The sequence below is a fragment of the Ophidiomyces ophidiicola genome, assembly GCF_022830035.1.
Source record: "Ophidiomyces ophidiicola strain CBS 122913 chromosome Unknown scaffold_25, whole genome shotgun sequence".
Taxonomy (NCBI): domain Eukaryota; kingdom Fungi; phylum Ascomycota; class Eurotiomycetes; order Onygenales; family Onygenaceae; genus Ophidiomyces; species Ophidiomyces ophidiicola.
The window spans coordinates 1-268,774 of NW_026054665.1; the positions used below are offsets into that span (position 1 = coordinate 1).

General features: G+C 47.8%; 91 protein-coding genes across 91 annotated transcripts; 43 read left to right on the forward strand and 48 right to left on the reverse strand.

Annotated features, from left to right (window-relative positions):
• Window positions 1-264: 264 nt before the first annotated feature.
• Window positions 265-1,555, reverse strand: LOZ57_005201 (uncharacterized protein; the record flags this gene model as incomplete). Its single annotated transcript, XM_049254232.1, has 3 exons — window positions 265-423; window positions 581-1,192; window positions 1,250-1,555. The coding sequence occupies 3 exons, from the start codon at window positions 1,553-1,555 to the stop codon at window positions 265-267; spliced, it is 1,077 nt and encodes a 358-aa protein (XP_049106702.1).
• A 931-nt stretch (window positions 1,556-2,486) lies between these two features.
• LOZ57_005202 (uncharacterized protein) lies at window positions 2,487-6,635 on the reverse strand (the record flags this gene model as incomplete). The annotated part of the gene is made up of 6 exons (XM_049254233.1): window positions 2,487-2,582; window positions 2,675-3,094; window positions 3,162-4,606; window positions 5,244-5,456; window positions 5,790-6,138; window positions 6,351-6,635. The coding sequence occupies 6 exons, from the start codon at window positions 6,633-6,635 to the stop codon at window positions 2,487-2,489; spliced, it is 2,808 nt and encodes a 935-aa protein (XP_049106703.1).
• A 2,649-nt stretch (window positions 6,636-9,284) lies between these two features.
• Window positions 9,285-9,629, forward strand: LOZ57_005203 (uncharacterized protein; the record flags this gene model as incomplete). Its single annotated transcript, XM_049254234.1, has 1 exon — window positions 9,285-9,629. The coding sequence occupies one exon, from the start codon at window positions 9,285-9,287 to the stop codon at window positions 9,627-9,629; it is 345 nt and encodes a 114-aa protein (XP_049106704.1).
• Window positions 9,630-10,283: 654 nt separating this feature from the next.
• On the reverse strand, window positions 10,284-11,480 carry PCL1 (PHO85 cyclin-1; the record flags this gene model as incomplete). Its single annotated transcript, XM_049254235.1, has 1 exon — window positions 10,284-11,480. The coding sequence occupies one exon, from the start codon at window positions 11,478-11,480 to the stop codon at window positions 10,284-10,286; it is 1,197 nt and encodes a 398-aa protein (XP_049106705.1).
• A 4,352-nt stretch (window positions 11,481-15,832) lies between these two features.
• On the forward strand, window positions 15,833-17,172 carry ARR3 (arsenicals resistance; the record flags this gene model as incomplete). Its single annotated transcript, XM_049254236.1, has 4 exons — window positions 15,833-16,091; window positions 16,181-16,323; window positions 16,378-16,464; window positions 16,516-17,172. The coding sequence occupies 4 exons, from the start codon at window positions 15,833-15,835 to the stop codon at window positions 17,170-17,172; spliced, it is 1,146 nt and encodes a 381-aa protein (XP_049106706.1).
• Window positions 17,173-17,716: 544 nt separating this feature from the next.
• Window positions 17,717-18,616, forward strand: LOZ57_005206 (uncharacterized protein; the record flags this gene model as incomplete). Its single annotated transcript, XM_049254237.1, has 1 exon — window positions 17,717-18,616. The coding sequence occupies one exon, from the start codon at window positions 17,717-17,719 to the stop codon at window positions 18,614-18,616; it is 900 nt and encodes a 299-aa protein (XP_049106707.1).
• Window positions 18,617-18,909: 293 nt separating this feature from the next.
• On the forward strand, window positions 18,910-20,211 carry CTU1 (cytosolic thiouridylase subunit Ctu1; the record flags this gene model as incomplete). The annotated part of the gene is made up of 1 exon (XM_049254238.1): window positions 18,910-20,211. One exon carries the CDS (start codon window positions 18,910-18,912, stop codon window positions 20,209-20,211), a length of 1,302 nt encoding a protein of 433 aa, XP_049106708.1.
• Window positions 20,212-21,336: 1,125 nt separating this feature from the next.
• On the forward strand, window positions 21,337-24,500 carry HUL4 (putative E3 ubiquitin-protein ligase; the record flags this gene model as incomplete). The annotated part of the gene is made up of 2 exons (XM_049254239.1): window positions 21,337-21,415; window positions 21,478-24,500. The coding sequence occupies 2 exons, from the start codon at window positions 21,337-21,339 to the stop codon at window positions 24,498-24,500; spliced, it is 3,102 nt and encodes a 1,033-aa protein (XP_049106709.1).
• A 2,437-nt stretch (window positions 24,501-26,937) lies between these two features.
• Window positions 26,938-28,450, forward strand: LOZ57_005209 (uncharacterized protein; the record flags this gene model as incomplete). The annotated part of the gene is made up of 8 exons (XM_049254240.1): window positions 26,938-26,975; window positions 27,046-27,115; window positions 27,207-27,275; window positions 27,329-27,344; window positions 27,404-27,604; window positions 27,661-27,806; window positions 27,863-28,175; window positions 28,257-28,450. 8 exons carry the CDS (start codon window positions 26,938-26,940, stop codon window positions 28,448-28,450), a joined length of 1,047 nt encoding a protein of 348 aa, XP_049106710.1.
• Window positions 28,451-29,780: 1,330 nt separating this feature from the next.
• On the forward strand, window positions 29,781-30,659 carry LOZ57_005210 (uncharacterized protein; the record flags this gene model as incomplete). The annotated part of the gene is made up of 2 exons (XM_049254241.1): window positions 29,781-30,145; window positions 30,215-30,659. The coding sequence occupies 2 exons, from the start codon at window positions 29,781-29,783 to the stop codon at window positions 30,657-30,659; spliced, it is 810 nt and encodes a 269-aa protein (XP_049106711.1).
• An 827-nt stretch (window positions 30,660-31,486) lies between these two features.
• LOZ57_005211 (uncharacterized protein) lies at window positions 31,487-33,268 on the reverse strand (the record flags this gene model as incomplete). The annotated part of the gene is made up of 4 exons (XM_049254242.1): window positions 31,487-32,436; window positions 32,495-33,029; window positions 33,102-33,181; window positions 33,265-33,268. 4 exons carry the CDS (start codon window positions 33,266-33,268, stop codon window positions 31,487-31,489), a joined length of 1,569 nt encoding a protein of 522 aa, XP_049106712.1.
• A 1,593-nt stretch (window positions 33,269-34,861) lies between these two features.
• NGG1 (Transcriptional regulator) lies at window positions 34,862-37,154 on the forward strand (the record flags this gene model as incomplete). Its single annotated transcript, XM_049254243.1, has 3 exons — window positions 34,862-35,414; window positions 35,625-36,109; window positions 36,165-37,154. The coding sequence occupies 3 exons, from the start codon at window positions 34,862-34,864 to the stop codon at window positions 37,152-37,154; spliced, it is 2,028 nt and encodes a 675-aa protein (XP_049106713.1).
• A 479-nt stretch (window positions 37,155-37,633) lies between these two features.
• On the reverse strand, window positions 37,634-39,425 carry NPR2 (Nitrogen permease regulator 2; the record flags this gene model as incomplete). The annotated part of the gene is made up of 4 exons (XM_049254244.1): window positions 37,634-38,623; window positions 38,692-38,828; window positions 38,889-39,320; window positions 39,383-39,425. 4 exons carry the CDS (start codon window positions 39,423-39,425, stop codon window positions 37,634-37,636), a joined length of 1,602 nt encoding a protein of 533 aa, XP_049106714.1.
• Window positions 39,426-41,749: 2,324 nt separating this feature from the next.
• On the reverse strand, window positions 41,750-42,628 carry LOZ57_005214 (uncharacterized protein; the record flags this gene model as incomplete). The annotated part of the gene is made up of 1 exon (XM_049254245.1): window positions 41,750-42,628. The coding sequence occupies one exon, from the start codon at window positions 42,626-42,628 to the stop codon at window positions 41,750-41,752; it is 879 nt and encodes a 292-aa protein (XP_049106715.1).
• A 2,394-nt stretch (window positions 42,629-45,022) lies between these two features.
• LOZ57_005215 (uncharacterized protein) lies at window positions 45,023-47,073 on the forward strand (the record flags this gene model as incomplete). Its single annotated transcript, XM_049254246.1, has 5 exons — window positions 45,023-45,077; window positions 45,132-45,400; window positions 45,450-45,555; window positions 45,607-46,034; window positions 46,093-47,073. 5 exons carry the CDS (start codon window positions 45,023-45,025, stop codon window positions 47,071-47,073), a joined length of 1,839 nt encoding a protein of 612 aa, XP_049106716.1.
• A 331-nt stretch (window positions 47,074-47,404) lies between these two features.
• URE1 (Urease) lies at window positions 47,405-50,514 on the reverse strand (the record flags this gene model as incomplete). The annotated part of the gene is made up of 8 exons (XM_049254247.1): window positions 47,405-47,485; window positions 47,552-47,731; window positions 47,793-47,852; window positions 47,913-49,589; window positions 49,696-50,082; window positions 50,143-50,169; window positions 50,273-50,359; window positions 50,494-50,514. 8 exons carry the CDS (start codon window positions 50,512-50,514, stop codon window positions 47,405-47,407), a joined length of 2,520 nt encoding a protein of 839 aa, XP_049106717.1.
• Window positions 50,515-51,176: 662 nt separating this feature from the next.
• On the reverse strand, window positions 51,177-52,455 carry LOZ57_005217 (uncharacterized protein; the record flags this gene model as incomplete). Its single annotated transcript, XM_049254248.1, has 3 exons — window positions 51,177-51,641; window positions 51,702-52,079; window positions 52,366-52,455. 3 exons carry the CDS (start codon window positions 52,453-52,455, stop codon window positions 51,177-51,179), a joined length of 933 nt encoding a protein of 310 aa, XP_049106718.1.
• A 1,203-nt stretch (window positions 52,456-53,658) lies between these two features.
• Window positions 53,659-54,826, reverse strand: MCR1 (NADH-cytochrome b5 reductase; the record flags this gene model as incomplete). Its single annotated transcript, XM_049254249.1, has 4 exons — window positions 53,659-54,227; window positions 54,280-54,357; window positions 54,422-54,710; window positions 54,782-54,826. The coding sequence occupies 4 exons, from the start codon at window positions 54,824-54,826 to the stop codon at window positions 53,659-53,661; spliced, it is 981 nt and encodes a 326-aa protein (XP_049106719.1).
• A 716-nt stretch (window positions 54,827-55,542) lies between these two features.
• RPL20B (60S ribosomal protein L20B) lies at window positions 55,543-56,565 on the reverse strand (the record flags this gene model as incomplete). Its single annotated transcript, XM_049254250.1, has 4 exons — window positions 55,543-55,701; window positions 55,787-55,963; window positions 56,050-56,234; window positions 56,562-56,565. The coding sequence occupies 4 exons, from the start codon at window positions 56,563-56,565 to the stop codon at window positions 55,543-55,545; spliced, it is 525 nt and encodes a 174-aa protein (XP_049106720.1).
• A 365-nt stretch (window positions 56,566-56,930) lies between these two features.
• On the forward strand, window positions 56,931-58,657 carry CSN12 (COP9 signalosome (CSN) subunit; the record flags this gene model as incomplete). Its single annotated transcript, XM_049254251.1, has 6 exons — window positions 56,931-57,496; window positions 57,560-57,632; window positions 57,694-57,846; window positions 57,903-57,964; window positions 58,014-58,497; window positions 58,571-58,657. 6 exons carry the CDS (start codon window positions 56,931-56,933, stop codon window positions 58,655-58,657), a joined length of 1,425 nt encoding a protein of 474 aa, XP_049106721.1.
• Window positions 58,658-59,328: 671 nt separating this feature from the next.
• LOZ57_005221 (uncharacterized protein) lies at window positions 59,329-60,517 on the forward strand (the record flags this gene model as incomplete). Its single annotated transcript, XM_049254252.1, has 4 exons — window positions 59,329-59,868; window positions 59,930-60,116; window positions 60,191-60,304; window positions 60,375-60,517. The coding sequence occupies 4 exons, from the start codon at window positions 59,329-59,331 to the stop codon at window positions 60,515-60,517; spliced, it is 984 nt and encodes a 327-aa protein (XP_049106722.1).
• Window positions 60,518-61,299: 782 nt separating this feature from the next.
• LOZ57_005222 (uncharacterized protein) lies at window positions 61,300-62,196 on the reverse strand (the record flags this gene model as incomplete). The annotated part of the gene is made up of 4 exons (XM_049254253.1): window positions 61,300-61,341; window positions 61,394-61,667; window positions 61,735-62,079; window positions 62,147-62,196. 4 exons carry the CDS (start codon window positions 62,194-62,196, stop codon window positions 61,300-61,302), a joined length of 711 nt encoding a protein of 236 aa, XP_049106723.1.
• A 1,783-nt stretch (window positions 62,197-63,979) lies between these two features.
• On the reverse strand, window positions 63,980-66,000 carry MSK1 (mitochondrial lysine-tRNA synthetase; the record flags this gene model as incomplete). Its single annotated transcript, XM_049254254.1, has 5 exons — window positions 63,980-64,761; window positions 64,815-65,240; window positions 65,303-65,473; window positions 65,551-65,910; window positions 65,958-66,000. 5 exons carry the CDS (start codon window positions 65,998-66,000, stop codon window positions 63,980-63,982), a joined length of 1,782 nt encoding a protein of 593 aa, XP_049106724.1.
• A 247-nt stretch (window positions 66,001-66,247) lies between these two features.
• TIM10 (protein transporter tim10) lies at window positions 66,248-66,611 on the forward strand (the record flags this gene model as incomplete). Its single annotated transcript, XM_049254255.1, has 2 exons — window positions 66,248-66,345; window positions 66,419-66,611. 2 exons carry the CDS (start codon window positions 66,248-66,250, stop codon window positions 66,609-66,611), a joined length of 291 nt encoding a protein of 96 aa, XP_049106725.1.
• Window positions 66,612-66,920: 309 nt separating this feature from the next.
• LOZ57_005225 (uncharacterized protein) lies at window positions 66,921-69,485 on the reverse strand (the record flags this gene model as incomplete). Its single annotated transcript, XM_049254256.1, has 1 exon — window positions 66,921-69,485. One exon carries the CDS (start codon window positions 69,483-69,485, stop codon window positions 66,921-66,923), a length of 2,565 nt encoding a protein of 854 aa, XP_049106726.1.
• Window positions 69,486-70,081: 596 nt separating this feature from the next.
• LOZ57_005226 (uncharacterized protein) lies at window positions 70,082-71,537 on the forward strand (the record flags this gene model as incomplete). Its single annotated transcript, XM_049254257.1, has 4 exons — window positions 70,082-70,202; window positions 70,302-70,429; window positions 70,490-71,257; window positions 71,319-71,537. 4 exons carry the CDS (start codon window positions 70,082-70,084, stop codon window positions 71,535-71,537), a joined length of 1,236 nt encoding a protein of 411 aa, XP_049106727.1.
• A 620-nt stretch (window positions 71,538-72,157) lies between these two features.
• On the reverse strand, window positions 72,158-73,576 carry LOZ57_005227 (uncharacterized protein; the record flags this gene model as incomplete). Its single annotated transcript, XM_049254258.1, has 2 exons — window positions 72,158-73,079; window positions 73,131-73,576. 2 exons carry the CDS (start codon window positions 73,574-73,576, stop codon window positions 72,158-72,160), a joined length of 1,368 nt encoding a protein of 455 aa, XP_049106728.1.
• A 1,084-nt stretch (window positions 73,577-74,660) lies between these two features.
• Window positions 74,661-75,846, forward strand: LOZ57_005228 (uncharacterized protein; the record flags this gene model as incomplete). Its single annotated transcript, XM_049254259.1, has 3 exons — window positions 74,661-74,718; window positions 74,780-74,932; window positions 74,984-75,846. 3 exons carry the CDS (start codon window positions 74,661-74,663, stop codon window positions 75,844-75,846), a joined length of 1,074 nt encoding a protein of 357 aa, XP_049106729.1.
• A 486-nt stretch (window positions 75,847-76,332) lies between these two features.
• LOZ57_005229 (uncharacterized protein) lies at window positions 76,333-79,057 on the reverse strand (the record flags this gene model as incomplete). The annotated part of the gene is made up of 4 exons (XM_049254260.1): window positions 76,333-78,056; window positions 78,116-78,359; window positions 78,426-78,502; window positions 78,850-79,057. The coding sequence occupies 4 exons, from the start codon at window positions 79,055-79,057 to the stop codon at window positions 76,333-76,335; spliced, it is 2,253 nt and encodes a 750-aa protein (XP_049106730.1).
• A 565-nt stretch (window positions 79,058-79,622) lies between these two features.
• LOZ57_005230 (uncharacterized protein) lies at window positions 79,623-81,449 on the reverse strand (the record flags this gene model as incomplete). The annotated part of the gene is made up of 3 exons (XM_049254261.1): window positions 79,623-80,331; window positions 80,386-81,144; window positions 81,235-81,449. The coding sequence occupies 3 exons, from the start codon at window positions 81,447-81,449 to the stop codon at window positions 79,623-79,625; spliced, it is 1,683 nt and encodes a 560-aa protein (XP_049106731.1).
• A 2,097-nt stretch (window positions 81,450-83,546) lies between these two features.
• On the reverse strand, window positions 83,547-86,006 carry PXA1 (ATP-binding cassette long-chain fatty acid transporter pxa1; the record flags this gene model as incomplete). Its single annotated transcript, XM_049254262.1, has 1 exon — window positions 83,547-86,006. One exon carries the CDS (start codon window positions 86,004-86,006, stop codon window positions 83,547-83,549), a length of 2,460 nt encoding a protein of 819 aa, XP_049106732.1.
• Window positions 86,007-88,084: 2,078 nt separating this feature from the next.
• LOZ57_005232 (uncharacterized protein) lies at window positions 88,085-89,891 on the forward strand (the record flags this gene model as incomplete). Its single annotated transcript, XM_049254263.1, has 5 exons — window positions 88,085-88,112; window positions 88,183-89,267; window positions 89,321-89,470; window positions 89,528-89,626; window positions 89,679-89,891. 5 exons carry the CDS (start codon window positions 88,085-88,087, stop codon window positions 89,889-89,891), a joined length of 1,575 nt encoding a protein of 524 aa, XP_049106733.1.
• Window positions 89,892-91,252: 1,361 nt separating this feature from the next.
• On the forward strand, window positions 91,253-94,007 carry sds22 (protein phosphatase regulatory subunit Sds22; the record flags this gene model as incomplete). Its single annotated transcript, XM_049254264.1, has 7 exons — window positions 91,253-91,388; window positions 91,463-91,494; window positions 91,587-91,658; window positions 91,736-92,032; window positions 92,095-92,169; window positions 92,224-92,626; window positions 93,103-94,007. 7 exons carry the CDS (start codon window positions 91,253-91,255, stop codon window positions 94,005-94,007), a joined length of 1,920 nt encoding a protein of 639 aa, XP_049106734.1.
• A 999-nt stretch (window positions 94,008-95,006) lies between these two features.
• Window positions 95,007-96,642, reverse strand: LOZ57_005234 (uncharacterized protein; the record flags this gene model as incomplete). The annotated part of the gene is made up of 6 exons (XM_049254265.1): window positions 95,007-95,248; window positions 95,310-95,912; window positions 95,967-96,035; window positions 96,084-96,171; window positions 96,232-96,366; window positions 96,427-96,642. 6 exons carry the CDS (start codon window positions 96,640-96,642, stop codon window positions 95,007-95,009), a joined length of 1,353 nt encoding a protein of 450 aa, XP_049106735.1.
• Window positions 96,643-97,303: 661 nt separating this feature from the next.
• Window positions 97,304-98,757, forward strand: LOZ57_005235 (uncharacterized protein; the record flags this gene model as incomplete). The annotated part of the gene is made up of 3 exons (XM_049254266.1): window positions 97,304-97,330; window positions 97,383-98,289; window positions 98,345-98,757. The coding sequence occupies 3 exons, from the start codon at window positions 97,304-97,306 to the stop codon at window positions 98,755-98,757; spliced, it is 1,347 nt and encodes a 448-aa protein (XP_049106736.1).
• A 249-nt stretch (window positions 98,758-99,006) lies between these two features.
• Window positions 99,007-100,092, reverse strand: LOZ57_005236 (uncharacterized protein; the record flags this gene model as incomplete). Its single annotated transcript, XM_049254267.1, has 3 exons — window positions 99,007-99,243; window positions 99,315-99,621; window positions 99,692-100,092. 3 exons carry the CDS (start codon window positions 100,090-100,092, stop codon window positions 99,007-99,009), a joined length of 945 nt encoding a protein of 314 aa, XP_049106737.1.
• A 330-nt stretch (window positions 100,093-100,422) lies between these two features.
• On the forward strand, window positions 100,423-101,931 carry LOZ57_005237 (uncharacterized protein; the record flags this gene model as incomplete). Its single annotated transcript, XM_049254268.1, has 3 exons — window positions 100,423-100,572; window positions 100,631-100,818; window positions 100,872-101,931. The coding sequence occupies 3 exons, from the start codon at window positions 100,423-100,425 to the stop codon at window positions 101,929-101,931; spliced, it is 1,398 nt and encodes a 465-aa protein (XP_049106738.1).
• Window positions 101,932-102,651: 720 nt separating this feature from the next.
• On the forward strand, window positions 102,652-104,196 carry LOZ57_005238 (uncharacterized protein; the record flags this gene model as incomplete). Its single annotated transcript, XM_049254269.1, has 4 exons — window positions 102,652-102,912; window positions 102,973-103,177; window positions 103,233-103,645; window positions 103,714-104,196. 4 exons carry the CDS (start codon window positions 102,652-102,654, stop codon window positions 104,194-104,196), a joined length of 1,362 nt encoding a protein of 453 aa, XP_049106739.1.
• Window positions 104,197-105,118: 922 nt separating this feature from the next.
• LOZ57_005239 (uncharacterized protein) lies at window positions 105,119-106,432 on the forward strand (the record flags this gene model as incomplete). Its single annotated transcript, XM_049254270.1, has 1 exon — window positions 105,119-106,432. One exon carries the CDS (start codon window positions 105,119-105,121, stop codon window positions 106,430-106,432), a length of 1,314 nt encoding a protein of 437 aa, XP_049106740.1.
• Window positions 106,433-106,784: 352 nt separating this feature from the next.
• On the forward strand, window positions 106,785-107,744 carry LOZ57_005240 (uncharacterized protein; the record flags this gene model as incomplete). Its single annotated transcript, XM_049254271.1, has 4 exons — window positions 106,785-106,884; window positions 106,936-107,242; window positions 107,295-107,378; window positions 107,447-107,744. 4 exons carry the CDS (start codon window positions 106,785-106,787, stop codon window positions 107,742-107,744), a joined length of 789 nt encoding a protein of 262 aa, XP_049106741.1.
• Window positions 107,745-108,343: 599 nt separating this feature from the next.
• Window positions 108,344-109,309, forward strand: LOZ57_005241 (uncharacterized protein; the record flags this gene model as incomplete). The annotated part of the gene is made up of 4 exons (XM_049254272.1): window positions 108,344-108,754; window positions 108,811-108,824; window positions 108,873-108,959; window positions 109,021-109,309. 4 exons carry the CDS (start codon window positions 108,344-108,346, stop codon window positions 109,307-109,309), a joined length of 801 nt encoding a protein of 266 aa, XP_049106742.1.
• A 370-nt stretch (window positions 109,310-109,679) lies between these two features.
• On the forward strand, window positions 109,680-111,082 carry LOZ57_005242 (uncharacterized protein; the record flags this gene model as incomplete). The annotated part of the gene is made up of 3 exons (XM_049254273.1): window positions 109,680-109,899; window positions 109,958-110,117; window positions 110,194-111,082. The coding sequence occupies 3 exons, from the start codon at window positions 109,680-109,682 to the stop codon at window positions 111,080-111,082; spliced, it is 1,269 nt and encodes a 422-aa protein (XP_049106743.1).
• Window positions 111,083-111,351: 269 nt separating this feature from the next.
• LOZ57_005243 (uncharacterized protein) lies at window positions 111,352-113,047 on the reverse strand (the record flags this gene model as incomplete). The annotated part of the gene is made up of 4 exons (XM_049254274.1): window positions 111,352-111,917; window positions 111,982-112,441; window positions 112,518-112,892; window positions 112,958-113,047. The coding sequence occupies 4 exons, from the start codon at window positions 113,045-113,047 to the stop codon at window positions 111,352-111,354; spliced, it is 1,491 nt and encodes a 496-aa protein (XP_049106744.1).
• Window positions 113,048-113,818: 771 nt separating this feature from the next.
• On the reverse strand, window positions 113,819-114,846 carry LOZ57_005244 (uncharacterized protein; the record flags this gene model as incomplete). Its single annotated transcript, XM_049254275.1, has 2 exons — window positions 113,819-114,371; window positions 114,449-114,846. 2 exons carry the CDS (start codon window positions 114,844-114,846, stop codon window positions 113,819-113,821), a joined length of 951 nt encoding a protein of 316 aa, XP_049106745.1.
• Window positions 114,847-115,138: 292 nt separating this feature from the next.
• Window positions 115,139-116,508, forward strand: LOZ57_005245 (uncharacterized protein; the record flags this gene model as incomplete). Its single annotated transcript, XM_049254276.1, has 3 exons — window positions 115,139-115,858; window positions 115,917-116,003; window positions 116,062-116,508. 3 exons carry the CDS (start codon window positions 115,139-115,141, stop codon window positions 116,506-116,508), a joined length of 1,254 nt encoding a protein of 417 aa, XP_049106746.1.
• A 187-nt stretch (window positions 116,509-116,695) lies between these two features.
• LOZ57_005246 (uncharacterized protein) lies at window positions 116,696-118,662 on the reverse strand (the record flags this gene model as incomplete). The annotated part of the gene is made up of 7 exons (XM_049254277.1): window positions 116,696-116,870; window positions 116,925-117,202; window positions 117,277-117,591; window positions 117,667-118,205; window positions 118,277-118,322; window positions 118,388-118,536; window positions 118,605-118,662. The coding sequence occupies 7 exons, from the start codon at window positions 118,660-118,662 to the stop codon at window positions 116,696-116,698; spliced, it is 1,560 nt and encodes a 519-aa protein (XP_049106747.1).
• A 209-nt stretch (window positions 118,663-118,871) lies between these two features.
• On the forward strand, window positions 118,872-120,360 carry LOZ57_005247 (uncharacterized protein; the record flags this gene model as incomplete). The annotated part of the gene is made up of 5 exons (XM_049254278.1): window positions 118,872-119,341; window positions 119,391-119,572; window positions 119,635-119,750; window positions 119,805-120,212; window positions 120,259-120,360. The coding sequence occupies 5 exons, from the start codon at window positions 118,872-118,874 to the stop codon at window positions 120,358-120,360; spliced, it is 1,278 nt and encodes a 425-aa protein (XP_049106748.1).
• Window positions 120,361-120,497: 137 nt separating this feature from the next.
• Window positions 120,498-121,073, forward strand: LOZ57_005248 (uncharacterized protein; the record flags this gene model as incomplete). Its single annotated transcript, XM_049254279.1, has 1 exon — window positions 120,498-121,073. One exon carries the CDS (start codon window positions 120,498-120,500, stop codon window positions 121,071-121,073), a length of 576 nt encoding a protein of 191 aa, XP_049106749.1.
• A 200-nt stretch (window positions 121,074-121,273) lies between these two features.
• LOZ57_005249 (uncharacterized protein) lies at window positions 121,274-122,421 on the reverse strand (the record flags this gene model as incomplete). The annotated part of the gene is made up of 2 exons (XM_049254280.1): window positions 121,274-121,962; window positions 122,019-122,421. The coding sequence occupies 2 exons, from the start codon at window positions 122,419-122,421 to the stop codon at window positions 121,274-121,276; spliced, it is 1,092 nt and encodes a 363-aa protein (XP_049106750.1).
• A 699-nt stretch (window positions 122,422-123,120) lies between these two features.
• Window positions 123,121-124,756, reverse strand: LOZ57_005250 (uncharacterized protein; the record flags this gene model as incomplete). Its single annotated transcript, XM_049254281.1, has 3 exons — window positions 123,121-124,324; window positions 124,377-124,486; window positions 124,547-124,756. 3 exons carry the CDS (start codon window positions 124,754-124,756, stop codon window positions 123,121-123,123), a joined length of 1,524 nt encoding a protein of 507 aa, XP_049106751.1.
• A 1,614-nt stretch (window positions 124,757-126,370) lies between these two features.
• On the forward strand, window positions 126,371-131,167 carry LOZ57_005251 (uncharacterized protein; the record flags this gene model as incomplete). Its single annotated transcript, XM_049254282.1, has 2 exons — window positions 126,371-128,842; window positions 128,900-131,167. The coding sequence occupies 2 exons, from the start codon at window positions 126,371-126,373 to the stop codon at window positions 131,165-131,167; spliced, it is 4,740 nt and encodes a 1,579-aa protein (XP_049106752.1).
• A 111-nt stretch (window positions 131,168-131,278) lies between these two features.
• LOZ57_005252 (uncharacterized protein) lies at window positions 131,279-132,560 on the reverse strand (the record flags this gene model as incomplete). Its single annotated transcript, XM_049254283.1, has 2 exons — window positions 131,279-132,369; window positions 132,431-132,560. The coding sequence occupies 2 exons, from the start codon at window positions 132,558-132,560 to the stop codon at window positions 131,279-131,281; spliced, it is 1,221 nt and encodes a 406-aa protein (XP_049106753.1).
• Window positions 132,561-133,071: 511 nt separating this feature from the next.
• Window positions 133,072-135,996, forward strand: LOZ57_005253 (uncharacterized protein; the record flags this gene model as incomplete). The annotated part of the gene is made up of 9 exons (XM_049254284.1): window positions 133,072-133,170; window positions 133,323-133,400; window positions 133,506-133,686; window positions 133,777-133,951; window positions 134,013-134,585; window positions 134,659-135,001; window positions 135,066-135,566; window positions 135,642-135,784; window positions 135,846-135,996. 9 exons carry the CDS (start codon window positions 133,072-133,074, stop codon window positions 135,994-135,996), a joined length of 2,244 nt encoding a protein of 747 aa, XP_049106754.1.
• A 108-nt stretch (window positions 135,997-136,104) lies between these two features.
• LOZ57_005254 (uncharacterized protein) lies at window positions 136,105-137,624 on the reverse strand (the record flags this gene model as incomplete). Its single annotated transcript, XM_049254285.1, has 6 exons — window positions 136,105-136,287; window positions 136,336-136,460; window positions 136,534-136,991; window positions 137,059-137,182; window positions 137,238-137,361; window positions 137,421-137,624. The coding sequence occupies 6 exons, from the start codon at window positions 137,622-137,624 to the stop codon at window positions 136,105-136,107; spliced, it is 1,218 nt and encodes a 405-aa protein (XP_049106755.1).
• A 759-nt stretch (window positions 137,625-138,383) lies between these two features.
• Window positions 138,384-139,364, reverse strand: LOZ57_005255 (uncharacterized protein; the record flags this gene model as incomplete). The annotated part of the gene is made up of 1 exon (XM_049254286.1): window positions 138,384-139,364. The coding sequence occupies one exon, from the start codon at window positions 139,362-139,364 to the stop codon at window positions 138,384-138,386; it is 981 nt and encodes a 326-aa protein (XP_049106756.1).
• A 2,186-nt stretch (window positions 139,365-141,550) lies between these two features.
• LOZ57_005256 (uncharacterized protein) lies at window positions 141,551-143,140 on the forward strand (the record flags this gene model as incomplete). The annotated part of the gene is made up of 1 exon (XM_049254287.1): window positions 141,551-143,140. One exon carries the CDS (start codon window positions 141,551-141,553, stop codon window positions 143,138-143,140), a length of 1,590 nt encoding a protein of 529 aa, XP_049106757.1.
• Window positions 143,141-143,704: 564 nt separating this feature from the next.
• On the forward strand, window positions 143,705-144,720 carry LOZ57_005257 (uncharacterized protein; the record flags this gene model as incomplete). The annotated part of the gene is made up of 2 exons (XM_049254288.1): window positions 143,705-144,229; window positions 144,358-144,720. The coding sequence occupies 2 exons, from the start codon at window positions 143,705-143,707 to the stop codon at window positions 144,718-144,720; spliced, it is 888 nt and encodes a 295-aa protein (XP_049106758.1).
• A 618-nt stretch (window positions 144,721-145,338) lies between these two features.
• Window positions 145,339-146,313, reverse strand: LOZ57_005258 (uncharacterized protein; the record flags this gene model as incomplete). Its single annotated transcript, XM_049254289.1, has 2 exons — window positions 145,339-146,128; window positions 146,186-146,313. 2 exons carry the CDS (start codon window positions 146,311-146,313, stop codon window positions 145,339-145,341), a joined length of 918 nt encoding a protein of 305 aa, XP_049106759.1.
• Window positions 146,314-146,991: 678 nt separating this feature from the next.
• Window positions 146,992-148,836, forward strand: ATP2_2 (atp2, beta subunit of the F1 sector of mitochondrial F1F0 ATP synthase; the record flags this gene model as incomplete). Its single annotated transcript, XM_049254290.1, has 6 exons — window positions 146,992-147,115; window positions 147,185-147,279; window positions 147,335-147,694; window positions 147,774-148,008; window positions 148,081-148,692; window positions 148,754-148,836. The coding sequence occupies 6 exons, from the start codon at window positions 146,992-146,994 to the stop codon at window positions 148,834-148,836; spliced, it is 1,509 nt and encodes a 502-aa protein (XP_049106760.1).
• A 945-nt stretch (window positions 148,837-149,781) lies between these two features.
• xyl1 (D-xylose reductase) lies at window positions 149,782-151,470 on the reverse strand (the record flags this gene model as incomplete). The annotated part of the gene is made up of 2 exons (XM_049254291.1): window positions 149,782-150,587; window positions 151,326-151,470. The coding sequence occupies 2 exons, from the start codon at window positions 151,468-151,470 to the stop codon at window positions 149,782-149,784; spliced, it is 951 nt and encodes a 316-aa protein (XP_049106761.1).
• A 2,267-nt stretch (window positions 151,471-153,737) lies between these two features.
• DYN2 (Dynein light chain) lies at window positions 153,738-154,351 on the reverse strand (the record flags this gene model as incomplete). The annotated part of the gene is made up of 6 exons (XM_049254292.1): window positions 153,738-153,802; window positions 153,862-153,931; window positions 153,996-154,022; window positions 154,094-154,128; window positions 154,202-154,235; window positions 154,298-154,351. 6 exons carry the CDS (start codon window positions 154,349-154,351, stop codon window positions 153,738-153,740), a joined length of 285 nt encoding a protein of 94 aa, XP_049106762.1.
• Window positions 154,352-154,733: 382 nt separating this feature from the next.
• Window positions 154,734-157,537, forward strand: MRD1 (Multiple RNA-binding domain-containing protein 1; the record flags this gene model as incomplete). Its single annotated transcript, XM_049254293.1, has 4 exons — window positions 154,734-154,961; window positions 155,050-155,778; window positions 155,998-156,270; window positions 156,323-157,537. 4 exons carry the CDS (start codon window positions 154,734-154,736, stop codon window positions 157,535-157,537), a joined length of 2,445 nt encoding a protein of 814 aa, XP_049106763.1.
• A 786-nt stretch (window positions 157,538-158,323) lies between these two features.
• Window positions 158,324-158,844, reverse strand: SBH1 (Arf guanine nucleotide exchange factor sbh1; the record flags this gene model as incomplete). The annotated part of the gene is made up of 2 exons (XM_049254294.1): window positions 158,324-158,358; window positions 158,436-158,844. The coding sequence occupies 2 exons, from the start codon at window positions 158,842-158,844 to the stop codon at window positions 158,324-158,326; spliced, it is 444 nt and encodes a 147-aa protein (XP_049106764.1).
• Window positions 158,845-159,643: 799 nt separating this feature from the next.
• LOZ57_005264 (uncharacterized protein) lies at window positions 159,644-160,838 on the reverse strand (the record flags this gene model as incomplete). Its single annotated transcript, XM_049254295.1, has 4 exons — window positions 159,644-159,943; window positions 160,006-160,200; window positions 160,255-160,693; window positions 160,753-160,838. 4 exons carry the CDS (start codon window positions 160,836-160,838, stop codon window positions 159,644-159,646), a joined length of 1,020 nt encoding a protein of 339 aa, XP_049106765.1.
• A 3,575-nt stretch (window positions 160,839-164,413) lies between these two features.
• On the reverse strand, window positions 164,414-165,347 carry POL30 (proliferating cell nuclear antigen; the record flags this gene model as incomplete). Its single annotated transcript, XM_049254296.1, has 4 exons — window positions 164,414-164,431; window positions 164,491-164,780; window positions 164,851-165,280; window positions 165,336-165,347. 4 exons carry the CDS (start codon window positions 165,345-165,347, stop codon window positions 164,414-164,416), a joined length of 750 nt encoding a protein of 249 aa, XP_049106766.1.
• Window positions 165,348-166,160: 813 nt separating this feature from the next.
• On the reverse strand, window positions 166,161-168,234 carry LOZ57_005266 (uncharacterized protein; the record flags this gene model as incomplete). The annotated part of the gene is made up of 5 exons (XM_049254297.1): window positions 166,161-166,819; window positions 166,868-167,319; window positions 167,371-167,861; window positions 167,919-168,121; window positions 168,186-168,234. The coding sequence occupies 5 exons, from the start codon at window positions 168,232-168,234 to the stop codon at window positions 166,161-166,163; spliced, it is 1,854 nt and encodes a 617-aa protein (XP_049106767.1).
• Window positions 168,235-170,016: 1,782 nt separating this feature from the next.
• On the forward strand, window positions 170,017-171,265 carry GLC7 (type 1 serine/threonine-protein phosphatase catalytic subunit glc7; the record flags this gene model as incomplete). Its single annotated transcript, XM_049254298.1, has 4 exons — window positions 170,017-170,196; window positions 170,293-170,694; window positions 170,805-171,104; window positions 171,170-171,265. 4 exons carry the CDS (start codon window positions 170,017-170,019, stop codon window positions 171,263-171,265), a joined length of 978 nt encoding a protein of 325 aa, XP_049106768.1.
• Window positions 171,266-172,775: 1,510 nt separating this feature from the next.
• SAR1 (COPII coat GTPase) lies at window positions 172,776-173,833 on the reverse strand (the record flags this gene model as incomplete). The annotated part of the gene is made up of 5 exons (XM_049254299.1): window positions 172,776-172,816; window positions 172,908-173,207; window positions 173,266-173,331; window positions 173,471-173,510; window positions 173,588-173,833. 5 exons carry the CDS (start codon window positions 173,831-173,833, stop codon window positions 172,776-172,778), a joined length of 693 nt encoding a protein of 230 aa, XP_049106769.1.
• A 1,150-nt stretch (window positions 173,834-174,983) lies between these two features.
• On the reverse strand, window positions 174,984-177,224 carry LOZ57_005269 (uncharacterized protein; the record flags this gene model as incomplete). Its single annotated transcript, XM_049254300.1, has 1 exon — window positions 174,984-177,224. The coding sequence occupies one exon, from the start codon at window positions 177,222-177,224 to the stop codon at window positions 174,984-174,986; it is 2,241 nt and encodes a 746-aa protein (XP_049106770.1).
• A 1,752-nt stretch (window positions 177,225-178,976) lies between these two features.
• On the reverse strand, window positions 178,977-181,886 carry LOZ57_005270 (uncharacterized protein; the record flags this gene model as incomplete). Its single annotated transcript, XM_049254301.1, has 1 exon — window positions 178,977-181,886. The coding sequence occupies one exon, from the start codon at window positions 181,884-181,886 to the stop codon at window positions 178,977-178,979; it is 2,910 nt and encodes a 969-aa protein (XP_049106771.1).
• Window positions 181,887-183,270: 1,384 nt separating this feature from the next.
• Window positions 183,271-185,767, reverse strand: LOZ57_005271 (uncharacterized protein; the record flags this gene model as incomplete). Its single annotated transcript, XM_049254302.1, has 2 exons — window positions 183,271-185,619; window positions 185,726-185,767. 2 exons carry the CDS (start codon window positions 185,765-185,767, stop codon window positions 183,271-183,273), a joined length of 2,391 nt encoding a protein of 796 aa, XP_049106772.1.
• Window positions 185,768-192,515: 6,748 nt separating this feature from the next.
• Window positions 192,516-194,723, forward strand: LOZ57_005272 (uncharacterized protein; the record flags this gene model as incomplete). The annotated part of the gene is made up of 1 exon (XM_049254303.1): window positions 192,516-194,723. One exon carries the CDS (start codon window positions 192,516-192,518, stop codon window positions 194,721-194,723), a length of 2,208 nt encoding a protein of 735 aa, XP_049106773.1.
• A 464-nt stretch (window positions 194,724-195,187) lies between these two features.
• On the reverse strand, window positions 195,188-198,479 carry TFC4 (transcription factor TFIIIC subunit tfc4; the record flags this gene model as incomplete). The annotated part of the gene is made up of 4 exons (XM_049254304.1): window positions 195,188-196,302; window positions 196,356-197,211; window positions 197,264-198,269; window positions 198,328-198,479. 4 exons carry the CDS (start codon window positions 198,477-198,479, stop codon window positions 195,188-195,190), a joined length of 3,129 nt encoding a protein of 1,042 aa, XP_049106774.1.
• Window positions 198,480-200,108: 1,629 nt separating this feature from the next.
• On the forward strand, window positions 200,109-201,963 carry VTS1 (Flap-structured DNA-binding and RNA-binding protein; the record flags this gene model as incomplete). The annotated part of the gene is made up of 3 exons (XM_049254305.1): window positions 200,109-200,493; window positions 200,554-201,851; window positions 201,907-201,963. 3 exons carry the CDS (start codon window positions 200,109-200,111, stop codon window positions 201,961-201,963), a joined length of 1,740 nt encoding a protein of 579 aa, XP_049106775.1.
• A 788-nt stretch (window positions 201,964-202,751) lies between these two features.
• Window positions 202,752-205,430, forward strand: VPS53 (Vacuolar protein sorting-associated protein 53; the record flags this gene model as incomplete). The annotated part of the gene is made up of 3 exons (XM_049254306.1): window positions 202,752-202,791; window positions 202,847-204,630; window positions 204,687-205,430. 3 exons carry the CDS (start codon window positions 202,752-202,754, stop codon window positions 205,428-205,430), a joined length of 2,568 nt encoding a protein of 855 aa, XP_049106776.1.
• Window positions 205,431-205,926: 496 nt separating this feature from the next.
• Window positions 205,927-207,046, reverse strand: RPP0 (ribosomal protein P0 (A0) (L10E); the record flags this gene model as incomplete). Its single annotated transcript, XM_049254307.1, has 4 exons — window positions 205,927-205,949; window positions 206,009-206,683; window positions 206,746-206,815; window positions 206,873-207,046. The coding sequence occupies 4 exons, from the start codon at window positions 207,044-207,046 to the stop codon at window positions 205,927-205,929; spliced, it is 942 nt and encodes a 313-aa protein (XP_049106777.1).
• Window positions 207,047-207,349: 303 nt separating this feature from the next.
• On the forward strand, window positions 207,350-208,981 carry TRM82 (tRNA (guanine-N(7)-)-methyltransferase non-catalytic subunit trm82; the record flags this gene model as incomplete). The annotated part of the gene is made up of 3 exons (XM_049254308.1): window positions 207,350-207,762; window positions 207,819-208,532; window positions 208,594-208,981. 3 exons carry the CDS (start codon window positions 207,350-207,352, stop codon window positions 208,979-208,981), a joined length of 1,515 nt encoding a protein of 504 aa, XP_049106778.1.
• Window positions 208,982-209,297: 316 nt separating this feature from the next.
• On the forward strand, window positions 209,298-210,556 carry HEM12 (Uroporphyrinogen decarboxylase in heme biosynthesis; the record flags this gene model as incomplete). Its single annotated transcript, XM_049254309.1, has 4 exons — window positions 209,298-209,352; window positions 209,404-209,445; window positions 209,508-210,431; window positions 210,483-210,556. The coding sequence occupies 4 exons, from the start codon at window positions 209,298-209,300 to the stop codon at window positions 210,554-210,556; spliced, it is 1,095 nt and encodes a 364-aa protein (XP_049106779.1).
• Window positions 210,557-228,408: 17,852 nt separating this feature from the next.
• BYE1 (Transcription factor bye1) lies at window positions 228,409-231,110 on the forward strand (the record flags this gene model as incomplete). The annotated part of the gene is made up of 3 exons (XM_049254310.1): window positions 228,409-228,415; window positions 228,521-229,161; window positions 229,212-231,110. 3 exons carry the CDS (start codon window positions 228,409-228,411, stop codon window positions 231,108-231,110), a joined length of 2,547 nt encoding a protein of 848 aa, XP_049106780.1.
• Window positions 231,111-231,695: 585 nt separating this feature from the next.
• On the reverse strand, window positions 231,696-232,700 carry LUC7 (splicing factor; the record flags this gene model as incomplete). Its single annotated transcript, XM_049254311.1, has 3 exons — window positions 231,696-232,211; window positions 232,275-232,606; window positions 232,658-232,700. 3 exons carry the CDS (start codon window positions 232,698-232,700, stop codon window positions 231,696-231,698), a joined length of 891 nt encoding a protein of 296 aa, XP_049106781.1.
• Window positions 232,701-233,045: 345 nt separating this feature from the next.
• On the forward strand, window positions 233,046-234,967 carry GPI16 (Subunit of the glycosylphosphatidylinositol transamidase complex-like protein; the record flags this gene model as incomplete). Its single annotated transcript, XM_049254312.1, has 3 exons — window positions 233,046-233,413; window positions 233,478-233,878; window positions 233,937-234,967. The coding sequence occupies 3 exons, from the start codon at window positions 233,046-233,048 to the stop codon at window positions 234,965-234,967; spliced, it is 1,800 nt and encodes a 599-aa protein (XP_049106782.1).
• A 360-nt stretch (window positions 234,968-235,327) lies between these two features.
• Window positions 235,328-236,604, reverse strand: LOZ57_005282 (uncharacterized protein; the record flags this gene model as incomplete). Its single annotated transcript, XM_049254313.1, has 2 exons — window positions 235,328-236,050; window positions 236,134-236,604. The coding sequence occupies 2 exons, from the start codon at window positions 236,602-236,604 to the stop codon at window positions 235,328-235,330; spliced, it is 1,194 nt and encodes a 397-aa protein (XP_049106783.1).
• Window positions 236,605-238,135: 1,531 nt separating this feature from the next.
• Window positions 238,136-244,114, forward strand: UFD4 (Ubiquitin fusion degradation protein 4; the record flags this gene model as incomplete). The annotated part of the gene is made up of 7 exons (XM_049254314.1): window positions 238,136-238,449; window positions 238,584-238,660; window positions 238,739-239,373; window positions 239,451-241,074; window positions 241,131-243,638; window positions 243,703-243,852; window positions 243,918-244,114. The coding sequence occupies 7 exons, from the start codon at window positions 238,136-238,138 to the stop codon at window positions 244,112-244,114; spliced, it is 5,505 nt and encodes a 1,834-aa protein (XP_049106784.1).
• A 576-nt stretch (window positions 244,115-244,690) lies between these two features.
• Window positions 244,691-247,512, reverse strand: LOZ57_005284 (uncharacterized protein; the record flags this gene model as incomplete). The annotated part of the gene is made up of 3 exons (XM_049254315.1): window positions 244,691-245,459; window positions 245,518-246,621; window positions 246,674-247,512. 3 exons carry the CDS (start codon window positions 247,510-247,512, stop codon window positions 244,691-244,693), a joined length of 2,712 nt encoding a protein of 903 aa, XP_049106785.1.
• A 1,798-nt stretch (window positions 247,513-249,310) lies between these two features.
• Window positions 249,311-250,500, reverse strand: LOZ57_005285 (uncharacterized protein; the record flags this gene model as incomplete). The annotated part of the gene is made up of 3 exons (XM_049254316.1): window positions 249,311-249,672; window positions 249,750-250,214; window positions 250,278-250,500. 3 exons carry the CDS (start codon window positions 250,498-250,500, stop codon window positions 249,311-249,313), a joined length of 1,050 nt encoding a protein of 349 aa, XP_049106786.1.
• A 2,750-nt stretch (window positions 250,501-253,250) lies between these two features.
• LOZ57_005286 (uncharacterized protein) lies at window positions 253,251-254,632 on the reverse strand (the record flags this gene model as incomplete). Its single annotated transcript, XM_049254317.1, has 2 exons — window positions 253,251-254,213; window positions 254,276-254,632. The coding sequence occupies 2 exons, from the start codon at window positions 254,630-254,632 to the stop codon at window positions 253,251-253,253; spliced, it is 1,320 nt and encodes a 439-aa protein (XP_049106787.1).
• Window positions 254,633-255,978: 1,346 nt separating this feature from the next.
• Window positions 255,979-256,993, reverse strand: COQ5 (2-hexaprenyl-6-methoxy-1,4-benzoquinone methyltransferase; the record flags this gene model as incomplete). Its single annotated transcript, XM_049254318.1, has 2 exons — window positions 255,979-256,733; window positions 256,804-256,993. The coding sequence occupies 2 exons, from the start codon at window positions 256,991-256,993 to the stop codon at window positions 255,979-255,981; spliced, it is 945 nt and encodes a 314-aa protein (XP_049106788.1).
• A 380-nt stretch (window positions 256,994-257,373) lies between these two features.
• LOZ57_005288 (uncharacterized protein) lies at window positions 257,374-258,950 on the forward strand (the record flags this gene model as incomplete). Its single annotated transcript, XM_049254319.1, has 5 exons — window positions 257,374-257,492; window positions 257,552-257,736; window positions 257,798-257,859; window positions 257,915-258,124; window positions 258,183-258,950. The coding sequence occupies 5 exons, from the start codon at window positions 257,374-257,376 to the stop codon at window positions 258,948-258,950; spliced, it is 1,344 nt and encodes a 447-aa protein (XP_049106789.1).
• Window positions 258,951-260,044: 1,094 nt separating this feature from the next.
• Window positions 260,045-265,750, reverse strand: NOT4 (transcriptional repressor general negative regulator of transcription subunit 4; the record flags this gene model as incomplete). The annotated part of the gene is made up of 6 exons (XM_049254320.1): window positions 260,045-262,266; window positions 263,046-264,883; window positions 264,939-265,307; window positions 265,367-265,482; window positions 265,571-265,637; window positions 265,698-265,750. The coding sequence occupies 6 exons, from the start codon at window positions 265,748-265,750 to the stop codon at window positions 260,045-260,047; spliced, it is 4,665 nt and encodes a 1,554-aa protein (XP_049106790.1).
• Window positions 265,751-266,218: 468 nt separating this feature from the next.
• On the forward strand, window positions 266,219-267,208 carry ALI1 (putative NADH-ubiquinone oxidoreductase 30.4 kDa subunit, mitochondrial; the record flags this gene model as incomplete). The annotated part of the gene is made up of 3 exons (XM_049254321.1): window positions 266,219-266,381; window positions 266,441-267,090; window positions 267,155-267,208. 3 exons carry the CDS (start codon window positions 266,219-266,221, stop codon window positions 267,206-267,208), a joined length of 867 nt encoding a protein of 288 aa, XP_049106791.1.
• Window positions 267,209-267,346: 138 nt separating this feature from the next.
• Window positions 267,347-267,994, reverse strand: LOZ57_005291 (uncharacterized protein; the record flags this gene model as incomplete). The annotated part of the gene is made up of 1 exon (XM_049254322.1): window positions 267,347-267,994. The coding sequence occupies one exon, from the start codon at window positions 267,992-267,994 to the stop codon at window positions 267,347-267,349; it is 648 nt and encodes a 215-aa protein (XP_049106792.1).
• Between the last annotated feature and the right edge of the window lie 780 nt (window positions 267,995-268,774).

Consider the following 268,774-nt stretch of genomic DNA (forward strand, 5'->3'; position numbering starts at 1 on the left):
GGCGTGAGCAGCCCACGCTAACATCTAATATATTTCGTATACGCCGTCTCCAGGCGACCGTATCTGTTTTTATCTTAGTAAGACAATTTGAAGAAAGAAAAGTAGGCTTTTGCTCGAACATCGTTCGTCAAGGCATATATCGAAATGCGGGACATAACAGTCTCTTCGCCGGCTGAATCCCCAATCCCATTGGAGCAGAACATCGTATAGCAGTACGCCGCGAGCCGGAATCCAAAAAAAAAAAAGGAAAAAGAAAAAGAACTCCTATGCCTCAGCGGTGTCCAGACTGCCCTTGCCCGTGGTCGACGCAGTCGCACCAGGACCCTTCTGGTGCCGTAGCTTTTCTTCGAACCGCTCGAACTCCTTCATAGCCACCTCTTCCTCCTCGTCCAGGACTTGCGTGACGCTCTTGACCTCCTCGATCTATGCACACATAAAAGCATCGTCGTCAGCGCTCGACATCCAATAAAAACGCCTACCCAAACGGAGGCCGACGCCGCACAGGCCCAGACAGACAGACAGACAGACAGACAAACAGCAAAAAAGAAAGAAAAAGAACAGTGATTCGGTTGGAACTTACATAATGCATCAGCATCGACTCGATACCATTCTTCAGCGTCACCGTGCTCGAATCACACGTCCGGCACGCCCCACGCAGCTTCAGCATCACCGTCCCATCCTTGAACCCGCGGAACTCAATATCGCCGCCGTCCTCCTGGATGGCCGGCCGGATCCTGGTCTCCAGGAGCTCGTTGATCATGCCCACCACCTCCTCATCCGCCTCGTCATACTCCGGCGCCGTCTCCGTGGCCGCCGCCGCCCCGCCGCCGCCTTCTTCTTTTTCCGCTGCCACAGCGACGCTGCTGACTAGCTGCTCGCCCGACGTCACCGCCTCCGTGATGAGACTGAACACCTCGGGCTTGATGTGCGCCCAGTTCGCGTCGCCGGCCTTGGTGATGGTGATGAAGTCCGGGCCGTAGAACACCGACGACACGCCGTCGACGTTGAGCAGCCGGGCCGCCAGCGGAGAGGGATGCGGCGCGCTGAGGGTCGAGCGCGGCGAGAGGTATTCGAGGAACGGGGAGGGGAAGTCTTCTGGGAGAACGGGGTGGTTGGGTATAAATTTCAGAGCCTTTATCGAGATATTAGCATCGAGCGTTTTAAGAATATAATCCCCTCCGTCCACCCTGCCCTAGATCGCTGCCTCTTCGTGATATAAATAGCTCGCTCAAACGGGAACAGAACTCACGTCCGCATTTGGAGTGGTTTCCGTCTGGATGAAGATGGACCTGTTGTTGGACGGCGCATTGGCCAGGACCTGCGCTGTCGCGGGCTGGTGCTGTCCCAAGAGCGTCGGCCGGTGCCGCGACGGGGACGACGTAATCACTGGAATCCTGGAAGCTCGACTCGATGCAGCCCGGGAGCTTGGTATCATCATCCACCGCGGCAGCGACGCCGACGACGACCGCGACGACGAAGAAGCAAAGACTCCACCGGGCCCCTGAAACCGCGCAATCGCTCTGGGAACAGAGCCAGATATCGTCCTCGTGGCCATAGCTGTGAACTGGTCGAAGCACTGGTTGATCCGCCAATGGCTTGTTGCGTATTTTGAAGGCAAAACAGCTTGAGTTGAATGAAGCAGCAACATTTTTTTTGCTTGGGTCCTGACGTAATTAGTAATGCGAGTCGGATTCAAGCGTAAGAGAGGCAGGGCTATTTTAGCCGGGACCGGGCCCGGCTATTCTTGCCGGCTCTGCTACCCAGTCTCCGGCAGGCCACGCGCGCGCCCTACGAACTTGCGGGGAACCATAGCGACCAACGAGGAGGTGCAGATGATTATATAAAAGAGTTCTTGCCTGCCGGCGGGCCATGCAGGCCCTCCAAGGGCGACGATCCAGCCCGGCCTATTTATAGAGGAGAAGGAGAACAACCAAACAGGAAATCCACTCGAGACCTTGCCCAAAAAAAATAAAAAATAAAAATAAAAATGAAACTCAAAATGCAGATCAATCATGCCACCCGTCGCCAGGGAACGGAAATAGACCATCCGAAACGAGAAAAAAAATAAAAATTGATGCACGGTCGAATAGTGAGTAGACGCCAAAATCACACAAGCAAGACAATCATTTTTGTAGACGCCTAAATCTCCCGGAACTAAACAGCGTTATCATCACGGAGAGAACTTCAGATACGAGAGCAATAATAAGAGGGGTTTGTGTCAAAGTCGTTGTGTTCAAAAAGAGGTGGGAGCATTCACAAGGTGGCGGCGGTGGATATTTCCCCTCTTGCCGCCAATTCGCTCTGGCTGCTGTGACCGGATATATATCGAGGGAGGAAATAATAAGCGTAATATTATAAAAAAAAAAAAAAAACGGCGGTTCATCAAGTGTAATATAGGACCGTATCCAAATCTATGAACATGTGGGGTTGGGGGGGATATAATATATCAACATTATCATCATTAAATCGTGAGCCTGGGTTTCGCATCAGTTTCGTCGCCAGACGAAGCGCTTATACTTGGTATCATGCCCGCCACCGATGACAGCGGAGGGTTCCACGGTCAAGCTCCGACTGTATAATTCCTGGTCTCAAGTCAATTTTCAATGCTGATATAGGCTTGGGAGGCGTTTTGGAGAAGAAATGAGGGAGAAAAAAAAAAGAAAAGTGAACTCACCTCCTCATCACCGGTGAACCTCGCTTCGAGAAGCAGGCGGCGCACCGTTTCATTAGCGCTGAACGTCGGGAAGGGCGTCCGTTGGCTCTGCTGGACTCCAAGAATGACATCGCCCATGACCTCAAACTTGCGCCAGTTGATGCGATCGCCGATGAGGGTCCGGTTGCCCTCCTCGGCCGACACCAGGTCGCGCAGATGAAGCGGGAGGAAGGGGATTCGTTCGGTGAAGGTGTTCTCCCAGGCCAGTCGATAAGCGAAATGGCTCTTTTGGGTGCCCATTAATATAACTAAACTCATCAAATGCTTTTGGGCAGACTGCGAGACGAGCTCTCGCGTCTGTGCTAATCGGTAGATCGGAGTTCCGTTAAGCCCCGCAATTATAGCTCCAAGGGAGTTGTAATTATGCATTTGGCGTAGGTGCTAGAAGCGACGTTAGCGAGACGGTCGGATACATACTTGCAGAATCGAGGCAGGATGTATTACTGACCCATGCGACATTAACAAATTTTTCTAATGCCTGAGCCCTATGTTTTGCTTTATCTCTGAGTAAAACCATACTCGCAACAAAGTACGCGAGATGGTTGAACCCCTTAATCATTCTATTGACGTTCTCCAAATGGCTGGACGGCTTTTCCTTGTTTTCGGAGCTGGTTCCCACATGCCGAACCAGTTCTCGCGGCGTGAAGGAGCTATACATGACCCAGTCTATCCGGGTGATCTCTCGCGCGAAATCCTCGTCCGGCGTTTCGATGAAGATCCGCCATTGTGATTTGCCAAGGGAGTGTCGAGGTAGTATCTCAAGCCGCCGTGCCTCGCGCTGTGCGACTTCCGTGGTCATTAGTGTTTTTAACGACTGGCTAGAAATGCTTCCGCATCTATTTATTGTTGATGAATTCGAAGGGTTAGAGCACTGAGACGAATGGTCGACGTTTTCCTCATTCAGGTCTATCGTCGCCACGGACAGGGCCATCTCGTCCGCGCTCTGGGAAATGGAGGTCGTAGGGGAGCTCTGATCAGATATATCTAAAAATGTTTCCAAGTTGTCGCATTCACTCTTTTCTGTTATAAAAGCCCACGCAATATCATCATCCTCAACAAATTTTTCAAGATAGGAGCTCATCTCCTTCGCGGCGAAGGCAAATACCATGTGTTTTTCGAGGTCAGCGATAAAGGTCGTAAGCCGTTTGCGGGTCTTTGCATCGGCAAAATCCCCGGGGTATTCAGACACCCACTGCGCCAGAACATTAAGAATAGATAATTGATCCGCATATCGTTTTAAACGTGGTGCATCGCTGGTATTGATCTTTTCAAATCGCGCAATAATCGACATCAAAAGCCGGCCAGGCACGGCAAATTTTCGATACAGGCACAAAAAGACGGGTAGAAACTTCGCATCTTGCTTCGTCTGAGGCATGGACAGGAGTCGATCCACCAGCTCGCCAAATGTGAAACCACGCTCTTCTACCTTCCCCTTCACAGTCTTGTTCAGACTGACCGGGCTAGCCAGCGGGTTGGGCGAATCGTCTCCCTCGTCCTCCATGTCCAGAAACGAATTGAAGGCGTTGGAGCTGGCGCTGTGTCTCCACTGCGACGGGAATTTCGGGGGCGGAGCGAGGCGGGGGGGCGAGGACTCTTCGGGCACAGGGTCGACGGTGACAGCAGAGGCACGAGTTATCCGACTCCCCGGAGGTGTCCTTGGTGGAACAGGGTGCGAGTTGCTGCGACCATATCTTGCACCATGGACGTTGACAGCCAGAGTCGGATCAAGTCCGTCGGCGTAAGGATCAGCGGGGGTGGTGAGGTGGGAGCTCTTGGGGATTTCGGATTGGGCTCGTGTGTGGTGACGGCTCGAATAAACGTTTTGGCGAGGTGGGACGGTGCTGTAAGTGGATCGGGTCTTTGAGGGGGAGTGCTTTTTCTTAAACGCTACATCTGGGGAAGCGGACGACCAAGGTCAGCAGTGGGCTTCTTGAGCGATCGTCACCGACAGAAAGAAAAAAATTCAGAGACAGGGCAAGGCAGGGCAGGGCAGGGCAGGGCAGGTCGATGGCCCGAGACGCGAGCTCGATACGCACGATCAAGGCTTCGGTCTCGAGACAGCCAGGGCGACAGGGGCCGCCACGACACAGGACCGTGGGCAATAACACACGGCACGATAAGAGATGGTACTGCTGGGGGTGGAGAAAGCGAGAGGGCGGGCTAGTGCAGCTGGCGGGCAGGGGGTTAAATAAACAAACGGGAAGCGAAACTCCGCACTGCAGACCCGGCCGGCCTGCGACCGCGGAAATTAAGCCACAAGCGACGACGACTCGGCGGCGGGAGAACGGTGCCTGGCCAGCAGCGAACGCAAAACGGGGCACGGAAAAGGGTTTTAGCAAACGTGGTGGTGCTGGGGGCGGGCAGGCAGGGTAGGGCAGGCCCGCAGACCGTGGAAATAGTGACAATGACAATAACAATAATAGCGTGGAAGACACGACGCCCCGGCCAGACGCGCAGCGACGAGGGCCAAGTGGAGACGGCCACACGACAATTAAGGCGATGGATGGGAAATAATAATAGTTATCCTTACCCGACGAACGCACAATAATCGCGCGCAACACGGTCGAGATGCACTTCTTGTGCGACTCCTTGACGCGGATGGACGTCTGGATGGCGTCGGTGCCGGCCAGTAGCCGGTTCGCCTGCTCGAGCACGGCCGGGTCGTGCTGGGACGAGTGTCGCGGCGTGTCGCACTTGCAGGCCACAACCAGAAACGGGATATTACTGGATCTCCGCAGGGCGCCTATATAGGTCCGGGATCTCGCGTCAGTCTTGTTTAGTCTTTCGCGCCAGCAGCAACACCACCCCCCGGCCGGTTCAAGCGTGGGTGTGGAGAGGTGCGTTCGACTGGGGTCAGAGAGGAGAGACACAGAAATAAAACATGCAGAACGGCAGTCTGAGGAATCAGGACAGCTTGCTTGCTTGTCTGCTCGCTGGCGCTCGAGCCTAAGCCGAGCCCCCGACACGCAACAAAGTGAGGCTGATTCGCCACGACAAGACCAGCCAGGCGTGTTCCTGCAGGACGCACACAGATAGAGCAGCAAAAAACGAGTGTGCTAATTAACCATGTACTCACCGATGAGCTCGGAGAGCTGGGTCAGGCTGCTGGGGTCGGCGGAGTCGAACAGGGCGAGCACGCCGTCGATGGGCGGCAGGGCCTGCTCGCCCAGCGCGCGCGGCCAAGTGATGCGGCCCGTATCGTCGATGTCGATTTTGTGGATGCCAATCTCCAGCACGCGCACCAGGTAGATGGTGCCGTCCAGCGACATCTTCTTGACGGATGAGCGCGCAATCGGTGTCTGCTTCAGGTCCAGCGCGTACTTGACGAACGTCGACTTGCCGACACCGCGTGTGCCGACCACCGCCATGTTGACCTGCGGCAGGCGGAGTTTGGGCGTGGGCGTGGGCGGCGGCGGCATGGTCACCTAGATATATAAATCACGCACGTCAGAACAACGGGCTCCATTCTCATCATCGTCACTGGGCGAGCCGGACAGCATGTAGACACGTAGAAGGATAAAGAAAACAGCGCATTGGGGTCCAACAGAAAAGAAAAAAAAAAAAAGCCTCCTCCGCGCGCCCGGGGAGAAGGTTTTATTTTTTTCCCTTTTAGGAATCTCAGGTCTCTTGCACGTACCAGCGGCGGCGCAGCGGCATTAGGGTTTCGGTCGGGAGTCTCGTCAGAAGGGGACAGGGGACGGCGCTCGTCAATCTGCGCAATCGCGACATCGGGCTGTTTCGAGGCCCGGACGTGACGGGGCAGTTCCCCCGCGGGCGCGGAGTACGTGCGGGCGGGCAGCGTTGGGCGGGAGGGCGCGGGCGCGGGCGTGGGCGTTTGGGTGTTCTGGTGGTGCTCTGCAACGACGACGACGCGGGCGCCGGCGGACTTGTTGCGGAGGTGGTGAAGCTGTTGGTCGGCCATGGCGAGCGCACCGGCGGCGCTTTATGGCTGCTTGTGACGGGCGACGGGGGCGGGAGGGGAGGGAAGAGAGCCCGTTCGCTGAGTGACGCGGAGTGAGACACGAGCGGCGGCCGCCTGGAGCATGCTGGTGTGTTGCGGGTGGGCGAGCTGTGTGTGTCTGTGTGGGTGTGCTGCAGATGGATGTGCTGCATGCACTCTGTAGCTTAACTAGCTAGTTAGTTGGTTAACTAACTAACTAACTACCTGGCTGCCTACCCAACCTACCTACAGTCTCGAAAGCCAGCGCGCGCGTTTCAGCTTCGGCGGAGTGCAGCAGCCACCGCGATGAAACAGAGGGGACGGCGATGACGGCCAGCTCGACTGCCTAGTTACATAGCTCACCACCCGCCATCACCACCACCACCACCACCTCACCAGCCTGGGCTCGGTTGTGACAGCTCGCCCGCGCTGCCGGACTGGTGGCCTCGGCCAAGCACCTGCTGCGCGACTGGTCGCCCGCCTGCAGTTGCATTGTGCCGCGGAACCCTTCCCCCCGTGTATGGGTGTCTGGAGGCCCGCCTTGGGGGTCGCATGAGACACGCCGCATCGCGACCGGCCTTGCCTGCCGCTCAAACTACTGCGACTACTGCTACTCCTGCTGTTGCTGCTGGTCTCCGCCGCGCCGCCAGTTCGTCAGATAGTTATGCTTTTCGGCGGTTCCAGGCGGCGGCCCAAGCTAAGACATCACTAAACTACGCTGCCCTGCCTGGCTTGCTCGCCCATTCATCCAGCCCCCCATCCCACGCTGCGGCGAGGCAAGCGCCCGAAAGGATGTTTTAATGGAAAACTCATTTGCAGGTTTTCCAAGGTTGCTTGCGGGCTAGCCTTACACTTAATCTACGACGCGTGCTGATCGATCTATGCGGTGGGCCGGCGTGGCCGCGATCGAGTGTTATTAGTATTATTATGTATGGATGGCTAGGGAGAAACACGACCCGCGGTCCTCCTTATCACTGCTGCTGCTGCTGCTACTGCTCGACGTCCGTAACTGGGATCTGCCACCCGCGGGCGTCTTCTGAGACACCGACAGGCGTTGTTGCGGTGTTTGCGGCCGCACCTCGACGGCGGACCTGCAGTAGGTAGGCGAGGGGGGGCGTGGCTGTCGCACAACTGCCAGAGGCGTTTCAATTCTTTGCACAGCATGGTTGGCAGGGAGCTAGTCTCAGGCCACCGCGCTGTCAACAGATGCAGCCCCGAAAAAAAAAAAAAAAAAAAAAAAAGAACAGACCGCACAGACTCTCAGCGCCCGTCATGCGCTGCTGGCAGGGTGTCGTGCCCAGTCTGCCCAGTATCAAAAGCAACATCAACATGGCGTTGAAACGCCGACTCGCGCCGAAGCAGAAGGAAGCATAAGATATTTTCCAATCCCTCCGAGCGCCCATGCAGCTCCCAAAACGCGCGCCAATAATGATAATAATACCAGCTAGACCAGACCGGACCGTCCTTCGCGGACCATCCAGACAAGAAACCAAAACAACACGCGCGTGCCACGCAGCGCCTCATGTAGGACGCGTCGCTGGCGGACCGGCGGCGTCTGGCGCGCCGTCCTCGCCCAGAACCAAAGCAACGAACCTCAGGAACCCTTCTCCGCGAGGCTCGTCGCCGGCCTCGCAGCTCGCCCTCCACTTCCGAACGCGCCCCAGGCCTCGATTAAACCCTTTCTCCGCTGTCCACGGGCCTCTGCTTCTCCCTCCTCTCCCCCGCCCGCCGCCGCCGCCGCCGCCACGGCCACGGCCACGGCTTCGGTGATAGGACGGCCGGTTTTCCACCCACTCCTCTTCGAGCGTGAGCGCGTAGACTTCGTGGAGACGGGCTCGTAGATCGGGGAACTCGACGAACAGATCCTGCAGTTTCCGCGGGTCGGCTTCTAGTAGTAGCTGCGGCGCGGGGGGTGCTCGGCCGTTGATGCTGTTGACAGGCTTCGATGGAAGGGCCTCGGCGCCGTTCGGGCCAGATGCCACACCACCACTACTCCCAACAAGGCATGTGTCCACGGCCGGGTCAGCGGCGCCGTCGTCGTCGTCGTTGTTGTTGTTCGGACGAACCAGGCTTTCTGCAGCAGTAGTGGTAGTGGTAGGCTTCGGCACGCAGTCTGGCTTGTGTGCCTGCGAGCAGGCGAGCGAACAACTGTCCCGGCCGCACAATCACGCGTTAGCGAACTAGGTTCTAGAATTTCATCATGTGAAGCGCGAGGGGAACGGTGTGGCGGCTCACCTCTGGAGGTCACACGCGGGACAGCGGTATTTGCTCGGCTCGCGACTGCAGACTTGACACAGCGACATTATCCATACTCCGTTCTCTCCACGGACAATCGAGCGGATGAACGGCGCCTGGCAGTGTGAGACACGCGCTCGCCTGCCAAAACATTTTGCTGTCAGAGCGTCCCGTCCGCGCTAGTCTTTATCTGGCTAGCGTGGCGTTGGGTAGGCTCGGCCAATCAACTTCGGCCCCTCACTGAACTCGTCGACATCGTTGAATCGAGAGCTCTTCAGTTCAAAAGGCCGAACATTACCCTCTCACGCTCCGATTTGTTTACTTCTTCTTCTTCTTCTTCTTCTTCTTCTCTCGGAAAAATACAAAAGAAAACCATCGATCACTCCCCCGCCCGCTATGCCCGGCCAAACGGCCTCGCGCACCCGCGCCATCTACCGCTCCATCCTGCGCGAATTCCCCCAGCGCCCGCTCTCCTCGCCCTCGCCGCTGCACAAGCGCATCCGGGCCTACCTCGCCTCACCTGATGCCTCCACGTCCGCCACGGGCAAGCTCGCCCAGGCCCGCATCGAAGAGGCGGACCAATTCGCCCAGTACCTGCGCGCGCAGCGGCAGTACACCACGCTGCTGGAGCGGTATAACCCCGGCACGAACATGGAGGAGCAGGAGCGCGTGCGGCTGACGGCGCGGAGGGTGGGCATGGATCTGCCGCCGCAGCTGAAGGCTCGGGAGGGGGGCAACTGAGGCGGTGCTTTGGGAGGATTGTTGGATCTAGCCCCCCTACGACGTACGGAGTGCGCCTGGGCTGGTTCGATCTAGCGGACGACTAGAAGCTGTGCGAGTGAGGTTGCTGCTTGTGAGGACGATGTTATTTGGGCTGGGAGGTCGAGGCTGATGTGGGGTGCGCTGCTCGTGATACATATGTGCGCGAGGAGCGCCGTGGGCCCACATTTCATCGGAGAAGAAGCATCGAGAATACCAACACATGGCACGCAGTGTCACACCTGTCAGGGCCGTTAGGGGAACTGCATGCACAAGAAACCGTTTGTTGTATATCCCTCACCGGCATTGCATGTATTCCACTGGAGTGTTAGATTCTCCAGTGTAAAAAATAGGCGACCAAAATGCTTAATGCAGGCATTATTTTCTTATACAAAAGCATTGGTATTCAACTGAAGTTTTGGTGCGGTATATTATTTCCATTTCCAATGCTAATATTAAAGTGCATACACATCATTCCAACAAAAAAGAGAAAAAGGAAAGGAAAAGAGAAAACACCAGGTATATGCCAAAATGAAGATGATCAAATTCAATGGAAACCAAATGCCCAAAGTGAGTAATTCAAATTGATAACAGTCAACGCCATGCGAGACACGTTAAGTAAAATAACATAGAACTTCAGCTCCGCGTAGCCGCGCGAGCACCGCGCTTCTCTGCATATGAATTCGCCGCCGAAACAAAGAATCTCGAGAACAGGTTCCCGCTCGACCCTGTGCCCATGGTCTTTGCCTTTTTCAGATGCTGCTGGAGGTCGTCATGGGTTGAAAAGATATTCGTGCTGGTCTTCGACTTCGCCGAGGCCAGATTCGCGTAGCCCGACAACGGGCTGTTCTTGTCATCGTCGACCAGAATGTCAGCAGTAGCAGCCGTCTGGAAGCTCGCCGGCGTCCCGCGCGAGCTGGGGGCAAGACTGGACGCGCGCGACGAGGAGCCCTGCACGCTGCCTTCGTATGACAGACCGGGCACGTCGCGGATCGACGGCGGCGAAATGGACCGGCCGTCGCGATAGCTGGATTGGCGGCGCTTGTGGCGCGCCAGCTGCATGCTGCTGTGGCTGCGCATCGATTCCGGCGAGCTGTACACTCCTCCGGAGAGCAGGCGGCCTTGCGACGACGCTGGCGAGGCGCTGCGGAGGTGGGGCTTGGACAGCATCTGCACCTGCAATTTCCATTCATAGTCGTTGGCGGTGGCAATGTCGTCCTGGAGCTTGAGGGCCTCCTTGATGGGCGCGAGGAAGGGTGCAAAGTGCTCGAAGAGATCGTCCTCGCGCACACGCGTGTCCCAATCGAGCAGGGCGAGCAGCTGGCGTTCCATCAGGTTCACCTCGGACAAGGAGAAGCCGAAGCCGCAGTACCCGTTCACGACGGTGTAGCGAGACCAGTACTTGTTCTTGGGGCTGGAGTCGTTGATGTTCTTGGCGGCCAGTATCAGAGAGGCCAGGAAGATGCGGTGGGGGGTGCAGCGCATGCCCTTGGACATCGGGGGCAGCTTGGCACGCAAGCGGGCCAGGAAGACCAGTGATGTCATCAGGGTGGGCACTTCGACGTGCGAGCGCTTGACGATGTTGCGGATAAACTCCTCCACGGAGGGAATGCGAGGAGTGGCCGCGGCGGTGCCCTGGGTAGGGCTGTGTGGTGGGGTGAGTGGCTGCGCCTTATTGTATGTCGAGGGCATCACATCGTCTTCGCAACGGAGGACCTGCGATGCTTTCTGCGCAAGATACGAAATCATTTCTCTCGAGACCGGCGTCATGATGAATTCATTCATGGCCTCCCGGTCGTAGGAGGAGTAGGCTTTGGCCATACCGACAGACATGGTGGCTGGCAAGGTCGAACAAGATAAACAAAGTGGTATCAAGAACTCCCAAAATGCAAAACGGAGCAGTCCGACGTAACTTTTCTAAGAGCAGGAGAAGATACAAGAAATAAATAAAGACGGTTCAACTGTAAAAAAAAAGAAAAAGCCAACGGGGTGGACGCGTCGGCAGGCGTCAGAGGGTTGGGATATGCGTGTCCGCGAAGTATTAAATTATTGGATAAGAGAGGTTTTTCAGAACAAAGGTCCGGCCGGCGGAGTGATTGCAGAGTGTGATGAGAAGCCGATTGTACGGTGAGCAGCGGAAGGATGGTCCTATGCACCCTGCAGCCGGGTTAGTTTGGCGGGCAGCGTGCGGCGGATGCTGAGGCGCTGTGACCGGCACGACGGCGACGAACCTTTCCTACGTAGCAACAAGTGACCGACACAGTCGGGCAGGGGGGTCCAGACGAGGAAGAGGTACCGTTGGGGGGGGGGAAGTATGCCAGATACCGCCACCAGGGAGGGAAAAGCTTAAGAGCTAGCAAAAGAGCGGATGGGTGACAGAAGAAGCACGAAGAAACAGACGACGAAGCGAAGACGAAGGAAACTCGTTACTCAAACAAAAAAACAAGCGGCGGCCAGGCAGACAAGAGCATGTGGTGCGGCCTCGTGAGGAGCGGACTGAGAGGTCAGGCCGGCCATGATATAGGGGCCAGCAGAAACATCGCGGGCGGGCGAAACAATTGGCATCCTGGCCGGCCGCACGGCACCAAGGAATCAGTCGGCGGCTGCTGGATCACGACGGGCATCAGCAGACGAGCCAACAGCAGGCCACGGCGCGGACGTCGACAGCTCGCCGGCTCTCCACCGTGTTTGAGACGGACGCAGAGCGCTGGCGGCGGCGCGCTGTGGTTTGCTGCGCGCGAGAGCCGTTTGGCGCCGGGCGGGCAGGCGGGCGGCGATCATTCGCTGGGCCAGCACAGGCGGGGGGGGGGGGGGGGGGGGGGGGGGGGGGGGGGGGGGGGGGGGGGGGGGGGGGGGGGGGGGGGGGGGGGGGGGGGGGGGGGGATGTTTAAGGGGGGTGGGGGGTTTATTTTGGTTTCTTCGGCGCCAGCCTAGCAGAATAGTTAATAATTGTTTCTGCGATCTCGCTTGCTTCCCCGTGAGCACAATAATAATAATAATAATAATAATAGCGAGCGATGCCTGGGGCGTGCGTGCAGCCGATCGGCGTGGTGCTGTCGCCCAATCAGCCATGCGGCGCCGCGAGACTCTGCGACACGGCCACGTCGCCTGTCTGGCTTCCGGTCTCACGTCGGCGCCTGGACACCTCAGGCTGTCAGACTGCGCACACCAGACTGCCACCGCCAGCTCTGACAGCTCCTCCTCTTCCTCGATCCCCACCGACTAGTCGATGTTTCAAGGCTGAGAACCCCCCCCAGCCCGCCGTCGCACCACCGGCCTCGGCATCGACTTGCCCGGCGCTTAACGAGACAGGGCTCAATGTGACTGCGTGGGCCAATCGCACACAGACCACCGCGAGCCCTCGCATTGAGGATCCCTATCTCCACCGTGCAGGAGAGGTGCAGCGCGCAGGATGTAGCTAGTAGTGGTAGTTCGTTGCTATTTCGATGCCGGCGTGTTTCCGGAATCCTCCGCTGAGTTAATGAAACTGCTCGCCGCGGAGTTCGCTATGTAGCTAACTATCCTCCCGGTACGAGGCTATATGGCTGTTAATTAATTCTCATGTACTTAGCCGTCAGGCCCGGTGCAGTGTCGTGCTGTGCCGTGCATGCGTACAACTACACCTGACGGATGACTGCCTCCCGCTGGCGTGAGACCCTGCCATGTTCTCCCATATACCCTCCACTTCGCCGGGATGGGTATCCTGCCGCCTACACATGATGGGCAATACGAAGTCATATCACCACGTTCTGCTGGTGGGCGTCTGCGTCAAGTACGTGGCTCACTGATCCTATGCCTATCTTCATCTCTGGAAATCGAGCAAACCCATACTCGTACGGAGTACTGGTTATTCCTGGGACATCATCTATAGCTGGATGGCCAAATAACGAACTAACTACATCTCAATCGGGATGTTTTGCTTCCAGGAGCTGGAAAAATGCCTTGGGGCATTTCGCAGAGTGCGCACAATGCGCCACCGGTTTATGAGACCGAATAAGGAACAACACAGATACCCAAACTCAAGATAGAACCTCTACCAGTCTACTTCGTCTCTTGTCCTACCGTCCACCTTGGGGATCGTGTCCAAAGGTAGTCTTGCTCTCCAGTATCCGTCCGGAAATTGCCAGTCAAATGCAGACAGCAGATGGTCAATGTCGCTATGCTTGGAAAATTGTTCTACTACCAGATACTTCATTTCCAAGCCAACCCATTTACAATGAACTTCCCCGAGTCATTGAATGGGTACATCCAGTGCGTTGCCATAGAGTGTCCGCGCCGGCCCTTTGCCCACGCGTCTGCAAGCCTCTCCAGCTCTGGGATATTGTCTGGATTTACAATTGAATACACGCTTGGGCATTCTTCCTCCGCCCATTTTGAAAAATTTGCATTCCAGATGAACCCTCCTCTGGATAATCCGAGTCTCATGTCCCAGGTTAACCCGTGGTTCTCAGGTTATCCTTCCAAGGTCTTCTTCATGGCAGCCACCAGGACATCAAGATTTTTCTCTGCAGAAGAACCAAAGAGGCGCTGAATCCATCCCCAGCATCAAAGCTGGCATGGCATTTCGGGTCGCAGTCCTCCGCTGCGACATCGGTAGCTAGGCTGGCACAAGCATTGCAGAATGAGTTCCTCCAGATTTTCTCCTCCTGTGGGGGCGGGTGCATGCCTTCTATCGATATCAGAATCTCAAGGCACGATGTCGACTCATATACCGGGAGGGAGCCTTGCACTACCACACACGCTTGCGATCCCAGATACTTTATATCGTCTGTCCGGTGCTTGCGGGTGTACATATATGTAAGATTGATTAGTACCAACAATATTATATAAGGTTAACATTCATTTCGTCCCTAAAGCCGAAAGACATGATGGCTATATTAGAATGAGTAGATACCAGAGGCGAAACTCAATTACGGAGTCGCGCACTGCTATCAAGAATATGAGGCAGACTTGGGCTTAAGGGTACTTATGGAATTGAAAATATGATAGCCATTCCAATGAAGTGTTTGGTCATGGAAATATGGCTGAGGTGAGTTGATCCTAGCCCAGTAAGCTGCAAGCAACACAGATATGCTGCATTTTGTAGTTTTTATACTGACGCCAAAACGTCAAATATTGAAATATAGTAAGCAGAAAATCTTTTGTTGTCTATCATGTCGGCTTGATAGGGGCTTGCTTTATAGGCGGCCGCTGGCCATAGAGTAACCTGTCCTGACCTGGTCGGAGACTAGCAACAATAATTGTCTAGAGATAGAGGTAGTATATCGTAGTACATCGACCCAATAGCCGGTAAAATATTGTCAAAAACTAAGTCTTTGGGTATATATAGGACATCGGTTGAACCGGAGTAGGCGTCTATGCACACATACTCCGTACATTTGTAGGACTCCGCATATAATATAACATCATGCCAATATGCGAATGTTATGCCTATCTGGAAATGAGTTGACCCTGTGCGTGTCTGCAGTATGGGGTTGCCAGAAAACAAATTCGATAATTCCAATGGAAAATTACCACATAGAGGGACCGAATCAACTGGTCGGATAATGCTTGTGATTGATAGTATTGGACATCAGGTACTCCGTAATATTTCAAAATAGTCACCTGCATTAAGATCCAGCCAGGGAGCCGTGCCAAAATTAATTTCAAAAGCAACCCTTATTAGTTTGGTGGGAAAAAGAAGCAAAATTTCTCAAACAGAACAATGATGTTGACAATGCCGAGACAGAGTAGTTTAGTTTGTTCACTAGTGGCTAACCTTTTCTACTACGGAGTACGGAGTAGTGGACACTTTTCATGTAACTGCTCCATGCTCTGTCTCTTATCATTCATATCTACTCTGTAATTACCTCAAATTGTGAATAATACCATTCAAGTTCATGCAAAACATCACTAAAAACTGGCAGAACAGTCACCCGGCCTATCAAATTGACAGGCGTTTGGATGTGCTACCAGGTACCATTTGTGTGGATGCTTGTTTGTGATTGGTCAGTAGAGCGGATGGCAGCGGCAACCAATCAGCATGGAGCAGTGACATCTCACCCTGTATGTACTAAATTGGGGCGGATGTGAGTATTATCATGGGCCATGCATAAATAGCTGTCCCGAGAGCAGCTAACGCAATATTCCTCTCGGCACCCCTCTGCACTCAAGGAGAAAGAAAATTATTTGCAGTTCTGATCACGATGGCGCTAGAAAACACGGAAGTACTCCCCTCCCAACCCACCCCAGAAGCTGAGCATAGCGATGTTGAGAAACAACGTGCCGCAAATTCCGAAGAGGGATCCCAACCAAAATCTATATTTAAAGGACTGGGCATTCTTGATCGCTTCCTTGCTATTTGGATATTGCTTGCCATGGCCATCGGGATAATCCTGGGGAACTTCTCGAACGCCAGCCCGGCATTGCAGAAAGGAACCTTCGTCGGAGTTTCTATTCCTATCGGTCAGTAAATTGTGCACATCTTTTGAATGCCTCACCTTGTCATGAGTCTTAGCGAAGTCTCCAAAGATCAATTGACTGACAGGTTGTAGCGGTTGGCCTCCTGGTGATGATGTATCCCATTCTATGCAAAGTGCAATACGAGACACTACATCGAGCCTTCAAAACGCGGGAAATCTGGATCCAGATAGGCTTTAGTATTTTTGTGAATTGGATCATTGCGCCTCTGCTCATGGTAAGCTTCGTTTTGCTCGTGAAGCTTCATATATTTCTGACAGAAACCGTTTAGCTAGCCTTAGCATGGGCTTTCCTCCCCGACGAGCCTGAGCTAAGAGAAGGGTTAATCTTGGTAGGATTAGCCCGATGTATCGCAATGGTATGTTCCCAATATCAGGTTCTTTTTGTGAACTGTACTGACAAGAGCTAGGTATTGATCTGGACGGGTCTTGCTGGAGGCGATAACGACTACTGCGCAATCCTCGTCGCCATCAACTCGTTACTGCAGATCGTCCTCTTTGCGCCTCTTGCAGTTCTTTTTATCAAGATAATCAGTCGTTCTCGTGATCAAGTGAGCCTTTCCTACTCCGTCGTCGCCAAAAGTGTGGCCGTCTTTTTAGGTATTCCCCTGGCAGCGGCTGTCGCTACACGGTTCCTCCTCCGGAAGCTCGCTGGGCCCAAATGGTATGACAACGTCTTCTTGAAATGGGCCGGTCCGTGGTCCCTCATCGGTCTCCTGTTCACAATCATCGTACTATTTGCTTCACAGGGGAAGCAAGTAGTGCGTCAGATTGTTTCTGTTGTCCGCGTTGCGGCTCCACTGTTGGTCTACTTTGTGGTGGTCTTCTTTTGCACTTTGGCCATCACGCGCCGTCTGGGGTTTGGCTATAAGCTTTCCGCGACGCAGAGCTTCACAGCGGCAAGCAATAACTTCGAGCTCGCTATTGCAGTAGCTGTCGCTACATTCGGCGCACACAGCAACCAAGCTTTGGCATCCACCGTGGGCCCATTAATAGAAGTCCCAGTTCTTTTGGGTTTGGTATATGTTGTGAAGTTGATCGCAAAAAGAGTTGGATGGAAGGAATAGATAAACTTGTTGTCATAAAAGCTAGCCAACGGGTGGGAAAGACGTAAAAAGTATTGAAATATTAGAATTCATAGAATATTCGATGAATCACGCAGCAAATAAATGAGTAATATTGGAGAAATGCATCGAAAGTCTCTTTACCTATTTTTTCCAGCTCTTTTATGCTTAATGATGAGCATTGGTTGTACGGAGCATACCAGAGAGAGATGTAGATGAAGAACTCAAGATCTGGCAGAAATTCTAAGTACTGCATTCATGGGGCCGATGTGCTCATACGTTCGTAAACCGGAAGCGTCCGCAACCTTTAGAATAATGAGCAAGAAAATGGAAACGGAGAGATGAAGCTGCTTGAGTTCCACAAGTTCGGTCTTTGCTGCCTAGGCCGCGGTGGCCAGAACGCTACTCCGTACTCTGTATACACACCCTTTGAACTTTCTCATTTTGGCGTCTCGACGCGTGGGACATGGACCATCTGTCCTAACTTAATTATCGACCTTCTACTTTCCTTTTGCTTAACCTTTTTGCTTGTTAGTTATCTTTTCGGATGTCCTTTTCCCAATTGCTGTCGCAATGTCGCCCACGGAAAAGCCTTCACTTTCAGGTCCTGTCCGACCTGCACCTTGAAGTTGGCGCGCAGTACTCCGATTTCCATATAACCCCACAGGCACCATATCTCATTCTAGCCGGCGACATTGGCCGGCTGGCCGATTACGACGCGTTTCGCGATTTCCTACGGTCCCAGTGCCAGCAGTTCCGCCAAGTCTACCTCGTGCTCGGAAACCATGAGTTCTTCGGTGTCTCTCGCCCAGAGGGCTTGCGGCTGGCCGCCGCGCTCCAGGACGAGCCCGAGCTGCAGGGCCAATTGACCGTCATGGATAAAAAACGCGTCGACCTGGAAGACGTCAGCCTGCTCGGCTGCACGCTGCACTCCCGGGTGCCGCCCGAGGCAAAGGAGATTGTGCAGCACAAGATCAACGACTTTCGCCGTATTGTGGACTGGAGCGTGGATGACCATGTGGCGGAGCATGCGCGGGACGTGAAGTGGCTACAGGATGAGATTCTGTCGATTAGAAACGGAGAGGCTGGCTCGAAGCGGAAAATCGTTGTTGTCACGCATCACGCGCCTTTGGCTAAGGGCACATCTAGACCGTCGGATGAGAAGAATCCCTGGTCTTCGGCGTTTGGGACTGAGCTTCTTGGGACGAACGAGAAATCGCCCCTTGACGATGTGCAGTACTGGGTTTTTGGCCATACGCACTATTCCAGTGAATTTACTTGCGGGCAAGTGAAACTAGTCAGCAACCAGAAGGGATACGTTTTTCCTAAGAAAGAAGTGCAAAAGGCGGAAGAGCCCAAAACTTCGGTATCAAAAATGTTGAGTATTTGGAACACTAGTGCAAAGTCGGCGAGGACATTCGATGCTGACAAGGTCATTGGCATTTGAACTATAATAAGTCCATGTCATAAAATGACACCAATAACCCATATCGGCACAGAATTGCAGTTATATACAAGTTGTAATTCTATATTGTAATATCAAAAAAACCCAGCTTCGTGATCCTTGATCACCAATATAAACTCGCTGGTTGGTAATGGTATTTGCTTTGTTTGTTCCCAGGCGGGAGTTTGGTATGTTTGCATCTATTTGCAAAATCCCAGGCAATATTCCGCCGCCCGTTTTTATTTTTGTCTGAGCGGTTCAAGCGGGGTGTACGGAGTAACTACAGCTGAACCACGATGCCACCCACTCTTTGTTTCAACTGCTCATCGGCGCGGGCGGTGATTATCAGGCCCAAGAATCGCCACAAGCTTTGCAAGTCGTGCTTCCTCCACATCTTCGAAACAGAAATCCACGAGACTATTACACAGAGCTCGCTCTTTTACCGCGGCGAGCGTGTCGCCATCGGCGCCAGCGGCGGTAAAGATAGCACCGTGCTTGCATCTGTCCTTAAGACCCTGAACGAGCGTTACAACTACGGGTTAGATCTAGTCCTGCTATCCATCGACGAGGGGATCAAGGGATACCGGGACGACAGTTTGGAGACCGTCAAGCGGAATGCAGTCCAGTATGCGATGCCCCTGGAGATTGTGAGCTACGGAGAGCTATACGGGTGGACGATGGACCAGGTCGTGGCAGAAATCGGCAAGAAAGGCAACTGCACCTACTGCGGGGTATTTCGCCGACAGGCGCTGGATCGCGGGGCTGCAAAGCTAGAGATCAAACACGTCGTCACGGGCCACAACGCGGACGATGTCGCTGAAACGGTCATGATGAATCTCCTCCGCGGCGATTTACCGCGGCTGGCGAGGGGAACCTGCATTGTGACCGGGTCGTCGGCCAGTGAGATCAAGCGGAGTAAACCGCTGAAGTACGCGTATGAGAAGGAAATTGTGCTGTACGCACACCACAAAAAGCTGGACTACTTCAGCACGGAGTGCATATACTCACCGGAAGCATTTCGGGGCAGTGCGCGGACGCTGATCAAAGACCTGGAAAGAATCCGGCCAAGTGCCATCCTTGACATTGTTCGCAGTGGTGAAGATATGGCTGACCTCGTCCCGCCAGAGATAAGCGGCTCTAGTCCTTGCTCCTCTAAGAAGGCCGCTTCGACGACCGCCGAAGACGGCTCCGAGAATTATTCCACGGGCGGGTGTGGATCGCAAAACGGGCGGAGCGGCGGCAACGAGATGGCCGAGATGGAGAAACGACTGGCCGAAAACGAATCAGCACAGTCTCTCGAGACAGAAATCACGCTTCCAGCTCTTTCCAAGGCCAAGAAGCAGCAGCAGCTGGCCCGACCCAGCCATCGCAACGGCAGCGGCAGCCAGAAGCCGATCAAAGTGCAGAAAATGGGCCAGTGCGAGCGATGCGGATACCTGTCGAGCCAGAAGATCTGCAAGGCGTGCACCCTGCTGGACGGGCTGAACAAAAATCGGCCGCGCACGTCGGTTGACGCGGTCGTTGTTGGGGTGGAGGAAGAGGAGGGTAGCTCGACGCTGATGCGACAGATGGAACGCATCCAGATTTCCGGCGGCTGAGTACGGTCTGGGTCTGGCGGTGGCTGATCCCTTGAGAGGGATTTTTTTTTTCGATTCTCGCCCGGCGAGCGCTGTGGCAAAGCGCGAGCGGGCTGGCTCTGCCTGACCTCTATGGTTGGAGCTGAGCTGAAGGACGGCTGACGTGGGTTGGCCTGAAGACCCGCGGGCGAGGAAACGCGCATGGCCGGCGCCGGGTACGAATGCGAGCCGGGCAGGAATACGGAGAAGTTAACTAGCTAGTTACTTAGTTAACGTAGCTCCTCCGTACCGGCGGGATGATCCTGGCGTCGCTGGTGGTTAGCTCGTATATTGTCTATTTCTGGAGCTCCAGCAGCCGCGCGGCAGAAGGCGAATACCTCGATGGTACGAGTAGGGTGCAGAGGAATGAGAGCAGGCAGCCTAGGTAGCCATCCATGAAACTCCGTACTGTCCGTGTACTCCGTATTCCGCTCCTGCAGTGCGTAGGCCGTGCTGTCGCCTGGCCTCGCGGCCTGTGGCTTCCGTGGCGTCGAATGCGGCTGCTGCAGCGCTGCGGGCGACGACGCTGTCTGGCTGGCGATCGCCGGCGGTGCAGCTCGCTCGACGCAAAGCAGGGCACGGCACGGCATGGCGGCGATGGCTTCGAGGGCGTCTGGAGCCGGCGCGGCGCCTGAAACCGTGTCTGAGGCCGGCTGCGACAACGACGACGACGACGCTCTCCTCGCCCACCAGCACCACCAGCATCACCACGCCCACGACCACCACAACCATCACCGCACTGTCGCTGCCGCTGAGCTCGCCCGGCCGCCGCCCATGGCCCGCCGATCGCACTCGCGCTCGCTCAGCAACCCGTTCCCGGCGCTGTTCCGCTCGAAGCGCGCGGTGTCCGCCAGCCGCGACCCGTTCCCCGACGGCGGCTCAACCTCCACCTGCTCCGACGACGACAACGACATCAACAACAACGATGCGGCTCCACCGCTCGCGCGCTCTGCCAGTCCCGCCCGCCGTCGCCGCGCCGCTTCGTCCTCACGCCCGCCGCCCCCGCCGCCCGCCGACTCCCGCGCCGTGCGCCGCTGCTGCACCTGCGGCCATGCCAACGCCTTCGTCGCCGGCCGCAAGGGCTTCCGCTGCGCCAAATGCACCACCATGAACGACCTGGCCCCCGCCTACCCGTCGCTCCGCCCGCAGGGCCCCGCCTGCGAGTCTGTCAGCCCTGACGTGTGCAGTGCGTTATACCCCGCTGTCTTGCTGCTGCTGCTGCTGCTGCTGACCTGTACGTACTCCCAGTCTCCGTCGAGAAAACACGCCGCATCATCGAGTCGTGCATGCTCTCCTTCCTCCACGCCCAGCTCGACGTCCTAGAGCCCCGTCCGCCACTGGGCCGCAGGCGAGGAGTGTCCGAGAGCCATCTGAGTAGCTACTCTGGCCCTCGTGCGGCCTCCAACGGTGCCATACGCCCCCTTGCAGCGTCCCAGCCACACCATCATCCCACGAACGACGATGATCCTGCTCGTACGGCCCGTCAAGGCACAATACCCCAGCCGGGGAGCATACCTGGCGCTATCAAACGGAAGCCCCTTCCAAGCACCGCGGCCGTGCCGAGCTTCAGCTATGCCCCACAGCGCCCGGGCCAGGCTACGGACGATGCCAGGCAGAGCTCTCGGCCCCAGGGCCGTGTTTTTCGTGCTCTAGAGGAGTATCTCTACACGTCTCTCGATGGCTGTGACATGCTCAACAACTCGTTCCTCGCCATCGGCTCGCGCCATCCTCGAGCTGCGAGCGAAGGCTCCCCTATTCGAAAGGCTGATGTGCACTGCTCGCAAGCTCCAACGTCGCTGCAGCTGGATGGCAAATCGTTTCCCCTCGCTAATATCGCTGAAAATGGCAATGAGTGCTCGGGCAACCGCCCCGTGCGGCACAAGTCTACAAATGGCCACCAAAATCCAAAACCAAGTACCTCGCAAACTGGCTTTGTGAGCTCGAAAAGCCCCCATATCAATTGGTTCGAACTTGCTGAGTGGTACTACTTGATACTCCACGCGGGTGATTCGTGGAATGCCCTCTGGCAGCGGATGAAGCCTGCCGAACCCGACGCCCTGCCAAAATGGGAAGCTGTCAGCTTATCTCTCTTGGAAGAGATGTTCTCGGAATCGCAGTTTCGTCTAAGAATGGTCCTGCTCCGTGCAACTGAAAAGCTCCTTCTACGGCCAAGACGGCCTCTGGAGCGGCCAGAAGATACTCGCTTTTTACTCATCATTCTGGCCAATCCATTACTATATCCTGGTAGCTACAGTTCCTGGAAGCTGCCTCGCAAGCTACTCGTCCCTCCTCGTGCCAATGATTCAATGGTAAACGGCAATTCCACCGCACCGACGTCCGAACCCTCCTCTTCACAAAAAAACAGCGGAATCAACTTTAATAAAGTAGTTGAATCCAGTGATCGTCGTTTTGTCGTCATGAAAAGGACCATCGGCCTTCTCTCCAACCTATCCAGCGAATGCCACCATCTATTGATCTCCTGGTTCTCAAGATTATCTGAGACGCACTTCCGGCAGCTGGTTGATCTCATTGGGAGCTTCGTCACGTATAGGTTAAATCGGGGCAAGAAGCGACGGCCGAGCAAGTCGCAAACGCTAGGGGAGAACATCGAGGAACTTGTTCCCACCTTTTCGAGTGCTAATACTGTCATGCCGGCCCAGCTACACTCCGCCTTGCAGCGTGATAATCCTTCGTCTAAGCCGCCAAAGACTGACCATACAACCGTTGTCTACAGCGACGATTGGCAGCTAAAGGCCGCCGCTCGCGTGATGTCTCTGCTCTTCCAAGCAAATACCTCGACTCAGCGTCGAAGACCCGAGCAGCAGTTATCGCCCGACTCGAGTCCAAACGCAACGCACGCCATGATTCCAATCAGCACCTTCTACAATATGCTCCTTGATTATTCCGACCTCATTGCCGATTTCGAGACGTGGGAGTCGCGGAGCGGGAAGTTCACCTTTTGCCAATACTCGTTCTTTCTCAGCATTTGGGCGAAAATCAGCATTCTGGAACACGATGCTCGCCGCCAGATGGAGGCGAAGGCGCGAGAGGTTTTCTTTGATAACATTCTGGGCCGCAGGGGCGGCAGTCAGTACCTTGTTCTGAAGATACGAAGGGAGTGCTTGGTTGAGGACAGTCTCAGCAGGGTCAGCGAGGTAATTGGCTCATCAGCGGGGGATATCAAAAAGGGCTTGCGCATTGAGTTTGTTGGGGAAGAAGGTGTAGATGCTGGTGGCCTACGAAAAGAATGGTTTTTATTATTAGTCAGGGAGGTGTTTGATCCTTTACATGGTAAAGTGTCCAGCCCATATTCCAATGTGCGATGCAGGAGTGCTAACCACCAGCTGGCAGGCTTATTTCTTTACGACGAAGACTCTCAGTATTGTTATTTTAATCCTCACTGTTTTGAGTCGTCAGAACAGTTTTTCCTTGTGGGCGTCGTCCTTGGGCTTGCTATCTACAATTCTACAATCTTGGATGTTGCCCTACCGCCATTCGCATACCGGAAGCTCCTCGCCTCAGCTCGAGTTGCTGACGTTCCAACGTTGTCTATTCCATCCCAGCCTTTCAGATGCACATTGGAGGACCTGGCAGAATACCGCCCGGCACTCGCAAGGGGCCTACGGCAGCTTCTTGAATATGATGGCGATGTGGAAGAGACGTTTTGTCGAGACTTCGTGGTCCAGGTTGAGAGGTATGGAGAGACAGTGGAAGTCCCACTCTGTCCTGGGGGCGAAAAAAGACCGGTCACCAATTCCAATCGGCGGGAATTCGTGGACCTCTATGTCAAGTACGTACTCAACAAGGCCGTTTCCCGACAATTCGAGCCCTTCAAGCGTGGCTTTTTCACCATCTGCGGCGGAAATGCGCTTCATCTGTTCAGGCCCGAGGAAATTGAACTCCTGGTTCGAGGTTCAGATCAAGCATTGGATATCTCGTCATTGCGCGCCGTGGCAAAGTACGACAACTGGCAGGTAGCCAACCCCGAAAAAGAACCCGTTGTCAAGTGGTTCTGGGACTTCTTTTCTCGCATCTCACCTCGCGACCAGCGAAAGGTCTTGGGTTTCATTACCGGCAGCGACCGCATTCCCGCCATGGGAGAAACGAGTCTGGGTATTCGCATCCTGTGTCTGGGCCAGGACTCGGAGCGCTTCCCGATAGCGAGAACGTGCTTCAACATGCTCTCGCTGTATCGGTATAGGACGCGACAAAAGTTCGAGTCTAAACTATGGCGGGCAGTGGTTGAGAGTGAAGGGTTTGGATTAAAGTGAAGGTTCCTGTTCTTGGTGACTCACCACTTTTGTTGAGCATGCAATGTTATATTGGTTTGCTGCTATGAGTAATTGGATTGGGGTTTGTTTTTGGGCATGAGGGTGAGAATCCATCAACGCATTCTGGTTAGTAGCGTTTGAGCGTTCTGTTTCTAGTCATGCAGCTTGTGGCATTGAATTTTCGGCTTTTCTTCCAGTGAAGAATAAAATCATTCATAGAGATTGTGCGGCAGTAATATAGCTTTTTAACACCCATCACTGTGCATGAAAGCGTTCCTGCATTGGCAGCAGGATGGTCAATCACTGGACTGCGCAACTACCATAAATGATCGGATTGCTCTCACAGCCTCACAGACGTGATACCCAATGGGGATAAAGGTTGGCAGGCGCCACGATATACGGGTCAGCAGAATCCTCACATCGAGCCTCAAAAGGACACGGTTTCCAGATCCGTCGAGAGTCCGAACCAGCCAGACTTCTGACATGGGTTCAACTTCTCAAACCCTTGGAACGAGCTGTCGGGGGTTGCACCGGTCATGAACATTTTCTGGCAGGCAGGATCATTATTAAGCAGCTGAATCAAAAATAAAAAAAAAGGAGACTATCGTGAGAAAAACAGAGAAAAACAAAAAACCAAAAAGGGAGTCTTGGATCGATGATGACGACCTCCTGATTGCCACAATATGAGATCCGCGGGGCTGTGTTTCCCGGGTAGGCGAGGGACCACGTATTATTTGTAGGCCCGTTGTTGCTTGGGGGGGAGGGAGCTTTGTTGAGGGCTCCAATCTGGCTCCATAGTTGACTAACCACATACTCCGAGGGATCCAGACCGCCTGGGGGCTGGCGCCCCTGATTTGCGCGCCAATTTGCCCCGGACTTCCAGGCGTCTTGAGCCAACAGCGGGCTCACGAGGCGGCAACACAACAAGCTATTGCAGTTTAGACTTCTTGGGATCTCTCCAATTCACGCTTAACTAACCTTCCTCTCTGGCGCCCAACCACCCCCGGTGGTCATGTGGTGCCGAAAAAAAAAAAAAAAAAAGCAAACGAGACTGCCAGCCAGGAACACGAAAGTTTTTTTTTTCTTCGCTGGATTATCCCGACTGAGTTTCATCCGGCGATTCAATTAGGAGAGCTGTTGTGAGGTCTCTCCTAGTATTATATTTGTTCTCCGCAGGAACCTCTGAAATCAGCAACTGGACACAGAGAGCTTGTTTAGGCCCACCCCCGTGCCGTAAGCGGTTGTTTTGGAGCTGTGATGCACTGTAGTATTATTTGTGTTTAAATGCTACTCCGTAGTTAGTGAATTATGTGCGGGGCTCGCCGTCGATGGAACTGGTGGCCGGCGCTCGCATTCCACTTCGCACCAAGACAGCATGCTGAGACCAATCGCTCCTGGATGCTGGATCTATCCAAGCGGTGAAGCGGCGGGCTCACCCTGGTAACGCCTCCAAGAGATGTTGAGACAGACGCCCCGTGGGTTCCGAGGGCAGATTGATACGGGAGAGGCGGGCGGACGTGCTCGGTGTTTCCCATCCTCTTCTGCGCAACCATGCTGCCGTTCTCGCTGTATAGTTAATAAATCGTCAGGCGGTTATGCAACCATTATTAATGCAAATTGCGGCCTTTTCCTGAAAGAATCACCATCGCGCAATTAAACGAAATTTTTTTCTTTTGTTTGATTTCTCAGGTTTCCGCCACATTACTCATCATTCGGTATCCCGTAACTAAGCTCCCTCTAATCCGATCTGTGCGGAGAGTTGTGGCTGCTTTGTTATGATACGCAAATGCTGAATGATGATGACGAGACGGTCATTCGAAGCCAGGAGGCAAGCTGCGCCGAGATGCTCTTGTAACGGTGTCGGAATGATAAGCTCTCCTTGATCGGAAGCTTCCCAGCTAAATCTAGAATTGAAGGGGACCAGGCTCCATAATTGGCGATAAGCCAGCCCCTTGGGACCCAAACCGCTGTTTTACGTATCGGCCATGCCCTCGGAGTTCCATAGGTCGGGGAAACAATTATTTTTGGCCATTATGGGGGATGGCCGCCCTTAACTAGAATTCACTCCACAAAAGTGGACAACTCGTAAGTAGCTCAAGCCAGGATCTCCAATTTTTAGATTTTTTGTCAGGATTGTCCAGTCACGCCTGCACCGGTAGCGGTTGTTTGGGATTTGCCGCTTTCGTATATATACCACAGCTCTCCCCCTCGTGGCGTGTCGAGCTTCTCTTACTTCTTGAACCACCTCTTCATACTTCTCCCCTCTGTACCCAAACTGCTGCAAGCGGTCAATATACACATAGCAGTGAGTCATACTCCATAAACAATTGGCGTTCCCAAAACGACTGTTTTTGGCAATATGTGACAGCTTGCTGATCAGTATCCAGAACCCTTAAATTCTTAATCCCGCCGAAAACCCCTCGCAACAGCAATCAAAATGACTTCCTCACTCCCAAAGACCATGAAGGCACTCCAGTTAGTATTTCTTAATATATCATTGAGAATGAAATTTATGGGGTGGGTCACTGAGCCATTTTTTGAACAGATACTCCAAACCGGAGGAATATTCTATTGTCAACATCCCATTGCCAGAGCTCCGCGAAAACGACGTGTTGGTATGATACTCCTCGGCATTGAATCGACTTTTGGCAAAGATTGGCTATAGGAGCGGTGAGCAAACTTACTAACGTGCAACGCCTCACATAGCTGAAAGTCAAGGCCTGTGGTGTTTGCGGCACTGATCTGCACATCCATGAAGGAGAATTCCTTGCCAAGGTAAGCCACTATTCCCAGATGTCAATGGTAGTGAATACTAACTCGAGTGAAAGTTCCCCCTTGTCCCAGGTGCGTTATGGGATTATCCAAGCTATTGGCACTGTCGACATGACTGACTTCCCTCTTAGGGCATGAGACCGTTGGTGTTGTTGCCGCTGTGGGGCCAAAGGTCAAAGGATTTACTATTGGCGACAGAGTTGTTGCTGATAACTCCGAGCTCTGCGGAGAGTGTTTCTACTGCCGACGCGGCGAGGAATTGCTTTGCGAGCACTTTGAGGCCCATGGAGTTACCATGAACGGTGGTTTTGCCGAATATTGCGCCTACCCAGGTAAGTCGTAATTCCTGTATTGTTTTTCGCTTTTTTTTAACCGCCACTGTCTTTAGCTGGCCGAGTTTTCAAGATTCAGAATCTCTCAGACGTTGATGCTACTCTTCTTGAGCCCGCTTCCTGCGCTGCCCATGGCCTTGATAAAATTGCCCCTAAGATGGGTTCGTCTGTGCTCATGTTTGGTGCAGGCCCAACTGGCCTTGTAAGTCTAAAACTTCGTGAAGGAGGTATATTCAGTTACTGATGCCGTGGATATAGGTGCTTGCACAATTGCTCCGTCTCAATGGTGGCTGCAAAGTTGTCATTGCTGCCCCCGAGGGCCTGAAAATGGACCTCGCCAAGTCGCTCAACGCTGCTGATGAATACATTCCTCTTTCTCGAAAAGACCCCAGCGCCCAATTCGAAGCTCTTAAAGCCGCCAATCCATATGGTTTTGATATCGTTGTCGAAGCCACTGGTAGCGTTAAGATCTTGGAGGATGCTATCAACTATGTTCGCCGTGGCGGCAAGTTGATTGTCTATGGCGTGTATGCCAGCAAGGATAGAGTCACATGGCCACCATCCAAAATTTGTACGTTCCCCTTAGAAAACCGCAAAATGCGAATATTGCGCCTGCATTGGAACACCGGTAGCTAACCTTTTGATTTTATAGTCGGTGACGAGATCACTATTCTTGGCAGCTTCAGCGAGACTTATAAATTCCCCGCTGCTATTGATTATCTCGACTCTGGTAAGGTGCGCGTTAACGGAATTGTTAACAAGACCTTCAAGCTCGAGCAATGGGCCGAGTGCCTGGAGTCGATGAGGAACAAGTCGGCTATCAAGGCTGCCATCACTTTCGATTAGGTAGTTAAAATGTTCCTCGACATTTCCTCAACATTTTGCGTTTATTGGTACCTACATAGATTTCGTATTTATTAGCGCTGCTGGATAAAGGGAATAACGTATATTTTGAAGTCATATAGTGAAATTGGATTATTTTTCCACACTTTTTGAAGGGTATAGTGAGCCAGTCTTCTTTGTCCCTGTTACTATAGAATTTACCTAGTATCTGTAGGTAGTAAGTCTAGAGGTGCATACGGCGGGAAGGAACCGGAGTGTAAGTCTCCTGGAGAATAATACTGGTGGCCGAAAGGTAAAATAGCAAAGTCCCCGTCCTGTTCCGTACACGTCAGCCGCAGCTGCCGGATCCCTGCCAACGATGTTCTAGCCACCAGTGAGCATTCCACTTCTAGAATAAATATGGAGTATTAGGTATAAATTTCGAATATTCTGGAACAGCATAAGTCGTATGTAAAGATGAAGCCTTTTTAAAGTGAACGATCGGCTCGAACTAGCGGACCGCTCTGACCTCCTCGCGTGTCTCGTGTTTGGTGGAATAATAAACTGTCTCGGCTAGTTAAACAAAACGGCGAACCTTGTGGTGTGGAGATTCTTGTATTCCGTAGATTGACTTGTAACTCTAACGCAATGCCCTATGCGTATAGCACAGTGTGTACGGAGTACATACGCCTATAGCCAAGCCATAGTATATGTTAAATTTCATATCCTGTAGTTCATTGAGAAGCTGTATAAATGATAGACCCTAGCATAATTGATATGAGGCTAGGGATAAAGTCGCGGACAAGTGTTCAGTGAAGTCAGGCAATGCTTCAGTTCGACAAATAGTATCCATTTCTTCGGCTAAGTGGTACGAGTGGCATGAGGCAAACCATAGGTAATAGGATGTAAGGGCAAAAATAAAGTGACACTTCATATATTCATAGAGTGATAAAAATATTGCTTTAACACAGTAAGCACTTGATCTACCTAGCAGCAAAGAAGGTCTGAGCCCGCTTCACCTGGCTGGGCGCTTAGTAGAGTAGTAGAGTACGGAGTACCACTTGAAGTAGTTGACAAATGGAGAGCGAGAATAAGAGAACATCAGCTATGCTTTAATCCATACACCAAAGCAGAGAAAGAAGAGTCATCTGTTGCGATAAAAGCTCTTCGAGCTGGAGCTTTCTTTGCCCACAAGGTAGAAAGTCGGACGATTTGATGACGATGCTCGTGCCTGATGAACAAGTTTGTCTTGTTTGTTCCGTGCTTCTTAGCTCCAACACGTTCTTATCTGATCAACTAGAAAGGAAATCAACCATACTTGCGCAACTTGCTTGGGCAAAAATTGTTGACGAGAATGGTCAAGCCTCTTACATTTAAAGGTGATAAAAAGGTCAAAAAGCGCAAGCGGGCAGACGGCGATGACCGTGCCCTCACTCAAGCTAAAAACCTCAGCTCCACCCAGTCAGCGGACCACGATGACCAGAATTGGGTATCGGCAGACGTTCCCTCAGACATTTCTGGGCCAGTTGTCATAGTTTTACCCTCTACACCACCTACATGTATTGCCTGTGACGTTAACGGCAAGGTGTTTGCGAGCGAGATCGAGAACATGATAGAAGGAGACCCGAGTACTGCGGAACCACATGATGTGAGACAGGTCTGGGTTGCAACAAAGGTAGCCGGCTCAGAGGGATTTAATTTCAAAGGTCACCATGGGAGGTTAGTACTTTGGTTTTGAACAATTCCTTGTATACGCGACAGCGGCAACTAACAATCGTGGCGCGATAGGTATTTAAGCTGTGATAAATATGGTATTTTGAGCGCCACATCCTCTGCCATATCCGCACTTGAGTCCCTTATTCCCATCTCCTCGGTAGAGTCACCCGGACTATTTTCCTTCCAGACATGCGGCGGTGATAAAGATGCATTCCTCGCCATCAAGGAAAACACAACCTCGTCCAACTCCGTGGAAATCCGCGGCGACGCAGAGAATGCTTCCTTCAACTCCTCATTTCGCGTGCGAATGCAGGCACAATTCAAACCGAAACTGAGGGCGTCCAAGGAAAGCAAAGCGTTGGAAAAAGTCAGCCGGAAAGAGCTGGAAGCCACCGTCGGTCGAAGGTTGGAGGATCATGAAGTCAAGAGGTTGAAGAGAGCGAGAAAAGAAGGCCATTACCACGAAGAGATTTTAGATCTACGTGTGAAGGGGAAACATGATAAGTTTGCCTCGTGAAAAAGAAAACAAAAAAGCTTCATGCCATTCTGGATGCGTCCATATTATCGAATGCTTTCTCCCATTTGCGGGACTCGTGTCGAGGCTGGTTGGATAGTGGTGGGGGTTCCAGACCGATATCGCAACTCCGCAGTGCCTGACTGCGTTCATATACCCTTTCTAAGCTTCATATCTGGCCGCCTTAGGTTAGAATGCTCAATCACCTGCCTAGCTACAGTACTGAAGAACTTGCATTCGTTTCACAATTGCAACATCGATTAAAAGCAGCTGGGAAATTCGAGCTATTATAAGCCTAGCCACGATTTTAATGAGTTACAGAGTTAAACACCACATGCCATGTAGCAAGTGTTGGATTAAATTAATTAACTATCCGACTTCTACCATTCACAATATGTCCTGTACCTCCTGTATCTGATAAAGGATGTTACCATATTTACACAATCGCTTCCAACATAAATATCCACATCTCATAAACAAAATCAATGGGGAGGCTAAATAAGCGAAAGATCCAGATATTATATGAATAAGAAAGCAACAGCCATGCCAGCAAGGGTGAGGTGGAGGAAGAAAAGGAAAGATTTTTTTGTTGCGGATAGAATACTGCGGGCGTCTCGATCGCGAATAAAAAGGGGTATCAATCAAAAAGGCATGACTGTTTCTGGGTAACATTAGGCTCAAAATATTTTTTTGGTTTTGGGGGGGAGGGGGAATCTGAATTCTTTAGTATCACTAAAATCAGAAAAAAAAAATCCCTATCAATGCTTATCGAAAGATGGGAAATATTGTGTGGATAACTTTAAGCCCTGTTATGTATTAGTTAGATGAAACTATATGTCAAATCGAAACGATGGAGTTTTCTCACATTTTGGTCTTGAAGCATCGCGCTCTCTCTCCTCATCCTCGACCATACGCTGGGGCCCCAGCATCGCTACTGCTCGCCTTCGCATCTCCTCGCGACGCCTGATGGATGATGAGGATGCTGCTTCTGGTGATATTGCTCTTTCTGCAGTGAAATCACGATCGGGCTGTGGCTCGGAAGACCGGAAAAAAGGCAGTCTACCAATAAAAGTGTTCTGGATACCACGCCGCCACCTCGAACCGGCCGGATGGTGGGGTTCAATATCATTCAGCATTATATCCTGATTGCCACGCTGGCGTCGGGACCTGGCATATCTTTCCTGACGAACCATAGCATCAGTAATTACTTCCGGGCAATATCCAGGAGGAAACACGGTCTTTTTGCAGACAGGGCACAGGCTGCTATTCTGCAATAGGAAAGAGTCGATGCATTCTGGGTGGAAAATGTGTTGACACGGAAGCTCCCTAACAACAGACTCGCCTGAGACATAATCATCAAGACAAATCGGACACACTGTTTGGGAGAAGCTTGATTTAAAGCGTTCATAGGTCGAGGGGTTAGATGGCGAAGTTTGAGAGGCTGCCGGTATAGTGGGGGAGTTAGAGGAGGCAGAACTACTTGGTTCTTCGCCTTTGGAATCGGTAGGTAGATTTATTGGGGCGGGAGCTGCCGGGTGGCCATCCTTATCATACGTATAAAGGGGCATTTTGTCGAGAATATGCTGCGGCACCCTTAGTCGTTTGATACCAAGCATTTCTAAATCCACATCTCCCGCCGCAATCCTTGCTCTTAGCGAAGCCCGCCGTCTGTGCTGTATAAATTTCATGCCAATGGACGAGACTGCGACGATGCCAACCAATGCTGCGAGGACCACCAAAAGGAACACCCAGAGGCCAGGAAGGGCCTCACGGCGACTTTCTGCTACTAGTTAGACCATTGAGCTGATTAATATTGAGAGAAAGGAGGGGAGGCATACCTAGCGATACTACGCCGTAGACTCTAGCTGTTGAGTTGGCATCATACATTTTCTCCAAACGATCTCCGTTAGGGGCGTCTATCAAGCGGCCAGAATATTGAGAGAGTTGGAGCATTAGCTCATCTCCGAAAGCACCAGGCATTGCATAAACTGGAAGCTTGTATTTTGACTTCCATTCGGGGTCTTCCATGTCCCATTTAGGATCATTCGCTGGGGATGGCGGGGAGAATGAGCCATCGGGAGGGAAAAGAATCACGGCGGTGGCATCATCACGGCCGGCCTGGGAAAGGAATAATTTTGTACAGGGGGCAGACACCCATGGGGCGAGAGCAATGAGCAGACAGTTGCGTGCGGGCAGATTATTGAGGCGAGTTACGTTTGAAGGAATGAAGTCCGACGTTGCGTTAATGCAGCTATGATTCGGGGGCAACTGCGGGACGTACATGAGCCCGACGATTGCATCCCGATTCCGTACATGTTTGTCAGAGAGAGTCTCAATATTCGACCCAACGTCAAGCTCAAAAGCATCGGTGACCTATTGCACACAAAAAATGTCAGTTACCAGCCATGTACAATTCGCGGCTGTGGGCAGGGTCGGGGCACTCACACTCAGTGTTTGGCCCTGGTTATTGCACGCATTTTGGGGAGTGTTCAAGAGCAAGGCATCGGCCTTGAACGAAGTGGCGGCTGCAGTGGACGGAGGAAGTTAGCATTGCGCTTGGATTCACGACGGCGAGACACGACGGCAGAACGGCAAACGCTGGACATACCCATCGGTTGAGCCTTAGACAGCAGTCCTCAGCCAGCGAAGATGAGTGCGAGTCACTGAGCATAGGTTCAATAGAGTCGCATTTGATATTAAAACACGCTATTTGTGCGGTTTTCGGCGTCGTTGGTCTCGGTGATTTAATCAGGCGCGAGACGTCATGGATGGGGCACGGGTGGCTAGACTGCGTAGATGATGGAGCGCACCGCAGAAAACGAACAACGCATAATAGAAAAGAAAAGAAGAACTCCAGCGACACGGCAGGCCGCGACCTGGTGAAGAGCGAGAGATGGCCGAGAGAGCCGCTGGTGGTAGTGAAGAAGAACTACGGCAAAAAGCAAAAGTGCAGCAGAGCCAGGACGATCTTCAGGCCTGAACACGAGCTAAGAATCTTGGACGGAGCGGGGAAAAAGCGACAGCCACTTCAACCGAAACCAGCCTGTGCTTGCTGCGGGTCTGCTGTGCTTTGCAAGTCTTGTTCATGCGGTGTTCATCGGGCTGTTTGAGGTCGCGGTCGGCCAGGCCCAACGGCAGTGGCCGCGCAGCCCCTTTGCCTTCGCCCGGGACAAGGGCGTTCTACCAGGCCGCGATGGATGAGACCTGTTGCACCTTGCATTTCAGAATCTGCTGCCCCCCCCAGCACTACGAGAGTTTCGACCTGCGACTCTTGCCCCAAGACTTCGTCAAGACCCAACCACGCTAGCCTGTAACCCTTATTGTTCCACCGCCTCAAGCGCCAAAAGCACACACCACGGCAGACACCCAGGGTGCTCGGCAGCACCGAGCAGGGGCGCAGTACCACGTTGGACACAGGCGAAGATTCCACGCGTAACCAAGTAATATTGGCAAGCAGGTATGTTACGCGGAATTGTGCTGGAACTCACGGCGTCGAATATGCCAGCGTTCTCGTGCGCACCAAGCGCTCTGGGCAACCGAAAGCATCTGCTGGGTGCTTCCGAGCTGACAGCCACCTTTTTGCCTTTGCGACTCTAGAACAGGCATGAGTGCCCGTAAAACTCAAACAATCCGCGGCTCGAAACATTCGCTAGGAGTTCCTTACCCTTTTCCTAGGCGACACGGCCGACCACAAGCAAGAATGAGTGATGGCGACGGATGGATGGGCCGGGCCCAGAACCCATCTCGGGTGCGTTTACCCAGTCGTTTTGCCTGAAGAATCCGCCAGTTCTGATTGAGTTCGCGTGACCCGACCGACTGACGGTTACGTAAGGCCATGGGACACGCGCTAGAGTGAATCAAGCTAGCGCTATGTGTACTCGGCGTCACGGGAGCCGCACACGCCATGTCTTGGCCGTAGCTTGCACGTGATCTGACGTGACCTCACCTCGACATCCGGCCGGCAGCGACGACGATGCTGGGCTTGCGCGCTGCGAACCTGCAGACCTGGGATGTGAAGAACGGCCTCAGCTGAGACAAAGAGATGCAGCCAAAATCGTTTATCACTGTGCAAACCGCCAATTCAGTCCCGTTGCCGCTCCTCGAGCCTCCGACCGTCTGCACCATTTCCGGATAGCTTCATTAGATCGCCTTTCCTTTGGAGCACCAGGTTCCTTGACGTCACAGGGGGTCAATCGCCATACGATATGCCGCCCATTTCAAATACCAAAAGTAAAGCAAAAGGTCGTGAGCCCAGGAGCTCCCGGAGCCGAAATACAACGCCTAGCTCTGCTCTTAGTGCTGGCACAATCACTGGAACAAGTGCGGTATTAGGGTACCTTGATAATGACGTGTCAAAAATCGGTTCTTCTTCCGCCGTCCAGTATTCTGATATCCTAAATGATCTTGGAGTGACGAACCAGATCCCGGATCCCAAGTCTCTCGAAATCCTCGTCGACCAACTCAAAATGCTAAGCCAGTTGGCAGAGGCTAGAGGCGATGCTTGCAATGCTGGGATGAGGGAGCTCTCTCATAGAAGGAAAGAACTCTTGGAGGAACATCGGGAGCTAGAACAATCGGGTCACTCCGAAAAGTTTAAGATGCGACGAGACGCTGATGAGGACGAGGATGATACTCGAGCTTCAAAAGCCGTTAAGATAAAGAAAAGAAGAGAGAAAGGCGGTACTAAGGATGAGCGTCCGCTTTCATTTGGAGCTCATGGTGTGGCAAAGCAGGATGCCTTCGATATAAAGTCTGAGTGTAAGTTCCTAGCTTTGACTGCTTTCTCGCAGGCTTCTTCCGGTTGCTATTTTTTCTGATTATCTGTCACGTGGAATTTGTGCATGATCATGATGTATTGTGCGATTCATTTTGTTTCTGTTTACACCAAAATTTCCAGTGTATTTTCTTTTGGTTTGCCCTACTTCTTTTCGCGCACTACGCCAAACATTCTCCTAACTCTATTTTCAGCTCCTCAGAAGCGGAATGCGAAGGATATGTCCGGCCCATCATCATCCCCTCAAAAGAAATCCAGGAATATAACGTCCGCTGCGTCATCGTCGCCTTCGCTTGATTCTCCTAAAGCCGTTGATCAGGCTTCAAGACTCGGATCTCCAGATTCTATGGAGAGCAGTGATTCGCACCAACTGGAACCGGCCCCCGCCGTTCCTCAGTACCAGGTTTTCGGCCCAAATCCATTGAAATTTGATGACCCTACTATTTATCATATTCGGGATATCGAGAGTGAGATGACAGATGAAGAGAAAAAGCAAATATATTGTGTTTCTGCTTTCCCACAGAGCGATTTGCGACATATGATGGCTGGAACGTTGCCCGATAAGGATTTTAGCAACGCTAAGCCTACCAGCCAAGTGAGTGCTAACACCTTTGCGACTTACATTGAGCCTTATGTTCGTCCCTTGACGGAGGAGGACATGGCGTTTCTTAAAGAGAAAGTAAGCTTATTCTTATGCTATGGACGGTTACCCCTCGCTAATGTATTGGACATAGGGTGATCGTATTACTCCTTTCCTCATGCCCCGTAGAGGAAAGAAGCATTACACTGAGCTTTGGGCTGAGGAGGACGGTTCAATCAACATTGACTCTTCGCACCAAGATCATACGGAACTACCTCTAAATCAGGGTCGGGGAAATGTTGAACAGATTACAGATGATGCAGCGGAAACAGACCAGGTTTCGTCTGCCCCATTGATCAGCCGTCTCTATTCACTTCTTCGATTTGAACATCGTACTCTTCCTGAGGAGGCCGCCACGACGCAAGGCGGCCAGGACGACCTAATTCCCAGTATCAACACAAATTCCGACATGGTCATGGATATTGATCAACCCGGCGGAGAGCCTGATTTGAAACCACTGAACTCTGCAACAGCATTTCCTGATGCCTCACCAAGCGGCTTCAAAGTGCCAGCAGCGAAGCTGGACCACTCCCAGCTCGATGAGCGTGTCAAGGCTGAATTACGACATGTCGGTCTCCTTGGTCCAGATGAGAACCCAGACTATGATGCTCATTATGATGACGATGTTGCTGAGCGCCTCCGATTTCTACAAAGCGAACTCAAGAAGCAGATGATCACCAATGGTGCACGAAAATCGCGACTCTTAGATGTTGCTCGTGAACGTCTGGCCTACCAGGAATACACAACCATCCACGACGATCTGGATTCTCAAGTTCAGCAGGCTTATCTCAAGCGTACTCGTACTCTAGGCAAAAGCAAGAAAGGCTCCCAGGCCAAACATCGTCCTGGTGGTGCAGGCGGAGGTAGTCATCCAGTCAATACGGCTGGCGTCGGTAGACCCGGGATCGGTGACGTCGCTCGCACGCTTATGGACCGGCGTAAGCGATGGGCAGATTGTATCGGTCCTGTTTTCAAAGATTGCAAGACGACTGTTCCTGGAAAGGATGAGCCACTCTGGGACCCCGTGACTATGGCAGAATTTGAAAAAGTAGAGATTGAAGGCTGGGACGAAGAACACGAGTAGAAATAGTTATTTTGGCTCTTTTTTGTTCTTGTTTCAAGGATACTGGTGTGGTTTGACTGGTGGGTTTGCTTTGTTCAAAAACCGACTTTGAATCTTAATTTGCGGATGGTGCGAGTTGGGCGTTCCTGGACAATGGGCGGGGCTATCATGGCAAGCACATGGGCAATAAGTTACTTACTTCCAAGGTTTTGCAAATTATGGCTGGCATGGAGTGTCCGGCTTTATTGGAGGAACAAGGTGCATTCTAAAACTGAGATTTTTATATAATACATGTTAAAGCACATGGATTGGAAATATTGTATCCTCGGCAGAAGGTTGCTATTATATGTCCATATATACTGCGCTATGCCTCTCTAGGATTGCAATCAGCTTCCACCCTAGCTCACTGATGTCTCCTGCAAGAGTGTGTGCAGCTCTGCTATTATGATCATTAGATAGTAGACATCGATGTGATGGACGAGTGCAATGTCCCCAGTTCACTATCGTTGAATGATCAAGACTTCTTTGGGGTACCTTTTTAGCCTTGTGGTGAGCTCTTTCTCACTAATTTGCAACTCCGTACAGATTTCGTCAAAGCAATGAGTTCCATCTAAAAAGGCCATGAGGGTTCTCTCCTCTTCACTTATATCATCTTCCTCGTCATTAATATTGGTATCCTCGGCTTTTCCATGCTCGTCTTGATCGCGGAAATAGTGCTTGTAGTGCGGTGGGGGCTCTGTGGAAAATATATGTGGGTTTTTTCGGCGCTGAGAAAGGGATGAGTTCACCCGATTTCGATGAAATGAAGGGGATCCCGAGTGGAAAGATATTTGCTGCGTACCATTGGTGGTGGTGGTAACAATTGTCGTTGTCGTTGAGGACTGGGCCGGCTGGCCAGTAGCATATGGATACTTATGAATACGGTACAAAAATCCCTTGATGACCCCAAAGGTAATGAAGCGTCGTACATCAATGTTGGCGAGTTTTCGCATATTTTTTAGATACCATTGCTTGACGCTCTGGCCGTGTTTCAGGCTGGCATAAAGCTCCACAAGTCCGACACCGTCAACAATAGGAGGAAGTGTTCCAGAGGGCTGATGGCCAGCAGTTATATCCTCCTTTCCAACTAATGGCCATATGTCGTCTTCCATACCTGGTTTCTGCTTTTCAGCATCAGCAGTATCATTATTTCGTTCTGCTGTAGCCGAACTAGATGTCGCCGATCCCCCCGACCTAGTCGGCGCTAAAGTTGGAGAGAAGCGAGTATTCACATAGCGGGCACATTCGCGCTGCATTTCCTCATCCGATGCAATGGAGGAGCCAAACTGTGCAGTTTGGGCATACATTGCAGAGAATGAAAATATATCCAAAAGGAACACGCATCCAAAGTAGACAAGGTAGCGAATTGCACGACAGGTAAGTGTGAAGTCAGAATCCGCAAGCATCGCAATCACACGGACGCTATTGACGCCATTGACATGTGGAACAATCTATGAAGGGTCAGATAACCTGGGCGTAAAATCCTTAATAACCACTAGCTGAAAGCATGTGTAGCTACCCTTTGAATGGTGAGATCCCAATTCTCATCTATGAATGCCTCATATCGGACGGTAAACAATGGCACGTGCCATGGCTTGACCTGAGGGGGAGAGGCGTACAGAGGGAACAATTTTATGTTAAGGGTATTGAATTCATCTATATGAGTAAATTAGTAGTGTATTAAAGTTGAACTGGGAGGATGGGAGTATTTCGCACCAATTGGGAGCATGCATTCGCAGTAATTGTTCAAATCTTCCATCAGCGTCTCACACAAGCTATGAACCTTCCCCTCCCCGCTGTCAGATAAATCTTCCGATAAAAAGGCCGACTGTTCTTCTAACTCGGACATCAAATCTGCCAACTTCTGTACCACAGGCCTGAATGTGCCCCATTCATGCTCCTCGGTCAGCACAACGCAGAAATTGAAAATAAATTCATTCCGATCATAGCGATCCGATTTGATGCACACCGGGGACCCAAGAATCCGGTAGCCATTGGTACAGACATGTATGAGATTGCCGCAGAGCTCCTGTCGAGGTATCACAAAGAATGATACATCGGAGAAATTGAAGAGTGTGGGGGAATCGGGAGGGGCAGTGGGGGATGGGACTACAGCTCCATCTGGGACTTGATGGACGACTTTTGGCCCTGTAAGATAAGATATTTATTAATACCATCGGTATAGACGAAGAAAAACGAATTCCGGGTACCTGAGCTTGTATCGAATTTACTATAGAAGATAGCCTTGAGCATTTTGAAAGCCAAGCGGGCGGTCAAACGGGTGTGAGCATTATTTTTAGTAGAACATTCGCTGGATCCAAAAAGCTGTTAGGTCATAACGCACATGGCCAGGCCATGCTGACGGAGTAGGCTTCCACCCATGCAAATGGCGCGACTGGCTCTATGCCATTGACTCCGCCATCTTTGGTGGTGATGATAGTGTTCGGAGTTACGGAGCAGATCCTCCGAGATTCCGGATGAAATTATATAATCCAGGCTAAATCAGCTGCAGCCAATGAACGGTTGATACTAAAAAGCTTGGCTAAACCTTACGCACCCATTGTGTTTTGCTGGGTTGAATTCTTTGTGGAAAGCTTAGGACAACACAGAAACCCGCACGCAGGTCAAGAGCCGCTGGACATGACAAAACAATGTATGCGGACCCATTTTGCTACGTAATCACCGTGCTGTGTCATGGTGTAGCTTACTTCCACCCTATTGGCAACCGTCTCTTCACATCTGGACACCATCATCCCTCTACATGCATATGCATTGAGCCATGACAATGACAACAGAGGTCATTTCATCCACTAAGGTGAGGATACGGGTCTAATTATGAGGCTGGGACTCTTGGGCTGCCCTTCTCTTGAGTTGTGGCAACTGTTGACCAGTCACCGGTGACCCTGCCTGCATATTCCAACAGCAACAGAAACATTCGCCGAAATTGATACCAGCCCCTGTCTGTTGGCAGCCTTGTACTCCGTACAGCTCTAATCTCATTCTTTCCCAGTCATTTGGTCAGCGAATAGCATGCAGCGCCAACGGATACAAGTCGTTCATACCCCGCACAGGAGGAGATACCTGTCAAGTGTTTAACAATTAACATCGCCCAGCACTCCGTATCCCCATTTCCGTCATTTCTAGACCCCGCATGTGAAGCGCCATGGGCGTTTCCCGTCATTGCTTAGGCTATTGGTCCTGACCTATGCTCCCACTATGAAAATGATGGATTTCGGACCGTGCATACTTCCGAGCCATTGAAAAACATCGGGTGAATGTTTTTTTTTAGCTTCTTTTTATTTATGAAGAATATATCCCCCTCCAACTATTGAAGCAGAAGTAAATCCAGCATGGAATCCGTCCGGCTTCCTCGCAAAACACGAAGCTAAATCTCTCAAGCGTGGGGGGAAATTGACTGCCGTTGAGCCTTAGAAACTGGCTTAGGACTGAATGCCAACAGCAGCTGCGACACGCCAAGGGAACGAATCGTTCTCAGTTACATAATTACATGGGTGCCAGGGCTGATATGTCAACTAACTCCAAGTTTGTATTGATACCATTCGAGACCAATCAGGATTAATAACAGGCTCTTCCAGGCTCCCCTAATCGCCTTTCCAGGGCTGAGGGCTGAGAATATGCTGATTGGTGTTTATTTCGTCATTGTGCATTATTCCTCGTGACGGTGCCGCTGGGGGCCAAATAACCCTTGTAGCGATCGTCCTGTGCATCAAGTACGGAGTGGAGGTTGCCATGCAGCGCAACATCCACTTCATAACGGAAAGGAATGGCTATCCTGCAGACTTTGCTGATCTTCCGGATTTAGCTTATGGTTCTCAATTCCCGCTTTAACCACCTTTGTTTACTCTTCGAGTCAAGTCGCCGAAATATATATCTACTCGGCTTGCATGGGTGTTTTGGGCACCCTGAAACTAGTACTAGAACTGCAGGTGGTCGTCACGAGGTTCGATGACGACAAAGCATATCTGCCTTTTATTCCATAAACATCCTCATGCAGAAACAAAAAACTTAAGATCCCTTTAGTACACCCTTACAATAGTATTCTACATGATGCGGGAATTTGTATGTCGAGCCTAGTTCAGATTCCGTAATGAAGAAGAGTTCAATCTGCGGGTTGTTGAATGTCGTTGCCTATGTACGTTGTTTACAAAATAGGCGATCTCGAGATGAAAATAGACAGCCTATTAGAAAGGAAAAGTATTCCGAAGATGCAACGTACCAGGAATGAGCCTAACGCTGTAGGTAAGGCGATAGAAAGGGATAGAAGTCAGAAGAGTATGGAAGAAAATCTATTGAAGAAATTATAAGAAACAGTCCAGGTATAGTGGGACGTTGATTAAGCCCGGTTAGGCATTAACTATCACTCCATCCCCAGAAACGCCACCTTTTCCCCTCAGTTAAAATATTGTAAAAAACGCCATTGATCTGTCCCAACACCGTGCCAAATGATGTAATCAAAAAGGAAAAAAAGGTAAAAGTTTTGGCAATAAGGGAAATCTTATAAATCTGAAAGTGCAAAATTGGGGTTAAAAAATAAAAAAAACTGGCAAAATTGCTCATTATGGGTGCGATGGAGGGCCTGGCGACGGATCCGGTGCGCCGTATTGAGACAATCCCGATGCCAGTGCGGTATTTGGAGATTGCATGACGCGCTGTCTGGCCTGGCGAGCATCCAAACTGTTCCCGTATATCGTGGTCGGCGATGTCAGCGCCCGGGCAAAATCCACCGAGCCCTCGCGGATAGTATGCAGAATATCCTCGTAGCTCCCACGCTCGATGGCATCTTTCAGCCACTGCTCCCACACATCATCGAGGGAAACATCGGCGCCGCGCTCCCGGGCGGCGGTGGCTTCAAGGAGGTGTTGATTCAACGCAAATCCAACGCTTTCTTCCAGTTCATCCTCACTGCTTTCGTCCTCGACCGGCGAGTCGTCGTGGGAGGTGTGGGTTCGGCGAATTTCTATGCTATCCGGAGTGCGGATCGAGGGAGCGTGGGTGGAACCCTCGTCGTCGTGGAAGGGGTGAAGGTGGATTGTGGCGGGAACGTGCGGGCTGGAGACATAAATTCCATCTGCGGTTGTGTCGCGAACACGGATCCCTTCGTCTCGCTCATACCGGTCCCGAGCGGATTTTGTTCCTTCCCATCGACAAAGAGAAGCGATTTCGTCCTTCGTCAGCCCTAGCTCATCGAAGGCCTTGAACAATCTCTTGTGGTGGTGAAAACGACTCAATCTCATTCTATGGGGCGGAAAGGAATAGTCGAGGCCCGGATATTGTGCCTCCACGCAGTCTAGAGAGCCATAAAATGTAGAGGTTTCAACGCGTACTTCGGGAACGAGGTTTCGTGTGATGTGGGAGGCGAAGCTGGTGGGATCGTTCGCACGAGGTTTAGGGAAAAGGACATTGTAAACAAGGTTTGAAATCGACAATTTGCGCATCGCAATAGATTTTGCTGGCTTTATCGCCGTTCTTGGCTCCTCAGGTACGGGAATAAACAGGTCTATCAACAAGCAGTTGCTATCTGTGAACTTTTGCTGCTAAGTAGCAAAAAAGAAAAAGGGCAAGAAAGGGCTCCAGGAGGATCAAGCTGTGGCTGTCAGGTTGCAGGCGGTGAAGGGGAAGATAAACTCCTGGCCCCACGGGATCGTCCGTGAATATGTGTGAAAATCCGGCAGTTGGAATATCGCATGCAGAGTGAGGGGGATCCCGTGAGCAGTTCTCTTGTCGGCTGATGCAAATGGCGTGAATTAACGAGAGAAAAGTGACAGAGGCAGCGGGCGGCCGGACAGACTTTTCAGCAGCCAAGGGGCCAGTCGCTTTAAACGACGGACCCTTGTGCATCAAAGTTGGGGCCTGCAATCAGTTTGGTCCCAAAACCCAGACCTGTCGGGCGTTTCGTTCGCTTTGAGAATAGGGGGGCGCGGCGAAAGTAGCGCGGAGCGAAAAGGGTCGGGCGCTGAAACAAAGCCGGCGAGATGGCTAGCTCGACGCCCGGCGAGTGCGCTGCAAACAGAGCCGACCGGACGACGGAGGAGAAGAGCAAGGAAGAAAACGAGCGAGGGGCTGGGCGGGTAATTAGCTGGTTGGCTATGGCTGGATCCGTCGCGTTCGGGGGCTTCACGAGGGCGCTGCGGAGGGTGGGACGGGATCACCGGCGTCACCAGCTAACAAGTCTCCGGGCGACGAGGGCAACGCGAGGGCATGCAGTCGAAGCAGGTGAAACAAACTATAGGTGCAACCTCCACCGCAGCAGCAGCAACAGCAGTGCGGCGGCGGGGAGGGGCGGGCTTAATATAGCTGGCCGTTCTGCACGGCACCAGCGCCGTCTCGGGATCTCGTCGTGGCTGTCTCTGACTTGCAGGCCCCCCCCCAGGCGGCGCTGGCCGAGTGTGCGCAGCCAACGTGGGTGCCTCCGCGGCCAGGGCCACCCCTCGCACCGCGCCGGGCCAAGCGGCGCGCGCAGGCGACGTCCAGAGCCACAGAGATTATTATTGCCTCAGGCGACAAGCCTCGTCTCTCTGCGGTGGGGGCGAAACTGAGAGCTATTATTATTACTCCGGCGTCGTCTGCGCAGTGACGCCGGCGGCTCGCGATAGACCAGCGCTCGCCTTGGCCAGCAATCGATCTCCTCGCCCGCCCCGCCGCCATTGGCCTGGGCTCCAGGCGCCTCCTGAGCCTGATCATCAGCGTCTGGCCACTCGTGCTTCCTTTTGCTGCGCTGCGTATGCGCATGCGGAAGCCTGCTCACCACCAGACATCACAGCCCGCCGCTGCTGGCTGATTGTTGGCGATGCGGCGCGGTGCTGTTGGGTGCCAGCGCCCGGCGCTACCGCTTCAGCTTGCGGACCGTGCGACGGGCCTCCAACGGCGTCTTCTCTTCCCCTCCCCCCAGCCCGTGCTCCCTCTCATCTCTCCTCGCATATCACTTCTCTTTGTTTCTTCTCGTCGCCTCCTTTTCGTGAGTCGTGGATTAGTCATGCTCGATCACGTAAGCTCATACCTGGATGGCCCCACACGTGATGGGCCGGGAACGTCGACGACAAGACAGCGACTGCACGGAGAAAACGGAACTTTGTAGAATTGCTTCATCTCCATCATGGAACGTCCATTCTCTCCCCCGAGAAACGTCTAGTCGCTATCTGAAGCAGCTTTATTTCCGGCATAGTGTCATCGAATATGCATTCATCATGAAACTCAATGCCTAGCGTAGCCAGTGAGCCCCATTCATTGTGGGGATCATGTCGACATTCAATGGCATTGTTGAGGGTAGGCAACCCGCCCCTCGCGTACAAAAAAGGTCATTGCTAAATGCCTTCCAGAGTTTCCCCTGATCCGAAGTATGATTGCTTGCAGTGTCATTGTAGCATAGGGTATTTACATTGTGTCAGTTGACTACTTTCGAAAAAACCCCGACAGGCCTCCGCCCCAGGCATGTTTTCTCAGCCATGTGCACAGCGACCATCTGGCGGGCCTGGAGTCCTTTCGGTCGCCGTTCATATATTGCTCTGCAGCCACAAAACAGGTACACTCGTGTCCAATGAGCTTTATTTAATCCGTATCAATAAATTCACAAAGAGCAACAGATCCTTCTACGTATCGAAAAGTATCCTCATCGTATGAATTTTGCCAAGGGAATCCTGGAATCCAGAAAGCAGGAGTATAAGCATTTAAAAAAGCTACTGGTACTGTCATTTTGCTGTGTTGTAGATCGCATCATTGAGTCGTTTTTCTAGAGGCCAATTCCGTTGCAAGTGCCCACAGAGATTGAACTTACCCCAGGCAATACCATCCGAGTCACGCTTTTCGATGCCAATCATTGCCCTGGCTCCGTGATGTTTTTAATCGAAGGCAATGGTAACGCAATTCTTTACACGGGTGATATTAGGGGTTAGAGACCCGTCTGTCCACACGTTGTTTTAGATCTCTACTAATGATGACTAGCGGAGCCTTGGTGGATTAACACTATTATTAGAAGCCCAGTGCTTATTCCATATACAATAGGGAACAACCGGCTGAATCGGATATATTTGGATACAGCATTGGCTGGAAAGTCGGACCAGTACACGTCTTTTCCTACTAAGGCAGAAGGGATTAGAGAACTCCTCCAGAAAGTGCAAGCCTACCCTCAAGATACTGTGTTCTATCTGCGCAACTGGACATTTGGCTACGAAGATGTCTGGCTAGCACTTTCTGCTGCCCTCAATACTAAGGTATTTGACCATCGTTTTGTTATCGAATTTTGTGTTGAATGATGGCTAGGTACACGTTGATTCCTATCAACTGAAACTCTACAACTCTCTTGCGTCAAAAGATGGCCACGACTTGGGAATCGAAGAAGCCTCTTACCTCTGCGGGTTTAGACTTGGTAATTCTTGGGTGCCAGGCTGCCTCACAGCTAAAACGGATTCACACTCAGCAAGAATTCATAGCTGTGAACCCGGTGTAGTTTGTTCCACAATATCAACTTCTCCATCTGTATTCATCACGCCGATTGTCACGCGAAATGATGAAGGCTCAGATATAATGGAAATAGGCGCCGGTGGAGGAATGGGTGATCTGATGCAGAATCACAACCTTCAGCTTCCAGATGATGCCGCTGTAGGACGTTTTATCACCTTGTGCTCCGAGCAGATCCAAGACGATGTGACACGCAATGAGATTATCAGCGCCGTGTCAAAGGCGTATGTATCTGAATCAAAATCACTGTCCTTGGACTCCTACGGAATCAAGGAAGAAGACGAAATCACGCTCACAAAACTAGTGTCGATACTAAGTCATGGTCCAAAAAAGAGTCACTCTCTTGGAAATGGTGAGACTGGCTCTTCCAAGTTACCTAGCACTATTGTAAGTGAGCTCACCATTGATTCTGACTCTGATGTTGACACAGCTGACCCTGATAAAGAGGTTTCCTTACTCCCGCCACTCTTCATACGAAGAACTATGTGCTCTTGTTTCCGCCTTTAGGCCAAGAGACGTCTATCCCTGCACAATTGACGCTGACACTTGGTGCGAATCCATTTCAATGGAGGCCCTCTTTGGTAAATTTTGCTCTGATACCATTTTCCTGCATGACAATGAGATGAGAGAATTAGCCGAAGAGCACGAATTTCGACCACAGAAGAGAGCCCGCTGCGAGAGCGACACGCCTTCGGTTTGTACATCTACCCAAGCATCGATCGTTGAACCAAATGTGTCGCAGGATCCTTTATCCAGTAAACCCACAGAGCAACTCAAAACTATGAAACATGCTGAAAACACGAACATGAAAATGCCAACTACACAACTAAATATTGGGGCTACCAATGGAGACGTGGATGCTATCATTGAGAATATTGATTTTTCTTTTCCGTCTCAGTTATCGTCCGATTTCTCAGAGTCGCAGTTTGCTGAATCCTCGACTACCACAAATAATAGAATGCAAGCCATCAAGAAAGCTCTGAAAGAAAAAGCTTTCAATAATGAACTGGAATTTTTCTTTGACAGTTCATCTGACTCTATATCGCTGCCGCCGTCACCAAAACATAATTCGCATTCTGGTGATAGGCGGCCATCGGTACAGGGTACGCCTGTTATTGACGAAAAAGGCCATTCCCACTCTGAACAGGAGATTGAGGAAAACGATGGCCCTCCGACGAGCCCCTTGTCGCTCTCATCATCTGCTTTTGCTTCTCAGGGGACCATTCAGATTCCCTCCGATAGCGAAGACCGCACAAACGCTGCCACTTCCGAGGGCTTGGTGTGCGAGAATCAAGAAATGCCCTCCCTTAAGCGTACTCGTTCGAGAATCTCGGCTTATAGGGCGGCGAGGGGCGAAAGATGGTCGGCGTTTCATTCCTTGATCTCCGCGGGGAATAATCACACCACCAGAGACGAGGAGCTCTAGATGTTTTGTGAAATCCGATTTTCATAAAGCATAAGCATTCGGGAACCACTTCTGTAATCATTTGGTGGTTTAACTATATAAACAATTGCGAAATAACACGTACTATTACTGTTACTGTCAGACACCAAGAAACATATTGAACCTGGGATTCTAGTTGGAATGCAACCCATCTTTTAGCCATCCTTCTGCAAGCTGATGGAGGGAATTAAATGACATGAATTATCAGGTTTAATTTTAAACAAGAGTTGTATGGGTTATAACCATACTAGCTAAAATATATACCCACATGATAAATCTTTAAAATAACTCACCATCTACTACTAGTCGATTCTTAATAAATATAATACTGCTGTGTTAAAGGCAATTCTGCCGCTGGTCCAGCCACGCATCGTTCCCCATCAGCTTTGACAAGCTAAAATATTTATCAATCAGAATAATTCAATTGATGCAATGACGTTATTCTCGAAATGAGACTTACATAAGTTTCCGGGTCCACATACATCCTCGGCATTGAATCGTTAAATTTCATATCCGTTTTACTGATATTCCGACAGTTCTTCACTGCTTCGACGCGTTTCTTGAGGTTGTAGCTATCAATGACGCCATGTGCAATAGAAGCTTCGGAAACAAACATAATAGAAGTCTCAGGCGTAAGGCTCTATGGATACAGTGAGCGAGAAGGATTAAAAATATCGGTTGAAGAAGAGGGATCGACTTACACCAAACATAGGTCTCATGATAGCCGGCTCAATGGTTGGAAGAGAGCCATTCGGATCGCCCTGGGTATTGCAGTATCAGTAGATGAAAGGTTAGCAGAGACAGATGCAAGGTAGGCTTACCATGCAGGAGGCAGCAATGATGCCTGACTTTAAAATCATTGTTGGCTTTGTTCCAAAATTTGCAAATTTCCAGAGTACTAAATCTGCTATTTTCCCCACTTCCACGCTCCCAATAATATGGCTCATGCCCTGAGCAATAGCAGGGTTAATGGTATATTTGCTAACATATCGCTTAACTCTGAAATTGTCTGCTCCTGTGCCCTCATCTTCACGAAGTGATCCGCGTTCAGCTTTATTTTTATGAGCAGTGTTCCACGTTCGGGTTATAACCTCTCCACAGCGGCCCATGGCTTGAGAGTCCGAGGATAACATACTAATGGCGCCTGTGTCGTGAAGAACATCCTCAGCAGCAATGGTCTCGGCCCGAATTCGGCTTTCTGCGAAAGCTACATCTTCAGGGATATCCTTTGATAGATGGTGACAAACCATTACCATGTCGAGGTGTTCGTCCAAGGTGTTAGTCGTATAGGGACGGGTTGGGTTAGTACTGCTGGGAAGAACGTTTGGAAGTTCGACAACGGAGATGATATCAGGGGCGTGACCACCTCCAGCCCCCTCAGTATGATATGTGTGGATGACACGATCCTTGAATGCTGCGATCGTTTGTTCGACAAAGCCCGACTCGTTGAGGGTATCAGTATGAATAAGACACTGGACATCGAATTCGTCGCAGACCCGGAGGCACGTATCAATGACCGCTGGTGTAGAGCCCCAATCCTCATGTACTTTTAACCCGGCGGCACCAGCAAGGCACTGAGCTTCAAGAGAAGGGACTAAGCTGTCATTCCCTTTCCCTGTGAGAGCGATATTCATGGGCAAGGAATCACAGGCTTGCATCATCCTCTTGAAGTGAAATGGAGATGGCGTGCAGGTTGTTGCGTTGGAGCCGTCACTCGGACCTGTACCACCACCGAGCATGGTGGTAATACCGGAAGCAAGAGCCTCTTGAATCTGTTGCGGGCAAATAAAATGGACATGGGTATCAATACCGCCAGCGGTAACTATTTTTCCTTCTCCTGCTATAACGTCCGTGGAAGAGCCAATTATCATGTTCTTTGAGACACCATACATTACATCGGGGTTCCCAGCCTTGCCTATGCCGGCTATGTTCCCATCTTTTATGCCTATATCGGCTTTATAAATTCCTGTCCAGTCAATAACAAGTGCATTTATGATGACTGAGTCCAAGCAATCAGTTGGAGCCCTTCCTGAAGCTTGTCCCATGCCATCTCTTATAGTCTTACCACCACCAAACGTACACTCATCACCATAGTGAGTAAAATCCTTCTCGACCTTGATCCATAGGTTTGTAGCTCCAAGTCTGACCAAGTCTCCCGTGGTGGGACCAAACATTCGTGCATAGGCCTCTCTGGTCATAAAAAAAGGCTCTATAAAACTTAAGTCTTTCCGTGGCGCTGGAGTGTGGGCGAATCCGGCTCTCTGGAGCCGCTGATGTATCGTATCGGCTTGTGAATAGTCTACTACGCCAAAAGCAATGTGGTTACCACCTCTGATAGATTTTGTGCCACTAATCTCAACGAGGGTAACTGTCTTGACTTCTCCTGGCTCGAAACGGACCGATGTGCCAGCTGGAATATCGAGACGAAACCCGTATGCCTTGATGCGATCGAAAGCAAGCTGAGGGTTCACCTCAATGAAATGGTAGTGCGAGCCAACCTAATTAAGTAGGGAGGCCCCATTTGGATAAGCCATGGTGACTCTTTCATATAATAGCGATGGCGCTGCTATCAGAAAACTGAATATAGAAAGGAGGTAAACAAACCTGAACTGGCCGATCCCCCTTACTTGTCACCCTCAAAGTTATTCTTTTTCGCCCAGCATTCAGGTGAATTCCCTCCTCTGATTTCACGGGTATCACAGCACCTGGCCTTTTCTCTAACCGGTAGTCATCAGGATCAGGATCTGGGAACGTTTCCTCTGGTGGTATGGGCAAAAAGCTGCCATAGAGAGCTTTCCGCAGATCTGCATCGTTAGATGAAATGGGATTCACCACAGTGACAAGGTTCGAGCCTGTCAAAAATGTGCCTTCGACCTGGATCTGCTTCAGCGTTGACGGCACCGATGGGAGAACATGACGGCGTCCGAGCATCTCCTGGCCAATTGACATAAGGTCTGCCACGGAATGATGGCCATCTCGAATAAGCTGTCGCTGGGTGTCAGTAGCTGCTCATTGACCATGGCCTTCGGATCTGCCAGCTTTGGGGCGTACCTCGTGAATGTTAGAAGCGATCAATGCCTAATTTATATATCAGTAGGTAACAGTCAGACAACATAGATCGCACGCTCCATGGCCTCAAAATAGTTGAACAAGGATGCAACTAGGGTATTGTTTTACCCACCGCGGCTTCTGCATGATTGAGTCTCACACCACGGGCCAGCCTCCGCTGGGCCAGGAAGCCCAGCTGGGCGATGGTAAGTTTATCGAGCTAGTCATCGAAGAATCAGCGTCACCTCCACTATCACCATCCACCGCAATGGAATGTTCGGCTCCGTTCGTATAGCCGCCTTGCTGGCAATCATGAAACTACCGGTGGGGTTATAGGGCTAGCGAATGGCCTACCTCTCGTGGCACCAGCTGCATGGCTCGGGCTGGGCTTGGGTGTCACTAGCAACTTGGCGTGAGGGATGTAGAGCGGCAGGGCGCCGAAAATGGGGACAATGAATAAACAGTGTCGGATGGATATCAAATTTATATATGGATCGCGATAAATTGGTCCTACACGCTCGATGCACATGGAAATCAAGGTCGATGCGAGGTTGGAAGTGTGCCGCGGGTGAAACTTGCCAAGGCCTACACTTCGCGATTGATAGCGATGATAAGGTGAACCTAATACACCCGGGAGATAAGCCTAAGTTGCGGCAGAGCTTGTAACGCTATAGTTTAGCTTAACTAGTAATGGTATGCAGTTGGTAGGCTGTCAACTTTTGAAAATAACTACACGGTCGGGTAACATGGCTATCAACTCCCACAAATTAAGCGACACTCGACTCGGGTTTGCTTTAGGACAATACAGCACGCGGACGAGCAATGGCAAATTCACTTCACAGTAAGAATAAAAAGACATGACGAACAAAAAAATCACAATCCGAAGGAGAAAGGTAATCCTAATCCTACACTGTGTTAATTGCAGAGTGGCACCCATTTGGCCCAGAGAAGCTCAAGGAAACACGGTTTTGAGAGGCACCACCGCTGGTAGCCTTGGTACGATCAATAGAGGCGGTTCAGAGATGGAAAAGAGCCACTTATTCGTGGCTTGCGGCCGACTCGCTCTTGCGCTTCTTGCGGGTTCTCTTCTCACTCTTTGGTGTCTCAACGACGGGCGGCGCGCGTTTCTTTTCCTCGGCGGCAGCCTTAGTCTTCTTCTTCTTTTCAGGGGACGGCTTCTTTGAAGATGCGGTCCGTGGTGGAGAGGCAGCAGGCGGTGGCATAGCCTTGGAATCAGCAGTGCGGCGTCGCTTGGATGAGCGAGGCGGCGTTGGTTCGCGCACAGGTTCTGGGGTTGCTTCTTCGGAGGAATCGGAACCAGACGATGATGAGTCGTCAGAAGAGCGCTCGTCCGTAGCTTGACGAACTCCCTCATGTAACTGTTGCTGCGCAGCGGCAGCATCAATCGCGGCATCATCTTCTGGAACCGGCAAGCCCGCCTTGTAGGCCTTCATTTTGGCTTTGTAGACGACAAGATTTTCCTTGTATAGGGTTTGCCAGACCTCAGTATCAAGTCAGTATATATCTCCTTACAGGAACAGAAATATTGGCGCAAAGTATACCTCTCTCTCCTGAGCGTCCAGAGCTGCCCAGCGTTTGGTACCTTCATCGGCGACATCCTTTGGTCGCGCGTTCTGACCCAACTCATCTGCGATTTTCTGGCGATTGTGGTGCATGTACAGGAAGTACGGGGTTAGTGCACGCTTGGGCGCATTTGGGTCAGGAGGTGCGCGCTTGCGCTTCTTCTTGACTTCTCCTTCGGCAGCAGGGGTATGCGGACGCACGGGGAGCGAGAGGAGGCCATTTTCAAGTAAGTTGGATGTGATGGAACCGAGATCCAGAGTAGATGAACCGCGGTTTAGGACGGTGTTGGAGTGGTTGATGTAGGCCTTGGAGAGATCGGAGACAGCAGATTGAAGGGCGGTCAAAGCGAAGAGAACCTGGACAGGGCAGTTAGCGTGAGTTGCCCATCAACGTTGTTGTGACAGGGTTGCTTGACAGCCCGAGGCGGTCGCTGGGCCGTTGGGGCTTGGGAGGATGGCTGTAGGGGGGTCGCGACGGGGGCGCGCGGCCCCAGATAAACAACGCCCATGGTCAACGCGACGCAGCCAAAACATACTAGTGTTTGGGCGCCAATGGAGCTCAATTGTCGCAGAGCAGCGCATCTTGTATGCCAGCGGTGTCTGAGAGGGAATGAAGGGGCGTAAGCAAGCTGCGAAGACTTACCGAGTCGCGCGTTCGCGTGAAGTCCTGGATGTTGACCATGACCATGTCACTGTTGTCGCTGGCGGCGGCTTGGTCGGGCTTGGAACCCATGGTGGGTGTAAGAGAGAGACACTCGAGCGACCGGGAGAATATATTTGCGGTCCAGCGAGGCCAAACAAAATACGCGTTGTGTTGTGGGCGTCGGACAGATGGGTGGTGAGGATAGGCGCAAGGAGGCGACGGCGGGGGCGTGGGCGGCGGGCGTCGGTTGGGGGGAAACACGAGAAATCCAAGGAAGCAGGATTTCGGGGGGGGTGCGAGGCGGGTGGGCGCGGGCTATATAGCGTAGCGGCGCCGAAAAGGTTGATTTGGCTGATCCTTTGACCAAGCCCGCGAGGGGGGCGCCTACGCCTCGCGCGGGCAGCACCAGCCAGGGTAAGTTTAAGCGTGCCTTGGGGGCGCTGCTGCTCAGCGACGCTGCCTGCCGCCCCCGGCATGCCCAACGCTTAAAACTGCCCTCCGGCGCTGCGGGTGGGCTGATGCCCAACTCGCGCTGCGCTGAGGCCCCCCTAAAGCTTAATCCGCCCGCCCGCTCCCTGCGCTGCCTCTTGGGCGTCTCGTTGCTAGATGTAACCACCCAGTGCCGCGGCCGCACGCCCGATGCGCCCATGTAACTACGATGCGTTGCCCGCCCATTGTTGTTACTCCGTATTCCGAAGTTCATGGCTGGCCATCCGTTCACCTACTTAAGTACATGGAGTGCCCTACATTGATATGCCCACGTCGACTACTGGGCCTAAACCGCGTGGCCAGTGGTGCTTAGCGCTGGGTCGCTGCTAGAGGCATCCGTAAGCACCCAGTCTCTAAAACGCCACCAAGCCTCAGGCTTCGAAGCCCAGCTGTTTACCTGGTGCCTATCGTCCCTTATCGCCACCGGCTTTCGCACTAAGGACTGGCGACTCGCCGCGCGCCGGCCCTCGGGCTTGCTCACCTCCCTCACCCCCAAAGCTTCCAGCTGCTCCAGGCGCCGTTTTGAGGATGCATCCGTCTATCGTCCACAACACGTGGGCAGCATCTCTACAATCAAATACACGAAGGTGGCTAATGTCACGCTTCACTATTCCTGCATGTCATCGAGCCGTAGGACATCGGGAAAATTTACATGTGTTTTTGGTTAGAGAGACTAGTACGAAGTTGTAGTTATATCTCGCATCTTACACATTAGCTCTATCAACCTTGTCTTTCCACCCGTCGAGGCTTAACTTCTAGACATCTCGCGGTAAGAATTGTAAAAGAACAGCAACTAAAAAAGATTTAGAACTTATACACCTGATCTTTGCTATATCCTAGCTCTTTTAGAATTCCAGTGAGCTCGCCTTGATCCTTGGGACTAATTTTCGGTCCGCTGACAGCCTTGTACATACCCGGAGGCCCACAAACGAAGATTTTGATGTTCTCACTCTTGGGTTCGGGGAACACTGTCTTCAACAGCTCCTTGGTAACATAACCCGTACCCTGCGTCCAGTCGGCAGGGGGCTTGTCGAGAAGATAGAATGCACGGAATCGTCGAGGGTAAGTGTTTTCCAATACGTCAAGCTCCTTCTTCAGAAGAATATCCTCCTCGCTGATATTTCCAAATACAAGAGTTACTTTAGTCTTGTCGTTAGGATCACTGAATATTTTGCGGATGAGTTGGTACATGGGAGTGATGCCAGTGCCGCCAGCGACCATGCAAATGTGGTCATGCTTGTTTTGCTCCCAGGCATACTTGGGAATGGGTCCTTTGAACGCCAACTGTTGTCCAACGGCCATGTTATGTAGGTGGGTGGACATGGGGCCATTGGGGTACTGCTTAACGACAAGGTCGAGATATCCAGGTTGCTCTACACTTTAGTTAGCGGGTTGTCGAACAGTTCGGCCTTAAGAAATGCCTACCCTCGTCGCTAACTGGAGTATAGGGGCGTATAGTTGCTTTTTCATCCGTGGGTCCTTTGTATTTAGTCAAGAGGGCAGCTACACAAAGAAAGAGTTAACACAAATGAAGCTGCAAATTCAATGCACCAAGGGGGTAACATACATGCAATGTGTAAGCCCGACACGCTCTCAGAGTCCGGGAATTCAAAGCGGAATTTCTTGACGTTGTGGCTTAACATCTGAACATCGACGAGCTTCAGGTCAACCCATCCTTGCTCACCGCCAACAAAAACCTTCTCGCGCTCTTTATGCGCAATGCCCAACAATTTACCATCGGGAAGCTGCTGGCGCTGCCAGAAATAGTACCCGCCCGCGGCTGCGACAGCAAGGCCTCCATAGAGCGGCGCATTTGAGGACTTTGAGGGGGTTTCGGAAGCGAATTTGCGGACCGCCTACAAGCACCAAAAATGTCAACAAACCAGAGCTTCGGCGGAAGGACTTGCGTCTCGAGGAGCTTTCATACCTGACCGGCGGGTCTGCAGGTTCTGAACATATGACGAGCGAACATGATTGCGATTCAATGCTGATGGCAATTGAGCTCAATTGGCCTTGTTGTACGGAGTAGGAGGAGGGAACCTGTTGTCTTTATTAATCGGCAAGTGCAAAAAAGCAAAACTTACTGAGCAACGCCAATGACGTTTTCCGCGCAGCTGACAAAGCCGGCTCGTCCCTTGAAAGTTAAACTTGTCGCCACGCTGAGCTTGTAACTGAGCTCTGGAGTGGAAAAAGCTGGTAGTTAAGCCACTCGGCGCGGAGACTCAAACAAACCCCTTTGAAAGTATGCGACCACTTTAATGATAGGAAAACTCATTATTTTAATGGCTAATAGCTCTGTTCCTTGGTATTTTATGGGGTAGAATCTTCCATCTGGCTCCTTGTTCCAGCAAACGAACCTTGTAGAGACTCTGTACTCCGTACAAAGCAACTGTGTACTCTGTAATGAATGGTCTACATAGAAAATACCAGGGATACAACCAGTAAAAAGTGCAACTGTAAATGCAACCAGTGAAATTGGGAATATGTTTTGTTCATAAGCTGGAGAATGACTATGGGAGCCATCTAACCCATATAAGGTTACAAATTGCTGGCGGACGCTGCATTTTAAGACTCATTATGCATGGCGTTTCGAATATACCTGCAGTCACATAAACACAGTCAAAAATCAAACTCCAGCCCTCATTTCTGAACCTTGACGACCGAATAAACCCCTTCCAAACAACACCTTTATGCGAATGTGGATGGTCTCGAGGCGGCAAAAATTCTCTTGCCTTGGGGTTTGGCGACACGGTGAGGAAGGGGGAATTTGAGGTCTTTGGTGAGGAGTTGTTTCATGTAAGGGCGGCGAACAAGCTCCTTGTTGTCGATTTCAACGACTTTGAGGATCTATAGACCATCTTTGATTAGTTACGTTCCCTTTTTTGCTTTAAATGCCATTTCAGGCGCGTTATCGCGTGGGAGATCGACATACGTGGATAGAGCTGAATCGGGCACGGTGACGAGCGGCCATATCCTGGTATAAAGACTCGACAGCATCGGTTCTGGACATATCGCGGAATTCCTTGTACATGTTGTGCGTGCCGGAGCGAGAATCGTATCGGATCCAGATACCGAAGTTCTTAACCTTCATTGGGCGCTTCTCGTGGATCTAGAGGGTGCGAGAAGTTGGGTGTTAGAATTCTTCTATCGCACTTAAAACGTTTTAGTTTGGTGTGTGTTCGCAGCTCGACGTACCTGGTTGACGCTGACAATCTCGCCAGTGGCCTTCTTCACTTTCTTGAATTTCATCAAGAAATACCAGAAGCGGGATTTGGCAACAACGGGGTTGGGCGCAAAAATCCTCATGCGGTACAACTTGGGGGTAGGGTTGGCCTCTGTGGGCAGATGGCGCGCAATAACCTGGTATTCGTTGAGACGCCCTGCAATCGATACCGTCAGACTTGATACAGAAACGGAGAACTCTTTCTATCGTAATGAAATCGAGTGGCCGAGAATTCATAGATAAAAAGCAACTGTTCAATAACACTGGTTGTTCGATAATTGCACTTCACGAGATTCTCAACAGCACGAGCCCCGGAAATGTCCAGCAACAACCATATATTTTTTTAAATTGTTATAGCGATCCCTAGCGACCTCCAATTTCTATTCATTTTCGATATTTTTGCTGTCTTGAAACTCTCCGATCGACAAAGGGATAACTCGGGTGCAGAAAGGCGAAAAACGGCCTGAAAAAAAGTTGGACTTACCCATCTAGTAGCAGCGTTAGTACCCGGTTGCAAACATTTGGAAATTACAACTTACTTTGAGAGGATTGTGATGTCGTGTCGTTGATAGTTGAACCGTCCGCGAACTCCCACAATCAAGAATTGTTCGACTTTTGTTGTGCTAGGGCTGTGGGCTTCGCTTAACAAAGCAGAAATACACGCTAGGCTTTATTAGGATGGATTGGCCAAGGACCGATTTCGCTTACCTAAGCTATCTACATCTTATCTGCTGCTCCTCAAGCATCTGGCTTTGGTTGATTAACACCTCTTTTTCAAAGCTTTCAATGCACAAAATGCCCTGTATCTTAGTATACGCGTCTTGATAGAGGTTAAAAACAAAATAAATCCAGCATGTCGTCTATCTTCGCAAGGTTCAGGGACGCGCAGCTGAGTGGTTCTGGTGCTGCACTAGCTGATGTTTTTACTGCCCTCGATTCTCCCCCAGAGCTGCATAGCTTCTACTCTTTCACGAACGCACTAAATGTGGTGTCTGATGTTCGCTATGCCCTGCTTGATGATCGAGTGACGAGCATAAAATTCACCAAGACTGAAGCCAGTTTGTGGGTTGACATCTTCGTTGCGTTCTGGAAGATTGCTGCGGAGCTTGTAAAATTCGAAAGTGATCCTAGAAGCGCACCCTGGGGACGGATATTTATTCTATGGAAAGAGATTGCAAATTTAGTGATCAAGGGGTATTCAAACTGTGGGCTTCAGGCATGGACTCTACCGTGCTTATATACCACGGGAAAATATCTTCGGAGACACGCCATAAAAGCAGATACTGAAAATGAAACCAATCCTGACGCCCCCGGCGGAAGTTTTGAAGAGGATGTTATGTCAGATGTGCACAAAAACAAGAACTTGGAAGAGGCATCGCGAGTGATAAACCGAATGTTCACGTTGTGTCTTCATGATAGGTACGCGAAAATCCCGATTCCACCTCGTTTTACTATATTCTCGTCTTCTTACTATTTTTATAGAGCTCCTATTGAAGAATCTCGAAAATGGGGTGTTTACCACACCGTGAACCTTTCTTTCAAGACGTATTTCAAGGTTAGAAGTAACAAGGCTGATGTTGACATTATGGTAGTTGTTAACATGACAATTTTAATAGCTCGGGACTATATCGTCCTGTAAAAGCTTGCTCCATGCGATGGAAGCTTCTCAAGCAGATATGCCCCCTCTGACGGCGTTTCCAAAATCTCACATTGTCACTTTCAAATACTATCTAGGTGTCATCCATTTCTTAGAAGAGTCTTACCCAGAGGTATGCCAGGGCTTTAATTATACCTACATTTGAGATAATAAATCTAAATATGCTAGGCTGAAGAACATCTCACCTATGCATGGAACTTGTGTCACACCGAAGCAGTGAAAAATAGGGAGTATGTTCTATGTGCCACTCGTTAATCATTTTCTCTAATAAATCCATAGGCTTATACTGACATACTTAATACCATGCCACCTTGTCACAGCCCAGACATTACCGTCAAAAACATTACTCGCGCCGTTCCCTCGACTAGAAGCATTGTTCCGACCACTCTGTGATTGCATATTGAAAGGAGACCTTGCAGGATTTGACGCCGCTATTGCGGCAGGTGGTAGCGCATTTACAAAACGAATGATATACCTTCCGCTTGAACGAGGCCGTGATATGGCAGTTCGTAATTTGTTCAGAAGAGTCTTCCTCGCGGGTGGGTTTGACCCGCCTATTTCTGGGCTGCCACCCATTCGGAGAACTCGTGTGCCTGTGAAAGAATTTGTAGCGGCGATACGAATAAAAATGAGCCCAGCAGTTCCTCCACCACAGAGCGGTGACAAGCAGAATGGCGAAGAACATGAGGACAAGCTTACACCCAATAAGTTAAGGGCCGAAATTGACCAAGTTGAGTGTTACTTGTCAAATTTGATATATAAGGTAAGAGTTATGAGCATTTTTCCTTTGTCCGTTTTTCAGCCCTCCAATGAGACCTAACTTTTGCTATATACAGAACTTCATGAAAGGCTATATAGCACGAGAACGGGGCATCATCGTTCTTAGTAAAGGGGGCGTGGCATTTCCAGGGACAGGTGTTTGAGACATTACGTACCCAATGTTTGCGACTAAATATATTAGGAGTTTGAGGGTTCAAATGAAATATATTCCGCCCTTTTACAGCTTTTGAAGCAACGTTGAGTCTTGGTCTTATCCAAAAAAAAAAAAAAAAAAAAAAAAAAAAAATTATTTTTAATGCCTTCAATGGACTGCATGCCCTCTTTAGTGCACGATCTTGTCATACGCAACCTCCTCCCAGAGACTACCGACAGTCCTAAAGTTGAGACTCGCTGCAGAGGACTGCCCTCGAGATCTACAAATGTTTCGCTTACCTTGCATATGCAAGAGTACAATGTAGGATTACCCAAAAGCAAGATGCGTGGATCGCGTGGAACTGCTGGATAATATCTCTCGTTCTTTCGTATGGCGGCTCTTGGCAATTCGGGTTACTCCGACCCCTGCTTTTCCTTACTGCGTATAGAAAAGCCGTGTTTCCGTTGACCGTGAGATCAACACTCTTCCACCTCTGTCATTTATACACCTACGTTATATTTGACCCCTCCGCTATTCAAAAAACCGTAACCAGGAGAGATATACACTTCATTTTCGTCTTCAAGACTCCAAATAAAAAAATTGCAGGCCAATTTCCTCCATTAAGCTCTGTGGTCAACTAAATCTTGAAACCAAGTGCTGGAGCTTCAGAAAGGCTTCAATATGCCCCCACCTTACAACAGCAACACCACTACGCCGGAGCTTGTTTCTGACTACGCGTCGTTAATTAAGGGAAAAGTGATTCTAACAACGGGCGTCTCTTCAGGAAGTCTGGGTGGATTTTTTGTAGCGTCAATTGCTGCTGCGGACCCAGCATGTCTCATTCTTGCTGCCCGCGATTCGAAAAAGCTGACTCGGTTGGCTACAGAAATTACTACCACCTACCCAGCTGTCAAGGTGCGGACGCTGGAAATCGACTTAAGCTCGCTGACAAGTGTGCGAGCTGCGGCTGCTGAACTTAATGGGTGGGATGACCTTCCCGCCATCGACGTGCTTGTTAACAATGCCGGAATCATGGCAGTGGAGTATCAACTTTCACCAGAGGGATTCGAATCCCAGCTGGCTACGAACCATTTGGGCCCGTTCCTCTTTACGAACCTGATCATGGAGAAAATCGTAGCTGCCTACCATCCTCGCATTGTGGTTGTCAGTAGTGATGGCCATCGCTTCAACCCTTTCCGGTTTGATGATTATAATTTTGACGTATGTGCGCTAGCATGGCCGCAAATTAAGGAAATACCGACTAATTAGAGACGGATCGTAGCATGGAAAAGAATATAACAAATGGCATGCTTATGGGCAGAGCAAAACTGCCAATATCCTCTTCGCTATTTCACTAGCTCAGAAACTTGGCTTAAAACATAAACTACTAGCATTCAGTCTTCACCCAGGTGTTATATTGACTAATTTGGGCAGTCATTTAGACTGGAATGTGGAGCCAAACGAAATCCGTGCGTCTTTCCTTACTTTATTATGTATCTGATTTGCCCTGAAACAGCCCTACTTTGCTGAAACATGAATATAGGGAACATAGACAGATTTCTAGGTAATGCTGAAGGATGGAAAGGTGTCACTATAAAATCATTGGAGCAAGGCTCGGCTACCCATACCTATGCCGCATTTGACCCAAGCCTCAAGGGTATGTATCATCTACGCGTGTAGCATTCATGGATATCTTAACTAGCACCGTATACTAATACCTATAATAGCCAACAATGGAGCCTACTTACTTGATTGTCATGTGGCAGACCCCTTAGAAGACACTGTCAGATCTTGGGCTACCAGTAGCTTTGAAGCAGAGAGGCTATGGAGACTGAGTGAGAAGCTGGTTGGGCAGGAGTTTTCATATTAGCATCAGCTCTTCGCCTCTACGGTGGTAAAGAGAAAGGGAAACATGGAACAACTCCTAATTTACATGGCGGGAATAAGGAGCCTAACCTACCTACATACAATTGTGTACTTTGACTTCAGATCTCTGGTGCATCTTTTGAATATAGTGATTTCTCTCCAAGAAAGGTCCTTGGACTATTTAATACCTTTAGTCTATGAATAATGTGAGAAGATTTATCATATGTAGCGAGTATGAGATGGCTTCCTCATATGCCGGTTTCGTAAATGCAGGCTGCTGAGAAGTGTAAAATGGGAGTAACACGTGAGGGTGTCTATGACGGTTTGCTGGTTTAAAATCTTGTTGCCATTATTCCAATGATTCAATAGTGCTTCCAATTAGTAGAAAATGTATAACAATAGGTTTTGTTACATGTAGAAAGAGGAGCTGGCTAGATCGGGTAGTATATTGTAAAAAGGGGCATGGAAAACAGCGAACTGGGGTAGTTATGGTGCAACACAAAGAGCAATACAATTTGGAATTGGGAAATGGGGTATCAAAAGGTGTGTCAATTTTGAGCCTTTGGTGTATGAAAATGCTAGTAACACAGAGATGAAAAAAGAAATCGTAAGTAGGAGGAACTCGGGTTAAATATTAGAGAAGTCGCCTAAATGGTTAAACAGCCACGGAAAAGAATGATATCGATGCCCATGCTGATCGCACATGAGGTCGGACACTCTAGTATTGTGGCTGAGGTCGAAAGTAGAGGATACCATGAAGGTTGATTAAGCGATCAATGATGCCATTTAACGGAACAACTGGGGTTTTGATGGAGGGGAAATGTCGTCCTGGAAAAAGTCAGCATAAGTGAACGACATAGTGTAGGGATAGCGAGCCTACCATGTGGTTGCACATTGCAACAAACAAGTCAAAAAATAGCTTCCCACCAGCCTCCATTTCCATCTGCATTGTTCCACTTCTTTTGAATGTCGATCGACTTCGGATTATTAAGGCCAGATAGTGAGCGCGGAGCTTGGAGTCGTTATCAGGTGTGTTGGCGTAGGCATAGCGTGCGCTGGAGAGGATGGTGCTGCACTGGATAGCAGACTGGAGTCCTTGTTTTCGGAGAGAAAGACGCTTGAGGTCGGAGAGACCGTAGCGCTCGGCTGCACAACTAGTTTGAGAGAGAAGGGTTAGATTTCTGGCTCTATGGTCATTATGGAACAATAGAGCTGCCATACTATATTGCTGTGTCTTTCAGTACGGGAGTCCGGTCTATGAGAATTGTCGATTCAGCGGGTACTAGGGCACCGTTCGCATCAACCGCACTCTCCAAGTCCCAGATATTCCTTCGCTTATTGTATACTAAGCGAGGAAAATAGTCTCCTTTGTATAGATATTCGAGGATGGAGGAGAGCACTTCGGCTTGTTCGTTTGGCAAGTGTATTGTCTTGTTTCCTGCCTCGGGAATCTGGCCACGGCAACTGGCCGAGAAAAAAGGCGACATGGCTAGTATTTCCTCATGGGCAGCGAAAAGGCGTCGCTCCGGGCCAACGCATATGGTGACTATGGCTGATGTAAGAGTTCTATCGACGATAGAGATCACTGTCAGTCACGGGAGCAAGGGTAGAAGCTATGGAAAGGGGAGCTTACTTGCTGCGAGAGCTCTGGGAGTTCTCTGGGTACTCTGAGCATCTCAGCATGGCTGCTGGTTCTCCTCCTCGAAACGACTTCCTCGAACGGGAGTTTGCCTTGCCTGCTCGATACCTAGCAGAGAAACTCTCTGAGCGGCTGTGACTGTGAGACTGAGATGGGCGTCGGGAGAACATGGCTGGGTCAAATCTGATGTCGGAAAATTCGATTGAAAAATGGCCTGTCTAGAGATTGGGGTGGAGTAGTGTAATGGGTTACTCCGTGGTGATGCGAATATGTTCAATAATGGCACTCTGTTTCTAAAACCTTTTCATCTAATTTCAATTTGAATAGTCCCCTTTTTTGGCCGATTGGGTATGCACAAGACTTTCCCCGCCGAATCCAATTTAATTGATGGCGTGGCTGCGCTTTGGCAGCAAAAATGCAAAGAGTGACAGCCCAGCGAAATTTTCAGCCAGGGGTTGGACGAAAAGGCCCACGTCCTCATTTCATTGTTGGGGAGGCGGCCGTCCCCTTAAATACGGGTTTGCGTTTGCACCCAAGCATCCTCCGGGTGCCTGCAGCGGGGAAGCGAGCCAGGGGAACCTTAGCAGCAGGCTTCTCTAGTTCCCTTAGGCGGGCTAGTTGGCTGATGCGCTGATGGGCAATGCAGGCTGGCCGAGGGAGACGCGCCGGCGAGACGTGTAAAGTGGATTGCCACGCGCAAGGTTTCAGGTGACTCACGCGAAGTCACGTGTGACGCTAGCCAGCATTGGCAGCCAATAAACGGCGCAGAAATGGCCGGCAAACAAAGCAAACGGACCGGGAGGCTTTGATCGGCGGAGACGAATCAGAACGCCGCCACGCATGACGACGGCGACCGGGCAACTGGGCTTGAAGGATGCCGCCGGTGCGCGTTGCGCATGTGGCGGTTCAGCTCGTGGTTTGGAAACGCGCAGTCCACAGTCTCAAGGCAGCGCAGGGGTCGTAATTTCATATATAGCACCTCCAGGCCACTGCTGTCGGGCTTGGGAAGCTCTCCGCCGCTCTCCACCGGAGTCCAAGGATGCCGCCGGCCGGCCTTGGCACCCAGGCACACGACAAAGGACGATCCAGGCGACACGGCATGCATTAGATGCAGACCTAGGAAGGAGGAACTCCACATGGACATCAAAAAACCCGATCATTCCCCGAAGCCGACGAACGCAAAGATGGATGCCTGTTTTCCAGAAGCTTGGTGAAAATAAAATGGTTGATGTGAGATCAGGCGTTTTGCAGGAGATTCAAAGGGCTTTGAGTCGTCATTTCTGCGAACCTTGTTTCAAATGCCTCCTAGCCGGCACGATCATGATAGGGTCTCAAGGATACTTTTGCATATGTAGGGCGAATATTGTATCCAAATCATAACCTAGAGCCAGACAGTAATATTGCCACCTCGCAGAATAAAGATTGCAATGATCATGAGACGTAGTTAATTATGGCATCATTCAATGCATATAGAGCCAACATTGTCGAGCCAACGTTTACAAAAGAGTACCGTTTGTTTTAGCAGGTCGCACCAAAGTCCAGGATAGATATTACCATAGTATGTTGGGATTGCGAAATTTAGGGTCTCTAGGTGCTTTCATGGCTACCTCCGGTAGTAAGCAGGGCAGAATCTATTTATTCATATAGGTGATACTGCAACCGGTTATTCTCAGTAAACCAATCTGAATATAGATGGCCAAGGTACACCGAGCCTTGTCACAACCTCTGGCCCTGATTCAATCTGACTCTGCTGAATGATTAAGAACTGGTATTATTTAAGTTTCATGTCAGACGTATCCAAAAAGAAAAAAATAGTTGATTAAAAACCTAGGCATCTGGAGACCTGGAACTAGGATGAGTGGGACCATGTAATCTTGCTACGCTCCGCAGATTTCCAAAGCTCAAAACGTCACCAATTCGATGAACGCCAGTGAATAGCATTACCAATCGATCGATACCACACCCCCATCCACCAGTTGGTGGAAGACCCCACTCCAATGCCTGCAGGTAGCTTTCGTCCAGCTCTCCGGGATTTTCAGGATCTCGGTGAAGAAGTTGATCCTGAAATTTCCGTCTTTGCTCAAATGGTGAGTTTTCTTCCTCGTATGCATTCACAACCTCTTTTCCTTCGACGAATAATTCGGCACGTGCAGCGACAACTTGATTACATGCCGGATGGGTATAAGATTTAGATAAAGGCGACATGCATTCCGGATGATTCATTATAAACGTGGGGTTGGTGCACTGTGGCTCAAGATACACAGCGCAGAGCTTGTCTAACAGTCTAGGAAGTGATACGTGGTCTGGTAGCGGAATCACTAGCTTGCTAAACATCTCTACTACCATTGTAGTGGCATCCACTGATTTTAGATCCGGAAGTGAATGACCCATAGCATTTTCTAGGGCGGGTATGAAATCGAGTCGACGGAATGGCGTCTCAAAATTAGCACCCGTGGGGTTTAAAGTACTCAGTTTCCCATCTGAGCATGAAAGTTCCTCGGAGAGTCCTGCCAAGAGGTCCTCAGTCATCCTCATCAGACACTCGAGGTCGGCAAAGGTCTGGTAGAATTCGCATGTAGTGAATTCTGGATTGTGGGTTTTATCGAGCCCTGAATATAAATCAGCAACTTGCCCAGGGCATTCGTATCTAGAATGTACCCACCTTCGTTTCGAAATGAAGGACCTATCTCGAATATTCGATCAAAACCACCCACTATAAGTCGCTTTAACCATAATTCCGGCGCAATTCTCAATGACAGCGCTTGTTTGGGAAATTCAGAAGCCGTGGTATGAAAGGGCTTTGCTATAGCCCCTCCTACGGCTGATGCTATTATAGGAGTATTTACTTCAATAAAGCTTCGTTTCAGGAAGAAATTACGAATGTGTTGGATTATGGTGGAGCGAATTCGAAGAACATCTGCCGCACCGTGGTCGGCAAGGAGTTGAACGTGGCGTTCATATGGAGACACTTCGTGTTTTTTCGTATCGACAGGCACAACATGAAGACAAGGGGACATGAGCTTTGGCAACTCGCTTGCAAGGAGCGTTAATTCTCCCCTGGCAGTCCGGTGCGGTTGTCCAACAATGGCTAATTCGTAGCGGGTTAGCAAGTCCATGCGCAGAGTAATAAATGGGGGAATCTCAGCCTACAGTAGACATCTCCCCTTTGCAGGAGGTTATAAAATCCTCGAAATTCCTGCTGTGTTATACCAGTTGACTCGAGTTTGTTGTAATTGCATAAGATCTGGACTTTATGCCCATTCTGCCATAAATCGAAGAAAACAAGGCCGGATCCGACTATGCGTTGAGAGCGAACTCTACCTAGCGGTCTAAGTCAGCGATATAATTCATTCGACTCTCTTTCTAAAGGATCGTTCTCAACACCACAACGTGCGTACCATAAAGAACGACAAGATCCTGTCCTAGTATATCTTTTGGCAAAAGATGATCATATTTGGAGCGGAAAACCTCGCACGTTGAGTACTGCGGATGTACAGCTAGCCGTGGGTATGGGTTAGAGTAGGCATTTCTGATTTTATCAATCCGAGATGGCTCAGTCACGGGCTCGAGGGAGTCTTGTGCATCGTAGACGGGTCTAGTAGAGAATGCCCGTTTGGCAGGGGTCGACCAAGGCTCAATTGCACGGTATAAGAGAAACTCGGGGTGTCTATTAGTAGGGGTACATGGCAATGTGCCGTTCCAGATTAGTTCTTCACTGTAGCTGCAAGAGCAGAAGATATTGATATTTAGGTAGAGAGCTATTTACGTGCCTCAGCAAAGGTCGATTCAGACAAAGCTGGCATACACGACGAGTGTAGAAGGGTCGCATTTGCGTAAGAAGTCAACATCTGGGCATACCACAGCCAGATGAGATGGTATCAGGCAATATTCACAGCTCATCTGTATCTTGGTGAATTGCGCGCCGGGTTATTGTAGGGCCGGTGGTCCAAGCTCCACCCAAATTTTGTCATCAAGCAAATCGACCTTCACGCCTACCGGTATAATATAATAGCCCAAACCTGGAATTACTGGATCTCGTCAATTTTTACCAACGCTAGATACAAAAGCATTTCTACTACTCAAAATTTACCCATAATGTCTTTCTTATTCGGCGGTCGTCCCCAAGTGTCTTCGGAGGAGAAGATTCAGCAGGCAGAGTTAGAATTCGAGATGATATCAGACATGGTGAATCGGTAGGTACTAGGACTTCTGGAGTTACTGCCTATCTAAATTTGAATATTATGCTCACTGCCCTATTTCATGTAGACTCAATGCCGCGTGCTTAAAGAAATGCATCCCTACAGACTACCGAGAAGGCGACCTTAACAAGGGCGAATCAGTCTGTCTTGATCGATGTGTGTCGAAGTTTTTTGAAGTACATATGAAGGTTACAGAGAAGATGAATCAGTTACAAGGCCAATCTGGCGCTGGCCAGCCAGGAACCGGCTTCAGGATGTGATGGACTAATCAGTTGGAAACAGTTCATCCTATATGGTAATACCTTCAAACTTTTGATAAAATGGCTCATGCCTAATGGATGCTCCATAGATCTTTGCGAAAACTCTGCGTCTGCCTATGGAATTACGTTTTGGTACTTAATTGGTCCTAACCTTATGTATATTATGCATGGAACTTCATTTTTCTACGACTTGAGCCAAGGAGCACAGTTCTTGGTATACCAGATTAAGATCATTTTCTAGGTTCTATTGTATACGCAAGAAAATAAAGGGTATATAACGAGTCTATGATATACATGCGAATGAGAGAGTCACCAAGGACGACGACTTAAACACCTCTGGCACCATTCTACCCAAGTACTGGACTTTTTTGCTTCTACGGATAACTCCCGCATTCGGTTCTCAAGCCTGTTAACATGATGCTCGTAGTCAACCAGGGCATTTTCTACCTCCTCAACTCTTGATTGTAGAGCATTCACCTCATAATCTAGTTTCGCTCCCAGTGTTTCCAGTTTTTTAGATCGCTCTAGCAAATCCTCACTGTTTTTCGATATTATATCAGCGGAACTCGTTTGGATCGCTTCCTTCTCTGACTCTTTGCTTTGGTATACTGACTCTAGCTCGCTCAGACGGGACTGTGCTTTGCTCTCAACAGCTTCCACAGCCTCGACCTTTTCTTCTACCCAGGCGCTTGTATTCGTGTCTAGGCCGAAAATACCAGTTGAAAGTGTTCTCGCATCCTCAGTCTTCAGGTCCTCATACAATATATTATTTACCACAGATGAGTTCATATCTGCAGATTCCAAAAAGCCCACGTCACTCCAGCAAAGCATTGGCTCTTCAATTGCGCTGAAAGACATATGGCGCAAAGACTGGGAGGATCGTTGCGATGCTGGAGTGTCCGGAGGAAAAAAAGAAAAACTCTGAGGCCGGCGGAGAATACGAGTGACTGCAACCAGCTCGTTGCTACCGTCTGATTTCGTAGTAGCAACATCAGGCACGCTGGGAGGCATTTGGGCCTCGATACTCGTTTCTCTTGGCACAGATGCACCCTGTGATTTTTCACTAGGTGCCGAAGATTGATGTTGTAGGTCAGCCTGGGTGCGGCTGGATTCAGTAGTTGGAATATTTATTAGGTGATTCGGCAGTATCTCAGGTGCTTCTCTTTCCACTCCTGAATTTCCAGAATCCGATGCTTCCTGTATCGTCAATTGTGTACCTTCTACTTTGGTTTTCGTTCCGTGGCGCAGCCGTTCCGAATCTGAAGTTTGCTGGCTAGGTAAATCACCCTCGGCGTCAAAGGTATCCTCGGACGACTTGCGATGATGAGAGCGGAGCGCAGGAAGCCCAACGGCATCTCTGAATCGGCCAAGGCCTGCACGCGCATCTGATACTCTAACACTGACTGACTTCTTCAAAGAATGCTTCACCTGTTGTTCCCTATTATCGGCTATTGTTGGCGCGGTTTCTAAATGCTTCCAAGGCTGTTCTGTCTCGAGGGAAGGGCGCCCTGATGTAAGCCCGCTGCCGGTGTCCTTTCGTTTACCAATCCAGACGTCTTTAGGAAACCCTATATCATCGTCTCCAGCGTCATATCGAAATGGGTCAATTTGAGATTTCCCTGGCTTTCCATGCCAGAGCCATTTGGTTCTTTCGCCACTGGCCAACTGAACAAAGCGATCGATATCAAGGGTTTCGACCTCAGAAATACCCGCTCTATCGCGGCCCCCAACAATTTCCATAACCATCTCGCCTCCCTTTCCGCCCAACTCTGCGACTGTAGACTTTACTGCTCTCGGAACCGCCCAGCCTTCACCACTAGCAGCTTTAGCCGTCACTCGGTGAAGCTTGTCCACCGTTTTTCTATCCAGTCTCCTTGTTTTTTCGAGCTTCTGTGACCTTTGAAAGCTCCCAATTCCCCTTTTCAAACCCTCGATGTCAAAGGGATCCTTGGCGACTGGTGCTCCCCATGCATGAAGGCGGTTTCTTGCGCCAATCAAAGTTCCCAGTAACGCTGCGACAGTTGTCGGCCCAAGTATCCCATCGCTCGGTTCAACATTGTAAAGTTCTGTTCCGATATCCGCCCACCAGTCATTGATTGCTCGTTCTGTCTCATCACAAAGCAGGCCATCGACGTACTCTAATGCCAGCTTACCGAATACATTCAACGACAGTTGACATAGTTTAACCAGATTTATCACAGCATTAAAAAGAGGTACTCTTTCGGTTATTCGGTAGAGTTGATAGAATTTTGCTTCTGTCGCAGGAGCTGGTGGCTTCAAATTCAAACCAGCCCTACCAGAGCAGCCAAGGCGTTTTAGGTCTTCATTCACGACAAATTCCTCGCGATATTTCCTTACGTCCCCTTCTGGAACATCTATAACAGTCAATGAAGAAGGAAAACTGCTAAGGTTTGTGACCATCAATATTCCTAGTGGTGTCTCTCGCCTTCTGGAGTAGCATTTGGCGATAGCTTCGAAGTAAATTTTCAATTTTGGAGACCAGAACTGTTCATCTTTAGGAACTTTAAGGACACTAGCAATCGCAGAGTGAGAGGTGTCACCGGTGTAGGTATTGATAACAAATGTCGGATGGGCTCTTGAGCACGCCCACTGTTCGACGATATAGATTTCGAATCCAACCAGAGCGCAGCGCTTTTCTGCTAGAATAGTCGATGGATCTTCCTCAAGAGACTTGAAAATCACAGGATCAGTAAAAACTAGCCTTTCATATGCTTCATCTGGGAGGCTTTGTTGACGTTCTTCTGACACCCGAGCCCCCATAGGGCGATGGGCTTTTCCTGTGGGGGGCACAGCACCAAGCTGCACTGGAGCTGGATTCTGGAAGCTCGACGTTATTGTACCATCATGCGCCATTCTGGCTGACGCCTGGGATGGGCAGAATACCGATATAGGGGCAGCTAGCCCTGGTGCAGCAGATCAACCCCTACCACCGACTTTTCTTGTGTCTGGGGTGTATCAGGTGGTTCCACGGAAGAATACTCTCAACACCATCGACAAATGTCGCCATCTTCTGTTTAACCACGGCGCCGTTGCGTTTTGGTGATTTTGCTGCAACACAACAATTGTTTAGCTCAAAGGGTTGGCGACGTCACAGGCAGTCGCTGGTGGTTGTACTTAGCGTTTGGTTTGCTCCTCCGTACACAGAATACTATTGGTCACTAAATGTACAATATCATCGTTGGCCAATAAAAGGGATTTCACACCAATCACTGTGTCGTAATTTGAATACCTTACGGCTAGCTGCCTTAGCGGTATTTGAACGCAACCTAAACATGCCATGTGACGTCCGTTGTTAAGCGGTACAAAGGAGCTGCCATCGGAACTTGACTGCTTCAACAGATCACATATGACCTACTGCCCTACCCATATTCTTGCCAGATTACGACTCACAAGTGAAAATGAGCAGTTAGAGGTAATACTGTCCACTCGGCCATTGCTTAGCATCGGAAATGGACCTCATACATAAGGAGCACCAACGGCTCTTCAAGCGGGTCCAGAGCTTGAAGAGCATTGACGATGTGCAAGCTACAATTAATTTACTGCAAGAGGCACGAAATTCTATAGAAAGAGGTATGCTATGCTCACTATATTATTACATCATGTTTTCTGGCCCCTATAAGCGGACTATATGTGCTCCAAGAGAGAAAGCTAACGCTAGAATCGACACAGATCCAAACTCGGCCTCGATAACGCTTGCGAAGTTACAAAACCCCGTCAAAACCTCTTTTGATACTACAAACGAAAGCTTAAAAGAAACATATTCTGCCCTCAATAGGTATGGTAGGGCTTTGGACAAAGTAAGCTTCTAGAGTGTGATTATGCGGGGTAAAATGCTTACACGAACTATCTATCTGAAGCTATTTAAAGACAAACCACTTCCAAGCACCGATTATGAGGCCTTATCTTTGGAGCCGGCTCTAGTTGATAGAGCAATTGCAATGCATTTATTGCGCGAAGGCCAATTCTCTACAGCGTCGACGTTTGCCTCAGAAGCCTCGGGAAACCCTCATCCCACAGTTCCCGGAGCTGGCACCCAAGATTCGACCCAGCGCCACATTGTATCTCAACAACTCAAAGAATTGCAATCGGGTGATTTGCGCAATCAGTTTATTTTGATGTATAGCATAATGCATGAGCTTAGGGATAAACAAAACTTGTTGCCTGCGATCGATTGGGCTCGAAAACATCGCCTAAGACTGGAAGCAAGGGGCAGCAATCTCGAGTTCGAACTATGTCGGCTACAGTTTGTTTGGCTATTCCATGGAGGAGGAAAACCCTGTCCAACGATGGTTGCTGGGAGAGCGGCCGCACTCGAGTATGCAAGAAAAGAATTCCATCATTTTCATACAAGACATCTCCGTGAGGTCGAACAATTGATGGGTGCAATGGCATTTTGCCCAAATCTTGAACAATCCCCTTATAGAGATACTTTTAGTAACCCGTGGGCCTGGGCCGACGTCGCCACGACTTTTACTCGCGAATTCTGTGCTTTACTTGGATTATCTTCAGACTCGCCTATATATATTGCGGCTACTGCTGGTGCGATTGCTCTTCCAACTTTGCTGAAACTACAGTCAATTATGAAAGAGAAGCGCACTGAGTGGACAAGCCAAAACGAATTACCTGTACGTCACCCCCTTACCCAGGACAAAAGGCTATTACCATCTAACCACTCTGAATCAATAGGTCGAAATCCCCCTTCCACCATCATACCTCTTTCACTCTATCTTTGTTTGCCCCGTATCCAAGGAACAGACGACTGACGATAACCCACCCATGATGATGCCATGTGGGCATGTTGTTGCCCAAGAATCTTTAATGAAATTGAGCAAAAGCGCCAAATTTAAATGTCCCTATTGCCCTGGCGAGAGCAGTGCATCTGATGCGACAAAACTTATTTTATAAAGCCAGCACTCTATTTCTGTATATTTTTCCCCGATTATCATTCGAATTACACACGGCCGGCTGAACTGACAATCTTTTGCATGGAATCCCGCGTATTTGGAGTAAGCTGTTTTAAATCACATATTTTATTTATGCGGGTAGTAGGGTAGTTCAGGAGTTTTTTTTTTTTTTCGCTGGAAGCAAGGTTGGCTGCGATGCTTATTATTTCGAAATCTCAACTTTTCACTCGGCAGCCGCGTTAGGCTACCTTCTATTGTGGTGGTGTACCACAAAGGTACATGTGTTATACCTCTTGCTTGTTGAAACGGAGGACGGCCAAAGTGGGCGGGTTTCTATGCTGCGGTATGCTAGTATTATTGCTTTGATCTGTGCTAGGCATCTCAAGAGATGAACTAAAGGCTCAAAAGACAAAAAAGCAAGGCTTCCTCCAGTAAGAAACAATATACCCTCCCTATTATTTTGTACTGTAAACCCGAATTGCATCGAATTATTGCAAGTCAAAAAGAAAAAAACCAAAAAAGCAAAAAAGTACCGCAGTATGAACAGAGAAGTAGTTAAATCAAATGGCACAAAATCAAAAAACCACCAGCAAACCCTCCGGAGCCATAGGCATTCATCGTTTAGGTTGCCTTTTTTCTTGAAACCGAGGTAAACTTTTGCATAGTCCTGTATTCATCAACCTCCTTCTGATTTGGTTTCTTTGAAGGACCAGCGTATCGAATCGGAGTCTGACCAGGGAGCCGTTTGAGCTTGAATTGGTAAAGCATATTTGGCTCATCCATCAGCTCCTCACTTTCAATTATATAAAGACCATCATAACGAAGACCCTCAACTGGGCGGTACTTGTTGATGTTGGGAAGGCGTGAGCTGCGCAGAACACGAAGTGGAGTTTTGTTTTTTGCAGACTGGAGGAGGAACGTGGTGCTCTGAGATGCCTCTCCATTTTTGCCTTGGGTACCAAAGTAATAGATAATGTCGCCCTCGTCAGTGTCTGCATACCCGGAGCTGAGGATCACAGAAACAGCGCCCAAGGACGGATAGCCGCACACACCGGCTTCAATCTCGCCATGAGCACCATCCCGAGAGGCAGCCAGTTGCCATGGAAACCACTGGCCATTGGATAGGCTACCTTCTCCGATGTAGGAGCATGAGACGCGAAATTTATAGGTGGGATCGAAACTGCGGCTAATGGTCTTTGCCGACTTAGTAATGAGGCCTCTGTCTAAGCTAGTATCGAGATCGCCTTTTTCCCAACGCAGTTGAAGAACTTTAATGTCGAGTTTGATATCCCACGGAACAGCATCGCTGTTAACAATTGCCGGGAAGCCAGTGTTCGGGTCTAAGAACTTGGATTTCAAGAGGGTATGAGACGACGGAGGAATTTCAAGAAACGGAAGTTGTTGAACGCAATGTCTCATTTGCTGAAATAAATTTGCAGAAGGGCGAATTTTGGACTGTTTGAAAACATTCAGGATCTGGAGCATATCGTTCATAGTTCTCTGAACTCTCGCTTGTTGTTTCGTGGAAAGAGCTCTTGCAGGGCTATATATAGGGTTAGTGTCTAGAGTATATCGATTGAGGAGTAATTCTTACGCTGCATTTGTTGTTTTGGGGCGTTTTGTTTTGGGAATAGGAGCCAGAACTCGACAGTCTCGAACTCCATTTTTGGCAGCAAGTTTGCAGTTGTTCGAGATCGCGCAAGTACAAGTAGGAGGAGTTTCAGATTCAGACACACTTGTAGACTCAGCTGGTTCAGGTTTAGCTTTCACGGCCTCTGTTTCTGATGGCACCTCTTCTTCTGGAGATTGAGCCTTGATAGCTACAATCTCTTCAACGGGTTCGGCCTGTTCAATTGGAGCTTGTGCTGGCTCAATTTCTTTAGCCTGTTTGGCGGGTACATGGGGAATGTCTGGTGGTTCAGCAGAACGAGGACGCTTTGCAGTAGAAGGGATATCTGGCGCAGCTGATTTATTTTTAGCATTCCCTTCCTCGCGTAGCTGCTGTAGTTTTGCCTGTATCATGAGCTGGAAAGTAGACATGGCGGGCGATCCAAGTGCGACAGCTCATGCACTAGGACACCAAAGGTAGGACACAGTGGCGGATATCGAGAGCTGTTGATGATGGGGACCGGACATCCAAGGACAGGTGAGGAGGGACGAAAGATTTGGGACGAAAGTTCACAGACAAGAAGTGTCCATGGCAGAGATAAAGGAAGAGAGACGGAAGGTAGAGACGAGAAAGTTCACTAGTAGAGTGGTGTTGGTAGGGAGGAGCAGATGCTAGTGAAGGGACATGAGGTGAAGAGACGAAAGTGAAAGGACGAAAGTGAAGAGACGAAAAGTGAAGAAACAGTGAGCAAAGGAATATATAATAAAGAGAGAAGTGAGGAAATGCAGGGGGACTGAAATGCCACAGAAATACTTTTGTTTCTGCAGTCACAGACAGCAGTTGAAAGTGAGGTGAGGGTGACAGTGAGGTGAGGTGAGGTGAGAGGCAAGTGGGCTGATAACAAGAGCAAAGTGAGACACAAACTGAGATATGCAGAGTGATGGATAGTGAATAAAGCAAGAAGTGAGTTTAGACGAGAGCACAGAGCAGGTGGTTGAGGGTGGCGAGGCGCGTTCGTGAAGCCGTATCGCGCGGGAAGCTAGGCGGGGAGACGGGGAGAAGCTCGGGGCGATCGCAAGCCCGGTGTCGAGGCAGCTTGGAGCGACGGCGGAGGGCAGCAGGTCGAGGGCCGGTTAAGCGCGCGGCGGACGCGACAGGCGGGTCTTAGCGCGGCTTAGCGACACGGGCGTTTGAGGGCGTTCGGGGAAGCCCGCGGTGGCGCTTGGACACCGTGGGATTCCCCCACACCCAGGCCAAGAGGGGAATTCGTCAGGCCATCGTCTGCTCCCCTCTGCACCTCGGCCGCTGGTCGGGTCCTGCTGCTCCAAACTCCTTGCCCCAGGCTACGCAGATACAGAGACCAACTCCAGTGGCACGCGACACGCCACTTTGCCTAAGAGAGGAACCGCTCACATCGAACTACGGCAATATCTATTATAAAACTGCTCCCGTAGCTAGCCAACTAGCGATCTAAGTCCCGCAATTCACGTCGAACCCCGCCTCTTCAACCTCAGTATGGCAGACGTAACCCCAGGCAAGGCCGTGACTGTGAGCCTCCAGCAGCTCACTGAAGGTGCGATATCGCCCGAGACCATGTTGGTAGCGACCATGCCCTGCTAACAGCTTACTACCAGGCTCTGTGTCTTTCGAGACGCTCACTGAAGCTTTTGGACCCTCATCCTTGGGTGTCATAATCGTCAAAGATCTGCCTGAGAAATTCAAAGCTCTCCGGTCCCAAGTATTGTCTAACGCATCGTATTTGGCATCTTTGCCAGAGGATGAGTTGGGTGAGCATTCATCACCCGTGGTGGTTTAAGCCTAGACTAATCGTTACGTAGAGTCTCTCACCAGTGCTGAAGCGAAGTTTTTGGTCGGCTGGTCGTGCGGCAAAGAGACCCTTCGCTCGGGCCATTTTGACACCCTGAAGGGGTCATACTACGTCAATTGTGCATTCTATCAGAGCCCTGAGCTGCAAAATGCGCCTGCGGATGAGTTTCCAGATTTTCCGCAGTACACCGCGCCGAACATCTGGCCCCCAGCGGACCGCTTGCCAACGTTTCGCCAGAGCCTGACCGAGCTATGCACGCTGATCATAGATACCGCTGTCCTCGTCGCTCGCGCATGCGATCGCTATGCGGAGCACAACATCGAGGAGTACAAACCCGGCTACCTCGAGCACGTCGTCAAAACCAGCATGACCAGCAAAGCCCGGCTCCTGCACTACTTCCCCGCCCCAGCGGAGGACCCAGCTCAAACCCCGGCCGACGCCAGCGAGGACGATGACTGGTGCGGCACCCATCTCGACCACGGCTGTCTCACCGGCCTCACATCTGCCATGTTCGTCGACGAGGCCGCCCACCCTCCCGAGGCCGACACCTCCAAATCCGCCCCCATCCCGGAGCTGCCCACGTCCCCGGACCCCAAGGCTGGGCTGTACATCCGCTCGCGCACGGGAGACGTGGTCAAGGTCAATATCCCCAAGGACTGCCTCGCCTTCCAGACTGGCGAGGCCCTGGAGGTCATCACCAAGGGCAAGTTCAAGGCCGTGCCGCATTTTGTCAAGGGCACAAAGACCCAGGGCCCCGCGCGAATCGCGCGAAATACGTTGGCGGTGTTCACGCAGCCGAATCTTGGCGAGGAGGTGATGGCAGGGAAGTCCTTTGCCGACTTTGCTAGGGAGGTGGTTGATAGGAACCATTAATGTGGGATGTTGTTCCACATCGCTTTCTTGTAACTATAGTTATGATATATAAACCATATATATAGCTGTCTTAAATACTGGGTCTTTTTGGTTTGGCCCTCTAGCAAAGTGATTTAAGCTACTTTCTCTCTTCACAATCCATTACAATTCAGTATTCTGATGGGATACGAACTTTCATATGGAGTTTATTGATTCGAGTACAGTCCGAATACATGAGACTATCGTTCTTTCTATCAAATATCGCCAAGGAACAAAAAAAAAAGAGGCAACTTATCCGCCGCAAGAAAATATCGCGTGTTTGCTTGGCCCAATTTTCGCCGTGAATGATTAGAATCAATTCAGATGCCACCCCATGCAAAAAGAAATATTTAGTATAATCTCAATCTCGTTGAAGCACAGACGGTGAGAACTGAGTTGCGCTTTCAGCGTTAACTCGACTGACTATAACCACCTGTAACACTCCACCCAATCCTCAAAAGACCAAAATTACGTTGTTTCAGATGTTTCAGAACTAGAGTCGATGTGGTACCTTTTTTGCCTTTTCATATGAGGTTGAGAAGAGAAAGCCGGTTCATAGTCGACATCATCGGCCTGGTCAACTTCATAGGGAAGAGCCATAGGCACTTGCATTAATTCGACAAGAGAGTCGTCGCTGGTATCATCATCTGAGGTAGGACTGATGAGGCCAGAAGGGTTGTCGTCCTCATCGTCATTTGGCGTAATGGCGCCCTTTGATGAAGCGGTATTGAAGATCGAAAACGGTGCTAGTGCAGTGCTCACCATAGAGCTGGTATTTTTCATGGGCGTGAATTTGGATGACTCGGTCCTTCCTCCAATAATATCCTGTTCCTTCAGGCGGCCTTGAGCACGGGGTATTTTTGAATCGCGAATATCTGAGGGTGTAGCAGTACCATCAAGAATTCTAAGATTGGCACGCCACATTTTCAAGTCGCGAGCTTCATCGAAATTGCCAATTTCGATACCGTTAAAAGTCTCAAGAGCTAGTGTCTCAAGACGATAGTCACCCGCAAACCATTGTTTGCCTTCGGCAATACGCTCGTCGGTATTTTGGCCGTATTGACGACCTCCGATAACGCCCTGAAGTTCATAGCTCAAGTCCAACGTACCGAACATGGCTTTTACATAGTCAGATTCGTAAAGACGTCCCATAATTTGGTCAACTGAAACATGCATTTTATCCGATTCAGGGTGCACGCGATACCATGGTCCATATTGACGCATCGCCACCATATCGAACGATTCAACGATTTCATGTGCAGTCATAGGATTTGGGTCCGTAGGAGATTGGGAAGGTGAATCACGGAAAAGCCTTCCAGGATTATTGGTATAGGAATGGCCAATTATAACAGGAGCAAACTTCTCACACAGCTGAGGAGAAGAGAGGTCTGCGTTACAATTGACAAAGTTCAATTGAATCTCATCGATTGCCAAAATATCAGTGACCTTGTCAAATTGCTCCCCGGAATGTTTAGATGAAGGTACCAAACGAACTACATCACCAACAACAAGTAGCTCTGCACCGAGATAAATTCCTTTGCAGGAAATGGAGGCGTCAGGCCACACGCCCTTAAAATGATATTTGTCCAGCATGCTGAATGACGACATGATCGTCAAAGCATTGAGGATGGAAGGATGGAATGAATAAAACGGAATATTCTGTAAATAAATATCCCACATATTCAATGGTCGGATATGGCTAAGCGGAACATATTTATACTGGCATGAAAAGGACTTGTCGGCACTATTCGGATCCGGAAACGTTTCGATTCGAAAACAAAACGCGGTAGATGCCGGTGTTTCATTCTCGCGGAAGAAGATTTCACTCAAAACAATTGGTTCGGCCGGTACCTGAGTAACTGTTCCTGCACGCCACGCTGGAGAACCAACCACGCGGTCCTCGTGCGGATGGTATTCTTGAAACTTCTTTGTTTTTAAGTCATAATCAACAGCCCCTTTAAGGTTGGGAATCCACAACACTAGCTCGCCAATTCGAGGGATAAATCTTCCTTGCATGGATATTTGAGCCAGGTGTTCTTCAAGGTGTTCTCTCTCCGCTCTCCAGTCCATACTGTCACTCTCTACCACAGGAATATCGAGAGTTTTCTGGGATTTGAGGTTGTGGATGAGCTCCTTGAATACATCTTGGTTTCCTTCCTCGTCCTCAGCAAGATACTTGTTTTTGGCGTGGACTATGGTGGGAGGGGGGTCGTTAAATAGGCAAACAGCACATGAAACAAGACCTACTTACCGGCTTTATGAGCAACTCTAGATTTCAATTCACGAGTAGGCTTCGCTGTTGATTTTCTTTTGCTGCGACTTTGGCGCGCCATTCCGTCGGAATACTTAGTCACGGCTTTGCGTTCTGGAGATCGGCAAAGATCACAGGTGCATGGAGTGACTTTTCCAGTCATTAAATAAACAAAATGATCCCAGAACTTAAGAATAGAGTTGAAGTAGTGACCTGAAGGGTGCCCATATAAAAATTTGTCGCGCTAATTAGAGAGTAGTTAGTAAGACCAGGCATAGATATAAATGTACGTAGCCGCAGAAAAACTTACTATTTGTGGATCCTTCTTGCGTTCCCGAGAAAGAAGTATGTAGCCTTCAGGAAGTGCACTTAATATGTAATGTTTTCCTGATGTATTTTTAAATATCAGAAAGTGGAGAAAAAATCAAAAATCAAAATAAAAAGTAGTTAACACAAGCAAGGTGGTTGGTCAGCTTTTGCCAGGAACAAAACAATTGACCAATTGTTCTATGAAATATTTTTCTTTGTTTTAGAATCAGATACTGATAGAGGGAAAAAAGGAATAATGTTTATGCTGAGTAGTCTTGTTGGATTTTGATTGATCAAGCAAAAGCATGGACAGGTAGCAACCCCAAAATTATGAAAATTTGGATAACCAACATAAAGACAAATACAGATAACAATAATAAAAACAACAAAGTGTCAAGTACTTATGATTGCAAGCAGAGACTAACCAGGTTCAAGCTCTCCATGATTCTTCATCCATAGCTTTGCCAACTTTTCTAGGTATCCAGTGTGATCTGCTTCCTGATATTCAGGGCTTTTTGGCCAGCGTTGTTCAACTCCGTCGCTCTCAATGTGCTCAATGGATATAATCTCCCAATGGGCCTGGTTGGCCGAGGAGGGCGGAGGTGCCTTCGCCCCTTTTAAAACGGAGAACATTTTGGGCAAAGTTACATCCAGTGATAACTCCAGCAGCACAACTTTGTGTTTCGAAATTAGCTTTATTCCCAAGCTGCCGGGTGCAGAGTGCGCTCCTTCAGATTCAGCTTCAAGTTGAATGAAACACTTAAAGCAGAAACAATACAGTGATCAAAATAGCATAGTAGTCAAGAATATTCAGGTTTAAATGCCAAGTTACTGGGTTAAGCTGCACTCTCTGAGAACTGTTCTTTAGAGGTTAGTTTATATTGACGGATGGAGTGAGAGCTCTTTGGCAGGGGTTGCCATTCACGTGACTGCACTAAAAGACCTCACCTCACTTTTAGGAACATCTTACATAGGAGCAGGGATTGTCACTAGGGCTACATGGCTCAGTTGTAAATGCTGTAGAAGTGACATGACCAACTAACAATTGGTGGCTGAATGACTAACAAGTGGTTTGGTAGCTAACTAACTAGTTAGTAACATACACATTTTGCAGTGAACGAGGATGCCTCCAGAAACGTCGAACCAACCCCCCAGAAAGGCCGTGAAAAATGATGGAGACCCTTCTGTTTGAGTCCATTTACTTTCTCTTCATTCGGACCATGAACTTTCTATCCGGCTGAAGCCCGCCGATTCCCTCTTTATTGAGACTCGGCATACCATTTTGCTGCAACGCCCCCTGATCAACCTCGAAATCGAAATCGGTCAACAATGTGACCATGCCTGCGACGATCTCATATATGGCAAAGTAACGCCCAGGACATAGATGAGATCCGCCGCCAAATGGCCGGAATGATGACATGCGATCCCGGATTTCCTTTGACTTTGTGCCGATGGGCAAAGAAATTGGATCGGCAGCCGCCTTCGAGAATACAGAATTGGCAGGTTGCTTTTCATTAAGACCACCATTTGCATCGCGTTCTAGATCCAAGAACCTCTCGTCCCAGAATGTTGATGGCTGAACTGGGACGTCGCCTGCGGACCATACTTTCTCGTCCATTTGGAGTGTCCTCCCGGGGATGTGAGTTATGCTACCTTTTTTCAGCGTGTACCCCCCCAGAGTTGTGTTCTCAAGGACCACGCGCATGGTTGGGGCTGCCACAGAATATCGAAGAGCTTCAAGGAACAACGATTTCAAATAGCTATGTGTCACAATCTGATACATGTCGATTTCTCCATCTGGTTTACGGCACTCCTCTATTGCGGTGAGAACTCGACGCTTAACTTCGGGGTCGACGAGGCATTGTATCATTAACCATGTTCCAACTGGGATCGCATTCCCATTTTGACTAGCCGACCATTTATTAAATCAAATGCAAATATATGTTTAGGAATTTACTTACCCCCAGAGAAGAGTCAACTGAATTGAAGCGCGAGCCATTTCAGAAAGGCCGTTTTCCATAGTAAGCTTGGTTCTCTGCTGCAATAATCGTGCTCCCCAATATTCATCCCATTCGACGTTGTCCGCAATCAGTCCATCCAAATTCTTGTTGTCCCGCGCGTCCCTCTCCCACTGGAGCAACACGTTTAATATTTTCTGGCGAAGAGCATATTCCTTTGATGCAAACATCTTTGGTGGTAAAGCTAAAAGAAGGCTTGTGTAGCGGTCGTACAACCAGAAGTCTTCATATATGGTGGGCCAGATCTCCAAGATATGAGATCCAAATAACGAAGGGACAGAGGCAATCAGATATTGCCGCATGATGAAACTCCGTATATCTACTGTTACCCAGCTTGCTTTGCTGTCCATTGGGAATTCTTTTGCCAGATTCTTTGTCAATATTTGCAAAAATGTTGAAGCCATACGAACTGAACTGTTCACATCCAGGCACTCGCTGATTACCTTGCTTAGGCCGTGCCACAACCGCCTACCGTCATCTCGATCGTTCTGATGACCCTGCAAGCCAGGAACGCCCATTTTCATGAGATCCAGGTCATGTTTTGGCGTGCCAAAAGCTTCATGGGATTCTAAGACGAATGCCTCCATAGCAAATACTTTTGGCCGACGGAGAAGTTGGCTTGCGAGTTTTGGATCTAGGATCATATAATAATTCCGCCCTCCAACAACCGACGTCACAATGCTTTCGTTAGGGAACATGGTTCTAATGTAGCGTTAGGAATGCTGACGGCCTTACAGCAAAAGTGGAGGGAGGTACGAACGCACAGGAAAAAAACAAAAACATAAAACTTACTTGACTTTGTCAGAGAAGTTGTTTATATCCAACAGGTATGAAAGAGCATGACCGAGCCATGGTATCCAATATGGAACAACTGGAGGCTCTCCTTTTTTTGGCCAACGACCTCTAAAGGCGCTTAGGAGCCTTGTTACTAGGACCGGCAAAGCGATCGCAATTCCAAGATATGCCACGATGGCACCACCAGGCAATGCTGATAGAGCAGGCAACATGGTGAAGAGAATCACTCTAGTAATGAGTGTGTCACTCTAAGGGCCAGGACCGGGGGGTGGATGGGAGGAGAAGACACTCTTAATACAACTGCAGACACTAAACTATATAAAGCAAATGCAGCACTCGCGGAGGTTATCTTGGAAACTGATATTTGCTTGGTTGGGCGGCTCCTTGTTACGGCCGGCAGAGCCAACCCGACGGATTGAATACGTAGCTTGCATCCCCATGCAGGTCTCCATGCTTCGCTGCAAGCAAGACAAGCCATTCCCGGGCTTCGATACTTTGATACGCCACCTGACAGACCAAAGAATGCGGGTGCCGCAATGCATTTTACGGCTTTGACCGAATGTTATGATGTGGCACGTTAACTTTTGCTTTCCTGTTGGGCAACCTGGCTTTGAGTATGCTGGCAGAAAACTCCTTGCATTTCAGATCAAGCGTCCCTTGGTTACATTAGCACCATCCGCGATTTTTCTCCGTACATGCTACATAAGCGCTGACTCCCTGGCATCCATGCCTGACCGTCTATGGTGACCGTCACTCCGCAGTGAGAGCAAAAATTGAACAACTACTCTTTTGGGAAAGGTATGGGCCTTCCTGGCTAGCCTAGTCGCGAATTAAGCATTGCCGCCGCCGCACAGAGCAGATTGAAGGGCCCCAAGAGCCACGCTTCTAGGGCTAGTCTGGCGGGATGATTCCTGCTACGATTTGCCATGATCGTCTCGGCGGCCCCAAGGAACTTCCTACTTGTGCCAGGAAATCCGCGAGTCTCGCCAGTGCTATTATTTCTGCGAGCGATAACTACATCCGGCCTGGCTGCACACCGCCCTCAGGCAAATATCAGCTCAGAAAGCAGGCGTAACTACATATGAAGAGAACTTATTTTGTTTGTACAGGCTGCAGGATATTCGACGACAACCTTGCGCTTTGGGCCCTGGTCGCTGTGAGGGCATGGCCGTTCCGCTCTCGCCGGGCTCGCCCGCCCAATCACCAATCACCCCCCTTCGCGCCGGCTGCTGCAAACCTGGGTTGTTTGGGCAGACTAGCGGGGGCCTACCAGCCGGAGTGAAGCGAACGCGGGAGTCTCGCCCGGAATCCGAGGTGGGTGGTCTGCCTAGGCAAAGCCTACAGCCGCTAACTATCCTGCAAAGGCAGTCCTAGCAATCTGCCAAGGCGGGTTCGGGCAACGCCACTGCGGGTGACGTGCCGCCGCGTTCTCATTGTTTCTGGTCTGTAGGCCCGGTCTGTGGCTTGGTTAACTATGTATGGGCACGGCACCTTTGTTGGGCCTCTTCAGTTGTTCTCGCCGTTGCCGCGACTTGACGCACCGGTCGATCGGCAGTTGGGTTGGTGTGCGATGACTCGCGTCGCCCGACGGAACCGTACGAACAGCACTGCAAGGAGCTTTTCATGACCCTAGTTAACTACCCATTAATAAAAGGATATGTTACGGAGTACTCCGTACGGAGTAGAGTGCCGCAAATATGCCATGCTCCTTTGGAATTGCCAACTTCGTACCGTTGGCTGACCGAATAAATACTTCAACTATGATAAACAGGCTGCACGATATCTCTAATATCTCTGCTCTGAACTTTCCCAGCGACTGGTTTAACATGTCCATTGACTTTGGAGCTATGTATAACTGCATATCTAGGCGACAAGGAATCCTGGCAGCACAAGGAGCTTAACTTCTGCTCCCTGTTTTTCTTTACTCAAAGAAATCATTAAATAATGACACGGGGGCGAGGCAGAAATTACGAATCCGCAGTTGGGTTCCGAACCTCTTTGTTGGCAACAGTCACCGTTGCAGCGGATATATTATTGACTCCTGGTCGATGCAGCGTACCCGCTGTTGAATATTTGAGAAGTGACAGCAACGAATATGAATTTGATTGTTTTTGGGTAAACGGTTCACCACGATTAACTGGAGGACAGGTATATCTTGAGTGCTGCTTACTTTTCGTCATATGAGGCTGTGCGGGTGAGCGCCTTCTGTACAGATTATATATATACATACAAAATTTATGTGCAAAATCATGGTGACAACCATAGTCCTAATCGCCTGTCGGATAACCTATACTTACTGAAAAATAGGTCTACTGCTCGACTGGGATATCCCTTAAGACTTCATCGGCTATTGCCTCTTCGTATGGCGGAGGATCTAAGTGGCTGCCGTCATCAGCCCATACGTTTTGTAATTCGTTCTCAATCTCTTCGCGACGTTGCTTCAGTGCCTCCACGTTCGCTAGCCGTTTTCTAAGCTCCTGCAGCTCTTTCTCAACACCCATCTTCTCCTTCTCAGTCCCAATACGATCGATTTCCCAGCTGTCGCCCTCGGAACCCAGCCCAAGAGTCAGATTGAATGTATGATAGCGTTTAAGAGAAGCACGAGTGGATATGGTTATCAAGGTGATACCCCGCTCCTTGGAGCGTTCATAGAGAAGGCCTTCGACGTCCGACGACACGGCAGATGTACCTTCGTCGACGAAAGCATACCGGGGTTCGTGGTAGAACAGTCGCGCGACAGCCATTCTCTGCTTTTCTCCACCGCTAAGCACATCCTTCCATTCTTTCCTGCAGTCCCACCCTCCTTCTCGCTCAGGCAGATATCCTAGATGCACAGCCTCAAGGATTTGCTGAAGCTCTGCATCTGTGCGCCCACCGTCCCTCATATCCATCTCACGATGGGGGTATATTACTTGGTCACGTAAGGTACCGATGCTGAGATATGGGCGCTGCGGAAGGAACATAATTCCATCTGTGCCAAAAGTTCGAGGACGGCTGACCAGGCCGCGGTAGACAGGCCATAAACCTGCAACAACACGGGATATGGCCGATTTGCCAACGCCGTTGGGTCCGGAAATAAGTAAGTGCTCACCAGAGTGAACGATAAAGGACAGGGAGTCGATGAGGCCGTCGCCACCCATGGGGAACAAGGACGGTGCAACGATCGGAACATGCTCCAGCCGAACACCATCGAAACCACTATGAATGGTTCCCTGCACGTCGGAAAGGGAATATAATTCCGGCTGGACGTCACGACCTTGATAGTATGCGTTTGCATGCACACGATGCAACGTCGATATGAGTGTATACACTCGAGAGGTATAGCCGGCAAGCTCAGCGAGATCTTTGATACTGTACATCATTCGTCCGCCAGCATCGGCCAGAGAAAGCATAAGTCTCTTGTTGGTGATGAAATCTTTCATGCGGCCCCTTTCGCGATTCGAACTTGTATCAGTGCTTGCCATCTCCAACATTCCACCAAGTCCACCCCAAGCAGGCAGGAAAATTGGCAGAGACGTAATAAGGTACCCCATGGCTGACCAGGAATACTTCAAAACAATATCTTCAAACATATTATAACGAATTTTCAACCCATATATGCCTTCCATCCATTTCTGCAAGTCTCGAAAACTTTTTGATAGGAACACTCTTTCCATGTCGGCACCGCCATAAAACGCAATTTCCTCTGCATTTGCCAGGATCCTTGAGTGTAGGCTTCTAAAATCACCTTCTTTCTTTCCTTCTACAGATTTTAATTTTCCGAAAGGTGGTGAAAGACGGCGGAGAAGGCTAGCGGTTCCAGAGTAGCCGCTTATTATGGCAGCAAAGGCGATAGGACCCAAGGAACGGTAGAGCTGGTAAGTGAAAACGATAAGATCAACAAATGGCTTACCTATAGACGAATATAAAGAGGCCACAGCACTGCAGAATAAAGTGAGGTCCTGGGTAATGAACTGATCCGCTCCTTGACCAACACCTCCATCGAGATTGGACAATTTGTAGTAGTTCAAGTTGTCATTTAGATAAAGGTCATGGATATAGCGCGTGAGACGGGTACGGAATGCGATTGACACCTTGGACTGAAGGAACTTTATCATCGCGTTGGTGTACGATGCAAAGGTGCCAATTCCACACCATTTTGTGATTCCCCAAATAAACGCCCGACCTTTTCCTGCAACCAGGTCTCTGACAATTTCTCCGTCCAGCCGCGCGACAACCAGAGATAAATACGTTCTTAGCATGAGGAAAACGCCATGGCTGATCAGAAAGCCGGTTTCTTTGGAGTTCCATCTCGGGATCATAATGCTTAACAAGCTGAAGAGTTGATGTAGGAATGCAAGATTAAGCCCAGGCTTTGTAGTCGGAGGTGGGATCAGCGATGCGCCGGCAGACCGATGCGTGTTCAAGAATAGTCGTCGATGGGCATCGAATGTTGTTGACTTGGTGGGGTGTATTGTGACCCGTGAGCTCTCGGACGATGACAGGGACGATTTGGATGGAACATAGATAATTCTTGTACCATCCTTTCTCAGGATACCAGAGTTCTTCCGTAGTAGTCTTCTACCCTGCTGCCGTTCTTTGGAGCCTTCCCGCCACCAGTTATATCCTCCATAGCCAGTACCAATGATCGCGAGGAGCAAAGTGACAGTTGCAAGGATTCGTGTTCGCCGCGACGATTTTTGGAACCGCAATTTTAGGAGAGTGACATAGTGCTGATATAGGATAAACAGCGGATCTTCAGGCTGTCGTAAGGTGGACTGTGCTGCCATTGCCACAGCTGATGGGTGTCAACCGACGGAGGTGAGGGAGTAGGGAGAATCGATCATTTGGGTGTCCACATCGGAAGCAAGCAAATTCATCTGGTCATGACATCCAAAGAAGGCCGTTAAACCACACAGCGGGAGAGAAATAATAGCAGCCAGCTTAGCGACGGACGGATCGTGCTGGAGAAAGCTTTCGGGAGTTCCTCTGGTGAACCATGCGTGGCTTATGTAAGCTCGGAGTGGCGATGCATGTGAAGATCACTTGTGGCTACGCAAAAGCGGCGATGAGTCGCACAGCGCGTCGAGGAGGGATGGGCAAACATTCATGCCGTCGATCGAGGGGAGGGGTGGAACTGGGCTGACATGGTTGTGTTTCCCAAGATAACTGTCCTGGGTGCGTTTTACTTGTAAGCCATGTATGTCTAGGCCAGAATTGATGGATGTACGGAGTGGGAGTAACTACTCCATAGCTGCTCCTTACAGAGTACGAAGTATGAGTACGGAGGACCTTCCCCCTGGATAAGAGCCGGTGTGTGGCTCTTAATCTCTGGTGTCTCTATAATTGGGCTGGGTGGATATTATTGTTATTCTGAGAAATCGCCGGCTGAGCATATAGTTATTACCCGCCGCGAAAGGTGGAGGGAAAGTTTGCAAATGGTCTTGGTGGTGGACAAGCAGCCTGACTACCATACATATCGCGAGGAGGTGTGGCGATGACTCGTACTCTCAATCGCGGCTATATAGCCGGCAGCCGACTCCATGGAACCATCTAAAACGGATAATAAACAGACCCGATGCTCAGGTGAGTGGTCAGGTAGTCAGGCGGGCAGGGCAGACGGCGAGCGTTGCGGTGGTTGCACTGGCCTAGAAAGCCATCCGCTAAGGTTTAGGCATTGGCTTCCTGGCATGCAAACGCACAGCGGGAATACGGACATTGGCAACAGTACTCCGTATGAAGCGCAAGTCACTGCCGTCAGCTCGCTGGGGTGGGACGGGTTGGCACAACGGGAGCGATAGACCGCCCATCTGGCCGCCACTGGGGCTGCACTGCGCATCCGGACGAGTAGGCTCTGGGTCATTTGATAGCAGCATCGGCCAAAGGATGCACACCAGACGACGCACAGGCTAGACCACGGGCAGCGGGTGGAACCCGGCTGTGAAGGAAGCAGCTGGACGGCGGTCACATACCTAAGTGCTGGTGATCGGGGGTCGAGTGGCCGCCCGGCGGCAAGGAAGTGGCAAAGGCTCCCGCCGAACGAGGATTCGAGGGTGCTGGCCAGCAGCAGGCATCAGAGCACGCGCAGGACGGTGTGATTGAAGATCCTTTCGGGGCTGGGGAGCGATCTGGCTGCGCGCAAACAACGCGGGCGATTGGGCCACGGCCGGCAGCGCTAAGACGTTAGCTTTGGTCTCCCCGCTAAGCGAAGGAAAAGGCTGGTCGCTCGCCGGAGCTGCTGTTGCTGCTGCTGCCGCCGTCGACTCTCCTCTGCCAGCACGACACCGTTGACGCCGTCTTCCTCGCTAGCCCTTGTCTGAGCCTGCGAGGTCGAACGCTGGACAACGGCTCGCCCCCTGCTCGCCCTGCCGACGTCGCTCGCTGTCAATCCAGCGCCGCTTGATCTTCCGTTTTCAACGCCAGGCCCCCTATCTTGAGACAACCACCGCCGATTCGACGTTGGTTTGCCCATCCACGGTACGCCCTGAACCTTCGTTCCGGCGTCAAAAGTAATCTGGCAGCGCGTCTCGCTGATGTACCAATCCCTTCACAGGCTTTCCGGCACATTCGACGACGTCGACCACCTTCGTTCTGCTCCACCGCCCCTGCAACGGGCCGTTCGTCGACCTGCGCTCGTCACCTTAGCCAGCATTCGCAACGGGGTTCTTGTCATTCGCACATACGCAGCAAATCGATCACCCGGCTACGCTCTGCACTCCCTTTTCCAACCCCATTAAAGCGACAATTCGATCTGTCGCGCCGCTCCTTACTTGTTTCTGCTTTCGGATTCTTAGCGCGTGGAAAGCGGTGGATAGATATATTTGCATGAACAGTCATTTTTGGTCAATCTTGCCTTGTTGCCATTCCTATGACGAGCCCGAGCGATCCATCGGCCGGTATGCAGCGTTTTGAGGTTTATTCTACTAACAACGAATCTGAGCTGATCTGGTTTTTCTTGATTTACAGTACCCGTGCCTTCGTCGTCGGGGAACGATGTGACCGCCCATCCTTCATCAAGCAAAGCTACCATCGATGGACTCCAGAAAAAGCGCTCCTTGCACCGCATCCCTTCTAAATTTTCCTTTCATCGGCAACAGAAGGAAACTTCCTCTGGCTTGGGAGACCCGGCGCAGGGGGACCCAGAAGCCACCCCGCAGACTTCTCGAACCAACCTCACGAAAAAGAAGCGCTCGAATAGCAAATCAAGCAGCGTGCGGAACAATGCACCGGGCGAGGCGACAGCCGTGTCGATACCCGCAGCAGCAAATATGGGGGAGAAATCCATCGAAAAGAAGCCGAAAGGCCCTTCAAAACTGTTTGCCTTTCTGAATTGCTGCAGCTCTCAGAACGACGATGGCGACGGACCAATTCTTCCCCCAAAGAAAACAACTAAGGCCCAGGTATCTCACGAGAGACAAGCAGCCGTTGTAGAAAAGCCTGAACCCAGCGCTGCGGAATCAAGTATGGCGGACTCGAGAGATCCACTTCCATTTGACGAAAAGGCGGCTCTGAAGGCGAATATAGAACAGGAGTCTTCAAAGTCCGAAGCCGAGGTTGGTGTCCCGAAGCGAAGTGAGGATGGATCAATTGTAGCATCGAAGTTGCCAGTCAACTCGGATGCAACCTCTGGTTCCCCTTCATCTGGCGCGTCACAACCGGAAGCGTCAAATAGCGTACCTGATGATAGTCCCAAAACTATCGTTGCACCTGCAGTTTCCCCAATCGAAGAGCATACCATTCTACCACAGTCGCCAGATGTAGATGAGAAGGCTGTGCCTGAACCGGCCGGAACTACGCCAATAGATGTCCCTACTGAAGAAAAACCAATTCCAGCGCTCCCCGCTAAAGACGACGAAAAGATTCCACTTCTACCACTTCCGCCTCCGCCCGCAGATCCTTTGCAGCAGACCTCAGATACCCAGGCTCCACCAGTTCCCGTTGTTCCTTTGGATAAGAAGCAGTACTTACTACCTCCTCTGCAGCCCCAATTCAAAGATAAAAAGTGCCTTGTTCTGGATCTTGATGAGACACTAGTCCACAGTAGTTTTAAAGTAAGATTCCCACAATTTTCACCCCCAACTAACCCGTTACTGATTTCTTGAAGATTTTAGATAAGGCCGACTTTACTATTCCAGTCGAAATCGAGGGTCAATATCATAATATTTATGTTATCAAGCGGCCGGGAGTGGACCAGTTCATGAAGCGCGTTGGTGAATTATATGAGGTTGTAGTGTTTACCGCGTCGGTATCAAAGGTATGTTCCCAAACCGGTGTACACTTCTCTATTGACCTGTAACTAACCGACTATCAGTACGGCGATCCTCTGCTGGACCAGCTTGACATCCATAAGGTTGTGCACCATCGTTTATTTCGAGATAGCTGCTATAACCACCAAGGAAATTACGTAAAGGTAATTTCTTCTACCTCATAATCCAATTTTTCTCGCGCTAACATATATATAGGATCTCTCTCAAGTTGGACGTGATCTCAAGGACACCATCATCATTGATAATTCACCTACCTCATACATTTTCCACCCGCAGCATGCCATTCCAATTAGCAGCTGGTTTTCTGACGCCCACGACAATGAGCTTATTGATCTCATCCCTGTGCTCGAGGATCTCGCCAGTTCAAAAGTCCGAGATGTTAGCCTGGTTCTAGATGTTGCCCTTTAGCGCCTATCTGGCTGTTCAGCATTCCCTTTTGCTTTCTGTGCTACAGTAGCTTCTTGATGGACACTGAGCTAAGCTGATTGTCTTTTTACCAAGTGAGCTTGTTGCCAATTTGGTGAAGGTGTTGATCACCTTACTGAAAAGCGGGCTGCCAAAAGTTGCATGAGGGTTCAGAGCCCTGTGCTTGACACATTAATACCCAAATTTGTTGTTGTGCAGCACTTTCACTTCTATTCAAATATGTACCTTGGGCACAAAATTTTCGATTAACTTCCCCTGGTGGTTAAGTACCAGAACCTGTTTGTCTACTGCCTCCCAAACCACACTCCCAGCGAGCATCCATTTCCTAGCTGTTCCCTTTGTGCATCCCTTGGGCGTTGTTTTTTACTCGCCTCTGCGAGCAAACTATTTATTCTCTAGTATCTCTGCACTTAACTATTTCGTTTCTGCAATGCCCCCTCATACCCCATGTTGCTGTTATTCCCCATTTTCTTACCATACCCCTCATCTTTTCCCCGTCTTTTCAGATATATTGCCCACATTTATTTTCCAAGGCGAATCATCAGATCGTGGTTGAATTTCAGTATCTCCTGACTCGCTCCAACTAAGACCCAGGATCCTGTTCCTTTTGCACGGCAGTTCTCCTGCGCGGCAATTTTAACATACCATTTCCGCACAGAGTCGGAAGCCGAAGCACTGCATATTAATGTTTCTGCCTACTTCTACCCTAACTTTTTTTTTCCCTAGAATCTCCAATTGCCTTGCCGATGCATTACCTGACTGATAAAGCATATTCTCAGGACGCATTTGTGGTGCAGCGATACCCTCTGTACTTGTAGAAAATAGTGATAATATGTAACTGTCCCAATGCCAAAATAATTTCAGATCATTTTTCTTTGCAAGTTCTGAAAAGAGCCGAGTTTTGTCGAAACGAAACACGCTCTCCATCTTGCCTAAAGTTAGAAACATAAGATGATCGTCTACAAAGTACGGAGTAACTAGTTAGTTAAGTCATGCAAAACCATACTTGACTGACGTAATTCGTTTCGTTAGTTTGTTTGTTAACATATGTACTCTGTAAAGTGACTAGGTACCTAGGTCGTTGACTACCTAGTCTATTGAACATTATTTTTCATGTTAAATGGCTTACTAGAAGGAATGATTGTTTGTCTTGCAATAAATCCAGCAATAGAGCAAAGGCTACTGTCTATCCTTTAAGTTGTCACTAATTTCTTTGTGGAATGTATTGAGCTCCATCTCAAGTTTCTCGGCTTCAACAAGTCCTATCTCCCCCCCCCCCCCCTAAGCCTTTATCTGCCCTCTCTACGTGCAGTAATCCAGAGTTGTGAGAAGCAGCACCAAATATGAAGGACAGCAAGGGCTGGGACGGAAAACTTCGCCTGGAGCGCCAGGCAACGCTGGCAAATCCAGAAGCCATCGAAGACCCGGAGTATTCGGATCAAGATGCCCCCCCCGTGGAGGAGATTGAAGCCGATGAAGGTCAATAACTTGCGTCCTATGCGATAAACCCAGAGTTACGAAAGGATGGTAAAGCTGATGAGTATTGAGTGAAGACCTACTGGAAGGTGTTGAAGATACTGCCGATGTAAGCAATATTCCTTTGCATTCGCCCTTGCACACTATTTAAGGAAGGCAACCTTTTCACAAACCGACCTCTAACTCGATGAAATGTATTAGGATATTGATCTCGTTCATTCTCGAATCACTTCTATCCCGGCTTTAAAACTAGAACGATTCACACATCTTGAGGTACAGTCCCTCTCCAAACATCGCCCCGATCACCTTAACGAGTAAATCGATTATATACTTACACTAGTACGTTACAGAGACTATGTCTTCGTCAGAACCAGATTAGCCAAATTTCATTCCCCGCAAGCCTCGGCCCAACGCTCAAAGATTTGGACCTATACGATAACCTGATATCTCATATCAAGGGCCTTGATCACCTTACGAACCTGACTAGTCTTGACCTAAGCTTTAATAATATTAAACATATTAGGAATATCTCAAATTTGGTACAGTTGACAGATCTATATTTTGTGCAGGATCGGATACAGAGGATCGAGAATCTGGGAGGTTTGACGAAGTTGAGAAATTTGGAGCTTGGAGCCAACAGAATACGGGTGAGTGGATCTATACGGTACAGGCCATGTTACATATTCAGCTAAAACAGCTTTTTACTTAGGAAATTGAAAATCTAGATGATCTGGCTGCGCTAGAAGAGTTATGGCTAGGGAAAAATAAAATTACAGAAATCAAAGTAACTTACACCCCGTTTGCGCAAATTCATGGTATTGGCTGACATTCGATATAGAATATTTCACATCTTAGTAACCTCAAGATCCTCTCACTTCCGTCTAATCGCCTCACCAGCTTTTCTGGCCTTTCTGGCCTCTTGAATTTGGAGGAGCTATACGTTTCCCACAACGCAATCACACAAATATCTGGCCTAGAATCTTTAGAAAACCTCCATGTTCTTGATATTTCAAACAATCAGATCTCGACACTCGAAAATATTTCACCTCTTTCACACCTCGAGGAGTTTTGGGCGTCAAATAACAAACTAGGTAGCTTTGAGGACGTTGAGCGCGAGTTGCGAGATAAAAAAGAATTAAAAACGGTGTACTTCGAAGGAAATCCACTGCAGCTAAAAGCACCGGCCTTGTATCGGAATAAAGTACGATTAGCACTACCTCAGATTGAACAGATTGATGCAAGTAAGTCTTGGATTCCTATCCTTTTCCTGCCTCCTGTAAATACTGACACCATGACCTAGCCTACGTTCGGGTATCGTGAAATGGGTATCTGAGCTATTTAGTACATGAAAGGAAGGAATTTATACCTGAGCCTGTAAACAACAAGTATTTCACCCACAGTGTATTCAAATATCCTTCCAATATTCGATGAATACCTTTAGGTCTTTAGTACTCATAAATGGGGATAAGGGGCTGAAGCCACTTCGCGTTGGATATATTTATGCATGTAGACCTTCGCCTAACAAGTAGCTGGGGTACTCCAGATTCTGTAGCTAATAACGATTCAACCCCCTGGTTATTTCGCGACGCGCGGCGGATGAAGTCGCGATTTCACGTGACAGCTTATCGACGGGGAACGTACTGATGACTGAAGTCTTTTGCGGCACCTCTGGAAATCAAATATTTCAATTTACCTCCTTCTAACGGTTAGTTACTAGTTACTGAGCTTGGAGCTCGCCGGGTTGCCTGCCATGGCGTCTGTCCTCCGTTCGACCTTGAGTCAGCGCCAGATCTACGTAATGATGGTGCCAGCTCCGCGAAATCTAAGACAGAGCCGTATAGTGCTCAAAAATCTGCAGAAATTTGGGGAGGTTGTGACCTTTTTGAATTTAAAGGTACTTGCAACCACCTTGTCCTCTACCCGACTGTTTTATTTCAGTTACTAGGCCGGTTATTGACAAGATCAAAGTACGATTACAGACCTAAAGCCCAAAATACTGGGTGTTCCGCTTTTGCAATATTCAAAACCGCCCAGGCAGCTACTGATGCTGTCAATGCTTCCCCAATATACGTTGACATTCCTGAATCCCCGATTTCGCCTGACAAGTCACCCCCCACGCCATCCTTCCCCGAGTTTCAGCATGTAGAAACAACCGATCGAAAAATTCAGTGCACTATAAACTTTTCTGAACACGATCATAACGCAATTATACGCCAAAATCCATATCACCAACAATTCCATCTTTCCAAGACTTGGTTTGAATTTAAGGACCTGATTCGGCCGGATGATACCTGCTCTGTTCCATTGATTGAGTATGCGGACTGCATCACTAGAAGAAAACGTCATATTGCTGCAAGGGTGAAAAACATCTGGAATCGCTATTCGAAAGAGAACGGCTCGATGTCTCTGGAGATGTTGTGGAAAAGGGGGTCAGAAAAACGGGAACAAAAGCGTTCTGAGAAGCTGAGAAAAATGAACGCTGACCATACAGAGCAACCGGCGGTTGAAAATATGTCGCAAGATGCCGCTACGATAAGGATGTCTGCCGTAGGAAAAAATCAGGAAAATAACAAAATGAAAACCGATCAATCGAGACTCGATGGCCAGCAGGAAGTCGACTGAAGTATCTGGCCCCCAACTTACCAGAACGTGCAACTACATACAGCTCTGTTCGAACATCCACTTCTGTATGCCGCATGGCAGAGCGTCTTGATCGATACCCAGTTGAGAGACACAAGAAAACTTAGCTCTACTGTGAGCATAAAAAGAGCTACGCCTATCTTGCTGTGTTCTAGGTATCTGAAGCTTAAAAAGACATTGCTTCTTGCATATCAAGATGTGAGGCGTCACTACAAAGTTGCCCTCTATTACCATTCAAGTCGGATACAGCCCTTTTTCCGCATTCCACCAGATTGGGATGTCAGCCAAAGAAGCATGCGCGAAAATCAACTATTCTTTCGAGGATTGCAAGCAGATATTGGTAATTTCGATATATTGCACATCTTCGGGTTTCTTACTGGCTAAGTGAACGCTCTTCGTAGTCTGGTATGTTTCACTTGCTACGCGTTGAACATTCCTTCTCTTTTCAATGTCCCTTTGCATGATTGTTAACTAACCATCTATATAAAGGGCAAATGTACTTTACTGTAAAGAATCAGTTTCTACGTCGCTGGCTTGCTAATACACAACATTGTAGCACTATTTTCCAAATGCGCATACTCAAATATTCCTGTCACATTGTTCATCTAGCCGAGATATATTCACAGGTGACTGTTTGAATATTGAATTGTCAGGAAATCCGATGGGGATATTTGTCACAATCATGAGAGGAACCCGTGTTTATACATGGCTTCTTTTCTATCCTTTTCTTACTCTGTCCGTCGTTTAATCCTTATTTTTTGGTCAGGATTAGGCACCATCTGGCCCTCTATACATAAACTGGGCGGTCGTGCAGTTCCTTTCTTTTCCCATTCGATATGATAGTCCAAAATTAATCGACAGAATACTAATTTTACCTTACGGACAGCATAAAAACGCCCGACACATGCGTGCTTGCCGTACCCGAAACTATAGTTGAGTTGCAGTTAGTATCATAGAAAGTGTTGCATCCAGCAGGGTAACTCACGCAAGATTGGTTTTAGTCACTGTTGCGGAATTATATAGCTGTTCGCCTGCTACAGATGTCGCCCGTTTTGCGGCTGCAAGACGCGCAAAACGGAACCCTTCAAATTCGTACGGATTTTCGAAATTATCTGCGTCACACATTATTGCACGACTTGGGAATGCAATTCGGGCTCCCACGGGAAGAGTGAGGCCATCGTTGAATCGGAATGGTTTTTCCATCACCGTTCGTGCCGCAGTGACTCAACATCACGTTAATGCTTGTTTGACGATATTACCCGATGGGAGAGAACATCTACTTACTGACTCCGTTTGGATGCAGTCGATTCGTCTCGCGGAGAAAGCTATCCACCAGGGGAATATTGTTCAACATTTTATCCGTCCAGCCATGCTCAGTGACCGCACTTTGGATTTCCTCCCTCATTGGGGCCAAATACTGAGGGCAATCCAAGACTTGATAGATCATTTGGGTCAACATTCCTCCTGGAGCACCACTTCCAGCCCAGAGGTTTTGTAAAACCTGCTGTGCCAATCGCCGTGCTGTCCGCTCCTTGCCCGATGGGCTAGCTAACTCAATAGTCCATTGAACTGCATCAACTGGTCTGGAATCATCTGGATTTTCCTTCATATTTTGCAATCGATGCTCGATAACAGGTATCAGCAGGTTCATCACCCTTTGCATATTATTCCGGTGTCCATATGAACCAACCCACGAGAAAAACTTCCGCAATGGGCCAAGTGGGATGGACGACAACATCACACCATTCATAAATACTGACTCCGAAAATTTTAATGAGGATTTTATATACTCCTCGTTTCGACACAGCTCCTCTCCAATAAGAACCCTGCTAGTTACCCGGTGCATTAGGCTGGAGCAGATCTGCAAAGCATTGTATGTCTTGAAGTCTACATCTCAAATGAGCTTCCAGTTAGAGCAAAGACACGCACAATGGTCCGTACCTTTCGCGGCACCAAGCTCAGTGTTCATTGCATAATCACACTCGTCTACTAGATACGGGATAATTGTTGCTATGCAACTGTCAGTTAAAAGAAGCCTTCTGAAGAACCTCTACTCACGTAATTGTGGGTTAAGACGTTTTTTGACAACGTCAATCATTGTATTAGTGGTGTACAGATCACCAACCGAGGATTGTAGGTGGAAGGCCTGGGGTTAATAATTCTCAGACCTATCCATCATTATCAGTGATACTGGGATACTACACACATCGCTTAAGCTTTGGAAAAAGCTCAGACTTCCGAAGTCTGCCTTCTTTAAATCGTCCAGATATTTTGGTGGCATGAAAAGGCAGTCGAGTGCCCACCAATTGAGCACGAACGGCTTCCCCAGTGCTTTATTGACCTAATTCGATCTGTTCAGCTCTGTAATTAATGATTGAAGATTTGTTCCGAGCGCTACTACCTCCGCGTATCCCTGTTCTGTCAATTCATCAATAGTCCATCGCACGGATTTTTGTCCAAACAAAAGGGATAGAATGCGCGATTGCCCAAATCGATGAGAACCATAGATTCCCTTCGGTAAGAGAATTGAGAATAGGACGACGGCCAGTAGGCACGTCGAAGCAGCCACCGGCCACGATCGACTTTGGGCTGAGGCAAGATGCAGAAGAGAATCCATTGCTCAGCACTCGACGAGGGCTGATTCCTGAAGATTAAGAACTAGTAACAGTTTATGTTGAATCTTTGTGCATGTCTCTTCAACATGTTGAGCTCGAATAGTATCCACTTGCATTAGCTTCAGGATGTGGATGGCATACAGCCCGGTGCCCGCCACGGATACCGAGATTGGTGGTACCGGGGGTACGCCGATACCCCCCAAGAGCTGGCCACCATGCGAGTATGGCCCCGAATCGCCGTGTAGGGCTCCCCTAACTTCCAGAATACAGAAACAAAACGCCGTGTAACTGTCGAAGTTTGGGACGGGGACACAAACTACGGTTCATCAACGTATTCGACATCTGATAAAAAGCAATAGGAATGTGTGGTAGCACTGCATGATACTTCAATATCGACTACGCTCTACACAGGAACGGATCTACAATCGCTGCTCGAAGTATGTCCTGTTGGTCAGCCTGTTCCCCGTTGAAAGCTCATGGAAGTTATAGATGGAAGTGTTGAGTGTTATAGATATTCAGACGAAATGGGCAGCAGCAGGATTCATATCACTTGTGTGGATCCTTCATTTCGCATGGAGATATGTGCGGTTCAGGAGGGTTTATAGCGACTTTCTTAATCTGCCAAAAATAGGAGAGGAATCGCAGACCGATTTTCGATCTGCAATGGAGGAAGGTACCAAAAAGGCATCAGTGTTCGCCCCTCCATAATTTCATTGGATATTAGACTAATTCATGTGTGAAGTATCCCAATCATGCGTTTGTGCTACCACTCCAGAACCCCACGGTTATTCTGCCGCACAGTGTGATCGACGAGATAAAATCACTTCCCGATTCCCAGGTTTCACTGAACGCCAATAATTACCGCCGTTTTTTCGGAAGATACACACTCATGGGTACCCCATCAGATGAGTTCGTAGCATCCGTAAAACAGGATCTAACGCGAAATGTCGGCGCCATGCTGTCTGAAATGCTCGAAGAGACGGATTATGCAACAAAATGCACGATTGGAGAGTACCAGGATATACGCAATAAGGCAATCCCCGTGTATTCGACCATGCTGCGGTACATTGCATTGGTGAGTGGCCGGGTCTTTGTTGGACTCCCTCTCTGTCGTAGTGAGGAATGGGTGGAATCATCCATAAATTACGCCGTAGAGAGTGTCGCGGCTGGTCAACAACTCAGAGCATACCCTGCGCAGCTCCGAACTCTGGTGGCTCCTTTCTTGCAGAAGATTCGCGATGTTCAACAGCACCAGGCGCGTGTGCGTGAAATGCTCCACGACACTATTTCCTATTGCCAGCAACAAGGGGGCGCCGAAAAAAAACCGGACGCCTGTCAGCAGCGGGGTCGGCTCGCAAACTGGTTACTCCGTCATTACGGCTCGCAATCTTCTGTCTCCGAGAAGCTGCTGGGGAAAGACCACTTGCTTGCATCGTTTGCGGCAATCCATATAGCTACCAATGCCCTAACTCATGTGCTCCTAGAACTAGCTGCGCGGCCGGCATACCAAGATGAGCTCCATGAAGAAATCGCAACAGTGTTGACATCCGGTTCAAGTAAGGACCTCACGATGGTGGGCATAGGAAAAATGGTCAAGCTGGATAGTTTTATCAAGGAATCCCTACGGGTGAATCCACCCGGTGGAGTTGGTGCGGATCGAAATTTCTTTGAGTACTTTTATCTTTGTGACTGATATAAGTATAGTGACTTTAATGAGAGAGACCACGGCACCATTGGCTCCGTCATGCGGGCCACTTATCCCAAAAGGGACACTGATCGCCTTTGCCAACAACCGGTTTGATATGTCATCACCACACCCGTTCGACCCAGACGAGTTCGATGGTTTTCGTTATTCCCGTGCGAGGCAGACGGCAGGAAATGAAGGAAGCAATCAGCTCATCACTCCAAGCTCGGATTCCCTGACGTGGGGATACGGCAGCCATGCTTGTCCTGGACGTTTGTTTGCAGCAACTGAGCTCAAGGTGATAGCAATACACCTTATAACAAACTTTGATCTGCGCTTAAAGAATGGCGAGGGCCGCCCGCCGAACACGTCGCATGATTTTCAAATCATGCCCGACCCAAGAGCGGAGATTGTACTCAACTTCAGAAAATAAGAACGGGTGTTGTGTAAATAGCCGGATCCATCGATCGAGTGTTGTTAGTTTGAGGGCAGGCAAACAATGCAAACTGGTTTACGATAGAGCCAATAAGCCTTATGGTGAGTGTGATTATATAATTCGAAATGTTTGCGTTACATGCAAACACCGAATCTTCGCTACCAAAATCTCGAAGTGCAAAGTGTGTTGTGTCTATTACAAGTATGTACCCATTACGCAGAACGGGATTATAAGGGCATCAGACAGCTACAGTGAAGGTTCCGCTTGTAGTTGTGCAACAAGGCCAGACGCACACCACAGTCCCGTCGCATTTGCCTGTGCAACAGCTTTTCCAAAAGAGCCGCAATCACCCACTGCAAATACGCCAGGCACACTGGTAGTTTCATAAAAGGGCGCGTTCACACGAATATCACCTTCTTGAGTAAGCTCCAGGTTCAATTGCTGGGCAAACGGCCCGTTGACTTCCGTTTTTGGCTTATGAACCTAGCAGAAGCCGTCAGCATTTCTCACTGTATTGCAGATTAGTTAATTGAGAAGGGCAGTGGGATTCATACTAGAAAGCCCTCTGTTATAGTTGTTCCATCTTCCAACTCGATTACCATCTCAGGTTCCTTCGAGCCGTTGATGAGCTTCGCGATGTGACGCGTCTCCAGCTGGAATCCAGCAGACTTGAGCGGGCCGGCGAGAGACTCCGACAGCTCAACAGCGCCGTCTGTGTAAACCGTAACTTTCTCTGCGAGACGTCGGGCCATGCGTGCCAAGTGCATGGCAGGACGAAGACTCGCACAGTCGCCAACCGCCAGCACGCCTATTGACGCACACCCTCGATCCTCGTACCCATGGCAGAAAAGGCAGTGAAATCTGCAGCATTCAGGGCGTTAGTTAGCACATATTAGCACGCGCAGAGTGGCGGAGGGAGCTTGTAGCCTACATTCCCTTTCCCCAGCAGTCCGCGTATCCGTGGATGTCGGGCGAAATGTCGCGGACGCCAACCGCCAGCACTAGCTTGCGACCCCACCAGATCTGCCCGCTGGCGTCTTTGGCCTCGAAATACCCGTTCGTGTCCTTGCGAACCTCGTCAACCCTCACGTTTTCCACCTGGATCGTCCGGTATCGCTCCAGAAGCTCTTTTCGACCTGCTGCTCGAAAATCGGCCGGCGCACGATCGTCCCAAGTCACCACATTGTGCATGTGGCTTGCAAGGTCGTTTCGGTAGACGCCTGAGTCGAAAATGACTGCTGAATGGAGCTGACGGGCGAGGCCGAGGGCGGTCGATAAGCCCGCGGGGCCACCGCCGATGATCAGGACGTCGAGGAGTTTCTTCGTCGCCATTGTTTGTGCTCAGACCACTGGTTCTTTGGGAAATACGTGCTTTGACATCTCGGGGTCATACCTCTCCATATACATCCGGCCGCTCCGGCCCGTTTGTACCACATCGGCCACCGAAATATGTTTTTTCCGTGCCAGAATCGGCGGAGGAAATACAGAAAGCCAGCAAATACCTCAATCAATGCCAAGGAGGTTCCTGTTAATTTATACGGGTGCTCTGAAGATGGTGCCCCGTAATGCAAAAGGAGGCTGCCGCGGATTCCGCCCAGCCGGAGGACGCGAACTTGCATTTTCGATATTCAATGACTGCAACCAGAGGAGACTAAAGTCAACATGGTTCTTGACATACTATTTCGAAATTCTCTCATAGCATGGTTGCTGTGTGTGGTCTTCCTTCTCAGCATTGGCATAGCGTTTCTTGAAGCAGCATACCCCGGCATTTTACCATGGCCAATTGCTGACGCTCTCTCTGGTGCCATCAACGTTAGTTATGGAGCCTGTCTGAGCTTCACTGGGCTGTTACTTATGTTATATTACACAGATCTACTTGAAATGGCTCTATCCAATTAAGAGTGTGGATGGGAGAACAGATCTCCCAACATGCTCTTACCGCTGGCCAAACGGACAGGGAGATGTTGGCAAATTCCTGGATGGTATTGAGAACAGCTCTCTTTGGGAGAAACGACATGGTCCTGTCTACAGAATTTGGAGTGGTTTAAAGTCAGAAGTGTAAGGAATATGCCAAATTAGCACTCAAAGACGGCTCATGAACAATAATATAGCGTTCTCACTTCTCCGGGTCAGCTACAGGCTGTTTTTCAGGACTCTGATAAACATATAAAAGCTGTCAATAATAACTCTGGATTTCTCATGGGTGAATTACTAGGCCAATGTGTCGGCCTGATAAGCCCTCCGCACTGGCAAAAAGTGAGGTCAATCACAGAGGTGCCATTCCGTCACCAAGCTACTGCAACTAAAGTTTCGGATATTTGGCAGTTTGTACGGGATCATTTTGATGTTCTCGAAAAGACGTCCGATTTGAGTCGTGGTTTGATTCACCCCGCTCAAGATATGAAGATGCTGCCATTTTGGGTGGTTTGCTATTTCTTCTATGGCAAGCTATCAACAAACCTCATCGAAGAATTAAGAAGTTTAGCTCCAACTCGAGAAGAATTGATGAAGCATGTGATTCGTGGTGGCATCTCACGATTCACTTTGTCGAGATATCTTCCCACTCAAGCAAATAAAGACTTGCTCGTATTCAAAGGACGTTGGCAGAAATTTAACCGCGAGGCGGCCAGCTACGCACGTCGCAATCACCCGAAAGGCGGGGACATTGTACCTATTGTTCAAATGTTCGAAGCTGTTCAACGGGGTGAAATTTCAGAGGAGCAACTCCTTCAGACATTAGACGAGGCACTATATGCCAATCTTGATGTGACGACTGGAGGACTCTCCTGGAACCTGGTATTCCTAGCAGCTTATCCCGATTGTCAACAAAAGCTACGCGAAGAGGTACAAACAATGGTAGCTGATGAAGCTAAATTCGACAATTACCTTCGCTCTCAGTCTACATACCTACAGGCATGTATCTTGGAATCCAGTCGCCTCAAACCTTTAGCCGCATTTTCTGTTCCTCAGTCCGCCCCTACAGCTCGACTTGTAGATGGCTTCGTTATCCCTGCTAATACAAGCTTTGTGGTTGACTCGTACTCTCTAAATGTCCGCAACGAGTACTGGGCTCCAGACAATGAGACTTATCGACCAGAACGGTTCCTGGCTCGGAAAAATATAGACTTAAGGTACCTCTTTTGGAGGTTTGGCTTTGGACCTCGCCAGTAAGTTCCGTACTTTTTCCCTCCCTACTGAGCTTCTGATTTGCTCATGACAGTATTTTCTAGGTGCATGGGGAAGTATGTTGCGGATATTATAATTCGAGCAACACTGGTGTACCTTGTACAAAACTATCACTTAAGCCTCTTAGGCAAGGATGGCTGGGCGAGGGATAAAGAATGCTGGATTACGCATCCGGATTTCCAGGTTCGGTGCGAGAGACGATAGTCTACCTTAATTTAGGGAAATTTACTCCGTACTAAGATATATCATGGCTCTCAAAAGTAAAAGTAAATCCGAACCATTTTTGGAGCCACATCGTCTCTATCGACGTTTGCTTGACTCAGTGCTCTCGTTAGGCAGAAAAAAATACGAATTAAAATGGAAATCCAATACCAGCAGTGAACTATAGAGAGTTTTGAAGTACCCTAGATAGTAGACAGCTCTTTAGACATTCACAAAAGGAGCTGGATCAAAGACTACAGGAGTACCTCATACTGTATTGGATGAACCTGGGATCGTTCGATTCGTTCCATATTGATGGTCGGAAATCATAAGTACCGAGGAGCCGAAAAGGAGGCCGAGAAAGGCGCTCAAGCCCGAGAGGTCTCCGGGGCGGCTAATTGAAAATATGTATGCATAGTATTTTTCTCTCTAAAATTCAAACCTAAATATCACTTTTTTTTTTCGCTCCCTCAAGCCTAGCCACGCAAGCCTATACCTGCGATTATGGATGAAGACAAAGTTCTACAGGGTAGCGCAGACAAACAAGGAAAAAAGGAAAATGGAAAGAAGCCGACCTTGATAGGGCTCTCGCAGCGGTCCAGCGGTGTTGTTCAGACTATTATGCCAAAAATCAGTGCTGCTGTGGCTGAGAGAACCCGGCTTGATAACCCAAACATTGACCTTTCCACTGCCGAGAATTGGCTTCTGCGCGAAGAGTTGATAGAAATTTGCAAGAATGGAGTGGTTGAAGGCCTTGCACCTAAAGTCGGTATTTTCAGAAACGTATGCAAGCAACCACATACTAAATCAGATATTTGTGTATAGCACTTTTCTTATCCAAACGGGTTTTCCGGTGACCCTGAACTTATTGAGGCAATTGCCAGTTTCTTTAATAAATTCTTTAATCCGATTATTCCAGTTGAAGCGTCGCATATAGCTACGGCCCCAGGAGCAGCGAGCTGCTTAGAGGCACTGCTCTTCACAATTTGTGACCCAGGAGACGGCGTGTTGGTTCCAGGCCCGTATTGGAGTGAGATATGTGGGCAAGTAGCTACCAGAGTATCCTGTTCTAACAAAATTTCTAGATGGATTCGATTTTCAATTTCGCGTTCGGCCGTTTGTAAAACCAATTTTGGTGAACACCGAGAGTTTCGACAATACTCTATCTGCGGATTTATTGCCTGCACTCGAGGCTGCTCTGAAACAGGCAGACTGTCCCGTGAGGGCATTAGTTCTTACCAATCCGCATAATCCCTTCTCTCAATGTTATCCCCGAAGCGTCCTCGAGGCATGCCTGCGGTTCTGTGAAGAGCAAAACATCCACTACATATCGGATGAGGTGTATGCAATGAGCACATTCAATATAAGCACTTCGAATCCTCTACCAACATTCGTTTCAGCCCTGTCTCTCGACGCCGAGAGAATTGGCTGCGCGGCACAACGCATCCATACTATCTGGAGTATTAGCAAAGATTTTGGGTCCAGCGGAATTCGCCTTGTAAGAATAGAATTTCGAATGGTTCGGATTATATGAAGCTGAGAAAGCTGACATTCTACCCTGAATAGGGATGTACGATATCACAGGCCAATCCTGAGATTATAGTGGGGCTTTCTCTGGCTTCAAATACTCAGACGTCATCGTTGGCTGCAATATTCACTAAAAGTCTCTTGACATCACCGCAGCTTTCAGATCTCATACAACTAAATCGAGATCGCCTATCGTCGTCGTACGCCACGGTCGCATCATGGTTGAAATTGAATAGCATCAAATGGATTCCGGCTAATGCAGGAGTTTATGTGTTTGCCAAACTATGCAAAGACGCAACGACCTGGGAAGACGAAGCGTGTATGATTCAGAAATGCAAGGAAGGAGGCGTTCTTTTAAGTGCCGGGAAAAATTATCATGGGGTGGAATCTGAGAAAGGCTGGGCACGAATAACATTTGCTGTGCAGCCAGAAGTCTTGCAAGCTGGGCTTTCAAAAATATCAAAAGTACTTGGAAAATTTCCACCGCAAGTGGAAAAGTTTCCTAATACAAAGGCCGAGTAACACCTGATCGTGTTTGCAACTTTTAGCTTTATCAAGTGATCATATGTCGGAAAGGGAAGCGCAATTGGATTTGAAATGTGGCAGTGCATGAGACGCCCATATATGAAGTCTGGCTGGGGTTTGAAAGCATATAACTATTCGGTGACATCAACCCCGGAGAAAGAGGTGTCATCAATATAGCAGCTGGTTTGATGTTTGCTACATTAATCGAAAGTCAAAGATCCGTCGATGAACGGGAGTAACTACGGAGTACGGAGGATGGAGTACTCCGTAGAGCACGTGAAGATAACATAGTCATGTGACCTTTAACTAAGGGTGCGATTAGTCAGCAGATTGTTGACTCCAGTTCTGCGAATCTTTTTTCCCCTTCTGAGTACCTCCATGCAGTTATGATAGCACATAATGCAATCACTACGGAGTACTCCCTATAGTAATCATATCATACCGCCCGCCCATCCGCAAGAAGATTTACCATTTAAAGATCAGACTGTGTAGCTAGATCTTAGCTGTTCCTCCTGTGGAGTTTACGCGCAACCCGGCCATCCTTTACTGCCTAAAAGAACGAATTGTCTCTTATGAAGCCCAGCAGTGATATCAATGCCGGCACATTTCCAACTACGGAATCTGCAGCCCCTTAAGACTCTTTTTACTTAGCAACAGAACTATAAATAGCCCCATAAGCTTCTAAGTTTACAGGTCGATCAAGAGTAACAAAATGATTTCCATCGGCCGCCGGCCGGGGAACGCTTATAGTTCGCTGCGGACTTCGGCATTATACCAGCATCGTCGGCTTTTCCATTCTATTGGTTGATATCTCTTCAAGATTTATCCTAATATAGCGACAGCTTCTCCAAGCTCTTGTCTCGGGTTTCGAAGTCGTCAATTCAACCCTTGAAGCTTGTGTGTTTTGTTCCTTCTCAAAATGGAGTTTCTTCTACAGAGTTTGAACAGTCATTTGGTCTCTGTTCGCGATCATCTACGAGGAAAGCTTCACGACGACCTTGTGTCTCGCCTTCATAACCATGATGAAGGGGCTCTTCCAGACATGGACTTGGCCACAATTGCGGCCGAATCTATTGACCTACTTCATTCGATAGAGCAGATGCTAGAACCGGGTCAACTTGTACTTGCGGACCATTTCCTTGGTGAGCGATTTATCCATACTCGAAAACAACCCATTAACATTGATCAAGGCTACGTTAACGCTAAGTGTCTATGCTCTGCCGTCGAGTTGAAAATCCCAGAAATTCTTCAAGAAAAAGGCGCATCTACTGTCGAAGAGCTTGCTTCTCTCTGTGGTGCTCATGTTGACCGCCTCCGCCAGGTATTGCGAATTTTGCACAACAACGGGATTTTCAAATACAGTCCTGGAAAAGGTTGTTATGAGAATAACTCCACTTCCACACTTCTCCTTCGTGATCACTGGACTCAGTGGCATAATTGGATTGATCTTTATGGAAACCAGTTCTACGATATGGCGAGGGGCATTCCCAAATCAGTTCAGGCATCGGAAAATCGATCGCCCGCTCAAGTCAATTTCGACACTGATATGGATATGTTTAATTACTTCAACAAATGTGGCTGGGTACCCCAATTACATCGAACTCTTGGTGGGGGTGCCACTGCTCAGGGACCTGGTATTATAGCCGACTATCCATGGAGTGAGGTTGCGAACGAGACGATTATTGATATTGGGGGTGGTAGCGGTGCTTTAATATCCCTTTTACTTCATACTCACAAAACCATGCAGGGAGGCATTTATGATCTCCCACATGTCATCGACCATGTTACCCCATTCTTCCACTCGCCCGATGGCCAGTTTGCCGACCTGGCCGACAGAGTTCCTCGGGAAAACTTGATTGGAGGCGATTTTTTCAAAAGTATCCCTCCTTCTAAAGTATACACCATGAAATGGACGCTGCACAATTGGAAGGAGGCCGAAGCTCTGAAGATCTTACGAAATATCCGCCAATCCATCATACCTAGCCCTAAAAGTAGACTCGTGGTTATGGAATCCATCTTAGCTGACGGCAGATCTTCTCGACTTTCAAGATATGCCGATATGAATATGTTTATTGCCGTCAACGGGCTGGAGCGGACGGCTACTGAATGGAGAAACTTAGCCGAGAATTCGGGCTGGAGAATAGTTCGAATAATCCCACTCCGAAACTCATGGCCCGCTGCTATCGAGATGACGCCAGATGTTCCGCGACAGAATGGTTGGGCAGATAGTTGAATAAATGCAATTTTTCTTCTCTGGGTACGCCGGTCAACGTTCCAATCTAATGCACCTCCGGCTTAAGGTATTCCCAATTATGAATAGTATCTGTCTATATTTTGTTTATGGTTTTTGAGCGTTTCTTTTGTGCAAACCTCATTAATTCTATGCCATTGATGCTGGAGCGTCGTGCACGTAAACCTAGGCATGTATGTGCGCACCCTACGTCTGATTTTCTTAATGCCACCCCTTCGGAAGCCGAGCTTGAGCATATAAGACTACGTATAAAATACCGGGTGTTATTGTGAAATCTGTGGTCAAGTGCAGGTGAACTAACTAGAGGGATTCAGACTATCTTCATACTTGTAGGATGTCACTTCAACAACCTTCCCAGACTGCCAGCCAAAATGGCGAAGTCGTCATAGGTGACATTGAGCATGACGGACGTGTTATACTATACATTATCAAGGGTAACAAATCGCTTTCGGCCGCTGGATAGAAGAAAGCTGACGATAGTACAGCCGATGAAACCTCTTACATCAATTACATCAAGCCCTTGATTCTCGCACAGGAGCTCGGTTTCCCACATGTCATCTCTGTCATCAATACGACGTCACAGGCAGCATATAAGATACATCCAGAACGCATGGTTCCTTCATTGAAAGATAAAGACCCCCAGACCGGAGAGCAGATTAACGTTTTTGAAGGCACCGCCTGCCTGCAATATCTGGCGGATCGTTTCGATATTAATGGAGAGTGGAGCGGGCGTACGGCTGCGGAACGCGCCGCGGTTTTTACGTGGACAGCATATCAAACTGCTGGCATTGGGTATTTAGCAAAGATTGCATATACATGATTAGAAGCTAATCACCTCTTCAAGGGCAACTGCAAAGTATTGGTTGTATTTTCTACGAGGCTATCCAACCAGGAAGGACCCGGTTCAGCTCCCAAGAACAATTGAAAAGTAAGATTTAAAAGAAAGCACATATAAATCACGATCAGTATGTGATGCTCACATTTTTATTGTCCTAGGTTGCACCAGAATACTCTAAAACAATGGGATATTTTGAACAAACGCCTTGAACCTGAAAATCAAAAATATATTGCCTTGAAAGACCGACCTACACTAGCTGATCTGTCCTACTTTCCATTTGCAATGCCATGGATGTTTGGGTTTCTTGGAGTAGAAATAAAAGACTGGCCGCATATCGAGGAATGGGCACATCGTATGTTAGAAAGACCTGCTGTTCAAGACATCATGAAAAGGGCAAAGACATTTGGGCACAACATGACAGAGGAACAGGCCCGTGAGCTTAAGGCTGCAGTTTGAAGTGATGGACTGTTTTTGCAATTTTGCTTCTTTAACCCCTTGGTTTAAACCAATCTAGTTTTTGACTGCGTAACTAATCCGTGTCATTACATAATCGTATAGTTAGTTAACTATGTAGTTAACTATTACGTAGTTAGTTGCGCTAGTTAATTATCAAAGATTTTAACAAGAGTCCAACAAATCCAAATCAAGTCGAGAATTAATAACTCAAGTCATTGAAGATACCGCAAATATCTTTTCTTCTATGCTGCGGCTCGGCTAGAACGTGTCTTTCAAGAGTTCTTGTTAGTAGACTGTTTTCTCAGTGTACCTAAACGCAAGCTGCCATACAAAGGTAGCAATAAGAAATATTTTCCCCATGGCCACGGCTATTACTTCTCACCGTAGAGTAATAGGGTGAAATTTGTCCTTCGGCGTTTCAATCTAGCCTTTCTCCGAGACGGCCACCGATTTTCTGCCTTTTAGCAAGGGTTTTCGCTCCGACATCACCATGGCATACTCCGTTTATCAACTTAATGATAACAATGTTCACATCTTTTATACCTGGCTTTATTAAACGTCTCTTCTTATCCAAAAAATCTGCCAAAGAAAAACCTAAAATGGCGACTTACACTTCTGTCATGCGGTTCATCGAGCCCTGGGCTGATAAAAAGGACATTCCTTTCATCCGTACAAATGCTGCACCAGGATACGACTATATGAACTTTGACTGGATTGACCACAATGTGAAAATAAATGATGCTCGTCCCGAGAAGTTTTCCTTTAATCTCGACACCCATGGGTTTGCATATCGCGATGATCCTGAGGGAGGTGCCCCAGAGATTCTGCAAATTCTGAGGGATAACAATGCCGATGAGATCAAAAGACTGTACTACCCGCACATTGAGAGACTAATTAAGAGAGAAACCGGTGCCAGCCGAGTAGTAATCTTTGATCATACTTCCAGAAAGAGACGCCCTGAACTTGGTACCTATGACAACCCCACCGGTAAAGAGCAGCCAGCAACAATGGTAAGAAGTCGTCTCACACGTTAGCTTATTCTTGAAGACCCTAATTTTGAGGATAGGTGCATTGTGATCAGTGAGCTTTTAACACTCATGCGCTCTGTATCATGCTAATGCCAAGCAGGTCTACAAAAGGTGCACTCCGTCGGCTGGAGCAGAATGTTCCTGGAGAACTGGATGAAACTCTGAAGAAACGTGTGATTATGATAAAGTAATTGAGGCCCCGAGTTTCCCTTTTGCCGAGCTGCTCGGCTAATCATTTGGCCTGGTAGCATCTGGCGCCCTCTTCGCGGACCTGTTGAAGATTGGCCGCTTGCGACTATGGATTACCGGACCTGTGACCCAAAACTTATATACCCTACTGATCTACTCGAAGATAAAGATACATTCCGTGGCCAGACAGTTACTTTCGGTTATACCGACGAACAGAAATGGTATTACCTGGATGGACATAGGACTGATGAAGTTACACTTATAAAAATTTGGGACAATAGTGTTGATATCGACGCCAAATGTAGGAATTCCCGCCAGTTAACCCCCTTTTTGACAGCTCAGGCGTGAATAACACGAGATAGTGTGTCCGCATGCCGCTTTCAAACACCCAAATACCCGCCCCGATGCTCCGCCTCGCGAAAGCGTCGAAGTCCGCTGCTTTGCACTGTTTGATTAGACATCGTGTTTCGGCCGTGCTGATTGGGGGGCGGGAGATGTTGTCCTGGGAGGTTAGGCACTCGGCGCCCGGAAAATGATTTTCTCGGGGGCCGCGCTGGCCTCCAAGGTTGTCTGCTGAAACTCAGAACTTCAAGGGGCATAAACCCATACTCATGTTAGAAGAATGATATAACGGCAGCAGGCCTGAGTATCGAATCTATATGTATGCAACAAGTTCGGGAATTAGAATCGATGCCGCTTTCCTAATTAATTCGCAATAATGGATACAAAAGCAGTTCTTCCGTCTCACCGCACACATAATGGTGGCCATACCGACATACCATCGAGGAAAAGAGCTAACATGTGGTATCGGGTCCTTCTTTCACTTACCTTTCTAACCATATTGTATTTTGCGGGTAGAAAGGCTATATGGGTTGCACTTTATCGCAGGTCTCCTGTGCCTTCAGTGGAGGACGTCCTTCGCTCAGCTCCCCTTACAGGTATACCAAGGCGTGCCAATAGTGACAGCCTGAATTGCTAATTAAACCGGTATACAAGATGGGCATAATGACTTTCCAATCTGGATTCGAGCCTTCTACCAAAATCATCTCTACCAACGCAACTTTACGGGTGACGTTCCGCTGTTTGGCCAAGTAGACTTCCCCCGCCTTACTGAAGGGGGCCTTCGTGGTCAGTTCTGGAGTGTGTATGTTGAATGGTATGCTAGATCTTTGTATCTTGTCCTTACTGGAAGGAGTTCAAGTTTTAACTTGGGGCGACTGATGCAACAACAGTCCCACGATCAAAGACACATACTCCGATGAAGTCTACTTCGAAGGAGGCCGTGATACCTTGCAGCAGATTGACCTCGTTAACCGCTTGGTGAAGGCAAACCCCGATCATCTAGAGCTTGTCCACTCTACTGCGGAATTTCGCCGTGTTTTTTCTCAAACCGCTCGCATTGCAAGCTTCATGGGAATTGAAGGGCTTCATCAGATTGTGAATAGCGCAAGCATCTTGCGACTGTATCATCAACTTGGCGTGCGCTACGCAACTCTCACACATGAGTGTCATAATGCTTATGCAGATAGTGCCACGCCGGCCAAACCGCTCCATAATGGTCTCTCGGATGCCGGAAAGGCACTCATCCGTGAAATGAACCGGGTTGGAATGGCTGTTGACCTTGCACATGTTAGCTATAAAACCATGTTGGATGCGTTGAAAATAAGCCAAGCCCCTGTGATGTTCTCGCATTCTTCGATATATGCTATATGCGCCCACGAGAGAAATGTACCGGATGACATCCTGCAGAAGCTCAAGGTAAACAAGGGTATTGTGATGATTAGCTTTTACCCCGAGTATACTAGATGCGATGACCCAGCAGCTGCAAACATTACGGATGTGGCAAACCACATCCAATATGCTGGAGAGCTGATCGGATACGAACATGTTGGGCTCGGCTCCGATTTCGACGGAATGCCAAAAGGAATCGTCGGCCTTGAGGACGTGAGCAAGTATCCTGACTTGATTGCCGAATTATTGCGCCGCGGCGTCACGGTTAAGCAGCTTTCTGGGGTTATTGGGGGTAACGTATTGCGGGTTATGGAGGATATTGAAAAGGTTGCTGCACAAATGACCAATGAATTGCCTTTGGAGGACAATGTCAAGCCATTTTTTGGCTAAACACGCACCGCTAGCTGATTTAAATACTTTGTATTTCATACATATGGAATAAAACACTCCGTATAAAACGAATGTTTCAAGAATGAAGATAAATCTTCATCTGAGTATTTTCTAGTGTGATACTCTGTTGAGTCGAACTTTCAACGGTTTCTTCACAAACATGACGAAAATTTCTTGGCCAGATGCCCAATTCTGACATTCGGGGGTCAGTTCTGCGTCGAAGGTCCAAACAAACCGGGCGATGGTCACTATCAAGGAAATTAGAATGATCACTCAATATGCGACATAAACATACATCTTGCAAATGCATAGGCCATGTTCTTTCCTAGACAATTTCTAGGACCGGTGGAAAAAGGCTGATGTGCTTTTTTGTCATCATGAGCAAACTGAATATCGCCTAACCAGCGCTCCGGACAAAACTCTGACGGCCGGGTAAAATTGGCCTCACAGAGTGATGCAGCATATCCATTTATGCCTACTGCATAATTAGCGGGTACATATTTTCCTAAGATTGTGGCGCCTCCAACTGGAGTCCGACGAGGAAAGGTGCTGGGAACAACAACATAAAGACGAAGGGCTTCTTCGATTACGGCATTTAGGAGGGGCAGTTTCTGTAATGCAGTAAATGTGATCTCGGATTCCTTAGTGAAATTGTCTCTAATTTCGTGACACAGCTTTCCCCAGAGTTTACGGTCACGGAGAATGTAGTATGTGCAACCGAGGATAAGTGTCGCATTTGTGTCACTTCCGGCTGTCATAAAAATTGACGAGGATATCTCTAGTTCAGGAATTGTCATTCCATCCTTCTCCGTGTTCTCACGAAGCAGATGTGATACTACGAGTTATTAGTATATGTCTCAAAAGGGGTGAACGGTAAAACTAAAGATGAGATATAATACCGAAGTCTTCGCGGCCTGTTCCTGCTGCGATTCGCTTCCGTGCCATATCTGTTGTCACTTCAAATTGCTTTTTCCATTGGCCAACGATTAAGGCAAGCGAAAGATTGACGAAAATGTTCCGTGATAGCCACGCAGGTAGTCTACGCAAAGCTTGAATGTAAAGGCCCTCCTTTACATGACCGCTGACTAGATTTACCCATGGATGCAACTTGTCCCCCGTCGTATTTTCAAGACAATTCAGCGATCGACCAAAGGATAGGTCGAGAATAACGTCCATAGCAGTGCTAGTGAACCAAGGGAGAAGGTCGACTTCGGGTCGCGTAGCCTCGTCTTTCAATCTATTGATTAAAATATCAATATAAGACGTGATAAGCGGTTCTTGACGAGAAAGGGCTCGGTCCGAAAATGCATGTGCGAGAATTCCTCGTAGTCGACCATGATCTTTATTTTCTGCGGTAACCTATGAATATCCATCCTCCGTTAACAAATGGAACTGAAAAAAAAGCAATATAGGCGGGTTGCAATGGATGACCGACAATCACTGGAACTGAATTTATTGATTGCGAATACCACGTTTTGTCCTTTTCAAGTCCGCTTTTCATGTCTTTGGACCTCCACACTGCAAAAGTACAACCCATTAATACTGAACAAAGAATGGCAGCTTTCGGTGATACTTCACCATGAATGTCCTGATACGCTCTACTAGAATTATAGGACAGCTCATCCGGCGCGATTCGAACAACCTCGCCGTACGTGTCATGCCACAATTTAGTTTGGTAAGGGAGGTCACCAGTCAATTGATGATATATATAGTGCAATCGAGTTGCTTTGGAAAGCCATGGCCCTGGGTATGAGCGAAGTGGGTGGAAATACACATTGTAGATCGTCTTAACCAGCAAAAACGCGATTAGCTATTTGTTGAGTCTTGTCAGTACTGTGCAACCACAGAAAGGGCGATCGACAGTTGGGTTCTGACTGAAATAGGTAGTGTAATACAGGCCAGGTACACCCAAGACTCGATTTTTGGTTCACGACTATTTGAAACCGCTCGGATAATGTTGAACATGATCAACGGTGGGAGATGTCACCCAGGGATGATTGTACACAAACCAGTGTCAAAAGAAGTCCAAAATCTAAAAGAATATCTTCTTCTCTGAAGGACTTTCGCTTTGAAAAAAAAATACAAAGATACAGGCGGACATCGAAAGTACCCATTGGAAATCGATTTGTGAGAAACAAAACGCATGGCTGGTCGGTGCCCGAGGTCGGACCGACAGTTTGGCCATTGTAACTATCCAACATGCGCAAAGTTCCGCAAAAAAGGAGTGCATTGCACAATAATGCAAAGCTGCCTTGCAACAGTGGGCCGTCGTAACAAGTCGAGTGACCTGTGCTTTAACAAGAGCGCTTGTGCGGAGGGGCTTCCGGAGTCTAGTCCACCTGGCGCAGAAAAGCGGCATTTCCGTGGAATGCATCAGGCGTAAAAGGAGAGGAGTGATGTATCTGTAGATATCTAGGCGTTTATCAATCAACTCTTTTTAAAATGAACATTTTCGGGCGTTTTTTATAATGAATCAATCGCATCGGTGTTAAATCAGGTGCACAACAAGTAGTATTAGCTAGTTATAGGTGTGTTCAATGAATAAGCCAGGAAATGAAACGTCCTATGGTGCTCCATGGCGTGTGAATGACTCCCATGGAAGTTCTGATGAATCTAGGTTGAAATAAAGCTACCTCATGTGACTACTGTATCCCAATTGGGAAAGAACCAACTACCAGTTAGTTAATATCGGCTCTATGTTACTCCGAATCCGCATCACAACCAAACAAGCCTCCCTTACTGCACTTCAATCTCAAGCGAACCCGGAAGCTCTCTGGCAACTCCGTTTCCGGCGCAAACGCCTGCGGCAATAGCCATGGATGCGTTCTTGAACGGCGAGGCGCAGTCTCCTGCAGCGTATATTCCCGGCACACTGGTCGCTGGGAATGGGTGCTGGACTTTAATGTCTCCAAATGGAGTCATCTCTAATCCTAGACGCTCTGGAAGCTGGCCCCGAAGCTTTGTGTACGGCTGATGAACGAGAAATCCTTCGGTGATAACGGTATCGTCGTCTAACTCAACCACGACTTCGGCCCGATTCTTCTGTTTTACGAGACGGCGGATCGGGCAATCCCTAATCCGAAAATTTGTCCCCTGCACAAGCGGCTCCAGATTGGCGGTCACCTCTCGGTCACCGTTGGTGTACAGGTTGACATTGCGCGCGAATTTGTTAGCATCGCCTGCCAATTTTACCACTTGTGGAAGATGTTGCGCTAGTTTGTTAACAACTAAGATGCCGGCCGACTCAACGCCCCGTTCCTCATATCCAAACTGGAAAAGGCACGGAAATCTACACGCATAAAAATATTAGATGCATCTCTAACGTGGATACTTGTAGAAATGATTGGACGGAATCTCTGAACTTACATCCCCGTCACCCAGCAGTCCTCATAACCTGCAATATCAGGATAGATCTCATCTACGCCTGTTGCCAGAATGATTTTCTTTCCCAGCCAATTGTTTCCATCCTCTGTTGTCAACTTCCATAAACCATTTTCTATCTTTTCCACTTCAGTGACTTCGGAGTTCACAAACGAACAAAGCCCAGTTTTTTCAAGCTCAGTCCGAGCTACCTCGCGATAGCGATCTGAAGATGCTCCCTCAAACCCCGGGAGTAACCGTATCTGGGGCGCAAGATTATCACGAAATATGTTGGAGTCGAACACAATAGTCGAATGTGTCGCCCGGTAGAGCGTTGATGCGGCGGAAAGGCCTGCATAACCTCCCCCGACGATGAGAACATCAGTGACCGTATCGGTAGTCATTTTTAGCTTGTGAATTGAGCTTGAGTAGTTAGTGGCTTGAAGTGGTAGCGGAATTATGGAACCAACACTCTTGCATGGAATACGCCATTTATCGAATGCCCGGCATGCGAGGGAATGACCTCGGCATCCGATCTGGCCTGGCTACAGAGAGCGAGCTGATCTTTGCAGACTTGCTTCGTCTGTGCTACCATTGGTGCTTGAGCTTTACCTATGGATATTCTAGCATTACCTCCTACTCTCATTGACCGCGTTGCAAAGCTTTCGTCTCGACGCTACGAAAACTGTTTCAACAATGGACACCAACGACTATGAGCGCAATTTTCTCTTTCCTAAGCCCCCTGGGTCGATCATCCCCCATATTCTTCTCTTTATGGTGCAGATTTGTGCGCTGAGCGCTCCCATATTCCCTGGACGCAAAATCCTTTTTACAACTACAATTATCATCCTTGCCGTCGTATCAAACTTCAGCCCTTTCACGAGTGATGCCGGATTGGCGCAGTTCTTCTCACTGGCATGGCCTCATTATCTGTCTGTCCTGCAAAAAATCATATTTGCTCCGTACCCAGGACCTGAAGTCACCCTCTGGCGCATTGATCGCCCCGCCCGAGAGGCACTCAACTTCATGCCATTCGGTATTTCAAAGCTTGTTTGGGCTTTTATTATCTGGTTCAATCTACGGGGTATCAGGTGGAATTTCCAGGTAAAAAACATTCCAGAAGGGCCACGGCCAAATCAGGGACGTTGGTCTTTTGTTGCAGGTCGTGTTCTTACCTTCATCCGTCTCATCATTATGGGGGATTTTCTCTCGAGACTTGCAATTCAAAATTTTTATACAGCCCCGGATGGCGTTGTTGGGACTATGAATAGCCGGTATCTCACAACACGGCATCCAAACCTTATGTGTAGGGTTTACAGGACAGCCACTGTAGGCATGATCCCGTATACATTTATGAACTTGCAATATGTTGGAGGCGCCATTGTATGGGTCTTGTTAGGAATCAGCAAGCCAGTGGTAAGATGGTCTTGACGCCATACACCGTAGAATAACATTTCGCTGACCAGATACCAAGGACTGGCCCCCTTTCTTTGGTCGATTATCTCAAGTCACCACCGTTCGTGCATTTTGGGGTAAATATTGGCACCAGATGCTACGTCATGTAAGCGAAGCTAGCACACTCGCAAGTCGATTTACTCGCCCTAACATTGAAAAAATAGACAGTGAATGCTTATACTGGCGCTTTTGTGGACGCACTACACCTTCGACGGGGCACGCTTCGAACTTACACCCAACTCTGGCTCTCCTTCGCAATTAGTGGCATAATGCATTCTGCTGCCATATATCTTATTCCATCGCCATTAAACATCACCTTTCGGGAACGCAGTCTGGGGTTTTTCCAATTTTTTATGCTTCAGGCCACAGCTATCACCTTTGAAGATTTTGTGCAATATATTTATAAAAATCTTGTGTCAAATTTACCCCAGCGACCATGGCAACGGTGGCTGGGCCATTTATGGGTAATTTTTTGGTTTGCCTTCTCGTTGCCATACTTTTTGGACATTATGCTCAAGTTAAAGAGTATGGAAAAGCCAATGCTTCCCTTCACTATTATGAAGCCCCTTGTGCCATATGCATCCATATGTTCTAACATAGAGGCCGCGTGATGGAGAATCTGGACTGGCATACGGTTATAATGTGGAAGATCAAGATCTAAGTCTAGATTTAATATAAAATTTGAAATATATCCTCTGTTGAATATTGTTATCTTATGCCATTTACAGATATATATCTCATATTAATATATTCAATATCTGGATCAGTAGTTCAAGTTTAACTTCTATTTAGCAAACATCAAGTCTTCATTCTCTGTCGTAGCGTAACTCGGACACCCTGTGAGTCTGGCTTCACGGCACCTATCAGATTATCACGAACAATTTCAACATCGTCTCGTGTGGTCTCGAACAAATCAAAGTCGTAATTTTGCACAACTGTAGCAATTGTTCGGTAAATTATGGCTTTTGCTAGACTTATGTCATGTTAGCTTGATCATAAGTATTTTGGCAAATGAATTGTAACATACTTCATCCCGATACACATCCGACTTCCTCTGCCAAAAGGTAAGAAATAGCGATCTAGTGAGTTTCCACTTTCAGAGGCAATTTTCCACCTATCGGGATTGAATTTCTTTGGTTCTGGAAAAATTGTCGGATCAAGGTGTGTAAAATGATGGTCCATGCTAACAGGAGTGCCAGGCGGGATCTCCCACCCTTTATATTTAAGGGTTTCGTCCGGGGCAATGCGTGCTAGACGTCCAGTTACGGACGAGGTCACTCTCATAGACTCCATCACGATGTATCTCTAAATCAAAAGAAGATAGGTCAGTAAGGTAGCATCTTAGAAAAGCTTGGAACGATAGAATGGCATGTCCGTACAAGATACGAGAGCTGTTCGAGAACGGTCCATGATAATTCTTGCGCAGTGCACTCACGGGCTTTACACAACGACCGAATCTGAATGCGAAGCTCAGCTAAAACATCCGGATTATCTGCGAGGTGGTAAAATATAGCAGAGAGGGTTTGGGCGGTGCTTTCTGTGCTTGCCATAATGAAGCTGAACCCTTCGTTCGATAGCCTGGATAAGGACCGTTCGTTTGCAGGCAGAGGGCTACTTTTTAGTTTCTGTATCAGACATGGAGCTTTTGTGGAGTGATCGGATTCCATAGCGACTTTGGCAAGGGCCGAAGTTTCCTATATGCAGTTAAGAACCATAATACCATTCTGCAATGGATACTACCTATTCTATTCGGGGCTTCACGGACACACCTTTTGCAACCCGAAAATAAAAGACAGTCCTTCCATTTTATCTAAGACCGACTTTGGCACTAAGATTAGGAAGTAGAACGATTTAGGAAAATGCCGAAAGAAGTGCGAACCCGTCAGAAGAGGCTGGATAACATCTGTCCAACGAGGAAAAAATGACCAAGAATTTGTCTGAGCTGGAGGTGCGCCATACCACATTTGAAGCACCGAGTCAATGGTTAGGCTTGAAAAAACTGTGCCTAACACGACGGGGTTACCATTTCTAGCAAATGCGTCTAGTTGGCTACACATAGTAGAGATATTGGGACGAATCACAGTTTCCTCGAAGGACACGACTGACTGTTTGGAGAAGCTTGGTGCGAGAGCGGAGCGGCGCTGGCGATGAACATCGTGATGTACCGTGGCAGAACTCGTTGCGTTCGTTCCCTCAGATAAGAACCAGGCATATTTGTTGCGCTTGCGATTCCCAAGCGGATACAGCTCTGTAACCCACTCTGGATCTTTTATATGAATCTCACTGGGGCTGATGCGCACTATGGGGCCTGGATAAGAGTCAGAAATGCCGAAAGCCGTTAGAAAAAGAAAGTAGCTTTCTATTCCTAGAAGGGCATACCATAGATCGAGTGTAGCCGCTCAATTTCTTTAAAATACTGGCCGCCCTAGCTCACCAATATTCAGTGCTCTTCTAGTAAAAACATTTTGAGGTTAAAGGTATCGCTAATACCTGGAAGACATCAAAGTAGCATTCGTACCACAATGTCAACGCGGCTAATCGTGGCCCTGGGAATTTTGACAGAGGGTGGAAGTACAACCTCCATGTCCCGATGGCGATAGCGTAAAAGCCGTAGAATGTCGCAAGTGCAACAGCAATATCTATGACGGTTAGCATAATTCTGATTTCCCTTCTGAAATTGATTGCATTGTTGAGCGGAATCTCTAACCAACGAATCTACTTCTCTTGCTTCTCTTCGCTATTGTAATCAAAAACATCGACGCCATCGCTATGTCTCAAGTCGGGCGCCGAAACACCGCAACCGGGTACCGTACCAAATCCAACAGCGCATAATCAAATGAATAACCGCAACGGGAACACCAATTGAGTAGATTGTAAAATGTTGGATTCCTGCCATCATTAATTAATAAACCGAGTCAAAGTACCTCAAGCCCTTCAAAGGGTAATTTTTCTAAGTCAGTTACGATCGATCAACATGCCGACAAGATCCTTTTCTACCATTCAGCACCTTGGCGATAGAATCCAGCTTTTAATCAGGCTGATTACAGCAGAATGGGTTGCCGCCGGCGGCGAAGAGCAACCGTTTGAAAGCCCGGCCTGGACGACATTGACGGACCAGCTCCAGGATGCCACTGAGGAGTTAGTTGCAGAAGTGATCAGCCCCAAATCATACTTTCGCAATCTCCAACTCAGCCACTACGACTTAGTTGCCTTTCAGGTTGCGTTGGAATTCCGGCTGTTCAACCATGTCCCTCTTTCAGGTGAAATTACGTTGAAGGAACTGGCTCAAAAGGTGGGCGTCGATCAGGATCGAGTAGGGCGAGTGATGCGACTTCTCAATGTGCATGGCGTCTTCGAGGAGACACGTGAAGATGTCTTCATGCATAGTGTTATATCCGAATTCATCGCAAAAGATGATTCGGCCCAATCGGCGATAGCAATCCAGTTAGTGCCTGCAGCAACATGGCTCTGCATGCTACTAACAAAAGCACAGGATGGACGAGATGTACCAAGCAGCCTCCAGTACAGCCGAAGCTATTCGGAAAAGCCCGCTAGAACAGAAGTCAGATATAACCCCATTTTCAACACGTTTCGGTACCTCTATCTACGAGTTCTATACAAAGAACTCAGATAAAGCAGATCGTTTTGGGCGAGCAATGAGGGGTGCCTCTGGTTGTAAGTTTTCGCGCCACAGATTCTACCGACTGTGGCTAACAAGAGCAAAATGTGCACACTAGTGGATGAAGAATCCATGATCAGTCTCCGAGAGTGCTACGACTGGGCTGCCATGGGGAGTGGGAAGATTGTTGACGTAGGCGGTGGCGCTGGACATGTCTCCAAACTACTTAGTCAGGTGAGTAACCAGCAACAGTAGATGGATTGCAACCTGACTGTCCTCGGCTGCAAGCACTTCCCCAACCTGTCGTTCGTTGTACAGGACATCTTTCCCCCGCCATCTTTAGGTCCGGATAACAAAATTGCGGAAAACGTCCAATTTCACCAGCATGATTTCTTCCAGCCACAACCGGTTACCGATGCCGAGGCATACTTTATGAAACATGCATTGCACAATCACAGCGATGCAGATTGTATTAAAATCATACGCGCATTGGTCCCAGCACTCGAAAAAGCTGGTAAAGGAACACCGCTTCTGCTCAATGAAGGTATCATTCCGGCATTGGGTCACAAAACGCCTAGACATCAAGATCTAGCTATACGGAGAGGTGATATGTGTATGATGGTGACATTGTCTGCCAGAGAGCGCACAGCAAAGCAGTTTGGACAATTGCTGAAGGCAGCAGATCCACGGCTTAACGTAAGTGATCCCTGTTAGTTGCGACGTCAAACTGACAGATAGATAGGTAACCAAAATTCATGGTGGTGCTGTGACAAAACTAATTGAAGTTCATCTGGCCAATGCAGAAGAAGCTCCGGCCAATGGCATCGCACCGATTGATGTGTAATCCATTAGTTATCTAATCAGATTAGTTGACTAGTAAATAAATTAGTAAGCCGGTTAGGATAATATATAATCCTGTTCCTCGGCTCAATGGCAGCCAATCCATCTTGTTTGTTTGAAGCCCATTATCCCCAACAGATGATGGCATCCTCGAGTACCATAAAGCGCCTTCACCGTGAGCTTGCTGAGTATCAGTCCTCTTCCAATGAAGCTATTCTCCATCTGAATCCTATCTCTGACGACGATCTCCTTCACTGGGAAGCCGTGCTTAAAGGCGTTCCCAACACACCCTACGAAGGTATCCATCCACCAAAGACCCCTAAAAAACAAACAGTAAGGTATCTAATGAGACTTTATGATATAGATGGCCTCTGGTCCCTGAAGATTTCCATTCCTTCCACCTATCCTTTATCTCCACCTACTATTACTTTCACAACCCCCATCTGTCACCCCAATATATCTTTCACCACCGGTGAAATATGCCTTACTCTTCTCACTACTGAGCATTGGACGCCTGCATACACTTTAAGCTCAACTTTATTGGCAATACATCAACTGCTAACTGATCCTCAACCCGACAGCCCTCTAAATGTAGATATTGCAGCTCTGCTACGTGCTGGAGATCTTTTGGGATGGGAGAGCCTAGTGAGGTACTGGACAGCAGAAGAGAGGTGGAATGGCTATGAGAAATTAAGAAATATTAAGCTGAGAGCCTGAAACACCATATATCTTGATATTTGACTTTGTCAGTAGGTATATTTTTTTCTGCTTTTATACTCCGTATATCCCCTTGATTGACGTTTGCTTATCCGCCTCAAACAGAATCAAACGCCGATACTCAACGGGATCACTCTGTATATTTTATTTGATTTCTGTACTCATTGCATGTGTTGTGGTTAATAAATATATACAAATATTTATCTATGCCCAGACACTTCTCTTGGCTGGTACGGTTCCTCCAGATACTTCTCCTCTTCTTCCGTCAAGATCTTCCCACGCACCGCAATGCACTCATCCAACATCTTTTCCGTCGTCATTCCCACGACTGGGCTGGCGACCCTTTTATTCAGCCAAGCCAGGGCGACATCCACCATGGTCCACCCTTTCTTATCAGCCAGCTCCTCCACCCGCTTAATAATCTTCTGATCAGGATCCTCGCGAATACCAACATACCGTGAACCATTCAGTATTTCATCTTTCGCGCGCGCCGTTCCCCCTTCGAGGCTATCTTTCAACCTTCGCCCAAGGAAACCACGACAGAGTGGTGACCAAGGAATGATACCCACTCCAGTCTCGTTGCAAAACCGGTTCATTTCCCGCTCTTCCTCACGATACAGCAAACTATAGTGATTTTGCATGCAGACAAATTTCGTCCAACCATTGCGTTCTGCGCAGAATTGCATACGAGCAAACTGGTACGCCCACATTGAACTACTACCGATGTAACGCACCTTTCCAGCGCGAACAAGGTCATGCAAAGCTTCCATAGTCTCCTCGTAGGATACGCGGTCGTCTGAGCGATGAATTAAGAGCAGATCAATGTAATCCGTTTGTAAACGTTCAAGCGAGGCATTGACATTGTTGAATATCGACTGGCGCGACAGCCCTATGACACCTCTTGTCAACATTTCTATCCTTATATATGGGGGAGTTGTTATGTACCTGATTGGTTAACATAATCCTTCGCTCCTCTCAGAGGCTCTGCATATGCCATAGCATTATCCCGCTGCTCTCCAACGGTGCAAAACACCTTCGTGATAAGGACTACCTTGTGCCGAGGTATTTGATATTTTTTTAGGGTTTTTCCGATGATCCGCTCGCTATCACCATTTGAGAACACATTTGCTGTGTCCCATGTGTTCACGCCCCGGTCCCATGCCGCCTTGAGCATTTTCATCGACTCTTCCTCCTCTAAGACCCAATCCCACACCCATTCCTTGTTTCCAAACCCCATACACCCCAAAATTGGGACTGACACCTTCAAGCCGCACTTGCCAAGCTGTTTGTAAGTGCATTTAGTCTCATCGACCACTGCCTGATAATGCGGGGGAAGGGAGACCGCCATGGCTGAATCTTGACCTCTCACGCCTGAGAATGCTACTGTTAGAACAAATGTGTATTTCTGGTCCTATCAACTGTTATGGAGTAGATAATATTCTAGGTACATATATAACTACAGTTGCATGTAAGTACGGAGTGTACTTAGGCTCTATTAGCCGATCGGTGACCGAACAGGAAAAACGGGCTGAAGGAAGCCCGGTTACTTCGCTCAGCCTTGCAGATGCCATGAGCTTGTGGGCAACCATTTTGCTGCGATATCCAATTTTCTAAAATCGCCTGAGTAGACGACCTGCCTGGGCGGGCCGGCACCACCACGTTTGTTCCCCTTAGCGCCTCCGCTGTACGCCCCCGTTGTACAAGTTCCCTGAACGATCGCTGCATTGGTGATGATCTCCTCCGGCCCTGGCCCAAGATCTTATCAAAACCTCAACACTCCAAACGGCAAAGCGTTTTTTACCTAGTCATTTTTCATCTAAAGAGGCCTCCTTCAGAGTTCTATTGTAGCATTTACCACTCCATTTCGAAGTTATATTCTAGCTTAACTGCCGATGAGGAATTAATCAAACTCGTCTGATTACTGGTTCCGTTTAACTATATAATTCAAAGGCGCACTAGAACTCCCTGGTGTAACATAGCATATCTCGAGTGAAATTAGCTCCAATGATACAGCGGACAGGTAAATATATATGTGCGTGTATGTACATTATAAGGCTGATGTCCTACTACGTAAGAGGACTTCCCCATTTGCGGATGGGGATACTATAGCACCTCGATGGTGATTTTCTGGTCGGCTTTCACCATCTTTCAACTTAATATCAAAGTTTTGGATCAGATGTGCAATCACAACTTTGATTTCATTTGCAGCGAAGAATCGACCCGGACACGCATGGTTACCATGGCCGAAGCTGAGCGCATCCGGCCCAGTCGTCGCCAGCTGATGGCGAATCTCATGGCCAGGCTGTTCACGCAGCTTTGAAAATCGAAATCCGTCAAAGGTATCAGGCTCTGGGTACGAACGCGTTACCATATGGTTCGAGATGCCAACGACAGTGCCTTTAGGAATTACATGCCCAGATGCCAATCGCAGGCCGTCGGGAGAGGTAACGTGCCGAAGCATCGTGACCAAACCAGGAGGGTTTGTTCGCTGACTCTCACGAATAAAACTATCCATCTTTCGAAGTCTGATCATAGTAGTATTGTGAAGCAGCCCATCTTGATGGCTGTCTGCTTTCAGCGCTTCCTCTAGTTCCTCGCGGAGTGGCTGAACATATTCCGGGCGTGCAGCAAGATCAAAGAGAACCTGGGTAAGGCAGATAGTAGTCGTGTGCATAGCAACAAACGTTGCAATGAGCTGATCCCGGGCAAGCCTTTCAGCAGTGACAGGCCCATTATATCGCGACACGATATACTGGATCAGATCCCCTCCAGTAATGTTGTCATCTGCGCTCACCTCCGATCTGTTTGCAGTTGCGTACTTGTCTGCCAAAGGCTGCATCATTTCACGAGCTAAAGCCCGATGTTGTTTTAGTGAACGTAGGAGGAATGGCGCAACAAACGGTCGCAGAAATGTTGGATACGGGGTTAAGGCATGAGCTCCCGCACCTCCATCAAGTGCGTATTTACAAGTTGTCTGGATCCATTCCTCATTTCGACTTAAAGGTAATCCAACAAAAACTCGTGAGCTCAGCAAAGATACAATTCTTAGCATTTTTTCATATCCTGGAATAGCCGTCCATGTTTTGCACTCGCCGATATTTTGTTCAAAAGCATAGTCAATTTCTCCCTGAAAAATTTGCAAAATCTTTTCCACGTTTCGTGTCAAGTCGATTCGAATAGCAGCATCTAGCTCGTCAGCCTTGTTGCCAAAATGAGTGTATGCGCCAACAAATATCGTATAGTGGTGCTGTCTAAAATCAAAAATTAACCTTTGATGTTTTCAATTAAGCCAACTTTGCGTACCTAAGAGATATAACCTCTTCTGGTAGGTTCTTAATGGCATCGATGGCAGAGTGAGGGAGGATCACCGTGGGATGCATGGGTGTTGGTAGCACAAAAGGGCTATTAGGATACTATAATGATCAGTTATTTCTAATCCGTATCCACATGTTTTAGTCGGAGAAATGAGTCACTAATACTTTTTTCGCCCCCTCCTCCAGAGCAGACCGAAAGTCAGACGCTGTAGGGTCGCCCACAACAGGCAAGTCAAGTTTTGGGGCCCGTAAGCGCGTCCATTGAAACAAGCAGTACGCGAGAACAAGGGGACCTATTAAACTGGGCAGAAAAAGGGTATTTGAGTCCTGCCAGCGAAAGTACGTTATGATAGACTGGGGCACATCCATTATGTGATCACGCACAATGTCGCTGTCTATTTTGGATAGGGGGTTAGATCAAAGCAAATCTGGACTGGAGTGAACACCGGGAGAAAGGAACACCCCATAATTTGTTGTTTTGGTAGGATAAATGCTCCAGCACTTGGTGGCCGAGTATACTGTAATCTCGGGAACCGGCATCGGGCCGATAGACGATTCTTCAACTCGGCCATCTTAGAAGATCCGCTAAACCTTCTCTGGGATCAATAAACAATTCCAGCGGATAAATGCCTTTGAATTTGTTCATTCATGCATATAGAACAGGGTAGCCCAAAATATCGCGTTGTTGGGGCGGGGGTGGGACTGGAAGAAGGATCGTGTGTATTCTGTACCCCGTACATCCATATGGAATAGTAGCGCAAGATATAAATGTAATCACAGCGGCCCCTAAAAACAGACTTGAATCATTGGATCTTCAACTACTTCTCAATAGGCAGTGATTGACATTATTTTCCAAACTACCACAAACATGAGTCGTTTCCACGTCGCTTTTACAATTCCGGTGAATGATCAACAAGAATCAACACGTCTGTCAGTGGAAGACCTTTGGGAAGGATGCCGGCTTCTCGCTTTCTCACCCGAAAGTTTTACGAGTGCCATATCTTCGTGCACAGTGCAGTCGGAAGCAGGTGGTAGAATGATCCGCACACTGAGATTTCAAGGTGATACTCCTGAAATGGAGCAAGAGGTCATTTTGACCAATATGCATAAGGTGACTAGCCAATCTGTTCTTTTGTATGATCGACATACAACGGCACTGCTGGTGATTAGAAATGGGGCTGATAGCGCCGAAAATCTATCAGTTCGAATGCACAACACTCGCGACCGGTAATCGGGTGACAACCACTATTGTTCGAGGGGTCACAGACGATCTAGATGAATTTTATCTGTTGTTTGAATACAGTATCCCTTATGGAGATGTATCCCAAGACGGGCCAGACGGTGAAAGATTTCGGACCATGTACGCAGAAAAAGCAAAGCGGAATCTGGTCGATGGGGTAGAGACAATGAGATCTTTAAAAGCGGAGGGCAGACTGAGGTGTAATAAAACAGAGGAAACCCATCAATCATAGTAGGGTTCAGATAGACAGTTACTTACTGATGGAGAATTATTTGCGATTGCTGAGTGGCTTCGAGAGGCACCCGGTTTTCGAATGACTTTGACTTTCCGAGGGATTTGCCGACCATTACTATGCTATTTGGTTAGTTATGCATAGGATATCTTTTCTTCTCATTAGAGGCATCAATTCTGGAACCGGTTGGTATTTTCAGAAGAGTGCCATCCACCATATTTGAGACGATACTGTAATGTCATAACGATCGGTAGCACGGCACCCTCACGGCTACTTCAGAAAACATTCCGAAGAATACTCCCGCGCTCGTAAATGAAATCGGCTGCCGATAATAATGTCAGCTATGGTCCTACCATTAACGCAGGTGGGGGCACACTAAATATCGCTGATAGCTGGTTAAATACTACCCTGTCTAGCTATATCAAGTCGTGTCTTAGACACGACGAGTGAATTGATCTCGCATATTCGTTCATAAACTGTATTCATCTATTTCTTTATGAAAGTAAAGATTATGGCTGAAGGCACCCGTGCCTGGTTAATCAACCAAACCTCTTGGGTACTGGATATTCCAGCATCAGATATTAAATTAGACCATAAATTCACAGAACTTGGTGGAAATTCTTTATCAGCAGTGAGATTAAAAACCGTCTGCCAGCAGGCGAACGTCCGTCTTTCAGTCGAATCTATCTTAGGCAGTCGAGACGTCGAAACAATTTTGAATTGTGCTGTCTTTGCCGAAGATAATGAGCAGCCGGAGTCGCCTCCATGTCAATCTTCAGAATCGAGAAACGTGAACGGGAGCACGAAGAAGTCAATGCAGCACCTCAACGGTATGACATCAGACGGTGATGCGCTGAATGCCTTTGTTACCCAAGGCTCCAATACGCAAACCATCGAGGGTGAAATTGGTACATCGATGACAGAGATGCAGTTAGCACTGATCCATGGAACAAAAAAGGACCCTGTTCGAAATATTATTAACTATTTCGAAACATATCCAACAGATCGGCTTGAAACAATTCGTACTGCCTGGAAAACGATTGTCGCCATGGAGCCCATTTTCAGAACGAAGTTTGACCTACGGGATGGAGGCAAATTAATCGAGCAGCAAGAAGCTCCATTTCTCTGGACAGAGAAAATTGTTATAAATCGGGAGCAGTACCAGGAAGAATTAAATAAGAATAGCTTATCGCTGTTCAAAGAGCCACACAACGACGAATGCGATCTATTGATTGGGAACTGTTTCGATGTCATCACGCTTTGCGATAAAGAATCTGAAAACAGCATTAGTACCATTATTTGGCGTATACACCACGCACTTATTGATGGGTATTCAGCAATGCTCGTCCTCCGAAAAGTACGGCAAGTAGCTGCTGGAATGCAAGTCGAACCAAGCCCTTCCTTTGTGTCCTTAGCTACAAAGTTGCGGGAGCTGCAAAATTCGTCAAGGGCGGCTGCACAGGACTTCTGGCAAGAACAACATGAAAAATATTCATCCGCAAACGGCGAATTGCTGTTGTCATCCCCAAAGCATGCGAGTAGCAATATCACGGACACGGTTAGTTTCCGTATGCCGGTTGATGTTCCCTCGCTCGCACAGAAATGCGGAGTAACACTTGCGACTGTGTGCTATGCAGCATGGGCACTGGTCCTAGCACTGTATACTGACTCCGATACGGTCCTCTTTGGTGCTGTTCTCTCTGGACGCAACCTTCCCCTTCCAAATGTCGAGACAACAGTTGGTCCATTAGTGAATACCTTGCCCATATACATCAAAATCGATTCTAATTCATCGGTAAAACAGTTTTTGCAGCACATATTTAAAAAGATGTTGAAGCTTGCATCCTTTCAGTGGTCACTGCCTGAACATGGCTACACAAGGCAATTTTCATCAGCATTGAGCATACAGTTCGACCTGTCCGACTTGCAGGGAGAAGCTGGGGAATCCATAGCAGCTCCAATCGAAAAACCATACTCCCTTTCACATACAGATATCCCTCTTGGAATTTTCATTGAGCCTGACGAGACGGTTCGGATGGAGTACGATAGTGCTATTTTCCATCGGAGTGATATGCAGACGCTCTGTGATCAATATCGAAATGCATTTTCGACTCTCCTCAATGCCAGCGCTCAAGTGAGTGAATGTCAAGACAAAGTTCTCACTGTTGAGAGCCATCAGATGTTGAGGACCTTAGGGAATTGTATTTCAGATCAAACGACCATACCATCAGTTGTCGAGGATCTAACTAGTCTTTTCTGCCAAACCGCCGCTAAATACCCAGACCATATTGCGGTCGAAAAAGGGGACGACCAAGTTACATATTCACAGCTCATGACGGCAGCAAGTAGCATTGCTGAGGGTCTGGAAGCATTCATCCAGCGTGGGGATGTTGTCTGCATTCATGCGGATCGTTCACTCGAGTGGATTTATGGAATATATGGTATCTTAATGGCGGGAGGTATATACTGTCCAATTGACGCTGCTCTTCCCCAGCCTCTTCGAAACAGCCAGTATCAGTCAGCGGAAGCAAAAGTTTTTCTTGTTCCTTATGAATGGCAGAAAACTTCCCAGCCTTTAAGCTGCGATACTGTTTTGGTTTTGGAGGAAATAATACGCAAAGTCCAAGGCTCAATAGTGGCACAACCTGATCCCAACCCCCTTGCGAGTGCTTACATTTGTTTCACATCCGGGTCCACAGGAAAGCCCAAAGGGGTATTATGCACACATTCTGGTCTTGTGGCATTCCAAAGGGATAAAGAAGTGCGCCTTATGAGTGAACCGGGCTGTAAGATAGCACAAACAATGTCCGCTGCTTTTGATGGTAGCATTCATGAGATCTTCTCAGCCCTCAGCTACGGTGCAACACTAGTTTTACCACACGGCCAAGATCCTTTTGCACATTTGTCCAAGGTAAATGTTGCTCTCTTCACGCCTTCGGTTGCAAAAGTTTTAGATCCAACAAATTTTCCATTGCTTAACACGGTAAGCACAATGTCCTAACCTTTAAATACGATTCAACGCCTAACAGAGCTTCTGTAGGTATATCTAGTCGGAGAGCCTGTTCCCCAGGAAGTAAATGACCGTTGGGCATCGCAAAAGATACTATACAACATGTACGGTCCCACTGAGGGGACTGGTGGCGCTACTATCGGACGACTATTACCAGGAAAGGCGGTAACCATCGGCCGTCCTAATCCGTCCACAAGAGTGTACATCATGGACCGGAATATGTGTCTTGTGCCTCCAGGAATGAGGGGTGAAATTTGTTTAGCTGGCGTGCAGGTTGCACGGGGATATATGAACCTGACTGCAGAAACAAGTGAGAGGTTTTGCCCAGACTTAGTGCGCAAGGAATTGGGAGAAATGATATATCGCACTGGTGACCAAGGATACTGGGACGTTGAGACTGGAGAAATAGTATGCTTGGGTCGTCGAGATCGGCAGATTAAACTTTGTGGATTTCGACTCGATCTAAACGATCTAGAAGTCAGAATGTTAAAGGCTGCCCCTGCGGTAAAGGCTGTAGCCATCGCTCGCAAAAATGATTTTCTTGTGGCTATGGTGACGCCTGGTTCAGTCAACATAGCAAATTTTATTTCGGAAATCCGAAACGCCGTGCCAATCCACGCTCTGCCAAAACATGTCTTTTCTGCTGATGAGTTCCCCATGACGATGGCAGGCAAACTTGATTATAATGCAATAGCAAATTATACACCGAATAGTTCTTCCGCCAGCTCTCCAGAACAGCGCCCATTGCTGCCTATCCAAAATAAGGTGGCGCAACTATGGCGCCTAATTCTCGGGTTGGATCCAAAAACGCCAATCAACAATGACTCTGATTTTCTTGACCTGGGGGGTCACTCTGTGTTGCAGCTGCATCTAGCAACAAAGCTCAACGAGGAGTTCCAGTGTCGAATCCCATTCAAGATTGTGGTGGAATCCTCGACACTTCATAGTATGGCCGACAGTATCGATCAATTATTACTGCAAAATTCCCTGAAGGAACAAGTGGCGAAGACTTCCCATGGACAAGTAAACGAGCATGATCTGGCGCCTATTGAGATGGAATGGTGGCAAAAATACCATCTTGACGAAGGATCTTCATCCTTTAATGTATGTTTTGCCGCGAAATTTAACCCATCAAAAGTCGACCAGGTCCTTCTCGCAGCCGCTTGGAATATGGTTATGGCCAGGCATCGAATACTGCGATCAAGGTATGTTAGAAAAGGTCGAAGATCTGGTGTTTATAGAAAATATGCCGATTCTCCGCCACAAGTGCAGAGGCTAAGCCGGCTGGATATATGGAAAGAAGTCAACCGCCCTTTCAACTTGAGCCAAAATGATCCGATTAGGGTTATAATTTCGAAAGATACGTTTCTTGTCGTCGTCAGCCATATCGTTTGCGATCTCACAACACTCGAATTGTTGCACAATGAAGTCGTTGCACTTTATCGAGGAAAGCCGCTAAAGAGAGCGTGTCACAACTACATGGAAGTCACTTTATGGAATAATATGGCAGCAGTCTGCGATTTTGATTTCTGGACACGGTATATGGCGGATGCGCCCTCCACAAAGACATCCTTCGAGGTCGGAGTAGAGCGGCTTAACTATCGGGGTTCTTCAAGGCTATATAGAATTCCCCCATCAACTTTCGGCTCAATGCTTGACATTGTGGCATCACAACGTTTGACACTTCACCAACTCGCGCTGGCCGCGATAGCTTTAGCTATGCAACTGGACCAAGAGCAAATTGATATTGTTCTTGGTGGTCCCCATCTGAATCGTAAGACTTCAGAAGCGCAAAAAACTGTCGGTTTATTTCTTGAACCGCTACCCATTCGAGTTAAAAGCAGCGCCCTCCAATCGACATCAACAGAGCAGTATTTGCAAGATGTCAAGTGCTACAGCCAGCAGGCGTTGGGACGTGCGGTTCCATGGGACCAGCTTCTGCGACATCTAGGAATCGTACCAGACTTTCCCAATCACCCATTATTTGATATCATGGTGACATTCCATGATAACCGGCTAAAGGACTTCCTACCACTTCCAGGCTTCCAGCCATTGAATCTGTGGGCAGAGGGGTCAAAATTCAAACTAATGTTTGAATTCGTTGCTGTCACAAACGAAGACTTGACTGTGCGAATTGAGCATGACGAGTACTGTTACCCAGTCGCTGTTGTTGAGAAGATATCGATGTTAGTGCTTGAAGCTCTTCGCTTGTTGTCTCATGGAGGAAGCTTGCACGCGGGGCGAGAACAGCTCAGAAGGTGGGCGGATGGCATTCAGATGACTCGATCAAGATTTTAGCCTGGTGGCTCTTACTATTTCATTACTGTTACAGAACGTTGTGAGTTTTACTACTTGACAAGCTGATTAGATAATAAATACAAGTAAAGTTGTAACGAAATTAACAAGTGACTATGCCGATGGCCTGTGCTCTCCGCGTTTCCCGTTCATGGCATACGCGCCAACAAGTAACAACACAAACGACGCGCCCAAAAGTGCAGAAGCAACATAGAAGACCGAGCTGTCCGGGCGACTTGCCTGCCACATACCCAGTACCATAGGACTAAGCAGTCCCCCACTTGTTTCCATCAGTGCAAGACCTGCCACTCCTCGTGTAGCGTCTGGCAAGGACGCTACAAAATAACTTTTGATGAAAGATGGTGCAGCGAAACCAAGTGCTGTTAACGCCGCACCTGCGTATAATTGGCTCGGGCGATGCACGTTAGACAGCAATATAGCAGCTGTGGCCTGAATGAGTATAGAGGTCGCCGCCGCACCAAGATCAAAAGATCTACCTTTCCTGGCCCGTTTCTGTGGGGGGGTCGTTGCATCCGAGCTTGAAAAGAATGGGGATTTGCTCTGCCATTTCCAAACGACAGATCGAATGCAATTAACGAGCTTTGGAATGATGAATACTGACGATAGCAGGTACGTCGCCGCCACTACCGCAACCAAGGACAGCAAGATGCCATTCTCCTTAGCCGTAAACCCGAATTGAACAGAAGCGAAAACGAATATCAAGTTTATCTCGTATGCCTGTGCCATATTATAAAGGAATAGGGACAGGCCTTGCAGAATTGCTCTGGGATGGTCGTGAAACAGGCGAACAGGGGAGAGGAACGCGACAAAACCTTCGGGCTCAGTCTCACTGTCCGCTGAAGTTTCAGCCTGACCAGCACCGCGTTCGCCATAGCTCTCATTAACCTGGTTGTCTTCGACTTGGTGGTAGGAGATTATCGCTAGTACGTATGCAATTGCTATGCTAAATAAGCCGATTGCGGCGAAGAAACTCCACTGGAAGGATGGAAAGAGACCCGCTCCTGCTGGTCCGATGGCCATCCCCAACATATACAATGCAAGTGAAGTGCCCATAAGGGTAGAAACGTGCTCCGTGGTGTCAGCATGAGTGTATATGGAGTTTAAGTTGAAATGCAGGAGGTTATCTGAAGCCAGTCCTTGGAAGACTTGGCCGCCCAAGAGGCATGGAAGACTGTGCAAGTACACTTAAGTATTCAATTAGTTATTGACCTCTCCACATTGCTACAGGGTGCGGCTTTCAGCTACCTCCAATTGTGAACACCAGAACTCCTGTTCCCCGGCAAGCTAGCCACACAAGTAAGCCTGCTCGTGAATCCCACTTGACCAACTTTTCTAGATATCCGAGCGAGAAAAGCCCTGTCGCATTTGCTAACATCGTTGCGATGGCAATTGAACCGGCAAATTTACTCTTTTCTCCATCATTGCAGCTCTCGGGATGCTCGCAAAACAAATATGCATATGCCCATGTTGTCGACGCCGCCGTCATGTGTATCGCGAGCGAGGCCAACAAGGATACAGGGAGCACTATTGCTGGATGAATTATGCCATTATGACGTGGGAGCTTTATGGCATTTTGCTCTCTTGTATTTATCTCTCCTTGAAATCTGTTCTCCAGTAGTCGACTCTGCTCCGAGCAATCAACATCGCCCGTGAGGTCGTTGGATAGCATCACAAAATCCAACCAGTGGGCACAATAATTTTTTTTTTCTTCGGACAAAAATTAAATTTAAAAAACTATACATTTCAAAATTCGAAAAAGGCGGACGATGATGTACTCGGGCTGAGACCGCATACCGGGCGCCGAGCGGCAACCGACTCTACTTCGTTATTTTAATGATGTAGATCTAGCCATCAAGATTTACCCTCTCAATTAAAACGGGTTCAGTATGGCAAGCAGTACCATATCCAACGTTGCGGCCTTGCTTGAGCCAGGTTATCCAATTGCTCTGGGTGTTGCCTACCTTGGCTCCAGCATCTTCATTAAGGTGCGCCGAGCACCTAATACATTTGGGTTTAAGGGACATGAAATCCCGATCGTTCGAGCGCGGTGGGTGTATGCAATAATTTGTGTACTATGTTTGTCGCTGGTAGGATGGGCTCAGCTTCTTGTACTTGGACATATAACTAACGGGCACAGGTGTTGACTGTTACCATTGCTCTCTATGCAACTACTACAGAGAGTGTAGGATTTTGGGCCTACTCTCAGTCATTCATTGTGAGTTGGGCCAACAGAAGGCCCGTACCGTTTTCTTTCAGAGGGGGGCGTTAAAGCTCTACCGTTTTTGTAATCTTGACTGACATGAGACTATTCGGTATGTAGGCCTCTCAGATTGCGGTCTTTTTGTTCTTCTTTGCCTCAATACTTCCGGACCCGGATACGGCATACCAACCATCCTTGACAAGCGCACACACTTGGGCCACTGCATTGCCATTTGAAATAGGGTTTGCAGCTCTGAGTTCAATAAGCTCTGCCCATCCTTCGGCACGATATGATCCGCGCGGTTCTGAAATTCTATACAGCGGGCTGCTCTTTTTTGGATATTGCAGAATCATTTGCTTAACGAGTGCTTGCATTTTGTTTTTTGCTCCAGCCAAAGCAGAATCAGATCCGGCTACGACCAGTTTACTAGGCTCGGAATCGGGTGACGATAGCCAATACGGGACCCTAGACGGAACAAAATTGCGGCCATCAGCATCGACCGATGCTCAGCTAACTAATTGGCTGGATTATCTTGTCGGATTTGGGAAGCTTTTTCCCTTAATCTGGTAAGAAACGCGAATCTACATCATCCCGGTTGATATATCAATTTACTAATGACATCTGGAGGCCTTCAAAATCTCTGACGCTACAGATCCGTGCATTACTATGCCTAGTCATTCTTATAGCACAACGCGTGGTCAATGTTTTGGTACCTCTTCAATTGGGAAACGTCGTTGCTGCACTAGGCAAAGGTACCATTCCCTACAAGGAGTTGCTCATATATATCGCGTGTCGAGCTGTTCAAGGGCAACAAGGAGTTCTCGCATCCATCCGCGCTTTGCTATGGATTCCAATCGGGCAGGAAACATACCGCCAGCTAACAGGATCCGCCTTTAAGCATGTTCTCTCCCTCTCTCTTCAATTTCACCTTGGAAAGCGGCTTGGAGAGGTAATGAGCGCCCTAAGCAAAGGTAGCGCATTAAATACTTTTCTGGATTCGCTCATATTTCAGCTATTCCCCATGGTAGCGGATCTCGGCGTCGCCGCTGCATATTTTCTCATACAGTTCGACCCATTTTACTCGCTCATTATCTTGAGTATGGGAGGAACATATCTCTTCGTCACAATATATATGGCCAAGTACCGCGGAAGAGCAAGACGAGAGATGATGACACGAGATCGCGAAATGGATGCTGTCAAGTATGTCTGAGTATTCCATATGTGCCTCATCATTTCCGTTAAGGACAAAATAACTGACATATTAATGATTCAGAACTGATGCAATTATGTCATACGAAGTTGTCCATTACAATGATGCTGTATCAGCTGAACTTTCTCGATTTTCAGACCGAGTTTACTTCTTCCAGAAGGCCGAATTTTCTGTGTTGGTTTCATTGAACCTTCTGAATGCAGTACAAAATTTTATTTTCACACTCGGTGTAATGGCTGTAGCGTTTTTGTCTGCTTACCATATTTCTATCAGCACCGAGGAGGTTGCCATGTTCATTTCACTCCTGGCGTATCTTGCTCAACTTCAGGCACCACTTGGCTTCTTTGGTAGCTTTTACACCCAGATACAAAACAATCTTATCGATGCAGAGCGCATGCTAGCTCTGGTGAGTTTGCCAGGCTCGATATACTTCTTGATATACCTGATTGCTGATTGACCATATGGTTCAGTTTGACGAAAAGCCATCTGTCGTAGATAAACCCACTGCCACAGACATGCAGAGCTGCAGAGGCCATATTACCTTCGACCATGTCTACTTCTCTTATGATCAACGCCGGAAAGCTTTACAGGACATAAGTTTGGATATAAAACCAGGAACATCGGTTGCAATTGTAGGAGAGAGTGGAAGTGGAAAATCGACCATGCTTCGATTGCTTTTCCGCTTCTACAATATCGACAGCGGCAACATTTTAATTGACGGCCGGTCTGTCGAAGACTTTACGATCCAAAGTTTGCGGAGCCATTTTGGAGTCGTGCCGCAAGAGACCATGCTTTTTAACGACACTTTGATGTACAACCTGCTGTATGCGAATCCAAATGCCACTGACGAAGACATTTATGCAGCTTGTAAAGCCGCTAGCGTGCATGACAAAATCATGGCTTTCCCGGATGGCTATCAAACACAAGTGGGAGAACGCGGGCTCAGGCTGTCAGGCGGGGAGAAACAACGTGTAAGGAGAATCACATTCCCTTTCTGTATTCTCTCTTAATGTGAAATGGCTAACATAGCCAAAATTCCGTCTTAGATTGCAATTGCACGCGCTATCCTTAAGTCACCAAATATTATTTTGATGGACGAAGCAACCGCATCCCTTGATTCAGAGACAGAAAAGACGATCCAGGCATCCCTTAGAAAACTCAGTACGGGCAGAACGACGGTGACCATAGCGTACTTGACTCCCTGATAGTTATCCTATGAAACGCACATAAGCTAACCAGTAGTCATTTAGGCATCGTCTATCTACTATTGTCCATTGCGATGAAATTGTAGTTCTCCATGATGGACGTATTGTGGAACAGGGCACTCATTCTGAGCTCCTAGTTCGTAATAGCCGGTATCGTCAAATGTGGGATAAACAAACAAAAGAGTCGTCTGATTGAGCTGGCTTTTATTTTCTATAAAGGCGTTTTATTTCTTCAATATATATGTCTAGTATTTATTGTCCAGTGATCTGTAGGTGCTATGAAGGCACTTTGAAATTTGATATATCAAACTTTCTCGCATTCAATAAGCGCTTCGGGCTCTGGGCCAACATAGATCTGAACAATTTTTAGTCCTGCAGAAGAGAGTAACTCCCTCCACTGCCTTTCATTCCTTTCTTTTCCTCCGAATGTCATCATAGAGTGGTCCCCCATGGCTTGTGAGAAGGTAGCAGAGGTTGGCGGTATGATCTAGAAAATATAAGCAATCGAATATGGGAGTGGTTCCAATGAGCTTACTGAGTCCATAACTAAGAGTTTTGAATGCCCATTTTCCATGGCAGAGACGATGTTCTTCAGTATTATTAGGGATTGTCCGTCACTCCAATCATGTAAAATTCGTTTCAGATGATATGCGGAGGCGCCTGCTCATACGCTCAATGTGTAAGCAATGTAAAGAAACTAGGGTTAGAAGAGAGGGAAAATAGATAATATTACCTTTAATAGGTTGTTCAGTGAAGATATCATGTGCCATGAGCTCAATCCTCTGTGGTTTTTCAGTCAAGGTATCAAAAGTTGCTTGCAGATCTTGCGTAACCATCCGGCCTTTGATTCCAGGGTAACGATTCAAAATCTCTTGTAACACCACCCCAGTCCCACCTGCAACATCAACTATTGCGACACCCGTTTCATCCTCCCCTTTTTTTAACAGCAATTTCTCTCCATATGGGTAAACTGAAGAAGAAAGATTGGCAGACTTTGTATGTGCCCCCATGGAAGATGCAAAAACCTTCTGGATATCAGGATTGTCTTTCAGATAATCAAAGAATCCATATCCAGGTTTCTGGAAGTATGCGGCCATTGGTGTGTTTAGCCCGTCGTGCGACACAGGCTCTCTGTATCCATAGTTACGGAAGAAAGAAGGATTACCCATAACAACGGGCATAAACGCAATTCTGAGAGCAATAGCGATGTTAGATATAGCAACTAGGCTTCATGCTTACAAGAAAATTGGACACATACGAAAACGTGATGGAGTCCTCAAATGCTGGGAGCGCATATGGGCTCCCGGAAACCGTGAGTGAGTAAACTTCTTCGCCTACTTCTGAAAACAAGCCTTCCGCGACTAGAGGCCTGATCATGCGAACTTGATAATCGATCAGTGTCAAAATATCATTTAAAGGATCAAAACAACCCCGTACTAAGTAATGATTCCTCAGCGCCTAATTCGGTAGCCAGTTCTTTTGCAGTGGCACTTTCACGACCAGCGAGATATCTAAATACCCCCACATCTTGCAATATCTTGATAGGCGAAAGTATGGCACACTATTGGCTCTTGTCAGTGTGACAGGAGAATATGGAACCATACTGAGATCATGTCGTACCCTACGGATCGTATCCCAAACTGCCATATTGGGTTTTTGTAGGGTAAGAATGAGTTTGCGGGCATGCATGTTCAGGTGTTCTCGAACGCGTCGAGCATCATTATCGGTGGTTCCAAAACGGACTGTATCACCATCATGAACAACAGCCTCATTTTTCAGAGCACAGATCTTGTCAATAAGCTCGATGGCATCCTTGTCCGCCATGTTTTGATTCATATAGATTCTCACAGCTGTATGGCTATACAGTTACCACAGTAAATGGAATAGAAGCCGTCAGTCCCACGTGGAAAATATAAAAGGACTCGAATGGCGGGTATATCCGTTTTCCAGGACACAAGATCTATCGCAGATATGCGATCAGCAACTGGAGGGACAATCTTGCTTCGGAACCCGACCCTCAGTCCGTAGAAGCAGATCATTGAGGGCCCGTGGGTTGCGGGGACGCTTATGTCGGCAGCCGAGTTGACTTGTTATCCTGCATAGCCTCGCTTGTCAAGTAACTATCCTGTGGACATGCAATCCCTGGTGCTGTTGAAAACACTGGCAAGGAATGCTGGATTGAGATAGATACGCGGAGGGGCGGCTGCCCTGGAAAGGGAAAAGGCCCAATCCCTTCGCTGGCTGCACTACAGCCGCAAAAGCCACGCGATGATCATGGCTTATTGGACGCCATTGCTGTTAGGCTGCGGTGGTTTCGGTACATCCGTGAAGCTTACGTGTGGGCGTGTGACTCGATTCGGGGATGTCTCGGAGGCAAACTATGCAAACTCTTTGCTGAGTCAGCTAGTCAGAAACAGCCAATAGAAATGAGCGCTATGCAAACATTGCAATTAGATCATACAAAACAAAGCAGCCTCCTGCCTTCAAATGTCTAAACCACAGAGTGCTCCGTACGCAGTACAGTATCCAATGAAAGCCCGGCGAGCCGATGACTGGCTTTCATGGTTTGCACGCTATATCTATCTACGATTGTTGTAAAATTTTCTCTAGTTCTTCAAGTCGCCGCTCAAAATCCGAACAGAACTGCTCCTGCATCTGGAGCAGACATTTACTACCCTGAGTCATAGGCTTCTCCTGTTGAGCCTGTAGTTTCGTCAGCAGCTGCCCGCACTTCTTGACCTCTCTCTGAAGTACTTGGCAGCCGAATTTGAGTTGATCGTCCTGGTGGACCTGGAGGGAGCCGAAGGTGATGCGTGGCAGGGTGCAATTCAATTGGATGTTTCTGGGGGACGGGAGCCTGTCGGGTTGAGACGCCTCCTCTGGGATCACGCACGTTTCCAGCAGGCTTATTACATGACTAACGGCAATGCAGCTGAGTGGAACACAGCTGGCGCTCTGGGTATACTCATCCGTGTCCATGATTGAGGAGAGCCGCGATATGGATGTTTGGCAGATACGAATGACATCGTCGAGCGCACACAGTTTAACTATCATCTTTCGCTCCAGATATTGGATAATGTCACTACAGCTCTGGATGCACTTATTTCTGCCGGCTGTACAGCTGTCTGGACGAAAATGTAGCCCCATTGATTGGCTGAATGGTACCTGCTCCAGGAGCAGAGATAGTCTTTTTTCATTTGTATTGAGTAGTATGTCGAAGTTGTTTGGGGAAACGTCGTTTGTAATCGGTAAAGAGCTATCTCTCTCTCCCATCCACTGACCGACATCCGGAGACGGGTCAATTGAGGATTCGAGGGACGGTAGGTCGGTAGAAATTTCCATGCTGTCAAAGATTGGGTTGCATCCTTGATTAAAATGCAAATTTGATTCAACGCTTTGGTCAAAATTGACCATGGATTGACCCCAGTCAACATCTACTTCTGTGGGTGGAGTGGTCATCTCTCGGGTACGCCTGCTGGTAGGCTCTTCGGATTGCCGTTTATTCGAGGAAGGATTCATCCGAGGGCCGTTTTTTGCCCGTTGTCCTGGTACCTTGCCAACCATTGATATCTCATACTTGCATGTGCTGTTCTGGGCTCGACAACGGGCACATCCAGTCTTCTCCCCGCTGCATTTCACCTGCATAAACATTAAAAAAATGAAGCATGTTAGTCCTGTTTTCTGAGGAGTTGAAATGGCTAAAAGCAAACTAACTTTTGCACCGTGACAGCTATTGCAGGCAGATCGATATCTTGGGCTCCTGAATGCTAAGTTGTTAGCGGCAGCGCAATAAACAAGAAAAGGGGGAGGATCAGCAGTGACATTGGTATAAAGAAGGAAAGGGGCTGGTCATTGCACAAGGAATATAGCTGCGGAACCAACCTCTCAGTCGATGCAGTCTCTGGCATGGTGCAAAGTAGCAGGGAACTGTGGCTCACTGGAATCTTGCTTATTTCTGGCCAATTCTACATGATCTGACTCCACACACAGACCGCCTATTGACTGGGTCGTCAAGGGGGATAGAATGCAGGAGGTATTCTTATATTAGTCCGTGCTTCCCCTCACAGCTATGCCAACTAGCCACAAGGGTATCAACATCATAACCTGGTGTTTGACACCTACTTTGCTTTTGCTGGGATCATGCGGCTATTTCCTGATGGGTAAGTGCCAAGGTGGATGCTCGAATACTCTCCTGCATCGTATGCAAGTCTTGATGGGTATGGGAACCAAGCTTTCCGCTGTCTGCGAGGCCGACCTCAGGATGATCAACGGGCTAGCATTCGTATTGGTAGAACCCTTCTCCTGCAGGTGGCATGCTGCAATGGGTGCCATAAATAGGGGGGGGGGCGGAACACGAAGCTATGTAAATGCACTCCTTCAGCTCTTCCCACATGTGATGGGGTATCAAGTCCATTGCCCGGATGCTGAGCCCTACTTGATTTGTCTGCAGGTCAACTGCATCCCTTAGCTCCGCTTATTCGCTATTCGGCAGTGGGCTACTTAAGGGCCAGCTCAGGAATTGAGTTTCCATGCTCTCTGGCAGCGATGCCGCTCGTCCAGTGGCAGACGAGGAAGAGTCGAGGGTGGGGGTACGTCTATACGGACAACTGCGCCTGGATCTGGCTCTGTCTTGTGCAATACCACTGACGAACTCCATACCCCGCAATGCAGAAACATCCTGGTCTCCAGGAAGAGATCCCACACGGGGCGATAGTCGCTGAGGACTGGGCCGAACAGGGCCCCAGCTGTAACGAATCGCAGCAGCAGCAGTCGCAGGAGCGTCCAGCGCGGCAGATGAGGCTTGGCCATTTCAAACAGAACCAAGACAAAACAGTCGCTATATGGCATGCCCACGGCGTGCGCCTCCCAGCAGCGTGATGCTGGCCTGGTGTCGTCGGCGGATCGCTGGGCTGAAGGATAGAGTTTGCAGCTAGTTCGAGCCACCACGGAAGCCAACTCTAATCGTACGTCTCTGGTCGCCAACGAACCCAACGGTGGGGAGGCAGCGGGCGAGACGGCGCTCGTGAGCGCTCGGCAGCCTAGGGAGGGTGGGAGGGGAGGGGAACAGGCAGCGGCAGCGCAGAGGGAGTTGCAGCGGATCGCCGAAGCGGCGGCCTGGAGAACCCGCCGGGCGAGAGCGCGCTGTCGCTCGCGTTCCGACACAATCCGGGCAGCGCGGAATATTCACGCAAAGTAACTTTGGCGACACAAAGAGCGCGCCCGGGGCCACATGTGCGACGGCTGGCCCACGGGCGCTGCGTTGCTTTTGGCATCCCAGACTGGCCGTGCTCGCGATACGAAGCCGACAGCGCCCCATCCCTCCTGCAATCAAAAGCTTCGCCTGTGCGCGCGCATCCGCTCTCACACGACAAGCACGTCCTGAAGTGCCCCCTGCTGCTGCTCGCCCCCGACCTCTCTCTCCACGCACTCTCGACAAGCTAGCCGGCTCTCCAGTGCAATTCTGCCTTTTACCCGGCGCGCAAGACACGTCTCGCTGTGCCGTCAGCGGGCTGCTGCTTTGATTCGCCCGCCGTCCTCGTCTTGTGCCGGCCAGCCTTGATACAGACATCATAGTTATCTTGACGCGAGTCATCGCCCGCTTCTCGCAACCGACCGGCCCTATCACCATCACCGCGAAAAGACAGACCTACATACGCCCATCCGCCTGCCAGAAGCCCCCTATGGGAGACTCGTCGACACCTGTCTGCCGTGCAGACGAGAAGCTGGAGTCCGCCACGGACTCGTCCACCATGGAGCCGTCTCCCGCGCCCGCCTCAGCGCCTCGAGACTGGAGGTTCTGGATCGTATTCCCGACGCTCTGCCTCAGTGGCTTCGCCGTGACCATGGAAGGCAGCATTGTCGTCACTGCGCTCCCAACGATCTCGCGGGCCCTGCGCACGACGCAGTACGCTTGGATCGTCAACGCGTACACACTGGCCGCGACCATTTTTCAGCCCTTGACTGGCTGGCTGGCGGGGGTCTTTGGCCGCAAGCCTGTGATGCTCGCGGCCATCCTGTGCTTCGGAATCGGCAGTGCCGTTGCGGGAGCCGCACATCACTTCGCCGTCATTCTTGTTGGCCGTCTCATTCAGGGCATTGGTGGCGGCGCAATCCCATTGGTTGCCGAGATCATCATCAGCGACATGGTCAGCATTGAAGAACGCCCCAAAATGCTGGGGATGGTGATGGCCACCTCATGCTTGGGGTTACTGCTCGGTCCCATCTTCGGAGGAGTTATCGTTGATCACACTACCTGGAGATGGATCTTCTGGCTCAATCTGCCTCTAGTTGGCGCGTCGATCCTGTGTCTCTTTCCCGTCCTTGCACGACGTACGGAAGAACAGCGAGCCGCAGGCAGAAGCCTCAAAATTGCGACTCGGAATTTCGATTGGGTGGGAAACATTCTGCTTCCTGCCAGCACCATTTCGCTGCTCCTGCCGCTCACAATGGGCGGGAGAGTGTACAGCTGGTCATCCTTCCGAGTCATTGTGCCACTTGTTCTGGGTGTCCTTGGTTTTGTCACGTTCGGACTCTACGAGCATTTCTTCTGCAAAAACCAACTCATCCCTTTACGATTCCTGAGAAATATTTCCCACCTATCGCTTCAGATACAGAGCTTTATCCAGAGTATGATTCTGATGTGGGTCAACTACTTCCTGACTGTTTACTTCCAGGCCGTGCTGGAGGACTCGCCGCAAAAGGCTGGTTTTGATCTCATGCCCACTGTGGTGGGCATGGTGGTATTCTCGATCGTTGGAGGTATTGCCATGTCTGCACTCAAGAGTTCTCTCTCCTTTCTCGTCAATGTCATCGCTTTCACGCTTCTAGCGGTTGGTTTGGGTGTTTTTACTCTCTTTAATGCAGATACCAGCACCGCAGTCCACGCGGTTCTCCAGATTATCGTTGCCGCCGGAAACGGATTTCTCCTCGCCACCCTGCTGCCAGCGATTCAAAAACATTTCCCGGACTCCGACATTGAAGCAGTCACTGCCCTGTTTAACTTTATCCGCAGCATTGCCCTCGTTTGGGGCGTGACCATTCCCGCCATCATCTTTGACCAGACCATGAATGACAATGTGTCTGATGTACCCTCTGACGTGAGGGATCTTCTCGTCAATGGAGGCGCCTATGCACGTGCCAGCCGGACGTTTATCCAGTCCTTCAGTGGACGCGTCAAAGAGCAGGTGGTTGGGCTATACACTTCGAGTCTCCGGGCAACGTGGTGGGGCGCCATGAGCTTTGCCTTATTAGGGCTGGCGCTTGTTGCCCTGCAGCGGCCTCAACAGCCTCAGCCTTCTCCAGAGCCGGAAGAGGCTGAGAAGCATGAAAACTCGGTGTGATTTCAACCACTGGCTGCCCGATTCATCTGTGTTGCCTTTATTGCCTCCTTCTGCAGCACGCTACCTAGCTCGAATTACCAATTGCATGCCCGGTTATCGCCTTTAATCGGTATTCATGCCCAAAAGCCTTCAGCCTTTCGCTTCTTGTCTTATCTCAGAGTCTGTCTCCACTCCGCAGTTGAGAACAAGGAAAAGTAATTATAGATTTTTTAATATAATACCCTAATTTCTCGCCAAAAAGTCAAAGTCAATCAAGACTTTCCTCACAAACCTTCTCTTACATAAACAATAATAATATAATATCCTTTCTCCTTCGGCCACCGAAAATCGGCCACCGACGCAGCTTTCCTGCATCAGCAGGGGTGTTGTCTCTGACTAGAGCGCCACTGATTATGGGTAGTCTAATTGCCACTGCCCACCAATAAAAGGCAGCTTCATGGTCATTTTTCCTGTGATTCTATTATTGGCCCGACCTCCAAGCCCCAAATCCTCAGAAACGGCCCCTACTTTAGCCGATTATTGACAAGTTCGAAACCCTGCCTGCATCTTCACGACAAGAGAAACATGAATCCGACGCAAGACGACCAACAGCTGTTGCTCTCTGAGAAGCTCCAAATCGACAATGAAGCGGACGGCAGAGTGTGGTATTTCGCCTACGGGTCGAATATGAACTCTGAGACGTTCACGGCGCACCGCGGAATCAAGCCGCTCGCCACCGTTCCTGTGCGCATCCCAGGCTGGATGCTGTCATTTGATATCTACGGTATGCCGTACCAAGAGCCTTCATTTTCGTCCATTAGCCAAATCCCGCCGAGGGTAGAGAAATTCGTCCAAGCCGCCGCGCCGGCAAGCGCTGAGGTTGCGCCGCCACCGGTGCACGGCACAGCGTACCTCGTGAGTCATGAAGATTACATCTCAATCATCGGCTCGGAGGGCGGGGGCATCGCGTACGATGAAATTGAAGTTCTTGCCCAGTCGGTTACTCAAGATGGCGATAATAAAATGCCGATTCGATCTCCATTCAAAGTGATGACACTTGTCCGGGCGTACGGCCCCACGGTACCACGCCACCCCAGCAAACGATATCTGGTATGGATGCACGTTTTCTTTATGATTCCATATTGCTCGCTCACACTCCCTGTACCCCCGTCTGTACGGAGAAAATCCGCCCTTTGCAACTAAGAATCTAATCAGACATTGGGGTATCAACTTCAAAGGATCTCCTTATAGAAGGCTCCCACGAGGCGCATCTGCCCAGCACGTACGAATCGTTTCTGTATAGCATCCCTTCATACCAGGCACCCAATTCCGGCTGGCGAAAGATCGGAGCGGCATTGTTCCTGGCTCTCTGGGCCCCCATTATGAAGGTTGCGGAGGAGCTAACTAAAGCAACGGCTAATTCCGACGGTCAAGGCAATTGCCCCGCATGGGTGCAAGGGTTGGTGCGCTTGATACTGGTCGTGATGTGGTTCCACCATGACTTTATCCATTCGAAAGTCTGGGGAAGAGGGGATGGCTTGGATCAGAACGGTGATGCCGGCGATATCGCGGAGAAGGCTGGAGCAATCTATCTGGAATAATTTACTCAGTAAGGCGACAAGTCTGGGCGCTCAGAGGCAGGGTTTCATCGCCAGAAGTAAACTAGAATTCGGTTGATTCAGAGACACTGCCACCAAACCCACTCCGTATTCGCCCACAGGTGGTGGGTGCTGCGTCTGCTGCTGAAGGCACATGCGACATCTCCCCACCGTGACTTCGCCTGGAGGGAGAGCCTGGCGGGCGAAGAAAGCTAAACTCAAGCGTGCACTGCTCGTAAATCGAGGTTGGCTCTTCGCCATTATCTTAAGTTTTTGCTCCAAGACAGAGTTCAAAGGGGTTCCAAATCTTATGTAGTAATAGAGAACAGGCAGGAGATCAGTTGTGACAGGTAGCGGTGTGCTCCACAGGCACGGCCAGACAGCCGCAGCTGGTCTGCCACGACAAGACATATTGGCCATCGCCACAGGGATCGCCAGGGCGCGATCGTCGACGGCCCGCCCGGCTTGTTGCCCGCGCCCAAGCCGGGCTTTGCCAGGGCTCGCGAGAATACTCCGTACGGGAGTAGTCCGGCCTGCAACGCGTCACCTGGCTTCCTGTACCAGTACCTCCGGCCCAACGGGCGCGCTGCGGCTCGCGGGGTACAGATACGGCCGGGCCAGCTACGCGATCCGCTCGGCCTCGTCGATGAGATCCTCCACGCGAAAAGCCTCATCGCCGGCCGTGAAGCTCTCCAGCAGCTCTTTCACCCGTTCCGCGTCCGACGCGCCCACGCCCCCGTAAAACCGCTGCAGCATCACCAGCAGCCAACGCGCGTCCTCCACGCTCACGCCCGTGTTCTCCGTCACCGCCCCTTGCAGCAGCACCACGCCCTTGTCCTTCGCGAGCTCGAGATGATGGGTGATGGCCGTGTGCGGGATGGCGAATTCTCCTTTTGTCTTGAACTCCGCCAAGTGCGTCATGATCACGGTGACAGCCGCGGCGGACGGAAAACTCCACTCGATGAAATGGAATGACACTCCTTTATCCAGGCTATCCCCGGCAGCTGAGTCTAATTCACTAGTTTGAGGCAGCCCTACTGGCAGCGGGAGGATGAAGCGAGGATGGCGGCGAGCGTTTTTGGCCATGCGGCTGAACGTCGACGACGGGATACTGGCACAGAGCGAATGTTTCGACAAGGCGTGCCGCAGACGCCACACGGCCTCTATCTCGACGCATCCCAAGTCCCGCACCTTCTCCAGGTCCAGGTATGCGGCCAGGGTCTTCAACTTCGGCTGCGGCGCGGTGGGCGGTATCGGCGGCGGCTGAAAGGGCAGATATGTCTGGGACCACCCCGTCGGTTTGGAATCCTCCCTTGCTCCCGGTTGAAACTGGAGGCGGTCCTGCCGTCGTCGATCCGCAATCGAGCGGCGATATGTGTCCCAGAGCTGGTTGACGTCGTCGAGACCGAGCCTGCCGTTGCGGTTAGCCAGCGATTGTTCGGGTTCTAGATACCCATGTCTTGTCTACTCGTGTTGGAGCGGGGTGATGGCGTACGCACCGTCGAGCATGGCGTTCAAGCTTGGTGTAGTAGCGATTGTAGACACGCTGGGAGGGTGTGGGAGAAGCCCGCGGCTGCGGGGACTGGACGGTGGCATAGTATCGGGCGCTGCAAGCCCCGGGTAGCGGGCCCAACGGCCACAGCCGCTGGCAGCAACCGGACGCGACCCTGGAGAACAGCATCTTCCAAATCCGGGCGGGATGGGATGAGAATTGGGGAACGTCGCAGAAGCAAGCAAGCAATTGCCGTTCGAGGACACTGGACGGACAGCCCCCCCTATACATACATCCACTGTCTGTGGCTGGCTCCGTACTTCCTCGCACACTACCCAGCCCCCAGGGCGGCGGCGTCCTCCGAACACGGGCTGAGGTGTCCCAGAGCCTGAGGATCTACATTCCAGAGTACCGCGTTCTTTGTGCCTTCATTGTTTGGGCCGGGCAGCCCCCAATCCCAGCCAATAGGCCGGGGCCAAAGGGTAGCATCACAGCCAGGCAGCGCTTTGGCCTGCCGGCTCGCGGGCCAGTCTCTAACCACTTGGCTCCCGGGCAACGGCGCCGTGCTGCTCCACGGGCGTATCAAAGACCTCAGCAGCCCGGCCTCCGCCCCTTTTCCACGCACCGCTGCCTTCTGGGAACCTCCACGCCCCCGGGCTGCTGCTGTGCCTCAGCCCGAGGGGCACCACCCGCACCTCACCTTTGCTTTGCATCTCCTCAGGAACCGCCTGTTCTTGAGTACGAAGTACCTACATTGCTTCTCAGGTTTGGATTTGTTGACGATGTTCAAACCACAGCTTCTGTTGCGCAGAGCACGGCTCCCTCCCCAGCTCCGTGCTCCCACCCGGCGCTGGTACAGCACACCACCTCCGTCCCAAGGACGAATCCACACGGTCATTGGTGCTGGTAAGCGATGCCTGGTGCTGCAGTGCCGAATCTATACTTGCTGACGCGCGACTCGACTTGCAACTACAGTCGTCGACGTCAAGTTCAACAGTGACATTCTCCCTCCCATCCTCAATGCCCTGGAAACCTCTACTGGAGACCGCAAGCTGGTCCTCGAGGTCGCTGTATGTCCCTGTATAACCATCGTGTTTCTATTCCCGTACTGACTGCATTCCCTAGCAACATCTCGGTGAAAGTGTTGTGCGATGCATCGCCATGGACGGTACTGAAGGTCTTGTACGAGGCACCTCGGTGACCGATACAGGCAACCCGATCATGGTCCCAGTCGGACCTGGCACCCTGGGCCGCATCATGAACGTGACTGGAGATCCGATTGATGAGCGCGGCCCAGTAGATGCCGTCCGCCTGATGCCAATCCATGCGGAACCCCCCGAGTTCGTCGAACAGTCAACCGCAGCTGAAATCCTGGTTACCGGTATCAAAGTCGTCGATCTCTTGGCTCCTTACGCGCGAGGCGGGAAAATCGGCCTCTTTGGTGGTGCAGGAGTGGGGAAAACTGTGTTCATTCAGGAACTGATCGTGAGCCTCCCCTCCCCCCTGTTCCATACTTCACTGCCACCATCTTGTATCAAACACAGCTCTAATGAAACTAATGTAGAACAACATTGCCAAAGCCCATGGAGGTTACTCGGTTTTTACGGGTGTTGGCGAACGGACCCGTGAGGGGAACGATCTGTACCATGAAATGCAGCAGACCAAAGTTATCGACTTCGAGAGTGGATCCAAGGTCGCATTGGTATTTGGCCAGATGAATGAACCTCCAGGTGCTCGTGCTCGTGTCGCCTTGACAGGGCTAACTATCGCGGAATATTTCCGAGACGAAGGCCAAGATGGTAAGTAAGAGTGTATCCTCTACCAAATACCTATATCCTCTTTGGGCTTATCTTTTTTGCTGATTATTGTAGTGTTGTTGTTTATTGATAACATCTTCCGTTTTACCCAGGCTGGCTCAGAGGTCTCTGCGCTTTTGGGGCGAATTCCATCAGCTGTAGGATACCAGCCTACTTTGGCAGTTGACATGGGTGCTATGCAAGAGCGTATCACATCAACAAAAAAAGGCTCTATTACCTCAGTACAAGCTGTCTATGTGCCTGCTGATGATTTAACTGACCCTGCTCCCGCTACCACCTTCGCCCATTTGGATGCAACCACTGAGCTTTCCCGTGCCATTTCAGAATTGGGTATCTATCCAGCTGTAGACCCTCTAGGTTCGAAGTCTCGTCTCATGGACCCCCGTATTATTGGCAGTGAGCACTATGACACGGCTGTCCAAGTACAGAAGATCTTGCAAGAGTACAAATCTCTTCAAGATATTATTGCCATTCTTGGTATGGATGAGTTGTCTGAAGGTGACAAATTGACAGTTGAACGTGCCCGCAAATTGCAGCGCTTCTTGAGCCAGCCATTCACGGTTGCTGAGGTCTTCACGGGCATTAAGGGCGAACTAGTATCATTGGAAGACAACATCCGTTCTTTCAAGGCCATTCTGGAAGGCCAGGGCGATAACATGCCAGAGAGTAGGTTTAATATCCTGTATACGATCGAAGCAGGGCAGTGGCTAACTAGTTGTTCTACCAGGTGCCTTTTATATGGTTGGAAACTTCGACTCCGCCAAAGCAAAGAGTGAGAAGATCCTTAGAGAGTTGGAACAAACCACGTAGAGAGAATAGATTTCAGCGAATTATTATCATTCCAAGGTTCTACCCAGCAGTACCAAACCATTCTATTTCTTTAAACAAACTCACATTGAACGCATATATGAGCATCTCATAGCAACGTATTTTTTTAATATTTCCCTGTGAATTCAGATATTTTATTTCTGGTATATTTAGCCTCTTTCCCTGTGCATTTGAAGCACACAATGCCATGGTACGAAGTAGTGTGTAGGTATATATTTAAGACACGCCTCCTTGCGTAGTACTATAAAGTTCATAGCCAAAAGAGAACTTAGAAGTGCGAAGGACTTCGTAGTTGTACTACCAGCTCCTCCATATCTGATTTTAGGCCTTAATTATACCATAGTGTTTGTCCACTGCTGTATGGCAATGAGCTAGGTAGAATGGTTCAAGAATAGGGCAGATATTTCCGAAAAGGGTTCTTATCTAAGGATACTGACCATAATAAGAACCTAATAGCCGTAAAATAAATGCAGAACCGGTGTATGTTGAAGGCCTGATATGTGAAAGGTATTGGATGTTCCTTTTATAAGAGCCGCTGTTAGCTTCCGGAACAGTTCATACTGGTGTCATCAAACAAGTATTGAACGGTGTTTCATGACATATGAGCATACGTATGTACTATACATACATACATCTATTTTATCTGTGACTATGTACAGTATATACAAAGCAAGCACCAACTCATGCCCTGCTTTTCAGTAGTCTAGCATCCCTAACCACCTCTATGCTTGACTAGGTTTGCCCAAGAGAGCTCAAGGGTTACAAAAACGCTTGTCAGGTGTCACAGCATATAGGGTTTCCAATGTTGCAACAACGCCCACATGTGAATGTGTCCCGTTTAACTAAGAAAAAATAGGGAGGTCTATTCCGTACTATAGTAGAATAAAGGCCTGGATTAGACAATGATCACGTTTTTGGTGCAACATGCTAAAGCAGAGTACTCACGTTAGGGGGGTTATTAAACCTCAGTCCTCGGTTTAATTTACTGATGGCTGCCATATCTTCATCAGCCAGATCAAACCCAGTGACGTCCAAATTCAATGCCAATCTCTTTGCGTCATTGGTTTTTGGTATAACTGCAATCCCACGTTGTGTCGCCCATCTCAGTAAGACTTGTGAAGGAGCCTTATTATGCTTTTCCGCGATGGACTTGATATCAGAGTGTTCCATTAGAAGAGTTACCCCTTTAACAGACTCCATGTCGAATTCGACAAAGCTCTGGGAACCAAAAGATGAATACGCAGTCAGAGCAATCCCCAGTTTCTGGGCATATCTGACTAGATCTGGCTGGGTAAGGTATGGGTGATGCTCGATTTGCAAAGTGGCGGGACGGATGCGCGCGTATCGAAGTAAGTCCATGATGTGTTGCACGTTGAAGTTACTGATCCCAATACTGCGGACAAGCTTTTTATCCACAAGACTTTCCATCGCCGCCCAGGTTTGCTGTGTAGACGCGTTGCTAAGAACGACTTGGTCGCCTTCGTTTCGGAATCCCGGTGGATATCGGACAGAGGGATCGACATATTTCAACGCAATTGGGAAGTGGATTAGGTACAGGTCAAAATAATCAATTCCCCAGTCAGCCAACTGCTTTTTGCAGATTGGCTCTACATTCTCAGGGTCATGGAAAGTGTTCCACAGCTTCGAGACAAGGAAGAGGTCTTCTCTTTTAACCAGACCATCTTTGATAGCGAGTGCCACGCCCTTACCGGCTTCCACTTCGTTGCCATAGTCTATGGAATGCCATTGGTTAGCTGTTGGTTATTGGGAAGGATTCAGAAATATAAAAAACTCTCAAGTCCCACAAAAAAAGAGCCGCTCTGGATACAAAATGAGAGAAGTAGCAGGCAAGTCCTGGTCAGATTCGAACTTGTGGCTTTAATTTCCACGATATCAGAGGATATGGTACAGTACAATTGAGAGGAGGTATCTTTGTTGGCGGAGCTAGTCACTGACAAAAGGGGCAAGAAAAGAAGTTTGAGACAGCTAACACGACTAACTGGTCTCTCATCGCGCAACCCCTGGTGCCTCCCCTGCAGCTAGTCTCATCTGAATTCAACAGCCTACTAGAGGTGAGTAGCCCGCAGGTAACTAGTTATCCAGGAGGGCCTGCGGCTCTGAAGGACGCAGTGAGACTCACTGCAATTAAGGGGTCAACTGTGACAACCGATGTACATGTGTACATGCGTACTGCGGTAATACCCATCTAGAGCAGTGCTAGAGACGGCACAGTAACTAATCCGGGTCAAATTAGCCCGCTCGGTTACCTCCCCTCCTTACTTGAAATCGATGTCTTTATAACAAATATAACTTTCTTCTGATGGATACTAAAGCAGATCTCTACGAAAATGGCACCTCCAGGCTGAGAAAATCGTTCCCCAAGCCAATGACATCCTCGCTCGGAAAATGCTTGTGAAGAGCAGTGATAGATAGAATATTCGCAGTCACAGAGAAACAAAAATAATACGCACCGCAAGCGCCATCGAAGCAGCGATATCCTGCTTTGATTGCGTTATAAACTTGCTCGGCGCAAATGGGTTTGTCAACTTTCCACAAGCCAAAGCCGACAAGAGGCATTTCATAGCCACTGCTGAGTTTGATGTTTGGGACATTCATGGTTCCAATTTATAGGGAAATGAAGAGAAGAAAATCCAAGTTGGAATGAAATAGAAAATCTGTCAGATCGGACGGATCAAGAGAAAAGCGTTGGCGTTCAGAGGGAATCCCACCGAGACTTATATATGGAGTCGCCACATATATAGGCCAATGAACGGGGTAAAACTGAAAAGAGCTTAACTTGGCCTTCTCCACCCCGACGCCAACCTGAACCTGAGCCACCAGTTTGGGGACAAGGCTATCGGTCGCAGTCCAGGTCTGCCAAAATTTTGACTAGAGATATAGAAGGATCTATTGTTACCACTCCTACTGTATCCGCATGGATGGTGATTGCGGTGATAAATCGAAAGCTCAAGAGGGAACGGTGCGTGAACGGGAGCGGGGCGACGTTGATGCATGTCTAGAACTTGGCACGCCGCCTGAGTTGAATGACATGAGTGGTCCTGAGTCGAGGATAGGTATGGTGCCTTTAAGATTAACTCGGAGTTAGCCAGGATCCATATTAGGGATCTACGAAGTAAGATGAACACCTCCAAGCTCCACGAAACCATGACAGGTACGGAGTATTCATCCCTTAATTCGGAGCCAAACTTGGCAGCGGTGGGCGGTGATATAGTTATATCAAGTTCGAATACTTCTTTACCAGCAAGTACGGGTTAATTGCGGCGGTATCCTCCAATCTACTTGATCGCCACCCGGAATCAAGAATGCCAAGCCTCTTGCACGGCCACCTCTTGGCATAAGTCGGTGTGGCTGGTCGCCGCTCAGTCCACCGACGTAATCATTGGGGCGTCGCGCTTCCAAGCTACAGCTTCACTGCATCTCATGTGCACAATCCCTCTTTAGATTTTATTCAAAGGCGCTATTTCTTCACCCATAACATTACCTATTCTATCTATATATTGAATCCGAGTCCACAGTCCAAACATGGCGATCTGTATTACTTTCGGGACGCAAGGTCGGTCATCAGCCAACCGTCTCAGACCTTCCGTGACTGACAACTACTCCAGAATTTACGTCGCGCCTCCAAGGCTATGAAAATATAACGGCGCAATGTCAGAATTGTAAGAACTGCTCGTATTTGCTACGGATGACACCGGAACTAATATCATGTTGACTAGGCGGAAATTGGTCCGCCCATTGTATTACCCGGTGGTAGGTCTCTCCAGGCGGGCCATAAAGATCTTGTCCGTATATGCATGTCACTGACATAAATTATAGGCCGTGGTTTACAGTCTGCTTTGTGGTATGTGATTTGTCCTCTTCTTTTCTCTCTTATATTTCAAAAAGATCTGATCGCCAACTTCTACCTTGTCACAGCCTGTCCTACCACTAGCTTTCCACAAATATAAAGTAAAGTACACTTACCTAGGGCCAGTCGGACAATAAAGGCTGATGCAATTTTGTTTTATAGGAAGTTCATTGTAACATCTGTCGATTTTCCCAGGATATCAAGTATGCGACATTGCTGAAGAAGCCCCCATTTAGCACACTGGAATTGACCTCATATAGATATCGACCGGACGTCCAATCACAGCATTTACAAGGGGGTCAAGGCCCGCCACCGGTTGCCATGGGTGCCTACCCTGGCCCAGGCCCAGGACAACCTCCACCGGGAGGAAACTACGGATATAAATGATTTGGTCAGAATTTTTCCGTTCTTTTGGATTCTGTACGGAATACCGGGCAGCTCTATTTGTCCACGCGTTACTCAGCTTTTTTTATTATTTTTTTTTCTTTAGAACCGGCGTTACTCTGGGTTTCCGGTGGTCCTTTTTTATCCATGATCCCTTTCTAGATATCTAGCTAATTGATTACAATTATTTTTACTATCTTTTGGCATTGACATTGTGTTTGAGGTGATGCAGAAAATTTTGAAGGGTGTGACAATATGTGGTCAGGGGCGTGAAGTATGACTCATTCTGTATTTATACTCATGAGACGAAGTTTGAAGTGATACATCAGTTGAAGTAAAGTAGAAACAAGAGCGAAATCATTCAATCCTTTCAACGCCATTTACAAGGTAAATAAATAGCCCGTAGGCTGTCGCTGTATATGACGAGCAATGATCTTCAGTCGCCAAACAGCAACAGGGAAATAGTAAGCTGGGGACAACCTTTGAACGACGCTTGAACAATCATCAAGACGTAAATCATGACCGCATCCTCTGCTTCCGTGAATTTCACGCTCAAGGTGAAGATATATGCATATTCTTGAGAAAGCGTAAGAAATTGAACGAGTACGAACTGAGACGCCTAAAGCCAGATTTACTGGGTCTTAAAAAGGAGGATAGCGGCATGGCCAAGGTAGAAGTAGATGAAATGTTTAGTTTCTGTTGATCTGGTTAGTAGCATGTTTAATTAATGTGTTGGTGAAAAAAATGGGCCATACCATGTGTCACGAAGCTACCAAAGTTACGTCCGACGATGCAGTGCCAGGTAGCGCCCTTGCGAGAATCAAACTAATAGGCGTCTCAATAGGATTTCAAACGAGAGAGATGAGAATATACACAGGCCGCTTCATACCTCTTTCTTGATGAACTGCGCGATGTCCTGCATTCAAAGTAAGCATAGCTGCCCCACGCGCCATCACGCGCTCAGAGAGCGAGAAGCCAAGGCCATACCTTTTCAATATGAAATTTCTCCATTGCTTCAGTAGCTATCACAAGCAAGTATATGTCAGCAAGTGTATCGTGGCGATGTCGTGATTGCAGGCGTTCGTTTGCGCATACCAACTTCGATTGCCTCCTGTTGCATGTCCTCGCTCTGTGCCCCGCATGTGTCAGTTTGTCCACGAGAAGCTGACCCTCGAAGGAGAGATCTCTTACCATGTCAGCGGACTTGACTTGAGCTTCAGTAAAGAAAACAATCCAGTCAGTCATCTTGACGAATACGAATGTTGATGGTAGGCGCAGAGGGTTGTTTGTGGTTACCTTCAAGCTTCTCGCGCGTTTCTGAAGGCATTTTGGCGGGTAGATCAGGTGCAGCGTCCCTTTTGGGCGTGTTCTAGGGTGTTTTGTAAGGTATGGTCCAGAAAAGTGCTCGGCGTCAACAGGCAATGCTGTGTGTGTATGTGATGGTTATATAGATCACCATCATGAGGAGGAGACTTTCAGGTCGACGCGGGATGCAGTGGCAGCGAACAAACTTTGCGCACGGACCACTGATTTTTCGGAGAAAGTTTTTTTGCGCACATCCTATAAAGAATCTTTTATCCTCTCTCTCCTCCCAGCAACAGCAAAGCTGCCAAAGTGTGTGCAAAAAATGGAGAGTACCAGGGTATTTGTGTCAGGCTTGCCGCCTACACTGGATAATAATGGGCTTCGCAGCCATTTTGCTGGCCGCTTCGAAGTTACAGATGCCCATATTGCTCCGAGTCGCCGAATCGGATTTGTGGGATTCAAAGATCACAACTCCGCCCAGGAAGCGGCCAAATACTTTAACAAAACCTTCATCAGGATGTCTAAGATTGCGGTCGAAATGGCAAGGCCTGTAAGTATCGATACTAGCCTTTGACTTTTCTCGCTTGGTAGCATACAAGCTGATGAGAAAGGACAACCAATGCTAACTAGATTTCAAGGTAGATTCCACTTCTGACATAAAGCCATGGTCCAAATCTAGAAACTCAGTATTTGATAAAGATGGCTCCGACCCCAAATCTACATCTCTGAAGCGGAAGCGGCCTACTGAAGATGAAGACCCAAAGCTACGAGAGTTCCTGAATACAATGCAGGCATCTACTATGAAAAACACATGGGCTGATAACGGTGCAGACCTTCATACTAGCATGCATAGTCGTGTAGAGGAGTCTAGGGCAACTGATGCCTTTGAAACACTGTCGTCAAAAAGGCCTAAGGCAGAAGTAGAAGCCAGCCGGAGTGACGCGCACCAGTGCGGGACGTTCCGTGATGCAACGGATGTCAACTCTGAGCCAGAGAAAAGACCTTCTGATGCCAAATCTCAGACTGACCTACGGGATTTGGACATTACTCCGCAAAATGATGCTGACTGGCTTAGATCGAAAACCAGTCGACTGCTAGGTTTGGTAGACGAAGAAGAAGAAGAAGTGATACGACCGAAATTACAGCATACGGAACCAGGAAATATGGAATCTACTCTGGAATCAATGACTGAACCAGATATTATTGAACATGCTGCTCAAGAGCCCGACGAAATCAAGAACGGCGTTCCTGATGCTAACATAGACTCGATTCGAGAAACTGGCCGGTTGTTTATTCGTAATCTCCCATACAATACTACTGAAGGAGATCTTGAGCGACTTTTCATGACCTTTGGAAAATTAGAAGAGGTACGATTTAATTACCTATTTTCTTGCCTACTCAACGCTTTTTCGTGTATATCTCCTCAGTCGTATGATGAACATCCTGATAGGGACATCAGATGCAATGCACATGATGTGAACCAGGAAAGAGTATTTTAGTAGATGCCTCTCTATCTGATGACTATTTCTCCGCTATTATTTGTTCAGGGCCATAATATCAGGCGAGATGTCACTGACTCGAATTAGCTACATGTTGCCTTCGATACTCGCCATTCAACGAGCAAAGGTTTCGCTTATGCTCAATTTTTTGACCCAGACTCTGCCATCGCCGCCTACCAGCAGTTGGATGGAAAAGATTTCCAAGGACGACTTATGCACATTCTTCCTGCTTCCACTAAAAAAACATATAAAATTAATGAATTTGAGCTTTCAAAACTGCCCTTGAAAAAGCAGCAACAAATCAAGAGGAAATCCGAGGCATCGACTACCGCTTTTAGCTGGAATTCTCTATATATGAATGTAGGTCGATTATTGAATTTCTTGCGCTAACCATTCACTAATCGAATATAAGGCGGATGCCGTAATGGCCTCTGTGGCAGAACGGTTAGGGGTTCCTAAATCGGCAATTTTAGATCCAACATCGTCAGACGCTGCGGTAAAGCAAGCCCACGCTGAAACACATGTCATTCAAGAAACCAAAGCGTACTTTAATGCTAACGGTGTGAATTTGGACTCTTTCAAACAACGCGAGCGTGGAAACACCGCTATTCTTGTCAAAAACTTTTCTTTCGGTGTCAAAGTTGAGGATCTCAAGAAGTTATTTGATCCATACGGCCAAATCATACGGCTTCTCATGCCCCCTACCGGTACCATTGCAATTGTTGAGTTTAGCATGCCGGATGAGTGTCAAAAAGCATTTAAGGGTCTTGCATATAGAAAATTAGGGGACTCTATATTATTCCTAGAGAAGGCACCTAAAAACCTTTTCGAAGGAAAATCTGTTGCTAATGTTTCGGTTCAGCCCCAAAAGGCTATCGGCCCTGGGTTCTCAACATCGGAAACGTTCAAGGCTGACGAGCAGGAGACTGGCATGGAAAGTTCAACTATATATATTCGGAATTTGAATTTTTCAACTACAACTGCCAGTTTAACCGACCTTTTCAAGCCTCTTGATGGGTTCTTATCTGCTCAAGTTAAGACAAAACCTGATCCAAAAAAACCCGGGGAAAGGTTAAGCATGGGTTTTGGTTTTGTGGAATTCAGAACCAAAGCCCAAGCCAACACTGCTTTGGCATCAATGAATGGATATAAGCTGGACCAGCATGAATTAGTCCTCAAGCCCTCCCACAAGGGCATGGACGCTGCAGAGCAGCAAAGACGCGAGGACATTGCCAAGAAAAACGCAGCTCGCAGAACAAAAATCATCGTCAAGAATTTACCGTTTCAAGCCACGAAGAAAGATATACAATCTCTCTTCGGTGCTTACGGCCAACTACGTTCTGTCCGTGTACCGAAAAAGTTCGACCGCACAGCGCGTGGCTTTGCATTTGCTGATTTTGTCAGTGCACGTGAAGCAGAGAACGCCATGGATGCCCTTCGGAATACCCATCTTTTAGGCAGGAAGCTTGTACTGGAATTTGCGTCTGAGGAAACGGTTGATGCTGAAGAGGAGATCCAGAAGATTGAGAAAAAGATGGATGCGCAAGCGAATAGAGTCAAGCTCAAGCAGCTTGTTGGTACTGGGAGAAAGAAGTTCCATGTTAATCCAGTGGATGAAGATGAGTGATCTCGTAGAATTCATTTGATGTCAGCGTTGCTTAAAAGACTCAGTAATTAAACACGCTGCATTCATTTTGCCTGTACTTCCTATTCCTTATACACATGTCCATATTGTCACAGGTACGAAGTAATCAGGGATTAATTTAAAATTTAATGGCAGTCACACTGGCAGGGTTTATAGCATTTTCATTCACCCTGACAACCTGACCTCCAATCAAGTCTCCAGCAGCAAGTGTGGTTAGATTTCGATGCATTTCTAAAACCTGGATATATGAAAAGCAACTTCCCATCCAGGAATCTTGCTTTGGTGGTTATGCATCTATGGACCGAGTATGTGCCTACATTCATACATAGCACACGGAGCAAAAGAATAAGAGTAGGCCGATTTACCACCATAAATGTTTATCTGGATGCAAATGTTATTCACCATGAGCAAATCATGAAATATCGATTTTACCAATTAATTTACATGTCAACAAAAAGAAACATGAGTAGTTCAATGCGCCGTAAAATATCAAGCTTCTAGCAGAATAGCCATGCAATGAAGATCCCCAACAACTTAAGAATCATCAGCCTGAAGCCATTAAAGAAAATTCAAAAGTAAAAAGATACTCCAGCACCGAACGCTGCAGGATCGGCGAGGAGATGGAAGAAATGGCAGGCATTGTTGATTGCCATAAATTTCCTGATTTATGGACGTGAACTCAAGGACATAATTCAAGTGGTGGAAAGGGGGAACTCGTCCAGTTCAGATGAGGTAGGCTGGATAGTAAGGTAAAGGTCACTGCGTTCTTTATGAAGAGAACTTGCGAGTGATTTTGGCAATGACTATGGAGCAAATATCAAATTAGCAAATGAAACCAAAAATCAAAGAGCCATTTTGAACAACATTGATATAAACTCACCGTGCAATCCCACAACCGAGAAAATGAAGCCCAAGCTCAACACTAGCACTACGACCGGGTCGACCTTCAATCCCGGGCTCTCGTCTGTATAAAGCTTCAACATCGTCCCCGAGGAACCACCAGCACCAGCAGCCCTCGTTGAGGCAGGTCTCGCATTCCGTACTGACTCCTTATGATCCGCAGCCGCACGGCGCCGAATAGCGGTGCGAGGGCCGCCGGGAGGTGTAGGAGACGAAGGGCGGTTCACAGAGGCACCAGAGGCGGCAGAACCGCTGCCGGAGCCAGCGCCAGCGGGATTGTTGCCGGATTTGGCGGCATCATTGCCGGACTCGGGACCGGACGCAAGGGGGGAGGAGGCCTGTGGTTTTGGGAGAATGGGGTTAGAATTGGATTTGCGAGGTTTTGCCATTGTGTCCGTGATAGTGCGTTTGGTATGTTTGTGAAGTTTCGCTACTCTTTACGCTTTTCAAAGAGAACCGAAGCTGTTGTTTTGTATTGGGAAGGGGCCAGGTAGACGCAGTTTCGGGGATGTTGAGATACACGGAGCGGGGATGGGGGATTGTGCTGGGAGCGGACCACCTACCATTGTTCAGTGACAGTCGGGTCGCTAGGATGATTAAAATCGCACGCCGAAAAAGAACACGCAAAAACGGGATGAAATGCGAAGTTCAGCGGAAACGCAGGAGAACAACCGTGGATGCGCAAAGGTTGAGAATGTGGACACTTCGCACGATTAGGTCAGCAACTGCCCCTGCTCACCGCTTTGCAGTTCAATGGCAGAATTTCATTATTCCGCCCAATTCCAGCCGCCTCGCTACAGGGAGAGGTTTTATCCTTTCCAATCCACTTTACATACGTACATACATAAAGGAGTGTGGTATAATACATAGCACACATGAAATTAGTAATCAGGTGCCACGCACCCCAGTAGTTAAGAAGAAGAATGGGATAAAAAGATGTTTTCGCGGGATCTGCTGACCACATCAAGAGAATAGTACAAATGGTATCATGGATGGAATCCTAGAGACATGATGGGCAAAAATCAGAACAGAATTTACCGTGATTCCAAGGTCCCCTTCTCTGACCAGACAATGCTCCCAGCCAATAAGGTACAGTAAAAGGGGGTATATGTTGCAAATGAAAAAAGCACTGATATCACAAAAGGCTTTCAAGAAACTCCAGCCACTACATCGCACAAATTATGTTTTCTAGTCAATTGTCATACGGCTCGTGACTGGTGCGCGGGATAGTCGCCCATGCATCTCGGTGCCATGCCCCTTCTCGTCGTCCCGCTTCGACCTCTTGCTAGAAAGATGCGGTTTCAGGCCCTTGTTAAAGTTAAAGGTGCAAACTATAGCATTAACAATGGTCATGATAATCAAAATGATCGTAATGACTGCAAAAAAGGTCAAGGATCGTCGAGCGGGCAAATACGCCCTTTCGCGCGCCGGCGAGTACATTCGAACGAGTTTGAAGAGGAAATAAGCAAGGCCTCCAAAGTAAAGAAGCTAAGTATCAAATACAGTCAGCACAGATGACCCTAAAAGTCTAGTATGGGGAATGTCCTTACGATAATAACCACCATTCCTGGGGTGTTCTCCCGTCGAGTCCAGAACGCGGCCATGATCAGTATGATGATGGTGACCGGAATGGCGGCTAAAGTCAAAGCAAATTCAACTGTCGCTTTTTCTGTAACGATCACGACAAATTGCACGGTAAATCCCAAGAAAAAGAAAAAATCAAATTTTAACAAAGCAATATAAATCTACGGTATGTCAGTGACTAGTTCAAGAATATATTGCTGAAGTATTCATCTCACCTGGTATGTTAAGTATCGGCGTTTCATTCGTAAGTCGGCACTAATATGCTTGTAGATGGTCCATGCGAACTCGTCGTAGAGCTTCCAGGCCAAAAATGCCATGAGTGCAGTGCCGAAGCCAATGATGCATGGGATTGCAATCAGGAAGGGTCTCATCTCGCCCCAAACGGCGCCATCGATGTTTCCTATGCTGCTCAGAGCACCGATTGCATCCTTTATTTGGTCTGTTTGAACGGCACCGTAGACAAGTAAGCCTAGATTGCAGACACACAGTCCAATGACCTGGATAGTGTTTTTCAGTCTCAAGGCATCGTAGACAAGGACCAGTTCATAGACGAATCCAAAGATGTAAAGGGTCAAGAAGGTAGGTATCGTTTTCGATTGCGTTTGGGTAGATGCGTTGCCCTTGAGCTGAGTCTGGAATCGAGCAAAAACATATCTACACAAAGTAAGATTAGCTTCCCACAAAATATGTAGGCAACTAAGGGCCATTCTCACGATTCAAATGCTAGAATGCATGCTGCTTGGATAGTTGTCACAAGGACAAAGCACCATGTCCATTTTGAATTGGGAATGTACAACATCCTCGTCGCCGGTTCGGACTCTCGATATCCTTCCCTTGGGCGAAAATCTGATGCAGAGTGCCTAAAGGAAGGGTCAAAGCCCGGCTCTCGGAGGAGCGACGACTGGCTTCTGTAAGAACGAATTTTGGCGAATCGCTCCCGAATGGAGCACCCAGACTTGCCTCGACCCTCGTTGAACAAACGGAGGGCAGACGATGGATAATATCGGAGCGACTATCGGAGATCGGTATTTGTGTTGTATGTGTATGGACAGGCCATACAATTATGAAACGCGCTAGGTTCTACTTGGGGTCGTGCCGCATTGGATAATGGTGAGGCTTTGCCGGGGAAGTCCTGCCCCTCTCCTTGTGATATTCTTGGCCGGTAACAAGAGATTGACAAGAAATGCTCAAGTATTATTTGCAGGTGCGAGAACGATGAAAGGGAGCAGTCAAGGCTCGGGAACGGGTGTTCGAGAGAGGTATACCAAAAAAGGGGAAAGTAGGTGAAGGCTGGGCAGGGGAATAAGGCTAAAGAGCCAGACAGCAGACAAAACGAATGGAGGTTTCCAGAGGGCGCACTGGAGGGCGACGAGGAAATATAAGGAAAGGAAGAGAAAGAGCAAAAGAAAATCGCGTGAACGAGCGGCGGAGGTGAAGTCGAGGTTGTCGTTGGTGAGCTTGGCGGGCGGTGGGCCTGACACTCGCTGGCCAGCAACGCCATTCCCTTCTCGGCCGTCCACAGCCCCAGCCCTATTGGGTGGCTGTGGCTTCGATGCGAACGCCGCACGGAGAACGCCTTGGGAGACTCCCTGCCAGCGTATCAGTCGAAGTCAATTGCCTGACCGCCAGGCCCACTGCTGCTATCTTCCCCGCGGTTTCGTTCCCATGCGAGGGGAGGCTTGGGCTGGGCAAATACACTTAACACTGGCAGGTGACACACAGCGTGCCTATCTCCGCTTCTCTGTTGTTTAGTTCCCTCCAAACGCCCGGCAGCTTCGGCGAAGTATGCTCTTTTCTAGGCACTGCTGCGGACAATGGTCCGACGCATATGCAGCTCGATGCAGAGTTGCAGAGTCGCACATGACGGCGTGCTTCATCGAAAGAGACACCTGTACTCCGTACCGAGTATCGGAAGACCAACAATCGGGTAAACGTATCCGGAGCGAGGAGTATGTGCATGCTCCGTGCCTCCATGTGTTTGAGGATTCTAGAGATCTCTACGCCAGTGGCTGGATGTCAAGCACGTCGGTTTCTGGGCGAACCATAGTTTGACCGATCTCGACCGTTCGTTCCTGGCCCGCCCAACCACTCACAAACTTGATATGGGAGTAGTTAGGGGCTAGAACTCTGTCAAGGCGCTCTTCTTTCGAAACCAGATCATCATTCTCCGTGGGAACACTCCTTCTCCAACTGTCTCAAGTACAACAAATTTGTCTGTTGTGCTCGCGATTTTGGTAGTCGATAGTTCCGGCCGCATCGCCTTTTGAATCCAGAGTTTTCAGGGGCGATCGATTCTTTTGAAGATCTTCCCTAGGATGTTGTGCAACGCTCGAATTAGCAACACCGGGTGATTATCTGACATGATGTCCACATTCATGGGATTTCAAGCCTACCAGGTATCAAGATTGTCCATCACTCGGTTCAGCAACATAATCGGTATCTTGGCCCCAATGTCGGTCTCTAGTTTTATTTGACCCTACCTACCTGTGTATACGTATACACGGACGCCTACAGCGATGATAACAGATGCACATAGATACATACATAAATCGGGTACATTTAGGTGGCTCCAATTACCACCGTTTAGAAATTCGGAAGCTTGCTGATAAGAATCTTATACTCCGTACTCTGAATCTTTTTAGCGTCAGTGTTGAATGACAACACTTCTTACCCCTGAGTTTCCACCTTTTTACAAGCCACGATAAACAAACAATAATATGAGGGCATTAACCGGTATTCCATCTGATACGGACTCATTAGGTAGCATTGAAAAAAGAGCCTTCGTGTGGAGCTTGGATATTTATTGGCATATTTGGACGATGGAACTGTGGTTGATCGATGCGGATGTACGGAGTAGAACTAGGTATGTATGTGCGTAGGTATGTACTCTGTATGTACATCTGTTTGATGATGATCCCATAGGAAATTTGCGAATTAAATGGATACATGAGATAGTGGTATTGATGAAGGGTGAAACCCAACAGCGTACGGAGCAGTTATACAAAGTAGTCTACATTTTTTTCTACGTAAATACGGAGTACTCTGTCTAGGTTCTTAAATTGTCAATTGATCTAGACGCGCACCACGAAGGCCTGAGCGCTGAAGCAGTGGCATCAATAGCCTGCCTTCATGCCTCACTGTGTAAATTAAAAAACAGCGCCTCATACTAGGAGGTTATTAAACCCGAAAACTTCGTTAACGCTTACAGCCTCGCGAGCTTTACGGGTGCTCGGGCCGCTAGTCTAACTACTAGTTCGTCAAATGAGCCTATTCTTATGGCATTGATCATAATCCGCATATTTCCCAGTCAGAGCCTCAAGTCATGTCCTCCGTGTCAACTTTCCTGATAACAAGACTGAGGTGTTAAAATTCCATTATTCTGAGCCCGCAAACTGACGGCTAAGTGCCAGTAAAGCTTAGTCAGCACAAGTCCACCTTTTCGTTGACTCAGCGATGACTAGCGGTGGGTTCCGGCAGAATCTGTCTACTCCGTATAAAATGAACACACAACTTGATTCTCGTTTCTTTTCCTCCAAGCGTCGTCCCCACCAAAGCTGCGTTTCTTTGCTACACACGACAGACTCATGTACTTGATGTCTGTCTCCACCTCTTCCTCTGATGTACTTCAGAATCAGGAAGAGTTGGAACGCCATGCAAATGAGAAATTCGGAGAACTCTTCAACCTTCAACCCACCACCTCGGTGGTCGGTACTGCCCGTGAGGGTCTGACATGAAAATGTCTGCAACTAGGCATAAGAAACATCGGGGCAGGGAGGAGGACTTCGGTCCTTGTTCCCTGGTTTCCCCATGAGAGAGCCGTTGCGAAGATTGTGCGTACCTCGCTTGCGAGTATGACACTTTAGTGCAATACGCAGCATACCATTTTCCTTCCATTGGGTAGGAGATTGGTATAATTCGATTCCGATTACTCTGGTGAGGACGACGCTTCACTTTTTTTCCAGGTATGTCTGTCTATCTCATATGTCGCATTTTGCTTTAGCGATGTTGGTGGGATACTACTAATGTGGGTCATTGTTTTACCGAGGGACTTACTCCGTATATTGATCGTATTTGGAGCTGGATACACTGGCGGTTTGTTGGCTTTACTGTGTTTCCACAGCAGTTAGATTGCAGAATACTGTTTTACCTGAATACTATTGTTGTCTTTATCTTATTTCAATATGCTACAGCATGTTATAAAACTTCGTATTTCTAATATCAAAACAAACGTAGGCTGTAATCAATATTGCTTGGAGCATTGGCCGGTTTAATAGCCTACATCATTAGGCAGCTGAAGTTGATCCATCAACATAAAGTTCGTAAATACGCCCGATTCCCACTCCAGTCTCAAATATTTTGCTTCAAGCTTCAAGTCTACTCGTCGTCACCAATCTAAAAGAACCAAATTAGTCGAGAATAATACAGCATGCATCCTTTCTAACTGGGCTTACCTTAGGGGCAAGGAAATACTTCAAACTACCACTTCCCTCTAGTCTATATTCCACCAGCAATGGCACATCCTGCGACATGCAGAGGCGCACCTTCGCGGATAAGCTTGTCGCTTTGCAGAAGTTAACAAGGTATTTGATGGAGAAGGTGAGAGCGACGGGTTCGGTGAGGGAGATGGTGACATTTTGGTCGGGTTTATCGACACTGGTATGTCCACGGAGCGTGACCGCACCGTTTCCGATATCACCCTGGCAGGAGAATTTCACGCCATCCTTGTTGGCTTCGATCAAGACTATTTGATTGTTAGCATTTAACTACAGAATAGGAGTGGAAGGAAATATGGGCGTAGAAACACCACATACCAGATTCGGACAAATTGCCCAAATCCACACAAATTCGTCTGAATTCTGCGGCTGGCAGCTCCACTACAGCCGCGTATTCCGTCTCTGGAATAGCCAAATGTTCCTGATCAATATCTATAAGTTTGATATCATATTCGCTCAACCGGTCGCTTGACGCATTTTCAAAGACCATATTAACCACATCTGGATGATCCTCTGTTTTCAAGGTCATAATATCAGTGTCCTGCGCTGCTCTGAGAACCTTCTGGAGAGAGTTTAGGTTGATTCCGAGCGCAAGAGTACGGTCGCAGCGGTAGGGAGAGAAGGCTTCGGCTTTGAGATTGAGGGAAACGAGGGCGACGTGGGAGTTGTCCATGGCTTGGAGAGAGATGCCAGTGTCGCTACAGTCGAAATTACAGTCCTGAACGAGTTCTCGGATGGCATCGACGACCTGTGTAAGTGAGCAACCTTGCGCTGATTGGTGTCGTGGAGCGAATTCCGTATACCTTCTTCAACATACTGGCCTGTTCTAAGCGTGCTTCAAGCACTGTCCATGAAAGTTTTGTTAGCCTTTAACACACAGCTACAAAAGAAAGAGGAATACGGACTTGTGGCGGCTTTCGAGTGCTGTTACAGGGTGAATTTTATTTGAAGATTGAGGGCGGGGCAGAGCAAAAATTGCCAAGTAGATTCAAGAGAAAAGAGAAGAGGGGGGTGAGGGAGAGGAATGTTTAACAAAATATTTTCGAAAGGGTTAAGAGAAATTCCTTTGTATAAAGAAGCCGACCTAAGTGAGTTGAGGGCGTACTTTAGGTAAAATATAAACTCTTGGTGGGAGAGACGCGTTAGTGACGTGTCGCGTCGTGAAATTCAATTTAGCCCTTTCGCGTTGGAGGTTCATAGGGGCCAAGCACGGCCTTTCGCCACATTTGACTCTTAATAAGAGTAGTACGGAGTAAATGAGGGGCTACACTCTTTAAAGGTGCTATGCGAATACACTATAATATATCCGTTTCAAAGCCTCGCGGCAATTTAATACACTTACTAATACTACAAGATATCTATATGCAGGATTGAAAAACTCAAATAAATCAGACGTGGCTAGGGAATGGTAGACAAACTTCATGTTCAACATGCTGTCAAGCGTCTAGAGGTATCAGGGAGAGAAACCACGGTGTCACAGGAATACATAGTAAAACAGGGATAGAGGGTAAATGTAGGTCGGATGGCTGCAAGACTTTAGTAGGTGAATATACAAGAAATGGTAAACTCTGCAAGGGAATTTCGTCAAAGATATTGCCTGTAGGATAGCATCCAGACAGGAATGGGAACTATATGCTGGTGACTCTCGCGCCACCTCGAGTTTGAGGGCGTAGTTTGATCACGGTCTCCAGCTCTCGAAGCATGTGTGTATTGGCATCTGCTCGCTCACGGGCGGCAGCTTGCTTAGCTCGGTCTTCTCTTACCCGCGCAATTCTCTCCTCTCTTGTCATAGAACTTCGTTTCCGGGGAAGAGCCACAGCTTCAAATATTTCTTCGTTCTCTTCGAGGTCATGGCAAGACATAACTGGAGGTGGGTCCTCGCCATTGAGTCTGCGGAGTGCGGCTGCGGGGCTCCCATCGACGGCAGTACTTCCACTGAGACTAAAGGTTGGAGATGCCGGTGACTTCAAAATACTTGGCGGTCGAGACAGCCTGTCGGGTCGCTCGAGATTTGCCATCAATGATGATTTCCCAGCTTCCCACTCTTGTAATAGTCCCCTTAGATCTGCGCCAATGGATTCGTATTGAGACAGTAGCGTGTTGCTAAGCTCAGATCCTTCACCAAGTTTCTCGATGCAGGCTTCAGATTCATCACGGATGAGATGCATTTTGGCATGAACTCCCCTAATTCCTTGAGATAAGGAATTCAATCGCCGAAGCTGGGCCCGATGCCGCTCTCTAGTGTCCGGTGTCAATTTTAATCTCGGAGATGGGGCGACGATATCACCTGGATTTATTAGCCATTCACTTCAGAGCATTTCATAGACGTACGTACGATCTTGTTCATTAAGAATATTTGTTAGCCTTTGTATGCAGGTACCACTAGTGTTGGAAAGGCGTTGCATTTCTTCCACAGCCACATTCCATCTTGTGGTATCTACTTTTGTTCCATCGGCTGGTAATGCTAGCAAACAGCATAGCATGCTTTTTCTGACCGAGTATAGTTGGCTGAAAAGAATTCGAAGTGATTTTAATGATGTTTTCTCCTCTGTGCAGATATCCGCCAGAACCAACTCTGCCTCCTCCAGCTCTCCAGGAGAAAAATCGTAGATATCGTAGTATTTCACTAGGGAGATACTATCCACATAGCATTGTAGTTTTCTCTTTGCAGCAATGTATTGGGTCAACATCTCACTCAAGCATTCAGATAGGATACGGCGCAGTTTCAGGCATCGTTTCGTCTGGCTTTGTTCTTCCATTCGGGAAACAGGTGGCATGGGAGTGCTTCTATCAGAGTATTAGCGTTCATAAAAAGGTCATCTGAACTCGGGAACGAACAGTCTATATCCGCGAGATACTAGCTCAACCTCCTGGATCAAAAGTACTGACGCAGATGCCACAGAGTCGAGGTTCTGGGCATTCCCAACAAGTACCTTTGCGACGCCGAGTGCCTCGCAGCGAATATATTTTAACCATTGTCGTCTTGCAAGAACAACAAATCCAATTGCCACTACTACAAGGAAGAACAGACACATGAACAGCCTTCTGACATTCCATCCCGCGCCCTGGCGAGGGCGAGCCCAGTGGAAAGCCCAGGCAACGGCAAAAGACCCCACTGCAGAAAATAAGATACCATGTAGATCGAACACAACGGGCTGTGATGTAAGGGGCTCTTCAACATCCTGGGCGCCACTTGTCACCACCCCTGGTATGGAGTTGTAGGTTGAAGGAATGGGTTCATTGAGAAGTTGCGACGCAACGACAATATATCCGAATTGTTCTAGAAAGCGGTCGTTATCGTTTTTCCCGATTCTTGCGCTCAGAACGGCCTAGACAGCGAGCCCCCGTTAGCGCACAGACACTCTTCTTAATCAACAAAGACATACAACGCATGCATCTTGAATCCTTGCCAGCGTTTCTCGTTTATTCGAGTGTTTCAGGCGCAAGGGAGCAGGGAGTTTGTTTTTTATCCGGTCGTGGAGTTTGGGGCGACCAGTAGGCGCGAAGTGTTGGGGGCCAGCATCTAGGGCCTCGTCCGGCGATAGCTCTGAGGTCTGGGGCGTCCAATCTGATACAGCTTCACCCTCGCCTATGTAATAGAGCAGCGCGGTCAGTTCATGCAGCCGTATGCGCCAGTTTTAGGGCCATCGCACCTTCAAGGTAATTAGCCAATGGCGAATCCTCCTGCACAAAGGTCTCCATAACACAGACTCATGTCGGTTGTCCGCAATGAGGTCAGGGGCGCAGTGGACTGCAATGCAGAGAGAACTAAGCGCAGACAACAAGAAGATTCACAGGAACACGGTGGGCGATCATTTTGAAGAGAACGACGTAGTGGGACGCGGGAGGCGGAGAGGCGTTTTAATTAATTCGCTGGGATCATACACTCGGCCTCAGGATTCAAGTCGGCGTGTAATAATGAGCGGTCGGAGCCAGCGAGGCGTTCTAGGCCGGAAGTTAGGCGGCTCTTGGCGCCTACCCTTGGCTTTGGGCCCTGGGGCTCGCAGGGCTCAGGGTAGCTCGTAGGCGCCGGGTCTCGTGCTTGTACGGAGTATACACAACACAGCTTGCCGGTGACCTTGAGTCGGGAGCTGCCGCTACGAGTTTGGATAATGAGGCTAGCAGCCTGCTCTGAAGAGTTTTCCTCAGCTAGATAAGGGGGTTGTAGACCAAATAGCCTCAGGGGCCGTTCTTTGTTGCGCTCGAATAAAGCTGACCAGTTCGGCAGCTACTAGCAACTACATGTTTACACCCGGACCATATATCTAGAATGTATACTCCGTATAGAGAACTCAATTGAAGATTAACGCCCTGATCAGCACGTCGATTTGTGGCTCGACAATCGAGCGGGCCCGGTCCTTTTGCCACCAAGGGGCCAGGCGCCGGGGCACTGGAGACGAGTTCCGGCACATCGGGGGACACAGCAATCGAAAGCCACCAGAAATAATACCGGACGACTAAATTACAAGGCCTTCGGTCTCTGTAGGACGGGCCTGGCCTGGGGTAAGGGGCGTGAAACAGCGCCCTCACGTCAAGCCTGGTCTAGGAGCGGAACGCGTAGACAGCTGTCCTGCATGTAGAAATTGCATAGCACAGCCCAGGCTCCACGGTTCTGGGCGCATTTGCAGGCGAGAGAGCGCGTCGGGCCGCCTGGCCCTGAGGTCTGTCGTCGCGAGTTGTCTTCAGCCGTCCACAGGCCAGCCATCCGCGGTATTTATAGACTCCGCCCGCACGGGGCGGCGAAACTTTCCCCGATAGAGCTAGCGCGCCCAGCCGTCAGCCCCGGGCGCTGAGTCAGCGGACAGGTGTATCCAATACGGTACGGCGGGCGTACACGCTAGTACTGCTCCTGCAAACTTCGCTCTCAAGAAATCCAACAACAGAATCTCGATTCTGATAGCGACTCGCTCCTCCGCCATCCCACCACGCTGACCTCCCCGTTCGTCTCGCGTCCAGCCTGCCGCCCTGACCGCTCTGCATTGGCTCTCTCGCCTGCTGTCTCTTTCTCGCCCGCCAGCCCGCCGCCCGCCCACCGACTGCGTTGTTTTGTTTTCCTAAACCTGGCCCTCCCACTTCTGCGATCGCTGTGTGACCTGCGTTTCTGCCCCCGTCGCCCTCCTATCGCATTCCGCCTCTCCACGAGCCTGAGTCCCGGTTCCAATCCATACACCCCGACTTTATCTGCCTCTGCTTCTTGTGCTCCCTTCTTCTATTGCTGAACCCGGCCGGAGGCTGCTGGTGAACACCACGGAGTTCGTCTGTTTCGAGTGGTATAACGCGGCTGAAGTGAAGCCTTCCTCTGCTCATCAACAGCGTTTGAATAAATAACGCATCTAGATCTACGATACCTCCCCTTCCCAATTCTTTCTGTTCTTTTTAGTTTCCTCCCTGAACTCCCTCCGCTCGCTTCTGCGCAGCGCCACGCTTCCGCCCTCTTTCTTTTCTTTTTCCCCGCCTTCAGCTTGCTGCCAGTAGCGGCAAGAAATGGCCGACCAAAATGAAATTGATTTGGACTCTATCATAGATAGATTGCTGGAAGTAAGGGGCAGCCGTCCTGGCAAACAAGTCCAACTTCTAGAATCCGAGATTCGACATCTCTGCACAAAGGCGCGGGAAATCTTCATCTCGCAACCTATACTCTTGGAGTTAGAAGCCCCAATCAAGGTACACAAACTTCTCTACTGCCAGCATACGCACTGTTTTGCCTACCGCAGCGTCTTAACCTTTCTTCACTCACTAACCCGGTACCTCCGCACTTAGATTTGTGGCGACATTCACGGCCAATATTATGATCTTTTACGACTGTTCGAATATGGCGGTTTCCCCCCAGAAGCCAACTACCTGTTTTTAGGCGATTACGTCGATAGAGGTAAACAATCGCTGGAAACCATCTGCCTTCTTCTTGCATATAAAATCAAATATCCCGAAAATTTTTTTGTGCTCCGCGGTAACCACGAATGTGCCTCGATCAACCGTATTTATGGCTTCTACGATGAATGCAAACGAAGATACAACATCAAGTTGTGGAAGACCTTTACTGATTGTTTTAACTGCTTGCCCATTGCTGCCATTATTGACGAGAAGATTTTCAGTATGCATGGTGGCCTCAGCCCTGATTTGAACTCTATGGAGCAGATTCGACGTGTCATGCGCCCCACTGATGTAAGTCGCCTTGTTTACCTCCTAGGCTTATTTCTCTTTATAATTACACACCAGGTGCTGCTGCAAGAAGCTGCTCAAGGCTCAAGTACTAACTGCTGCCGGCAACCCAGATTCCTGATTGCGGCCTTCTCTGCGACCTCCTCTGGTCCGATCCTGACAAGGATATAACGGGCTGGAGCGAAAACGACCGAGGCGTATCTTTCACCTTTGGACCAGACGTGGTCGCAAGATTCCTACAGAAGCACGACATGGACCTTATATGTCGCGCCCATCAGGTCGTCGAGGACGGATACGAGTTTTTTTCTAAGCGTCAATTAGTCACTCTCTTTAGTGCTCCAAACTATTGTGGAGAGTTCGATAATGCCGGCGCGATGATGAGTGTTGACGAAAGCCTTCTCTGTTCATTTCAGGTTCGTCTCAATTTTCGGAAAAGACCCTTTTTATTCAACCTTAACTAACTTATTGTCAACCATAGATACTAAAACCAGCCGAAAAGAAACAAAAGTACGTCTACGGGGGCATGAGCACAGGCAGACCCATCACTCCTCCCAGGAAACAGAAAAAGAAGTAGAAAGCATACGAGCTCCTCCATGTATAACAGGTTCGGGCGGAGATAAATCCCCTTCGTATCGTTAGTTCGGCGATCCAGACACCACCACCTCGCAAGCCTGTCCATAAAGACGTCACGACTTTCCACACCTCGTTCGCACGATATGAACCTCTTAGCGCTGTACCCGTCGAGTTTAGACCACGCCGTCCCTCCAGTCCAGAAACCCCCTTCCTGAACGATTACACCTTACCCCGACCGTTCGAACGACGAACAATCGGCTTTTAATTTTCCGCTGTGACCGACGTTTTGTGTCTTATCTCCCATCGTACTGTTTACTGGACGCTTTTTTGTGTAATTTTCTCTCCTTTTTTTTTTTTCTCCTTTTTTTTTTTCTCCTTTTTTTTTTATTTTCGCGCTCCCTTTGCTTCATATTGTGCAGGGGTTGGGAAAGAGGCATTTTTCTTATTTCCCCTTCCTCGCGTCGGTAATTGAGGGGGATGTTGGTGGGTTGGGACTCTTTAACTAATGCGAAGCAAAGGTGTCAACGTTCTTCACCCTTCTTTTTGCCTCGCCGTTGCCTTTTAGTCCGTTCTCGTTATTATTTAGTCTATGCTCTAGCAATGTATGAGAAGTCAGTGGTACTTTGTTCGACGGTATTAATTGTGGGGGTTCCTTGGGAAGGGATGTCTCGGGATGTCTTTTCGGTCAGCAGATCATTTTAGAGAATCCCTCTTTCCGAGCTTTTGTTACCGTCTCTAGTTCTTGTATGTGTGCGCGATAATAGGCGTCATCACAAATGGCACTGCATAGCCACATATACATACATACATACAATTCACAGACACTGACTCCGCCTACTGGCTTAAGGCAAATAATTACATTATATGTTTTTTTGATTTTAACGATTGCAACATTATCTGTAGTGCATTGCGTTAGAACCAACTGGTGCACCTGGATTGAGGTAACTTGTGGGGTCGGCATGCCAATATGGGGTACGGATCCCGGGTGCAACACCCAGAATTAAGTAAATGTAGGGTAGACATGTTGGACTTTTCCATGCGTAGTGGCCTAAGAGAAACCAAAATAAGGAAAGCAATAAAAGACCGACCGCTCAAGATTGCATGTGGTATTAATGTAGCGGAAGAGCTATGGAGATTCTGATAAATCCGCTAAGAGAGTACCGGCAAGGAACGCGCCCTAGAGACGAAATCTGGTTTGAATCCGATAGCCAAAGGAAAACTAGAGGACTCCAGAATATCTTAACATTAAAGAGAAAAATGATAGGAAGTGGGGAAACTATTCGGAGGTGGTTGGGGGGAAATAACATCGAAGTTGGGGAGGGATTCGTGACAAGGATACAGGGGGTAGTTCGCTTAAAGAGACGTCGGGTCGTTTCAAGGGTAAAAGATCCAGAGAGAATGATGGAACTCTCCGGCGGAAGGAAAAAGCAGAAGACGCCCCCATAAACAAGTCCACTGATGGCATACAAGTAAAATATTATCGTGCGCAAAACATAAGATGACTTCCAGATTTAGACGTATTGCGATAACCATCTGATACCTTCGCCATAGCCTATACATTGAGCAAAAAAAGACGTTAGCATATCACCTTATTGGGGTATGGGTAGCAGCTGCACAGAGGTAGAAAATGATGCTCAACTCACCAGAGCGTCCGATAATAGTGCACATAAACACCTCAATAGGTCGAATTCCCTCCAACGGGACCTTTCCTTTGCCCGTGGTTTGATATAATCCCAAGGCACCACGGAGCTGGTCTTCGGAAACAGCCATAGGGTGGTCGATCTTATTGCCGAGGACCAAGAACGGAACCTTGCCTAGGTCTTCCATGGCGAGGAGGGCATCGAGTTCGGCCTTGGCTTCGGGGAAACGCTCATGGTCAACGGCATCAACCATGAAAACAATTCCATTGACTTCGGGGAAGTAATCTTTCCACAGACGGCGAGCTGTTTTGAAGACGTTAAAGAGAATCCACAGTTGGTGAGAAGACTGGGCAGTGCTTACCCTGGACGTGGCCTCCCAAATCAAAGGTTGTGAATGTATTGTTGCCAATTGAGAGTTCCTCGGAAGCTAATAACAAAAAAAAAAAATAGCTCAGCAAGTTGTTCCAAGGTATACCTTAAACTGCTTCCCCTCCCTTCTTTCCAAGCCAAAGCGTAGATAATTATTCAGGGAGTAAAATGCGGAAGAGGCGATTGAAAATACGTACTCGGATGTGCGGTTGGCTGCAAAAGCGCGACTCTGCCATTCTTCAGTCAAGTCAGTAAACAAAACGTCAAGAAAAAAATAATAATAGCCCACGCCAGAAAGAACAGATAGAACTTACCTTCAACATCTGCAATAGAGTAGATTTTCCAGCATTATCCAAGCCCAAAAAGAGCAGTTTGGCATGCTTGTTTAATAGCCCCAGAGAGGCAAGAATATCATAAACTGTTTCCCACAAAGATCTTGTCAGCCCATCTAGAACACAAAACAGCGATACACGAACAGCAATGACAGTATGGGGATCCACTGCACGCGTAACAAAACAAAGGACGCCGAGTGAGTTTCCTTCCCCAGACTGTAGGGACATGTTCCGGAATGCGTGAAGATTGGTCCTTGGATCAGGAAAACCAGACATAACTTCCCCAGACGCACCAACACGCACAATAGAACATTCACCAAAACAAAAGGCTCTTTTCCCCAGATCCAGAGAACAAACAGGGACAAAAAGTAAAAAAAAAACCAGGGTGTCTACTTACACCAGTTGATAATCCACATGATTAGAAACAAATGCTGTCTTTCTCCGAAAACACAAGAGCTTGCTTTGTTTTTGCACTTGACAAGTATTGCTAGTAGGGCACCGTATCGTTGCTTTTTTTCTTTACAAGGATAGACGGATGACAGATTGTAGGGTAAGCTAGGCCACACACAAGAGAGACGACCGGCTTTTGAGATGTCACTTGCTGGCGGGCGTTGGGAGTTCTCGGGAGATGATAAGTTGGTCACTTCAGGGCGATGGCGCTACGCCGGATGCGGCGTAGCGGGGCGGGAGAGCTTGGGCTGAGTCAGCGGCCTCGGAGACCGGCGTGTTACGTAAGGAGGAAAAGCACGACACCGAGAGATAGATGATGCTCATATTTGGGCTATCACGTTGCTTGCTATAAAAACACCTTCCGTATGATGCCTTACTCCATAATAATGGAAATAAAAGAAGCCCCTAATGACGAGAATAGCATTGAAAATCAAAACTAAGAAACAATAATCCCTCCCCCAAAGTGCAAGCGAAAACAAGCAAATGCAAACCACCAGAGCAAAATGCAATGAGAATTTTCAGCCCAATCTAAATAAATTTGCAGATTGCCAAACGAGGTGAACAAAAGAAATGATGATGGGATTCTGTAGGGCTTAATGTGGTGCGGCCGTCCTTTGAATAAGGGGCGATATTAAAAGAGCAGTACAAGAGAATCATAAGAAAAAAAGTGTAGAAAGTAAAGAGAGAAAGCGCAGCAAGGCCGTGTATCTCGCGCGTGGCTAAAAGATAAAAAAAAGGTATATACGAGAAGATATAATGTGCGTTATTCAATGTGTACCTGGAAATAGCGCCGGTTTATCCGATCAGTAATGGTGAAGGGACAAAAAAACTCCGCCGGGTCATTCATGAGTTTCATATGCATATAGAAACACGGGGTCGTTAATTTTTTCTCTTTCCGGTTTTAAGAACGCCGTTCCCAAGTTTTGAATCAGACAGATAGGACAAGTTGGCCATCAGTAATAACGTTGTAACCCTTGAAGCGTTCGGCAGCCTCGAGGCCTCGTTCCCTCATGCGTTCGGCGCCTTTTCCGCAGAGAGGCTTCTTCCGCTCTAGCTGTTCCTTGGCAGCCTTACGACAATGCTGACGCCAGAATTTTTCTTTGCGCTTTTCGCGTTTCTTTTCCAGGCCAGCAACAATGTCGATTGGTCCGCGGGTGTGTGTAGCCTGAACAGCCGTATCTTGAACAGGCGAGGTAGAAGGCGTGCTGGAAATCTGGCGAGGCTGGGCGAGGCGTGCAAAGAAAGGGTTTGGAGTGCGAGGCAGCGACGAGGTACGGGTACGGTTTGGTCGTTGGGCAAGGCCGTTAAAATGCACGTGGTGAGCTGGAGGTCGTTGTGTGACAGATGTGCGACGGGTGGGTGGGGGAGATCGCAGCCTGCCATGAGGCGGCGGTGATCTCAGGTGGCGAGGAGAGCGACCGAATAGGCGACGAGGCGGAGGAGAATGAAGGCGCTTTGGGGAGTGATGCGGGGTGGTGCGACGGGCATGAGCATTTTGCCTTCCACGAAGGGATTCCTCATCAAATCCTTTGAATGGGTTTGACAGTTTGGAGTGCTTTTTGCTCTTGGAATGCACCGTCTCCTCCTCGTCGTCATCCTCATCTTCTGGACCGGACGTCGGGAAACTAGGATCGATATCCTGTGGAATCGGAACATGTTTCGAGCGGCGTCGCTCCTCTAAGCACGAAACATATGCAGCTTCAATCGGCCTATCCTCATCCAGAGTACCACATACAAAATCTGTACTGTCTGGAAGAGTAGGTGTGCCAGGGCGAAATTTGACTGGCTTGCTTGCCTTGCTTGGTCTGCGTTTCGGTGCAGGGATGACCTCGACGGGATGTCGGTGGGTCTCAACAGATGTATTAGATTCTCTGCGGGAAAATCCTCGCCACAAATCTTGGGGAGCATTATCCTTAACAGCAGACGTAGGTTTTTGAGTCCAGAATGCATATTCTCCTGATCCGTCACTCTCGTCATCGGAAGAGGCAAAACCCGCTTCGTTGTCGGATTCGTTCCCGCCATCAGATTCTTCTTGAATGGTTGAACTGTTGCGGCCGTCATCACTATCATCACCATCATCACCGTCTTCATCATCATCCTCGTCATCCTCATCCTCAAGGTCATCATCATCGTCATCTTCATCATTAATTTCAGCGTCATCCTCTTCGTCTTGTCTAGCTTCTTCCTCTGCCTCTTCACCTAGTTTTCTAATAGCCAGCTCCTTCTTCATGCAGTCATTCATTGTGATCTTTTGCTTGTAGTTCGTTTCTTGATTGACCCAATCATCATCATCTGATTCGCTTCCAAACTCATGAAAACGCACAGCATCAGAAAGAACATTTTGCTGTTTCACTTGATCCTTATCTGACGTAGTTGAGATTTGTGGTTTGGAAGTCATTGAGTTGGGGGCTGATGTGTGACTACCACCGCGTAAGGTTGAAGGTGCAGGGGATCGACTGGCTCGCAAACTAAGCGGTGCTTTCCCAAGCGCAGGTGAGGCTTCTTTTCGGTCGCTTTCATTCACACCAGGTCGGGTGGGGCAGATAAAAGTGAGTGCAGACTTTCGCTTAATGGCTGCTCCAGCACTAGCCTCTTTAATAGGCTCACTGGATGCCTTGTTCTCCTCATTGATAAGTTGGCGGCCACAAGCAAAGGTGATACAGCGTTTGCGGCCTAGGTTCGCCTCCAACTGCAACTCACGTTGGTCGACAGGTTTTGCGTGCACAACACCATGGTGGTCAACATGAGGCAACCGGTTATACTGGGGAGGAGGGCTGGGCGTATTCGAGCGGAAGGGGCTGGTGGTCTCACTGTCGCTTGTTAATTCAGCGGTCGATGCAATACTGCGATTCGAGAGGGCGGATGAAGTCGTCAGGCCAGCCAAGTCTGGAATCGTAGGCAGCTTCGCTGTAGCTGAATCGATGGGTGACAGCTCTGGGCTGCTTAAGAGGGCTCGGGTCAGAAGTGACTCTTTCTTCCTCCCATCGATGGCCTTCGTCTTGGCGTAGGTGGGAGGAGGTAGAGTAATGGATCGAGAGAAAGCGAGAGAAGGTCTTTTGGCAAGGCGACGATGATCTGGAGGTTCGTCAGGGTCGGCGGCGACCTCCTCATCATCGGCGGTGGGGGCATTCGTCTTCGATACTGAAAACATGTCGAATGATGTAGGCATGGATATCGTACCAAGCCGAACGACGAGGTCTGAAACGTAAAGGAAGAGGTGATGGCTAGTGGTGCTGTAGAACTCGAGCAATACCGAAATCTAGCAGATCTTCGTGGTCACAAGAATCACCCGCAAAGGTGGTGGAAAACGACGCAAAAAAAAAGCCAACAAAGCCACCAAGTCAAACAAACCACCCAGAAACGAAAATTGGGTAGGAAGGAAGCAGTGATGGAGGAGTTATGTCTCAGACGGGTTAGAGAGGAGCTGGGCGGTCGAGGGAAGGGTGAAGGTCGCTTTGGCTGAGGCTAGAGAACCTCAGACAAGCCGCACAGCGGGGAGGAGGAGGTTGAGATCAAATAGGATCAAATATGGGGTCAAAGTCGGGAGTCCGTCAGGACGGCTATTGTCATAACAGCCGGATGGACATCATGGTGAAAAAAAGGTACGACAGGTAGCCGGAGGGTGTGTGGGAGAAGGAAACAAGGAGGGACGGAAGGGTGTGGTTCGGATTCGAGCAAGCGCAGCGCCGTAGGCGGGGAAGAGGGACGAGATGAGGAGCAAGGCAGATGTTTGACTCGAGGAGGCCGACGAACAGCGACGAAGGCGAGAAGAAGAAATTATACTCCGTAGAGCGATTGCTTATTGGGCGCGAGTGGGCGCGGCGAAATGCAGGGCGAGCGACTGGAGAACGTCGCAAAACCACAACCGAAGGACGGCAGGCGGCAGGGATGGGAGGGCCCGTCTGGCAGGAATCAGGCGCCGGCCGAGAGCACAAGGCGACAGACGGGCTGGCAGCGACGCGAGAGAGGGAGAGAGAGAGAGAGAGGGAGGGAGGAGAAGCGATGGAGGATGAGGAGAAGGACAGGGACGAGAGAGGGCAGATGAGCAGAGGAAAAAGAGAAGCGAGAGAAAGGCGGTGGGGGGGCGAAACGGGGCCGTACGGGAAAACACGTCAGTACGGCGGCGGCGGTTACGTAAGCGCATACGGGCGCGGTGGTTGGCTGGGCACGGGGCAGGCGGCGGCGCAGGCCCAAAACACGGCCGGGGCAGAAACACACCGCCGCGTACGGGCCGGTAACGTACGCAGAAACAGGCCGTGCGCGGCGCAGTTTCAGGAGAGCGGACAGCCAGTCGCGGCGGGCGAAAATGGCGATTTGGGTCGGTTGGCAAGCTAATCACGGAGTAATTAATCACTGCTGGCGAACTCTCGCAGTCAGCAGATGTTGCGCAGGGCCAAGCCCGCGCAAAACCTGGAAAGACGCGCCAGGATGCGGATCAAGCAGCGGTCAGGGTGGCCGCCATCCCGGCCCAGCTCGTCGTTGTGCGCGAGCCGGCGTCGCGTCCCGGGTCGTCTTCCCCGGCGCCGTGCTGGGCAGGGCAGGGGGCCTGAAAAGCAAGCAGCATACGGAGCAGTACGTGGCCAAGTAGTAGTATGTCCATGCGAGCCCGGCGACAAACTGAGATACATACATACATACATGCATGCTGCGCCTGCAGCCAAAAGCTTGACGCCGAAAAGCTCCTGTCAGCCCGGACGGCGTCTGTACGACCGCTGCAGGCGAGAATAACAAATGCCCGCTGCAGTCGCCCGCAATTAATATTAATTGCAAAAACAAACAACCTGCACAGCGTGAAACCGCCCGGCCGTCCTTCGCTCACCGCACTTCTTCTGCCGCACCCGCGGTTTCGTTTCTTCCCCCTGGCCCCTTTCATTTCACCACCACCACCACCACCACGCGCCCTGATCAGCAGAGTCAGCCCTCACTCCTCGACCCGCGGCGCCGGGCGTCTCTCCACGCCGCCTGAATCACCGCCGCAGCGCGTGCCCGCCGCGACGCCGACAGCAGCCGCGAGCACAGGAACCCCAGGGCGCCAAGCGTGAAGTCCTGATCGAAAATGTGCGCCGGTGAGCCACGCGGTGGAGCCACGAGCGATGCTGCGATCGAGTTCTGCGGTCAGTAGTGTGGCGCGGACAAGCTGTGGAAAAGATATAAACCGCTCACCAAACTGAGAGCTGCATCCCAGCCCTCGTAGTCTCTGCGCCAGCGAGCGCTTCGCCGCGCACGCTCCAGGCGTGCCCTGATCCGCGAGGATGAACACCTCATACTCATCCACAATGCTCTCAAATATCCTCCCGCCGGCAAAACTCGTCGTCATATTCGCAAGCCGAATGCCCTTTAGTTCTGCCAAGCAAGACGCCCATTTTCTCAGCAGAAGCGCTTCGGCCTCGTACCCATGGCCAAACTGCCCTTCTTCCTTTTCCACAGCATCACCATCATCATCATCATCATCATCATCCTCGCCACCATCCTTCGCATTATTCCGTAAGAGAATTTTGCTCTCCAGCCGCCGAATCTCTCGTTTCAAATCATCCCAGTCCAGCAGGCCTGGAAGCCCCCATTTCCCTACCAGGCCCCACAGCAGGGCAATCGTTTTCTCACGGTACCCGTCGACTATGTCTTCGGGCCGAAGATCCTTTGCTATCATACCCACACCGCGCACTCCACACAGAGCACTCAGCGCAACCTGAACGTTGAATACCTTTGTGGCGCGACTGTTGCATGGTACCTTCAGATGCTGAGATAGGGGCCAGCTCTCCCTTCCTTCCACCAGGGATAAGACTTGTCCCGTGGGCAGTGTCACGCTGCTAGAGCAGCTTTCTCGACCACCTGACTCTGGTTCGCATAGAAAGAGAAGTAGTTCAACTAGCCGCGTCAGGAGAACGCCATCTCGAAGGTCGACCGCCAGGTTCTTGATCCGGTACTCATATTCCTGTAAACAATACTGCTCATAACCCACCTGGCAGTCAATATGGCTCAACGGACGCAAGACGTCTCCAACTGTCGGGTTCAGCATGCTCATCAACGCCTGCAGTGCTGCCGCCGAAGATTTATAACTCGACGATGCCAGGAACAGGCATCGAGGCAGACTCGTTCCGGCCGCGAGTCTGGCCTTGTCCAGTAGCAAAATCATCATGACGCCCCTTAGGACAGTCCTGCAATATGGCGAACCCTCCACGCCATCACCCTCGCCACCGCATTTCAACGGCCGGTCTTCGTTTCGAATCAGAAACGTATCCAGAAACGCCTCCAGCGCACGCCGCGTCACCTTCTCTGGTCGTCCATTCTCCCCGTTTAGCGAGTCTCTCTCCGTGGAAATCCGTCTTCCCACCACCGTTTCCGCAGCGGCGCGCAGTGCAGACGGATGGTACGTGGTCAGCCAAAAGTCCAAAAACTTCCGACGCATGCCTACATCCTCCTTCAAGCGATTCCCACGTTGCAAGACATCTTTAGGTATGCGCAGTGCACCGTAAAGCAAGGAGGCTTGCACCCGTTTGAAAAGGAGAGAAAAGTATGCATCTTGATAATGCTCGAGAAGCTCGTGGCGTAGACTGTCGGCGTCGGATGGCACTGAAATCCCACGGGCAGAATCAAAAAGACCGTTCACCAGCTGCGTGATGACAATTTCCTGATGCGCAAGCCAGTTCTCCTCATACATCCGCGGATTCGAAATGTCTTCCGTGAGCACTGGGTATTTCTGAATCGAAATACGAGGCACCACGGACCTCGTGGGGGTCCTCCTCTTCGCAGGTTGTTTCGGTGACGATCGTGCTGGAGCCTTTTCTTGGTCTTTCGATAATTCTCCCAGTCTCTCGTTTGCACGCTGTAGGTTCGGTTTGCCGGGAAGAATGTTCGACTGGCGTCTCCTCGGGCTATTTGGACAACTAGGCTGCAACGCCTTGGACTTTCTACTAACTGCCTTCTGCTGCGGTGACGTCTCCTTATCCGCTGCTGTCGAACTAACTGCCGCTGACACCACTCGTCGCTTTGCGGATGGTGGCTTGAAATCCGGAAGGTCAAACTTCTCGGCATCTTTTTGATCCGTGAATTTCGATGCCCCAGGCGGGACATTTTCTTTCCCGGTGTTCGACCCAGCAACATCGTATGGGACTGCAGACTCCTGTTCAACATGAACTGCCGTCATCAGCGGCCCTCTAGGCGATGCCGTTCGCGAAACGCGCCTCTGTTCCCGTTTCTTCGCAATCTGGGCTTCAAGTTTCTTTATCCCACAGCCATCGTTCCTATCTGCCTTCAAGGGACTAAATATACTCATGAACATCGTTGGCATAGTCGTGTCATCAGGCGGTATATAGATCGTCCCCCTTCTGCGGTCCCGCTTTATTGTCTCTTTGACATCAGTATCTTTGCTCTCAACTGGCTCAGAAACATCTTTCGTGGTCTGCGGGCATTCAACCTGCTCGATCACTGGCGAAGGCTGCTGCTGCTGCTGCTGCTGTTCCACTTTTTGTTTTCTCTGACCTCTCTTTGGTGAAGGCACCGGAGCAAAGCTAACTCTTTGCTTTCCGGGCAATCTCTGCGCTGGCTGACCTAGCAGCGAGGATGCCGTCTTCCCCATCGTCGTTTTGCGCCATGTCGCTGTGGGAAGCCCGCTCGCTCTCGTCGTGGCCGGGTCTTCGTGGATCTTGAAGGTCGCAGCTCTTTTGACTCTGCGTGGGCTCTGACGCGTCAGGATGCAGTCCACGTCGAGCGTAAAGTCGACGGCAGCGGTATCGTCGTTTTCATCGTAGATGGTGAAAGGGGCGGTGGAGGATTTGGAGGCGGCTTTCGCCGGACAGGGCGTCGCTGCTTCGGTATAGTGAATGGGAGGCATGATTTTCGTGTCGTTAGTATGTTAGGTTATGTCAGTGTGGTAAACTATTGAATATAGTACGGTCGCTGCAATGTTGTAGTGGAGTACAGAGAGCTCTACTCTGTATAGTTATCGATCATGTCATGGCGCTCGCCACTTGAGTCATGGACAATCCGGTTTGGATAGACCAAGTTTCCGAGTCACAATGGCAGTTGAGGTATAATTAAGTTTGGTTTATCAATGTTGTATGACTTCTTTTTGTCACCCCCCTAAGCTGCAAAGCTTCCCGGTCATTGATGTTTACACCCAGCCCAGATCAGAACCACGTCTCCAGGGGCAACCAGTGATTATGTAATCCATTATGAGATCGGGCTCAACGCTCATTCAACATCAGAATCTTATCGTAACACTGGATGCATGAATGTCGAATCCTAGATAATAATGTTCTTTCCAGAGTGATCTGTATGGGCTTAAAAAACACACATTGGAATCCTCGGGGGATTTCCGCCGATTTAACTCGTAAACTAGTACCATAATAATTCTGTATACCATCCATCCCTTTTGGTTAAATGACAATGGTATCATGCCGGAAAGAAAAACCGATGAATACATGACAACAACATGCTGCTGCAACAGATTAACAAAAATCCAGTACAACGCCTCCATGCCATAGAACGCCTGTAAGTAAGCAAGAGAGCCGCAGCGCAAACAAAACAAAACAAAAACCAAAAAAAAAAAATCAAGGCAGCCACCCATGAGTATAATACAACTTGGGCAGACGAAGCATGACCCTTCAAATAGAAGAAAAATCGCTTTTTGGTATATCCCCCACACAACATGTATTCCCGAGATCACGCAACTCAGGCAAATAAATGCTCAGGTAGAGACGCTTCCACCCCGGAAAAGGAAGGACAACCACTCAAAAAAACAAAGAGTAATGCTCAAAATCAAAAACGGAAAGAAAAAATCACGTATAATAATGCACAAGCTCATGTAAGTAAACAGGCAAAAGATGAGCCAAGAAATAGACAAATAAATGGAGAAGCAGAAAAAGGTTTGGAGAGAGCCATATCCCAGGAACACAGAAGAACCACAAACCAAGGGGCAAAAAAAAAAAAAAGCAAGAGCAAAAAAGCAAAAAAAAAAAAAAAAAAAGATTAGGACTCTTTCGAGCATCATACAGTCATTTCCGTCGTTGCTTTTTTGGTGTTGAGAAACAATCAAGCCACCCATCGCTCAAAGTTCTTCAAAACTCCAGAAGAGAGAGAGGCGGGGGGAGAGAGAGTGTGAAAAAAAGGCAACCAATGGAAGCAAAAAGCACAATTGCTTGGTTATAAAACGCTTGCAAATCGTGGCCGTAGGCGTCGAAAATGGAGGTATCATCGTACGTCGTGTGAGAGAGAGCCTACCCCAACGCCCGACCGCCAGTGGAAATCACTTGGCTGGTCGCTCTCGTCACGGGCGGCTGAATGTGTCCGACCGGGTGAAGATCGGAGCCAGCGGGTGGGTGGAAGCCAACGTCTCTCTGCTTATTGTTCCAAGTCCCATCGTCCAAAACCGTTAACCAGTTTGCACCGACTTCGTTTTTCAACGCTTCTAGCCGTTGACGGTAGAGGTCACCACTACCGTCCCAATCCACACCTTCGATGACAGGAAGGAAATTGTCTCCACTACCAGAGGTTACGATTTTGGGGGGTGGTACGGGAGCACCGGGCGCAGTATTTGTGTTTAGACGAGGGAGATTTGGTCGTGAGGGTATACCTTGGTGGTCCTGGAGGGGGGAGCCGAATGCGGGAGTGGTGGGTTCCACAATTTCTGTGCTCTGTCTGCTGTCATCCTGTGCTAGATCAACAATCCTCCGTCTGTGGCCTTTCTTGCGTCGAGAAGATCCACCGGCGTGCTCATGCTTGCGAGCCGTCGTCTTCACATTCTGGGTGTCCGCTGCATTTCCAGCAGCAGGCCGAGAGACAACTTGCTCCTTAGTGACGATATCATTGTTGCGGAGATTTATCGGCTCGTTGTGGCGAATGACGGGGGCACTCTCTGGTTCTGCAACTCTCTCCACAAGCTTTTTCCTCTCCGAATACGTTGGTCCAGAACCATCAATGACAATATCCTCTGGAAACCCGGGAGTTTTTCGAAACAGGTTGAAGATGGTGATTCTGTAGTCAGGGTGCGTCTTTGTAAACGGGTTCCCTGCAACCCAAATTTCACGAAGGTACGGAATCGCTGTCAGTCGAGCCATCTCAGTAGGGTCAGGAATGTTGTTCTCGCGTAGATCGAGGCGTTCTAGAGAGAGCAAACGTTCTACGCCGGCGATAGACCGCAGCCTATTTGCACGAAGGTTCAAGGCGGTGATTGCAGGAAGAGGGTTGCGTGAAATGGAGTGCAAAGAGTCTATCATACAATTGGACAGGTTCAGCGACCGTAGAGCGACCAATGTCGAAAGACTATCAGGTACTTCGGTGAAGAGGTTCCAGGACAAGTCCAACGACTGCAGAGTATTTACAACGGGAGCCAAGCTTGCAGCCGTGATTGTGGTGATGGAGTTGTCAGCCAAGCCCAGGTGCCGAAGAAAGCGCCATTTGGTAGAGGGCAGCATTCCAACAGTCAGAAAGTTGGACATACTCCGACTGTGACATACAGTCGATGCTTCGCTTGAATTAGAGCTTCCAGAGCCAGAACGCTTAAGTTTAACTGAAGGCCCACGGGCGTGACGATGCCTCGAGCTAGGCGGCCGAGGAGGCGATGCAGCCCCTGGTGAACCTTGTTTGAATCCATCCGAGGAGCCAGCCCTCAGCATCGTAGAGCTGCTTTGGGGACTTGAACGGTTTCCAAAACTATGGCCGGTAACGGGAGATCCGGGTGCGGAGGAGGCCTTGACGAGTTCCGGTTGGATGAATGAACTTGAAGCTAGGCTGTTGAGGGGGGATTGGGGAACTCTCGCAGACCTGCGTCTCCGCTTATCAATGTCATCCAGAACAATACCCGTCAACAAATCGCCAATATCTTCAATATTAGCACGTTTCAGGGTCAACGTCCTTAGTTGTTCAGCCAAACGGTCCCAGCCAAAGAAGGAGCGGAAATCGACATCGATTACTTCCAAAGAGCCCAGGTTCTTGAACGCATGGAGGGGGACGGCGGTGTCAAAAGGAAACTCCTCGTATCCACGGATTAAGCGAGCGCGGTGATCCGGAGCAAGCCTTAGACAGGGAATCTTGGTGAAGGCAGAGTATAAGTACTTAAGATCGTTTTCGATCGCCACTCTCGCCTTTTCTGATTTTGAGATGGAGTCCTTGGTTGGGAGGCCGAACGAAGACCAGAAAACGCTCATGCCAGAGAGAACGCTGCGAACGCTAGAAACAGAATGTATGGAGTCCCGGTCACCTTTTGGTTTACGCGGCTTGTCTAAGAACGAGACGTAGGCCGAAGAAGCCTCGGTGTTGATATTCTCCAGGCGAATGTTCATGGGGCCTACGGGGACAGACAGTTCCTCGAAGCGGGACAAGAGGTAGAAAACGTGGTGGGGGGTAAGCGTCAGTTTCGCTGGCTTTATATTATGCGATGTAAAACTCAAGGATCCCAACGAGAAAACGGCAGCCAGGGAGGAGGACGTAGCGGAACGGCCGGACGAGCCATGACGGTTGGCGGTAGGGATAGAAGTAGCAGAGTCAATACTCTTCGAGGCTTGACGCCTCATCTGAAGAGCATTTGCCAATGCCTTTTCATGGGTGCGAACAAATCTGGCGAGATTCTGCGTGGAGTAGCACCGAGAGGTTAGCTACGTTCGAGCATCTGACGATTGCATGGTAGGATGCACGGCGCATGAACAGAACATGCGCAGGGTACTCTGGACTCACCTTGATGAAGAGCTGGCCATCTTCAGTATTGAGTTTCTCCATCTTGACGATAGGGCAGACTCGAGAGCGTCCGATTCCAGTGAATCGCAGGGACGGCGGGGATCAGTGGTAGAAAAAAGCTACCGCGCCAGAGGTCGACATGGCGGAAGGACGAGCAACCACAGGAAAGAAAAGAAAAAGACCTAGGCTGCTTCTGCGACCAGTCACACTAGGCAGAAGGAAAACGTCCGGCAAGGCTATGACTCAACCTGATAAGAAATAAGAGTCAGTAGAGCTGAGAAGAGGAGAAAAAAAAAACGCGCGCGCCTTGTGTCGCCTCCCAACGCCCTAGCAGGAAAACACAACACAAAAGAGGACAGTTCACAGCGGCAGCAGCAGGCAGCTTCTATAGCCCATAACGCCACCGGAGCTTACATGGGGGGAGGGTGTGATGGAGGTAGTGGTGGATGTAGGGTGTAATCATGACTTGGGTGTTCAGGTGGAGGCGGCGGTTGACTGAGGCTGGGGGCCGTGTGACCGGCGCGCGCCCCAGACAACAACAGCTGCGATTCAGACCAGCACCGGCTGTCGCAGAGCAGGCCGGCGCGGCGGATGCGAGACGGGCAGACGGGGAGTCAAGAAGCACCAACAAGCTGTCGCCGCGGGGGTGGAGGCGGGCAGGCAGCTCGAGCGGACGCGACAGAGCTATAGTTATATATATGCACGCAAGGACGAATGAAACAGTGCTATGCGCCCACCTTTTCAGCGGCCCTGGGGAGGAGGTGTTGCAAACGACAAGCGCGCCCACAACGACCAGAGAAAGAAAAGAAAAAGAAAAAAGAAAAGGAGGAGGAGGAGGATGGCGGACAGAGGGAGAGTCGCCAGCAGGTGAACTCGAGAAGAGGAAGCGAAGAGAAGGAGGAGGAGGAGGGAAAGGGATGCGAGCGAGGAGGAGAATCAATTTTAACGACCGGGGGGGGCAGAGGCAGCCCCCTCGCTAGCGGGGATTTTCAGCGGCGTTGCTCGGGGCGTGACGGGGGGGGGAAGGGGAGGGGAGGCATTGCGCGCCGCCGAGCCTGCGAGCTTTTTGCTTTTGGCCGCGCAGGCATCGGCGGCACCCCGGCGGGCGAATGAGTAGGTAAACTAGTGGGTTGCGCAGCGCCAGGGACAGCGGCACGAAGGGGCGCCGTCTAAGAATAAACTCCGCTCGACAAGCGGATCTTTTATTATTATTGTTATTATTATTATTGTTATCGTTCTGTTCTGCCTCCCAGCACGGAAAACAAACCCGCCCACCACATGCCAGCCAGCCTGCCTCCAACGCCCGCCATGGACTCCCTGGTCGCGCGCGGTTGATTCAGCGTCGCCCGTTTCGGTTGTTTGTTATTACTCGACCGCCAGGCGCGGTTGCATTGCCTTTGCGCTGACGGCCGTCTTCCTGCAATTATAATAATACTAACTGCTACTAACTAACTAGTAAACTAACTCACTAGCTTTACGAGAGCCACCCCCCGTTCGCATTCCAATTTGCAATATTGCCCGCGCTGCAGAAGGGGGATCCTTACACCCAGGGTATGGTATGTCGACAGATGTATGTACAGTACAAACCTCCCGGTACCGGGCGAGCTTCGAATAACCACACAATAATGCGCTATGATCAATCAGATCGCAGCCGTGCCGTCGACCTCCACGCCCGTCTGCCGTGCAGGAAGCAGTCGAGGGAACGCCCTGTGCACCGCGGAGTGGGTCGTGGCGTTCGCCGGAAAAGCTGACGCTCGTCGGCCATTATTATTATTTATCTGCGGGCGCTGGGCTTGCCCGTCAAAAGTGTGTTGTGTGCCGCCTGGCTTGCTGATCGCCGCGCAGGGAGTTGAGATGTTTCGAATCTTTTTCTCCCACGCCCGCAGCAGGTCGCGGCCCCCCATGTTCAGCTTGCTCCGCGTCGTCTAGATAACTACACGCAAACGGCCGGGCGAAACTGTTGATTGTCCACCGCGCGATATCTGGACCCCTTTTTTTCCTTTCATATCGTATCCTCGGGAACCATCCGTACCTGTAGTATTTGTTGTTGTTGTTGTTATGATGGCGTGAAACGGCCCATTTTCCATGGACCATGGATCCGATGGGGAATCATCAACCGTTATCGCTAACCAGCCGAAATAGCCTTTTTTACACAGGAGAGTTTGATCCTGGGTTAAACCCACGGGACGTTGGCCTGTACTGAAACAGGGCCTGAACGGCACGTCTCCCAGAGAGTCAAGATAGACGCCTACAGATTTCAGGTATATTAAAGCACTTGCCGTGCACGATCGATACCGGCATTCAGGACCGCAGCAGCAGCCGACCGTCCGTCGCTTGCGTTGGCGCAGCGATCGGGTTTTGCTGGGCCCGGGCAGAGCGAGCGTGGCCGCCGCCCGGCTGGCTTAATCTCCCCTAAACCTTCGGGCGGGCACCCCAAGCCCCCGGACGGTGGTGCACAGCATTGATTGTTTTGAATCCTTCGCCTGGCTGCAGATGCGACTTGTTCGCGACAGCCTCTTTTCTCAGCCCTCTCGACTCTTTGCAAACCCAACTAATGCACAGCGCTGTAAGTATGTGTGTACATATCTCTCTGCAGAGACGGCGCCTGGTCGGTACTACCAGCTCCGCCGCTCTCATTCGTGCTGAGGCAGAGCCTGCATGTGTGTGTGTGTTCCACCACACCACGCCCGATGCCGCACACCGCTGGAGGGCGTAACTAACTAATACCGCTACTGGGCGAGGGCAGCGCGCACAGCCGGGCGACAAGACTCCGGATTGGGAGCGAGGGCTCTGAGCCCGGTTGTACGGCGTAACCAGTCACCTAATAGACGACGACTACGGAGTACTAGCTAGCTAACAGCTCCCGCCGCTGGTGTCACAAGGCTCGCATCTCCACAAGTTTCCTGATCACCAGCGTCTTGGTGGCAACGCATCGACTCGTCAGGCGAACAGGACAGAATCAAATCAGTCATTTCAAGACTCCGTCCGCCGTAGGTAAACTACTCTTGCGTCCAATACGCGGCTGCGATTTGTCGCTACATGACCACCCACCCACCGCCGCCCATCGATGTCGCCATCCGCACAATAATCAGCATGCATTCAACGCCCGCCGCGCGCCGAACATGGGTCAACCCTGGTGGCCCAAGACCTTTTCGTCGCCCTCTTCCGCCGCGTGAATGGCCCATCCGCCAGCACGCCGGCATTAGCTGCATGTTGAGCCACGCTTAAGCCCTCCTAGCTGAACCCTGTGCGCACCAGCAACGCGCAACAGATGACCTCCCTCGCTCGCGCGGACGCCCCCCCCCCCCCCCCCCCCCCCCCCCCCCCCCCCCCCCCCCCCCCCCCCCCCCCCCCCCCCCCCCCCCCCCCCCCCCCCCCCCCCCCCCCCCCCCCCCCCCCCCCCCCCCCCCCCCCCCTTCCTCGCCATGCGACTGCGCCAGCCATCGGGAGGAGCAGCCTCCCAGCCTCTGCCTCCCGACGATATCATTGGGCCTCGCGCAGATGTACTTCTTGAAGCGGCCACAGGCTTCCATGCAGAGTCATGTACGGGCGCTCGTAAGCCCCGATCCCTCTTGCGATGTCCCGGCACTGAGTGGGGCGGCGGTCACTCGGCCGGGCAGAGTACACACGGTGGTTGGCCGTGAAGCGGCATGACCAGCATCTCTAAACTACAATTCCTGTCAATCTGTCAACTGTCAAGTCTTTTGGCGCTCCACACCTTGAAGATGACGTCTCCGCGCGCGCGCGCTGCTGATGAATGTTTCCCCATTATGATTATTTGCCCCTCCATGTCACTTGCGGGAATCCTTCGTCGTCTGCAAGGCCTCACGAAGGAGGGCGGGGGAACTAAGAATAAATCGTAATCTTGACGGGCAAGCACTACTTCTTCACCGCCGTTTTTGACGCTCTCTTCTACTTACCTATCATGTATATTCTTAATTTTTAGCCCATTCTATTTTGCAGCAATGGTGCTACCTTGGTCGTTCATTCGTGGGATCAAAGCGAAGAACGATGGCACCCTCTTCCCCTATCGCCGTATCGGTGGCTTTCCTTTGGGAAGTCCTGTTTTCTTTGGATCTATACGGAGTACTCCGTACATGATATCTTGATAGAAAAGCATGGCTATCTCGGGTCCGTGCAGATCTCTAAGCCAAATTTTAGTGTTTCAAGCCCCATACTTCATTATTATTCTTCTTTTTTCCGGCCGTGTGTGGCTCCCAAAACTTTGGCGAAGTATAGGAACCGCAACGAGTTGGGTTTACCTTTCTACTACCTAGAAAAAAAATATTCCGTTCATAATGCTCATGATAAAATAGCTAAAAAGATCTTGTCCCACTTTGTTGTTACTTTGCTTCCCGTCGTGAGTAATACGAGTATAGGACCTTTTTTGCATGTAGACAGTCACTGGTTGTTTATCTGTTTTCTCGGCTCAAGGCCCGCTTTCTCCCGAGAAAGCGGTCATTCGGCACAATGAACCTGCCACCTTATTTTATTTTTTGCCATCGGGTTCCATGTTAGTCAACAAACTAATCGCAAAACTACGCCCATTACTTTGGAACTTTCTATTGTCCCATACTTCAAAGCCAAGGCCACCTCAGCCGTCTTGAAAGTGGGCTTTATGGCCCTAGTTGCTAGCCACTTGTCATTCCCGTCAGCCTCGATGTCAAAATATGTTTGCGTGATCAGAAAAGCAGGGAATTCAGGCTTTGATGATATTTCAAATGGAGAAATAAGCAATGCCCCATGATGAAGTGGATGGTCATCGCTTCGATGTGGACCTGGAGAACCACTTTGCAACGTCACTATGGAGTGCTTGCTGCATTGTTCATTCTTGAATAATAATACTTTGCACGTTCAAGGCTGAAGTCATTCTTGAAAAACAACCGAATGACCCCCGATCACTCCGAACGGGCGCACCTTGCTTCTACACCGCAACAAGGACCAGAAAGCGATCCATTTCCATTATGGGGGGCGGCCCCACTAATGCCAGTCATGTTGTCGGAACATAGCCGACCCGTTCACATCACAACATGCTTCCGAAATTATCAAAGGTACGGCAGGCCGTGCCAGTCGAAACCCATAGAACACATTGTGGCCAAGAGGCAGATACATGGTATCAAGTTAGACCTGCCCTCGCTGGATTTTTGGAAGTTTTCTAAAATTCGCAGCATCTATAATACTCCTTGAGATAAAACTGCAGCGCTAAACGATATGGGACTCTTAGAGGACCTGTAGGATGCGCATAAAAAGAAGTGAGGCAAACAATCTTGGTATCAAATCAAGACTGATGCTAGTGGATTGCGGGGAAGGAGGATCTCTTCTTTCGTCATATCCCACGAATGATTGGCCGGCATTTGACGACGAGCGCTGCAGAAAGGCGGGCTATTAGCTCCCGACAGTATACAGACTTCCCTCGGCCGCCACGAAAAGAAAAAAAAATCATGGAAGACAGCATGAGAAGGGTTACAACACACAACATGCTGTTTTGTATGATGCGTGATCACTCAGCATTAAAAAGTTCAGCACCGCCGGATAGAGGCTGGTAGCATCGCCATCTTCAGTCGTGTGCGGCTATCGCGCTACATGATTGGCTTGTCTTGGCGAAAGACATGCCCCAAGGCTTGGCGGCTAATTGCATTGCATGAATCGGCTGTTTTGAAGCTTGAAGGCCGGTGTTCCAAAACCTCAGTTGGACCTGGTATTCAACGAAGGGTCGGCCTGTAAGTATCAATAACAGCCCAGCTCATATGTGGCCGCTTTGGGTCCATGCTCGAAAAAATAACTCCCAATTTTAAGATCGAGATATGGCACCCTAAGGTCCGTGCGCTGTAGCAGAACTCAATAACAAATGTATGTGCTCCGCTCAACGCACCATGTAGGCACGTTGTCGATCTAAATCCATGAGGACACCTCGGCCTTGGTTGAGTGGTTTTTTATTGCCGTTGAGAGAGCAGAATGTTTCGTAAGTGAAACTGCAGGGCCATCGGCAAAAGCGGAGAATGATTCGATACAAAACAACGTAGAAAAAATGGCTTCGTATCAGGAACACGTTCAATTTCGACACACGCTGACAGCTAGTTCCAGCATTTATCGCTTCAAGTTTCATCAGTCGCGCCAAAAAGGCGGGACAAGGCTTCCGGCTAGTATAATGGTTAATACAGAGTACAGGGACAATATTCCCATAGAGAATTATAATATGTGAGACGATGGCGTGTTTTCTTCCCATATGCGGTTCTTGCGCTCAACGCTATTTCTTGACAAAGAGGATGAAACCCCCCAGTCAAGTAGGAAGTCAGTGCACACCATGCAGCAAAGCATGGTGGTACGAGAGGCGGGGGAGCTGTGGTTTGACTGCAACACGGCACGGTTTGCTGCATCCCCAAACTCGGCAACAAAGCCTAGCTTCCCCGATGCATTGCCTCAGCCAGGGTGTTCCTCCAAGGTGGAAAGCGGGGTGGTCGGAGGTTGAAGACTGAAACCAGTCACTTTCTCCCCTCGAATTATTATTGAGCTTCGGGCTGTTCGAGATTCTAGAAAGAAATGTCCGCGATGCTTCGCAAAGTGCGTTGCTGGACCGTTTGTGACTTGCGATGTCGTCGAGGGCACGTAGAGCTGTGTTGAGCCGGCTATCCAAAACTGGCGACGTGCATAATGCCAAGATCTAACGGAAATATTCGGATTAACTGTATTGCCGGAGTTGCTTCTTTGTCATCATGGCGTCATTTGGTTGTCCCAACAATCAAGCTTCGCGATAGGCTTCGTTGAGCGAATGCGATGACCATAGAGCAGCATGGCAAACTTATCATCGAGAGGAGAGCAGAAAGCTGAATCTGCATTGGACGAAGATTATGAAGAAGACTATGGTCTCCCCGATTTTCACAATCGCTTCATCGACGATAGCGATCTCCGAGAGTTCGAGAAAGCCCTTAACGCGCCTGAAGCTTTATCTCTCGTTGCAATAAACGACTGGAGACCGATACATCAGCGAGTAAGGAAATCTGGGAAAACGCGCAGGGCGCCTCGCAGGACTAAAGATGAAACGAGAGAAGGCTTCGTTTACACTCTCTTAAAATGGCCCTTTCTACTCTTCATTATGTTCTGGATCATCATACTCGGCATACTTTACCTACTCACCCGTCTGTATATTTGGCTCTATGAGCAGCTTTTTGCTTGGACAGGAGAAAGACAAAGACTAAGAAGGGCCCTTCGTTTGACAAATACATATAAGCAGTGGAAACACGCGGCGAAGGCGCTGGACACATACTTGGGCAATGACAAGTGGAAAGAGAACGATGCATATGCGTACTACGACCACTCCACTGTTAACAAGGTGCTTGGGCAGATGAAGCAGCTTCAGGAAAAGATTAAGAACGGTGATGCTGATGAGAAAGCACTCGCAGCCGAAGAGCTCTGTATCCTCCTAGAAGGGTGCATCAAGACTAACTTCTCTGGGATTGAAAATCCACGGCTTTACAGCGAAACGTACTACGGAACCAAGAATTTAGTACAAGAATTTATCGATAAGGCACAGGTATCGCTACAGCTGGCTTTGGAGACCAAGGAACTACCAGATGAAAGAAAACGAATTCTCTTCAGACATCTAGATACAAATTTTGGCCGTACCGTCCTATGCCTATCAGGCGGTGCCACACTTGCTTATTATCATTTCGGCGTTATCAAGGCCCTCCTTGACAACGATATACTTCCAGATATCATCTCAGGGACTTCAGGGGGTGCACTTATCGCAGCACTAGTTGCAACCAGGACCAACGAAGAGCTCAAACGGCTTCTGGTACCAGAATTGGCACATAAAATTAAAGCTTGTCGTGATGGGATACCGACATGGTTAAGACGCTGGTGGAGAACTGGGGCACGTTTCGATGTTATGGACTGGGCTGAAGACTGTAGCTGGTTTTGTCGAGGCTCTACTACCTTTCGTGAGGCGTATGAGCGGACGGGTCGGGTGCTTAACGTCTCCTGTGTCCCCTCAGATCCTCATTCACCGACAATATTAGCAAACTATCTCACTTCACCTGACTGCGTCATTTGGAGTGCAGTTCTTGCTTCTGCGGCTGTTCCTGGAATTCTACACCCGGTCGTATTGATGAAGAAGAAACCAGATGGCACACTTGCCGCGTACTCCTTTGGACATAAGTGGAAAGATGGAAGCCTTCGCACAGATATTCCGCTTAAAGCATTGGATGTTCACTTCAACGCTAGCTTTCCTATCGTTTCACAAGTCGGTTTTTCACGCCTCCATCAAAGTCTTGAAATGATGCTAACCAGGATACAGGTAAACCCACATATCAGTTTTTTCTTCTTCAGCTCCCGTGGCTCTGTGGGCCGGCCCGTTTCCCACCGAAAGGGGCGAGGCTGGCGTGGCGGTTTCCTCGGCTCCGCCGTAGAACAATACATCAAGCTGGATCTTAACAAATGGCTCAAAGTCCTACGTCATCTGGAACTCCTTCCTCGTCCACTTGGACAAGATTGGAGTGAGATATGGCTCCAGCGATTTAGTGGCACAGTTACCATCTGGCCAAAAACCGTCATATCAGATCTATACTACATTCTGTCTGACCCCAGCGTATCACGGCTAGCCCGAATGCTGAGCGAAGGCCAGCAAAGCGCGTTCCCAAAAATCAAGTTCATCCACAATCGGATGAAATTAGAAAGAGTCATTGCGGAAGGACTGATGAAAGATCCAGAATGGGCAGGCGGCTCGAGGCGGAAACATATACCCGTTCGCTCGCTGAATGACCGCATTTCGTCCACCGAGACGTATGTCGATGGCAGCTCTGTGGATCTTTTAGCTGATTTACAGGGGAAAGAAGGATCTGACTCAGCAGGACGTCGCCCGGCTGGGAAACGGCGGAATAGTGTGATGGAAGAGCTCAGGCGCCAGTATGCTGTATTTTTTGATGATACTGATGATACTGCGCCGAGTGAGGACGAACATATTCTTTCTTACAAAGATGATTCTAGCGGTATCATGAGATAGCTGTGCTTGCTTTTCCTCTAAGCTCCATATTTTAAGTATTTTGAATGATATCCTCAAGGCGTGGTCTCTCTGGCGAAATGAGATGTTCCAATTTCAATTCTAATATCGTTGTTTTTGGACTATCCCTCCTTTTTTTTCAGTATATTGGTGTTCACCGGGGTTGGAATGCATGCATAGGAATGGTGTCAGTTGCTTTACTGGTTGTTCAATATATAATCACAAGTGGACCTTACTGGCTATGGCAATTAGTAGCCCTAGACAAAATAGACGCTCTATACAAAGTGCATATATACATGCATAAAGTAGTTTAGGGCTTCCAAGTAAGAAAAATTGTGTATACATATTCGTTGGTATATGAAAATAGGGCTAGAAGAAAATGCTATGCTTATAAATATGACCAAAGCTGCCCAAAGAATAAGAAAAAAATCCAACGCCAAAACATGCAGAACCCTAAGCAAACAAAGTCAGAGAACCAGCCATTTTTCCGTAACCTTTGTAGCCATCTCTGTATTCCCACCGAAGGTATAGAGGCACTGTAATGCATATGCCGCCTCACGAGTGTAGTCTTCCCCGTAGACATGGATACCATTATCTCTATCGTGTTTACGCAGCAATTTCTGTTTCGTGTTTTCAGCCTGTACCTCTTCGCTTAAACTCAGACATCTCTCAAAGCCTTCAATGGCCAGATGTGCTAAACCCAGCATGTACCATATTCGTGCGAAATTGAACTCCACTTCTTGTCTTTCTTGAGGAACGCTACTTAAACTTCTAATTTTCTGGTACTCCTGCATGAACGACAATCCCTGCATAATGAGATAGTGTCGGTTGTCAGACTGGCGCTTAAGGGAATGGTGTATATAACTAAGGGCGATTGATAATAAAACAGCGGGATTGTCTGGGTCAAGTGCATAGGCGCGGAAAAAGTAGTTAAGGGCGTTGGTGAAGCTGTTTCCGGCATATAGAATATGGCCATACAACACAAGCAGGGCTACGTCCATTTCTTCAGCGGCCATTGGGTTACCAAACTCGTCCTTTGTTGATAAGCTTGCTCGTTCGGCGAAAAAAGTAGGCAGTGGGCGATCAGCCTTTGGAGTCGAATTATCTTCAGGAATGGTATAGTCAATCGCCTTAACCTGGCGAAGCATAAATTTCATGCTTGGAGAAGAGTGAAATAGAGATTTTCGAGGGTCACCACATAACCGGCTTAAAGTCGCGAAGAGTCGATATGTATCAGTAACAAATTGATACTCCTTCATAAACCACCGAGCAACCGTTGCTAAAACTTCTTCATCCTGAAGTCGAATTGCGCAAGCTACAGAAGTATTAAATTTGATACTCATATAGGTCAACAGACCGAAGAAATACTCACTAAACCAACAAACGTAAATTTGACGGGTAGATGGCTTTGAATAATACCAAACATTTGCATGAGCCGCAGCCGACAGAGAATCAAACGCTTCTTCTGCGCTGCCTTGGCCAGCAAGAACGAGCGAGTATTCGAGAAATATGTCAAGCCAAGCATCAAAGGCAATACCATGGTAGTCTGTAGGTATTAATTCTGGGTCAAGTTCAGCGGTGCCTACAAGAGAACAGTTAGCTTGAATAGAGGTGATTGTGAATGTAGATAGTTACCTGTTGCAGCCTGGATACGACCTGCCATTTCATATATTTCATCCATTATATCTGCCCCCTTTAGTCCTTCAGGGTTACTTTGAGAAATTCTGGAATACCCTGTAAACACCTCCTGTTTCTGAAGAGGAAAGAAAAGTCGATTTGAACGAAAATTCCTCAGCAGTGCATCAGCAATATCTAGCCAATCTTCTGTTTCTTCTTCACCCCCAGCTCTCATACTAGGCTGAAATTCCAACAGCTTTTGATATAAATAACGCACGTGCTCCGAGCTCGGTGTTACTTTATTGTTGAAGCCGCGTTCCGTTGAATTTGGAAGCCCGGCTTGCCCAGTAGAATATAGAGAGCCAATCCCGCCATATTCTGATAATAATAGGTTCTCTGGCCCTATACCTTGATCAGTGACACCAGATTCAAGAGAACGAAATTCCTTAACGAGGTGTTCTATCCGAGAACTAGGATTTCCCCTCCGTTTCCGGATCGGTATTGATTCCTGTCTCCCGAGCTCTATGGCCTCAGTAACGTATTTCAGCGCCTGGTCCATCATGTTGCAGCGCTCGTAAAATTTTGCGAGTTTTGCCCTTGCTTCAATATTCATTGGGTCGTATTCTGCTACTGTTAGAAGACAACTCTCAGTCGCAGCGTCGTCATGGGAAGCCATGTAGCATTCCGCCATAGCCATAAAAAGGCTAGTATCGGCAAATTCTTGGGTGTATTGGAGAGGGTAGTAGAACAGGAGGGCGTCTGCATGGAACCCCGCGTCTTTCAAGGCGTCTGCAGCCTCGCGAAAAAGGTCTCCATAGTCATATAACTTGGAGCCTGGGCCCGTTTCTTCCGGTTGTAACCACATGAAGTGGGTCTATAGGAAGTTCGTTAGCATGAGGAGGCCTTTATTGTCGTATCTAACCTACCAATGCCTCGTCCCTAAATTCAACCCCCATTTTTAATCGGTAGATCCCGAGTTTCACCCGAAGTTCGAGGGGGAGCCCAAGACCGTACAATTCTAAGGGGTATTTACAAGGGGTAAACCAACGTGTATCGATGCGGCGAGGATGATCCTCGGCATCCCATTCACGATCATCTTCCCATAGTAAATCCCATTCTGTTTCATCCTTTCGCCCAAGTAGCCATCGTGAGAGAGACCTCAGAGCGCGCAAGCCTCCCCAAAAGTCCTTCTGGTATCCAAACAGCTCTACATAAATGTTGACATCCGACCAGTCGAAATCGGTTGCATTTTCCAGGGGGAGGGATGAATAGTAAGAAATGCTTTCATCGTACAGTGTCTTTGCTCTTTCAACATCATTTAAATCTATGTAAGCTTCGGCAAGTTGTCGCAATGCAGGTGTGTTATGGGGAACATCTTTTAGAAGCTTTTCATATTCTTGAATAGCTCTTCCGTTGTGATTCAATTGACGATACAACGAAGCTCTCTCGAAACGCATACCATAGTTTTTCGGTTCAATCTCGATCACGCGACTGTAGCAGTAGACCATATCTTGTAATGCCGCCGTTTTATCATCCCCGGCATGCTCTGAAATCATTTTCGCAACTTTTAACCATACCGCTGGATCCTTGGGCCTGGTATGAGCACCGCTAAACAGGGCAGCCAGTGCTTTGCTCTTGTGACCTTGGGCTAGAAAAATTTCAGAAAGTAAGGAATGCGCCACAAACATTTCAGGGTTTATCTGAATTGCTTGTTTCACGAGCACAATGGCACGGTCATAGTCGGTATCAATAAAAGCCAAAGTAGCGGCTGAATGTAGGTCCTTGAATTCTACACTCGGCTCCACCGGCTTCCTTGGGCCGCGTCTGATGTTCTTTCCTTTCCTGGCAGCCGACCTTCTATTAGATCGATTGATGGACGAGAGAACAGCCTCATCATCAATGAACTGGTTCGCCTCATAGTGTTCGGAATCCCTGTGGCCCGTATCAGTTCTTCCTGCGTATGTCGGGAAACGTTTCCGATAGGGCTTACGAAGAGTCTCCGGTAGACGATTGGTAGCCAGCTTCCACGATGGTATGTGCGTCAAAATTGCTGGAGCGCTTTAGACGTCCGAATTCGTCATATCCATTGTCATCACTCAGTCCCTCGCTATCCCATTGGTCTGATGGTATATCAACATCCATTTCTACGTACGAAGGTTGGACCTTTTATTAGTATGACAGCGAAATCCCCGCCGTTGCTCTGGCTATGTGACTGGAAAATGTGGCGAAATTGCTTGGCTTGGATTTGTGCTATGCGCATGGCATCCAGCTCAAAAACGGCTCAAAAGAGCCTGATATGATCACACAAAGTCAGAAGCCGTGCTCGTCCGCGATGACGAATTTCAACATTAGGCCGGCGGCCGAAGCGAGCTCTGTCGTTGTTCTCATTTCCTATTCTGGAGCTATTGGAAGCCAGTCTAAGCTCTGGCTTAGTCATCCATGCCCTCGACCTTTCCAGGGCGTTCAACATCAGATTCATCGATCCAGGGGAAGGCAGACGAAGGATTAAAAAGGAGAAAAGGAGCGGGTGTGTTGTCGAAGTCACCTTGAATGCCACGCTAGGCTCCGATCCATCTTCGCGGCGGCATCCTGCCCCCCTGCGTCTAAGATTCGAGTTGCAGATGCCGCGTAAAAATGGCGGCCGAGCTACCGGCGAGAACCGGGCCGTTGAGCCTAGCTGGCTATATTCCTCCGTTTGCAGTAGTTATTGCATGGTTAAGTGTGGGTATACCCAGAGAGTACAGAAACCGAAGGGCAATAACGCGCCGTCGGCTTCCCTTCTGTAACTGGGCTGTTGGCTGGCCTTCTCAAGGTGACGGGCGCCGTGCGCTCAAGTTGCGCGTCCTCGGTTGGGAATATCTGCGCATCTCCACTTGTTCGCGGGGATCCTCTGCCTAGCGACAAATAGCCAGCATCCGAGTCGACTATTGAAATCTATTCTTAGGCCGCCCCTTCGCCTAACAGCCGTAGGCCCTCGTCGCTTGTCTTTCTTCCTTCCGCCAGGCGCTGAGTCAGCCAGCCTTGGGCTGGAACTCGGAAAATATTGAGATCAGCTCCAGTGCGCCAACACCCAACGACCCCAGCACCTCCCCTCCCGTCCGTTTCGCCTCTTCCCTCTCTCCCTCGCTTCGTTGATGTCCTGGCCATCTTCGCCGTGCTCGTCGTGACTTGTCCGCTCCGTCCAGCCTCACCCTCCCGTTCACCCATCATCGGAAACCCGTCCACCGTTTTTGGTGGCGCTGAGGCCCTGCCGTGTTTGAGACACTGCAGCGCTTCGTCCGATCGTTGCCCTAGAACGAGGAAGGCTGTTATCATATATGCTTCCCCCTTGCCGACATTCTGTTACTTATATCTTTGTGATTTATCCCTCTTCAATCTTTAACTACCCTAATTAATATAGCCGCTGGACTGGCCGCTCGCTCATCAGCTTTGCCCAATAAGAACTTATTCGATCGATTCAGACTGGGTATTGGATACCCTCTCTGTCCTCCTCGAGATTAACTGATCATTCTCTATTGTGCGTAATCAGTGGGGCGATTTAGGTGCCGGGCCGTCCATTTTATACGCAAACTCAGCCGTGCTGCAGGAGCTTTGCCCCATATTTCCGACACCTCTGTGTTTCTCAACCATCCTCAAGCCGTTCTTTCAGCCATGGCTAGCCATATCATTGGGAACAGGAATAGTACTCCAGAGGCCTCCAAGTCTACTCTTCGCCCTCCGTCCTCATCTCGCACGCTCGGTGGTTCTCATCAGCTCCGTGCCTCCGCAGATATGTCAGGTTTCTCCTCCCCTCTTGCGGGTCGAAATATCCGCCCTTCTTCCGAGGTGTACTTTAACCAACAATCCCAGGGGCAAAACAACACTGAGGATGCGTTGGATCGGGCGGCGCAGCAGTGGATTGCCGATATTGATCAGTATGAGACCACACTTGAAGAGATGGCAGCTGCCACGCTGGATCAGGACTTTAAGGATGAGCTGAGTGCCATTGAGCAGTGGTTTCGTGTCTTGAGCGAAGCTGAACGTACGGCTGCTCTTTACGCTCTGCTTCAACAGACAACTCAGGTTCAAATTCGCTTCTTTATTCAAGTGCTACAGCAGATGTCGCAAAGTCATCCTATGTCTAGCGTCTTGTCACCTGCTAATTTTGGCGAAAAAGGTTGGTTACAGAAACAAAATTTCTGCTACAAGAGTGTTATCTGACATATAATCCCTTCAGATCCCATGTCAAACCGCCTGAGCGATGCCATGGCCAAATTGAATGTGGAACCATCTCGTAACTCAATGGGCCGTCCGCCACCTTCACCTGGAAATAAACGTAACTCTGGACTCGATTCATCTACTATTAATGCTATGTTTCCCGATGCTGCCGCCGCAATTGCCAAAAAGAAGGCAGAATTCACTCAGCAAACAGGCAATATTGCAGGATCAAACCGGAACAGTGCTGTGTTCGGCGAACGAACGGCTCTAGTTACTCCCACCATTTCTACTCCTGATTGCAAAGATGTCTTGCCGCAGCCCCCAACTTCTCCTTGGCCACAGCGTACGCACGAACCACAGGCCCCTATTGCACGACCAAAATCATCAAGTGGACAACAGCCAATGGGCCAATTTTCCCAAACACACTCTTCGGTGCGCTCCCCGCTTTCTCTGAACCAGAGTGCTTCCTCTAGTATACAGAATACTACCATTGCAGCCCCTGAAATTACTCAGGACCCCCCGCTTCTCTCTCCATATAATCTAGGCAACGCTAGCTGGGCTTCGATGAGTAGCACTCCCATGGTTCCATCATTTAATCAGCAAAATAGTCAGACACAAGCAGACATGGTCGCAAATGCAACTGCCATGAAACTCGCCGCTCTTTCCACCGTCAACAACAGAATTGCTTTAGATGACGCTCGAAAATATCGTCGTGCTCGGTCAAATGATGCACAAAAGACAACCGGGCAAGGGCCGCTTTCTCCCGGCCTTCCAAATCAGACAATCCCAGGAACGAATGTAATTATGGTAAACGATGCAGGTCAAATTCTTAATGCACAGCAAATTGCAGCCCTGCAAGCACAACAACAAGCAGTCGCATTGGCTGGGCGTCGATCCCGTCCGAATTCACCGGGAATGGCCATGCAGGGTGCTTCGTTGGGGCATATGAACTTCACTTCACCCCAGAATAATGGGTTTCTAGCCGCTTACGATACAAATACCCTTTTAGGCAATAGCTTTGGCGGACTTAGTATGGGCCTCCCTGGCGCTGGAAGTCATGAAGGATACCTCTCCGACCACTCTGAAATAAATCGTGGCCGTTCGCCACGCGGCCGACGGGGAAGTTCGAAACCCCCAGAAGACCCCACGGATATGAAGTTGCTTCAAGATATCCCTGCCTGGCTTCGTTCTCTACGCTTGCATAAATATACAGATAATCTTAAAGACCTGAAATGGACTGAACTGATCGAGCTTGATGACAAAGCTTTGGAGTCACGCGGAGTAAATGCGCTTGGCGCAAGAAATAAGATGCTGAAAGTAAGTTGGATTGTTTTATATATTTTCAATTTACTTTATTCTAATGTTCTTTCAGGTCTTCGAGCAAGTGAAGGAAGCCAAGACAGCTGGACGTCTTGACTCTATACGTTGAAACTTTGCCAGCTGAAGTTAATCAAACGACAAGTATTGGATTAAAAGAAAATTTTGCGCCTTAGCAGTCACCCAAGCCTGGGTGCGTAATTTTGGCGAGATCTCACAAATTATTTAACTCAAGTTATTTTCAAATGGGCAAGAAAATGTTGAAAAATCTTTATCCATTTCCACCAGGTATACTCCTTTGGGTTGACCAGGAATTTATCCAGCCGTGCACATGTCCATCTGGCAACAAGCCTATCAGCCAATCAAAATATGTAGGCCGCAGTCCAGGTTTAAGATTTCCTTTCGGTTACCTGCACTTTTTTGTATTCATCTGATGTTTTCTTGTCCTTTTCTTTTGTGTATTAAGTAAATAATGATGGATTTCATGTTCACCCATGCTTCACACCGCTCCTGCAGGTTTTCCTTGACGTGGGCTATGAAGGGGATCTCTCGTGGGGAGGTAGATAAATTTAGTCTTTGAATATTCCAAGTACAGTACACATAAAGGACGAGCAAAAAAGCATATGGCGGAGCGATCCTTACTTTTGGCCAGTAGAGGCGAGTAAGGCTTGGCGGCTATAAGCTTCGATAGTTACTAAAGAGTACTTACACCTATTGGTACCATATCTTAAGAATATCAATCTAGAACTTCTCTTAGCCACGAAGGCTCGGTTACTGATCTGTATCCCGTTGTGAAATTACATTTCCTTTGTCGGAAACCGCTTTCCGGCCTGCTACAGGATGTGAGAGGCGCATTCCAACGCCCCGTCAAGCTCCGCTGAATGCCCACAAACCACACTCATGCCAGCAAACGCCCAACCCGAAGATCCACTGGATGGTGGTAAGTCCTAGATTTATTTCAGAGGGAGGTTAATTGCGGGTTTAACACAGAGTAGCCGACTATGATCCAATCGACCATCTAAACGAGATATTTCCCCATCCCTCCACCCTCGCTTCGGTTTCTAAGACTTCCTACGCTCTCCGAGACTACCAAGATGGCCTTGACCGGGATATCGCAGCCCTTACCGAGGCTCAGGCAGCGTCAAATAAGGCAAGCGTTGAGCGAATTCAAACTGCCAAGGCAGATATGGCAGAACTCTTCAAAAAGATCGACGACGTACGCGAAAGGGCTTTAAAGACTGAGCGCGCTATCACCGAGATGACTGCGGATATAAAACAATTGGATAATGCGAAAAAGAACCTTACACTGTCAATGACCACACTTAAGAGGCTGCAGATGCTGACCACCGCGTATGAGCAACTAAAGGCCCTTAGTAAGTCAAGGCAATATAGAGACTGTGCACAATTGTTGCAAGCGGTTATCCAGCTGATGTACCATTTCAAATCGTACCGTTCGATTGATCAGATTGCTTCTTTGAGTCGTAATGTGGCAGATATACAAAGAGAACTGCTGGAACAAGTGTGCGAGGACTTTGAGCTCATCTTTACAAAAGGGGAAATTTCCCAAAGGAAGAATGTTTTATCAGAGGGATGCTCTGTGATGGATGCATTAGGGGATGTAGCGAAATCGAGGCTTATCACTTGGTACTGCAATACTCAACTGAGGGAGTATAGACAAGTGTTTAGAGGAAATGAAGAGGCAGGCTCTCTAGATAACATATCAAGAAGGTATTCTTGGTTCCGAAGAATGTTGAAAACTTATGAGGAAGAACATTCAGCCATATTTCCGACATCTTGGAAGGTTGGTGAGACTTTGACGAACGTCTTTTGTGAAGGAACTCGAGAAGACTTCAAGGGGATACTATCCCGCTCAGTGCGCAGTGGCCAGAGTCTGGATGTGAACCTTCTACTATCCTGTCTACAAGAGACACTTGATTTCGAGCATTCCCTTGACCGACATTTTGCTCCAACCTCCCGCGCATCTATTGATACCTTTACCTCCAGTGAATCTCCTGCTTTCTCCCAATCCATATCCGAAGCCTTCACCCCTTACCTGGGTATTTGGGTTGAGGCACAAGATAAACAACTCGCTTCATTGATTCTAAAGTACCGACAACAGCCCATTAAGCCTAAAGACGAGGACTTCTCTTCGCAACTTGTAATTCAATCATCTACGGATCTCTTCACATTCTATCGCCATTCTTTGGCGCAATGCGCTAAATTATCTACCGGGGACAGTTTATCGGAGTTATCAAAAGTTTTCGGGAAATATTTAGACCAATATGCACAACAGGTCTTGCTGTATCATATCAGCGAGCGAACTGCGGGACAAGTGCCGTCCCAGGAAGAACTAATAATGGTGTTGAATACTGCGGATTACTGTTATTCGACTTGCAATCAACTAGAGGAGAAGATTAAGGGTCGCATCGACGATAATTTCAAGCAGGCTATTGATCTCCAAAGCCAAGCGAATTCATTCATGGGTATTGCCGGCGCCGTTGTTCGTATCCTCGTCCGCAAAGTTGAATTGGAGTTGGATTCCACCTGGAAAGAAATGCGGAATATTTCATGGAACAAGCTTGACAGCGTCGGCGACGAGAATTCCTATGTCGAGTTGTTGTTAACAAAATGCAAAGCGAAGTCCGCAGAAATATTGAACATGCTTCACAAGCAACAATACGCCCGAACATTTGCAGATCACGTCATCGAATATATCTCCAGCACATTTGCGTCTAATATCTACCAGTGTAGGCCGGTTTCTGAGACTGGCGCTGAGCAGGTCTGGCTTGCCCTTTTCCATACTCTATGCTAGAATACTAACGGTTAATACCCCAGATGCTGCTTGATGGCTATTCATTGAAAAACGGGCTATCTACTCTTCTCGACCCTGCCCCTCCTGGATTCACAAAACGTCTCAACACTACATTTCAAAAAGTAGACACGCTCCTGAAAACCCTGCAGGTTCGAGCTTCGCCTGCGGAAGCCCTTGTACAGGCATACCTTATTCACATCGCCGACAAAAACGACAATAACTTCCGCAAAATCCTTGATATAAAAGGTATTCGTGGGAAAGGGGAACAGAATCGACTACTTGAGTTATTTCAAATTCATAAAGCGTCCGATCGCTATGCCTCAAGTTTACAGGCGAGTAGCCCGTTGATCGCCCAACTACAAACACAAACCCCTATACCCTCCCAGTCCATAGCCGCCCCCCAAGGCCTGGGGCTGAGTACCCTTGCTACAGCTCCAGGCTCGTCCCTAGGAGCAAGTACGAGATTCGATGCATCCATGCTAGGCTCGGCGCTCATATCAGCAGCTCGTGACGGAGTAGATAGATTAGGCACTCCAGGACTCGGAACCCTAGGGGCCAGCCCGACCATCGGGGTCAACGGGAGGATGGGAACTCCCCCCCTTGGAGATGTGATGGGATCCAGTGATGGGATTGAAGGGGGGTTGGCTGCAGCTGGACTCAACGCGACGAATCTGAATGAAAACTTGAAAAATATCGGCAAGTTTTTCCGTAGAGATATAGGCGGACTAGGAGGGAGGTTTGGAAGAGGCGTTGATGATGGGAAATAGTTCACAGCTCTATCCTAATTGACCCGTTACGAACCGTCTTAATTGACGGAGTTGACAACTGTTGGTGTGAATCTACGCATCATGTACAAAGAATTGGTCACATATCTTACTACAAAGCATCATGGCAATCCTACAAGTTTCTATGTTGAATTAGTCCACAATCCTTTCAAAAGACAAATGGTGTAAATTCAGAAAAAACAAGGGCGTCATTAAAAAATTAGAGTGTTGTTGCGTTTTGGTTGATCCTCACAAGGAAGCTGAGCTCCTCAGTGTTAAAAAAACCTAATCTTTCGCCGAGGGGAGGTATGTTGTAGTAGCAAAAAAGTATATGCTTACCTACTTAGTACGGACTAATGGCAGTTTTTGATTCAAAACTAGAGAACCATAACACTGGAACAATAAATTGAATAACTCGTTTGGTGTTTCATTACGAGAGTAGAAGCCGTAGAGTACATTTCTTTCATATTTCCCGTAACATAAGTGACTCAGACTTAATTTAGTCGAAAAGACCACCGAAACCTGAAATTCGGGTTAATAATACTGTAATCGAGACAAAAGGTGGGGATAAAAATTCATACCTCCTTCGTCACTCTCTTCCTCTTCCTCTTCCTCCTGTTTGGCAGCTGGTGCAGCATCAGTCTTGGCTTCAGCGCCAGTAGAAACTGGGGCAGCAGCAGCATAGGCATCAGGATTGGCAATGCGGTCCTTGAGCTCCTCAATCTCGCTCCAGCTGTAGTCAGTCTCAACAGCAATGGCCAACGTCTTCTTGTAGGCATTGACAATGGAGTGCATGACGGAGGGCAAGGTGGGGAAATTGGCAGCCAAAGAAATGGCAGTGATGGTGTTAATAGCGGTCTGGAAAGACTTGAGGAGCTGCTCTTCCTCAATATCCAAAACATCGGAGCTGAACGTCTGACCATCATCATAGATCTGAGCAACAGTCATACCATACGTGAAGGGAGAGATGTTCAGCATGTTAAGAAGAGTGGCTTCAGAGGGGCCGACTTTAGAACCAGCCTCGACGAGCTTGAGATCGGACGTGATTTCAATGGTACCACGAGCAATCTTGGTGGGAACACCCAAAGCCTGGAAGAAAGATGTCTTTCCGGGTTCCATACCGGTGTTACCAGCAGGAACAAAGACATCAGCGGGAGCAACGGCACCAGCACGAGCTGGGGCAGCAATTCTGTTGGCCAGAATTTTGGTTCGGACCTCCTTCAAGTCATCGTTGGTGAAGATAAAGCCAACGTTTCCTAAACACTCAAAGCATTATTATACCATATACGCACACGCAATGAATTTGACCCCCACGTACCCTTAACATGAGGCAACAATCGCTCGAATTCTGGGTTGTCGGTGATGAATCCTTTGAGGGCGCGGCGAACCTGTCGTGATGGTTAATATGCGCTTTCACCCCAACAATAGCACGCTTCGAGACGGACCATAGTGTTCTTTCCCATGAGCACAACGGCCTGGCCGCGAAGGCTCAAACGGATTTCGTGCATCTGCTGAGAGCTGACATTGTCGACGGTGACAATGAAGATAGACTTGTATTCATCGAGAAGATCCTTTAGCTTCTCAAAGTAAGCAGTCTTGCTAGCTGATCTGCCCCCCATGTCTCCTTAAGGGTGAAGATAGGATATTTAAGGGCAGCGAAAAATAATCTGGTAAAAAAGAGAAGTCTTGCTGTTGACCGAGAATTGGTTTTCGAGATAGATTTTCTCTCGAATTTGTTCGACAGTCTTGGCGTAGCTCGCCTAACTAGGGCCTGCGGCTCGCGTTGATCACGTGATATAAAAGCTGTCTCCGGCGAAATTTTGTTTAAGGGTGTCGAGAAGCTGGAAGGGTGCCTCGTCTGTTCATATTAAGAAGTTCATTCGCCTAAAATAGACTAGATATGCGATAGGTTATTTTGAATAATGACTTTCAGATACCCAATTCAGCGTATTAGACATTTCAAATGTCAACAGAGGGCCTTCTTTGCAGCAACAGCGGGTCCGACAATAGTCATAATTGACTCGGGTACTGGGATACAGCTGTCTGCTTGGCCGGATTCTACTTTATCTGCAAAAGAGAGTGGTGATGCTATTGATACTTGCAAAGAACCTCCTGAAAAAAGAAGGAAGCTCTCTACCCAAAGTAACGATGAGGCTGACAAGCCTATGGAAAATAAGCCTGCTGGCCTTGGAGCGACAAAAATTCCGTGGTCTACGATTCCCATTCTTGTTGTTTCAAGCACTGGGGATCATATTGTCGCAGTAACAGGAGAGGACAAGTGCCTGCGAGTTTTCACAGTGACGCGTGACGGAGCACTCGCCCAAATATCGGAGCGGTGAGAGTTGGGTCGAAAAGGGAGATATTTCAATTCATGCTAATAGTTCGATTTAGGTACATGCCCAAGCGCCCTTGCGCAGTTACATTGACCCCGGACAATTCCACAATTTTGTCAGGAGACAAGTTCGGCGACGTGTACTCATTGCCGCTCATCCCCAAATCCGAAGTTGTTGTTTTGCCATCAAGAAAAAGTGCAGAACCCCAGAAGACCTTTCAGCCCTCAGCTACTAACCTTACGGTTCATACACAAAGGAACTTGAAGGCTCTGGAGCAACAGCTTCGCAACCCCCATGTGGTACAAGATAGATCAGAGCCCACTTTTGAATATAAACTTTTGCTTGGCCATGTGTCCATGCTCACTGATATGACACTCGTATCTATACCAGCGACAGCCTCCAGCAGTGCCCGTTCATACTTGATCACGTCAGACCGTGATGAGCACATCCGTGTCTCTCGTGGACCTTCACAATCTCACATTATTCATAATTATTGCCTAGGGCATACATCTTTTGTCAGCAAACTCTGTGTTCCATCCTGGCATCCTAATGTGTTAATTTCGGGTGGTGGAGATAATTTTATCATTTGTTGGGATTGGCACAAGGGCCGCATCTCACAAAAGCTGTTGTTAGGCGGCAGTTCCAACATCGAAAACGAGGAAACCGAAAACCAGACACCTAATAAATACGATATCATTGTTTCAGGAATATGGGCCATACCATTCTCCGAAGTTGAAAACGCAAAGGGAGCCATACTGGTAGCTTTGGAAGGGTAAGGCTTGTCTCTATGAGTTTTCAACTAGACCACCACTAAAAACTACTACTACTTCTAGTGTCCCTAAGCTTCTACCGTTTAGCTTAGATCTCAATGGCACTCTTCTTGCTCTTGCACCTCTTGAGTTATCTGGGAATCCCCTGGATGTTATCAGCCTTGAAAACAGCGGCAAGATCTTAGTGTCACTTGATAACATCCACAAGCCAGGATCCACCAACGAATTGAGAGATTCGACACAGGAGAGCCCGCTTTTACAATATTTTACCCCTTGTAGCAATGGGGAGATAAGTTGGACAAACAGTTCAATTCCTGCAGTGGATGTGATCAATGCGCGAGAAGCCACAGATACTGATGCGGATTTGGGTAGCCAGAAGGCGGAGGCTATGTCTAGCTTATTATATACCAATGGGAGTCTAAGGAAGTGGTCCGGAGGAGACGATGCATGAGCACATACAATCTGTACATACTACTCATACATCCTACCTAGCAATATAGGAACCTGACACCAGGATACCATATATAAATATTATAGATAAATCAAGGCCCACTGCTTATGCTGAAATTCCAAAAAGAGAAAAAAAAAAAAAAAAAAGCCTCCTCACGCCCATACTCATTGTGCCGAATTTCGGCTGAGTACTCCGTACTTGCGGGGCTATTAATATTATTGCTAAGCAATGCGGCCTACCAACTTTATTTTACATATGTACATATAAACTGTACCCCCACCAAGGTCCAAGGAACAATCATTGCACTCCCGTAACCATGTCTAATCAATTCGAGCCGCTACAAAACGATTTGCTTCTCAGAGCCGCAAGGGGTAGGTTCTATATTTTTTCATCGGTGAGGATGAGCTGACTTTAATTCGCAGGAGAGAGAGTTGAGAGGCCGCCGATATGGATTATGCGGCAGGGTAACTATTCCTTATGCCCGTTTCTGTTCTCAAAATATTCTTACTAACTCATTTTGTTATAGCTGGTAGATATCTTCCAGAATATCATGAGGCGAAAGGAAACCGAGATTTCTTCGAATGCTGTCGTGATCCGGAGGTTGCATCGACTCTCACCTTACAGCCCATCGAACGCTATGCCGGCCTCATTGACGCTGCAATCATTTTCTCCGATATCCTGGTCATACCACAGGCGATGGGAATGACAGTGGAGATGGTGGATAAAAAGGGCCCCAGCTTTCCCGAACCATTGAAGTCTCCTGATGATGGCCAGTATGAAAAGGTTATTGCAAGAAGGGTAAATGTCAAAGAAGAGTTGGATTATGTCTACAAAGCTATCACAGTCACAAGGCAGAAACTTAAGGGAAGAGTGCCATTGATTGGTTTCTGTGGGGCTCCATGGACACTGTTGTGTTATATGGTTGAGGGCGGAGGCAGCAAGATGTTTATTCAGACGAAAACTTGGATATACAAATACCCGGAAGCATCAAAGGCATTATTGCAAAAGATTGCCGATATCTGTGTGGAATATTTGGCTCTGCAGGTTGTTGCTGGCGCACAGTTGGTTCAAGTATTCGATTCATGGGCTGGAGAGCTCTCCCCAGTTTCCTTTTCTGAATTCGCTCTGCCGTATTTACGATACATTGCCACCAATTTACCGAAGAGGACAGTCGAACTAGGCTATGAGCCAGTTCCTATGACAGTTTTTGCCAAGGGTGCATGGTATGCCTTGGATGACTTGTGTCAGTCGGGGTATAATGTGGTGGGACTAGATTGGCTTCATGATCCTGCTCTAGCATACAAAATCGCGAATGGCCGCGTTACTCTTCAAGGAAATGCGGATCCCGGCTGTCTATACGGCACCAGAGAAGCTATTACAGCTGTGGTGAAAAACATGGTAAAGGGTTTCGGAGGCGGCAATCAGAAATGGATAGTCAACTTGGGGCATGGTGGGATATATGCTACCTAACTATTGGTTTCACGAAGCTAACATGGTCTAGGCGTGACTCCATTCGTTGATCCTGAAAATCTGAAATTCTTTTTCCAGGAAATTCACCGGCTGACATCAGCTTGACTTTGAATTTTGAATGCTATATTGTGGCTGTCAGAATACCCGCTTAGAATAAAGACCTTTCAGTGTTTATGCCTTTATAGAGGTGTTTGAATAGAAGTAGCATATTTTTTATATGCTGTTTCTGTAGACTTGTACGGAATACTTCGTATGTCTGTATCTACATCTAGAGTGGTTTCGAGCCAAAAACTAGCTCTGTTAATAATATACCAGTGGTGCAATTTGAAGGTTCTGAAAAATTCAAAATAGGTTTGTTAACGTTGTAACTGTCAACTACGCTTCAATGGAAGTTGTCTCTGGTTTTGATAGGCATATTCATATTAAGTTTAGGGCTCAACCTTAATTACAACAAGGCTGATACTCTATAAGAGATATGTGCATTCTGCAAGAAATAAATCTTTGTTAAATAGGTCCTTTGATGTGTGTGCATGTCTGCAGTAGAGGTTTGGACCTGGTTGCCAGAAACCTGACTTCATTCTGTGGGCATGTGAACGTGGTGGGTAGCATTGCATTCCAGCCGCCACTGGCCCATTTTAAACGTCGCTTAGACGAAAGGGAAGAGCCTCGGCGGCCGGGCAAGCATCGTGTTGCACCCTTGCTCCCACAACTCAGGGTGATGGAGGGGTAACTCATACGGAGTACGGCGTACGTACGGAGTACTCCGTAACGTAATTCCTCACCGAACGCCCGATCTCACCCAACGACCGCTTCTTACGAAATTACCACTACACCTTCAAAATACGATTTTTCAACAACCACGTAGTAAAATTAATTAAGCTATTAGTTACAGCAAGTAGGAAAGTATCGGACGACACAGGAGCACATGATGATCATGTGACTGAGCGTCTATAATATTGCGTCTGGTCTTGCTCCTAACAAACAAGACACAGATACTTATAGATGAACATGCTATAACCAAGGCTACAGGAAAAACATATGAAAAACCCCTAGCAAACCTCTGCCAGCCTGATAGACAAAGATAATGAAATCAGTATCATGATCAAGAGAAGAAGATGGCAAATTTACAGTTCTTCAGTTTCTTCTTCAGAGATCTGATCATCTGACAAGTCATCTGACTTCTGCTCAACACACTCTTATAGCTTTGGCAGTGATGTAGATGGTGAATCCCCCTCTATCAAATAATCAATATCCACAAGCCCCAATTGCTTAACAAATTTTTCAAATTTCTGCCTAGGTAAGGTCTTTGTTAAGTCATCTGCAGGCATATTATCACTTTCAATTCAGATAATATTCAATTTCTTATTAGTAACTGCTTCTCATAACCAGTGATGATGAATATTAACATGACAGAGCTTGATAATTAGTTGCAGAGCTGCTGAAATCAGTAACCATATTGTTTGCAAATTATCACATAAAATATCAAAATCTCTTTCTAATTTCAACATAATATTCTTAAATAAGTGTTTCCACCACATGGTCTCTTTTGCCATATAGAATAGTGCTAAAAGCTCAGCTTTCATTGAAGATGTTGTAATGATCTTTTGTCTGAAGAATTTCCAATCAATTAAGTCTTCAAAGAGCTTAAATACAGAGCTCTGAAAGAAGCATCTAGAGCTCAAATTGTCTGCAAAAGAAGAATCACTGATGATTATTAAATGAGTGTTTACAGCATTATTATTATCACTCTGGATATTCAACTCTCTCTCAGCACAGAATTCAAGAGCATAATACTTCATTGAAAAAGCATATGAGACAACTCTCTCAATTGCTGTATGATGTTCTGATTCTGAATTAACCAAAGCCTCACTTAATTTTGCAGTAGCAAATGAAATATCAGACCATGTTACAATAGCAGTATAGAGAGTCAAATCAATCTTCTGTTGGTAGGCATGTATTCATTGCTTATCTTGTGCCCTCATATAAGGAGCTATATCTGTAGTTATCATTGATGTACATGGTGGCTTCAACTTCATAAGATTGAACTTATTAGCAATCTTCTCAATATAACTATTCTGGCACAGCCAAAGCTTCTGAGCATCTCTATTGTGTAAGACATGAATATCTAGAAACCACTCTAGCTCTCCAATCTCTCAAAGCTTGTAATGCATTCATAGATTCTTCAATAACTGCCCAAATGTTCCAACATCCTTTCTGTGATATAAAAATACTATGTTATTCATGTAAAAGAAGATAATAATATTCTTACCAATAAATAGACATGGTTCTTCACAAATCTGACAGAATTTTAGTTTCCAGAGTGTTGAAGTGAGATCTTCATATCAGAGTCATGGAGATTCAGAATGATCATATAAGACATGTAGAATCTTTCAAACACCTCTTTTCTTACTGTAACTCTCTGCTGGTCTGCAATAAACAGATTTATCAAATGAAGCATTAATGAACACATTAACAGCATCAATCTGAAAGATCTCCATTTCAAAATAAGCTGTTATAGTCATTAAAAGGTGAAATATTCATGCAGCAAGAGTAGCAGTGTAGATGTCATGTTTATTATTGGTATCCAGATCTCTGTGAAAAACAAGCCTTGTCTTATAATGTTCCAAAAAACCATTAACATCAAATTTATATATATAAATCCACATTAAAGAGATTGAATGTATTTCTTCTGAGCTCTCTACTTCTTCAAAGCATTTCTTTGTTTGTAGCTTCTTCATTTCCACATCCATTGCAGCCTTAAAGTCACCAATGTGCAGATGTTGCAACATTGAAAAATAATGCTTTGAAGACTTCAGAAGATTCTTTCTGTGAAGTCTAGAATTCATAATTGTAAAAGCTGTTAAATAGTCTCTATAAAAAGAATTCAAATGTGCTGTTTGCTGCAGAATCACTGTATAAGCTGTTCATCTGTCAATTCAATCTGCATTTTGGCACTTTATTCTAGCACTTTGTCTAGAAGATTGCTCTGTGCTCAAGCTCACATCAACTGAGTCATTCATCACTTTCATGGCAAAATGATTGGCTGTCAAAATCTCATCATTAGTGCTCATCACCTCTGTGGCAGAACAATTGGCTATTAATTGTCCATCATTTGTGCTCACCACCCCCATAGAGCTAGCAGCAGAAAGTGTAGTAGATGTTATATCTTCAGACAGCTCAACTACAACACCACTCATCACCTCCATAGCTTCCACAGCAGAATGATTGGCTGTCAATGAAAGTTGATCCAGCACCTCTATTTCAGTTGATGGTGTTGTTGAATCATTTGAAAGAGATTGAATGTAGATGTCTGAAGCTGATGACTCTGATGTAGGCTCTGATGTTGACAATGCATGTGTCTCTTCTGACTGATCAGTTAGTGTCTTAGTCATTGTTTCCATCAATCTTATTGGCTGATCAACAGTCTCATGACTTTCACATGGTGTATTCTCCTCAGAGTCTTCATCTTCACTGTCATGCTTGCTCAAGCTTGCCTTGTTAATATCACTTACTTCAACAAAAGATATTGTATCCAGCACAACAAAGCTCTTCTGTAATAAAAGCTTGCTGCTAATCTTATTAGGATCAAATAGTGTACCTTTGTTGAATATAATGTCTCTCATTAATATAACCTTTCATTGTACTGGAATCCAAATGTGAAAAATATTTGTTGATTCATATTCAATGAGATATCCAACTTTCACTCTAGAAGTCAGCTTCTGATTTCTTCCATATCATGCATTCTTAATTAAAGGATATGCTCTACAGCCAAAAACTCTTATATGTCTAATTTCAGTTAAAGGAGTTGCAGTTTGAAGATATTTCTCTAAGAATTCAAGAGAAGTGTTCCAACCAAGATCTTTAATCAGAATTCTGTTTAAAATATACACTGCAGTCTTGATGCATTCTGACCACAAATCCTCAGATAAGTTGGCTTCAATTCACATTGTATGTGCTGCTGTTGTTATTAAAGCTCCCACACATTCTGCAGCTCCATTTTGAGCCAGCATGTAGAATGCCAAATGTTAAACAACTATATCATATGTTCAAGCCAACACTGTCAGTTCTGACTGCATAGAGGTCTCTCCATCAATTTAAATAGCCAAGATAGCCAATTGATATAAATTGAGAATTACCCTTATCATTTTTGCTGTGCATGTCAAACTTTTGGATTTTCACTGCATCATTTCCACATAGTGCAGATGGGTATAATCACAATATAAGTGAACCACCCACCTATCTCCATTATAACCTGGAGCAAACTGTATGAGATCAACAGACATCTTCATGAATGAACATGTAGATCTTTCCAATGATGTTCTGTGTATGATTTACTTTACTTTTGAAAGAGCACAAGATCTGCACTTCACTGTTAGAGGACTCTGAAAGATCTTTGCAAATTTCATGTTGGTAGACATCTTCAGAAGATGAGTCAGAGACTCTCTTTCTAGATGACCAAGTCTCAAATGCCAAATATTCATTGTTTCTAGTGAACTGGAGGCCAATGTCATCAATGGTTTCTTAACCAAATCTCCACCCAACAAGGCAGTAAAAACACTCTTTGTTATACTGTCTGTTGCAACATTAATAGATCTGTATTCAACAACCATTTTTCTCTCTTTAACAGTCAAATTGAACAAGATATCCCTTGTATCAGCATAGTAAACCATAAGAGACTCATCATCCAAATAACAACTCTTTGCACACAGCAATCCATGTGCTACTAGATTTGTATGAAAGTCAGAAACATATAGAACATTCTTTAGTAATATCTTGCCAGCATCTGCTGGCATTTGGGTATAAACTTCAACATCACCATATCCATGGATTTTACAATGAGTATTTCCAATGAGCACAATATCTGAAGAACCAGCATCCCAGTAGTTTTGAAATCTTGTAAAATCATTGCAAATATGTGCATCTGCACCCCCATCTAATATGAAGCTGTCCCATAATGAATAGGGTTCATATTTATCACTCATGTTAGTGGAGTTAAAAACCATTACAGAAGTGAAGATAGTTGGGTTAGAGGATGTCTTGACAATGACTTTGTTAGCATCACCATCTGTCACATCACTTAAAGCACCAACTCCTTCATTAGCATTCAAATTCTTTGATTTCTTCCAATTTGCAATCTTTTTCTTTAATTTTCTGTCATTCACTGGATTCTTCAATGCTTTCTTGATCTTATTATCAATTTTTGGATCTGGTTTCCAGCCCATTGGTTGAACAAGTGGATTAAAATATGGGCAGTATGCCCAACCATGGTGCTCTCTGCAAAGACATGCAGAGTTTGTATTTCCATTATTCTTCCCCAACAGCTTATTTTGAACTATCTTTTCAGTGGAATATGCTGACAGCTTATTCTGTTGGCCTGGCTCAGGATCCTCCTTTAATGTCTGCCAAAATATTTAAATATGTCTATAAACATCCAGCTCATGCTTCTGATTCAAATTCTCTTCAGTTAGAAGCTTTGACAGGTACATATAGAAGAACTCTCTGTAATTCTGAGAGATTGCTCTCAGAAATTGTTTGGAGGCAAAAGACTCACAGATATATTTGCACATATCATACACAGTGACTCAATTTAATGCTTCTTCATAGTTCAGCAAATATGCTTCAATTGCTTGATTCTTTGACTCATCTTCTAGAATTTTGAATCTCTCTACTAGCCTAGCTTTCAATTGAGAAGCATTCACCACATTTCTAGCATATAGAGCTTTCAGATGTTCTTTTGCAGTAGCTTCTACATCACTCAATTCACTTATTGTAAGAATTCTCAGAGACAGATCTACACAGTCTCTTATTGTCTTCTGTAGCTCTTGCATCACTAAGATCCTCTTCTCTCAAGTTCTGTACCAATCTCTTTGCATATTTCTTGCATGTTTCATATCCACAGGAGTCACAGTTTCTTTGGTTTTCCCAGAAGAAAGAAAATTCTCTATAACAGATTCCCAAAGTTCAGGATGCATTTCTTTTGTCAGATTGATGTATGGCCACAATCAGTGGAGATTTGCTAAATGCTTGATATCTTCAATCCATTCTTTTCAATCATCAGAACTATTCAGCATAACAACTCTTCTAGATGATTTATTCATTTTTAATTAATTATTGAAGTGAGATGTTGACTCTAGATTATGGTTTTCCATAGACTTAGATCAGTAAATATATAGATGCATTAGATCTCCACAAACTCCACAATTAAGGTTTAAGCTTAAATAGAGGGTTCAATGTATGATCTCAAGGTACTTAATAGTGACCTCTATTTGTATGGGTAACAAGAGTAAAATAAAGTATCTTGAACATATCTTTAGATAACAACCAAATCCTTGAAAGAGCTCAGACTCATAACTATCAGATGACACAGAAGCATGTGATGATCATGTGACTGAGTGTCTATAATATTGCATCTGATCTTGCTCCTAACAAACAAGACACAGATACTTATAGACAAACATGCTATAATCAAGACTATGGGAAAAACATATGAAAAACCCCTAGCAAACCTCCGCCAGCCTGATAGACAAAGATAATGAAATCAGTACCATGGTCAAGAGGAGGAGGTGGTGAATCTATGGTTCTCTGATTTCTTCTTTGGAGACCTGGTCACCTGACAAGTCACCTGACTCCTGCTCAACAGAAAGGAATAAAACATAGAAATTAGTATGGTTAATCCAAAAATTGATGGGGTGGCCTAATAGCTTGACCTTTGTGTGTGACTGACATTTCTGACTCCTTGGGCTCCAAAGCAATTGCAAAATCTTGCTTTGGTGTTTGAGAGCTCAATTGTAAGCTTGTTAGAGCTGTAGAGAGCTTTCCTAGAGTCTTTTTGAATGTTACAGACTCTGCAGGGTGTGTAGGCAAAGTAGAAGTCTTTGGTGTCAGGTCTTTTTGGCAGATCTTCTGCACAGTCTTCTCTTTCTGAGTCTTTTTGTGTTGTAGAGCTTGTTCTTTCTTTGCTGTCTGTTCCAGAGCTTTGTGTGTCTCTCTAGCATTCTTTTCAGTCTGTCTGCAAGCTGCAGCTGCAGCTTTATCCATCTCTTTTTCAAGTCTTTTTACTAGTCATTCTTCTTCACAAATTGCATGCTGCTCAGTGTGCTCAGCAGTCTGATTCTCTTTTAATGCAGTCAGTTGAAGCTTCTTCTGTTTCTTCTGTATTCTTTTATTCTTCTTCTCCTGCTCTTTTTCTATGATTTTGGCTCTCATTTCCACAACCTTTGAAGAAGAAAAGAATTGAGCTTTATCAGCTTGTTCAGGGTCAAAGAGACTCAATGCTTTGCCATGCTGGCAGCACTTCTTTTCAACTTTTAGAGCTGCAGCTAGGCCATCTCTGACATGGAACCTCCTGTACATACTTACTGAAGTAGATTAGTTAGTAATTAGTCATCCTTGAGCTTATCATCAAAGCTCAAGAGAACAAGAACAAGACATCTTTTACTACTCAACCAAAATCACACAGACATTCCATAGCTCTTATAGACCAGATAACAAACTGGTAGCATGTCTTGCTTGATCAGGGACTTCAAGGGCAGTCCAAAATTTTAAAATTTCTTGCTAAATTATGCATGAACTCTAAACATATTTAACAACTAAATAACTAAATCCCCTGAAATAATGGAATCAGCAAACAAAACCAAATCAATTATTGAGTCTCTCCTGAAGTCTGTATTGCAAATAGCTAAATATATACTTAACTATAGCCAAAGTAATCCTAGCTCTCAAGTAATTTCACTTGACACCCAGCATTTAGCAGAATTCATCATCAAGAATAATGAGATATCATTACCACAAAGTCAAATCTCTAACATTTATCAATCTTGTATATCAAAAGAGAATTCAAAAATACTTCCACTGAATAGTTCATGACTGACTCAATCAGAATCAGAGTTCTCTGACATATTTTACTCTGCAGACTGAAATCTGAACCCATCTATAATCAGAACAGCAATCCACAAATTCATTCAGAACACAATGATAGTTACAAAGCTAATTTTCTATAGAGCATCACTATCAAGCAAGCAAGTCATGTCAGACAGATTCTCAAGCAATCTCTCAAGTAATTTGATCATGAATCTTTCATCTGAAAATGGTAATTTAAATGATGTTTCATCAACAACTTCCAATCAAATGCAGCAGAAACTACCCATTCTGATGACATATGAAGATTCATCTTCAGATCAGACAACTACAGTAAATTAATAACTCATAATCATTTAATAATCTATTACAATCATGTTCTTCAAAGATCCAAATGCTGACAACTCTTCAGAACCATCAATTAAAGCTCTGGGAAAATGTGCATCTCATACAAATGACATGAATATGTAACAGATCATAGATGCAGTTACAGCAAATATGTGTACAATTATACATTCAGAATTAGTAGTCTTACACAGAGAATCAACTACTTCTCTTTCAACAGCAGTTTTATCAGCCCAACATTTTACTACAAGCAATCATGCATCCCAGCAAAGCTGAAAAATCACTGATATTGGCTATTTCTATCTGAATATGTCACATCATTGAAGTCAAGACATTGCAGATCAAGAAGAAAAGATCTGGATTAAAGATGTATATCTTTTTACTGCCAGAATTAAGACTGCAGCTGCCATTAAAGATTCACTGCAGATAGATGCTGAATTGCACTCATGCCTCTGTGAAAATGTCATGATCTGATGAATAGTTGAATTAAATGATCTAGCACACAAAGCTCTGATCTGTGATTCAGTTGATATTCAGAATTGATGCTTTGCTCTTGAAAAATGTTTCTGAATATCATCAGCACGAGCATAATCTAAATTTGATAGCATTCACTATACAGTTGCAGATGTCTGCAACAGCAAGTCAACAGCATTCTATCTCATTGATATCATGACAGCAGCTCATTAATGTGAACTAGTCACTTTAGAATTTGCAGTTGTACTGCATGCATGGTGTCATCTTGAAACTTCTCTATGAGTCACAATAGATGAATCACTAAAAGACACAACAATGAACATCTTTTGTGAACTGCTAGCTCACAAAGAAATCAATTGATTTGATCAATATAACATAACATTCACATATCATTCTTCATACAGAGTCATCACATTTCAGACATCAAATACAAGATGTCAGTATACTGCAGATTGATTCTATGAACAGTCCAGTCATTCACAGAATAATCAATCATGAAGAATGCAGTCAAACAATCAGCTTCAAAAATTCCAGTTCAAGTCAACTGAATGAAGTTCATCATCTCCATCTCATAATACAGTAGAATCACAACAAGCATATATAACAGATTCAGACTCAATAAATGTTAATGAAGATTATTCATATGAATCAGAAGAAAACTCAATTGCCTCTGAAGATAACACATCTTCAGAATCTGACATGAAAGAAATGAACACTGATTCTCACACTATCTGCTATCATTGTGAAGAAGTCTTTTCTTCACAAAATCAGCTTTTTCAACATCTTCATACATATAAGCCATCAGCTTATCTCACTAGTTCTGAACAGAATATTGTTGTGTTGCAATGCATTGAGCTTGTTCCAGACACACAATGAAACTTCTGTCACTGAAAACATGCCACAGCACAAGATTACATCAAGAACATCATCAATCTAGCAATCTGTTGTCTTGACTCAGACTGCAATTCTACATTAATTAATCATAAATTCCTCCAGGACCAGAACTCAATGATAATTATCTAAAATGTGACATCTTTGTTCATTAGTGGAATTGATGAGAGCTTGATATTTCATGTCTCAGCATGCTTTCCACTACACTTCTCTGATTTCAACTCAAATGATGATAAAATCATCATTTGCATCATAATAATTGCCTGAGTTGTTGACACTCTTTCAGTTAATATACTCATTGAAGTTGACAATCTCACATCAGAAGGCATTATTCTTGATTTTCTTTGACAGTGTGCAATATTTGCAAGGGCAGATAACACCCACACATGACTGACTGTCACTTCAAAATCCAATCATCAGCCAAAATAAATGTTGTATGCCATCTTGACTGTGAACATTCCACCACATTCTCAAATTGAACTATCAATTAGAATCTGAAATCAACAATCACTACCAACAGATAGAGACTATATTTTTCACCCCCAATGCCCTACTTTAACATGTTATATCTAAGTAATGCAGGCTAATCTCTCATTCACTATTTTAGAAAACAATATCAAGACCCCCTACACTATTAAACATTGTGCCCACATTGAATATCTAGAGAAAGCTCAGGAAGATTTTGCATACCATATTAACATCTCAATGCCAGAAACTTTAGCTCACATATCAGCACAACAACCACCAATAATAAAATTAATCATGTCAGTACTAGAGAAAATCAAGCTACTGAATGAAGTCATCATATTCAGCAAATCATCAGACATTCAAAAACTGACTGATGCAGTCATGACTCATCACAATGTATGGAAAGACAAAGAGACATTTGTGGACATTTCACAACACTGATGAATGAGAATTTCAATTAAAGACACTGCTAAATCATAAGAATCAAAGTATTCTCTTTTCAAAAAAAAAGAAGTCATAATTGACAAGACATTTGATGAACTTCACCACAAAGATCATATGATGCACAGTCTACATCATGCAAAGTACACTTACCCAGTCTTTATAGCATACTGATGGATCATGGAAAATGAACAGCAAATAGCCAAAGACTGTTCAGTGATTGACATTCACTCATTAAATGCCCATTCTGTCCCAGATATCTACTCACTACATCAACAAGAGAATATAATAGCAGCCATAGTTGACTGTTCTTACATTACAGTCTTAGATGCCACATTCTTTTTCTATCAATGGTGAGTACACTCTGAGGACTGAGATAAACTAACAGTAGTAACACACAGAGAACAGAAAGTTTTTAATGTTGCAGTCATGGAATACATTAATAGTGTTTCTTATGTCCAATGTTAAATGAATTATGAATTCCAACACTGGAAAAAATTTGTCCATATATATATAGATGACATAGTCATATTCTTCAAAACACTGAAGAAGCATATTCAGCATCTTCACATCATTCTTAACCATCTGAACTCTCTGAATATTTCTCTGAATTCAAAGAAAGCTTTCATTGAATTTCTGTTGATCAACCTTCTAGAACAACAAGTTATCAGTCTAGACATATTCACAGCAAAAGAAAAACTTGAAGCAATTGCTCAACTAAAGTTCCCAAAAACCCTACATCAACTGAAAATGTATCTTGAATTAACAGAATGGCTATGCCAATACATTCTCTACTTCACACAACTTAGTGAACCTCTCCAAATCAGGAAAACTGAACTTAATACAAATGCATCATCTAAAGGCAGAAAACAACTGAACTATGCTAACAAAACTTATATGGACAATCCATTACAGTAAGAACTTGATGCTTTTGCAAAAATTCAAAAGCACTTCACAGTTGAAAATTTTCTTGCACATTATGATTCAGATTGCAATTTATTTATGGACATTGATGCTTCAAAGAAACAGAGCTTTGAAGTTATGATTTTTCATGTCAAAAGTATATGAACTGGCATAACTAACAAGCAATTTGCTACATCACCATCTTCAACATTAGTTGAACTGATCATGTTTCTAAGTAAACTACTGAACAAAGCAGAACAAAACTACTGATCAACAGAACTAGAAGTAACTTGTCTTGTCTGAACTTTCTGAAAAACTCATCATCTAGTACTGAATAACCACAATTCAACAGTAGTCTACACTGACCATGCAGCTACTCTGATCATAGCTAAGCAAATCTCAATGAACACTACAGCTACAGATAAACTAAATCTACATTTAGTTCAAGCAGCAGCATATATACAGCAATATCAACTACTTATATATCATAAATCAGAAAAAACCCACATAATACTCAATGCACTATCTCAACTGAAATCTAATCTAAATACACCAATGCATTCTTTTCTTGCCTCATACACAGCCACAATTGCTGAACTCAACCCAAAGTTCCATACTGAACTGATAGAAGAATATATCAAAGATTCTTTCTTTATCAAGATCTTGCAAACTCTTAACTCATCAACAACCACCAAATTATCATTTTACATAGATGATAATCTCATTTGGTGTCAGGAAAATGAACAGGACCATCTCTGTATACTCAAGACAACTATATCTATGATAATCAAATTAGCACATAGCCCCATGCACTTTGGCATTGAACAAACACTAGTGAGACTTAATGGACTTTTCATTCATTGAATGCATCATAATGTCTGAATCTATATTCAACATTGCCAGCAATGTAATTGCATTTGCCCACAACATCATCAATCATTTGATGATTATCAATCAATATTAACACCAAAAATTCCCCATCACACAATCATCATGAATTTCATATAAGAACTTCTCAATGAACAATATAATATGCTCCTGACAATAATCAACAAGTATACCAAAAGAATTGCTCTAATTTCAGACTGCACAACATGAACAGCCCATGACTGGACTATAGTCTTCTACACCAGACTTAGCATAGCAGACTGAGCAATCTCTAAAGTTATAATTTTGGACAGAGACCCAAAATTCACATCACAATTATGGTGCTCACTTCTAGCTCAAACAAATACCAAACTCTTATATTCAACAGCCTATCACCCACAAACAGACAGTCAGTCTGAAAGAACTAATCAAACAGTTGAAATTGCACTTACCCATCTTCTACTAAGCATTACAGATTCATTGCAATGGCACACACTTCTATCTGCATTGCAGAGATATCTAAATTCAGTCATAAATATCAGTACAAAAACATCAGCATATGAAATTCTCTATGACATATCACTCTCAACAGTACTGAACTGGCCACTGAATGATCAATCTCAATTCTCAGCAAGAGCTGATGCAGTTCTACTGCTTGATGAAGCAACAATGATAGCAAAACATTATTTCAATAAAAAGCATCTATACCCAGAATTTCAAGAAGATGATCAAGTTTATCTGCAACTTTGCAAAGAATATACCACATCACTCAGCAAACAACTGCAAAAATTCAGTGATCAATATGCAGAATCTTTTACTATCATAAAAAGAGTTGAAAAGTTAGTCTGTGAACTGAATCTGCTGGACACATGGAAAGTTCATAAAACAGTTAGTGTCATCCATTTAGAATCAGTCTCAAACCTACCAGATTTCTTTAAGTGAACAATCCAGTCTTCCTCACCTATACAAATTGATGGCCATGAGGAATATGAACTGGAACAGATTGTAGCAGAATGCACAAAAGGAAAAGACACTAAAGCACAAAAAGAATACTTAATGTGGTGAAAGAGCTATAAACCCCAAGAAGACTTCTGATTAAAAGAATCAGAACTAGTCAACACCAAAGAACTATTGCATGAATATAAATATGCAGACAAGCTTATATAAGTTATATACAACAACAACAACATAAACAACTCATGGATGCTAAGTGAACATATAATATTTTACTTCCCCTAAACATTCTTCATTCTACAATTCCATCTAACATAACATATTTTTCCTGACATTCTTCACTCAGTAAGCTTCACAGACACAGCTCTATCACAGATCACATTAACTGAATTTTCTTTGTATTCAAGCAACTGCTCACTCACTTTGTATCCAAGCAACTGCTCATTTCTTACTACCCAAGCTTATCCATTCTCTTCTACTCAAATTCTCCTTGTATCCAAGCAACTGGTCATTCTCTAATTCTCAAACATCTGCCCAGCATGAACATCCCATCAAATACTAATGCATTTCCAAAAATCTCTATTAGAGCACCAAAGCCCACAATTCTATCTGCACAAAAGACCCTCTCTCATGCCAAAGAATGACATAAACTCCAAGATCAATGTGAAATTTCAGAAGACAAGACAGATTTTCAAGCAGACTATATCTTATGATTCATATCTGAAAATGCTTGAGTCAGACTTCATTCTGCTAATGGATGGAATTTCCAGGGCTCTTTGTCACACAATTCTCTGCCAGCTGCACCAGAACCATGGCATCTTACTTAAATTAAGATAGAAATGATGATGGACACATGAAAGAATAAAATTATGACAAACAAGCATACAGAAAATAAAATCATCACATAAAATTGCAATGAATGGATTTGTATTTGTCTATCTGCTAGAGCATCTTTTTTTGAGCAGTGCAATTCAGTGAGACACAATATTGATGATGACCATGTTTAATATGATGAACCTTTCATAATCTTGCAACAACAAACAGCAGCCACTTTAGCCCTGCAAACTCAAGCTGAACTGATCAGAGCAGAAATCAACAGAAAATGTGAAGAAGAGATGATCAAGTGAAGAGAAAGTCAGATCATATAAAAGCAGAAATTTCTTCAATGTGAATGATTCAAAAATCATAATATCATAATTTGAGTGTCAGAAACAACAGACATGATAATCAATGAAGCAATCAATCATCTAGAGAATCTCTCTGAGAAGAACTTTCAAAAGAAATTGTCAGTTGAATATATCAGCTGACCAGAAAGACAAGAAATCTGAACAAAGAAATACAACATGAAAGCTTCAGAAGACATCTTCAACTCTTCTGAATCAGAGAATAACATTCTTGCATTTCTTGACAATGAATTGTCAACTAGCCCATGAACTGTCCAAACAAATAATGATTCCACCACATCCATGCCAAAGCAAAACTGCAATAAATGTAAAGCACTGAGCAATAAAGCCACACCATGCAAGAAAAACACCCCAGTCAAGCAAAAATTAACTCAAAAAAGTAAATGATTGCTCAAATCTGCTGAAAAGATCAATCCACAGAATGATATCTTGAAATGCAATACTATTACATTCTCAATGAATGATAACATATCATTCCCTACATTCTCTGACTATCATGCTAACAGTTCACTTGATTGGGGAACATCTAGAAGCCATCTATCATCAGAATCAGATGAAATGAAAGTGTCAATCTCAAATGCAGAAATAACATTAGCAATAGAAATATCAATACACAATGAATCAATGTCTCAACTACTACTGAACTCATCAAAAAACATCAATAGTGATCTCCCTGGTTTTAACAATCTCTTCTTCTGGAAGTAAGAGCTGGTATCACAACACTCTCAAGAAGAATAAGTACTTTATCTGCAAAACAGACAGTTTCCCATCTTTTATCTTTCCACAGACTTTTCAGCACTAAATGCTGATGACATTCTTACCACAGATGAACTAGACACAATAATCAAACAATCAGCAATATTAAGTGGATGAACAGCAACACTCATTAAGTACAAAAATGCTTGATATGCCATGATCACAGATCAATGTTTTGAATTCTTTCAATTCTTCTCTGAACAGTGAAAATTCAACATGCCAAAGCCAGAGAAACAACATCTAGTATCCCAAGCCCTCATTACATCAGTTGTTGATATCTACTTTAAAGAACTGTTAGACAAAGTTCAAAAAGATCATCAACAGCTATTATTGAGATCTATAAAATATGAACTCATTCACTTTCTCTGTTGATTCTCTGGAGAATTCATCCAAATACAACCCACTCACTGATCTTGACAATAGCAGTCATGTTCAATCACTCATCACAAAGAGTCATGTAACTATCAATGACCTCTAGACTGTGCAGAACAGCAAGAACTCTTCATTTAACTTTCATGCCCATGAAATAAAGTTCTAATAGCTGGGTGAAAGTGTTAGCAGAGTTTCAGATGTGGCCCAACTGCAGAATGAAAGCAATCAGAGTCAGTCAGTTCTGATGCAGATGACATTTGTGAGTATGCTGATGATGACTCAGATGAGTAAAATCTTTGATCACATATGTTAACACAGATGCCATCTGCTCAATCATGGAAGCAAGATTATCAATGCTGATGTTGTCAGTTAAACAGATTATATGAAAGCAACAGAAGAAGAGACTCTGACTCTGAAGAACTGTCAACTCTCAACAGACAAGATGCACTATTCAGTTCAACATTATGTGCTGAAGACTCTGACTATGAATCACTGCAATGTGGAAGAAGTCATTTCTTTCTAGCACACTGATCAGATTATTGACTCTTCATTTAAATGTATAGAACAACTTCAATTCATCACTCTGAATTCATTGCTGGATCAGTGAAGAAACAGACACTTAAAGACACTGAAGCAGTTGAAATACAATGTCAATCTTTTTGCACTCTGATAAATACTTATCTGACTTCAGCAGATGCTGAAGAGCATCTTTTAAGAATTGCAACTCTGTCTGAGAGAAACTCTCATCAAATAAACTATCTGTGAAACTATTGAAACTGATCTGCATACTGAACAGGCTTAAGTCATTCTTCTTCTTCAACTCAGACATAATGATATCTGAATTCAGACTATCAGAGCCACTGTTCTCACTGCACATAAGCAAATCTTCAACAAAATTCTGAACTTATCAGAGATTCAAAGCTGACTGATCAGCTGTCTGCCCAGCTTCACTAGCCTCATTGAATTCTTCACACTCAGTCAGATCACTGTTGGAGAAAATAATCATATCAATAGACAGTTTCAGATGTGCAGATGTAACAGACAAGCAACACTCAGATGTCAGCATATTGTCTCAATGTCATCTATCTTCTCAGACAACAGAGTAAGAGATCTCTGATGTCAGAGCACACTGAATTCTGACTGCTGATCAAGTGAGGAGCTGTTTGCTGGTGATCAGACTCAAGAATGTCTGGGAATTAAAGTGAAGAAAGACAGTGTGCAGTCATTTTGCTGAATGACTCTGAGTGAAAGAGTAAGACATTGAAGACAAATAACTGATCTGAGACTCAACAAAGATAACTATGAAAGTATTCTGACAATAAAATGTGAGCTGCATGGAGAGTGAACAGTTAAAGATGTTGAGCAGACTGTTTCAGAGATCCAAAATTTCACTAAGTTCAACATCTGATCAGAGAACTCTAACAAAATGCAAAAAATCAGCTCAGACCTTCCACAGAATGTGGCAGAAATTATCTGTAAGGATCTAGCTCCAAAGCTTATAATTACACTACACTACATTGGGGCTAGCCCATTTCTGACTCATCTGAAGTGGAAGGTCTGAGGGTATGAGGCAAATTGTAGATCTGAAGTTATAAAGGGAGCCCATAGTAACTCATATTGTATCAAGTTCTTGAAATCAGATATTCAATGTTGAGATTACCAGCTCAAATCGCAAATTCCAAATTTGTATGGGAATTCCAGAGTTCCTCCTATTTTTGTGAAAACTGGCTCAGACGCTGTGCTGGTCAGGCTCTGGCAGAATTACCAGAATGGGTTAGTTCAAAACACTAAATTCGCGCTAAAGAACCTTAGCAGCACGCGTCTGAGGGGATGAGGTAAGTACGGAGTATAGAGCGGGTGAAGCTCTCGAAGACACTAACAGGCTTGGCAAGGTCACGGGTGTGGTAAAAACTGCTGACATAATGCTGATAATTTGACAACAATTCGCCAAGCCAGATCTTCACGTGATTATCTAACCGCTTTCGGCCCAGGAGATCTCTTATTATATAAACCGCAATGCAATGCTTCGCCATCCATTTTCCACCATCATCTCACAATCGCGTTGCTGATCTCAAAAGGATACTTTAACATTTCTTCCTGGAAGACATATTCATATCTTCCTGTGCACACATATTAGAAGAGTCTCAAATTTGCTAGGGCGCGGCGAGTCTGCCACCTGTCAGAACAGTGCCCACAATACACGCGACAAGGAGGATTAGCAGCACCGTCTTAAGATACGCAGTATAACTACCGCGCGAAGGATATGAAACAGGTTTCCTGAGACGGATTGCTTCTTCACACCCTACAGTTCCCTGTTTATGTATTACTTTAGCAACATTCGATACCTGTAGACAGGGGATATCCTCGGTTTCCAGAATCAGCAAAACCCACAATTGCGACCTTCCAACACGCGTAGCTTCTTGATTAAATCTTTATTCATACATCATGGCTGGTGAGCATTTGTATCCCATTTGTATGAAAGGCGAAGACTTCGTGAAGTACTTCGCGATTTCCGGAGTCTTGTCACATATGTGAATTTACACTAACCTTTCCATAGAGGAGCCGCGACGGTCCGGCAGAGCGACCAAGGGCCAGCACAAAAACCTCGATATGCCCGAGCCGCCCCCCTCAAAACGAAAAGGCAAAACACAGGGCCAGAGAAAGCAGACATCAAGCGAGGCAACACCCCCCGCCGCCAATGAAGAGGAGGAAATAATTCGCTGTATCTGTGGCGAATATGAGGAGGAAGAAGATGTCGAACGCGACATGATTTGCTGCGATAAATGCTCTGCATGGCAACACAATGATTGCATGGGTCTTGCTTTCGCAAAAGGCGATGAGCCTGCAGAATATTTTTGTGAGCAATGCAAACCAGAAAATCACAAAATACTTCTCGAAAAAATGGCGTGTGGTGAGCGACCATGGGAGGAGGCAGCACAGAAGAGAGCTCAGGCTGCCGAAGAAAAGAAAACTAAGCGCAAGAAAGGCGGAAAGCGTGGAAGGAAGAGCAAAGCAAACGATATGAAATCTGAAATGAGTGACGCTGCTGCTAGTGGCGCCGCAACACCCATCCGAGAGACCGCAAACGCCAACAGCGAAGCTCAGAATACCTCTACAACAATCACTGGAAAACCCGAATCTCCCAGTGCCCAGAAAAGGAAATATTCGGACCAGGCAGATAGCGGGCTTCCTGAACCTGTAAGTTGATCCACGGCACTGCCTCAAGATCATGACTGATATACATATAGGGTCCTAAATCGAAACTTCAACGACTTTCATTTAGTAACACACCAGGTGCACCTCGGGAAGCGAAAGGTTCTCCCACACTAAGCAGAAAAGCCAGCGTGGCAGGAAGCCCTACTACACACGGGTCAAATACAAGCCATTCTCCTATTGACATAATTGGTGGTAGTATAGACCACTTATCCCAATCTAGGAAACCGGTTGCAAAAGCTTTAGTCAGGCTCTTTGTTGAACTGGCTGGAGTAGCCCAAGAGCAAGGGAAATTTGCAATACCGGGAGGAAAGACTAAGCAGAGCGTAGGAGAGGACTTGGGGATTGCCATCGAGCAAGCAATGTATCAAAATCTCTGCGCGGGGTCGGGAGAGCCTAATCAAACCTATAAACAGCAGCTGCGGACCATATTGTTCAATGTAAGGAAGAACCCTTCGTTACGTGATAGTCTGCTCGTAGGTCGTATTTCTCCCGATAGCTTCTCCAAAATGAGTACGCAAGATATGGCCAGTGAGGAATTGCGACAGAAAGACGATGAGATTAAACGTGAAGCAGAACGACAACATACTATCGTCCAGGACACCGGCCCACGCATCAGACGAACTCATAAAGGGGAAGAGTTTGTGGAATCTGACCCTCAATTCGTCGGGACCGAATCGGTCTTCTCTACCGCTATTGCTCGCCGAGATACCCTTGGAGATGCCGCAAGCCCTCGTGCCGGAAGTCCACAAGCAACACGAACAGGACCAGACACAGGCCAGCAGGACCAGAACCCTCCCCTTATTGATACCCGACACGGTGCTGGTGGTACCGGGAGATCAGCTTCTAGCGACTTCAACATCCAAAATGTTTGGTCAAGTGTCCAGTCCCCTGGGGCCGCTCCGCATCATGATGCACCGCAATTTGGACCTCCAGCATTCCCACACAACCATCTACCACCATCTCAAAACAACGTGCAGGCAGATGCTGAGATTGACAACTTACTGAAGGATGAAGAGCCGGAGTCTCCTCCATATTCACCCAAAGACTTTCCCGGGCCAGATATTATCTGGCGCGGGAAGGCTTTGATGGATGGCGTAGCCGGATTTTCTGCCACAGCACGATATGTTGGCGGTGCAGACCTTAGCGGGCGGGTTCCATGGTCCCAATTGGTTCCTCCTTCGCTGGTTATTGACGGCCGAATTGATTTTCAGCTAGCAACCAACTATCTTTGTGGGCTTCGATATAGCCACACGACAGATATCACTGTCATTGCCATTCCTCCACCAGATACCCCTGACGATATTGCCAATTTTAATAATTTATTCGACTACTTTGTTCGACGGCAACGATATGGTGTGGTAGGAAAACATCCACTTGCAACAGTAAAGGATACATATCTCATTCCAGTCGAGGCAGGTTCGGGCAAAAAGCCTGAATTCATGGAAATTCTCGAGAATAATACGATTGAGGACCCAACGCCAGAACGGCTATTACTCGTTGTTTTTGTTGTAAAAACAAATGCCCACCCATCCAATTCAACTCCTCAGGCTCCCTCAACAGCGGCTGGTGGATCAATGCCAGCCACACCAAGCACTGCCCGTCCTCAGTTCCAGTCTCCCATTAACACTGAACCAAAAGAACATTCACAAACGGCGCTGCATGCGCAAATGCACCCTCTCCCAACCCAGCCTCCAACTACCCAATTTCAACCCTCCCCATTACCGCTGGTTGGAAAAGCGGCCGCAACTCATGTTTTAGGCGAGCAGCTTGCTTCGACATCGACCATCGAAGAAGTGTTAAAACACGCCCCAAATGCGGATATCGCTCAATTCAACGTCATTGCAGAGATAATATCAGGCAATCCAACCGCTGCAATGAGCTATGAACAGTTAATGAATGCCCTAATGGATAAGACAAATGGAGCCATGTGATAACCCTGGATTATTTAAGCTGTCAAAGCCTTTACCTTTTTTCCTCTGTAATTTCTATGCAGAAAAATTTCTTGTCCCGATGGACGTTTATCTGTCATGCTGAAACAAAATACTACAATGGGTGGGATGCATTCAACAGGCCTTTTTCTCATTAGTGTTCGATAGTATTATCATTAACAAGCAACAATTACTAGAAAAATTCTGTACTCCACTTGCATTGACTAATTGGACTTCTGAAAAATGTATTTTATCACCTGAGTTTTCACTTCAACTTGCTCTGGTTGCTGGACTACTTTATATGTTAGAATGTGAGCAACCTCGAATTTCAATTGTCAAAGGCCATGAGTAAAAGTTCCGCTTAATGGAACTATTCTTCTTCTGTAAATGGTAGACAGTTGAAGACCATCACAAGAACTCTCAAATGAAATCTCGAGTATTAGAACTCACAAAGACTGACTCTCTCGTGAATCTCACACGAACTGAAGGCTTTGGAGTAGATATTAAAAAGAAAAGCTACCTAATGGCAAGATAATGACACCGAGACGCCTGCGCTATGCTCTTTCCACCTAACGAAAGGAATCAAAATCACCATCTGCCTCCGTATCCACCACCACCTCTTCGCCTTCCATATCCCCCACCGCTTCCACCTCCACCACGATAAGATCGCCCTCCATAGCCTCCACCTGCTCTCGAGCCCCATCCGCTATCCTCGTATCCCTGATCCCGACTGGGCATTCCGTCATCGTGTCTCATGGGCGGTGCCCCCTTTAATTCCTTCTGCAATATGCCATATGTTTCTCGCATTTTGGCATACCCAAGGTGCATTTTACCAAAGAAATGGTCTGCAAGACGACGGTCGTTATCGAGCCGACTAAGGTATGCACCGCATACATCGCAGACTTGGAGCTTCTGGTGGCCCGAGGGCCCAGAGGTATCAGAAAGAGCCTTTAAATCTCTTTCATATGTATCTTTCTGATGTTTCGCTTGTCTAATCTTGTGGAATTCCGTGACCGCGAGTGAGACAGACCCAAGTTCTCCGAGTATGCTGACTTCATCAAGTCCGTTGTTGATTGTTTTATTTAGCTCGGATATTTGTCGTAGCTGCAATATTTATATTAATATATGAAGGATCAGATAAATATAAAAAATAGATATATTACATACGAGATTGTTGGTCTGCCTTATCTCATCTGGCGTTTTCTCTAGGCGGCGCTGCGCAGAATCGATTCTGCGATTGCATTCGTCAATGTACTTTTGCATATCACGCATATAATCATATTCAAATCCCCATTTAGCTTTTTCATGCGACGATGCAGTTTCATATTCCGTTTTAAGGCCTTCATTATGAATCTTGGGGCAAGGTCCAAGATCCTGTTTTGTATTCGTGAAAAGATCGTGGGGGCATGTGCCCACCAAATACGATCGACATAGCTTTGGATCAGTGATGGAGAGCTGAGAATTTCTCCCAGAGCCGCCGGTACCGATGAGCTGGTCGGCTAGACAAAACAACATTAGAGATATACGATAAGTCCCCATCGAATACTCACCTCCCATCAGCTGCTCCAGAAGCTTGCGCTGCTCTGCGGCCATCTTAAAACAGTGCTCCTCCTAGCCACGCAAATAGCAATCTAATAGATAGGACTGTCAGAAATGAATCAGTAGCGCAACTGACCCAGCTATTCAAGGGGCGGGCTGCGTTGAGTGCTACTTATTAACATTTGCTAGGTTTGGTCCATTTTTTCGACGAGTTAGGTTAGTTTGCGCTTAACTAACTAACTAACTAACTAGTTAGCCGCGCTGACTTGCGGAGCAGCCGCAGGATGGAAGCGCGACACCACTGCAACCAATAATGGTTCCTCACTCAGGCAGTTAATCAAACCAAGTCCCTTTCAAGATAGCAGTACTTCCTCTGAGGCCAGCAGCCAGCATGTTGCAATGACTCCTATTTCATTTCCCCGGTTTTTTACGGTCGTTGTATGGCTTTTGTTTTCTAATGTGGCATTTGCGCTCTCGGACTACGCGGAGCAGCTTCTCCTCCAACCTCTTCCTCCTTCGTCGCTGCTAGCTTCATTTAGCTTCCGAAGTAATGAGTCAATTGAAGCATTTCAACAGCAGAATTTTAGATATTTTCCGCGCTCTTTAGGGCAGATTCTCCAACACGCACATACGACAGAGCTGCATCTGCGCTTTACCACCGGCAGATGGGACGCGGAAAGCTGGGGCGAGCGCCCATGGCGTGGCTTCAAAGAAGGTGGGACTGGCGTTGAACTTTGGGCATGGATCGAGGCTGAAACCGAGAATTTGTACGCTTTGCTGAACACCCTACCTTCATTCCAATACCTGACCTTTTCCTTCCTCTTAAATTAGGGCATTCGCGAAATGGCTCACACTTACACAATCTCTTTCTGGCTTATTCTGTGCCTCGTTAAACTTTGTTGATTCGACGCGAACGACCAAACCACATCTTACATTTCAACCAAGAGGAACCCATTCGACTCCAAAACAACGTTTGCATCTACTTCATGGCACTTTACCAGGAGAAGTCATTTGCACGGAGAATCTGACGCCTTTTTTGAAACTACTCCCTTGTAAAGGGAAAGCAGGAATCTCAAGCTTGCTAGATGGCCATAGACTCTTCGATGCAGCATGGCAAAGCATGTCCATCGACTTTTTGCCTGTCTGTTCTAGTGGCGGCAGAGAATGCCACATTGAGATTGAGCAGTCTGTAGATATGGTATTGGACATTGATAGGTCAAAAAGACCTAGAGGCAAGCTCTTTCTATCTCCTCTCAGCTGTCTAGATATACTTGCTTATTTCTCCTATAGATAACCCTATTCCACGTCCTGTTTCCGTGGCACAGCTTATATGTGATCAGTCTAAAGCCCATCACGAAGAAGATACGTGCTATCCCGTAGCTTCCACAGCCGCAAAGGAATGGAGCCTAGTGGGAATTTTCGGCCGTGCAATCCCAACGCCATGTCCATTATCGCAAGACGAGGCCCGTACTGTTTGTATAAAGGTGCCGGCAGAACTGGAGGTCCTTACAACTGCCGGTGCCTTTGAGATGAAAAATCCGGATGGTCTTTCTCGTTGCTATACTCTCCTAGGAGATATCCCATTTAATCTTCAACTTCCAGCTCAAGAATGGAACCTCCAGGTTCCCTTGACAGAGCCAGTACTACACGCTGAGAGAACAATGATCGGCCATGGCCAAGAACATGGTGGCTTAAGGTCTATTTTGACCAACCCTTCGAATACCACAGCTGTTGATTTTGTTTACTTTGAAACTCTTCCTTGGTACATGAAACCCTATATTCATACCATGAAAACAAAAATAAAAAACCAAAGTGGAGAAACATATGACGTACCACCTGGGGATATTATTAAAGATGTATTTTACCGACCAGGAGTCGATCGGAAACGTGGAACCCAACTGGAGCTTGTCATGTCTATACCAGCTAGATCGACGGTGACTCTTATCTACGAATTTGAGAAAGCCATCCTTCGATACACTGAATACCCTCCCGATGCCAACCGGGGGTTTAACGTGGTGCCGGCCGTGATAAGGATTCTTCACAACGGACTCGACACTATCCATCCCGTATCTTCCCCGATATATCTTCGCACCACCAGCTTGCTCCTTCCTTTACCTACCCCAGACTTTAGTATGCCGTACAATGTCATTATTCTCACTAGTACGGTTATAGCATTGGCTTTTGGAAATATATTTAACCTTCTTGTTCGTCGATTCGTTGGTGCAGAGGAAGCACCTCCATCAGGCCTCAGAGGGATTGTTCAAGGTGGTATTCTGGTCTTGAAAGACAAATTCCAAGAGAAAAAAAGAAAAACTGAATAGATTTTCACTCAATCCTTTTCTACCTTCGCACCTTAGCTTTGAACTAACTCAATCTACATTCCACTTATTCGCTTCATCTCTATACCCTTTTTCCATGACCCACATTGCAATGTTTCTGATAAATTGATTTGGGATAGTTGAAAACGCATCTGTATAATTAGTCTTTAGTCTATCCAATCCAGCATAGAAAACATAGTCCTCATAATTCATTCCAACTAAGGCTCCAACTCCAAAGGGACCATTACCCAGAAAATTGGTGCATAAACGTTGCTCTTCAGGAGAGATTATTTGAAAAGTACTACAGCGCATCACAGAGAGATGTTAGGTAAACAAAGGAGAGGCTTCAGCCAGTCTCGGAACTTAGGCCGCTTGGGCCGTTTTCTGGGCTTCGGCTTCATGCAACTCGTCGACATGATCAGCCCACGAGCCTTTGAGGGGTACTGGAGAAAGAGGCGTGTCAAGGTTCATATTGCTAGGTGCAGGCTGGTCACCCGGAGCCCAGCTGCCTGTTTCATCGTTCTTACTGCTGGGAAGCGCGGGAAACTCGTTCTCAGCTTCAATGGAAAGGACTTGCTGTACATTGTCAGCGCCCTTTAATGACGCGTGTGTTGAAAGCTCATTTGAGCCTCTATTATATCCTCCACGATCTCGGCCACGGCCATACCCACGCCCTCGTCCGCCGCGGTCGCCCCGATGGCCGCGTCCCCGGTGCCCATTGCCGTATACTTTCTCATTGTCTTCTAGTGGCATCCAACTGTCTGTTTTTGGTGTCTGATTCGCGACGCTACCATGCATTCCTCGACGATAGGCACCACCATCGTTCCCAGGCAACTCCTGCGATTTTTCGGCGTCCCACTCCCGACCTGTTTGCGCCTGGAGTTTTCTCTGGCGGTTCCGTTCACGTTCACTCACCATAGCACGATGGATTTGGCGCTCCTGCGAGCGTTTTTCTGCAGCGATTTTCTCACGCTGGTTAAACGAGGCTTCATCCGCCTCCGCGCGGGCATGGGCGGCGGCACGCTTTGCGGCTGCAATCTTGATGGCAGCCACACGCTCCGATAATTCTTCTTCTGTGAGCTTTGGCTATATGTAGGTCAGTCCAAATTGTCTCCATTGCATAATAACGCACAGGTCCAAGTATCCGACTCTGAGAGGGGAGGGCGAACCTTTTTCACGCCACCAGTACCACTCCGGTCTCCCCGAACAGCCGGGACTTTCTGTTTTGTGATATCTTTTTGCTTCATATCGTTGTCATCCTCGCCGATGACACCAGATTCATCTGCCGGGGGTGTGACTTTATCCAGTATGCTGTCCCCCACACCCTGGGTCGCTACAGGTGCGCCGTTCACATTTTCCTTTGTGGTGGTAGTGTCCCGTCCTGCGGCCTTCGGCGCTTTAGCATACAAGGCGCCCCGGGGTGCACGGTTTCTGTGATAACGACGAGTCCTAGAGAATCCTGAGCCACTATCAGGGGGCGGTGGATCTTGCGGCGTGTGCGGGGTTGCTTGGTCAGATTGCGAGTTAGAGTACGGCGAGTTATCGTCAGGATATTCCGCGGCGGCTTGCGACGGTAAGATGGGGATTATCTCGTCATCGAAGAGGTCATCGACGCCACGGGTTTGCGCGAATTCGTCCATGGCCTGGGGTGCGAGGCTGGTTGGATTGGTGTTGGGCGTTTCTTTGAGGGGGGGTAGTTATGTATGCAGTTAACTAGGTGATGGCAGGGGCCAGCAAAGGGTGACCACTGTCTGTCTGCTCCGTAAGTCTCAAAATAATAATAGTTGCAAAATAGAGAAGCTAAAGGCCCAGTACAGATCCCGACATCCCCACGATACACTAACCACTAGTTAGCTAGGTATCTTTTGGGTTGGGGCTCGAAAGGCGTGATGACAAACTTGTTTTAGTTTTACATGCGGAGTACGGAGTAGTTAGTTAGTTACTACATTGCCAGGAGAGTTTGGTAGTAACCGGTACCTTCATAGCAGTTGGTACGCTCTTCTACTCAGAATTCTGCGGTGAAGCAATCTCTACAGCGCCGCCGTTGCTTTGGAGCCCCGTGGTGCATGGTTCCAGCGTTGCCTGAGGCTTTGAGGCCTTGAGAACAACCTCCACAACCGCTGCGGGCAATGGGAGGGTTGAATGGCAAACACAGATAGTCCAGTCTGACTCATTAGCTAAAGGAAAGCCACAGTCCCATCTGCTGCCTATCATTCCTTTCGAGGGCTCGCAGAGGGAAGAGACTCGCCACGCCAAAGCGCTGTCGCCATTCATGGCTGCACCACGACATCAGACCAGCTGTGTGCTTCCTTCTATCCACGGCCATAATTGACTTTGGCTCAGCTCCGCCAGTGGAGATGGCGCAGGCAGCAGGGAGAAGCGAGAAGCGCGCATTGCCGGGCGTTGGCGAGCCTAGGTACCCAGTACCCGCGTGCGACTGCAAATTGGCGGGCATCGGGCAGCCACTGAAGGTACCCTGTACTTCGCCAGTCATCGGTGGTTAGGCTGGCTTGGCGGGCCATATTTGCTTAACTAAACTGACCACCTCCAACCATCCGCTCATCGTTTCTCCTCTCAATCTCCTGGCTCTCTTGACAACCCCCCCAGTCGGCAGCTCTTTGGGCATCCTCGTTTTGGCCACCATCCTCGCTCCCGTAATGCTGGCTCCTCCGTATTTCTCGCCGTGTTCGCCCTCTTGCTAATTCACAGCAGTCGCCATTCCGGCCTGTGACGTGTACGATCGCCTACCATTGCTACTGCTTCGGGTGCGTCCCGTTCTCCATCCTGCTGATGGCAGGTTAACTACAGGCAATCCGTGCAATACACACATATGGCCAAGCGAACTGCCTCCGCTGCCCATCGACCTGGACGACTCTCGGATAATCCGGCCGTCGCCGCTCCTCCTGCTCGCACCTTCACTCCCTCGGAAGCTCCCCTCGCCTCCACATCACCCTCTCTGAGGTAATTTCCGACGTCACCCTTCGTTTTCTATCCCAGCCCTGTGCCTCTATCGTGCCTTTTGTTGTGAACTATTTCTTTCTCCCAGTGTACGTCCGACAATTGATATTTGCATCCTGCTCGCCCTGAAACGTAAAATACTCTTGAGTTTCTTACTCTATTTTCCACTTTTCGCAAATTAAAAAAGAGCCTTTAGGAGTAACAAGAGTTCTCATGTCCCCCAGAATCACACGCTCCGCTGCAAAGCTCGCTGCAGAGACTCCATCCACGCCTGGCACGCGTACAGACCCACCTCCCACCTTCAACCCCTCGGCCACATCCCAACCTCGGAAACGGAAAGCTACAACTCGTCGAGATAAAGACTGTCCAAAAACCGACCAAGAAGCCCATCCTACGTCCAGCTCACCTCCACGGCGAACAAAGAGGCCGAGGACTACTGCCCAGACTACCAGTTCACTCCCTGGGCCCCGTACTCGCTCTCCAGCCCCACGAAAAACCCGTCGACAAGCAGAAATGTCCCAATCAGGGTATGTTCAGCTCAGCCTTTGGTTCTTTTGTGGACGAGGCTTTCAAAATTGCGTTTTCCTGTTATAACGAACCCGATACTCTTACTCCCATTATTTCTGCAGCACTTTGGCTAGTATCTAACACTTTTTTGTAGGTCCTCTTCGCGCCAGGGTGAAGACCAGTCGAAACCTCCAAAGCAAAAATCAGTCAAAGCGAGGAAGCCATCGCAAGGTAACAAAAAGAGCATGTCCAGTATTCCTAATTCCTCTCATAAAACTCAGCTTCCTAACTCTTGACGTTTTTCCCTAGACACTGGCTCGAATCAAGTGCCCAACTCCGAACACTCCAAGAAACAGCAGAGTAAAGGGGACTCGGATATTACAATGAATGATGCGGATGATATTCAAAATGACAGTGTGGGAAAAAGCGGAACCCGCATGTCATCACCGAACCTCGGTGGCCAACCGTCAAATAACTCTAGTTTACATGAAAGAGATAGCGATGATCCTTTCCGGAATCACTTATTTGGATCTCGGAGCCCCTTGGAATTGCAAAGCACTCTTCGAGCGCTGAGTGGAATGATGTCTGGTATCTCCTCCAGATTAAGAGATATTCTTGTGAATCTAAGAATGAAAGAAGATCCATCAATTCAACTTATTGCGTTGCAAGAACTTTCAGATCTTTTACTGGTATCCAATGAAGATACACTTGCTGGCCAATTCTCTTCGGACTCTTATGTCAAAGAGCTTGTTAGTCTAATGGAACCTGGCGAAAGCGGCGAAGAGAATCCAGAAATCATGTTGCTTGCGTGTCGCTGTCTGGCAAACTTGATGGAAGCCATTCGGGGCTCTGTCACGAACGTTGTATACGGCGGTGCAGTTCCGGTGCTTTGTCGAAAGCTTTTGGACATTCAATTCATCGATCTTGCGGAACAAGCTCTAAGTGTATGTCCCTTTGCCCGAAAATATTTTGCTCGCTTCTCAAAATATAGTAATTATTGTTCAAGCACTAACGGTTGCAGACACTCGCCAAAATTTCTGTGGACTTTCCATCTTCCATCGTACGCGAAGGAGGGTTGACAGCGTGCTTGACTTACCTTGACTTTTTCCCCACAAGTACACAACGTACAGCTGTTACAACAGCTGCTAATTGCTGTCGTAATCTTCCTACCGATTCATTCAATGTCGTCAAAGACGTAATGCCCACATTACTGCATGTCCTTTCTAGTAGCGATCAAAAGGTCATGGAACAGGGTTGCCTTTGCGTTTGTCGAGTGGTAGAAAGTTTCAAGTACAAACCAGAGAAGCTGGAAGAATTGATCAAGCCAGATATGCTCAGAGCAATCCTGCGTCTTCTCCTGCCGGGGACTACTAATTTGATCGGCTCGCATATTCACACTCAATTTTTACGCGTTTTGGCAATAACCTGCAGATCAAGCCCTCAGTTATCAATGGAACTTCTTAAAATGGATGTTGTCGATACACTTTATCAGATTTTAACCGGAGTGTCTCCCCCATCTAACCTCAATGATGGTCTGGTCAAGATAGACAGCGTTCACATAATGCAGGCTCTAATTCATCGACCACGAGAACAAATATATGAAACATTAAATGTCATCTGTGAACTCTTACCCAATGTTCAGGATGAAGAAGCTCTTGTTCACAACCACGTGTATACTGCGTTTGAGGAAGATATTATGCCATACTCAAGCTCTCGCAGAGAAAAGTTGACTGAAAAACGGGTTGGGTTGCTCAAATCTTGCCAAAATGAAATGAAGAGATTTGCTACTATTCTTTTACCCACTCTCACTGATGCATATTCCAGCACAGTCAATTTTGGTGTTAGACAAAAAGTGCTTCTTGCGCAGTTAAAAATGCTTCAATACCTAGATGTTCAGATTATTCAGGATGCTCTCCGCAATGTACCTTATGCGTCATTTTTGGCTGCAATCTTGTCCCAAGATGACCATTTGTTACTTGTGGCATTGGCTCTTCGGTGCGCGGAGCTCCTATTTAAACGCCTAAGAGAGATTTATCAGTATCAATTTCACCGAGAGGGTGTCATCTCGGAGGTTACTAAATTTGCTGAGAGACCCTTACCAGCTCAAGAACATGCGAAAAAATTAAATAAACCTGCCGTGGATATTGAAAATGAAAACAGTTCTGATGATGGAAGAAACGAAAGTCATACTCATGATCGCAGTGAGCCTCATGACAATGATGGAGACAGTGATGAGTACGATGATTATCATGAAACCTATATTGAAGATCATGATAACGTCCATGATCATGATAATATTTCGGAATCAGGTGACTCCTCTGCATCAGACGCCGTCCAGTTTCCTATCCCACAGTTTACAAATGAGAAACTAGTGGTTGACTACGCGAAAGATTTCCTGCAGCTTTATGAAAGCACCAAAGGCATTGAGCTACATGACAAGGCATTCAAAGGGCTTCAGACTCTGAAGTCGCTTGTCTTAGAAATAGCAAGCTGTTATCGCTGTTCAAAGACAGACGATGGCTACTTACTTTTTCAACGGCTTTCCTCATATTTCTGCAACGATGCTATCGACAGCATCACGAGTGCAGAGCTTCTCAATTCTGGCGTAATCCAAACCTTATTGGATGTTATTGGTAATGGTAAAAGTGAGTACTACCTTAACAGATGCTATTTGAAATATATTTTGATGAAATACCTATAGTGGGGACTACAAGCAATGCTCGAACCGATTTCTTACGTGCTTTTATGGCTCAGAATAATTCCAACAGCAGCGACACTGCAGCTCCCTTTGGCATTTTAATCCACAAATTGCAAGACTTGCTTAGTCGAACAGAGCATTTTGAAGTGATCACTGTGCATCATAACTCTTACGAAAGTCGAAACACGTCATCAATGCTGTCTAAGCAGATTCGTCTCAGAATACTTGCTGAAGATGAATCAGACATTCCAAAATCGTACCGAAATATGATGGTTTCCATCCACGCAATTGCAAATTTCAAAGCACTTGATGAATATCTTCGGCCAAGAATAGCTCTATCAGAGCGACCCAGGTCCAAAAAAACCATTGACCCGATCCTTTCGCAGCCCGGAAGTTCTTCTCGAACGAAGGAATCCTCAAGTGATGGAAGAGCCTTACATTCGACTGATAAGAACAAAGAGCCTACTCCTACACGGCTAGGGTCATCCAGAGCTCGTAAAACTACCCACGCCTCCAAAACTTCTGATAATACAAAAGCCGGTTCTAGTACATCCCCTCAAACAGGGCCATCTGGGAACTCAAAAGATCGATCTAGCCGTTCTTCTCGACGGTCGACCAGACGACAGCCTCCCCCCCCACCTCCTCCGGCTCTGGATGATGAGAGCGAGGCGTCTGATGAGCCCTTGGAGTGCGTGGATGAACGGAGACTTGCAGCTGATAACGGCGGCGATGACGACGAAGATGATGAAGACGTTGGTGGTCCATTGGACGCCATTGTCGACGACCTTGATGGAGATATGTCTGAGGCTAGTATTGCTGACCCAACAGCAGTTAATATGGAAGTTGCTTCCAGTGGGAAGGTGACCGCCCGAAGGGATGATGGAACTCAAATCCCGACGCCTTCACAGTCAGCGTCTACAGCAAATGCCCCTTCTACGTCGGCTTCTTCTGCTGCGCAGGCCTTGCGAAATTCTCTGGCATTGGCAGGTCGTCCATTTTCTTCATACGCGGCTGCAATGGCTTCCATTCCCCAGGACTGGCATATTGAATTTAGCATTGATGGTAAACCCATCACACATGACACAACAATTTATCGGGCAATTCATCACAAACGTAACCCCGTGCCCGACAGCTATTCTGGAAGCGTGTGGTCTAATATCCACACGATTCGCTTTAAGCGTGTGCGGGGCCCTCCTCCTTCAGAGCCTTCTAGACCTACTACAGCAGTGTCCCAGATACCTGAGAGTGAGGACAATGAGGAATTACCAGAATCCCTGATGGAGGCCGCAACTACTGCTGCTATTTTAAGACTGCTACGTGTTTTACATCGACTGAACTCTCAATTAGATGATATATTGGCAGAAACGAAAGAGCCTCTAGGAGCTGTTGCGGAGCCACTGGCACAATTCATCAACACTAAGCTTACAGCGAAATTGAATCGACAACTCGAAGAACCATTAATTGTAGCCAGCAACTGTTTACCGAGCTGGAGTGAAGATCTTGCACGTCACTTCCCGTTCCTTTTCCCCTTTGAAACCCGTCATCTCTTCCTCCAATCCACATCATTCGGCTACGCTCGCTCGATGGTGAGATGGCAAGGCTCCCAATCTGCAGATGACAATAGAAATCAACGCAGAGAAGATCGCCCTTTCTCTCGGCTTCAACGGCAAAAGGTTCGGATTTCGAGAACTAGGATCCTGGAGTCCGCTATGAAAGTAATGGAGTTATATGGCTCCTCTTCCAGCGTTCTCGAGGTAGAGTATTTTGAAGAAGTGGGCACTGGCCTAGGGCCAACTTTGGAATTCTATTCCACAGTGTCAAAGGAATTCTGCAAAACGAAGTTGAATCTTTGGCGTGAACACGACACCGATGGTGACGAATACGTCTATAGCAAGCGTGGCCTTTTTCCAGCTCCTTTGAGCTCGGAACAACTGGCCCAGGATTCGGGCAAAAAGATTTTAGGTTATTTCAAAGGCCTTGGGAAGTTTGTTGCGCGTTCCATGCTAGACTCGAGGATTGTTGATATCGCATTCAATCCTATGTTTTTTCGGATCTCAAATAACTTGTCGACTTTTAAGCCATCTATTGGCGCCATTAAAGCTGTGGACCCTGAATTAGCGAACTCGTTGCTGACTATCAAACAATTCGCCGATGTAAAGTCTGAGATCAAGGCCAACTCCTCTCTAACTACCGAACAAAAGGCACACGACATCCAGGCATGCGAAGTGGGTGGCGTAAAAATCGAAGATATGGGGCTAGACTTCACTTTACCGGGTTATCCTAGCATTCAACTATTACCCAACGGGGCCAATGTCCCGGTTACAATGGAGAATGTTGATCTGTATGTGGATACAGTCCTCGATATGACTTTGGGAGGTGGGGTTTGTGAGCAACTTGAGGCCTTTAGATCGGGATTTTCTCAAGTATTTTCTTACTCTGCCCTGAGGGCCTTCACAGCAAACGAATTGGCGATGTTATTTGGCCAGGTGGAAGAAGATTGGACAATTGAAAGTATGCCACCTAGTAAATTCTCACTTTTGGAACTATGTTGTCTGAAACTAACCTATTTTGCCAGCGTTGATGGATTCGATGAAAGCCGACCATGGCTTTAACATGGATTCCCGTAGTGTTCGAAACTTGCTCGAAACAATGAGCCAGTTTGACCTACAGCAGCGTCGTGATTTCCTACAGTTTGTTACTGGAAGTCCAAAGCTTCCCATTGGGGGTACATATATTCATCTTAATGGATCCGATTTCATGGAAAAGTCTTTAACTGACATATTGTCTTAGGTTTCAAGAGTCTTACCCCCATGTTCACTGTGGTTTGCAGACCAAGTGAGCCTCCGTATACGTCCGATGACTACCTTCCCAGCGTGATGACCTGCGTCAATTATTTAAAACTCCCCGACTATACGAGTGCTGAAATCCTTCGAAAACAGCTCGACATTGCTATGCGCGAGGGCCAGGGTGCCTTCCATCTCTCGTAAACGACTCTGTTCTCAAAACAGATGCCATACCTGCCATCATATGAGTTGGGAATCATATCTTTTCCTTCCAGAAATGAACGCGAAAATTGTCCCTAGCCTTGTTTTATTAGCCCAAATCGCTTTGTTTTTCCCACAATACATATAGTTAGCATTTCATCGATTTAATTGTTTTGCTTGATCGTTAGACAGTCGAGGTTCTTAATTCTCAAAGCATGATGGAAAATGGACAAACGGAACTGGTTGGGTTGATTTTATGGGGCAATTAACTACTATCCGCGACTTAAGAAAATGCAATTTGGGCGTTTTGAACAAAAGGGTGTAACGTGCCAATTAATATCTAGCTACATAGTGAGTCTTTCGCTTTTATGACGTGACGATCTTGACTTTTATGACGTGCCTGATATTATCATACCTGTAGTGGCGTCGAAGTTCCAGAATTTCCGCCTAGTCCTGGGCACCCAAGTTTCAGCCCTGACACCATATTATTACCGCACGCTTTGTTAGTTAGTTAGCCCAAACAATAATTTGTCATTCTTTTGAAGGCATGTGTGAAAAGTAATATTGAGAATGGTGATATCACAAAGCCATTTGCCATGCAACTTTCTTCTTTCTCATCGCCTTCAACACGCCAAGTGGTAAGAACGACCGATCCACGATGCTCAGGCCTCCACACTTTGCCACCAGCTCCGCTGAGTAGAACTCGATCAGCCACCCAACCTCAGGATCCACGATTGATGGGTTTAGTTCTTTAAGGTTGGAAGGGTGCGAGCTAAGCGATTTCAGTTCCCGTTGCACTTTATGAGACAGTGCCATTTTTTCCATGGGTGCAGCAAGGTTTAACTTGCTGAAGACTATACTGAAAGGGAGGCTGGTACATTCCCGCCAGCGGGAAAATTGCTCAAAAGAGAAGAATACTTTAGCATTTTCGCTTGATGGAGCAAAAAGATGCAAGCCAGTTTCTTCGTCTTTGGGGAATACTTCGCGGAATCGACGACGGCGTTCATGCTCTGACAGATTATCAAACTGACGTTTGGCTTCTCGATAGGCTTTCTTCTCTTTCCGAAGGAAGTCACGAATGAGCTGCTCTGGATCTTCGCAGATATTTGGGCTCACCAGGAGAAGAGGCACAAAAGGATTATGAAGACCAAGACCACCAAGCGCTTCAGGCATATAGAGAAAAGCATCGGGAATATCAGTTACATTAAACCGTGAGGAAATCATGGCTTTCAAGTGTTCCGTGACACTATTACCGTTACCATTCTGACCATCGAACAGGAATTTTTGAATAAATTGGTGGGTCGAAAGAATCGCATTCAAATGTTTGCGCCCAAAACAATTCGCGGGGCTGTAAACATGTCAGTCTGGGCACAGTTTTATCATGGAATGAAAGATAAATAACGTACTCTCCAAAGGTGTAGCTGAAAAATCGGCCAATACAGCTATTCCACGTTTTTACCCATTGTAGTACACTGGTTGCAGCTTTGAGTTGCTTGTGTAACTGTGTAACATGTTGTTTAACGTGATCCTCGTTAATCACCCAGTCTCCAGTTACGGGATCAAGTACCAAAAAGTTGACTGTAACAGGTCCTTGAGGGAGAGTTTTTATAACTTCAGGACATTTTATGCGGCCGGATTCGGCCAAGTAAACCGACCCCGTCTTACTTTTGTTGAATTCGAGGCCCATGACATCAGCAAAACCCCGCATAGTTTTCCATGCTTTTGCACAACTGGTGGGTTTCCCACAAAGCCATAGATCGTCATGGAACCGGTACAGTAGCATGTTTGCTTGCCGATTGACAGCAATATCCATAAAGAATAGGACCAGCTCCCCAAACAGTTTCTCAAAGATATGTGCCATAGGGAGGCCACGTTTCCGAGTTCTGACTGGTCCACCAGTCAACATGTCTAGTGGTGGCTCAAGGAATCCCTTGAAGAAACGGATCCATTCGTCCGGGAAGCCAACAAAACGTAAGACTGCGAAGACAGTACTATGAGCCAGACCAGTAGCAAACCACTGAAAGTCACTTTGTATCACGGCTACTTCGCCGTCGATCACTTTTCCGATAAGAACCTCAGTTGCCAAAGTTCTCAGCAGAAGCTGTTTGACCTCCTTAGGAGAAAGCTTATCAGAATTTTTGGTGTTCATGCTCTGATCATCATCACCGTTGGAATTATCATCGGCATCATCGTAACCAACGGCATCTTCAAACTCACCGCTTGGCATGGGGGCCAAAAAGAAATTTTCGTTGTAAATTTCATGTCGCCTCTTTTCCACTGCATGCTTGGTTGCCCAAGAAGAAACACTCTCGTCCAAGTAATATCTCCGCAGAGCTTGATCTCCGTCTGGAATCGTGGTGCCTTTGGTCCAAACACCAGTTTCCTGGATGACGGTTTGTAGTGTCTCCTTGACAAATACACACCATTTATTACCAATAAAATGTGAGAGTAAAGCCTGAAGCACATCCTCATCCATCATAACCCGCCATTTCCCATTCAAGCTTTGACGACTAAAAATTCGTTAGCAGCCTGCAGTGGAAGTAGAATATGGTTGATACTTACGGCAAAACTGGCATCCCTTTTCCGCCTAAATTCCAGGACCAGTTACTGAGGTTGGTGTATCTCATGTTGAGTACATTTGCAATCTCGTCTAGGACAGTGTCATCGTGAAGGAACTCGCCTAGGCTTGCCAATTTTTGATCATTCAACAAGTCATTCTTTAATAAAGATTGAATACAGCTCTTCAATTCTGTTCTCCCAACTGGGCGTTTTTCAGAAAACAACATCTCACCATGATCTTTAATCGCTGATCGCATGTTACTCAAAACTTTTTCACCGTCATCTCCGTCAAAAAGTGATTCTAAATACTGGGTTATTTTCTTTTCATCAGTTACCAGTGGTTCAAATACGACTTTTTCAAATCTTTCCCTGAGTTGTTGCAACCTTTCCTTCTGGATATTTTCCACGACATCGAAATCGTCATCAATGGCTTCGCCAAGTTCAGAACCATGTTCGGCGGGGCTAGAGGTATTTATCCACTCAATCAATAAGCGTGAATATAGATCAGCCAGGTCAAGTTTACGGGTTTGGCGGTCGAGCCTGGAGCGCAACTCGGTTTCAAAGTCAATAAGCATTGATTCGGGGACTGTCGGGTCATATCGAGACTGTTCGACCCAACGGGAAATATTCTCCAGCTGGCCTGGAGGCAAGAGCTCCAGCTCTTTGACGCCATCGTGGAGACGAGAAATACGCTCCTGTATGCTGCCATGAGAATCGCAAGCGGATACAAGAATTTTTGCCTTAGTCTTCTCGTATGTTTGGCGTTGTTTCTCAAGTTCGTCGATTTTTGTGGTTGTAATTGCTTGAAGAGTCTGGGAGAGAACAGACGGTGATGCAGCCATGATGCTGGAGTATTACTTCACAAAATGAGATAGCAAATCAATAAAGATTGTCAGGAGCAGCTGAACACGAGAAAGACCGATTGATGTGATGCCCTGAAGAATGGGATCCCGGTTCTCTTTATAGCTCAGAATATTGCATTTTTCAGTAGGCAACAATGCCTATATTTTCTTCTGCTTTCCAGAAAGACAAAGTTCTGTTTGCCATAGTACTAGGCACCTATAGGCAACAGAGTCTATGATGACGGTCTTCGACGTTGGAGCCTAGATCGTGAGTACGTTTGGTAGCTTGGGATAACGACAATAGGGTTTCCCCTTGACAATAGTCGTCCTGCCGGACCAAATCAGGAGAACTTTGATTGAGTTTTGGATCCCCGAAAAACTGGCGGGGCTGCTGTCAGCCTGAAGCTAAATTAAGAGTCTCGCGAATTTTCGCCGAAAACAGCCTGGGTACGAAGTAATTATGCCGCCCATGCATGGCGCTTGGGTCATTTGAGCTTGCAAGGAGCCCTCAGCGTACACGCCACGAGCCCTGGGCGTCTATTTTATACGAGAAGAAGTCAAAGTTGAGGAGTTGAGAGGTTCCTGAATGCCTGTTTGGGCCGTGGCCGGATATAGGTTGCGCCGACGCCGACAGCCTTGGGCCGGGCTGCTGAGATAACTAAGCGGCCTGTGACAACTTGCCAAATCGCCGGCAAGTCGTCAACAGCTGCCCATCCAAGACAAGCCTGAGAGACAGCCAAGGGCTTGTGGCATCGCCTAGCCCAAGGCCTGAGACAACGGTTGAGCACATTCCACTGATTCTCAACACGCATTTTCAGGGAAAACGGGTCGAAACAATGACGCTCTCTGGCTCTGATTCAGCAGCCAGCGCAACTATAACGTTGCTCGTGAGATTGAGCCGGAGCTGCCCCAGTTAGATGTAACTATATACTCCGTTCACAGGAGTGCTCTAAATGGTATTTACTGGCATCAATTGTTACCGGGCTCAGTTAATTAGGTTGATTCAGGCCGAACTGCTCCGAGGTGTTGCAAAGTAGCTCAACAGGCCTTGTGTGTATGTAACGAGGTTGAGTTACAGAGCATTACCAACATTTCTAGACAATACCAGTGCAATAACCTCGTAAATTACTACTATGAACTGTATGATACTGTATTTCTGTGATTTGTCCAACTGATTATCAGTGATATCGTTACTGTATATAGAAACGGCATAGTTTGAATTTTTAACATATATCCCTCTCAAGATATTTCTATCCATATTGAGTAGTACTTGATGTACTGGTGTATATTCAGTAACTTTACTTTATTATACACAGTCAAGAACTGCTGAGTCACTTTGCAAGGTCTGGGGACCGTTCAGCCCACATGAACCCGGTTACGCATTGGTAACAACAGTGTTTAGCACCAGTAATTACCAGCTAGAGCATCTGTGGACCACCCGGGACCTCAAGAACTCATAGAAGAAGCGTATTCCGTAAGGCGCATACATTCGGAGCACATATACTCCGTGTTGGCCGGATCGGAATAATGGGGGTTGAAAGCGAGCACCCACCTCGTTGCGCCCAATAATAGGAAGAAAAAAGCACTCACTAAGAAAAGTCACCTCCCGCCATGCCATGTGATATTAGAATGATAATGCCATTTTCCCGCTCCCTTTCGGGAGATGCCATGTACCCCCGCAGAAAATGCGCCTTCTTCCCTGCCATACAACCAACACTCCATCAAACACCAATAGACACCAATTTCACAATAACTCCGTGAATATTCCGTGAGTAGAAATTAAAAGGGCCAGGGGCCATTACTTGAAGTCACTCAGATTTAGACCAGCTAGTCTCTCATTGCATTTCTTCAGTGTAGAGTCAAGAGAGCGAATGGCACACTTTGAATGCTCGTAAAAATAGATGCTGGTGCGTTGTGCAGCGGGGAAATACATCCCTTGTCGGAAACGATTATCTAATTCATCAAAACACAATCCTATAAACGGTGGGTCTGGTCGATGGGGGAATATTTTTAGAGTCCGTAATCGCTTGATGAGGGAGCCCAACATGAGGGCATCACATTCAAAGCTGCAGTGTTCATTATTAGTATAGTCATCAATGTGACTGTAAAGCGTATCCATTAGCCGGGAAAGGGTCTCCTGTCTCCGAAGATCAATCGCTTCTAGCCAAACTATTAGTATATCGAACTAGAAAACCTCTCCGTTGACATGGTGGGAGGAGCGGATCTTTGTAACGCACCGACCACTGCAGAGGGAATCGGGAGTTCTCCTAGAGGAATAGCTTGTTTACCTTGACGGAGAGCAAGGCGAGTGACTATTGAAAACTCCTCTGGCCGATTGAACACCCAGCAAACACAAATCCACGCCGGTATATCATTGGTGAAGTGGCTTGGGATGGTGGACTTTAGATTGTCAAACCAGAAAGTCGAGAACAGCTCTACAGCTTCGTGGACATCATATTTGTCCACCAGAATAGCCAGTTGAGTCAGCGTCGAAAGATCCACTCTCAGAGGCACTTTCCGCACACGACCGTGGATAATGTTCAAGAGAATCAACAGTGCATCTGGGTCATCGTCAGGAAGCGCGATGTCAACCCTTCCCGTCAAGCTTAGAGTGTTACTTTCGGCAAACTGTTGCTGAAGCATTGCTCGAAAGACGGACGAAGCCAGTGTCATATGTCGAGAGGAAACGTGAATCAACACCTCTTTTCAGGCAGAGTATAGTTAGCCCGGCGTTTAATAAGAGGGCCGTCAGAACCACTTCATACCTTCTTCGATCATGACATTATCTATTTCAATTTTGACACGCATATCACTGACTGGTCCCTCGGTTACCATGTCTGGACCATCAACATAAGCCAAAAGCCGAGTCAGCATTAGCGTGACATCCCCCTCCGGGTCGAGCCGGTGCACGTCTGTTGGAAAGTGTTCGCATTTGTCGACTGGGAGCTTGAGCATGACGGGGGAAAGGACTTGCAGAGTAGAAGGCATCTTTCCGAGATGGCTGAGCAAGTAGGGCAAACAGGGAAGGTGGGCGAAGTTAAGGAGGGAACCAAGGTAGAAAGGTACATAAATGGAGAGTTCTAGGAACCACATGAAAGGAGGCAACTAGCTGGTAAAGGAAACTCTCGCCGCCTCGCGGAACCAGCGTGGTATTTCTGAAGTGGCCCGGATTGCGGGACAAGCTTTCTGTTTTCTTATTTTGTTTTGGTTTGCGTTTGAGGCGTGAAGATCAAAGGCTGGTGAGGAAATAGCATTTTCTGGGATGCTACGTGTAGCGCAGAGGAAGTTAAGGAAAGAGGATGTGATCTAGATCCGCGTCGGAGAGCAGAAACAGAGCTTGATAGGGGGGCAGGATGCGGCCCCAGTGACACGGCCGGGCGACGAGGGTGACGAGTCAGCGCGGCCCTTGCTCACCTCCATCAGACCTCCGTCCTGGCTCCGGCTATCGAGAACGGAGCTCGAGCCGGCGATCCCTCAGGCCTGTCCACGAAGCCCACGTTTCCCGCCATGGCATCGAGGGATTCTGGACGTGTGCGCGAACGTGAAGAAAGAGACTTTGGGGCCGAGAGCCACACTGCTGAGGAACGAGCAGCAGCCGCACTGCCTGTTTCTGGCATGCCGAATCCTGATGGTTCAGATCGCAGATGGCGGAGCTTGATGCTGGCTGGAGTGGAGACGGGAGATGCAGGCCGGCGAGGAAGCCTGCAGCTTGATCGAGGCCCCCGGCTGGTCCGTTATCTGTCGGCGCGCGGCCCATGCGATCGCCAGAGCTGCACCTGGGTGTCACGCTCATCGCAGTGCCAAAGCCCTACGCGGGACCCAGTGCAGATTTGCCGGCTCCCCTGGCGGCGCCGTGGTCGACGTACGAGACAGGATCCTCCCGCTGGCCAGCTCGCTCTCCCGCCACTCTCCGGGATTCCGCGCGGGCCGGGCACTGTCAAAAGCAAAAAAAATTAAATTAAAAAAAAACAAGCAGGGAAGTCGGCAAACCTGGTTCGTACGTGCATATATAACGATGGATGTCCGCAGCACGAAATGCCCGGCTCGCTCCCCGCACTGCCAATTGGCCCGTTCCGGTTGTTGTCTGTCGGCTTGTTTGCAAGCGACGCCTCGCTCACGCACTGCTGACGAGCAAATCGGATACCGCACCGGCCTGTCGGACCTGTTGTGTACGAGGGCGGCTGGTGTGTGGATGTGATGCCTGTGTTTGTGTGTGTCTGTGCCTCCTGGCGGACGAAATGCAACCCTGCCCAGGCCGGCGACCTTGCTGCAATGTCCGAAATCAGAATGGCAAGATGACAGTCGGACAAGCTGCCCTCCCGGCCCACTGTCTGCGCGCGCCTGTAGGCCACTGCATTCTTTGACGCGCCATCGTTGCGGCCAGAGTATGTTTCTGGCCATCTGCTTTGGTCAGTTGTTACAGTCCGCTGGGTCCCGCCGGCGCTGTGATATCGTTCTCCCAGCCTGCTCCTCCCACCTGACACGCCGGGCCGGCTGAACAGAACACGAACACGGTGTTGGTCGAGCTTCCAGCCTTTGTTCTCCGAGATTCCCATGTTCTCCAACCCCTCCCTGCATCTGCACGCCCCTCGGTGGTCGCTGTCTGGATGAACATCGCCTGTACATGCAAACATATAGTTATCCAGTCCACACCCACGCGCCGAGAGGGGCCACTTGCATGCCCTCTGAAATGCCGCCGACAAAAAGGCCTCGTCGCCGTACCCTCGCCAAGCTGGAGTGTGTTGCAGGCGCATTTAGCATTCGTGTCTCTTCTCGGGTCGTGCATGTTACACCCGTTCAGTGCGCGCTGTCCGTCCTCGTCGCCGTTTACTCTGCTCGCCCCCGCTTTGTATCCCTGCAAGAACGCCGAGAGGCATCCCCCAACACCCAATTTTTGAGAACAAAACAGAAACCAGGCCCTCCAGTAGGGATCTCGAAAGCCAGGTCGCAAAATTCGGGCAGCTAAAGGCTGCCATCCCGCGTGCCCGTCCGGATGACCTGCAGTCATCTCTAAGGGAAGCCCGGCCTGCATGCACTCGTTCTTTCTGAGAGCTGCTAATATCGCCTTCGAGACGATCGTCTATGGTCGAATGCCCGTACTAGGAAAGTGCGCCATCCAAGGGCATCACGCCCGTTTGCTGATAGCTTGCCTGTCATCCTTAGTATCCTTGATATGCACGGAGTACGTAGCGGGACCTTCGCTTTGCTCGTATCGAAGTAATTAAGAAAACGCTCTTTTTTCACCAACCGACGTGAGCGCGGCATCTTTCGTTGGTCTGACAATATGTTGTTCATATATTCTTTTGTTTGATGTGAATTGAGTTCCCGATTCTTACGTCTGACGCTGCCCAACGAGTGTTTAAATTTTGTTAGGTGAGCATTCGCCCACCAATCTTCCAACAAGGCCGGCATAGTAGCAGTGGCAGTATGTATGTATGCTCTGATTGCCACGGCAAGTCAGACTCAGCCACCCAGCAAATTTCCGGCTTCAGTTTCTCGGGCAAGTAGTGATACAGCGCACTCGGAGATCAAAATGGGGAAAACCAAAATTATCAAAAGATTGCAAGATGATTCTTCTAGTTATATCCAAACAATAACCTCCAACAAAATGATAGATAATTATATATAATTTTGAATGTATGAAAACAATGCGGTATCAATCATAAAGCCCATGTTACGCCCAGTCGTTTCTATGTGCCGAAACAATAAAAATGGTTGATTCCATTGGAAATCAATCGTCATATATGATCCTGCCAGACCTCCTTTTCTTCCACAAAAGCAACCGCATCTCCAGATTTGTCGTCCGTGACCATAATCACACGGTTGTAAGTGACGGTGGCATTCTTGCCCTCATTCTTGGCTTCGCTACTTGGGGTGTCCCCGCCACTGAGAATTTGGCGTGTGGCGGCGATCGTTGATAATCTTGAAACTTGGATCCAGTTGGGTTTTGAAACAACATGACTATCCCCATCAAGATCACATAGCTTTGTGCCTGGGTCGTGAGTGTGTGCAAGCCCACGGAGGCGAGTAGGTGAGATGACGTATTCTGGGGTCAATAGAACCCAGAAGCTACCTGCAGGGGAGCGCACTGCGGCAGCTAAGGCATCTGCAATCCGACTTGTAGACGCCAGATTTTTATCATGTGAAAGGACGGGTATAGCGGAAAGAGGCGTTGCAAGCTCGGATATCAACTTTGGATGCATTGCCCGAAGGGGCGGCGTCATAACATCCGCTAGGTCAGGGATGCCGTTCAATGGGCACGACGAAGGAGACGTAATAATGCTAGACAAAGGTGTGGTTGAAGCAGATGACAAAGACGAAGAGGAAACTGAAGATGATGTGGCAAATGCAGCTCCAATCGCGCCTCCGGGATGAAAACTTTTAAACACCTCTGCAGGGCCTCTTCCTGGTACAATGTGCAACCTGCGGGCGGTCGCAAGGGCCAGTGCGTCTCCAACTGCCAACGCCGTAGTTGTGGAGGTTGTTGGGGCCGGTAACCCAAACGACACCTCTTCCCGTTCATGCACGGGAGCGGGGAGAACCATAATATTTCGAATATCAGGCTCGGACACCAAGGCACACGAGGACAGCTGCATATGTGACGTAATCACTATCAACGGCAGAGTGGGCGGAATGTGCGGAAGCAGCATCAATAGCTCCGAAGTTTTACCAGAATATGTGATGAAAAGGAGAGTGTCATTCTACAGCCATTCAAGTACGGTCAGCTCCTTTGTATGTATAAAGCGAGCAGGTGAGAACATACCTGCTTTATCATGCCTAGGTCTCCATGCAGCGCCTCAGTCGGGTGCAAGAAACAGCTATGGATACCCAGACTATTCATGGTCGCAACTAATTTTTCTCCAATCTTCCCGCTTTTACCCACGCCACACACAATGAGCTTCCCTCCTCCATTGATTGTTCGTGCTATCTGCTCGACAGCGCGTTCCATATTCTCCCTTGAGAACTTGTCCGTCGCATATAAGCGCTCCAGATTAGCCAGGGCCGCGCGTTCAGTGGAGATAACGTGGACCACCGTGTCCAACGAAGGCACAGCCATACCATTATTCGCGATCAGGTCGACATCAGGATCCGGAGGAGTCATGGGCAGTGGAGGAACCATGATCATCGATGCTCTCCGCGGAGCGAGTGATGGAGAGGGGGGCGAGGCTTGCCGGCGCCGCTTGCGAGCGAGAACAGAAAACGTCATATTGTTATCCAGGCCAACACGATACAGACAGCCAACGAAAAAAGTGTGTAGATGGAAGAACGAAGCCCTGGTAATGACTATAGGGATATCATTCAACGTGCTAAAAATCAAGAAGGAGCAGCAACAGAGCCGAATGACGGCAAACAGATGAAATCGAGAGTCTGACGGCCGTATACCGGCGCCCTGACTATCGCTCCATACCGGGGACTTAAAGTGAAGAGATACCAAAGAAAACAGCACGTTCAAGTCCTAAACACGACTGCCTGTGAGCACCAGTCGAGGAGACGGATGGGACGAGAGAGAGCGCGGGTGAAACCGGCGCAAGGACTGGCCAGCACCAGGGGGTGATAAGGCGGGAGACGGTGCGCAGGGAGGCTGGCAGAGCGTGAAGCCAGACGTCGCAGCGGAGGGAGGGCGCAGGAGAGGCGGAAGACAGAGCGACAGGCGGCGGGCGAGGGCGGAAGAGAAAATCGGCGTACCGGGCCTGATAAGCAAGCAGATTGATAAGATCTGCGGCGCTTCCCAATCGGGATTTCGAGGGGCGAAACAACCCTGCGGCAGCTGAGTCAGCGGCGGGGCTGGCGGGCGGGCGTGTGGCAGCGACCGCAATTTATTGTGCTCAATTGTTCACGCCGGAGTGGAGTTGCACCGCAACACCGACCCTCACCAGCCAGCTTGGAACCGCTTGTTAAGGCCGGGCGGGCACACCGCCTCCGTCGCTTCCTGCCGCTGGCCCGAGGAAATCCGCCGCCCGTCTCCGCCAAACTATTAATTTCAGCGTGCCAGGCACACACGTTGACGCAGAGTTGTGTTGTGGATTAACCGTTCAAACTCTCCGGCGAGCGAGGCCTGTGTCCTCTGCTTCGGCGAAAAAACCTAAATTGCGATGTGGCTTCTGCGTTGATCCATATTGTAGCCGGGGTGAATGAGTAATAAAACAGGGCCATGGGGCAGCCTTGGCTCTGCTTCATCTGGCAGCCCCTGTAATGATTGGCAGCTGTCACACGGTGAGAAGCCGATTCCTAGGCGTAAACAATGGCAGGCCTGAAACCAGGAAAAAGAAAGACTTAAAAAAGTATAAGAGATGTGAAATCAACAAGCCATCGACACCAAGTCCAGCCATGAAATGTTGTTTATAGTACATATACTGACAATATAAAAAGATGAAAATGAGGAGAGAATAGAAGCCCAGGCCATACCTCAATGCTTGACAAGTGCTGCACGTCGAAGGTCATATCATCAAAGCTGGCAAGCTAGGCCTATTTCTTCAGCGGCTTCACTCCCTTATGAATGGCAGCAATGCCCATTGTGAGGTTCTCATAGCCTTGGCCCGGGGTGATGAATCCAGCAGCTCGGATCATACTTCGAAATTCCTCCTGGGATGGGAATCGTTCAATGCTCTCCACTAGGTACTGGTAGCTTGCACGGTCTCCCGCAACCAGCTGGCCAATTAGTGGGATAGCCCTGAAGCTCCAGCGTTTGTATAGCTCGTCGAACAGCCCCACCGACACCTTGCTAAATTCCAAGCATGCAAACACACCACCGGGCTTCAGTACGCGGAAAGCTTCTTCCAGCGCCGTTTGTTTATTTGTGAAATTACGAATACCAAAGGCAACCGTATACAAATCCACAGAATTGTCTGGAATTGAGGGAATAGACTCCGCATTGGCTTGCATAAAAGAGAGGCGCTCCGAGTTGAAATAAGGCGTATCTAGGCTTCGCTTTTTACCTTCCGCAAGCATGTCGGGGTTTATATCCGCCACTGTGACGCGTGTGTGATGATCATTGTTGATATTAGTAGCATGATCTAGCATCCGAAAGGCGATATCCCCAGTTCCACCTGCAATATCAAGGATGTTCCAGCCTTTCTCGCTGCCTGCTTCATTGCGGACATACTGGGAGCCGGGGTTCAACGATCGGACGAAATAATCTTTCCAAAGACGATGTATACCAAGTGACATGAGGTCGTTCATTGTGTCATACGATGTTGCAACAGAGCTGAACACAGCCCCAACTAAAAAGTCCAGTCAGTTCAGACTTGCTTCAGGGCTGGTTGAAAACCAGGGGTAATTGGATAGACATACCCTTTGACTCCTTTGCTGATTCAGGAATTGTTTCGAATCCGAAATGCGTAGTTCGTCCATTGCTTGCCGACTCCTTTGTTTGAGCTCGATTCTGAATAGAACACGAAAAGCAGCGGTAGGGCGCCTTGATTGGTACTTGTTTGCGCTTTGCGCTCCAATGTAAACTCCGCCAAACCGGTCTAGATGCCATTCTCACATTTAGCTAGCCCAATGGAGCCAGGTCCTGGAATTGCACGAGCTTCAGAATGGTGCAGCAGGTGAAGCAGTTCCTGATACAAACTCGTCAAGCTTTGATTAATAAGCATAAACACGAATTAGACTAGTCTCCTTGCTATGTCAGGTGATTCTTATCGATAAGTGCCGCGCTTCAGCAGCGCCCGGTTACGTAATGGTACAAGGACAGCGCTTCGGCCGACGCCAGCCGAAACTGACCGTGTTCGGTGCTTGACGCGGGCGGCCGAATCTCACGGCCAACAGGGAGAATTCTCTGCGGGAACCAGTGGAGGAGACCTCTTGCATTTTATTTCTTCTTCAAGGTGCAAGCGTCACTGATCCCGACTTCCACCCACAATGTCGCGACGTCTCCTACAACACTCTTTGCGTTCGGTGCGTGGACCTGCTGTTCTTCCCAGATATCGAGTGGGAACAAGATGGGCGTCCTCGATATCACAATCTCCAGGATCGGACCAGTATGTTGACCCTTTTCGCCGAAATGTCTTTGCAAATAAGCCAACTAAATTATTTGCAGTGTCCGATTTCCTGGCGCCGTGAATAGCAAATTCACAACCAACTTGTCCTTTGTCACTCCGGCCGAACTACCTGCCATATCCACATATAGGGTCATGGATTCAGATGGAGTGATTGTTGATAAGAGCAGGATTCCGGATGTCCCAGATGAGGAAATCCTGACATGGTATAAAAATATGGTGCAAGGTGAGTTATACAGCCAGGTACTTTCATCGTGATATCTTCTAACTCTGGAACTCGCCTTCAGTCAGCATTATGGATATGATCATGTTTGAGGCCCAACGACAAGGTCGCCTTAGTTTCTATATGGTATTATTCCGGGATAAGGAGCATTAGGTGTTGCATTTTCTAATTAGATTAATAGGTATCGGCTGGAGAAGAAGGAATCGCAGTAGGATCAGCTGCAGCACTTTCTCCAGATGATGTTATTTTTGCGCAGTACCGAGAAACTGGAGTATTTCAACAACGAGGATTTACACTCAAACAGTTCATGAGCCAGCTATTTGCAAACAAGAATGACAATGGCAAAGGCCGAAATATGCCTGTTCACTATGGTGGAGCTAATGTTAAGGCTGTAATTGATCCCTCTATATCTATGTATTTCTTCCATTGATACTAACACTTCACACCAGCACACAATTTCATCCACCCTTGCCACCCAAATTCCACAGGCTTCAGGCGCCGCTTACGCCTTGAAACTCAAGTCATTACAAAATCCCAATGTGGCTCCACAAATTGTTGCTTGTTACTTTGGTGAGGGAGCAGCAAGTGAAGGTGATTTCCATGCCGCCCTAAACATTGCGGCGACAAGGTCCTGTCCTGTTGTTTTCATTTGTCGGAACAACGGTTACGCCATTTCCACCCCAACCCTAGAACAATACCGCGGCGATGGTATTGCAAGTCGTGGTGTTGGTTACGGCATCGATACCATTCGTGTCGACGGAAATGATATCTTTGCCGTTCGTGAGGTAACCAAGGAAGCACGCCGGATGGCTCTGGAAAATGGGGGCCGTCCAATTCTTATTGAGGCGATGAGCTATCGCGTGTCTCACCACAGTACCAGTGATGACAGCTTTGCATATCGGGCCCGTGTTGAAGTCGAGGACTGGAAACGTCGTGATAACCCTATCACCCGACTCCGCAAATGGATGGAGAACAAGGGTATCTGGAACGAGGACCTTGAACGTGAGACACGAGAACAGCTTCGAAAGGATGTTCTTGCAGAATTTGCTGCTGCGGAGCGTGAACATAAACCGGCTCTTAAGGAACTATTTACAGACGTTTATGAAGAAATGACCCCTGAACTTTTGGCTCAGAAGGAAGATTTGAAGCGCGTTATTGAAGCGTATCCCGATGAATATGACGTATCAGAGTACGACGGGGGGTTGAAGGGGTTATAATTTACCCAAATCCCCTACATCGGTCAACATATTGAACCTCCTTGATTTCTACCGTATCAATTTATTCCATCGATCCCAGTATATCATTTAACAATTACAAAATCCAAACTTGTCAGCATTCAATGATAAAAGATACGCAGTACCTTTATATCAAACACCCGCCTTGGCTGATAGAACATTAGGTTGTGGTTAGGAATAAATTCATATGTGTGAAAATCCTCAAGCCTGGCGTCTAATTTTGAGTGGGTGGTATGATTTATTTTCTTTTTGAAATGGAGGATTTGAGAGTCAAACAAAACAGTGTCTGTTGTTCAATGCCTGCTAACACCCGATGCTAGGGCCTTTTGGTCTTTTTTCTCATTTCTTGTACTATGCAGATGGTGGCCAATATTTGCTTGTATATAAAGCAATTGTGACATGGAGATACAGCCCATGAATAATATTTTAGCTTTACCTGGTTCACTGTTTTACCTCGTGTATCCCTGGAAACGCAGAAATATTATCTAGCTCTCGCAAAGCTATTGGTGGCTGACTCCTTACACATCTGTGGAAAAGCAAGGTAGCATCGAACACAGTCAAACCTGAAATTCCCCTAGAAACGGTCCTTAAGAACATAGTAAATATAAGGTAGCTCATCACTAATAGATCATCCAACTATCTGGACCCCTTCTGCACATTACATCTAAGAGTATGATATGCAACTCTAAGAACAGGATAAGGCCAATCCACAATAGTTAGCATAGTATTATAAAATCATTACAAGGTGCACAACTCTATGAGGAAGTAATTTTAGCACTTTAAGGATGCTGTAGAGCTAACCATAAATGGTAGAGAATGGGCCTGTGCTGTAGAATCTTTATGAAGTGCACTCAGGCATAATGAGAGGGAAATGTTCAAAGACCCAAAGACAGTACAACACATATGTTTAGCTGGGAAGAGACTCAGCACAAAAGTGATTCAAGCAATAGTCAAGAGGCTAGGCAAAGGGCCATTTCGCGTAAGTGAATAAAGCAAATACCAGAAAGCCAAACCAAATGCAGACCTATGCAAACAGAAGAAAAACAACCAATAATACTCTATCATGTTAAAAACAATTAGGTTGGGGTTTTCGTATCTGAAGAAGCGACAAATTCCAATGCCGCTGAGAGTGCCTGCTGCACAAGCTTTTTATTTCTCTTTACCAGAGCAGTGACCTTCTTATCCACAGCATCCACGTCCTTTCGAGACACCTCGAGGTCACGCTGGGCATTTTCGATCATTGAACGCAGCTCGCTGTCAGGTACATTCATGAGTTCTTCTAGACCTATACCAAGAGTAGCACCAGTAACAATAGCTTTGGTTGTTACTAACGAACGAGGAGGCGCCGTAACATTGACAGGATCCGTGCTATTGGTGATTGCCCAGCTGGAAGTTCGAGCAGAATCAGCTTCTAGAGCAGAGAAGACATTTGGAGGCGTGGCAGCAGGTGCTTGGTTAGATGAATTTGAAAGAATAGCAGGATCTTCAGTCGTGCCAGTGATCAAGCCTCCCCGGGAAGCATCATCGTCGACCCAACGAATATTGAACTTTTCAGGGGTCGCAAACAGAGCGTCTAGCCCACCACCTCGGTTGGTGGTGTCCGGTTCTGTGACAATAAACACTGGATATCCATGGCCTGCATCAGCTGCAGCTATTAAGCTTTTTTCAAGAGCAATATAGTGATCTTCCTCATCAGCAGAAAGATGCCGCAAAATGCATCCTTTGGCAGTTATGAGACACCTATGCTTCAAAAGGTCGGATCCACCGTTGATGCGGACTGGCTCTCCACGTAATAGCATTCTGCGATGCTCTTCAGTCAACTCGATTGGTCGTTTCAGATATTCGTAGTCATCAGCGTTGCATTTCATGTCCATACGCTGGTTGAGGTTGGGTGGGTTAAAAAGTGGGTGAATATGAAGATCCAGCTCTCCAGAGTTAAAAAGCTGCGCAAGAATAGTAGGTATTGGAGCAGTTCTTTCAAGGAACAGGTCCTTCATTGCCGCACCTGATTCTTCAGAGTCCACCAATAGCTGCTGTAGGGTGTTATTGGAGCGCCAGGGTTCGTGGACTTCTGGTGCCTCGTCGTCATGTTCGGTTTCCGCTAAAGATGTGGGTGCTGCCTCTGGTTGCTTTGGTGTGGTAGTAACGCTGATTTTGTCTTGCTCTTCTCCATTTACAATGGATGGGGTCTTTTGGCCGTCTTCAATGACATCAACGCCACGCTTCGAGGGCTTTTTTGTCTTGCGCTTCCTCCCAAGGATGGGTGCTTGGACAGAATCGTCGACCGGGGTGACGACCACATCATCCTCTTTTTTAGCTTCAGCCTGTTCAGCTTTTAATTTCCTTTGCTTTTTGACTTGATTTTTTGACATGGCACGAACAGGTGCCGAGCCTATCCTGCTTAGAGGTGGCGAGTTCGCCCGAGATGCAGATGCAGAGGTATAAAGGTCATATTCGGAGCCGACTTCCGCTGGTGTAGCAGGGCGACTGATGGAGGAAATGCTAGGCCGTCGTGACCGCTGCTTACCTGCTGTCACCGAGCCAGAAGCAGCACTGGGCGGTTGTATTGACAGGGTTTCTGATTTTGGCGTATCTACCACTCGTAGTACTCGTGGCTGGCGTGGAGCTGGAGAATCAGATATACGAGATGCGGGGGTATTTGGGCGAGAGCTAGTGATCGATGCGGCAAGAGGTGGGAGCTGATATGGAACAGAACTATGTGATGGAGAGGATATTTCTCTAGAGGCGTGATTAAACGAAATATCAAGCTTGATGGGCTTTGGTTTCCCATGATGCTCTCGCGCGCCATTCTTGCCGGCTTTTATTGGTGCTGGGTCTTCAACTCCACGCCCGGCAGTTTTAGAAGACGTAGAAGAGCGTGTTTCTTTAGAACTAGAGCCAAGATTCTTCGACTTAGGGGAACCTGAAGAGACTTCCGCTTGATTTCTTGCAGAAACAGACCTCAGAAGTGCTGGTGATTCAAGGATCGCTGGCGTAGAATCTCTGGATATGATAGAATTACGACTTTTTCGAGGAGGGGTAAGCCCTGGAGGTGGAGCGATTGCTGGTTGCATCGTTATGGGGCTTTTGGACGGCGATGGACTGCATGGCACACTGGACTCGTTGATAAGAGAAGTTGTAGGATGGCCGTGTGGAAGTGGTAAACCTGGTGGAACTGACGGGGTTTTATTTCCAAATGAGGACACGGGAGACCCTGTAGAAAAACGGGACCTAGATGAAATTCGAACATCGTCCATCACGGATTTTGGAGGAGCCAAGGGAGGAAAATCTTCATCCACTAGTAAAAAATTGTTAGCCTTATGACCCAATATGGCAAAAAAAGAACAGTGAAAATGCTGCAAGATCCAAAAAAATATAGCAACGCAGATTAAAGATAACAAAACCAGCTACAAGCTGGACTGGGAGGAATACAATGCTGAAACCATGACTACGGCACAGGACACCCATGCTTTGGAAAAAGGAAAGGGGGGAAAGCTCTATATGAAGAATAAATGTGAGAAATTGCTTTGAACATATTGCTGGGCTTGGATACAAGCCAAAGCAGGGAGGTTTAACGTACATGAAAAGATGGCCCATGAGGATCTATGAGCATCCGTGTAGCTGCTGTGAAAATGAACTCGAGATGCTAAATAAAAGCACCAGTGACCCCAGAATATCCCACAGAATGAGTAGATATGGTGCAAACGGTTGACGCCTCCCCCACCGATATTAGAGCAAAAATGCAAACACGCTAACGCCCAAGTCGTAAAATGTTGCATCGGTATGAGTACGGAGTGCTTCCATGTAGATATGAAACAAAAACAAACAAAAAAAAAATATAACAGCACCAAGCAGAACAATCGACTCCTAATAGTAAATCGACAAACGCTGTGTAATCATGATGAAAGAAAGGCAGGTATAAGCAAGGAGTAACCATGGGAAATCCGTAAAAATTGAAAGATAGACATGCTTCTTCGAGAAAGAAAAAGGGCCGAGAAAAGTTAGGTGGGTACGCAGAAGGTCATTACCATCTGGCAAAGCCTCCATTGAAGGCCATATTGGAATGGTTGTACCCACCTTGACCCTGACTCCCGTACAGTCCCTGTCCGGCAACAGCAGTCGCATTATTTTGGTGCATTCGCGCCTGCAAGATACTCGGGTCCGCAAGATCCACTACACCGCCTCCACCGGAGGAAGTGTTAGCATGTCTGTGCTTCTTCCCCCTTTTCTTCTGCTTCTGTGGCCCGGGGTCCTGGTAAAACCCGGGGTTGGGGCCGTAGAGCGAATTGAGAAGGCCTGAAACGGGAGCCAGGGGGGGAGGAGTATTGTGCTGGTGAATGAAAGAAGAAATGTACTCACGCTTTGTTGCTTCTAAACCCTGAACACCAATGCCACTTGTGCCATTTCGGGAGCGCATAAGCTCGCGCATCAAGTCAGCATTTCCATCTTGCTTGACGGTAAGACCCAAGTTATTATTCATAGTACTTGTAAAGCCATGGCCTTGAGCAAACATGCCGCCGCCACTAACAGGCGGAGTTCCAGCTGTCTTCAAACCCGGAGGGGGGCCTTGCACTCCACTAGTAAAATAGTGGCTGCCGAGCCCATGTTGAGTATTAGAAGCCGTCATCGGATTAGGGTTAGAGGCTTGCATTATGGCTGTTTGCTGATTAAGAAGTCGGTGGCTAGAAGCTTTGGTATTGGACTCATTAGGAAATGAAAATCGAGAAGATTGTCGTGTATGGCCAGTCATGGAGCCCATTGGTGGCATTTGATTTTGAAACGCACTTGATCGAGAAAGCGGATTATGGTCGTAGCCGTTATTGGAAGAGACGTGGAGTTGATCAAGTAGACCGCTTTGCTGGGTATTTGCAGATTTTAGAAGCATAAGTTGCTGCTGCTGTAATGAACTTAAAGCCCGCCCATTCACATTCAAGCTTTGGAACTGGCGGCCAGCGGCGACCGGAGACCCAATAGCAGAGTTTGATGAAGCTGCTTGGTGAGATGGTGGTTGAATAGCCTGTTGCTCACGGGCACTCCGCCCGGTACTTCCTACCCCAGGATGTGAGTCTTCAGGTTCGCCACCCAGCTGTGAACTTCCACCTTCGAGGTTCTCCTCTTCGGGTTGATTAGCTTGTAACATTTTAGCTTCGGCGTCTTGTTTTACTCTTTCCAGCTCCGCCTTTTCGCGCATAGCTCGCCTTTTCACACCGCCGTATGGGTCGATAAGGGAGGGGTAATTTTCGATATACGCCAGTTCATCCGCCGGAAGACCCGCAGGAGAAAATTGGAATCGAAATTCGGGCGAGTTGATAGCTTTCAGCAGATTGTCAAGAACAGTGGTAGTTGCATCTGATGACGCAGGAGGTCTTATCCGAGACACCGAGACAGGCTGTGTCGGGCTGGAGTTTGAAGGGCCTGGAGTTGGTGTATTCTGGCGAGAGGCTTCAATTGCCTGTTCAGGTCGCTTTTCGGCTGCCTGCCTCGCTTCCTCCGACTTCGTGACAGTTGCTGAGGCATATTTTGGACTCGGTGTACCCCGGCTTGCCGCCATGCTCGACCGCCTCGTGCGCTGCACAAGATTTTCTTTATTTGCCCAACTTGCTGAGGACGGAAGACCGGTAGAGTCACTTGTTTGCTGTCTATTTCCCTCGTCCTTATTGCTTTGGCGGTGCAAACCAGGGGGAGCTGACGGCCCAGGCTGACACGACTGCTGATACGCACGAGATTGGGAAGGAGGTATGCTAGAATAGCTGGGGTGAGGACGTTGAGATGAAATAGTATTCATAGAAGACAAATCCTGCCTGCTAAAACTGTCACTATCCTCTCCAGTCTCGTGGAGGAATGTGCAATTTCGGTTATTGCATTGTTCGTTACGCAGAAACGATGAGCAGTATTTGGTTGTACCATATTGTGCCCTGGAACATATTGTTAATGAATTATAGACAACTCTGCAAAACACTCTAACCGTACCTTAGTATTCGATCGCCATTTGTGGAACCATCGACGACGGCAATACAGGAGGCAGCGTCGCTTTTTCTGGCAAAAGTAACATACACTCCTATTCCCTGATTAGGGTTACCGCCCGGCTTGGCCTTGCTTACAACAATCTTTTCTATTTCGCCATATTGACCGAAGTACTGATCGCCTCTAAGGGTTTGTAACAATTGGCTTTCGTCACGAATTGTTGGATTGAGCCCGATGATATATACGAGGTTCTTCTGCACAACGCGAACTCCGGCGAGGTTTTTACGGCTCGAGGCTTCAATTTCGCGTCTTTCCTGTTCCTTTTTCTTTGCAGCAGCTGCTTTGCGGTGTTTCAACGCCAGATCTGCCTTCAGTCTATTTTGGATGTCATTAGCACGCGTAAGCTTTGTCGCAAAACCACAAAGATCACTGACTCATCTGCATCTGGGACCCGATATTGAATTGTATTTTCATCGTAAACACGTCTGCAATTCGGGCATCGACCCTCTTCGCTGTGGGTCTTAATATTATTATAGCAAAATTGGCATATCTGAGGAACATTAGAAAGGAATTATCAGTTAACGATGGTACGCCCCGCAAAAAGAAAAAAAGAAGAAGAAAATATCAAATAAACGTACTTGATAACCACAAGGGCATGGCTTGAAGTTCTTGTCCGATAAGTCGAATTCTTCAATACATAGTGGACTAAAACGAGGGTATTAGCATTGTCTTGGGTAGACGCGTATAAACACCAAAAAAGCGTACCAGAACTCATCGTCATCATCAATTACGGTATCATTCTGAGTCCTTAGAGACATTTTGTAAAATATTGTGAAAAGAGCTAAAAGTGCACTATCGAGCCTTCAGTCAACTGCGGAGACGGATGTGGCATAAACGAACACGTGTAAAAGCCGCCCAGAAAAAAGATACAACAAACGAATAAAAGGTGTAAAAAAATTCGAGTAAGAGAAGAGAAGAGGAGAAAAAGTGAAGTAAAGAAGAGAGGGATGTTAACGGTCGTTAGGTCGAAAAGTCGTGATGAGAGGAGAAGGAAGAGCCTAAGCGCGCTTAGCCTGATTAAGGAGTAGCTGACTCAGCACTTGACATGCACGTGGGGCCCAATGAATACGCTTCATTATTCTGATTATCTAAGCTGAGCTGACTATTAATTATATAAGAAAAGGTTGGCCAATCAGAATCTCGTAATTCGCATTCTTGAATCCGAAGGACATCAACGATCTGATGCGCAGTTGTCGTCACTGGTTTCCGATTGACCTGATTCCACAATGGCATCGACAAGGTCGATGATACGGTTGGCATCCCGTCGCTCTTTTGTTTATGCCCAGACGACGCGAACAGCGCGATTCTTTTCTGTGGCACCCTCTTTACATGAAGCGAAGATTGTTTCTGGCAGCCCGCTTCCAAATCCCCGGGATGAACAACGACCAGGTAAGTACACCTACAATCCTTCTCCTGCGATTCGGAAGTGACATGCTTAACTACTATAGTCATTGAGACACTTCACCGCCCCGTTGTGAACCCAGTCGACAAATATGCGGAAAAGTCAAAGGAACTTCATACATATGGCGAATACCTTATGTCCTGCCTGCCTAAATATATCCAGCAGATCTCGGTTTGGAAAGATGAATTAACCATCTATATTCCTCCCTCAGGTGTCATTCCTGTTATCACGTTTCTTAAGGACCACAGCGCCGCCGAGTACAAGCAGGTCACGGACATAACCGCAGTCGACTTCCCAACACGCGAATACCGCTTCGAAGTCGTTTATAACCTTCTCAGCGTCCGCCATAACTCCCGAATAAGAGTGAAGACATATGCGGATGAGGCCACGCCGGTTCCTAGCATCACTTCTTTGTACGATGGGGCGGTTTGGTATGAGCGTGAGGTCTACGATATGTTCGGCGTGTTTTTCGTCGGACATCCGGATCTTAGGAGGATAATGACAGACTATGGCTTTGATGGGCACCCCTTGAGAAAGGACTTTCCTCTTACCGGGTACACCGAGATTAGATATGACGAGGAGAAGAAGCGCATTGTTGTAGAGCCATTAGAGTTGACACAGGCATTCCGGAATTTTGAGGGTGGGACTGCTGCTTGGGAGCAAGTTGGAGAGGGCACAGACAGGAAACCTGATCGAGTAAGCTTATGATTCCGGTCATGTTCTTGTTCTTGAGGATACTAATAGTCCCGTGCCAATCTAGTTCAAATTACCAACTCCAAAACCCGAGGAAAAGAAGGAGGAACCAAAAAAATAGACCGAAATTTGTATACCAGACTTTCTTATATGTTTGACTACTCTCTGTAGCGCTTCTCTCCAAGCTCGGATTTTGCGAGAATGTACAGATTTTAAAGAGTCTGCCTTGTCGTGTTTTTGGCATCAAAAAACTTGTAGCTTATTCACGTTTGACCGCTTTATTCACTTCCGTTACCTCAAGATCAAGTAGGAATTGATCCCGTTCCCACATCAGCTCCACAGCTGCTCCTGCTACCCCAGCAATCAGAGTAAATGTAATCACTTTTAATGCCAAGGTGGATTTGTCAACTGACTGTCCATTTGTCAAATGGGCAGATTCATATAGAGTAACTGCCCAAACTAAGGCCGTTACTGTGCAGCATAAATGATCCCATTGTAGAAACCATAAGGCACCTACTCCCAATGACTCTGGTTGTTCTGGAGACCATGGAAACTTGTTTTGGAACACAGCGTTTGGCATAAGTAATGGAAGGATATCTGGGCTAAACAGTGTCGGAAAAGCTACAGCACTAAGCGATATTGTCCAGCATGCAATATGGGGCAATGAAGCGCAAAGGAAAGCAAATCCGTAAAGAAATTGAAGGCCACTTCGGACTTGGATTGGACCAGTTTTGGGATAAACAGAACCAGCACCAGCACCCATGATCTTGGTCATCGCGTATTGGAAAATGGATACCCATACTGGCCACATTTGCCAGAAGGCAATTGCTTCCTGCTTTGACGGCAAAATGCCATTTGACAGCTTAGGGGCAGCCATCCAGATAGTGGGAACAATATATCCAGCCATGATACTCCAAGGTAAGACTCTAATAGAAAGAATAGGAGCGCTTGCACCTTCTCTAGATGGGTTATAGGCTGTGGGCGAGGTATATAGGTGGAACATAGAATATAATGGCATCATTATGCCCACAGACAACAACTGGCAGAGCATGCCAAAAACCCAGGCGCTGAGATATCGTCAGCTTACAGGCTATCGAAGCAAGGGTAAAAGCAACATTCTTAAGCACTTTTACGCATTGCCGTATAAATGAAGCCAATAGTATCCACTCACAAACAGATCAAACGGCCTGCATTCGCCGTTCTTAGGGATTCAAGCAAAAGAAGGCACCATAACGCTCCAAGGGCACCTGCGAAATTTGCGGAGTGGAGGGATAGGTTTGGAGTACTTCCATCCACAACAGGATAGAAGAAGGCAATAAAAGGGATGAATTTCTCGTCAACAACTGGAATACCAGTCATCCGGTTGCGAAGTTGTGTGCCCCCGGGTAGAAGTTGAGAAACACTCACCTCTCCGAGCTTAGAGATAAATCCATTTTTGTTGGAAAAGTATCCAATTGAAATAGCAGCCCAGATAAAGCAGAGGGGGAGAGTATATTTTAAGAATAATGCCATAGTTGATTGGCAGTCTAGCATATACTAAGTAGCTAGGAATTGGATTGTGTGGCCGGCTTCTGATATGTAACTACATACTCCGTAGTTAACTAGTTATGTAGTTACTCCGTACTCCGTACTATGTAACTACGGAGTACATACAGAGTTTTCCAACTAATAACAATTCTATCATACT